Here is a 288358-nt window from a genome sequence, read left to right on the forward strand (position 1 = left end):
CATCTATCCCTTCCTTTCCACCCTATCTTGGATCTCATTCACATTCTTCAGACGTGAGAACATGAGAGAACTACCGCTAGATTAAATTTCCACCTCAAGATGAGCAAAGATTGGCAGGATAGAGGGGCCAGAGGGAAGAGACTCAGGAAAGAAATGCCAACAGCCTACCTGGAAAGATCTAGACCCAGAGAGAATGGAGAGAGGCTACATTCAGGAACAGGAACAGGGGTGGGGGCAGATGGGGGAAGGTGCTTAAAGTTTAAAGAGGAGGAATTTGAGGAGAAAAAAATCAAGGTAGGAGAGAGGTGACTGCGATTATGAATTGGGTCCCTTTAATTTACCTTGGGAAGATAAGCAAAGTTTGGTATTCCCTTTAAGTCCTATTTTGGCTGTTGGCATTGTACATCTTTGACACAGGGGTTGTCTCCGAACCAAGATAGGCCGTCTTTTCTAGCTCTACCTTCTCTACAATTCAGGTCTCAAATGCCCCTTATAACTACTTCCGTGTGGCATTTGAGTCTCTGAACCAATGGCTCCAACCCACCACGGGCCATTCCTCAGCACCACGGGCCCTACCCTGCCGGCCCCATCACTGTACCCCTTTCCCCCCACTGGCCCCATCACTGCGCACCCCCCCTTGCTGGCCCCATCAGTTTTGTCCCCATCTCCATTGACCCCATCACAGTGCCACCATCCTGCCCCACCAGCCCCATCACTGTGCCCTCCACTTGCCGGGCCCACCCCCAGATGGCCCTATCACTGTGCACCATCAAGAGCTTCCTTTTCTACGAGTGTCCTTGCCCATGCTCTTCCCCTCTGAGACTACCTGCCTCAAAAAATCTTCATTTCCTGGAGTCTAAAGAAAATCCCACCTTCCCAGATTCCCTCGTCTGGAAATGCTCTTACTCCCTTCTTTGAACACAAACAATATTTTAGCGTTTAAAAAAATTATTAGTTTTCTTTTCTAGCCCTGCTTGTCTCTAACTGGAATATTCACCTGTCTTAGCTTCCCATTAGTACGTACACAGCCCCAAAGGTAAGGGATATGGTTTGCTTATCTTGTTACATCTAACCAAGTATTGTACACAAAGTAGCTACCCCATACATATTTCCCAAACCCAATGGCATTTAGCCTCACCAGCCCAATTTCTGTGTGCCCCTGGTAGACAATGAGAATGAGGTGAGTTTCCACTAGGTTTCTGCGTGAGAAAACTTCTCATGGAAAATCTTAGCCTCTTTGTTATAGATGAAGCATCAATTAAAAAGCACAAAGTGACACAGTCTGACCCTAGAATATATCCTGGTGCCCAGACCGAAGAAAGAGACAAATTTAAAGTTGTACAAACCAACAGTGGGAGGACTGTCTATACTTAGTGACTAGTCTGTCAGAGTGAAAAACCTCAAGTGGGTTGTAAATATAGGGTTGATTCTTTTGGAGATTTTTCTTCTATTTGCTGATTCAGCTCCTACAATCAAGAGATTTTGTTGTTGTTCAAATTACTTAAGACAGACTAAATCAACTGATTTTATGTTTATTCCTGATTTTTGTTTTTCTTACCTTGGCTAAACTCCGTGTTTCACAAGGCCCTCTCAGTTTCAATGATCAGAAATATGGTTTTATCCTTTAATTTTTTTTTTAAGTCACCTACTTTTCTGCTTGTATCTTCTATGGAAATCCAACTAATATGTTACAAAATATTATGGTTTTTTTTCCTAATTTGCAGGAATCCACAGGACTCTTGCTTTCTAACATTCTGGTTGATGATATTGATGGATTTTCTTCCCAGTGTGAATTCATGTCTGCACAACATTTGGATGGCTCACTGGTTGGTATAAAAGGGTTGTTTAACATTTTGTATTCCCAAATAAACCAGTGTAACTCCTTTCAAGATTCTTATTCTTTAGGAGTAGAAGGTAATATTGAAGGCACATCTTTTGAGGGACTGCTCATTTCAGAAAATCCAATCTAACCAGTGTTTACTTACATATGATGACCTTAAATGGGGAAATTAACAAAACAACAATGATTAAAGTTTCCCAAGCATTGATTGGGCAGAGATTTTAAAAGGCTTTCTCCTAGAGCTACATGATATGGTCATTAGGCTTTTAGGGGAATAACTAGATTAGACAAAACAGACCAGCACTCTCCTCCACCAAGGTTCTAGGCCAGAGAAAGAAAGATAAAAAATAATAATAATAAATGAAGTTTTTTTGGGGTTCACCATGTGTTGATTACCAGAAACCTATATTCTTGTTGAATATTTTGAATATAGTCTTGCTTGGATTTCCTACCCTTCACCCACCTCTCTAACTATAGTCTTCCAAACCTATGGCTTTGGGGTCTTTTTTGACAGTCTAACCCCATTGCAGGCACCCATGTATGCACATGCACACATACGTACACACAACACAGAGTTTTCCTTTCATATTTGGATTTGTAGAGGGGTCAGAGGAAAAGGGGAGGAAAGACTAGGAAAAAAAAAAAAACCTCCAGTAAGTTTGATCTAAACAAAATGGTTATTCAAATGGGTCCCCTACTAATTTCACAAAGATGCGTGATAATATCCAACATATGGCTTTAACTATGTTTTTTAATATTAGAAATTGAATGCACATTTTAAGACACAAGTTTTGCTGATATGCTGTTGATAATATAGGAGAACTATTTTCCATTTGTTTCTAATTATCCTAAAGACAGCCTGGGGATCATTTACCCACGGTTTAAGAGCACTCAGATAAGTCCACAGATGCGACAGGCGGGCATGTGTGTCAGCTACTGCAGTGGGGCTGCGTGAGGGTGGTTTAGCAAAGACTATCCTCTTATGTCTGAAACCACCAGATACGGTTCCTAAGGTCAACCAGTACTGAAAAATAAAATCCTTCCTTTGTCAACATTCTTAGGGTGTGGGCTCTGGAGCCAGACTGCCTGGCTCCGCCATTTAACTGGCTGGGTGAACTTGATCAAGTTAGTTAACCTCTCCTTGCCTCAATTTCTTCATCTGAAAAATGGGGATGTGCCTCCACTGTACAGCCATCATGAAAATTAAATATCCAGAATGGTGCCCAAAACATAGAAAGCACTCGATACTTGATCTGGCCCCAGTTTAACTCTTTGTTTCACCTGTCTCTGCCTCCCCACCCCCAACTCCTTTCCCTGAATCTTGCCAGCAAGACTTCCTCCAGTTCTTCCCCATGCGCTCCCTCACCTCTCCTAGAACGCTTTCTTCTCATCTGGCTAATGGGTGCTCCTCCTCCTGGTCTCAGAGAGGTGGTCCTCATTTACAGGCCCATAGTTCCCGGGGTTTCTGCTATTACGGGGTATAGAACATGCCATTTTCATACTTCTTGGTCCACCCCACCAGCCTGTCAGCTCTGAGGCAGGAATTGAATCTGTTCTGCTCATTGCTGTAATCCCACCTTGTGAAAAAGTACTTTACACTGGACCTAAACAGATTTTTTTCCTTGCAAAGCAGAAAAAAAAGAATCTTCCTCCTTCAGTGTACTCATCTAAAATAGATCATAATGCAGAGGAGGTAGGGGAAAATTATATGCTTACTTGAGAGCATTCTTAATTTTAATTCTTCTTGAGATTTGATGACCCCTTTTGATTTGAAAATTCAAGTGTTTGTTCAGCACAGGGACTTACGCACACACATACACATGGGCACGCACACACGGTGATGTTCATGTGCTCTCTACTGTTATGGCTTCGTTTCCACTCCTTACTTTTTCTCCTTTGGGAATGGTATTTGCTTATTAGAGCTCCTGGACTTGTCTTTCTTATTTCTTATCCCACCTTCTCTTTCATGATTTTTATTTTTTTCACCTCATTTCTTCACTATTTGAAATTGTTCTTCCATTTGATCTTACCGATCACTAACTTTGTTTCAGTGCTATTCTTTGTCCCTTGCTACTGAATTGTCCTCATTGGAAAATTATGGTTTTGCTGTCACATCATTTCCTAAAGCATGACTAGAGCATTCTTCATTCTTTTTTTATTATTATTTCTTTGTTGTTGTCATCATCGTCGTTTTTCCAAGTCTCTTCTTTGTTTAAATCTCCACCCATAGAATATAAGAAATAGTGAAAGGAAATAAAGGGGAAAGGAGAGAAAATGAGTGGGAAATATCAGTGAGGGAGACAGACCATGAGAGACTCCAAACTCTGGGAAATGAACAAGGGGTAGTGGAAAGGGAGATGGGCGGGGGTGGGGGTGACTGAGTGACGGGCACTGAGGGGGGCACTTGATAGGATGAGCACTGGGTGATGTGCTATATGTTGAAAATTGAACTCCAATTAAATAAATAAATAAATAAATAAATAAATAAATAAATAAATAAATCTCCACCCATAAATGGCCACTCAGCACCTCATCTTCAAGTGATTGAGACCCCTTTGCTCGCCCTGTCAGCTCATGTCACAGAGCGGGTCCATTAGTACCACGCAGATCCGGCTTCTGGAATCCAAGGCAGCGCTAGATTGGCCAACTGTGAGAAAGAAGGTTGGAGCTTCCCCTGAAGGAGGCTGGTCCTTGAAGCACCAGCAGCCATCAAGGGCTTCTGTGCCAAGAGCAGGGACCTCGTGCGGCAGCTGCAGGATCTGCTTTCTTCTTCCAGGGCCCCAGGGACCAGCCCCCCTCCCCACCGATGGCACTGGGAACATGGGTGTCCTGTACCTGCAACCCCTCCCCCCAGGTCCTGAGCAGTTGAGTGTCTAACAGCCTGCACGCATCCGGCAGGGATCCCAGAGGTAGATGGGTACATGTGAGGCTGCTATTTCCTATTTTTTAATTTTAAAATTATCTGAGGGGATGAGGGGAGGGGAGGAATATGACAAAGCTTTTAATATTAGAGAAAACTCTTTTCCACTCAAAAAAGTTGACATGCTCAAAGTTAAAACTATCAATTAGGAGCAATTTCCAATTTTTAAGAGAAAACTACAAAATTAAAACTTCTCTGAAGTTTAGTAAGATATCCTGCAAGACACCCAAATTCATATGGGAAAAATTAGCCTCAAAGCTTGATGTACTCTTTGAAATATAGCTTTGCTGCCCCTGCGACGCTGAATACAGAGGCGGCGAAGGGATTAAGTACATAGACTCGGGGTGTGTTGTTTCCTCTCGTTGCCTGAGTTTCACCATCTGTAAGAGGGAGTTAATCATAGTGCTTACCACGTGTAGTTTTGCGAAGGTGAAATGAGTATGGACTCCTTTGGAAACTGCTTAGCATAGTACCTGCTGTACGGTACTGCTGCCAAAGTATTAAATAACATAAAGTAAAATAAAATAAGTCCCAGATCAGCATTTTAAAGCTATGAACACCGTAGGAAATTATGATATCCAGAATGTCATGGGATGTTTTTTTTAATCCTTTAAAATTATCTTTGCCACCAAAACAGGTTCCCCACTGCCTATTTGAAAATAATACTCTGACAGACACGACAAAGACCGTGGCACAGAGAGTTCTGGAATGCCAAGAGTTTCCAGTGAGAGGAAAGATGAAGAAAGAAGTGGAAAATATCACTTTGAAATGTTTACCAGGCAGATGTTTTCATTAGAGCCCACTTTCAACTTTATTGGTAGGATCACACAGTCTACCAATTATCTAATATTAGAAATAGCCTGAAGTCTCGTGTGCTTGAAAGGTTGGTATACTCTCAAGACACAGCAGAGGTATATCTGCCATTTGTTTTTTTGTTTTGTTTTTTAATTTTTATTTATTTATGATAGTCACAGAGAGAGAGAGAGAGGCAGAGGCACAGGCAGAGGGAGAAGCAGGCTCCGTGCACCGGGAGCCCGACGTGGGATTCGATCCCGGGTCTCCAGGATCGCGCCCTGGGCCAAAGGCAGGCGCTAAACCGCTGCGCCACCCAGGGATCCCTATTATCTGCCATTTGTAAGCAAGCCCCACGCATTCACAGTTGCTCAGTTGAGTTTAACAGAAATGTCATACAAAGCAACCAGCTTGCTGCCCCTTCCTACCTCAAAGATGAGCGGAAGAGAAACTAATTAGCAGCATCTGAACAATGACAGAAATGACCCAAATCCTAGTACAATTAAAAAATTTTGTAGGGATCCTTGGGTGAGTCAGTGGTTGAGCATCTCTCTTCGGCCCAAGGCCTGATCCTGCAGACCCAGGATCGAGTCTCCCATCGGGCTCCCTGCATGGAGCCTGCTTCGCCCTCTGCCTGTGTCTCTGCTTCTCTCTCTTTCTGTGTCTCTCATGAATAAATAAATAAAATCTTTTTAAAAATAAATAAACAAATAAAAGTTTTGTAATAAGAAATATTGAAAGCTAACACTCACTGAGGCATCCTGATAAGTGCTTTACGTGCATTATTCCATTTGATTTTCCAATAACTGGGGCGTAATAATTTACTTCTCTGATTAACCACTTAGCTCTTCAAGGTGAGCTGTCTCTTTTCCATTCCTACAAGCTAGGAAACAAAGCATTGAAGCCCCTCTCATTTAGTTTTGATGATTTTGATGAGCCACACGACAACGGAGGTTTGGATAAAAGTGTGGCTTTGATCTGCGCAGAAGAGGGCTATTGGGTGGCGAGGCATGAGTGGTTGCTACGAACCCTGGTCAAGCTTCCATCGGTGTGTAATTCACGCACGACATTCAGCTTCATGCAGACGACGAAGGCCAGTGTGGGATTTTGTCCTCCTTGATCCAGAGTGGAAGCACCGACTCGTCACGTTGTCAGCCTTCTATGTTACTTAATGTCATGGGGAATCCGGTTCTGAAGATAATCTTTTGCTAAGGTTGTTTTTTTTTTTTTTTTTTTTAAACACAGCTGAGGCTCATGCATTCGAGAGAAAACAAATGCATGTGACACGCAGAGCCAGGGAGGAGGTTGAGTCAAGCGCAAACTTGGATTTTCAGAGCTACACCATTGCCCAGGTCCTGACCCTAACCTTCTGTCTCCCACTGGCAAAGAGAAGCAGAGTGTTCTGCTTCACATAGCACGGGAAGCCACTCTTCTGTGTGAGCTCCCCCCATCATTTTGCAGAGGTTTTCTGCCGTTATCACGGGCCAGGTAGGCAGTTGTCACGAGGCATTAGAGCTGAGAGAGGCTGACAGCATAACTGCGGGCGAGCTCAGGGCTCAGCCCGGTCCAGCACCTGCCGCCTGCTCAGGCACGAGTGTCCTCTGTCAAGACGCAGCCTGGCAAGAGGCTGCAGGAATCACTTTGTATCAGTGCCCTTCATTGACAGCATGCTGGAGGGCAGCCTGTCTAGCAAAAGCAGGACAGAAACCTTTGCCAGCCACCTGCCTGCCCCCATATGGTGGCCATTTAAAAACCCGTCACTTTTATAAAGAAGCTCTCGAATTATTCATTCATCAAGTGCAGTTTTGACTGGCCCAAATGCCTCAGGGTACGATCACCTGATTCTGTGATTCCAGGAACTTTGTTTTCACAGCGCTTCGTGTGGGTGTTTCTAAGGAAGAGATTGCTTAAATACACCTGGGTGAGCAAGTCAAGTCCATTCCACATCCTGAGCTCCCACTGCTCCAAGAAGGGCATTCTTGGGGAGCAAGAGCACTTCCACACCCAAGTGGATTACAATCACATGCCCAGAAGCCTCGCCCCCGCCCATGGAGGGATTGTCTCAACAGTCTCATCATGTGATACGTTCGTTCCTTGTTTCTTCATTCCGCCCCCTGAACAGAGGCAGGTAGCTAATGGGGGGAGGAGGGGGGGGAAGGGGAATCTGTTCAGGAACCACACAACAATAAAACCAAAGGCACCTGAGTGTTCACCTGAGAGGTCAGCAGATTCCAAAAAATTTAACAATGAAAATGCACTTTAAGAAGGGCCAGAAATCCATTACTACCTGAACACATCAAAATTCAACCACCGTTTTTTTTTCTTTTAAATTAAATTCATGAGATAATGTAAGTATGGCAATGTTTCAGTGGACGTGCGGAAATGTTCTTCCTTTTTTTTTAATTTTTATTTATTTATGATAGTCACACACAGAGAGAGACAGAGAGGCAGAGACACGGGCAGAGGGAGAAGCAGGCTCCATGCAGGGAGCCCGACGTGGGACTCGATCCCGGGTCTCCAGGATCGCGCCCTGGGCCAAAGGCAGGCGCTAAACCGCTGCACCACCCAGGGATCCCTTTTTCCTTGTTTTACGGGCAATCTATCCCCACCGCCATGTAAACTCCATGAGACTTGGGGCCTAGTCTGCTGTATACTGCTACAACTCCAGGGCCGGAGCAGCGCTTGACGCCCAAGAGGTGCTCGGTAAATGTTTGATAGGAAAACTGGACAAATAAATGCAAAGAAGAAAGACTGACGGGATAACTGAATGACATCTGGAGTAAAGCACCGGGTGTCTAATGACATGGCTTCTTCAACATTTTGTAGGGGTTGTGATAGAAGGGGTTGAGTAGAGTTGAGTGATGAGAGTAATAAGGATTTTTAAAATTTTAAAGTTTTGGTACCTTTTGGTTGAAGACTTAAGATTTTTAAAAACCTGCAATAATGAAGAATGAATGAACCAGGCACCTGAGAGTTGAACATAGTTTTCTGCTGTTTGAACTTAGGGCTCATTGTACATATCCCACCCCCCACCCCACCAAAGTGCCTTTATGAAGGCAAGCAGGTGAGATTTTACATCCTTTCTCCTAAAACCAGCTGCTGGCCACCTGGTTCTTTTTCCTCACTCTTGTCCTGCCAATCTCCTCCTCTTTTTTCAACTGACACCTGAGCTCAGAGGATTTTTGCATGAGATTGAACCCCTTCCATGTAACTGTTTCCTAGGCCCCCAGTTCCACTCGGGTGTCTCACAGACCCTCAAATGTAACAGCCTCAAACTGAGCTCCAGACTGTCTTCCCACACCCACTCCTCCTTCCCAGGACACTACGTCTCTGGGAAGATCAACATCACCCAATCTAGAACTCTGGAGATCCCGCTCATACCATATTCAATCCGTCAGCAAGGCCAGCGGATTCTAAGTCCTTAACATCTCTCACTTCCATCCTCCCCTCCCTTTTACTACAAATACTTAGTTCAGGTTTCATTATCCTCGCTAGGATTATTGCAATAGTCCCTCACTGGTTGTTCTGCTTCCAGTTTTGTTTGAATGACCTTGATAAAATGCACGTTACCTCACCCTTCCACCCAGATGGGCTTAATACCTCTTTGTGGCTCCCCATAGCCCGATGGTGTATGGTGGAGCCTGTGTCATATGGCCTCGCAGAGCTTTTGTGATGTAGGCATTGTCTTACCTCTCACCAGGACTCTTCCTTTGCTTCCTCGGCTCCAGCCACACAAGCTACATAGAGGTTCTCAGTGGGTAGGGTTGCTTCATCCATCCATCCATCCAGAAAGTAAGGCCCTCACTAACGCATCTCCCTATATCCAAGATGCCACTTCTGCCCCCAGCACAAAATGAGTTAGGCCTTGTAAGGCAGCACTCCGAATGGAACCATCCCCTCCCCCAAGGTGCCGGAATGGGAGAGAGAGCAAAAGAGAAAAACCTGGCCGATACTGGGACTGCTAAGAAACCCCACCTGGTATATCAACCACAGAAGGCCTCAGTTGCTTTTTAATGTTGGTGTGAGAACGTATGGTCAGACCCTCATGATCTCTTGCCTGGGCCAGAAGAATCCCCTCTGAAGTGTCTAGTGTCTCGTCATCAGTCCTTCTCCGGATCCATTCTTCATCCTGCTGTCCACCGTCTTCCCAAACCACAGATAGCTCCCAATCACGCTCCAGCTCAAAAGTCTGCACCAGCTCCTCATCTACTCGGTTCCTGAGAATGTCTCCATCTCCCGGATCAGTATGTGGCACGCTCAACAATTTCCTGTTGAATATAACTATATTAGCAACTTGAAAATTGATCCAACTAAATGCTTTTCCCCCTCTTTTGTTCTCAAAGATTTTATTTATTTGAGAAAGAGAGAGAACACGCACACACGAGCAGGGGGAGGGACAGAGGGACAAATTGAGTCCTTGCTGAATGCAGAGCCCGTTGCAGGGTTTGGTCCTAGGACCTCTTGGGGGTCCTGGGATCAAGCCCTGAGCTGAGGTCAGATGCCCAACCGACTGAACCACCAGGCACCCCCAAATACTTAATTTTGAAGTGAGAGTAGACAGATTTTTAACAACAAACATCAGCTGGTCAGAGTCCAGGACTTGTGACATGTATTTAGGGCCCATGGTTGAGTTACAAGGCTTACCTCTTTGCTTCTTCCACATTTAAGCAGCCAGCAGTGGCTGGAAAATTATAGGCTTTGGATGGCATGGATGTGGTTCAAATCCTGGCCCTCCCACCTCTGTGTGATCACATACAAGTGCCTTACTCCCCGTGAACCTTTATTCTTCGTCTGTAGGTGGAGAACATAATTCCTATATCATAGATCAAGTGGTAAATATGCCCTTTTCAAAGGAAACCTAATTCATCTTTTCTGGTAGCATAACACGCCCGCCCATTCTGATTACTTATCTCAAATTTAAAAGGCTCTATGTCCACTTTCTATTTAAATACTAATGTTAAAATGAAATAAGAAAAAATAACAAAAACATGTTTAGCCCACAGCTGGAGGTAAGATTCTGAGGCTTTGAAGGACAGGCTGGTTTTTTTTCATTGTTTGTATTTCCTTCTCTTGCACAGATGTTAGGTTGTGAGTGGCTGGCTAACGTGGGTGCTATAGAGGAGTCATGCGATGGAAGGAGTGGACTCCGAGGGAAGGAAAACCTTGTTTTTAATTCTTTTAAATTCTTAAGGTCAGCTTCAAACAGGGAGTCGGAATAACCTAGCCAAATTGGCAGTGACTAGGAAGTGACCCAAGCCACGTAGCAAATTACCAGCTAATAGAACCAAGTCACCCTTGCTGCAACCTCCCCACCCGTCCCCCAGCTGGGCTGCAGGTTTGTGTGCCTGCCCTGACGGCCCAGTGCAGAGTGTGTCCTCAGAGGGACCACCTCCCACAGAGGCCGCCTCCGGTTTAGGGTTCGGATGGAAGGTATTTAGATAAACTAATAATTGCACAGGGATGTGGTTTGCTCTGGAGAAGTCAAAACTATGTTTAAATGTCTGAAATTCCTGGTGTCGCTAATAATTGTAACCTCCGCTGCAATAAAACACACAAATAATGTTACTGAAACATTTCCAATCACAAGGTATTATTTTTGGTCTAAAACAGATGCAGTCCTCGGTGCTTAAAAGGAGGATGTCTGGATGGATTTACCTCTGCTTGAAGGGAAACAAAACTTCTGGAACTTCAGCCAAGGCCCCAAATGTGAGAAGCATCTATGGGAGCAAAGGTAGCTCTGCAGCGTGATGGCGGTGCCCCTCCTAGCACGACAAGTGAGCACCGTGTGGGGAGACCTACTTAAGGTGTTGGAAGGAATCTCAGCCAGTAGTTTGAAGGAAAATGAGCTGGCATTTTTGAACACTTAGTTGATAGGCTGGGCAGTAATATGGATTAGCTCGTTTAATCCTCCCAGCACCCCCGTTCTATAGATGATGTCACTCAAACCCAGAAAGGCTAAATGATGGATTCAAAGACACCCCCATATTAAGTGCAGAATTGGGATTTGACCCCAGGGCTGTCTACACATAAAGCCCATGTCCTTTCCATTCGATCGTACAGCCTCCCTCAGGAATTTTAAGAGCTAACCCCAAACAAATGGTGCCTGGAGTCAGACTGCCAGGGTTCACATCTCTTCTCCATCATCTGCTATCTCTGTGACCAAGGCATTTAACCCCTTGGCCTTTTGATTTCCTCATAATAAAATGAGAGAGAATATTAGAATCTACCTAATAGTGCCGTTAGGCACCTGAAGAGAGGTAGTACAGATACAAAGCTCAGTGCTATGCTTCTAGCACTCTCATGCCCAATCCAGGCACTTGGGTGTCAAGCCATCAAGCAAGCAGACTTCAGCTTAGCCTGCTAGGGAGGTCTCTTAGCCCAGAGACCAGTCTGCCTAGTCCAACAGAGGACCCAACCTGCCACTTATTACCCTGCAGACAGCCACAGTTCAAAGCCAAATGCTTCATCAGCCACTAGACAGTAGGCATCTCCCAAGGCCCACCGAGGCCTGTCCCGAAGAGCACTCTCCAGACGCCACAGACTCTTAGCCTAGCTGCAGTAACCCTCATTTCTTTAGTATTTCACATCGTGCTGGAGTACACCAACAGAGATCTGCTGGGCACATGTGGAAAACATTAACTGTTATGTGGATTCGGGCAAGAGGTAGTTAGTATCCAAATAAATCAGATTGATGCTTTATCTTACAACCATTAAAGCAAAGCCTGAACTCAACATGTTCTGGCTGTGGACAAGGCTTAATATAAAAAAACAATCACCCCAACTGGAATGAACTAAAGTCTTTAGGTACGGTAGTGCTTTCTCCTTAGCCAAAAATTCATGTACACCAATGTTATACAAGTTAATATCTTGCATGGGATATATTAAACAAAGATAAGGTACACAGCAATTGTACGGAATTATGAAAAATTAGGCGGTGGGTAAAAGAAATTCTTCCTTTTTCAAGTTAATCATTAACATTTCTCCAGGAAACAAACAACTGAGACTATTGTCTTATTTCCAAAGGTTGCCCAGGGGTGAGCAAAAAAGCTAATTTCATTAGATGCAATACATAATCCAAGGGTGGTCATACAATCATTGCATGCATATGTGCCTGACCATAAAAATACCTCAAGGACTAGGAAGTTTCAAAGTAAATGTAAAAATAGGATACACAAGGACATTTTCACACAGTGTTTAAACATGTGTATGCTTCAATAAAATGCACAAATAATGTATTCATTGTTTAAATACAGCCAAATGGCCATTATTCAATCCATGTCAGGTGTTAGGAAGACAGAAACTGACTTCCTCTTCAGTCCTCTTTCTGGACTCTTAGAACAAGAAGCAGAGAAACTGTGAAAACAAGACATTATCCCAAGCAATCAGGTAAAGCAGCAAAGCGGGGGAAAAGTCAGAATGTTAAGTTCTTAAGTAACCAAGAATCTGAAAAGAACAGTCTTTCCATATTTATTCTCTTCATATTTTTCCATATTTATTCTCATATTTATTGTACTCAATAAAGGTACAAGTTACACATATTTCACCACTAAATGTAATTAAATTTAACAACAGTGAGCACGGGATTCCATAATGTAAGGAAAGCACTTAGCAGAGTGCCTGACACATGTAAGAACTTGGGATTCTTCTTAACTATCCTGTATTCCCTGTCCCTGGAATTGATCCTAACAACATTTGTCCCATATGCTTCTGGGTTTGTTTTTTGTTTTGTTTTTTTTTTTAAAAAGATGTTTCTTCATGGGAAGCAAACATTAAAAGAAGGTAGTTGCCTCCTTGGGATAAATCCTTGAAAAGGAGACTCAAATCATGTTAAGTCCTGAGATACACTTGACTCATGCACATAGGTTGTGGCCACTTTTATTTGTTGAGGTTTTCAATGTCATAGACATGCCAGAACAGGATTACAAGATTTTTTTTTTAAGATTTTATTTATTTATTTGAAGCGTGACAGAGAGAGCACAAGCAGGAGGCAGGTCAGAGGGAGACAAAGAAGCAGATTCCCTGCTGAGGTGGGAGCCCGATGCAGTACATGATCCCAAGGCCCTGGGATCATGACATGAGCCGAAGGCAGACACAACTGACTAAGCCACCCAGGTGACCCAGGATTACTAAATTTATAGTGAGTTCTAGATGTTTACGCTTTGCAAGTTTACATTTTTGATATAAAAAATGCAATACACTGTGCTATTCACAATATAATGATAAGGCTTGCTTTTAAGATGTTGAAATGTATGGCCCTGAGGTTGGAGAGACATGAACATTTTTCCGATGCCTGTCATCCTGTCTCGATTGCCAAAACTGTATGTAGAGCCTCAGAGACTCATCCAGTCTAAATATGAGGACTCTCGATGTCTTGAGACGAATCGTGTCACTTCATTAAAAAAACATTAAAAAGAAACACTGAGGAATCCCAGGGTAGCTCAGCAGCTGAGCGTCTGCCTTCAACTCAGGGCATGATCCTGGGGTCTCCGGATCGAGTCCTACATCGGGCTCCCTGCGTGGAGCCTGCTTCTCCCTCTGCCTGTGTGTGTCTCTCTCTGTGTCTCTCATGAAGGAATAAACAAAATCTTAAAAAAAAAAAAAGAAAAGAAAAAAAGAAACACTGAAGCCCTAACTCCTAATCCATCAGAATACAACCTTATTTGGAAATAGAGTCTTTACAGAGTTAATGAGGTTAAAATGAAGTCGGATGGGGGGGGGCCCTAATCCAGTAGGCCCGATGCCCTTATAAAAGGGGGAAGACACTACAAAGAGACGCGAGGAGGATGCCTGGTGAAGACACAGGGTTGGAGTGATGTCTTTAACAAGCCACAGAAGGCCAAAGGTCACTGGCGAACCATCAGAAACCAGGAGGAGGCAAAAGAGGATTCCCCCTATGGGTTTCAGAGGGAGCACGGCTCCTGCTGACACCTTGATTTCAGATTTCCAGCTTCCAGAACCGTAAAACAACCACTCTCTGTGACCTGAAGCCACCGTGCATGTGGCACTTTGTTGGGCAGCCCTCAGGAGCCAGACCCTGGGGATGGGAGGCCTGCCTGGCGGCTCGCACGGCCTCTCGCCCCTGCTTCGCCCCTCACCATGGAATCCTTGCCCTCAGACCCGTGAGGCAGCATGTGAGAGGGTCAGTTCATCACCAACCGGACCTCAGCCACCAGACTGGCATTTGTCCCCAGTGGTATGAGATGCAGCGTGAGGAGAAATCACAGCTCATGGGCATATTTTTGTACATTACAAAATAAAATTCCAAAAGGAAAGCAAGGAAAGGAGGGACCAACCCTCTGTTGTAGGTTCATTTGAGTTTCAAGGTTATAAATTGTCATTAGGTGGGTCTTTGATCTTCCTACGATGATCAAACGGAACACAGTTTTCTAAGGTTAAAAAATTTTCGCCTAGAGAATGTGGTTATGACTCGTCCCCCATATTGTTGTTTATTTCTTATTACTCATTTCTAATATTCAGAGACTGTGACCTTTAGTATTTCTGCTTTGAGGAACTTCCTTTTATTTGTAACCTAATCATTAATATTTGTAAATGTTCTCTGAACCCTGAAAAATGAAAACAAAATTCATTCTCTATAATTTGGATATTATGCAATGCTGCATAATAGTCAATCTTTATTATAATATATAATTCCTGTATTATATTTTAAAAAAAAAGAACACAGAAGGATACACGGCCACCTCACAACCTGTGTCAAATTAGCATGTTAAGCTCATCAGTTAGAGTATATTCAAGGATACATTCAGTTCTCCAGTTTTTTCTTTTCGACTAATTTTTACATTTCCTTTTCCCTTGAACCTCCTCGGCCCTGGAATGAGTCCCCAGATCCGATATAATAATGACTATAATGACAGTGATAAGAGTCACCGTGTATCATATGCCACCCACCCTGCCAAATCTTCTATGTGCTTTACTCCTTTTAAGCCTCATGTGGTCTTTTGACGTATGTACTCCTATTTCTGCAGATGAAGAAACAAAATCAGAAGATAGAAGTCATTTGCTCAAGATAAGAAGGTGAACGAAGAGCAGGGGCAGAGATAAGCTTTGGTTAGTTGACCTAAAAGCCCCGTACTCTTATGCAGTGCACAACCCCTCCTCTGCTAGACATTTCCACCTCTGATGTCATTTAGATAAGGCTAAATGCTTCTTGTTTAGATTGACAGCTCTCATTCTCAATGGTCAACCGAGGTGTGAGCTCCACATAAAGCGCCAACAAAAGTTCCAATTGTCATTTGTGGTATTCATCCCCTCTCCAGTGATTTGAAGTACGTCATTTTTAAACTCTTAGTGAGCCAGTCGAGGTTATTTACAAGATCATTTGATAATTTATATATACTTAAAAGCACCCAGAGAGTTGGTTTTGACTTCAGGCCAGCTATAGCTATTAATTAATAAAGCTGCCATTCTCCTGTATGAGAAAGGGCTCAAAAGAAAATTTACAACAAATGCACAGTTGCCCAACAAATATCTTACATTTCCAGGTCTGTTGATTCATGACATCAGGCCAAACCTGGGCCTATTTAGCTCTGTCGTACAGAAATATTACATATTTTGGCAGGATAACCTGGTGGGAGATTCTTTACATGGGAACAAACAATCCAACAGAACAACAGGAACACCTGCCATTGGTTGAGTGCCTACTGAACCAATGTGCCAGACCCAAGCCTGGGCATTCTGTATACAAAACTGATCCTGAGACTCTCACTTTATACGGATGGAGAACCTGATGCCCAGAGCATGTCAGAACTCGCTGGTGGCCTCACAGCCAGCAAAAATCAGCACTAGAATTTCAGCAGAGGATCTTCTGACCCTTAACCACCTACGTTCTCTAGCCACATTAGCAGGTGTTGACCTGGGGGACAGATTAAAGAGGGGTCTAGTCACTTAGGCAGAGTCTGGACTCCTGCCTCAAACTCCATTTGAATCACTTTTTCTACCTGGAGACATTTCTGTCTAGAGACAAAATGAAGAGAAGAGTAACCAACAACCATGCCTGTAATTCTCATTAAATAATCCTGTGGCTGGAGAATCTGTGAGTTTTAAATGGTGATTACCCAAAAAAGACCAGAAGACTCACTCAGTTCTCCTCATTCATTGTCTTCTCCAAGCACAAAACAGGAATATCACTTTGAGGGCATCGACAGTAAACACTTGTAAGATGAGGATGTCAAAAAAAAAAAAAAAAAAAAGATGAGGATGTCATGAGTAATACATTTATTCGTCAAAGATGCATCTACTCCGAAGTGATCCTTGGGCCTATCACCAGGTAAGTGCTCACCAGGGGTGAGTTTGCGGATGCCACTGAACTGAGAGGCAGATTCGGTCACCTACTACTGGACCTGACACCCCGGAGAAGGACCTAATTGTCTCTGTGCCCAGTTGACCAACTGGTGATATAGTAGGAACACCACCACCTGTTAGGATATCAAGTGTGACAGACATAAGGGCTTTCAAGGGCTAATATCAAATTTACAAATTTGAGGGACTAATATGACCACCCCTTCCTTTTCCTTTTGTAATCATTAATAACAATATACCCCCTGCAGGCCACTGCTAAATACTACGAAAGTACTATTTATTCCGATTTATGTATTTTTTTTACTCCCATTTACTTTGAGTCACACCTCAATTAGAAAAGCTCAGCAATTGTTTTCCCTGAGACCTTCACCCTGACCTTGGTAGCAGCCAGCACAGAGCCCTCCATCCGCCAGGTACCTTCCCTACTCCCCACTCGGCTCCGTCATACCTGCAGTGGATGCACTGATGTATTCAAAGCCCGTCCTTCTTGGCTTCTGAAATACTATTAGAGGGAGGGTTACATTTTAATTCCTCACCTCCATTACCTGTTAATTTCTTTCATTTAGTATGACTGACATCCATTCCTACGGAGAAGAGAAACCAATTAGCTCACTTTCTGCTTAACATTTATTAAGTATATTAGAGTTTCTTTTTTTTTTAAGATTTATTTTTTTTATTTATGATAGACACACACAGAGAGAGAGAGAGAGAGAGAGAGAAAGGCAGAGACACTGGAGAAGAGAGAAGCAGGCCCCACGCCAGGAGCCCAATGCGGGACTCGATCCCAGGACTCCAGGATCATGCCCTGGGCCAAAGGCAGGTGTTAAACTGCTGAGCCACCCAGGGATCCCCTAGAGTTTGTTTTTTATTGATAGTGCCAAAACTCTCCAGAACCTTCTTTCACTTTTCTTTTCCTCCTTTCTGTGGAAAGGTAAGTAAACTCAATCAATACACCCATTCATTCATCTTTTTCCAACAAAGAACAATTATTTTAGCATTAGCACATCGCCGCCAGGTATGAGACTTAATAGCCAGAGCGCTGGTTCTCAAACTTGGCTGCCCACTGGCATCACTTGGGGAGCTTTAAAAATGCTGATGTCCAGATCCCATCCTCAGAAATTCTGAAATAATTGTTTTGGTGTGTGGCCTGGGCATTGGGATTTTTCTAAAAGTTCCCCATGGGATTCTAAAGGCAGTCAAGTTTGAAAGCTACTGATTTAGAGCTTTGGAAAAGCATAGTTTGAGTAGATTTAGCAAGTCAGGGGAGAAAATTATAATAATAGGGATGAAGATATCTTGATTTCTCTCTGGTAGAGCACAGACTTGCAACTGGCAATTCCTGGTATGTTCCAGCACACAGCAGGGCAAAGTCAGAGGTTTATACTTCCTCTACAATTTCCCTAATAGCCTCCTTTCTTTGGGAGTTTACTCCTTGGCTCTCTTTGATTTTTATTTAGAGTGCAGATATATTTTAAACATTATTGAAATCAATTCTGATCTTTCTTTTGCAATGCCACAACTTTTAATAAAGAAGATCAACTTTCAAACAAAGTTGAAACAAACAAACCCTCCTGTTTGAAGTTGCTTAATAAAAATTCCTCTAAATACCAATCCCAGCAAAGAAAACAGAGAGGACAACCTGAGGGAATGGGGATCATTTCTCCCTGAGCAGTGACTAAGTTGCTGAGTGTCAAAATGAGAAGCCAAGAAAACACCAGGTGAAGAAAGAATCCTGGTTGGTAACGCTCACATCGATGTGGCTAAAAAGGCAGTGTGGTCCTGAATATTTGGCCTTCATTTGGAATTTCCTTGTTTTGGTGAATTTAAGTCCTTAGCATTAATGTCATGCAGTTATTTTTGTATGGTTTATTTTCTTTTTCTTTTGGTCATTCAATATTCAAAACAACATAAAACGTACATTCTTCTTCACACGGAGAGTGAATTCAGCACCAACTCAAGCACATAATTCTTCCCGGCATGGAAGGAGATGCTGGACATCTGCTCACCCCAGATCTACAAAACGATGTGGTACACTAGGTAACTCAGGGAGGAAGTCTCCTATGAGGCTCCTCACATCACACATCTGAGCAGAGAGGCAAAAATACAAGTCACATTAGAGGTAAAGGACCTAGAATTAGCTTAGTTGTTGTTGTTTTTTAATCTGTTTGTTATTTGTCTGTCCCCTTGAGATTGAAGGCTGCAAGAGACCAACCAGTATGGCCTGTTCAAGCTGTCTCCCTGAGCTCAGATAAGCCTGGCATATAGTGGACACTCAATAGATATGTGTTATTTGAATCAAGTATTTTATCTACTTTGAATCATGAAAACCATGAAAATGAAGAAAGTAAACGTTTCCTTCTTACTCTCACTACAAAGAAATGGGATTACAAGGAGTGTTTTTCTCCTAAATTCCATGGACAAGTTCTTGCACACGGAAGGGCACGTAGTCTATTTTCTGCGTACATTCTGCAGTCTTCCTCCCCAGCCTGGGCCCTTTCAACATCTCTCCCATCACATTCGGGAGTGATCTCTCGGAGCAGACAGGCTTCCACACAGACCTCCCACCTGGCTTCCCCATGCTGTCAAACTGGTGTGGCCCCAGCTCTATTCCAGATTCCCAAGGACAGTGGTTCTCAAGCACTAGTACACATCAGAATACCACCTGCAGGGGTTCTTAAAATACGGTTTCCGGTAACCCACATTCACACCACCACAGAATACACCTGTTTAACTGAGTCCAGATTAGGAAACTGGCTCCTATTCTGTGTCTCGGCTTTTAGGAGTTCCTGCCCGAATAATCTACTTTCATGCAATTACTCCCAGAGTGGCTTTCATTAAGCTCCCTAACTTCTCTGGGCCCTGAGCCTCAGATTTCTCATCTATGAAATGGATACATTTCTTTAAACAACAACCAAAATTTAACAGACTGCTTTTTTAGGGCAGTTTTAGACTTACAGAAAAACTGAGCACATAGTACGGAGTGTTGCTATATAGCCCGTCCCCCATACACACAGTCCCTTCGTATTAACATCTTGCTTTAGTGTGGTACATTTGTTACAATTAAGCAATTGTTTCCATGTTCATAAGAGATGCTGGCCTATGGTTTTCTTTTCTTGTGGTTTCCTTGTCTGGTTCTGTTATCAGCGATGCTGGCCTTGTAAAATGAGTTGGAAAGTGTTCCCTCCTCTTCTATTTTTTGGAAGAGTTTAAGGGGGAAAATATGGTTATTAACTCTTTTTAAATGTTTGGTAGAATTCACCAGTGAAGTCATCTGGTTCTGAACTTTCGGTTGTTGATAGTTTTTGATTACCAATTCCAATCCTTACTAGTAACTGGTCTGTTCAGATTTTATAGTTCTTCATAATTCACTCTTGGTAAATAGTATGTTTCTATGAATTTGTCCATTTCTAACCTGTCCAATTTGCTGTCATTTAATTGTTCGTACTCTCCTATGATCCTTTGGAATTCCATGGTATTGGTTACAAGGTCTCCTCTTTCATTTCTGATTTTTTTTTTTTTTTGAGTCCTCTCTCCTTTTACTTGGTGAGTCTAGCTAAAGGTTTGTCAACCTGGTTTACTTGTTTCAAAAAAACAGCTCTTAGTTTCATTGATCTATTCTATGACCTGTCTTTTAATTCCTATATTTAGGCCATTCACATTTAAGGGATTACTGATATACTTGGACTAATACCTACTATATTTCTCACTGTTTTATATTTGTTGCTTTTGTTTCTTTTTTATTTTTCCCTCTGTCTACTTGGTTTTTATTTGAACATTGTATGATTCCCTTTCTTTCCTCTCTTAGCATGTCAATTATATTTCTTTAAAAAATGTTAGTGGCCACCCCAAAATTTGCTGTATACATTTATAACTAATCTAAATTCACATTGAAGTAACACTTGGCTTACCAGTTAGTGTAAGCACCTTATATTGTACTGTCCCCAACTCCCCTTCCATCCCTTGTCATTGCTGCCATTCATTGCCTTTCTCTATTAGCTATAATTACCCAAACCATTGCTGCTGCTTTTATTTTGAACAATCATCTGCTCAAGTAATTTAGAATAATAATGGATTTTATTTTACCTTCATTTATTCTTTCTTTCTTTTTGTAGGTCTGAGTTTCTGATCTATACCATTTCTCTTCTCCCCGAAGAGCTTCTTCTAGCATTTCTTATAGGGTCGCCATACTAGTGAGAAAATTTCTTCAGTTTTTCCTCAGAAAATCTCTATTTCTTCCTTCTTTTACTGAAGTATAACTGACATGCACTCTTATGTTTGTTTCATGTGTATCTCTTTTACTTTTGAAGGATAATTCCATTAAACACAGAATTTTTATTTGATTTTTTTTCTTTGAACACTTTAAATATTTCTCGTCATCTCTTTCTGCTCGCATAGCAAGTCTGATATAATTCTTACTCCTAATCCTCTATAGATAAGGGTGGTTTCAATTGTCTCCCTTCTTTCAAGATTTTATCTTTATTGTTTTGCAATTTGAATATGATAGAAATTTTGGTATTTATCTTGCTTGGTATTCTCTGATTCCCTGGATCTGTGGTTTCACGTTTCTCAATAATTTTTGAAAATTTTCAGCCTTCAGATATTTCTTTTCTGCCTTTCTCTCTTTCTTCTCTTTATGGTATTCCCATTCTAAGTATATTAAACCTCTTGTGATTGTCTCATAGTTCTTGATATTCTCTTCTATTCTTTCCCTTCTTTTGGCTCTTTGTATTTTACTTTGCAAAGTTGCTGTTGGCCTACCTTCAAGCTCATTGATCTTTTTTCCCCATAGGGCCCATATTGTCTACTGAAGGACTCATCACAGGCATTCTTCATTTCTGACAGTTCTTCAATTTCTGGCATTTCTTTTGGTTCTCTCTTAGTAGCGTTACCATGTCTTGGTTTACATTACCTATATGCTTGTGTATGTTGTCTACTTTTTCCATTAGAACACTAACATACTAATCATAGGTGTTTTAAATTGCCTGATAATTCCAAAACCAATGTTATATCTGAGTCTGGTTTTGATGGATGTTCTCATTTTTCAGACTGTTTTTTCTTTTCCTTTCCTTTGATGTACTTTGTCATTTTTTTGTTGAAAGCAAGACATAATGTATCTGGTAATAAGAACTGAGGTAATCAGGCTTTTAGTGTAGGGTTTTATGTTAATCTGGCTAGTGGCTGGCTGCTAATGTTTGCCACAGTGGTAGGTGCCAGCGGCTTCAGTTTCCTTTGACTTCTTTGTTGTCTCCCTCTCCTCTGTTGTCTCTCATGTTTCCCTAAAAAACTCTTTCTTAGAGTCTGTGTCTTGTAGCTCAGTTAGAATCATTGTTATCATACCACAGCCCTCTTGATTAGGTGATAAGGTGTCAAAGAGGAGAAGCGTCCTATTATTCTATGATTAAATCTCAAGTTTTAGTGGGCCTGAGTCCCGTAGCTGAGACATTCAGAAGAATTTCTTAGTCTTATTTTTCTCTTCCATGATGTAAAATAGGAAAGTTATTGGAGGCTGGAGTTGTCTAACTGTCCTTCTCCCATCAGATAAGGTCAAATCAGGCTCTAGTAAAGTAGTTTCCCTTGAGTGGCAGGCCTTTGTCATGGAGAATGTTCTGGGGATATTTCAAAAGGTTTATTTCCCCCTCCCTCTGCTGGAAACTAGGGGATATTTTTCTACGGGCTCCAGCAATTCATCAATTGCCATTAACATGTTCCTGTCAGTTACTGGCTCTGATTGCTTCTGTTCCCAGTAAGGTCAGCTGAGCAGGAATTTTCCACGTTCTCTCTTTCTAGTGTTTTGGGGTGGCAGTTTGCCCTGTGACCTCAGTTCTCCGAGGAATCTAAAAAAGTCATTGGTTTTTAGTTTGTTCAGCATTTTTTCTTATTGTGATGACTCCAAGTTCTTTACATATTGGAGTTAAATACATTTCTTAATTCATAAGACTGTTGAGGAAACTGAGGGGCCCCTGATGGATTCAGTCAGCAAAGCATCTGCCTTCAGCTCAATCATGATCTCTGTCCTGGGATGGAGTCCAACATAGGGCTCCCTGCTGAGTATGAGTCTGCTCCTCCCTCTCCCTCCTCCTCTCCCTGCTGCTCACATGCACTCTCTCAAATAAATAAATAAAATATAAAAAAAAAAGACTTGAGAAAACTGATGTCATCCTGTATATGAAAGGCCTAACATGACGCCCATTAAGTAGCAAATAATAATAATTACAATAGCCACCAATTACTTTCAAAAGTACATGTATTAAGTCAATTAATTCTCACAACCCCCCCACCCCCCCACACCCCCCACCCCCCTGCACAGTTCCTCAGTGGATGGTTCTGGAGCCTTTTGATCATCTTAAGTCACCAGCCTTTCTAGATCCATCCACCAGGCACATCTGTCCCCTGATCTGTCTCACACCCCAGATTAATGTTTCAGGATTCTCACCCTGACCTCACTCAAGTTACAGACAGAAAATTTGACAAAAGACATTTGAAAGATGAGTTGTCGATCAACAAAAAATATACATTAACAGAAGCATACATACTCACGTAACATACCCACGTAACAAAGTCTGTGGATGGTGTTCAGAGATCCTGTCCTACCAAGGATGATGACCAGAAGTTTGAAGAGGCTGTTCAGTCACAGCTTTCCTGGGACCAGAAATAACAGAATGTGAATAAAGACAAACAAGGTAATTAATTTGACATAGCATTGAATTAAGGGTCTCAATGTTCCTAGTTAATTAAGCCTGATCTCCTCTCCGTGGTGAAAGGGAAGACACTCTTCTTCAGGAAGAGGCCCCTGGTGAGGATGAGAAACTATAGACCCAGGGGCTTCAGCAAAAATGGGGTTTCCTAGCTTCTCTCCTTGTGGATGGCCTATGCTTTCTGTGAATTGTTCTCCATGGGAACTAGAGTGGAGTGAATGGTGTTGAGGAACTCCACTGTGGTCACTCTGAACCATCCTCGTCACCTGTCCCTGGTACAGGCTCCTGTCAGGGAGAGCTCTGGCAAAAACCACTTGATTTCTCATCAGTACCTCACTCATTGATCTAAACAGACCTTTATGAGGGATCAATTTACATCAGAAGATCAGTATTCCAGCATTGCTGTTCATTAGAATTCATTAACAGCTAAAATCAATTTCCCATTCTGTGCCCTTTACTGCCCTGAAATCATCTGTACAGTATAGCTTTCTAATAAGTTTGGTTCAATGTGATACCTACTATCCCACTTTTGCACTAATAAAAAGCAGCAATGTCTAGCCCATGATGTAGTGGTAAATGTTTAAAAACCAATTCTAAAAAAAAAAGGGGGGGGGTGCTGATTTGTAGCATTTGCAAGTTTGTATGGTATAAATACTGCCACCATCCCAGGCCAATTTCAAATTAGCAACATGACATCACCAAATGCAGAGTTGGGGAGGGATGCAAGCAGCACAGCATCATGTAGTATTTCCACCATACACGGATGGAAATGACTCAAGCCTAAGTAATGCTGGAAAATAATTACATAGTGATAAGTTTTGAGTATATAACCTTTATTTTAATAAAATTCTTTTAATTTTAAGTTTATATAATTTAATTTTTAATAATGGCTATGTTTAGCCATTAGCTCACAATATTCCAAAAAATATCATAGCCCCTAAGTTGGCTTGAGTAGGCTCCATCAAGCACGCTTTTGAAAGGCAGCATGCGGGAGGACTGGAACAAGCATTGCAGTAAGTGGGGCCCTAGATTTTAAGTAAGAGACAGTAGGTGAACTGCTGAACTTCTTTGCCTTTAGTGGCCAGAGTAGGTAATCTCTTAAAATATATCCACTCAAGTGTGGAACTCAAGAGTTTGCCATTACCATCTCATTCTGTTGCCCTTTGTACTTCATACCTGTAAGCTCCTTTCTACCCAAACACAAATGAAATAAATGAATAATGATATTCAATAATAATAGCTAACATTTATTGAGCATATACTATGTGCCAGGAATATATTAACTTGCTAAATCCTTAGAACTCAATGAGATTGATACTATGACTAGACCATTTCAAAGATGAGTAAATGAGTGCACTGGGAGGTAGAATAAATTGCTGAAGGTCCCACACCCTGGCCTCTTTGCATTTAACGATTGCCCGCTGAATAAATAAACATAACATTTCCATTTCGGAAGAGTCTTTTTAGTACTATTTGGACTATGATTTCTAAAGGAAAATGTGATAAAACAAAAAGTGTGTCTCTGGGAGCAGATACATGAAAGAAATGTCCTATTCTTTTCAAGGTAAATTTTTTTAGTGGCTCGAATTTTGAAAAGCATGGTGCATGGCCCCTTTCTTTTTTAATCTACTATCTATAGTGGTTCCTCACAAAGGGAAGAATTGTTTGTTAATTTTTTAGAATACCCCCTTACCATACATGAGAAAGATGGCAGCATGGAGTAATATAAACTTCCATAAACAAATTAGATATTCCTTTACCCCCCCCCCAATAAAATCTTAGAAGAAACCACCAATTACTGTGAGAATTATCTTCATTTTAACCATGTGGTTCTTCTGAATAGAGGGTGTATGCATGTGAGCCTGAGAACAAGCCAGAGTACTGTTGTTATCTTGATACATCGTAACATGTGAAAATAATTGCTTTTAGTGTGGTTGATACTCATATCACACACAACACAACTTTAGGGCAAAATTCTTGTCTGTGTTCCATATAAATAATTTGACTCCAACATTCAACTCTCCTGATATGTACCCAACTGACTAGACATCCTAAGACTGACTTAATTTTGCATAAAATTTTCCGAACTAACTCAGTGATAAACACTCGTCCTCAAGAAGAACAGGGACTTAGTTTGTCTATTTCTGTAATATTCACGCACATGTGATCTGAGTCTCAAAACAAAAAGATAAAGTATGTGTTCTATCCACCCGAGTGATTCTCTCTCTTCCCCTCAGATCCCTCCCTCACCCTCTGTTGCCCTGCTCTGTGCCGGGAGCATGACCTCTATTGTTTCCATCATGCAGGACCCTTTGGCCACTGGCTTCCAGTTGGTTTGGGTCAATGGGAAGAAACAAACCACAGAAGAGGAACAAGGATTTTATGTCCCCTGTCCCCTCCCCGCCCCCGTGTCAGTGTCTGAGGCCAGAGATCCAGCCACACAGCCCCTCTTAACCTTCCACCTCCCAGCCTCTTAATACCTACAGGTGGTAACAGCTTCCCCGTTGCTCAGCCCTCGGGTGCCCAGCATCCCTTCCTGGTTCCTTGAACACTAACCACACCTCTATAAACAGGCCCTTCATTACCCTCATTTTAGTTAAACACTTTGCATGTGCCATCTGTTCCCTGCCCAGATATTCATGGAAACACCATACTTCAAAGAAATTAGATATGCATATCAAAAATGTTTTAAATGATGGGGCTGATGATTTGTTATATATGATAACTTGTCATTTATGTGCGTGTGTGTGTGTGCGTGTGTGTGTATACACATAGATATACATATTTTCCCGTCTCAGTATTCCTTTAAACAGAGCGCAAATCCTGAGTTACTTGATTCAAGTAAAACTGAAAAGTTAAGGCAACTTTTCAGGAGACACACTTGTTGCATAAATTGAGGCTACCTGGAAATTTAGATTGTAGCTCAATGCTAAAGAAAAGAGTGTTTAAAGATGCATCTTGGTCTCCACCCATAGTTTTTGGCTACTACATGGTGAAGGCCTAGAGAGTCCAGAAGAAATCAGGATCCATTGTATTCCACATTATAGGACTTTGATTTCATGGTTTTCCATTATTACCTCAAAGAAATTTCTTTTGCTGCCTTTTGTATTTTATATCTATGGACTCCTTTCTAGCCAGACACAAATAAAATGAATTGGTAATAATTTTCAATAATAATAATAATAATAGCTAACATTTATTGATCCAAATATTTTATGGTAGGCAAATATTGCATATATATATTAAGAACTGTTTGCCTGAAATTAAGATTTAACTATGTATCCTGTTCTTTAAAATTTTTCTTTTGTTTTTGCTAAATCTGGCACCTCTATATGCGTGTGAGGGGCCACATATTAGACAACACAGATGTAGAACATTTCTATCACTGGGGACTTTTGTTCTAGATTATTATGAGCTCAGTTTACATTATGCGCCTATTCATAAAAATCAACAATAATGCTACGCATCATCCTCTTGACATCCGAAGAGCAACACACTTTGATAAAAGCAGACATTCATGTAGTTAAAATCTTGAATAATCACATTTATTTTATTTGTTTTGGAGTAAAATAGAGACTGAGCCTGTTGACCACTAGCTTCAAGTGAATATTTTAGGGAGCAGGATAGTCATTTTCCCCCCAATTAACCCTTTGAGATTGTCTTCCTTTGAATATCACACAAGATGTTCTTTTAAAAAATTTTCATTGCAGAATGCTATATCTCCATACAGAAATGTATAGAGATTATTTGTGTAGTTATTTGTATAATTTGAAAATTTGAATAGTTACAAATGTAGAACTATATTTGTATAGTTCAAATAGTAACATTATTTGTATAGTTTCCAAAATAATCATAAATCTTGACATTCCCTTGTGGAGTGTTAGAGGCTGGTTGCTTCTGTGGGATCATCCCAATCTCTTCCCTTATAATTTTCTAAATCTGGATAGAAATATTTTTTCTTATGTTTTAAATTCCCCTACAATCAGCACCTGGTAAATATGTTGTTTGAATCCTCGATAAATTATTTAGAAACTAAAGAAATAGGTTGTATTAAAGGAAGGTATTAAGAAAATTGACCTCTGTTTCTCTAATAAAAGTAGGAGAGACGGGATCTTTCTCACCCAATCAATGCCATTAATTGGTTATTGGAGCAAATGAATGATTCTCTTTACCTGTTCTCCCCCAAGTTTCAGAGGAACTAATCTGCTCAATTAACCTTTGCCACCATGGATTTGAAGCAATTTGGAAGAAGGCTATTTTTCACTCGCCTGGGCTATTCTTGTGTCCCATGCACTTTAAGAGAAAACTCTATCCGAGACACTCCAACAAATCCAGAAGGAAAAATTCTGATTCCCCTGATGCTTGAGAAGTGAGAATCACAAGCAGGCCTTGGGCCTTTATTTCTGGAGGGAGACAGCTGGAGCAATCTCTCTCTGAGGGGCTAAGAGCATCTTGCTCTTTATTCGGCTTCTCTGATCAGGCCTTCAGTTGGGCATCAGTTTACCCATTGGTAAATGGAGTTGAATAATATATACTTACCACTCCATAGTAAATGAATATTGAAGATCTTTGGCTAAAGAGGGCTATGAATATGTAAAAGCACTGTGAATACAAATCAAGAATTCATGACTTAGTAAAAGCTCAATATGTTGATAAATCTTGAATTTTTGCAAATGCTGAGATGTTTCACTTTTATTCAGAATATATAATAGTTAGGGATTGAGGTTTAGCCAGAGAGGCTTTATGCAAAGGACACATATGTAACTACATACAGTAAAAAGCTGTACATCTGGCATGTTGGGGCAAATTGGAGGCACCAATCAGTCAAAAGTTCTGACTAACAATTTTTTGTTGCTTTCGGTAGCTCTCTTGTTTCTTGTCTTGGCCTCCCTACGAAAGCTTAGAGGCAGAAAAAACGATGGAGATTCTACCGAGGCAAAGCTCTGTTGTTGCCCAAAGTCCACGGAAGCGGAGACGCAGCTTGGCCTCACACCCTGGCGAAGCCCAGGACAGACTGGGAGAGCTCCCCGCGTACACAGATCATAAGATCTTTAGGTGTCAGGAGCAAATGCTGACATAGGATACGCACAAATGAATGGATCTGTGCGGGAGTGTGGGCAGAGGCACATTCCGCACCGTGGGGCTAATTAGGAAAAAGGGCTTCTTTCTCTGAACAGAAGCAGACCCCACACCGAAGCACACGATTTGCTGAGCTTCCACTGCCTCTTCACCTGGGCACCGCACACCTGTGCTGTGAACCACCCACACAATCACAAGGTGGTCCTGAATAGGAACTTGGGGCGTTCTTCGGCCTCTTCAGACGGATAGATTTATTGGGTTTAATTTGTTAAGTACTTGCTACTAAAAGCTCTGTACTAAGCTCGGTTTTCCGGGTAATTTCAGGTGTCACCTGTTTCCTAGTTCAAAGTACAGGGTTAATTCAGTCGCTTTGAGTAACACTAGAGTTGACTCTGAGCTTCCTAGTAGCTAGGGCAAAAAAGGCAACTCGAAAAGTTCAACTGTTCTCCTTATCAGCAAAATAAAAGAAAAAAAAAAAGAAAAAAGAAAATAGCACACCTGTTCCATTGGAGAGACAATAATCTTTTTTTACTTCCAACTCTAAAAGAAATTGCTCAGGTGGAATTTCACTTGGGAGCCAGGGACAGACATTATAGGCAACAGCTGCATCATCAGTTTAACAGCAAAAGCAATGGTAAGGTCCCCAGAGCAGTGGCTTCTTATAACAAACCTTGATACCAGCAAAGCACTTGAGTCCACTCTCATAGGCTGAGCTCATTTTGGTTTCAGCGTGGATGTTCCAGTGTCCGACTTACTCAGGATCTGGGGAGGTAAACACCCAGGACATTCCTCAGACCAGCAGCTCTCAACTGCCGTCTGCAGTCAACTTCCGGGGCTGTGACAGAGTTTTCACTGCTCCCCAGACAAAGCAGGAAAAGAAGACCAGGACACATACATTTCATTGCAAATTGGTTAACTTTCCTCAAGCTTTATTCTAAGATTACACCCTCCCAACTTTGGCAGGGATTAAAAGTCCTTTCTCTGATGTAATGGTGACGGAGCAGGTGCCATTTTATACTTATGTTTGTTGGATGTTCTATTTGCCAATGTAGAATTTGACAACTCTCTATTGGCCCCCAAGTCTTGCACAGTTGGATATTACTGGTCCAAGAAGTCCTAATGTCTGGCAATGACACCATGGACCATCTTCCCCAAACAGCATTTTCCAAAATAGCAGATAGTTGAGAGACATACTTGATAATGAAGGTTTGGCAAAAGTGCTCCAGTTCTACGCTGGTACTGCGACTGCAGAGTTGTTCCCGCTGCAACAGGGCTCCTCACGGCCACTAGAACTGGGCCTCAAGACTACCTACAGGAAGCGACTTTGATTACATGTGAGTATTTTGACCCATAATTGGTTGAAACTCCTTTGTTGTCCAGTTTGAGTCTGGAGGCTTTCATCTTTCTTTCTTTCTTTCTTTCTTTCTTTCTTTCTTTCTTTCTTTCTTTCTTTCTTTCTTTTTTTTTGAGTCTGGAGGCTTTCAAAGTAGTGTTATGCGTGAGCTGTCTTCGACGTAGAGAAAGTTCTCTTGTGTTTTGATGATCCTTCTGATGTTCCAGCACCCAAACTTGATGCTTGCCCACTCTGGAATTAGTCGTCAAATGTGTTCCCAGATAATCTAATGAGTTGGCCTGCAACTGGGAAATTGTAATATCCAATTGAATACAGAAAAATGAAGAAGAGTGATTGATGGATATGATTTTACCAACTCAGCCACATGGAGTAAAATATCAGGACTGAGTGTAACTTGAGGCCGCTCCTAGTTTCTACTAATAAAAACAAGCATCAGCACCTGGGAGGACACTGACTTTCCCACCCACAGGGGAGCTAGGTTGTTCCACGTTGGGTTTTGGTATTTCGAGGTTTACACATTACCCAGGCACTGACATCTTTCTTGAAGCAAACACCATGACTTCCATAAACATTCCCACATTTAAAAAAAATTGAACACTATACCAGCACCGACCTCGGTCATAGGGCTAGAACGGGGCTGAGAGAAACCCATCATTTACAGGCGGGCTCTGTGCGTTAGATGCTTTAGCCATGATTCTCCTACACAAAAATACTGCGTGGTGGGTATTATTTCATCTTTTTATTGATGTGAAAACTGAGATCCAGGTTAAATAATAGCCCAAAGTCATAGAAAGCTAAGAAGTGGAGTAGTCAGGATTCATATCAGATCTTTCTGATTTCAAACCAAACGCCACGTTGTTTGAATAAGACACAGTATCCTCCTTCCTCAAGGAGCGCACAGCCTAGTGATCCCATTCGGCGTGCTTTTCAGCCCTGAGTACCTCCGACTACGGCTCCTGTGTTTGGCGAATTTCCCACCTATGAATCCATGCTTCCCCAGGCAGAAGACAGCAATTCACGTGCCCAGCCTTCCCTGCACATGACTTAGACCTCAATCAGTCACACTTGCTTGACACTTTGATTTGGGAGGAAGTGGAGCAACAAAAAGCCTGCCATGTGGATTCCATCCTGGTAAGGGCAGTAGTAGAGCCCCCCGGACTTCAGAGGCACGAGAAGTGGAGCTTCCGCAGGTGGCATCCATGCTCAAGATCAGGGACCAAGTTACGACATCTGTGCCCCATGGAGATGCGATGTGGTGTCCACCAGAGTAGTCGGAGACACGGACTCTAACCTCTAACTCTGATTTTTCCTGACTTGCCCTGGAATTCTCTGAGCACTCTGATGTCTTCTAGCAAATTCCTTCTCCTGCTTATGTGGCTCAAGTTAGTTCTGTTGTTGTCAACTAAAGATCCTGACTTTGTTTCCCTCGCAGTGACTTCCGTATGATAGTCCATAAATTTGGTCTGTTTGTTGATGAGTAAGGAAATCTCAGAATAGAATAAACTAATAGAAAATAAGCCTTCGAGGTCCTTCGCCACCCCGGTTACTTTCTGCGTTCTGAACACGCATCAGTTTACCAAAAGCTTTTCCAAAACACATCGCCCAGAGCTGGGAGTAACATAGGGCGGCCTGATTGGTGTCAGGAGGCTGGGATGACCGCTTCCCTCCACCCCAGCGCCCCGCGGTGTACAGGTGTAAGCTTCCCGTCTACCTGCAGCACATGCTAATACGAGGAACCAGAGAGCCCAGGGGCTTTCACTCCGGGGGGGGGGGGCTCCGGTCGTGAGGGGGTCACTAGAAGGGCAGCTGCGAGCAAGGGTGCAACGGGCCTCCAGCCAGGAGCACCCCCCGCCCCCCAGAAGGGGTTTCCGTGTGAGTAGAGGGTGTGCCCGCAGCACAGGCTGAGGCTCAGCAGGTGCAGAATCACTTACCCACGCGTGGGCTGTGGCCGGTGGCCTCCCCGGTCCCGAGGCGCAGGTGTCGTGGGGCTGCGTTAAGGAGCTCCTCGGGGTGCACGTCCCCGAAGCCGCTCGAGCCCCACCCCCACCCCCGCCCTGAGCGCCCTGAGCGCCCCGGGAGGTGCCGGGCCTGCTCGGTCCTTGGGCGGGGACGCGGCTACGGAGACCGAGAAAGGTGCCGCGGTCCCAGCAGTTCCTAGCACAGCGGCTTTGTGCATCCCGGCGTTTTCGCGGGACCCGCGGAGAACTGACGTCAGAAACAGGAAAGAGAAGTGAATTCAGATTATGCTAAAAGCTCCGAAAAATATTAAAGTAGCATAAGATAAAAGGGATCCAAGGGCAGGGGTGTGGGGTTGGTGTGGAATTTTCTTTTCTTTTCTTTTTTAAGATTTTTTAAAAAAATTTTATCTACACTTCACCTTTTTTTTTTTTTTTAATGTTATTTATTTATTCATGAGAGACACAGAGACGCAGGTAGAGGGAGAAGCAGGCTCCGTGCAGGGAGCCCGACGCGGGACTCGATCCCGGGTCTCCAGGATCAGGCCTCCGGCCGAAGGCAGGGGCCAAACCACTGAACCACCCAGGGATCCCCTCTTTTTTTTTTTTTTTTTTGAGATTTTATTTATCCATTCATGAGACAGAGGGGGGCGGAGGGGGGCAGAGACACGGGCAGGGAGAGGCAGGCTCCTCGCGGGGAGCCCGGGTCATGCCCTGGGCCGAAGCAGGCGCCCCAGCAACTGTCGGGAAGCTGGGGTCCCTGGGGGGTGACCTGGGGGGGGCCCCGCGGCCGCGCGGGGGAAGGAGCCCTGCGCGCCGGGGAGGCGGGGGGCGAGCGAGGGCAGGGTGGACCTGGCCGCGAGGGGGGGGGGGACCCCGCAGGAGGGGAGTCCAGAGCCGCAGGGCCGAGCTATGCCGGGAAGGGGCCCAAGGGGACCCAAGGGGACGCTGCTGACCTGAAGGCCGTGCATCAGGGGAACGCAGCAGAGAGTGCGCCCAGGCTTGCGCCCAGCAAGGGGGGCGGGGGGCCGCCAGCTGGGGGGAGGCGGAGTGGACGGGAGCCAGGGAGGCGGCGGGCCCAGGTATCCCCACCCCGCCCCCCAGGCCTGGAGGCTCTGCAGGCGAAGAGGCTCAGCGGAGGGCGCACCTGGGCGCGGGGCAGGACCCTCCTCTGCGGCCCCAGGGCGGAGCCCCGCGGCCCGGCTCCTGAGCGACGGTGGGGGGCTGCACCCCAACTCCTGAGCCCCCCAGGCCCCGGAGGCACGGAAGCAGGTGGCGGCTCCAAAACATCAGGGGCGGAGGAGATGGGGCGTGGGGCTGGGGGGGGGGTGCTTAGCGCCGCCTTGGGCCCAGGGCATGACCTGGGGTCCTGGGGTCGAGTCCCAGGTCAGGCTCCCCGCTTGGGGCCTGCTCCTCCCTCCGCCTGTGGCTCTGCCTGTCTCTCCCTCTGTGTCTCTCATGAATAAATAAAATCTAAAAAAAAAAAACCAACAACATCAGACCTGATCCTACTTTAAAACTCCTCTGAATTATTTGAAGTCATTTACAACATTATATCATCTCCCACTGCTCTTTCTCTCTTAGATGGAGAGAAGCGAGGAAGAAGCTGTTCTAGATGCTTCTTCCCATTTAACAAGAACAATTTCGAGATCTGTGAATCATGAGCTTCATTCTCCACAGAGGGAACGGGGCCTCTGAAGAATGACTTTAGCCTCAAAATCGCGGAGAAGAAAGCCTCAAAATCGCCTGGGCCGGTCCCCTGACACCCCCCCCCCCATCAGACTAAAATCATAAAGAATTTTCCCCTTCCCTCTTCCTTAAGCGGAGTGAGGGTGCCTGGGAATGCTCAGCCCAAGGCTGCCACTGAGCCTCCCAGAATTCCTTTGCTCTCTGCTGTTTTATGTTAAAATGGGATTATGCCCGTTAAGGGATAGTGAATAAATTATAGTTCTCTTTAATTAATCATTGCTCTGCACTATTTATTACAGTGTTAATGGAATATTTTTGTAATTATTTCTCCATATGTGAAGGTAACACTTTAAACCTTTTAAAATGTCACTGAAGGAGCTACTTCTAGATTCTTCTGGGACAGTTTTACTAGCAGAGCACAGTGTTTTTAAGAAATATGCCTTTCTTTCAGAATAAAATTCCATCAGAGATGTCATACTCAGACAAGTGTGTTAAGAGAAGTCACCAGATCATCTCATATAAAGTGTGCTGGCCAATAAATTGATGTTTAGTTCACACAGCCTTTCTGGGACATTCTAGGACATTTAAAAAAGAGGTGGTTTGATACCAGGGTGAAAATGTGAGTCACGGAGGCACACAAGACCTGGCTTTCCACACCGGCTCCGCTGCGTCCTAACAACCCTGGATCAGCAGCGTCTGAAATCACCTGTCCCTCATTGCACGTGTCATTCCTCACTTCTATCTCTGACTCAACACGCCAGTCCTGGGGACCATCCAGAGAAAACACTGTCACACCTCTCTCCAGAAGGCCTGTGTCGCCTCCCCCTGCCCACCCCTGTCCTCTGCGTGGACAAATGCAAAGAAAGACTCCACACCTTCCCGCTGAGCCACTACAGCAGCCACAATGAGGCACAAGTCCTGTGACAGTCCTGTGATGTGGGAGCTATGTGAGCCTGGGAGGATAAGCACACTGGCACAGATCAAGAAGGGCTTCCTGGAGGAAGTGATGCTTGGGGTGATCCTTAAATCTGGCCAGGGAAAGAACTCTGTGGGGTGAGGAGGAGGAGGAGGTGCAAGGTATGGGGAGAAACAGCAGAGCAAGTGGGCCTTTCACTTATCTTCTTATCAATCATGTTCAACATCTACCCCGATACCCTCTGTGGCAGATAGCCAGTAGCCACATCCCTCCTTATCTCTAGAATTAATAGAACAGCTAGAAACACAAGTCTCCCTTGCATTCAGGGGCAGGGCAGGGCTTAAAGAAGTCTCCACGAAAGAAAGGGAGTATGCGGTTCTTTACTCCTCCCTCCATCTCTGATGTCTGAAAGGTGGGTGTGATGGTGAGAGCTCTAGCAATCTTTTTGGACCATGAGGAAATGAGGAACATGGGAACACCAATAAAAATAAGGCCGGGCTTACCTCAGCAATTTCTTTCTTGTAAGAAACAGGTAAAAACAGGTAATCATAATTACTTTTTCCATTATATGCAGCCAATATTAAGAGATCCACCTCTCGAGACCATTCCAGCTCACAGATAATCATCATTTCCTTCTCCAAACTCATAGCACTTGTTTGTACCACTCACTAAACACCCAAATCTCTGGAGACAACCATTGTATGACTATTACACTTTCCCTGGACTTACATTAAACCTCTCCAGCAAGGTACAAGCTCCTTGAGGGGAGAGCACCAAGTCATATAGTTTCCCTTCTCACCTCAGTTCCTAGCAAATTATCTGACATAGAGTGTGTGTTTAATAAATGTTTACGGTCTCATTGTGCCATGATGAACCTTTAGAAAAAACATAGGGACTTCTAAATCTTTGCTTAAACCTTTACAGAAAAGGAATTAACAATGTACAGGAAAAAAATCTCCTCTAAGAAAAATTTTTATTAAAAAAACAAACTCAACCCAAGAAGCAATGACTTAACATATTTTGTCAAGAAACCTCTTACTCTTTCTTGGAAACAGAGACCGCCTTCTGGCAGGAGCCAATCCATCAGTGGGCAGAGCGTCTCACTCTTGAGTTTGTCACCTATTATGAAGTTTAACCCCTAAAACACAACCTCATGCACGTAGAAGTTACTTGTGCTAAAAATCAGATTATCTCACACATGCTTTCCTTCCAAGTCTTTAGCACAAGCACAGAATTCATTTACATTTGCATAAATAACGTGCTTTGCTTTGTATTAAACCTCTTCTATTTCTTTAAAAACCTTTAGAGTTCTGTGCTTTGGGCCTGTCTGCTTTTCTGCAAATATCCAGTATCCACACACTGTCCGTAAAACCTATCTACATGGTCTGTGAGCTGTTAACTATCACGGAGAAAAAAAAAGGCAAGTGAAACTAAGGAAGGAAAAAAACTCACATCTGTGTGTCAACCAAATGTAACACACACACACACACACACACACACACACACACACGACAATTTACAATATCAAAAGAAAATAGAATCACTTTTTAATTGACTTTCTCTTTGCCAGTTCTGAAGCTAAGCACTTGCTCCTTCCTTATTAACTTTAGTCTTTTGAGCAATTTTTTCCATTGTAAGCACTTTCTAAAAAGTCATTTTCACACATTTCTCAGATACATCAATCCTTCCGGCATTCCTCTATGCACACATTATGGTACCCCAGCTCTAAATATAAAAGACTTTTATTATGTCCATTAACCATGGACATATGTGCTCCAAAAGTTTCCTGACACGCAGTCATTTGTGGGTTTTTAATTATAAACAGAAAATATTCACTAGAAAAATAAAGAAGCAAGCCCATAAATATATCTTTATACATTTGAGTTTTGTTTGTATACGACAAAACGTTTGGCTCAATGGCTCTCCCCGCTGCCAGCTCCAGAATGTGAGCATGCATGCGTTTATAAACACACAGAGATGTACATACATTCACATGTACCATTAACTCCATGCATCGTGCAGGATTCAAACATCTGTAATTGCGGGTGCCGCCGCCTAATTTCTCAAAGAAGGGAGCAGATTTTTCTGACACCAGGTCTCACTCCACATGAAAAATTGAAACGGAAAGAAGGCAATGCCCAGTAAAATACTTGACAAACGAAGTCATATTTATTGAATGCGTTTTATTTTAACAACCAAAAAATTCTAACAGCCTAACAATGCACATAAGTTAAAAATTAATTATCACTTAGTGATAACAAAGATAGTTGATTTACATGGAAAAAAGAACATTTACAATATGTTAATCCTTATTCACATTGTTGATACCGCAATAAAACACAATTTGTTTTTTCATTTCACAAAAAAAAAAAAGGCGGGAAATTGTGCTTTGTCAAGAGGCACTACAAGAGAAAGTTTCTTCTTCCAAATAGATATTATATGACAGATATTGAATAAATAGACATATATGCATTGTAATTCGCAAAGATCTGGCAAGACCACAGGCTAAAATGCCCACAGATTCACTTAGAATCACTGCAAACTTGGCAGTGAAATTAAAAAATAAAAGGCAAGACTTAGCATTGAAAAATACCTAATAAATTTTTGGTTGAAGTGTAAAAGATACCAAATGCGGATGCCATCGATAGATGAACCACCTTGTAAGAGCTTGGCAAAATCAGTTTCCATTACATGTACAGAGTGACCTTCAGCAACAGTGTAAGAAGACAATTTGGAAAGAGTAACTCGGAGATCAGGAAGCAGCAAGCGTGGACTTTCGGATTAAAGCTGCAGCATACTACAGAAGCAGAAGGACGGGCTCAGGGCCTAACTGCAAACCACCATCCTTTTGCAAAGGTATGTGACGCTCGTGTCAGAGAATTTTTTCAACATCGTTATTTGAAAAAGTACAGGAAAATGTCCCTTTAAAAACTCCAGAGGTTACTGAGCAGCTAGATTAGCTTGTATTGCAACATGTCTTCTCCCTGTATATTGTAAGTTCTGAGTTAATATCTACACATAGAGGTTTTTTTTAACTCCTACCTTTTATACCTTTCAAATATATAAATAGTATTAACAGTTATATTACAATGTTTGTGTAGTAAACAGAAAATAACTTTCAAAGTGATATTGCATGAGGTCTTTGACAAGGTTGCATGAGAGCACAACTCCAAAAAAAATCCAACCGTGTGGGACTGTTTGATGGCCACGCCGAGGCATGGATTAGGTCCTGAAGGTGAGGTCACCTCTTGCAATTACTGTAAGTAAGAAGTGGGAAGTAATGCTACTGGTGCTTCTGATAGGAAGCTACAGGAGGTTTGGAGAGCTATAGTAGATTGCAGCTTTAATGCTCACTCCACTAAACAGCCAGTCGGCATTAGTTCTGCTTTACGTAAGGTAATTGCTCTGTAGGTAACTGAGAAGATGTTTCCATTTATGACGAGTAGGTGATTCCACTGAAATCGCTTCGCTTACTCTATTGCCTGGAGCTGCGCAATGATTCAAAATCAGGTTCTTGTTCAGGCTGCCATACCAGGGAAGGGATGAGGCATGGGAGGGCAGGGACCACAGACATTTGGTTAGGTGGATGGAATGTGTACGAAGAAGAGGAAGCCCCAAGTGAAACAGAAATAAGAAACATCTTTTGGGAGACGGAAGGATGGAGATTTATTTGACAGGGAACCCCTTTAACTGGGCAGCAACTTCTTTTCTAAACTTAACATTACATTGAACTATTTTCTATTAAAAAAAAAAGAAAAGAAAGAAAGAAAAAAGAGAAAACAGCAACAACAAACAACTTTTAAATGAGCAGGCTTATTAATTGTAAGGTTTGAAGCCACGAACAGTAAGTTTCACAATAAAATGTGGCTCATACTATGAATTCCGTACGTCCAACGTCAAAATGTCATTTTATCAAGACTGCACTTAAAGGACAAGTTTTCTCTGTACTGAATTACAGTTTTATTCATTTGGAATTCCACGGAAATGCATCTGTTCACTACAGGAATGACAAGTTGAATAACGGAACATATCGAGTCATTTTTAAGTGTGCATTGTGTCTTAAGAGCAATTTGACTTGTATCATTTTAAGGTGCCCTGATTTTTTTTTCCACTTTACTTTCTTCTTTCTTTTTGGCAGTGTTGATTTATTTTGTTAAATACATACCTCAAAAATTACCCATCAAGCTGCCAGATAGGAAGCCATAGAATTAAAAAAAAAAAAATCAGGGACAAACACAGAAAATAAATAGGAATTCAAAAATAGTCACCCCACCCTGAGAGCAGGCCGCAGTTTATCAAAAAGCCAAAGCGACTCACTGTGAAGTGGTTTTTTTTTTTTTTTTTAATACATAAACAAGTCTCTTCTTTAAGAACTCATTTCACAGTCTATTCTTTCGGATTGTAAAGTTCTCTGTCCCATGCAATTTAATATATATATGTAAATATATAGATATATACATATACATATACACACACACTTGTAGCTTCCTTCATTTATTTCGTAGATCTTTTCATCCTGGAACTTGCCTGATGTCTCTTCCGTAAGTGCAAGGATAATGAAGGCAGAGTCTCCTGTGATTATAATTACTATGATCCAGTCAATTGTAAAAGTGTAACACTTTTAGTGTCTTTGCCAAGGCGATGTCTGATTCGGAAATACTGAACTTATTCAGTCTATAGGTGTATCCTGTGCAACAAAGAAATGTCAAAAAAGGTAAGAAAAACAAAACAGACCAAAAAAAAAAAAAAAAAGACCAAAATAAAATAAAATAAAGTAAAAAAAAAAAGTTTTTAAAGAAATTAAAACAGAAAATCCTTGGACCGATGTATTGCTTTGCCTGGTAGGAGTTCACATTATCTCTGGTCAATCTCAGCAGGCGCGGCCTTGCTTTTTTCCGCATTTTCCTCCTCGGCCTCCACTTTGTACATCTCCTCAGAGCCTTCCTCGCTGTCGTTCTCCTCGGACTCCGTCAGCAGCTCCTCGTCCTTATACTCAGCCACGTCCACCGCGGAGCCCAGGTGTTCCTTGAGCTTCCCATGATGCTTCACATGATACCGCTGGTTCTGGAAGAACTTGATGATGGTGTGTTTGGGGAGATCCAGCTGAGCAGAAAGCGTGTGGATAGCTTCCTGATCGGGATACAGGCCCACATCATGAATAAAGCTTTGGAGGATCCCCAGGGCTTCCAGGGAGATCTTTGTGCGAGACCGGGGCTTTTTGGCACAACTGTCTTCAGTTGGAGGAGGTGGGGGAGGAGCTTCTTCTCTGGGAGGGGAACTCTCCTTGGCTGGCTGAGACTGCTGTCTATGAAGGACCTGATAATTAAAATAAAGAAAAAAAATTTAACACTTGACTCAGGATTTCACCTTTCAAAAGCCATCATTCCTCCTAAGTGTTGTTGTCTATCTATCTACCTTTGGAGTACTGCTGCAGCCATTTGTAAATCTGGGTCTTTCTGCAAACTGAAAAGAATTTCTGGAGATTTAGAATCTCATATAGAACAAGGGGGTGATAATAGTAAAGTCTGCTAACATTTATATTCCGAGGCACAAAGAAGTAAAGTCCTTTGTTGCCCAAGGTCATTTGCAGTCAAACAATCTGGCTCCAGAGCCTTTCCTGCTGTCAACCAGCATGAGATGCCACCTCTCTAAAGCCAAATGGCAAAGAAATTGGACTCAGTGAGAAGAAACCGCAGGTTCTACAGTCAGACCTCATGGGTTCAAGTTCAGACTCTTCTACTTAGTTGGGTGACCCTGTACAAGTCAGTAACAGCTTTTAGCCTCCACTTCGTTATCTATAAAAGAAGGATCAGACACTGACTTCCTACAGATGTTGTAAGAATTAAGCAACATAATGTATGTAAAGAATCGTGCTTACCTTACATCAGAGGTCGACAAACTTTTTCAGTAAAGAGCCAGATAGTAAATATTGTAGGCTCTGCAGGGCCACACAGTCTCTGTCGCAATGACTCAACTCTACCTTTGTAGAGTGAAAGCAGCCTTAAGTACTACGTAAGCAAACGAGTGTGGCTGTGTACTAAGAACTCTTTATTTACAAAAACAGGTGGCAGATCGGATTTGGTCATGGGCCATAGTCTGTCCCTCTCAAGCTACGGGCAAACATTTGATACATGATAGTAATTATTATCATCAGCCTCATAATTACCCTTAAGAGTGTAATAGAGTTAGTATTTCAGCCAGAAATAGTTGGTATTTCGGCCAGAAAAATCAATACTTCATAGAATTAGGAAGAACTTTTATTTTCTTTCAGCCCTGATAATGATCCTTAAGTAATGGTTTTAAAAAATACAAAAACTTCCAAACTAATTGAAAGATATAACATCCTTCTTAAATGAGGAATTTTAAATGACTAATCTACAGTCACATAAATGGACCTCAATATCACTATAAACTATTAATACTCTGTTTTGCACATACTCCCTAATTTGTTTTTTAATCCTTAAGATTTTCTAGTTGTTGTAATTAATTTACAATTTCTCCTTTATCTCTACATATTCCCCACTCGTTAAAAATTGAAAACAAAACAAAATAAACGTCTAGTGTTTAAATTTCTAGACCCAAGATGGAGCTGCCCTTAGCTGTGGTGCTACATCAGCAGACTGAACTTCCACAGTGCATCCAGTCTGCCAATCCCCAAATGCCAAGCCAACTCTGGGCTCTACACTTATTTTCTGGTTCTTTGATCTTTCTAAATACAGTCAGATCTGCAACCCCAGACAATCATGCCCTGTTTGTGTTGCCATGTCTTACGATGTATAAAATTTGATCTTGCCCAAAATCCCACAGAGAGGGTGCACCCTGTTTGTGAGGTACCATAGTACCCCAACTCCTGGATTGTTTTCCCTGAATAAAGGAAAACTATATTGTTTTGGTTGTGTCATTCGACACTAGTTAGGCAAGCTTATTCTTGATCTTCATAACTGCTTCTTCAATATCATCTCTCTGCATGAATAATTTCCCATTTTAACATTTATTTATGAACCTCTTCAATGTGACCCAAAAAAGCAAGCTATACAGAGGAGACTGCCATAGAAACTTGCTCCTCCCTCCCTGCTCCCATCATAGGCCTGTGTGACATGGACTTCATGGCAAGGGGGGAGGATCGCTGGATCCTGCAGAGGAGCCTCTGCCACTACTCACACCTTACAAAAAACCAGCAGCAATATTACGACAATTAAAAGGCTGCTGTGATGGTCCACAGTAAGAAGCGTTATGTCAGCTCCAAAGACAAAGACCACATTTCCTATACTCAGATCAATGCCTGACTTTCTGGATCCTCCCAAAGCTTTTAAGAATAGTGAGTTCACATATTAAAAAACATACATTTCTCTTTTACCATTCCCTCTTATTTCATGCAGTCTCTTTCATGTTAGAGCAACAAATTAAACATTTTCCAGAGTCCAGGGGGAAATCAATGCAATCAGTGCAGAAGAAAATAGGTCTAGTTACCTTAAAGAATCCATGGTACCACCATCCTCACTACCATTACCACACACTACCCATATGACCCATTTTCTTTTCTTGGCTATGAAATATCAACATCAAAGCAAGCATTAAGAAAAAAAAAAATCCACCATCTAGAGTCCACTCCCAGGGACCATCTGATGAAAAAACAATTTCTTACCAATGTGAAAATGTCAGTCTTTTAGATGGAATTTACTAAATATTAGCGCACATGCAATTGTTACCTGAGCAAGGTAACAAGCTGAAGAGGATGAAACTTTTCAAAACAATAATTGGCAATCACATCACAATCAAAATAATAATCAAAAGATAATCAAATGCAAATAAGAATATCCATCATAATAAGCTGACGGCTGGTGGCAGAAAGAAATCTAAAATGCAGGACCATAAAACGGTGGCACTAAAGGTCCATATAATGTTGACCAATTAAAATGAATGTTCTTGGCATTTTCTTTACTACTTTCAACTACGAGTAAATTCATGTGGTCTGCTGTGGTAAGCTGGCATCAGCAAAAAATTGAGAGCTCTGTTACTTCAACATCCTAATTATAGCCGGAAGGGAACGTAGATCTGCGCTGCGGGCCCGTTCAGGGCGCTTTGACGGCAGAAGAGATTTGCTCTGAGGTCGTCGTCTGGGCAACCTGACCATTGTAATAAATGAGCCACTGTGGCAACAGGTGAGAATTTTGCTTTTTGGTGAGAAAGAGAGGGACAGAGCGAGACACTGACATTATATATGAAATATGTACGCAAAGAATACACACTCAAGCTCGAGTACCTCCTATTAGAGCAATTGCGTTAATTGGAAAACAAAAGAGAATTAAAGTGCCCCATTTTCTAAATTATGCTTGCCTTCTGTAGTAAAAGTCAGCATAATGGTTCCATTTAGTTAAATAATTAGATTGGTTCTTTAGGGGTTTTCCATTTTGCACTGGTTAGATTTAAAGAGATTTTCCAAAACTATACTTTGAAGTTACTATAATCTTTCTGCATGATAGGGTTTGTTCTTCTCCTAGGTCCAACCAGATGGCTGACTTGGCCCCTCTTGCACAGACTCTGGCGGTGCTGACACATGCCAACAGGGAAGCCCCCCGTCACCCGGCAGGGGCAGGGCGAGGACAGGAAGAGCTGCCGCTTGCCGGACGCTGGGCCAGGCAGCGCTTACAGCTCCACACAGATGAGCCTACTTAGTCCTCATGGTTGCTCAGGAAGGTACTATTTGGATCAAGAATAGCCTGGAAATAGGCACTGCCTCGGGAAAGCCCTTTACATTGGAGATTATTAAACAGGGAGCAGGGGCAGCCCCGGCGGCTCAGTGGTTTAGCGCCGCCTTCAGCCCAGGCCTGATCCTGGAGACCTGAGATCGAGTCCCACGTCGGGCTCCCTGCATGGGGCCTGCTTCTCCCTCTGCCTGTGTCTCTGCTTCTCTGTCTCTAATAAATCAATAAAAATCTTTAAAAAAATAAATAAATAAACAAATAGGGAGCTGTTTCGGTGGGAGAAAGTAGGTTTTCCAAGGGACAACGGTAATGTTACTGCCCGTCACTGGAGAAGAGATGTTTCTCAGAGAAGTAACAGCAAATGAAATATCCTACAAAGAGAAATGTTTATTTCTGGTCAGACAGTGCTCTATATGGTGAGTTGGGTGGCGTGACAATATCTCCAGGAAGAAGGTTAGGCAACATTTTGAGCATCTCAGAGCAGGTAAGGAGAGCGCAGTCAAAATAGAGAATGACCAAATGAGCAGCTCTAAAGTGCAACGGCCTTCCAAGGTACCAAAGGGCCTGCCTCAGGTTTCTCAGCCACACGGCCACATTGGCTGCGATTCCCTTTCAACCACAATATGCAAAAGACCTGAGACAAAAAGACTCCCCAAGTTCTGTCCAAGGATCTGCGTTCTCCCCCAAATGTTCTAATTACTCCAGGCAGAAAGTTGTTTATTGTCTCTAGACAATTTTTAGAAAGAACAAACAACGAAACCACTACATAGATTTCCTCACAACCAATTGTGCATTGGCTTAGTATCATGGTAATTAAGGAATTCTTAATGTCTCGCAGTGCTCCCTTCCAGCTGAACAAAAGTAGAGCCTAAGATGCTTATGGGTGGTCTTTTGGAGACAGGGCAGGGCGATCAATACAACCTGGTCTTAAGATCTTCCCATCTAGATGGCAGGAACTTTTCTTCATTTTCTTACATCTTAAGTAAATAATGTCAATTCTTCTAGCCTCGTCTTCATAGGATAGGGTTCTGAATTCCCATTTAACTGAACTTTAGTTTTCCTGTTTGAATTTCTCAGAGATGCTCAAAATTCCTTGTTGGTTAAGTAGATGAATCAAGTCTGGCTCCTGTTCCAACCAAGTACCCTTAGTAACTTAAGTGTGAGGCTAGGCCATTGATTCCTGTTGGACGGACCTTTAAGTCATTCCTGTTCCTCCGCTTATTTGACAATTCAGGCATCTATTTTCTGGCTAATGTTTTTTGTTTGTTTTTTTCTTTAACTACAAAATTTACAATTACTTCAACCAAGACAGAGAATGTCCTGCCAACTGAATCAAGATATATGTTCTTTTCTAACGAGTTCTTCACACAACCAGATTATCGTTTTCTGGGGTTTTTCTTTAAGTTAAGGTGAATGGAGCACTTTCCTAGATAATTACATTACATAAAAAAAAAACCCCTGCCCAAGTCCAAACTTTCCAGCCTCAACCTTTTTTCTTTTTAAAAATAGGCCCAAGTTGACCTTTTCTATTCATAATGCCCACCATCTCTCTTCACGTGATTTTCCCAAATAACAGGATATATTGTTCTGTAAAGATCACCATCCGTCCCTTTACTTCTGACCCTTGCAAACTGAAGCCTGATCATTCATCCTACTAGCTCTAGATTTAGATTTTTTCTTCCATCACAACTAAACTTAGTCAACAATTCATCTCTAATAATTTCTACAAAGAGTTTTATAGCTTCTCTTGTCAATTTTTCACTATGACAACTCGTGTTCATAGCACTGAAATGTCTCAGTAGCTTCAATGATAATAGTGGTGGTGGTACTAGTAGTAGTAGAAGTAGTAACAGATGGTAGCATTCATGTAAAGTTTATGCGCTAAACACTGGTTTAAATGCTAAAAAATATGTTAATTTTACTTAATTTTATTTATTTTCACAGTAATCCTGCAGGTAGATATTTTTGCCCCCATTTTAGGACGAGAAAACTGGAGTTCAAAGAGAGTAGAGGTAATTTAGAACTGGTATTCTAAACACATATCTGCCTAATTTTAAATCCCATGCCCTTAAACATTATGTTCTCCTGCTTTCTATGAGCAAGATTACATAAGGAGAATGAACCAGGTCTCTAGACTTTGAGATGACAGACCATAAATAAAATATCAGGTAGTAACAAATATTATAAGCAAAAAAAAATTGAGAAATGCAAAAGAAGAACTGGGGTTTAGATGCAGTCACTCAAGGAAGGCTCCTGAAGGAGGCAGCACTTGAGGAGAGGTCTGAAGGAAGTGAGGAACAAGCCATGAAGAAGAGCATTCCAGGCAAAGGAAACAGCAAGCAAAAACACAGTAGGGAGGAATATATTTGGTATATTTCAAGAACATCAAGGAAGGCAGCATGTTAGAGCTGCACCACCCAGGACAGCAGCCACTAGCTACATGTGGCTATTTAAAGGGGTTTTTCTAATCTTTTTTTTTTTAAGATTTTATCTATTTATTTATCTATTTATTATCTATTTATTTATCTATTTATTTATCTATTTATTTATTTATTATTTATTTATTTATTTATTTATTTATGAGAGAGAGAGAGAGAGATAGGGAGAGAGGGAGCATGAGCTGGGGGAAAGGCAGATAGAGAGGGAGAAGCAGACTCCCACTAAGCAGGGAGTCTGATGAGAGGCTCAATCCCAAGACCCTGGGATCATCACTTGAGGCAAATGCAGACGCTTAGCTGGCTGAGCCACCCAGGTGCTCCTATTTACATTTTGTTAGATTAATTAAAACTAGAAACAAAACTTAGTTCCTCAGTTATATTAGCCACATTTCACATGCTTGATTATCACATTGTGCAGTACCATACGGGGCAGCGCACTTCCACCATCACAGAAAGTAGTGTTGAACAGCTCTATGCTCAAGAGAAATGACAACTGTGAGGTCGCCAAAGCCAGAGTATGTTGGGCCCTGGCATTCGAGTATCAATGTGATGAAAAGCCCTCACAGTGGGACTGCACTCATAATCTGATTTAGGCAGAAATATAGGAGGGCTTGAAACTGCCACTATTAGTAGAGAAAAGAGAGATGTTCATATAGTCACATACTCAATAAGAAAAACTCAGTTCCTAGTACATCACTGGACTTTAAACAGAGTATCCCAAATGGCAACACTATCATAATAACAACCAGAAGAATGCACTGGTATTTCTATCCTCAAGAGAACAGTTAATTTACATTTAACTGATGGCTGCCTTCTTTATCAGAGGTACTTTTATCAGGTCTGGAAGGAATATGTTGAAGACAACCACAGCTTAAGAGAGCAAATAAATAAATAAATAAATAATAAATAAATAAAGTGTTGGTTTATCAAATACTTATGGGGTGTCTATCATAATTGAACCTATTAATTTACAAAACGTTCTAATATGTAGTCCTATCTCTAACAATTAAATGTTGATGAATACGTTACGGATAGGATATAAACAAATAGAAAGTTAAGTCTAATAATAAATTCCTTATTGCTGAAATCTCTTTGGGCTGAAATACGATATACACGTATGTAAATGGACATAAAGATAGTGATGAAGAAATAGAAGTTGTAAATATATTCAAAAGAGACATCAACTTCAAAATAAAACCCCAAACTTCCTTGCCCAGTGACAAAGCACAACCATGATACCGGCACATGTTGTTTCTCTGCCTTCAAAACTGAAAATTTTGAAAACACAAGGACAAAATGGTACCATGACAAAAGTCGACTAAGAGAGATAAAGCAGCTCTTCTTAAACCTCTCAGTGTTCAAATAGATTTTGAAGGCCTCAATGAAAACCAGCTGGGAGCCATGTGTAAAATATAATGGTTTTTGCCTGCAGGGAAGGAAGTGAGATCTTGAATGATTAAGTTCAGGAAAGTATATAATTCACTGTATCATTATGGGGTGAACTGGATTACTTATAATAAGCCAAGACTTTGTGGTCTTTCTTACATAGACAAAATGAGAAATTATTAGAAAGGTGACTGTAGAGGGTGGCTGATTCAGTGTGGGAATAGGTTAAAACAAAAGTTTCCCAGGTGGATGCATGCGCATCTCTGTGACAAGCCTTACCCTGAGGGCTGAGCTTCATCCAGAACTTCAGGTCCTAAATGGTAATGCTCATCAGTAGGAGATGAGAACATGGACAAGATGACTTTTGTCTATATTTATTTTGTGTTAATACCAGAATTATTTTTATTTGTTTAATTTACCTCACCTATAACAACAGAATGTAAAATAGTTGATCCCCAAAAGGAAAGCATTCTTCCACTAAAAGTCCTGAGAAAATATATTTAACAGGCAATAAGAACAATTGTTTCGAACAGTTGGAAAGCCCCTGTGCATAACTTGATTAGAATTTGTTAAATAAATAAATGAGTGAATGGTGCTGTTTTAAAATCTACGTAAAGTATCATGTAACTGAGATATCTGTCTTAAGTTTCAACAATCTAGCTCTACCCCCCTAATATTCCCTTTTCCCCAAAATCAGCACTTAAGACAATTAATTTTGGCTCAAAATTCACTGGGAAGAACTTAGTATTAATGATTGCTAACTAATATAAATATTAATGTAATCATTATATATCTATCTCACTTATTGGACTGTGAGCTACATGTTGGCACACCATATGTCTGGTGCACAGTAAGTGGTCAGTATGTCTTTGTTCTCCTGTACTGGATTAATTCCATATTCTTTATTTTCAGAACAGTTATTATTCTTGTTTTGCATAACTTATTTTTTCTTATTATTATTCCATTTTGGCAAAACTATGTTTAAGAAGTAAATAAACTGCCACTCATTATAAGAATTCCTGTCTAGTGGGTATCTGAAAGCAAGTATGACACATATTTTAATTATTTCTTATTTAAAAAAAAAAACTGCAGGGCATTGTATGACCTGTATACTGGCATGGTATATAAACTGTGAAGAGGAGTTTTGGGGTCACAGAGTTTTGGCTTTGAATCCAGTCCTTACCCTGAAAAGCACATGGGCTTGCTAGCCTCGCAATTCTGAGCAAGTCACTTTCTCTGAGCCACGGTGCTTGTTAATCTATAAAATCTTCCTTCTAGTGTTAGGGGGATTCATTGAGATAATGCAAGCTAAGTACTTAGAGTTCTTGGCATAAGCAAGACTTCCGTAAGTACTAACTACTATGAAAAAATGAGAGGAGGACTTAAACAGTAGTATAATGCCTCGTGTATTTTTCTATCGATTATGCTTATTACAAAAATTAGCAACAAATTCAGAGATCTGTTTGTCCTTTTCACTCCAAAGATCTACAGATCTACAAATGGGCATGTCCACCAGGAGTTTCCCTATCTCTTTCACTCATATACTACACACATCTTTGTTTTTTAACATGGCACCTCACGCATGGAAGTTGCCTTTTAAAGCATCTGTCACATGGAATTATATCTCATAGCCATAGACCCGTTCAAGGTGACACCTTCTATTTGCACAGCCTGGGGATTCTTTTGGGAACACATACTTCATCAGTTCTCAAAATGTGGTCCAGGGACCCCTGGGGAAATCCTGATTCCCTGTCAAGAAGCCTAGAATATCAAAACTATCTCTGTGGCAAAACTAAGACATTATTTGCCTTTTTGGCCATGCTGAAATTTATACCAGTGGTACAAAAGCAATGGTGGAAAAACTGCTAGCCTGTGAAAATAAATTAAGTCAATGGCATCAAACTGCGCTGGTAAATGTATTCTTCACTACCACGTGCACACCATAAAAATTCCATTTTCATTTAAGAATGTCCTTGATGATGCAGTAATATATTGTTAATTATAATAAACTCAACCCTTGAGTATACCCTCTTTTTAAAAGTCTGTGAGGAAATGGGAAGTACACAGAAAGGACTTGTATAGAATACTGTAGGAGGATGGCTGTCATGAGAAAGACTGCTTGTGTGAGATTTGTGAGCTGATGTAGCTGCCTTCGTCATGGAATAGCATTTTTACTTGAAAGAACAACTAAGAGACAAAATACAGTTACTCAGACTTGGGTATCTGACAGACATTTTCTTAAAAATGAAGTGAGCCTACCACTTCAAAGAAAATAATCTGACAGTATTTCTGCCAATGATAAAATTTGACCTTTCAAGCGAAAATTAAAATTTTGGAAAACATGTAATTAGTTCCCTAGTAGGCCCTCCTGATGATATTGGTGGTAATTTAACCAAAAATTTTAAATATGTTATACAATGGGGGGGGGGGGGGTGCCTGCGTGACTTAGTGGGTTGAATGTCCAACTCTTGATTTCAGCTCAGGTCATGATCTCAGGGTCCTGGGATCAAGCTCCATGTCAGGCTCTGTGCTCAGCACAGAGTTTGCTCGAGATTCTCTCTCTTCCTCTCCCTGTGCCCCTCCCTCCACTCATACTCTCTCTTTTTCAAATAAATAAATCTTTTAAATCAATCAGTCAGTCATACAATGAAATGTGTTAGCATTTGGAAGATCTGCATCACTCAGTTAATTGATATTTTCCAAATGATATTTGCATATTACAAAATTATGTATAGGTAAAAGATCCATTCAAAGTACAAGGCCGAGCAATGAATTATAAAATATGTAAGTATGAAAGTTTATCAATGTCTTTAGATCCCACTTTGCAACTTTTACAAAACTACCATTTGCAAGGTTTTCCTGTAGTAACAAAGAAAAATATCACAATGACCTGGAAAGGCTATTAAATTACTCCTCCCTTTTCCAATCCCTTGTCTGTGTGAGGCTTGATTTTCTTTTACTGCAACCAAAGCCACATATTGTATTAGATTAAATGCAGAAGCGATTATGAGAATCCAGTTGTCTTCCATTAAGCCAGACATTTAAAATATTTGCTATATATATATTATATATGTATATATTATATATAAACAATGGTAGTCTTCTCATTTTTTTGTTTTGGAAATAGTTATTTTTCATAAAAATGTACCATTTACATATATGCACATATATTATTTACAATTATTTTTTAAATTAATAAACATTTAAAACTATCTCAGAATTAATTTCTAATGTGTCAAATATTGATAGATATATTATTACTGGAGTCCTCAATAGTAAAGAGAGAAAGAGGACCGTGAGACTAAAAAGTCTGAAAATTCTACTACATGAATCACACTCAACATATAGCCCTTTCTCCTAATGAAAACAAGACATTTAATATAAAATGCAGAATGTCCCCTTCAGTCAAAAAAATCCTTACTTGTACCAAGTCACCAAGGAAGGTCTTGGAGAATAAATAAGTGTAAGAGAAATTACACATGCATTATGATCTATCTCTTGACCTTATCGCTCCAAGACATTTTGGAAGGCAAAACATTCTCCTAGATATACAACTCCGCACTATTTCTAACTTTGAACGATGTTACTTGAGTTGACTCTTATGGTTGTAATTTCACATCCTAACACTATTATAAGACTTATTAAAAACCATGGTTTAGTTTTGTTGCTTTTTTGGATTATACAGTATCCTAAGGTCAAAACTCAGGAAATCTGTTATTAAACACACACACACACACACACACACACACACACACACACACACACACAAAACACAAGTATCCATGAAGTGATGACAAATTACAGACTACAGGTGTTAGATTACATTTTGACTCCAGGCAGGTTTAATATAAGTTGGTCTCCTTTTACAATTGCTTTTAGCACATACAGCTCTAGGAAAGGGATTTAAAAAAAAAAAAAAAGAGAGAGAGAGAGAGAGAAAATAAGAAAAAAAAAGAGTGGTGCTCAATAAAAGAAGAGCATGTCAGGAGAAATCAATACAAACAAGCAAAATGGTAGGAAGTCTGACATGGAAATATGTGTTCAATTTCATCCAGCCTTAGTCTGAGTTTCCTTTAATATTGTAACCAAGATGGTATTGGAACATCGTGTATGTTTTTAATGCAGTTTAATAATTGTTTCTCAAAATAAACACTTTGGTCAAAGATAAAAGCATAAAAACACTGTGACACAATAATCTGTTAAAATAAACTTAGGGGATGGAGGAAGTATAGTTCTTAAAACAGCCTTTGGCTTATATCATTTCCTTTTTGGTAACAAATTGAGAACAACTATACCAACAACTTTGGTATAGTTCGGAGGAGAAAAAAAGAGGAATGTTGCAGTCATTAATCTGACTATTGGGAGTGGCCAGATCTGCAAACACTAAAGAGGTGGGTGGGTGAGCCACTTTTTCAATATAAGGAGATGAGTGGACAGACAGTAAATTAAGCAGGCTCGAGATGACCATATGTCATTCAAATGGATACCACACCACATAAAAAACAATCATCTCTCCTGTCAGAATCTAAGAAAGGTAAAACACGGACATATATTGAACCTAATGACAATTACACCTTTCCCTCCAACAGCATCATCCATTAAATTAATTTATATGACCATCTAGGGCCTAACATGACCAAAACCATTCCACAAATGTGACAGACATAAACCATGAGAGATTCGGGGAAGAAGAAACTCTTCAGGATGGTCCAGGCCACGACCATGTGCCCTTCTACCTGGGAGAAACCATCTCCCAGCCCGCCCACCCCAATCTCATTTGCTTGACACCCATAGCATTAATTTTCTCCCTGTTTCCCACACACCTCCACTACCTTTTACAAGGTCTTCTCAAATCACAAAACTCAGCCTAAAAATTTACAGAGAAGACCCATCATTTGAAGACCAGATTCAAGATACAGGTATTATTAAAACGTCTTTAGAGACTTTATATTTGAGTTAAAATGAGATAAGAGTAACATGGACATGATCAGATATGGCAGTTACCTCTGGGATTGTGACTTTTAAATGAATGCCATGATTTGTCTCATTGGTATAATCAAGAAAAGAGTGGCTTTTGCATCAGCATGAATGAAAGAAAAGCTCTTAATTCAACTTAGAGACACCACTGTAACGAAGTGAAAGAGTAAGGTTAGGATGACTTTAGTACCGGAATTAATAATAGTATTAAAAGAACCAACCTGGAAATTCATAATATCAATGGCAAAAGGCCAAGATAAAAAGATATGTAAAGGGTTCAAAATAAAAACCACCATTAGAATTATTAAACAGTTAACCTAGTTAACTAAATAAGTCTCAGGTGAAGTAAAATGTGGCCCAGTAGAATGTGTGTGAAAATAACTTCAATAAATGCCAGTAATACAGTTAAGTATCCAGGGAGATCTGAAATTTGATTTTTTTTTAAAGAAATTCAAGGTAAGCTTAAAAGAACACAGCAACTATTTCTGATAAATAAATATCATCCAATAATTTAACCAAAGCAGAACTTTGATTCCTTTTAAGTGAAAACACATTATGTTAAATGGAGGTAGAGAACAGATACATTTTGTGGACATCATGTAGCCAGCCAAGGACTATATAATGATTCCTACAGTAAAGCAGGAGAGTGAATTCAAGCTACTTCCAAAGCACTGGAATAAACCCTTACTCGCCCCGATTTACACAAGATTATATAATGTGACTTGGTAGTCCTATGTCAAATTCCTCTAATTATTTAAATCCTATAATTAGGATATCGTTAAAGTGCTTCCTATCTTTTGGACTTTGCTTCTTAAAAACAACAAAAAACTAATCTCACAACACCAAGGGCTGCCATTGCATTTGTGATTCAGAGAGGGAAATGGACATACGAAATTGAGCTCTGACCCCAAATCCCACACCCCTGAGACTAACATGGAACAAACATGCTCACTGCTGTCTGGCTGATAAATGGAGAAAAATACAAAAATATGGTCTGTTTAAATGTAAGTTTTAACACAAATTCGTGTCAGTGTGAATAAACATCTAATTAAAATATAAAAATGACACTCTGAATGGCAAAGGATACTAATTCAATGTTTCAAGTGTAGAGTTTAAAGTGAAGACAAAGAAGTTAGGAAAAATTAGGATACATTATGGAGAAGTTCCTCTCCTAAATGTTAATTTTAAGTGGGTTATAAAGGGATTTTTCCGTTTTCTATCTTTGTGTACCATTTTTAAAAAGCATATACCCAATCCTGTCAAAATTTGCTGGTATAAAAAAGAGATCCTCTTCCTGATAAAGTTCAGCCAAGACTCAGTTTAAGATAAAAAAAAATCCCCATCATTGTGATGGCATTTATGTGTTAACACAACTAGTGACACTGCAGTTATATACTGTTTTCCAGTTCCCTGAAGAAGAGCGTTTAAGGGTGTGTGGATTCCATCCTTTACTTGGGGGAAAAGAAGACAGAAGGTAATCCATGTGCTTGAGGCCTCACATGGGCTACTCAGAATCCCATGATAGGCCACATTTTCTGTATAATTTTTACAGTTGGGGCACTTAGAAGTCAGAACAATCTGACAGTTATGGTTAGTGAAAATATTAGATGTTCGCCAATAAAATAACTACCTCAGCATATTTTTCGCTTTCTGGATGTAACCACTTAATAACAGGACTTGAGAAAAACTGTACTGTGTGAATCAAACACATAAAAGTACAAATATTCCTTTTATAGAAAGCAAATCTTAAGCAGTGCATTATAATCAACCATTCTGGTAAAAGACAAAATATCTAGCATTACCACACCACTGACATATTATGGTTTATTCTACCCTGAAGTCCAAACTGGGTAAACAAAGTCAAATGATCAAAGAGGGGTTTTCTCCTCAGAGGATGAAGTTGAGACCATTGATCTCTAGGTAAGATTCCTTGGGGTTTACCAATGAAAAGGTGTCAAGTGAGAGCTTATCAAACACAATCATTTAATTTCATCAGAGACTGGTTTTTCTTAGTACTATTTTCTTTCAAGAGAAAAAGAATATGGAAAAATTAAATGATGTGAAGTAAGATTTCCTGAAGGTTGATTCTAGAGTATCCTTTTAAATTCTAAACCACTTATAATTCATTACTCGGACCCCAGTTTTACAACCTCCACATTAATGATCTAACTGAAACCAGGTATGGGGAAACCTTTGCTTCTAAACTTTGTGGTAAGTGCATGGGGTGAAAGGTAGAAAGCAGATGGGACCAGGCACTCTTGTTTAGACAGTGGTTTCCTCAAGAAAATAAATCTGCTCCCACAGTACCAAAGATGGTCACTGGAAAGATAAATCTCAGTTCCTAACGCCCAGGGGAGGAGTAACTAGATTGGCCATTCCTTTTCGCACAAGGAAGATTCCAGTCTCTAAGCTGTGGATGAACCATTCTATATCCCGGAGGCCAGTCACGTGACATTCTCATCTATCCAGATTCACGAAGCAAGCCCAGTCTTGTTCTCTGTGCCTCATCGCCTCGGCTTTTCTAAGTGGATTTGCTTACCATGTGCAAGTCCTCAGATACTAGAACTGTCCCATCATTATACTTTCAAATGTGAATTTGCTTGGCGGTTGGGCGGGGGGGCTTACTTAATAGCTGAAAACCTAGTACAAAGCATACTTACAAATGACAGTAACAGGGAATTAATCATTTAATCATTAACATTCTCAGCTGGTGCCCTAACACCTCTTCAACCCAACTTACCCCACCATCTGAGAGTTCTTGCTGTCTCTTCCCCGTCATCTGAAACTCCACATCTAGTCAATCCCATGTGCTCCTGATAATTGCTTTGAAACAGTTCTTGGACCAGTTTTCCCTTGTCCCATGTCCCCCATGACTGTTATTCTGTCCTTTATGATCCCTTGTCTGAATTACTGTAACTTCCTCCCAACAGGCCTCCTGCCATGGCCAACAGAGCATCTTGCCAAAGGCCTTCAGTGGCCTTAAGATGGCTCAAGGCCTCCTGCATATCCAACGGAGTTCTGAGACCCCACTGTAGCTTTTGTCTGTTTCTGTCCATGATCTTCAACCCCTGCCTTTTGGGCAGTGCTCTAAAGCTCTAGCTCCACCCTCATGCTCTTTTGTTCCCCTGACCTCTGGCGCCTCCACTTCTGCTGTCTCCTTTACCCAGAAAGCTCCTCTAAGCAGGAGCTCTATAAGAGATACTGAGCAGCACTACTTTCTGAGTCCCCTGGTTCACCTGGTTCACCAGGTTATGGGCAAACGCGTCACTCTTTTGTGCTTTCCTTTCTCTGTACTTACAGAGTACTGTATTACGTCATCTGTCCTTGGACCTGTTTCTCCACAAACCTGTGTGCTCCTTAGGGGTAGATTCTGTGTTATATTCATCTCCACACAGCACAGGGTCAGGCACTATGTTTTGAGAGAGCAGCTGAAACCTAAAATGGATCCTAACATTTCCAGAATTCTTCTGTAGTGGTAGTAGCCACATTACACAAGCCAAAAGTCTTAGAACACGTCTAATACTTCTAAGGGGAGGAAAAGCAAGCAAAGGGGAAAAACACAGCAAGTTCATATAGGCACTCATTTAAAAATACACTTATTACTGACAAGAGTTGAATTATACGTTTGCAGTAATGTGTTAAATTCATACAGTGGTTCATGCAGTTCTTTAATTTCCCCCAAATCATCTAATTGAAACCTCTCCAAACTGTAAAAATACTTCTACTCTCAACAGAGCTCAAAAGGCCTACAGCAGTTTCTATGACAAAAAAAGTTGCTAGAGACAAAATAGCAAAACAGCAAATAACAATGACAAAATCCATATTAAGACAAAAAAAGGGAACCTTCAAAAAAGAATATACAAAAACTAGATACATTTGCTTTAAAATGGATCATCTGTATCACAAGAAAAGCCTGAGACAAAATGGCTCCCAAAGGAGTGACATGTGAAAGAATGTTGCCCATCTACCAAAAGCCATGGAAAGCACTCTAGGTCTTTTCTAAAAACAAATAATAAACATCAAGAATGATTATCTTTGGCGTATAATGAATGACATTAACCCATGTGTGAAGAACCAACAACAACAACAACAACAACAAAAGTAACACAAGTAATTCAAAGTCTATATTTTTCTCCCCACTTTGATTCAATCTCTATAGTTCCAACACCACACAACCAAAATGAGGCAAAATGGTTTAAAGTTGGGGCCAGAAACTGCCTTTGCTGTTTCCTGCCTGCCTTGGTAGCTTATTTAGATTTTATTATATAATTTGTTTTTAAAAATATTCAACTAAAACTAAATAAATCATAGAAGTACAGAAAATCTAGAAACTAAATATAAGCCATCACACTGACACTCATGGAGACCAACAAGCATGTGGCATCAGAGAATGCTTTTGTTTCCAGGTGTATTGTGTGTGGATAAGGTATTACATGACCACTCTTACTAAAAGTATCGTTAGCTTTGTCAGGCTCTGTTGGAACTGTAATGCCAGACTGAACAAAAAATTGTATGAAAATTCTATTATCATATTAAAACACTTGATCACGTGTACTCTCAAGATTCCCAACTTTCTATTTCTGAGAAGAGAACAGATTTAATGAGGTATTTTCAAAGTAGAGCTGGTAAAGGGAATATTTGTGAAAAGCACTGCCAAAAAGACAATTCATTTGGTAGACACAGAAAAGGCAAAATTTACCACATATACTGGAGCAATGGGTATTAAATAGTCATCTCTGAATAAACTCTACAAATCAATATGTTCCTTTTGGTCCAAACTGCAGACGGCATTGCCTAAAGGAAATCTCTAAGGTCAACCAGCAATTAACTGAAAGGTTTTGATTGAAAATGCTATTGACTGCTTTCATATCAGATAGCTTCCTGGTTATTATACCGCATGGGCTAAGTAGGTGCCAAGACATTAAACTGTCAATAATCTATTAATACTGGAGTGCTACGCTCACTCCCCCCGAATCTGCAGGCAGAGATTTTCAAGCCAAGTACCTGCTTAGAACTAATGCAAATTCCCCAACCCTGATAGGAAAATCATATCTTTATTACCTCCCAGCTTAAATGCCTGGGAGTGTTGACAGATTATAAGAAAAATATTCAGATAATAAATGCTCATTCAGATGAGTTAAACTAACATTTATTTTTCAAAGAATTGCTAAAGGGATGGTGAACATGTCCTGGAATCTGACTTTCTTTCTAAGCCATATTTAACAGTTTCTAAATTGAATGTAATAAACACTTTACAAAGAGAAATGAGAAGTTATTTAAAGTGAGGCTCATAGGTCCCTGCCACTCAGCATCTGGAAAGCAGTTATACACAGGGACGGGGGAGGGGGGCTTTTAATGAATTTAATAGAGAAAAGCACTTTAATTAAATGCTGTCAAAGTGGATTGTATTAATGACTGCACACAGAGGAATTTAAAGCAAGCCAAGTTTATTTAGCAAATAGAAGCTGGGCGCTCGAGGCCTGCAAGTATTTATGTTTCCACAGTTGCAGTACATCTAGAAGATGATGATGGTGCCAAATGAAACCATTGAGTTATTAGATATGATTTTATTTATTGTGTATTATTAAAGTTTCAAATGCCTCAGGGGAATTAATTTCATTTTCAAAATGAAATACCACATTTGATCCGAAAGGGTTAAGAAAAGAAAATACGTCCCCAATTTTTTCTGTGCTCTGGAATTGTGATGCAGCACAGTGGCTCATGGGGATGACCTTTTCCAGGTTTATCCAGTCAGAATTCACTCCACTGCATAGCAGTGGCAAAGAAATCGATGACGGTATTTCTTCTATGACTGTTTTCTGTTTTTTTTTTTTCCTTTTCAGTGATTCGCCACTAAATACAATTCATTCTATTACACATAGCAATAAGCTGAAAAATGACCAAAGCTCCTAAAAATCTCCATGAAAATTTGGTTGCCATAACTTTCTTAATGAAAAACATGAGTAGCACAAACTTCTACAAAGGAAAAGGTATCAAATGTTTGACTTGGGGCAAGAGGGAAAAAGGGGTCTTCCTCAGTGTCTTCTATTCAGAGGCTGACCACAGAACAAACCTATTATTAATGATAATATTTTAAAAATAAACAAAGAAAATATGAGCCTTAATGCATGAAAGCTGTAAAAGATTGAAAAGCTGGTCTGGCTGGAAAATACTATGTGTGTGTCAAAATGATTTTCTCTACCGTTTGTAAAAATGTAATTATCCATGATATGCTATTATCCATGATATGCTACAAGGGTGAGGGATTCCAAGTAAATCCATTGGAAGCTGAGGATTCGCCTTTGGTCTTTAGTTCCTGACACCACCGTGTCTGTGAGATCACAAACCACTGCCATGATTTACCACATCCTTCTTGCAGTTATATATACACTCTTTCGGTACGTCTTTAGATTTTAATTCAAAACATGAGGAAGGGGGAGAAGGGAAATGTGAAGATGGGAGAAAAAAACAAAACACAAAACCCAGCACCTATTTCCTTTCAAGAACAGAGTAATGATCACAAATGAAGACTTTCAACTTTCTAAATAAATAATCTAATTTTTAATCCCCCCCCCAATCCAAGCTATTTATTAATATCATATGTTAGATCCGTGTCTTTGTAGTTCTGGAACTTATAAAGCAACTCTGCTTTTCCCATCTGTGCCAAGATGTTTCAGACTAGTCTTTGAAATGCTGCAAATGCAGATGAATATGACATAAAATAGGAACTGATTACATACACATTCTATATGTGAGTAATGGCAGCCCAGAACACAGATGACAGTACATGTTCACATAGTGTACTGTACAACTCTGCTTCATATACACAAGTGTGTAGAGATCATCGACGAACAGCATGCCCTCTCTAATATGTCTGTTCTAGGAGCTCAAAATAAATCGGTTGATTTCTTGCAAATAAAATGACAAGAAAGCTTCTTCTCCCCGGTACATCAGTAGTTCTCATTTGAAAATACATCAGAGAGTCATCAACTGATAGAATGTACCGATGCATTTGATCCAGATTATGTTTTACAAGCCAAAGAATTAGTCAATTTGCTTCTCTTCTCTCATTACTAAGTGACTGTATTAACTTCCAGCACACCTGTTTAACTATTTTAGCTCTATCTCTTTGGAAGGTTTTCGTTTCACATGATGAACAAGCTCAAATAAGGATTTCTCTCAAAAATATATCCCTAAATTATGTCTTCCAAGGAAATATTTGACATTTGTCCACCATAATTCCTTTCTACTATTCTATTACCACGCTTTTGAGTATACCGTCGACATGAACTGTCCAAAAACTGAAATGAGGGAAACTATATTTAAAAAACTATCTGCATTTAGATATTGCACTTGTATAGGATATGCTTACTTTAGCATATTCTGTTCATATAGATCACAACAGAAATGAGATCTTTCCATATCCACCTATATTTCTTTATGAATTCACATCATAGATTTCATACCTTTTAGAAGATTAGCATACCTTTTAAAAAATAAGTGACTTCTCATTGTGCAATAAAGGGTTCAGTTTATCATATCTGAGAAAGTAACTGTATTAAAGTAACTTGTCCTTTTTTCTACCTCAAATGTGTTGGGTGTTCAGCACTAGGAAATCAGACTAGGGACACATCATGCTATAGGGTTCTGATTTTGCAAAATAACTCTAACCAGATACTCAAGTTAGCCTTGCATATTATAAATACAAAGAAATACAAACTTCCTTGAATACAAAAAAAAAATAGATTTAAACTAAAGGAGAGTATGGAGAGGAAAGTAGAAACAATGACTGTTTAAATAAACTATTTTTTATATCTGGGTATCGAGTGAACTGTATACTACCAATCAGCCATTCAGTTCTGGAAACACCTTTCTTTCACACAATGGTTTTTGGCATGTCTTTATGAAAAATAAATACATGGATATCCACAGGGCTTTTTAAAAAAGAAGTTAATTGGAGTCTATTCAGTGTTGTGCTGGTAAATGTGTAGCAACTGGCTCTCTAGAGAAAAAAAAGCCCCAATTGGATCATTTGCCAATTTCCATAGTGTGAATAATCCCACCATGGCCATTTCCATTCTACTAAGGGTGTAACGGCTGCCTTTCAAAATTCCTGAAAATTTAACAATCAGTGCCTGCTAGACAGCTTACGCTTACTTCAGCATACCCTGAGTCTGCTACAGAAAGTGATACCCATCCCTCTTCTGCCTCTCAGACTTGCTTGCTGGAATTCCTTTGCCCGGCCTGACTTACCTGTCATTTTCTTAGCCCCCAAGTGATTAGGATGACCCTGGTATAATACACAATTCGATAAAAGACTCCATACAAAAGGTGAAGGGTTATATGACTTGCAGTGAATTAGATCTAGAAACAACTTGTGAGGAAATTGAACTTATGACCTTAGAACTGTCAAATCTATCCAGTTTGCTTGATCTCCCATTTCTAGGGTTAAACTGAGTAATAATAAAATAAATGAATTTCAGAACTTTGGCAGTTTTCCTTTAATTGAAAGTGTGCTTTTCTATCATTACAAGGGGAAGTTCCAGACTTCAACTTAATAAAAATCAGCGGTAGTTTTCAGCCACATTAGATTTCCACACTAAACAGAAACAGCTGAGAAGCCGCAGTAGGTAGGTTTGGTTACAATAGTTTAACTCAGTGGCTGGATTTCTCTTGCAATTGTCATAACTATGAATCATAAGAAAATCAACTGGATCTTTCTGAGCTGATATAAGGTGTTCATCATCTGTTATTTTGTCGCTAATTTGTTTTTCCAAAATCCATTTGAACCTCCCGGAAGCAATGTGGTTTTGCTTTTGTTTGTTTTTTACATTTTCATTAAAATTCTCAAATGGAAATCAGAAATAAACCAACTCACAGAATGAATGTTTCAGATAGAAAGGGTCTTTGGGATCATCTAACCCATGTTGTAACAGTTTACAAAACTGTAGAAGGAAACTAAGGGATCACACCCATCATCCAAAGTCACAAACTCAGTCCTAGTGACTAGAGGCTATGTCACTTTCAGGACCCTTTTCTTTACGATATAATCTTTTTTCTCACTTTATCAAAATGGTTATTTGAAAATAGAGATAGAAAGTAGTCATTTATTCTTTACAAGATGTTCTAGCTCCTGAAACAGTGAAGAGAGTCTCAGGGAGGAGGGTAACAAACACAGAGTAAAATTGTTAAGTATTTGAGAACTTTCTATGTTAATGTCATACTACACTTGGATGTAAGCAAGTCCCAGTCATCTATTTTTAAATGTGTTTTAAAAAATTATACCCAGAAGGCCCTACTTTCAAAAAAAGCATTTATGTTTGTTTCTACCATTATATAAGCAAGACACCACAATCTTCCAAAATTAAAATCAACTGGTTGTACTTATTATCAAGTTCTTAACCCTGTGGCTTTCAATCACAGAGCCATCACTTATGCATTTGTCGTGTGACCTGCACTTCAAATAATCTGTTGCCATCAACAGCAAATATTTGCAAGTGCTTTCCTTTTTGTCTTTTGTTTTTGGTAAATTAGAGCTGATTCTGCATTCCTTCTACAATGATGCTATTCATACATATTTGCACTCTTGTTTGCTTGCATATGAGGGAAAGAGGTCGAAGTCCAGATAGTGATGCCAGAAACTGAGTCACTTACATGAAAATCACCCGTTATCACTATCACTATGAAGGACCCATTGAAGAGTGTGCTAAGATCTTAGCGAATTTTGTGACTTTGCTCAACATATTGCTACAAAGTCAATATCCATTTCCCTGCAGGCCTGCAAGCAATTCAAGACCAGAAGACATTTATTTCCCCCTGTGTGAGTCCATTGGAGACCAGTACAGAGCTGCTGGTGTGGCAGATGCCTACTTAATACTACACCAAAGAAATTCCAACATCGTCACTGCACGGTATCTTCACAACTTTGTGGATTCTGATGTGTTGCAAGGAGAGGACTCGCAGAGATCATGCAGAAGGTATAAGTGATCTTTTTGCTTTTTGAAGCTTTAAAAAAAAGTACCAATCTACTTTTGTAATATCCAATGGCATATTTTTATGCCCTAAAGGGATTTTATTCGGAGCTAAGAAGAAAAGGTCTCACTTACTGTCAAGTAACTTATAATGAATGACGTTTTGTTGTTGTTATATTGTTGTTTTTGTTACTGCTGTTTTAATAATCTTTGATGCATAGCAAGCATGAGATGCTTCAGCCTCTGCCCTTCCAAGGTGGCATCCCTCATGGCACCTCGGGCCATCCTCCCACCCCGGTTCCAGTGGGTAGAGGCCGACACAGCCACTCCTCTAATAATAACTTTTAGAAGAGCTTGGAAATTTATAACGATCAGATAAAACTACACAGCTCGGAGCTTCTCAATCTGTCTCAGAACAATTGGACAACATGCACGCAATAGAGGCAAGGCACACACTCGTGTCCTCCTGTAGAATTATGTGCTGACGCCATCCTGGTTCAACTCTGAACACTTCGGAATAGAATTATTCCCTTATTCACTACTCTTCTGAGTAGAATTATTTCACTGAGTAGTAGTATTCATACTAATAAAGCTCAGGTACCATTATTATTTCTCGGGTGCCTTCCACGCAATCACTTTCTCATGTAAACCTCAAATTATCCTAAAGATTTGGGATTATCACTGTTTACAGAAAACTTAAGTGGCCTCTGCAAGACCAGGGAGCTCCAATTCCAGTGGTGGCCCTGGAATTCACACCCAGATCTTCTGAAGATCCAATGCCCCTCCTCTTTGTCTACGCTCTTGAAGCTACTGGCACAGCTATCATTTCGAAGGACTTGAATAAGCAACATGACAATTTGTATCACTTATGCTTAAAAAAAGGAAGAAAAAGAAGCTAAAATAAATCTTTCATTTGGATATTTTACTTTCTATTGAAATATTCTTTAAGCAGGAAGTTATAAAAATGGCTACATTAGTGTGTATCTGTGGGTCGAGTGTGTCAGTTCCACCCACTTCCCAGCATGCAGCCTCTTACCTCTTAAAAAGGCAACTGGTAGTGGTGGGGGGCTCGCCTGGGTTGCTCAGTGGCTGAGTGTCTGCCTTTGGCTCAGGTCGTGATCCTGGAGTCCAGGAATCAAGTCTTAAATCAGGTTCCCCACAGGGCGCCTGCCTCCCCCCAGCCTATGTCTCTGCCTCTCTGTCTCTCATGAATAAATAAATAAAATCTTAAAAAGAAAAAAAAAGGCAACTGCAACTGGGCTTTCCAAGCCACCCTCATACCCTGTTTCAGCTGCAACCATCTCCCAGATTTATAAACTGTTTAAGTGATTAGGCCCAAATCCAAGTATGTGAAATTAACACCCCTGCTTCAACTAGTCAAATGATAAAAAATGAGAATTTCATCCACAGGGGAGGTCCCTCTCTGTAGATGTGCATACCTGTTTCTTCTGAAAAGATGATGAATACCTTTCAAACCAACAATTACCTATGAATGAGAAATAATCTGGTAAAAAATTTAAGGAGAAAATGAGAAGCAGGCTTTCATGGTCCTAGAACAGCATGTGTTTTTCTGTACCAATAGCTCACTGTTAAGAAACACCTGACCCTCCAAGGACCACAGCTTTATCAACACATGCCCAGTGAGCCAGGTGGTTTACTCAAGGGCTTGGTTCAAGTACTAACAATGAAGTAGCCCATACCCCTCTACCAAGTAATAGGGTTGCTACTTGGAGAAGTTACCCTCGGTAGAGAGAATGAACATGACCAGGGCAAAAAAAACAGGTGTCTGTGTGTGGTCGGGGAGAAATTAAGGTGGAGTGGACACACTTATTATCCATTTGTTTTCCACCAAAACCACATTTTAAAATGGCACTCAATCAGTAATCTGCATATGTAATTCTTTCTAGAACTATGTAGATCACTTCAGACTCTAGAGAATAATTTCAGGAAAGTCTGTTTTGATACTTTCAAAAAACCATTTTAAAGTAGTATCATCTTTGAGAAGCTCAACATGTTTTAAAGATATTATCCAGTACATCTGGGAAACAGCTAGAAAAATCAAAGAGATGGCACCCAAAGTCAGTATCAGAGAAAGAAATAGAACCTATGGATTCCACTAAAACATAGTCTGAATTCTAGATTAAAGTAGATAGCCAAAGGCAAAATGAAATCTGTTTAAAAAAATACAACTCTGAGTGAAGGACAAAACTGTTCAATATATGCATCAATCTTTTTATGTTTTATTCACTGTTGCACATGTGGTACCTAGAATTAATACCTGGCATGCTGAAGGAGCTAAACAAATATTTGTTAAATAAGTAAGTAAAAAGATGAGAATAAAAATAGCCTTCTCAATCATGTCTATAACTTGAGGCCTGAAAACCGTTTTATTAATCAATTTTAATCATCTTCACCAAAAGCCAGACTTGACTAGGTATCTATACAAATATAAAGAAATGTATTTTCCTTCTCACAGAGGAAGTGCAATGAGGCCCTTGATTACAATAATCACACATCAATATCCACAAATGCCTTAATTTCAGCTTAAGTTTGTTGTTGTTTTTTGTGGGTGGGGGGAAGGGAAGATGCATTCTAATGCACTATCTTCGTCTATTTATTTTGTCTCCTTCTTTCTCAATTTGCTCCACATTGGTCATATTTAACCAGTTTGCCCCTTCACAAAGTTAGCCATTGCCCCCTGTTCTTTCAGATTTAAAAAAAAAAAAAAAGTGTTTCAGATTACTGAAAAGAAAAAAAGGAGGGTAGGAGGAAAGAGAGAAGAAAAAAAACAGCCACATTGAGTTGGCTAGTAGATGAATAGCAAGAACATCCCCTAACAGATCCCATAGCAATATTTTAAAAAAAAGACAACTAAGCTTTATGTTCAAAAGTATTATATTTTAGTCTTATTTTCCTATCAGAACATCAACAAAAGGCCAAGGTGCTAAAGGTTTTGTCTTACATCTGGTTTCATTTTTATCAGTAGAAGAAAAAGACTATGACAATGAGTACAAGGAGAATCCTTCTATCCCAAAACTTTAAAAAACAGACACAAAAGAAGATAATTTATAGTAGTGCTTTTAGCGATTTGGGAGTCCTGGGCTCTGCAGACACTTGTATCAATGAGGAACATTTGTACCAATGGCAACGACACAGCTTATCCCTTTTCTTCCTTCTACCTATTGAGTAAGGCTAGGCAAAGTGCCTTCTATTCAGTTTTAGGATCTTAGAAAATGAGGAGTGTATCAGTAACCAACAGCATGGGCTGAAGGGACTGTGCTGCCTCTCAAAAATACAAAATATCAAAATTAGGCTATTATTTAAAGAAACGTTGCAATTACAGAAGAGCAAGCTACTAAAGAAACCAAGGTTCTCTATGTTCCCACAGGGCAGGAAAAGACTGGAAGAAGTGGAACCCAGCTGTTTGAAAGTTCACTTCCAACCAATAGCTAACCTTGGATGTTTAATTTGGAAGGTGGTGTGTTATTAAAGTTCAGCCACTCATAGGGAGAGCTCTGCTTGGCAAAAACACTAGAAACAACCCAATGAAGAATGAGAAGCAGTAGGCTAACTCCAATTATTAAAATCATAAGCCTGGTAAATTGTTGAAGCCACTTTAAAGAAAGAAGTAGGCAGACCCAGATTACTATAAAATTCTAAGTTTAATTTCTATCCGTATCTATAGCACAGTGCCTGAACACACACGGAAGAAATACATGATAAATGTAAGAAAAACTGCAACAAAAAGGCATAATACTTTGGATATATATAGAACTTAAAATCAATCTTGGGCATTTGTTTCCTACTCCTTACATGTTTATAGCATTTCACATTTAAAAAGTCATATAAATCTCCCTTGATAAGAGAATTTTATATGAGACTTATTAATCATTCTTGATAAATGCAGGGTCATAGAAGCCATGATCTACTAAAAGGCTCTAACTTCCTGGCCCAAGGGCAGCCCACTCACAAGTTACCTGCAGATGGTCTATTCCCAGTTACCTTTCTACTTTCCATTCTTCTTGAGTTCATTCTAACATTTTCCCCCAACAGATCTCTTCCTTTAAAAGGCAGTGCCTTCTAAATTAAGCATTCACAGTACTGTTTGGAAATTAAATGTCAAGACAATCTGCCTTCATGAGAATAAGGTGAACCAGTCAATTTCCCTGTTACGAAAATTTAAAGTAGTAGTAAATATAGAGTGGGCAAAGAAGCTGGATTTCGTAAAGGCATAGAAAAAAGTCGTGAAGTAGAATAGAAGTCATGAGCACGCCAAGGTTTTAAGAGGAAGAATTATAATTCAGAGAAACTATGAGTAGTAAACAGAAGTTATACGATTGACAAAGATAAACATGATAAATCAGATGATGATGGGAAGAAAAGCTTGCTAACAGAAGGAATCAGATGGAAGAGGTATCTTACAATGAGGTTAGCAAAGGAGAGGATGAACCCATGAATTTCTATGAATGCTGAATTCCCAGGTTTAGAGAAACCTAACCATATTCATAGTCCTACATTTGAATTTTTTAGGAAGTTCTATCACTCTCAATTTCCCTTAATATATCTCTGATTATTAAGCTGGAATTCCTGTCTTGCAATATCAAAACAAAACAACAAAAAAACCAAAACCCCAAAACTTTAAGAACTTTAAAAAAGCAGGCAAGCAACTTGTCTAAATCTCTAGAAAAGAACAAAGCCACAGCTAACATCTAATCTACTAGTTTAGCTACCAGCTCTAAGGAGCTCCTTCAACTTTCTGACATCATCACTGAAAAAAAACCCTGTTCATTATATTTTGTAGAAAATGGTCCCAAAATGGAAATACCCCTTTGTCTACAATTTAAAAAAGAGATGGTTGCAAATGACCTCCAAATCTCTTTATATTCCTGAATAACAAATTGAAAACTTTGAACATGGTGAAAAGCTAACTGATAACATTGGAAATGAATATTCTTCAAGTTGAATAAATACATGCAGGATCCCATAATGTTAATAAAAAAAAAAGCTAGTGTGGCTCCTCGTGGATGGTCAGGGACTCAGGGTTTTCCCACGTGAGGACCTGCTTATTAACTAACTGCCATGATATATTATTAAAAATGGTGAAGTGTTCATTTGCAGCTCTCATCGGGACTGGAAAAGGGTTTCAACACTCTGGAGCGACCTTAGCACACTTTGAATAAGAGCTTGTAACGAACCCAAGCCAAGAGGGGAGAAATTCTAGTAACCTGGTTAGAGATTTGCAAACATCCTTAACTGATGAATTAATTAGCCTATTTCTTTTTTTTCTTACAAGTTGTTCTTTTGGAAACAAATTCAGAAAGCAAGTTACAGCCCATATAGACAGAGTAGAAAGGCAGGACTGAAACAGCAACAGCTTAAAGAGAGATCTCAAGTACACTTAGACATTAGCAGTCAGAATCCCATCCTACAGTGTCTCAAAAAAGCTGGACGAGGGCAGCCCGGGTGGCTCAGCGGTTTAGCGTCGCCTTCAGCCCAGGGTGTGATCCCGGAGACCCGGGATCGAGTCCCACATTGGGCTCCTTGCATGGGGCCTGCTTCTCCCTCTGCCTGTGTCTCTGCCTCTCTCTGTGTCTCTCATGAATAAATAAATAAAATCTTAAAAAAAAAAAAAAAGCTGGACGAAAAGTGGCAAGTTCAGTCACCTCTGTTCTTTGATATCAAACCCCGAGTGATATTTCACTGTGTTTAAGTTTCCAGTAAAGAAGAAAGCTCACAAAACTAAATCTGACAGAATGACTAAAAATTAAATGATGTATGTAAACCTCTTCGCATAGCATCGGACAGCCACTAGTAAGCGTTCGGGGAACGCCGGCTTCTGCACGTTGGTTGGCAGTTCTGTCCAGCACACAGAGAAAAGTCAGACTCTAAAGGTAGACAAGTGTGGATTTAAGGTATCACTTTGAGCAGGTTACGTCTCTGGCTTCAGTTTTTCACATGGTGAGAGTAGATAAAAACCACCCTCCCATTTGGTTTTTCATAAGGTTTAAAGAAGGCAAGACACATTAAAAAAAAAAAATCTCACATTTTGAGAACCTCACACCCCAAAAGGCTAACTGCTGCCAAGGAAGAAGAATCATCACCAACACCATCATTGTCCTCGTTGTTATTATTATTCCCAAATTTTATATAGGAAAAACAGAATCAGCCTCACATGTGCTTTTATTTTTTTTTAGTCTTATGCCGTTAGACAGTTAATGGCATATGTATTCCAGAGTGTCTCCGCTTCAGTTCTTCTGACAGTTTTGACAGACAGGTCTTTCTTTCTTTTTTTTCTTTTTTTTTCTTTTTTTTTTTTTAGGGGGCTGTCCTGTGCATTGCAGGGTATATGGCAGGATTCTGGCCCCACCCAGTAGATACGAGTAGCATCTCCGAGCTATAGTAATTGAAAATGTCTCCAGACGCTGCCATGAAGGGCAAAGTCACCCCTGGTTGAGAACTACTGTTTGATACCAGTGACAAGGAACCGCTGGCTTCGAAAATGCTGAGAATTCCCTTGGGTGGGCAGCAATCCAGATGAGCAGAGGTACAATGCTGGTGTCAGCTGTCACCCACCAGGTCTCACATTCTTACTCAGTGTACAGCATGGAATTTTAAAACAAGTACTTGTCAGGAAACCACACAGCAGCAAGCTCAGAATTCCTGAACTTACAAAATAAGCCATGGAAACGCTGTGGTGGAAATATAATAAAGCAATAAAGCGCAAACGACACAGACATGAACAATTTGGCAAATGCTCCCCAATCAACCCCACTCAGTGACCTAGTCATAGCATGAGCAATGTCCTTTTTCCTCTCTGCATTAAAAGGGGAGTGCGGTCAGAGGAAAGACTGGACGCCAAACATGCCTGTGTTTTCATTCAGCTGGCGATTCTGGCTTCAAGCAAGGCTCAATGTCTCTGCTCCAGTCTTTCCAACTGTAAAATGGAGTTGGTAATAATGAATACCCTGACCTAACTAGTTTTTGATTCTAAGTTGAGGATATCCATTCACCATTGGGCCTCAGGTCATAATAACCACTAGCGGGAAAATCATTATAACCATGAGAAATAATTTGGTCTCTGACCTTCTGGCACAAACAAGTAGAATTTATATCATCCGTTTCACGGAATGTTTTAGTTTTCCATGTCATCTCACCTATATTGGTCTTCTTTGTGCTATCTATACAAGGACTAAAAACATTATGTTTATCAGTGGGTTTTTTTTTTCATTCTTAACCTCTGAAGGAAATTTTTTAGGCATTTTCCCCCTAATTATCTCCCCTGCTTCATGAAATTTTAATTCCAGAAATACTGAATATCTCTTCACGTACTGTGTCCCTTTGGAAGGCCACAAACCATTGTAAAGCAATCTATGCTCCTCAAGAATCCATTTTCACTCCCTAAAGGCAATATTACCCCCACTGAGGGTCATGGTAAAGATGCATCTCATTTTAACGTGTGTTCAGAGCCTTGAAAGTCACTTTCTACACAGCAGGGATTTTTGTTTGTTTGGAGTAATCTCTACACCAACTGTGGGGCTTGAACTCATGATCCTGAGATCAGGAGTCACATGCTCCAGACTGAGCCCACCAGGCGTCCTGACACAGCAGAGATTTAAATGAGAGTTTCTAAAGAGATTTAGAATACCGGAAAGAAAACTGGAGAAAGCAGGTACCTCGATATGACATCAAAGCTGGACCTCACCTGGAGAGGTCTGGATCCCTAAGGAGGAAACACTCCATTCTTCCAGGACCACAGTGTCTTGGGGCTACCAGCGCCTCTCAGTGGCCCAAAACCCAACTTGGTCTCAACCATAACCTAGCTTCATCTCTGAAGGGAAATTCCATCAAACGTGCATTTCTTGGTAAGCATGCAAAGCATTCTGTTCGGTGTCAGAATTATCAAAATAAATGGCATATATGACTACCATGGAGGAAATCAGAACCACAGGAGGCAAAGGCACCTGCAGCTCTGGTTTGGCACCTTTGGGTGTAGAGCTGGAGTCACATGTGCAAGACAGCCTTACAGGGGCAGAGTGACATGACAAGGTCTGAACGAATGAAGTGGACTGGATGTGTGTACACAAAAACAGGCTGGGCAACGGGCGTCTTGCAGCAGGATGGGAGTACAGCGTATCAGCTCTGGCCATGGGGGTGGGTCAGATCTGATTTTCTGCATTGTTACACAAAATTGGGGTTTCATGTCAAATTTTCTGATTATGAAGGGTGGGCTTCATTCTTTTAAGTTTAAGGGCTTAAATTTTTAAAACGCTTTGCAGCTTTAAAAATATGCAGGCAATGTAACAATATATAAACTATTTGCAAACAGAAGGCAAGAAAACTTTCCTCTCTTCCTTAAGGAAAGAGGTACAGATTCTAAGGGACTTCTCAGATCACAGAAAACACTGAATGGGGCCGGGGTGATTATGAAGCTCCTTCCTCTATGTAGTACATTGATGCAGACTTTGAATTCAACAGACTAATCTGCTGCATAGTTATGCACAATGGTTCATATCTTTAACATTTCAGAAAAACTGAGGAATAGTATACCCTAACTACTTAAAGAAATTTAAATAGGACCCTCCATTAACCACTTCTGCATGCTTTTCAACATGCTGCATACATCAGCAGCTCTTCATAATCACTGATTTCACCTATATTTAGCAACTTTATAAAAATGGTGCATTTTCTGCCTAACTAGGCAAAACGTCACAATATCAAACTAGTATTACCCTACGTAAAATTTCTACAACATGTAAATAATTGTATCTCCCTAAAATTTTAGTTGATATAAGGGCACAAACGAATCTTAACCCTGAGTTCAGTGGCTTAACTTTCGCACAATTACAGACACTTCTTAGTAGTTTGGGATCTTTTATTAAAATACAGTCGTTCCTAAGTGGCAGAGGCTGTGCCAACTGTATTCTCCAATCTCAAGAGTTCTGACAACAATCCATTTATTTTTCTTCATTTCTCATATCATGACTGTAATATAAAATTAATTCAAAGCTTTTTGCTGACAAATGCAGCATTTCAAAGCAGTGTCACTGAGACAGGCACGATGTAAAAAAAAAGGAAAGAAAAAGAAAGAAAGAAAGAAAGAAAGAAAGAAAGAAAGAAAGAAAGAAAGAAAGAAAGAAAGAAAGAAAGAAAAGTAGGTAGGTAACAGATTGAAGAATTTCACAGTAGTTATAGGATCAAGGTCAATGGCCAAGGCAAAGCCAATGTAGAGAAAATCACCTTATTTGTAAACTCTTTGGCTAAGATCTGAGTGATAGGGATAACCTTTTATAAAATAAGTGAATTCTCTCAGTGATATCAGAAGTGAATGTTAAAAGCCAAGAAGTACTTAAAACTGAAAAGGAAAATTATAGGCAGACTCTTTCTTAGCCATTAAATATTGTTAGCACATACTCCTGTTTTGACATACTAACATAAAAGATAATAAAACTCATAAATCAATTGGCAGTCTGCCTCTAAGATTTACTTTACTCAAACTGGTCAGTTAGAATATTATATATTAAAAATCTTCTTAGCTTCCTACATATAGGGACCTCATAGAGATGAGAAGTTCTAAACAAAGAATGGAGAAAGAAATGTATAGGGACCATCATCCAAATGAAGGATGGTCCTCAGTTATAATGGTTTTAGTATTTTTATCTCAAACTTCTCTAAATTTCCAACTTTGTCACCATCTTATGATAAAATCTGGATGCTCTAAATGTCTACAATAAATCAGTTTTTCATTCCTGTTCTATTTCCACTTCACCTAGGTGAATTAAAATGGACCATGAATGCAAGGTCCACACAAAGTTGGTGGTTCGCTGAAGGTAGTCGTTGGCCTGTACTGGTTCAACACAGAGGTTTTGACTATTCACATCAAAACAAGAAAAACAAGGGTGACAGTGAGTTTTTCTTCTGAGTGAGTTTATATAGTTTATAAGATCTTTTGTCTAAGCCTATCCTTTAATTTGTTGATATTAAAAAGTATTTTATTTTAGGAAATGATATGGATAGTAACTTGGAGCTCCCTTAAAATTTTCAAATCAATGTCTTCTCCAAAGAAAAGCTTGATGTGGGACGCCTGGGTGGCTCAGCGATTGAGCATCTGCCTTCAGCTCAGGGAGTGATCCTGCAGTCCAGGGACTGAGTCCCACATCGGGTTCCCTGCATGGAGCCTGTTTCTCCCTCTGCCTCTGCCTGTCTCTGCCTCTCTCTGTCTCTCTCTCTCTCTGTGTGTGTGTGTGTGTGTGTCTCTCATAAATAAATAAATAAATAAATAAATAAATAAATAAATAAATAAATAATCTTTAAAATAAACAACAAAAAAAACAGAACATAAGGAGAGGAAGGTTTTGTCTTATAAAAAAAAGAAAGGGAAACTTGACAAATCTGTACTAGCTCCCTCTTTAAATTCTACTAATTCTACTAATTTCTACTAAATTTCAAAATCTAAAAACACTGCTCTTTGTGACTTAGCATGTTTGGTCTAATTATTTGTAGGAAGGTGCCCTCATGTTTGGATGAGGCCCCAGCCAGGAAAGGACAGGAGAGGGAAGCAGGAAGGTGGGCTATGAAGGGTAAGTCCTGGGGCTCACCTCTGGGAAAGGAGTTGCCCTTACCACAAGTCCAGGACCAGGACAGTGGGCTCCACCGCTTAGCTGTGTACTCTTATCACCCACCCACTCTGAGTTCACTGTGACCATGTTAAAAGATTGCTTCTAGCTGTATGATTTCATGAGTCTAATCATTTGGGCAATTCACTCTGTGACTTTGGAAACTGACCAATGACAGCATGAAAGCACTGACTGAGATGTCAGTATTTGGATGATAAGTGATATAATGGACCCGTTGACTTCTGGCTTCTCCCCCAGGCATGTGGGATGAGATGGAAGTGAAAGGAGACAAGGAAACCTCAGGGAAGAACATTTTGCCAAGTCCTTCACTACCTCTCCTTTGATATCTTGATCAAGAAATGCACCCAACCCTTCCTTCATTCTCCTCATCTTCTCTTCTATTCTTCACACACATGCACACATGCATGCATTCCTGCTTCCTTCTTGCTACACAAAAGGAGGTTCAGACAGAAGCCCTGCAGGGTCCTCTTTGGTGGTAGCTGGGACTGCTGGTATTGGACAGTGTGACAAATCTCAAAACCTATCAAAAAATTTGAGGGCAAACTCTCAGAGGTCAAAATTTGGGATATTAACCTAGTTAATATTTCTTCCTGCAAGTCACTGATTTTAGACTAATACAAGACCCAGAAGCTAAACTCAATTGCTTTCAGAAAAATACTACTTCTCTCAATGAGAGCAAACACTAACCAAACAAAACATGCAACCCAAATGAACACAGATTTCTAAAAGACAGGAAACCAAAAGCAGCAAGCACTCATCTTAAAATTCTAAGAACCTATCGTAATGTATCTCAAAGATTCAGTTTAGTTCAACGGTATTCTCTAGCTCCTGTGGATATTTCTTTTCCTCAGCCAAATCAAACATTCCTTCAGGGATTTTAGATTAATTTATTAGCGACTTCAGAGTTTTTTCTGTAGAAAATGATGGAAACTATGAACTATGTTTTCTGATTGGGAGATTTAATCCTCCACAAGTGCTCTGGTTTCACAATCCCACAAGTAAGACACTCATGAAAGTGGCTGCCTTTGGATTTGACTCTCACTCATTTTTCTCCAAGTGAACAGGTGCACGTGTGTGCAAATACACACACACACACACACACTCATGCACACACATGATGTGCCCACAGTGAGAACAGGGTCCGCTGTCGTTGAAGACATGGCATGAAACACCTTTCAATGGGAGGTGGTGTGGTGTGCCCCTCTGACCCTTGACAGTTGCTGGCATCAAAAGCTATGCTCAGGTTAGGGGAGGAAGGGGACGCTGACCTGCACTGGCTCAGGGGGAAGCTGGACCACATGTTGCATGCGCTCGCTATGGTGATGTCTTGACTCTTCCTCATAGATCACATCCCTCTCATGCTGGGGAAGGTTTAGGAAGCGACGGATGGTACAGAGGTTCTCCCAGAGGGTGCGATTCTCTGGGCTGGGGTTCTCCTTCCAGCGGAGCAGTTCGCACAACCAGCCCTAGAGAGAGAGAGAGAGAGACAAGGTCACCTGGGTTAATCTGTAGGATTCAGGGCAGCAGAGCATGGCTGGGCTGAAGTCCATTGTCATCCCAGGGTTGCCTATTTTTCTGTCAGAATTATTCCTACCAACCCAAGAAGATACTGCAATAGCCTGGCAACTCTGAAAACCAACCAGTGACCACAGAAGTGGTTACACCAATGCCCAAGAGTTTTCACGCTTGTTAATGACCTTATCATCCTCCCTACTGAACACATTCTCAATGAATTTACAGGTCCTTTTGTAAAAGATACTCAAGCAAGATGACAGTTATCCAATTCTCTGAAAAAAAAAAAAGTAAACTATGTTGCTCAGCTACAATTTTTTAAAATTACCCAGTTGGATAGTTTCCACCCAAAGAGAAGACTGAAAATGAACAAATATGTATTACAACATAGTGAATTCTAAAGGAGGAAAATGTCTGAGTGTAAACAACATTGAACTCTCTAGAAAGGAGATAGTCTTAGAATTATTAGTAACTTCACAAAATAAAAACCACCACCTTAGCTATCATGAAAATATTGTATATTTGCTCCATCTCTTTATGCCTTGGGCTTTAGGCCCTGTTAACCATCCCTTTCCCACCACGGCCACACCTGCAGGAAGGTAGGCAGTTGGCCGGGTCACACCTGCAAATGTGCCTCCCAACTCTGGCATCCGGATGTTCTCTTGCTTGAAACTGCACGAGAAAGAAAATGTAATGCAAATAATGATGGATTATATGAAAATAATACAGAGGATGCTGTCAACATCGCTCACTGACTCATGTCAAAATATTTTACCCAGTAGCTTTCTAACCCATCACTTCCAAGCTACATCGCTAATTTTAAAAACAAGAACTGTCCCACATCACGCGTCTTGCAAAGGAGTAAGAATTTTTCTAAAAAGGTGCATAAATAAATACAAATAACTTTGTAAAAATTAAATCCCCAACTCTCAACGAATTTTATATCCTAACTTGTAAGCCAATGAAAGTTCCTGACATGCATTATAAAAACCCCATATAATATCATAAGCTGTTGTTTGTCTAACTCTCCACTGTGTCTTCTGCCTTTACCCAAAAAAAGGCAAGATTTGATTATCTCCGCTGCATCAGCCAAGACAGCAACACCAGCTGTTCTCATTGTGCAGCCTCTTCCTCACGGCCTCCATGTTAATAACCTGATCATTCCATTTTCTCCTTCAACTGCCGGCTGCAGCACCGCGAAGAGACAAAAACCCAGGCCCATCTGCAGCAGCTGTAGGCACTGAACTGTGAAGCCACTGGGGATTTATAAACTAATCTGTAACACAACACTGCCTTGTTTTTACAAGTGAGAGGCCACATTTGCGCAGACCTGATCTTTTCTTGCAATAAACTGGGAGCTGGGGAGAGTTAGAGGGTTAGGAAGAATGAAAACAAGATATCGAATCATTTGCTTGGAAATGTTTTTTCCAAGCATTTTCATAGACTTTTTTTCAAGTCAACTGAGAGATAGGTAAATGCTGCTTTTCAAGGTGCAACCTATATGAAAACTGAAGACAATCACATTTTTTAGCCTCATCACAAAATAAATGATATTAAAAAAAAAAATCTCCCCGTCCCAAAGTGTTTCCTCAAGGGTTTCTTTGTACAAAGGAAAAGACTTCTTGAGATGGAAAATAAACCAGCTGTGGAAAAATAAGCTCCTCTTTCTCTGTCTTTTCACAGATCTGAATAAGTCTCCAACTGAACTCTTTCAAATGTTTCAAACAGGTATGTTTAACATCTCCTGGGGGAAGCTAGAGCAGAGAGACCAATCACTTAACAGAAAATAAAAACAAAAACCTACGTCTGTTAAAAGATGAAGTTCTGAGATGCCCAGACCTTCAGGAGGACAGCACCTGCTGTTCTGCTCGAGGAGTGAACTGCATTGTGGGAAGCTGCAGCTTGAAAGGAGGCAGGTGACAGCTGAGTGGTATCTCCACTTATGATACCCGGAATGTCTCGCACAACATCCATTGCCGCGTTTGATTTATATGCGCTGTTATAATCTGCACTCATTACAATCACTTAGAACAAACTACAGGCCTCGTTATGGACTGGGTGCTGTCTGCCATTCAGTCTTTAAGAAGTGTGGTGCTCAATTTGCCCACTGACATGCAAGGTCCTGACCTTGAAGCTATTAGGGAGCAGATTAGACACAAGTGTGATCATGTGTGCAGACATAAGCAAACCAAATTAATTTCTGGCACAGGGAGGTAGCCAACAAGACCCTGTTCTTAGGGCACCAGAGAACTTCCTCAAATCCCTGATGGAGCTGAGCTAATAGCATGTTTAAGGGAACCCGGTTTTGAAGATGAAGCACATTCATGGTATTTAGAGGGTTATTAATCTAGTTTCCCCACAAAGTGTTTGCTTGGCTGATCAGATTAAGGGATGGAGCCTTCAACAGTGCACCCCCACCACAGCAGGCCCCAAGAAATCTGTGATACTTCACAGCCTTGGACATATTGCACCATGTGTACCCAGCTGCTTCAATAATTAGCTTATGAATGTATCAGCTGGTTCTGTGATTTTTATAAATAATAACTAACCTACAGAGCAGAAAGATTGTCAAGAGCCTTACAGTAGCACAAAATTGCAAGGTGCTCCGAACTCTAACTTGCTCTTCCACCAAATGTCGATATTCCCTACCAGCGGCGCTCCCGCGATGCCATTTATAAATATTTATTTTGCATTTCACATGGCAATGTATGTTTGTTGGTTTTCTTCATGACAGCCATAATTTACTTTCCTTTTGCTCTCACTGCTCATTCCACGTATTTGTATGCTTACCTTCCAGAAATCTATTCTTCTACCCCACTTCCCCTCTCACCCTCCATCTTTTTATTCACAGGGTCCTTCCACCAGCCCATTTGGGATGCTTATCTGTTTTCTCAATGGGATCTCTTATTAGCTTGTTTGGGGGCTAATGAACGTGTGAGAAAGTGCCATGTTACTGCATGAACACACATGTATGTCAGTGAACCCACCACAGAAGAGATAGAGAGTCCCCACATTGGGATTTTTTTCATTTATATAATTTTTGCATGCCGTCCAAGAAAGTTTTGCAGTATCAGGAAAAAAAAAGTGTAAATGTCAAATAAAACAGTGACAGATGACAGTATTCTCTATTGAATAGCACTGTTTCTGTCGTGCATGTTCAATGGGAACTCATGAATTATTAATAAACAAATCTCCTTTTTCTGTTAAAAATCTCAAGTAGGTTTTTTGTTGTTGTTCCCTGCGTGTTATGTGGAGAATTCCAGGAGAATTATTTTCATTTCAGAAATGCTGATACAGAAGTTTATCTGATTTCCAGCCTTGGTCAGCTCTGTGAGCAGGCGCCATGAACCATGGGGTATATATATACCTCTCTGCGACTGCTCTTTTAGTCTGGCTGTAAGTTTCGATCAAAGGTTAGCTGAATCTTCATATAGTCAGTTTAGCCTTTCCAGTATGGTAAAACTGAGGCTAAGTGAGTTACAGCCAGGAAGCTCAGAGGGTATTCAGCACGGAGCCTTGAAACCTAACTGCTAAGTTCCTGCTCTGACATTAAGTGACTGGGTTACCTTTGGGCAAGTGGTTCCCTTCTTACAGCTTCTGGAATATAACCGTTAAAGGAAGGGTTCACAAAAGATGGTTTCCAAGTTCTCTTTCCAGATCCACATTCCACAGTCTGTTTACCTTGTTATTTGTCAGAAATAGCAGATGATAATTACCCATCAGGGTTAAAGTACAAAGAAGCCACCTTGACCAAGGGATTGAGGGCAACATCACCAGTGATAACATATGCACATCATGAACCCTGTGGTTTCAGGCACTGCAAAGAATGAACACAGCCCAGTCTCTGTGGCAGTCTTGCCAAAAATGCATAACCTCAGTTGAATCACGACAAACCCAAATTGAGAGATGTTCAACAAAATAGCATATCGGTATTCTTTTTTTCTTAAGATTTTATTTATTTATTCATGAGAGACACAGAGAGAGGCAGAGATGCAGACAGAGGGAGAAGCAGGCTCCATGCGGGGAGCTCCATGTGGGACTCAATTCCGGGACTCCAGGATCATGGCCTGGGCCGAAGGCAAGCACCCAACCTCTAAGCCACCCAGGGATCCCTGCATAACAGTATTCTTCAAAAGTGGCATTGTCATTTAAAAAAAGGAGGAGACGTGACTGGGTGGCGGGCACTGAGGTGGGCACTTGACAGGATGAGCACTGGGTGTTATTCTGTATGTTGACAAATTGAACACCAATAAAAAATAAATTTATGATACCAGCAAAAAAAAAAAAAAAGGGGGAGGAGACAGAGGAGGAGAAGGAAAAAAGACCCAGTCACAGACTGCAGAAAAGTAAAGAGAAATAATCACTAACTGCAGTGTGGTCTCTGGATGGGACCTTGGCACAGAAAATGGTCAATAGTGGAAAGACTACTGAGATTAGAAGAAACTTTTTAGTTTAGTTAGTGTATTAAAACAATGTTAATTTGCTGGTCTTGATAACCGCACTGTGGTGATATAAGGTGAGAGAAAGTGAAGTGAGGAATATACAGACACTGTACTATTTTGCAACATTTCTGGGAGTCTGAAATTTGTTAAAAATAAAAAATGTTAAAAAAAATACAAAGAACACCTAAACTTACATCGAAGAAAATCTACACGGAGTCTAAGTGTAATGATGTCAGGGAATTAATGATTGAAATTCTTTTGCCTTCAACCTCTGAACCTAGAGAGGGAATATAAGTTTAAAGGCTGCATTCTTGCAATCAATGGTTAAAGTGTTCCCAAGCATTCAGTGTGTAAGTAAATAATATCTAAAAATATCTCATTTTAATCATCTAATCAGCCCCTTAAACAAATATGTTTCCTTCAGATGAAAAAAGAATTCTTACCACACTTTCCAACTATGCAGGTGAGGCAACACTCACACAATCCATGTGTTCCTGAAAAGTTGCATGTCAATCTAAATTTACAAAGCAAATCATGTTGCAAATGTATTAGGACTCTTTATGACTTGAAGAAATGTGCCATTATTTCTTTTCAAAAGATGAATGATAACCTTGATCTTCTAGTAAGTTGACAGTTTTATTAAAGATTTACCTAAATAAGATACCCCTCATTCCCAATTCAAAAACATTAAAAAGGCATAATAAGAACCACAATTTGCTCCTGTTTTTCTTTCTTGGTTTTGTCTCTCATCAATTCCTCTACTGACTTTGTGCTCCAGCCATTGTGAGTTACAGACCCTGAATTTGGTTGGTATTCCCATTTCCATGCATGAACTGTGCGGTATGTACCTACCCATCTGTGATTTCTCTTTAGTTTTAACCAAAGGTTGGTTGAATATTCATATAGTCAGTTTAACTATTTTAGTACGGGTGAACTGAAGCTAAGTGAGTAACAAGTGTTTGACCACAACTAATATTGCTCATGTTACTTACTCCCTTGGCTGAAATGTCTCATACACAACCTTCTGTCCCCCCTGAGAAGCTATATTCCAAAGCTCAGCTGACATGGTCTCACCTGATCTGAAAGAACTGTTTGCTCACTCCTGCATGACTCCAAAGCATTTTGCTTATGCTCTTCTGTGATTTGATGATGATTATTATTACACGGGGGCATGTATGCATCCCCATTGGAATGGTCGGTTCTTGATGAGGGTGGAAGGAAAGGGTTGGTTTCTTACTCGTTTCAACATTCTCACAGCGCTGCAGTTCCTTACACACAAAAGATCCTAAATAAATGTTCATTAGATTTAACTGAAATTATCTGAGTACATAAAAATGAGCCTACTGGAATGTTTTGCAGCCTCAAATTCAGAGTTATAGTTGGAGAGGGGAACTGTTTCTCAGAAGGAACCCTGTCAATGTTCTGAGGCTTGTTTTCCCATCTCTAATGCCCAAATATGATTTTTTTTAAATGGAGTGATCTAATTTACATTATATATTCATGCATTATATATACTATATAAAAAATAGTGATAAGTCTGTCAGAACATTAATTCAGTTTGTAATCTTGTATTCAGCACCCATATATTATGTGCCATGCAATGTGCTGGTATGTTACATATATCATTTGTCTTGATTATTTTTACTAACCAGGTTAATTGAGATCACCAGCATGGAAGTGAGTATTCTGACAATGAAGCTCAGGAAAAATATCACAATAGAGAATGACATATATGGTGGATCTTGAAACATAAAGATGGATTTCACCACGTAGGGAAGGGATGTGATCAGAAGCATGTTCCAAGCAGAGATAATATTATCAGCAAATGCAGAGATTTAGAAAATTATCATAAATAATTGGAATTATTTAGGAATGAGAAACAACTTTGTTAGCTAATGCAGTCTAGAAAGAGGTGGGCTCAGGTTAGAAAGAATAATATGCAAAGAAATTTCATCTTAATCCTATGGGCCTTGGGAGCTACAGAAGACTTTTAAGTGATATAACAAAGAATTAACTTTTCCTTCTTTTTTCTTTGCTTTGCTTTCTTTCTTCTTCCCTCATTCCTTCCTAACAAGAAGTCCTTAGGGAAAAGACTATGATAAAGTCAAGAATACCACTTATCCTAGCCTATACACAAACACACACATACACGTGTGTGTGTGTGTGTGTGTGTGTGTGTGTGTGTTTGTATATTTTTTTTCTTTCACTGCATATCAGGACCCACAATGGCCTGGTAATGGTAACGTACATACCTCATATGGTTCACCCAATAGGAGTTTTCACTCTAACAAAAAAAAATGACATGTATTGTAAACCCCAATCTCTTTTTTTAAAAATCTGTTCTCACCATTTTAACCATTTTCTTTTCTCTCTGTGTGTGTTGTTGTTATTCATATGAGATTTTTTTAAAGCTTTCCTGGATTAAAAATGATTCAGAAAGGGCAGTATTATTATTTCAGTTATAGAAATTTTAAAGGTCTAAAATTTTCAAGTAGACAATACCTGAGCGATATTCTCCAAACTACATACCAAAGGCTGAGCATTCTCAGCCTCCAAATAACTTCCCAAATAACCAGGGAGGTCTTTCACAAAATGATAATATGACCAGAGTTTGAGTTTGAACCCCAGTAGAGATGACTTTGAATCCCAGAAGCTCCAAACCTTACCCTTAAGTGATGGGGGAGGGGAAGCAAATGGGAAGGCAAGAGTTCCTGTCCGTGGTACTGAAATGTCACTGCGTACTAAGTTACTTGTTTTCCTACCCAGGACACTGGTAATGACGCCAACTTCTCCCAGGCCCCATGTTTTTCTCCTTAAAAAATAAATAAATAAATAAATAAATAAATAAATAAATAAATAAATAAATAAATAAATTAGAATTAAGTTTTATGTCAGTCACAAATTTCCTAGTTTCTATAATATTTCAGAATAAATAAAAACTTAAGATTTGCTTAGCAATAAACACGTTTGTAGCCTAGTCTGAGCTACAAAGAGAGAGACAGAATAAATAACCGTTCCTGTTAGGTAAGGTTTACTTGCCTTGAAGGCGGGGCCTTCTCAGTCGTTATGTTGTAATGTGCTTCCCAATGTGCCTAACACGGAGCTGATAAGTGAATTCAATCTACAAATAGTAAGTAACCTCCACCCCCTTTGCCCCTCTAGGAACTCCAATGAATGAATCAGTCAGCAAATGAACAGTTCTTCAGGAGAATGACTCAAAGCTTCTTGCACAGAAATGTAAAAGGCCATTTACTCACCCACATCCTCAATACAGAAAATGTCAGCATATGTAACCAAAAGGAAATGTTTTCTGAGTGTCTCAAAAGAAAATTCATATTATTAACCACAGACAGTCGCTTTCTAAATGGAAGCACATAAAGTCCCCAAACAAACTTTTGTAACTGTGAAAGGATTTCTCTTCAGCTGGTTGAGACTCTTCTGAAGTGTGAAATGAGCCAGATAATATTCAGCTCTTGTTTCTTAGTCACCAAATTCTCTTTTCATGAATCCAATAAGTGTCTATTAAAATAAATAAACCCCCTAATGATTCAAGATAACCTAATCAGAAAACTGAAATGGATAAAACGCTAACTGCAAGGGAGACTTGTCAAGGGCTTCAGTGACTCTGACGAGGAGGTCATCTAAACCTGAAAAGGGTCTGTGCTAAGCATTTGGTTACAGTTCAAGGTTAATTACTTTATACCTTGAACGTGTTAAGTAAAAATGATCTGCTTCTTCTTGTATTTTTTCAAGACTATACACCAAGTTCTAAACTATTTTCACGGGGACCAATTTTCAGCTGTCTCTGGGCATGTCTCTCACATTTCTATGGATGTGTTTGTAAAGATTGAATCTGTAATTGAGTGTAATGAAAATTTTATTTCAGAACAACTTCTTAACTTCTGTTATGGATGGCTCAAGACAAGAGGGGATTTCATAAAATCTTGTTGCCCTTCTTTCCAAAGATATATGGGATAAACATAGCTACATAATAATGTGGAGATCTGGTATGATTTTATACAAATATATACACAGATACATACATGCATAAGTGGGAACATGCAGCTGAAAATGAAAAAGCCATCCATGTTTATCAAAAAGATGAATGAATCTCAAATCCTATACTTCTCCACTTAAATACTAGAAAGGTATTCACAGCAAAATGTGCTAGGCTGAAACATCAAGCAGAGAACAACCAAATATTTCCAGTTCCTGACTTCAGGTCCAAATTCCACATACCTGTGACATAATGCTATATATTTCACAAACTGCCTCAAGAACTTAGAAGTGTAGGGGGTAAAAAAACCCAGACACAGCAGGAAACTATGAATGAGACTTTTTTTTTTTTTTTTTTTTTTTTAAAGATCAGAGCTGGGACCCAAGTGAGACAAGCAACCAACTAATGTGCAAAATTTAAGGATTGTGGCTCTGAAAGCTTCTGCCTTCTTAAAATTTGCACCAGCTTCCCTCACCCTGGTCTCTGCTCTGTGAAAGGAAGAAAATCCAACAGTTTCCACAGCAAAGTGATAGGAACTCTTCATAGGTACCAACATTCTCCACCTATAAGAACCCTGTTTAACCCAGTGTGCTCTTTGTAAGAGGGCTGGGAGGGCTTGGAGAAATAGTTTTACTATGTCAAATCATTTGCTTCACATGTAAGTTTCCAAAGGTGCCATGTCACCAATTGGTAAATAATGTAACTCGAGGATCTCTGTGGTGGATATAAAAATGTGCTTAAAGCCAATACAAAAACTTGAGGTATAGGTAAAGGTATTCGATATTTTAAAAACTGCATAGAACTCTGTGATTAATCTTCATCCATATCTAATTAAGGGCTCTCTTAAAAGCTAGTTTTAGGGCATGAAACATTAACATAATTAATTGTAGGGACAGTAAAAAGAACCCAATTTCTCACTATAAGGTTGATATAAAAACTGAGATCTTGAGGGAATTTCTGCTGATAATCTCTCAACAAAATGTAATCTTTTGAGATGATGCTGAGAAAAAAAAAGGCAGAGAATGAAGGGCTCAATTTGATGCTTAAACATCGTGTTGACTGCCTACTTTAGTCTGGCATTTGGGGATGTTGAGAAATCTAATTTCCTCACTACATGGCATGATAACTTTTTTCAAAGGGTAATTGTAGTGTACATATATTAATTTTTTTCACTTGAATTTAGTGGCTAGCCCTGAACTTGTAGTAAACATGTCCCAATTGACAAAAGTAGAAACTGCTCCTTGATAGGCTGTCAGTATGATGCCATTATAAAGAAACCTGCCCAGCAGGAAGAGGCAGCTACTCAGGCAAGGCTGCATGCCTCATTAGCTGGCCTTACCTGCTGAACATGAGAGCAAATGCAAAATCATCTCAGTTGGGACTGAGACCACCCGACTCATCTTACACACAGTATCACATAGCTACTGCTGCCTGTCACTTCTTATACCAGGAGATGGGGCAGCCAAATATCGACTTCCAATAGCCTGAGCTATCCCAGTTCTAATAGAGCCATTTCCATAAAGGGAACATAATAATATAAGATAAATGTCAGACATCTTTTTGAGCAAAGTGGCAAAACCTTGATCTTTGTGTGATATTTTCCAAAGGCTAAGAAACTAATAATGAGATAAAAGGCAATATTTTATACTTTGTAAATTTACTTTCCTATATGAAAAGTTGGCCATAAAAAAATAATTTTAGCTTGTCTTATAATTATGTGTTGTGCACTATGATTTCAATTAGGATATAAACACACGTGCACATCCATACACACACACTACGTGTTAGAAGGACTCTAAAATATGAACAGTAACTATCTCTGCACTGTAGACTTACAGGTGATTAATGTTTTTACCTTTAAACTTTTCTTCATTTCCTAAATTTTCAAAAATGAAAATTACTTGGTTATTTAAGTAATAACCATAAAATACAGGTTACTTCTTTAAAAAAAGAAATATGTACAACTAAATTCTGCCTGGGGCATTTTTGAGAGACACAAAAGTAAAGATTAAATGTGGTAACCCATGACCAAATGAAGTAAACTTGTTAGCACATATACTGAATGTGATTAAAAACTCCAGGGCAGCCTGGGTGGCTCAGTGGTTTAGCGCTGCCTTCAGTCCAGGGCCTGATCCTGGAGACCGGGATCGAGTCCCATGTTGGGCTCCCTGCATGGAGCCTGCTTCTCCCTCTGCCTGTGTCTTTGCCTCTCTCTCTCTCTCTGTGTGTGTGTCTCTCATGACTAAATAAATAAAATCTTAAAAAAAAAAAACTCCAAAAGCAAAGAGCAATAAAAGAAACAAACCAAATAATATATCCATTATTTTTCTTTATATAAAGTTGTCTGTCTTTCCTTTGTTTCCACTTTATTTTAAAAGGACCTGCCATGAAGAGCTGCATATTTTAAATCATTCAGCCTGTTAAACAAATCAGAGCATCTATAAGAAAAGATTTTATGATAGGGAAGGAAATTCATAAAATCTGAGTTTGCAATCTACATCTAAAGCATAGGTAGCCTTCTACTTAGGAATACAATTTATTAAGTCAGTAGGAACATGGAATACATTTTTTTTGATGTAAACATAAGTGATAAGGAAGGAATAAAGGTCAGAACACAAAATCTACTTAATCCTAATGTACATGAAGCGTAGAACACACTGAAACCCAATCACCATGGAGAACACAGCTTTGATGGGGAAAAGGATTTCAGAATTGTGTACTGGAGCCCAGAAACTCATCTTCCCCAGCTGCAGTGGGATCATAATTATGGCTCCCTCTCAAATTTCTTTGTGCAGGAGGAATAAGGACTCTCTTACCCCTGATTCTAGTGCTAGCTCCTGCAGCTTGTAGCATTGGGAAAGTGTGTGGCAAGGAGGGGAACTCCAGAGTCTTTAAATCTTGGTGGAGATAAGGACATGCTATGTCATCTCACCAAAGAGCCCCCGGGTCCCTATCTATTCCCAGATGACTTCCTCTGGGGTTGGCCCTGTCATCACCAGCATCTGAGATTTTAAAACCAGGTTACAGATCTCTCCTTTTTGCAATGTGTCAGCCTTCCTCTACTTTTCTAAATACAGTAAGCACTCCCCCCATCACCACCACCATAAAAAGGGGAAACAAACCCAGTGCCCTTTTAGAGTTTTTATTCGTTTGTCGGCTTTTGTTTTATTTTTTTTTAAATGGGGAAAGGGAGAACAGAAATTGAAATAAGTCCCTTCCTGTTTACCTACTCTATTCTCACCCAAACAGAGTAAGAGAAGGTAGTCACCTATTTAGGGCTGGGGCTTTGGGTACATAAATAATAAGGAAAGATGTACTCTCCTTGCAAAAAAAGCCCACCAACTTTATTAGATCATCATCAGCATTCTATGATGCTGTAAAAACAAGAAGAGGTCAGCATACGAGAGAAACAATGAATTCGTTTCTGGGGAAAGGAAAAGGGTGTCAAGAGGAAGAAATGTGGCTGAAGATGCTTCACAAAGCACATGGCCAGTCCTGGAGGAGTGCAGCAGGCCACTGTGCTTCCTCTCTCTGGATTTCCATCTCCCAGATTCTGTGTGTGATAAGCCACAGTAGGGGAGGAAGGGGGAAAGCAACCCCATAGAGGCTAAGGGGAACAGAGATGATGAGAAGCTGCGGAGGAACAAGGAGTCCCTAAGCCTCTCAGTCTGCACTCTGGGGCGTCCATTCCCTGGTGGCCCTTTGTAGGTAAGGGTCATACTGAAGTGATGTAGAAAATGTCCTGTATGGGGGATCCCTGGGTGGCTCAGCGGTTTGGCGCCTGCCTTTGGCCCAGGGCGCGATCCTGGAGTCCCGGGATCGAGTCCCACGTTGGGCTCCCTGCATGGAGCCTGCTTCTCCCTCCTCCCGTGTCTCTGCCTCTCTCTCTCTCTCTCTATGTCTATCACAAATAAATAAATAAAATCTTTAAAAAAAAAAAAAAAGAAAGAAAATGTCCTGTATGACTTTAAATTATGGCTCCTACTAAGGACCCGCCAACTAAAGACTTCTAGTTCACATAACAATCACCAACTATGGTGTATTCTCTCCTATGAAGACCATCAACAATCTGAATATTCTGAAGAGAGAGAAAAAAAAAAAAAGATTATCCTCAGAATTCACACGCATATACAACACACACACATACACACTGATCCTAAACTGAAATGAAGGGAATGTGAAAGGTGAAACAAACAGATATGCATAAGCATACCTTTTCCTCTTATTCTTGCCTTCTGCTTTTGCTTCTTTGGCTCCTTCTCTTCATGGGAGAAAAAGGCAAGGGCAGATAGGAGACGTGCAGTGCACCGGGATGAGAGACTGGCCATGCATAAGGAAGGAGCTAGAGCTGCACTGGACAGAGGGCTATAAATGCATCCTGATGTAACTGACTTACACACTATGGAAACACACACACACACACACACACACACACACACACACACACACTCCAGCAATATACCGTCACCAATGGGACCAGAGACGAAACTGCACAAAGTCGTCATCCTCTCGACTCCTTGTCTGAAGCTCTCCTCCCACCGTGTCCCTAAACACTTACAGGTCACAAGGACCATCCTGACCCACCACCCTAATCTCTCTAAAATTTTCCTTTCTTTTTTCCTTCTAACTCCCATTCGAAGCTTGCCTAACACAAAGTTTTAGGTATTATTCTTAATAGCTGATGGCAATGATTCACACCAAAGAGTGGATGAGTTTAATGGAAGGCTTGTTTCTATTTTAAAAGAAATTTAAAATGGAAGCACAGGGGCTGCTATGCATATCTGAACTGGGTCTTCAAGATGCCCAACCTACCCCAGGTCACAACAGTTCCTAATTAAATGTTCTTCTGATTTCACATCCAAGAGAACAGAGAGCCCTTGCTATTCTTCTGCCTCACTCACAAGAACTTCTGCTTCCTCCAAAAAACACACAGAGAGAGGGAAGAAAGGGAATGCAGGAAAGGAGAGAAAATCTTCATATTCTCTGTCTTCATAATCCAATAAAGAGGATGCAGACACTTCCCACTGCAGCTTGGAGAGGCTAAGTATTTCGGCCAAAGTTCCATGACTAGTCACACTCACACACACACCTTATAGATACATGCCAAACTACATATGCAAGGTACCAAATCATGCAACTAATTTCACAAAATATGCTCTTTATGAGGTAAATGCTGGTACATTCACGAGGGAGTGAATATCTTATGTTAAATTGCCTTTGAAACTATCAGGTAGGTTCACTTTGTTTGGGGGTACCATTTCTTAAAATCTCCCCACTTAAAAAAAAATCTCCCCACTTGATTTGCCAGTCCAGTCAGCTATCTACCTACAAGAAGGCCCCCCACTCATAAATGAGAATGAGATCACTGTCCCAATGAAAAAAGGTAAAACCTCAAAGCACCTTACCCCAACTAAGGCTCAATCTTACCCTTCAACTTATTAATTCTCAGAACTACATTTTCCTCCAGATTCCATGAAATCGAGGCTACTTCTTCAGGAGGCATCAAAAATTTGGCAAGCCAAGCTTATGCCAACTGGCAGATACAGCTTTCAATCAGTCACCTGAATTATTTTGGGAGGCTGGAGGCATCACCATTTCCAAAAGCCATAGTGCCAAGTCAACAGAAAGATTACAGGCAGTCTGAATCAAGCTCTTAGACTATGGGCTTCAGGTTTTCTTTAAAGCTGCTTATGAAAGAAGTGAGTGAAACTTTGATATTTACGTCAAGTCACAACCAAGGGGTAGGTTTGCAAAATCAATTGTGTAGCTTTATACTCACTGCACATTTACCACATATGTCCTTTATTACACAGTGGAAAACCATTAAATGCACAGTAGTTTTGCCAAGTGGCATTATGCATTTAACAGCTTTATTCGTTTAACAGCTCCAACTCTCATTATATTTTGCCATGTGGTACATGGGATTTTATGCATTTAACAGTTTAAGAAGGCTCTATGGTGTTTTCTTTTCATGTATTTCATACGATGGTTGGACATCGTATCTTAGCAAAACTGTATTTCAATGATTTCATTGATGAGCGAAGAGTAAGAATAACCAGGAAAAATTACTACACTGAAAGGGAGACGAATATTCCAATTTTCTTCAAAATTCCTTGATATTCTACTCCTTTCTGTTTATCAACATCTGAAAAATAAGTAAGGTTCCTGCAAAACTATAGGTAAAAAAGGCTATTCCCAAAACAATGTAATTAGTCTAAAAACAATATTTAGCTATCTACCATTTTTAAAATGATAATTTAATTTTCATTGAAAACCCTTCCTGCTTAATAGAAATACAATATTCAGTAACTCCCTTTCTTTTCAGCACACAACAGGAGATCTGTTAAGGAGATGCTGGACCATTTTACCATTTACATATGTGGGATGGAAACATTTGTCATGCAAGGCCACAGAGGAAATCAAGCTCCGAATCAAAGGACTCTCAAAATTATGCTTCAGCTAACTTTTGTTTCCTCCACCCTGCACTGGATAATTATTCATCCTAGGGATAAATAAGTCAGCACCTCAACCTAACGCATTCTAGGATAGGGTAGTAGTTATCCCTTTAAACGAATTGAGACAGATAGTGGCTCCCATCAACTGTTGCTGCTTTCAGAAATAAAAAACCGAAGCATCTGCTTACCCTTTTCCCTGGAGCATTCCATTCCCCACAATCCCGGCACTGAGAAACTGTACTGGATAAGCTTCTATGTTTTTCTGTTATCAATTTTAGCACTCATTCTGGGACCCCCTCCCCCACATGTATTTTCTCCTGGAAAAAACAACTGTATTTTACACATAAAAGAAACACCTGACATGGCAAGGTGTCTCTGGGGCTGGTGAAAAGAGGTTATTATAACAAAGTCAGCAGTTCCCCTGGTGGGAATATGAGAGGGGATAAGACAAGATTCCAACTGGGTCTCAGGAAGATGCTATTTTGTACATGCTAAGTTTTACTCAAATATGAAAAAGAGAGAGGGGGAAAGAAAGAAAGGGGATATACATAGCAGTGCTTAGAATTATGAGAGAAACCATTCAAGGCTGATTCCTTCTAGAAAAAAAAAATCCCTAAAAGAAAAAAAATCTGGGTTTCAACTTAGTCTGTATTTTGAACTCCAATGGGAATAAAAGCAAACCGTAGAGCAAAAGGCAGAACACGACAGGTTCCCTAGGGATTATTATTGTTATTATTATTATAGGAACAGATGTATTTTTATTGGTGGGAGGAGGAGAATGGTCTAATTCCAGCCCTCGCTTTCGCTCTTTTAAAAAACCACTCACCTGACTTTTATTTGCAGCCACTTTGGCAAACAGGGCTTGAGACACCTTGGCCCTTTTCATCTCCTGTTGGATCTCATCATAAATGGCAGCTGTGATGTTGACGTTGGCGCCGTCCACCTTAATGGGGAGGTCTGTTGTCGGTGTCGAGGTTTTGGCCTACCAAGAGACCATGAAAATAATAATTTAAAAAGTGCTGCATTCAGCCCAGCCATCTGTGCAGAAATTATCAAAGGATTTCAGTCAGCTGATGCCAAACTGCATTAGCTACAAAGGGACACTTCCTGTCCATTATTCTAATCGGGTTAATTGTGATTGGAAATAATTGCAGTGCATTCCTATAGGACATGCAGAGTCCTGTCAACCCTGTGTGCTTTTCTTCACAGTATCCTAGACAGTTCACAGGTAGGATGGCAACTCTAGGCACCAAACTGTAAGAGATCACCTAACTGTAAAACAAGCATGCAGAACACACAGTTACCTTTTTCTTTCTAAAAATGGCACACCTTGGAGGAAGAGCCAATTCTTCCAGAAAAAATGAGTAAATGGGTAGAGGTCTCTAAATAATAAATTATTACTCAATTTAATGCACTCCCCTGAGTCTCTCTCATTCTTTATTAAAGCTTTACATATGTCATTTGAGTATGTATGGTTTCCCATCATTATCATCATTATGCTACCCAGACAGTCACCTAATTTCACCTAGGAAATCAGTGGAAATGAAACAAAATTTCATTTCATAAAACTAGGCTTCAGAATGCCTTTGATGTGCCATTTTCATTTCCTTAAACTCATATTGTGGTTTTATGTATTCTGCTGTGCTCGTTTTAATTGAATGATTTCCCATCAGCTTCAGAGACAAATGAAGGACAATATAGAAGGTGTCTGTACTTCTTGGGTTAAGATAAACCCAAAAACACTTGCGTCTCCAGGATCCAAAAGACTCTCAGCAGCATTTACTCTGGTGGGAAGTCTTCTCAGAGCGCCTGGCAGCAGGACTCCAGGAGAAGACACCAATTTTTGGTTCCTGAGCACCTGGCTGATTTGAACTAAACTGGGTATTTTCTGGTCTCCACTTACCCTAGAATCCCAAACCAAGGCAGTGGTCACCAAATCATTACTTTCCTTCTACGGATGCCCTGAATCAAGCAGCATTAAGACTTGGAGAAAGACAGCATGTAGTCTGGACACTGGGATCATGCTCAGTAGCATCCTGAAGCTGGCATTAACATCATAAGTTTCTATGAAGGCTTTAATTCCTAAGAGTGCTCACTGACTTTTGCATTCTCCTCTCTCCATGTCTCCCACTATTTTCTAATTACTAAAAAATAATAATAACTACAATGTATGCAGTATACTTTTTTTATTTGCCAGGCACTCCAGTAAGTGTTTTACTTTTGTTATTTAATTCTTTGAGGAACCCAATAAATCAGACTTTATTATTTTCATTTTACTGAAGAAGACAACTGAAAAGAGTATACTTAACTTGCTGGAAGAACATGCAGCAGCAGGTGAAGGAACCATGATCTGAACTCAAGTGTTTCCAGCCCCAGAGCATTGGGTTTGGGGCACTGTGCTATCCTACCTCCAAAATCTCTACTTTTGTCTGGGTGCTGTTTTACAAGTACCTTCTTGCCTTCTAGTTTGGGGTCTTCCCATAATAATTCAATTTTCTTTCTTTTTTCTTTCTTCTTTCTTTCTTTCTTTCTTTCTTTCTTTCTTTCTTTCTTTCTTTCTTTTTTTCAAGAAACTTTTTCTTCTCAAAATTTCTAGTTAATCCACAGTGCTTTTTCTGGTAAGTGCATATTTTAGCATATCACTTCTGCCTTTCTCAATTAAAATTTTTTCATTAGCCTCATTGACTGTCTCATCTTATTTGACTAGCCAAATCTTCTCTAGAACCCCCAGGGCTAAAACAAAACCCCTCAGGGCACCATTATATATGGTCAGGAGCCCACACCTTGTGACTGAAACAACCAGAGTTCAAATCCTAGCTTTATCACTCAGTTGTGCGAACCCACACAAATTATTTAACTCACTAAAAACCCGTTTTCTTATCTATAAAATGGGAATAACAACACAAAATGGTCATGATTGAATTCATGCAAAATGCTTACAATACCTGATACATAATAAGTGCTCAATAAATTATCATTCTTATCTTTATACTGTTGTTTTATTGTTATTAAGTACATCAAGAAATGCCATCCAACTCAAAGAATATGAGAAGGGACTCTGAAGGTTTAATTTAACATTTTAAATTTCTTCATTTGTTTTGAACCAATAATAAATTGTTGATGGGGTCTGGGAAATATTCTCTAACCAACAGGAGGCTGCCTGGGTGTTCTAGAATGCTGACTCCAACTAAAAGCCTTATCAGTGGGTACTCCTCTAACATTTGTTCTCACAGTGAAAGCTTTACTAAAGATCTTTACTACTAAGATACGTATGTAAAGAAGTTTGAGTCATAGATAATCCGTAAATGCTTTTAAAAACTTTAATAGCTTCCTTTTCTCAATGTTTAACTAAGAGAAAAAGAAAGTTCCAGACGATGTACACATGCCACTTCCATGACTGTATTCTCAAATATATTTTGAGAAAAGGATTTTTTATTTATTTTCAGAAACCTCAAAATTGTGAAATTAAATGATCAATTTCCCTGTTATTCTTGTCCATAAAGGGCACTTCTCCCTAGGAATTTTCTAGATGAGATTTTTTTTTGCTATTCCATAAAGCAAAATACTGACTCTGATTGTTTTGCCTGGTAAATTAGTCTGGCTCTGAAAGCTATCATGTCTTGAAAAAAGGTGTCTAAGAAATAATCACACTAGAAAAATATTACAAAGAAGCAGAAAATTCACCACCCAGACTTGAGTTATTTTCTAACAAGCAAAAGTGACTTTCTGAGAAGAGTTGGTTAAACAGCCATGAAGCATGGCTGGACTCTGTAATGATTTAATGGGCTTCAAAAGTGGCAAAAATATTGGTGAATTTAATAGAAGTAAATATTAGTGCAAATTAACAACTTGTCCAGTTCAATAGCTCAATATGTATGCCTCAAGATTTTTAAAAATAAATAAAATGAAAAAAGCTTGGTCACACTCATCCAAAGTAAGCAGTCAAGAGACTTATTTTTGGTTTAACAGTAACTAAAACCCATAATTCACCAAAGACTAGAGTGTAAGTATCACAATTTGGCACTGCATGACAGAAAATGATCTTCAATTAAAAATCTACTGCAGAGCAAAAAAAAGAAAAAGAAAAAAAAGAAAGAAAGAAAAAAAAGTTATGGTGTGTGAAAAAAATGGATATACTTGAAAAAGCTCAAATATTTCTACTAGAATAAAATTCTGCTTCTATGTTTAATCAGTTCCTTGGAAGTTACCAGAAAACACTCATAATACCAAAATCATATCTATGCAAAAAAAAAACAAAAACAAAAACAAAAAACAACAAAAAAATTCAACAGAACCCTTTGATTTCAAAGTACCTATTTTTTGAGATTGTACAAATGTGTACCTTATTAAATATGTTTTGAGACCTAACTTGCAGCCATCCTAGCAAAAGTAAATGAGATGGCTTTATCATAAATCTACTGACTAGTAAAAGTCTGGGGGAAATAGAAGTGCTACAATGATGGCTCAGATGTGAACTAGAATAGTCGCTTAGCTGACTCGAGACCTTGACCCTTTAGTTAGGACCTCTGAAGCACATGGCATCACTAGATGTATGCATTGCAGGAAGACCAGATCCGAATGCTTTTAAAGAGTGGAAAAAGGAGGGAAGGAAAGCTGAGTCATCATGTTCTGCAGGAAGGATCACCCTAGGAAGGAAAATCATTAAGGCCTACTTTCCACGTCTGTGTTCTGAAGGATCACTGAATGATCTCCTGAACAAATCTCATCCAGACACTGCACGTGAATGCTTCTACCACGCACAGATTTCTTCCCCATTTTGTCTTTTTCAGATTGCATAAAGAAGAGCTTGGATTACTCTATGTGTCCCCTGCCCCCAACCCTCACCCAGTATCCAAATAAATATACAGTTTAAGGAAAAGCAGTGTTCTTGCTATGCAAACTCAGTTTCAACTCAAATCCCCTGACCCTGTCTTAGATAACTAAGCAGATGTGTGTAAACATTCTAAGGCCTATCCATCCACCCACTCCTGCCCTTTCTATGAGAAAGAATGGTATTTTTCTAAAGGGACAGAAATACCGTATGACACAGTAAAGGATAACCACTATTACACGGTCAGAGCTTTACATTCTCTGACCAATATGATCAGTGAATAAAGGAATCCTTGAGTTACATCTCTTAGTTTTTGAGAGAAATACAGTATCAATAAAGGCAAGAGGTTTCCAAGGCCAAGAGTGAAAAGTCAGTGGAGCAAATATCTCACCTGAGGGGTTCGGGAGGAGCTGGGACTGCTAGAGGCTGACGAGACCATGCTCACATTGGGGTTCATGCTCCGCTCTCTCTCGTCCTGGTATATGCGATCCCGCTCCACTTCTGGCAGATTGAGGAAATTCTGCATTGCCCTCAGGTTTACTAAAAGAGACTGAGAGGCTGTCCGAGGGTCTTCTTCCTTACGCAAAATCTCAGACAACAATCCCTGATTAAATGGAAAAGAAAAAACAAGAAAAAAACAATAACAGGCCAAGTCATATCTGCAGGTATGTGTATGGTTTCCATCATCTCTCCCCCTCCCCCTTTGTTTAGTGTACCAGCTGGCTGTGATGTCAAGAACCTCAGTCTAATTGCTGAGGGTTCTCCAGCAGGAAGATTTTGTGGGAATGTGCTTGCCTTCCAGGGCTGTGCCTTATTCTGGACTGTTCTATTCTGACACTTTATCATCACTGTAATAATCGTCAGCATACAGAGATGCCAGCTAGCAAGGTAGGCGCTCGGAAGGCTTGTGAAACTGCAGTTACCACCAGGTGCCTCCTACAAGTATTTCAGGAACTGTTAGAACTCTCTCTGCTTGAAACTGGGAACACTTGGCAGTCCTGCTCAGCTTTACAAATCTGCCAAGTTTGGTAAATTTAGTTCCGACATTTAAACAGCATGGGAGATTTACATCGACTTAAAAAAAAAAAAAAGTTTGGCTGAATTTCTGTGTGACCGGCCACTGTTTTCAATATAGATGTTTCTCATGGTAAAAAAAAAAAAAAAAAAAGGAAAAGAAAAAAAGGGGGGGGGGGAGAAAGACACAAAGCAAATGGCTGTAACTTGTGTTAACTCTCTGATGGCTTCTCAATCCACATACATAATTGGTATCCTTGTATATGGTCCTGAGGGCACCCAAACCTTTTTTCTGAGATGCCCTTCTGGTGGAAGCTCTAATCCTACCATTAAAAGCAATGGAAATAGAGTCACATCTGGTGAGTGATCAGAGCACACATCAGAGAATGCCATGTATAGGCTCAGATAATTTTTGAATATGTGACTCATCCATATAGAAAGCTTTAAATAGGAAGTTAGTGTTTTCATGTGCTCTGATGGTAGAGAACTCACAAGGAAAAGGAAAATGTTGACAAGTCTAGAGAAAAGTAGTATCTACTCAAGAAAAGGGCTGGAACACGTAAGTACTTTGGGTAAAAGCTAAACCATTTCAATTCTGCACTCTTGTTAGATTATCACACAGAGACATCACTTTACACTTCTGACTCAGGGCATCTCTTCTCAGGGTACTATGAAACCAGAGTCTGGGATTATCATCCAGGAAGAGCTAATTCTAGCTCTGTTAACCTCTGTGTCTTAGAATACCTAGGGCAACCCAAAATGGTAAAAAGTAGATGCCAAAGACATTTCCACTGAGGGGAATATTAATGCAAAGAACACATTCAGATTTGTTAAATATAACTTAAATATAAAGAGGTATTGTATGGAAGAAGCATATACAGTCTCTGGTTGGCCAGAAATCTTCAGGGTAAGGTAGGCAATTTAAAAAAATAAGTAATTACATTATAATGTAGTAAAGCAAATGTCACAAGAATGTGCATCACAAAACTATCAGCACTCCAAGGAGGTAATTACCACTTAAAATATCACATAAGGGGATCCCTAGGTGGTTCAGTGGTTTAGCGCCTGCCTTTGGCCCAGCGCATGATCCTGGAGTCCCGGGATCGAGTCCCACATCGGGCTCCCTGCATGGAGCCTGCTTCTCCCTCTTCCTGTGTCTCTGCCTCTCTCTGTGTGTCTTTCATGAATAAATAAATAAAATCTTAAAATAAAATAAAATATCACGTAAGACAATTTATAAGAAATCTATGAGTAGTATGCCACATGATACTTCTGCAACATGGGTGTCATGCTGCTTGGATTAGAGAAGTCTTTGCAAATAAGAATACAACATGCCATACAATGAAGCTAAAAGAAATGCTAGTAAGTGTCTGTGTGCACGCATGCCCAAAGAAAGAAAATGATAGAACATGTATGTGAAAATACTATATTGGTAAAATGAATGTAAGAAAATCCAGATTTCTTATCAGGCTTTTAGAAGCAAGAGACATTTGTCTCCCAGAAAATGTTATACAATCTAGGTACAGATTCTCTTTTTGAAATTAAAAGTCAGTTCTGCCTTAAGTTATCCTACTTTCCACTTGCATTAAGCAACTTGAAATGTTAATAATGAATTTGTCCTAAAATCTCCAAATTAACATGTATAAAAAGCAAGATGGAAGTGGATTTAAAATCAATACCAATAAGACACTAAGAGTGATGTTTCCTGAGCTTTCAATAACAAACTCTGCACATACGGGATAAGGTGGTTCCCCCCAGCCCCACCCCTTCTCTCCTTTCTTCTCTCTAGCATAAGCAACTTTAGCATTTTAATAACTCTTAGACTACCAAATTTGGAGGGATTTTAGGGTCTGCATGGATATATTCTTTATGCTGGCTACTATAATTATACTTACGGTATCTCAAAGGCAAAATTACTAAAAGTATTCTGTGAAATTATTTTTCCAAGTGAAGTACATTATAGTAAGGATCTTACATGCAAAAATAGTGTAAGGATCTTACATAACGAAAACTATTGTTCTAATGGACCAGGTTCAAAATAGTAAGTTGTTCATTCCTAATCAATAAAAAAAAAAATTCTTCCAAAGCATAGAGGTCTTTTACTTATCTCTTGTTTGGCTTGGTTGACTTTATTTTTTCCCCACACAGAAATTGTGGAGTTCCTTCCCCTACTTTTTTTACATGTTGGACAAACTTATAGGGAAATGAATCCACCTCTAAGAAAAATCAAGACAAAGCATCTTTGTAAATGACTGCTCATCAGCATCATTTCTGAAGTGAATGAGACACAATGTTTGTATTTTAAGGGGCTGGTGAAATATACTATTGCCTCTGTTTCATTTGCCTAAGTGAAGATAAAGTCTCAAACCAGCAAGGTGGCCAGTGCTGCCTCCACGTATTGCCCCAGAGAATGAGAACACTGTTCTCAATTATTTACTTAAAGTCTCATCTGTGTAGCCATAGTCCCAAAGCAGATTCTTTTTACCTCAGACATTTTCAATAACAAGTGGCTAACTGGTGAGCACAAAAAGAGTTTTAGCTGTTTTGTTGAGTCTTTTTCATTTTGGTTATTTATGTGCTCTTCACTATTTAAACTGGAATTTTTAAAAATATGGTCCAAATTCCGCAGGCTCTTAAATGTAGAGTGAATTTATTCAGTTAGCTGAAAATCTCATGGGGGAAAAAAAAATCAGAAGAAAACCTATGGCATAATTTACACGACAGACCACCTTATCTAATTATCAAGATAAGTAAATGTTTATCATATGGAAACTGTCTTGAATAGAATATAAATTAATAATTTATCTCACATAAATATTTCTAAAGCCCTTGCCACTATGTTGTCTGGCATTTTAATTATCAGCCAGCCAGGCAGGAGGTGTCACTTGAACATTCCCATTATGCAGCCCGAGATACAGAGAATTTGCCATGGCACCTGGGCACTGAAAAAAAGAAAAGTACTTTTATGAATAGAAAGGTCATGAATATTGAGAACGTGAAAATTGAGGGAAATTAATAAATTAACCAGGATATTGCTTATTAAACTTTCATATCAGTAATCATATTAAAACATATTGCAAGTATTGAGTAAAGTGGTCATTAAGAATTTTCCTCATTGTAGGCAACAGAGCCTTCTCAAGGGAAGGATTATAACTATTCCCAGCACGGTGTTAGCTGAGGTTATGTAAGACCAGGAAACATGTTGACTGAAAAGGAATAGAGGGAACATCTGCACAGGGAAGAAAGACACCTTGCACAATAGCTCTTGGGTTATAAGCCACTGAAAAAAGAACAGAGTCAGGCAAAAAGAACCTCAAATTGGCCTTCTCCTTAGCCTTTTAATGGGGGATTTTGCAAGCTTTATATTATTTCCAGTACCCACAGAGAATATATAACATTGGCAGAAAATTCAATAAAAACAAAATAATTAAAAGCACAAGAGATAATATAATGCCATCTAGCTCGGTTGCTAATATAGGCTCTCTCCACAAACAAAACAAAGAATTTAGGCTAATTTTTAAAATGAAAAATTAATGTACTTATTCTATCTAATATTTTAAATATTTCTTTGGGACAAACGAGATGACTATAGTTTCTGAATCTGCCATTTCTGATGAGCTTTCTTGTTTACATTATTACAACTTCCATATTTCTTCAACAATTTATATAGTTTGCCCCAAATTCTTAGTGTGTAAAATACATGTTGATACTCAAGAAATGCTTTGGGAAACATTACCATGACTGGCTCTATAAAATTTAGTTCTAACTTTCTGCACTAGCCTTTGAGGGCTTGTCTGAGACGGATGAGAAATTGTTTATGATGGGCCCCTTAATTCCTTAATAGAGCAAGAAGAGAAATAGAACCTGGACTAGGTTCTAGGAACACTGAGCCCGAGCCCCTCAGACCTTCTCAAGGCTTGACAGCAACAGTGGAGGTCACTACTGTCTAGATTTTAACAGACATTCATTCTTCACATCTCCCAGACTTTTAGTAATTCTGTAGGCAATATCTCCCACCGATTACCTAGGGAACCCCCCAAACTCAATGCACCTATTACCAAAAAATGAAAGAAAAGCCTATTAATTCATTTCTTAGTTATGAGGTGGTATGAAGTTCAGAAAGGGATGAAAATATTAAGACGACACAGATTCTGCTGCCAAGGAGTTCACTATATGATGGTTTATAGAAACACAATGTAAAAGATGACAAGTATCACAAATTCCAGATAGAATGAATTGCAAGCTGCAGGACTCAGGGAAAACATTTTGGAAAAAGTAGGACTTGACTTGGCTGAGATCTGAAATACACATAGTACATGGACATAGAGATAATGATGAGACTGGCCAAGGGGGGATAGGCAAGTGAGGGATTGGCCAGCATTAAAACATTGTTAGAAAAAGAAAGAGCATGATTTATCCAGGATGCCAAGAGACGTTTCTGTTTCTTTAAAAGCTTAAAAAAAAGGTGCAAAAACTGATAAAGCAGAAGACATTTTGAAGTGAAAAATACTACAGGCCACATTAATATAATTCTGAACTACTGGAGTATATACAAAATAACCAGCAAACATTACCCCCCAAAATGAAGTGATATTAGATAATCTGTTCAGCCTTTTTGTCACCTGCAACAAATTAGGCTTTCAATATGCAAAACATCTTCCTTCCAGAAAAACAAATGATCATGATTCCATTTAATTGTAATTTAATGAGGCATAATTTATTTTTTAAAGTGATATACACCAGGTGTGTACTGAGGAAACTGGCCCAGCAAACCCCAGTGCTCCCTCTTGGAAAAAGCCTCAAGCTAGCTGGAGACTGTTTTCATTTCTGTAAATTACATTTCTGTTTGTGGCAGTTGGAAGTGGGAGGTATAAAGGGTAACCTGCAATATTCATATTATTTATTGTAACATATACCTTTGAAGTAACCCAACCAAAAAATACTCATTTATCATACAAGCAAATAGTTTGAAAGTGTTGAGTTCCAGTCTGAGCAAAGATAGATTTTTGAGAACATAAACCCTGTCCCCTAATAATGTATTTTACTTATTGTTGGATATATTAACAAAGCATGTAAGCTATTTAATGATGATCTTCAGAAATCAATTTACAACTCTTAAAGGATGTATGAGTTGAAACATGTATTACGTGGTAATGAGTCTGAAAGTATAATTAGTTCATATTTATATATTGCTTTAAACAAATGATGTCATAACCAATCAGCAAGGTTCAAAGACACATATATGTCCCCCATTTTACAGATTAAAATTATAGAGGATGGAAGGTAGAAGGGGCCTTATCACGTATCAGCCAACACCTCATCCTGCTCTGAGCATGATCTATCACATTCTTTCCTTGAAATACAAACAAACAAAAAACAAAAAAACTCTAGTACCCTCCAAATATACTCTTCACATCTTACTCGTGTCTTCACTCTTCACATTTGCGTGCTTATTTTGTTAGCCTTACTTTTCACACAATTCTGAAATGTCTGGTTTCAGCTGATGTGAGAGCCAAAAATTGGTATTCTTTTGTGAAAACCAGGTAGTACCAAATTCCTAGCCTAATCATACAAAGTGAGCTCTTATATCTCAGTGGTTAATGCAGTTATCGAAGCTGTGAAATCAACTGTGTGGCTGTAGAAAGTACTGACATCCCAGCATCTGAAAGCTGACCTAATAGAACTGGCTCTTTCCTAATCTCCAATCTCATTTCCTTTTAGGTGCTCCTGAGAGGCATTTTCCCCTCTGCTCACGAATATAAACAGGTTTCCCTGGGTTCCATATTCATAATCTACACCCCCACTATGAACCTGAATGCTGAAATTCATTTGTGTAATGCTAAAAATACTCACCCCCCTCTTCACCCCCCAGAGTACTGCTTAGCCATGAAGCCAGAGTACTTAGGCTGATTTAAATAAAAGGTATACAGGGCACAACAATGACAATTTGATTTTTATTATTAAAAATGATGTGTTAAATCCTCAAAGAAAATGTCGTTATTGCATTAGTTTAATAAAATCTCTCTTTATTACAATATTTCTTCATTAGGAAAGACAGCCTATGCATGTAGCATTTTTGTAGGATGGGGGTGGATAGAATTGAGCATCTACAGGGAATTAATGTACTCTGCAAATATAAGTGCATATACAAAAGTAACATTTGCAGACAAATGTTGTTTCTGTAGAAATGTATTCTGTAATGCACTAAAACGTGTGTGTGTGTATGTGTATATATATATATATATACATTATATATATGTATGTATATATACTGCAGTTGGCAATAGTTTCTCCCTCCTCTGAACTGATATGGCACTAGTTCTATCTCCCATTTATGACACTTAACCATCTTTTACATTGTGCTACTATAAAACCTCTTCTTCCTATCATTTCCTAAAGTAAATTCCTTGGGAGCAGAATCTGTATACTTTGTGCTTAGTGGTTAGTTGCGAATATACAGGCTCTTAGAATGTATCAAATGCATTTTTTTTCATTTTTCTGAACACCCAGCAACAGGCCCTGATGCACCACATATGACACTCAAGATCTTTTCATTCAAACTATTATAAACACAAAGATAATGGAAATCAAAATGGTGGGCCATGCAGACTCTAGAACAGATATTTCATGTACCCCAAATCTGCAATTTATTAATTGAAATACTTCCCTCAAAGACAGCCTTCTTTCAAATGTACATAATAAAACTTCACTTGAGCCATCTGACATATCAGAATACAGTAAGCATGCAATACAAAGTGAAGGGGTCCAACAAAAACATTCTTGACACCAAAACCATCCCTCTTAACTGCTTTCCCCTTGTCCAAGCCACTCTTGAGCACATACAATGGGGAACTTAGCAACTTTATTATTTTTATCTACCTACTTAATGCAAAGATAGATGCAATTAGATATGCAGTTTTTCTCCTCTTTATCCCTTCCCTTTATGTCTTTAGAAAGTCTTAGGTACTGGAATGGGGAGCTATGCACAATCTAAGTCAAAAGTTTTAAACATATTAGTACCCAAAGCAAAAGCAAATAGAGAATTGAACAGGTTCCCTTTGGAAACATTTGCCAATGGTGTTCTCAGCTCTGGGCACATAAGTGGTTTCTACTAACACCTCAAGTACCTGGCACATGACTGCTGCATTCACAAAGTTCTGGGCCCCTGGTTATTTCTAGTTTCTATGTGTATTGTGTGAAACAACTGTTGGCAAACTGCCCCCAAAATTTACTAGCTTTGGCTACTTTGTCAAAACATTGGCAAAAATAGCACTTTCCAAAAACAAAACAAAACAAACCAAAAACATACATTTAGTGAATATTTATATCTCAAATGTATCAAATGCATTTAGATATAAAAAGTAAAGCAGTCTGGTAACATATGAGTTGACTTTGTCCTAAAACAGTTAAAAAAAACATTATTTTTTTCCTACTGAAATATTTCTACATTAACTTCAATCACCTCTAAGGTCAAGAACATCTTTTCTCATACGGTACATGCAACACATCATAGTACTTATTATACCACAATGGGATTACTGGTTTGAAAGCCTGTTTACCCCTTGTACCTACTTGAAGAAGGGATTGTGTCTTCCATCGTCTGCTCTATGATAACAAAAGTAATTGAGACTAAAGTGGTTGTGAATGTGAGTTCTGAAGTCAAAATTGCTGGGTTCCAAATTGGGCTTCAATTGGATAAAGATTAATTAATCTCCCTATGGCACAGTTTTCTCACCTGTAAAACTGACTTTTAATAAGTATATACTTCCCACACAGGATTCCCCAGAGCTCGTAACTGTACCTAATACATGTGTTCAATAAATGTTGTTAGCTTTCATTATAATGCCTACCATAGTCTCTGAATGCTTAAAAAATATTAGTTAAGTGAATGAATTAATAAATACAGAACTAATACCAAAGTACAATTCTTATTTTAAATTTGTAGTTTCAAAATTTCAAGGCCCTCCACTTATAATTTGCTAAACATCTTCCCATACAGAAGGCAGAAAATGCAAAGAATACATTTTAGGAAGCGGAGTAACTAAAATTATTTGGGATAGAGGATAATGTAGAGAAAAATTTAATTAATTATGTTAAGTGGAATGACCATATGGATATCCAGCATGTCACTAAACCAAGATATTCAAAAGTAAACTTTTCTTCCCTAAGTAACTCTGTAGTCATTTTAAAAAAAAAAAAAGCCTTAATTTGCATTCTTATTTAAATATGGGTCAGAATTCTTAGCACATGGTAGAAGTATTTCAGTACATTGTAACAATTTTTTTAATAATGAAATGCAATTAAATAGATTGGAAATTACCAGAGTACTTCATACATGGTATAAGTATTATTTGATGAAGACTTTTTTTTTCTGCCTTTCATGAAGGACCATAGAAATATATGGATAGATAAAATTACGATGGAAATGAGATGGAGGGTAGCCCAGGTGGCTCAGCGGTTTAGCGTTGCCTTCAGCCCAGGGCCTGATCCTGGAGACCCGGGATCGAGTCCCATGTAGGCTCCCTGCATGGAGCCTGCTTCTCCCTCTGCCTGTGTCTCCGCTTCCCTCTCTCTCTCTCTTTCTCTCTCTCTCATGAATAAATAAATAAAAATCTTAAAAAAAAAAGGAAATGAGATGGAGCTCCAGATAGACACACATACATATGTCCACATGTGCGAGTATGTAAAAAGTTTTTCTCCCTGGGCTTTACAGTAAGAGAAGTTGAAAGTAAATGCTGTCATCTACAATGATAATTTTAGGTACAAAACTTGTAGACAGAATGTAAACAACCTTGTAATCTCCAACTGACTTCAAATTGATTCGGTTATATTTTTCTCACCACATTTCTGGCTTTTACACTTAATTCACTTTATTTGAACAAACATGCACTTAACCCCAGGCCAAATGGTCATCATCTCAATCAATGGCCATGAAAGGAACACCCCTTGTGTATTTTTTTTTATTACTTTAAATAAGCAGTGGTGAAAAAGTATATAAATAATGGGATCTAAAGCTAGTGTTCCTTGTATTCCTTCTATAAAAATTCTACTTTAATTGTAAACATCAGCCAGAATCAGAGGAGACTACTTAAATATTAAAACAGGCCTTCATACAAAATATAGATCTATACTGAGCCACACTCACTGAAGGTAAAGGAATGTCCTTATTGAAGAGAGAGATACCTTATCTGTGTGAAATGAGTTGATCACTCCTTGTCAGAAAATAGTGACAGAAACTTAGAAAACCATCCCCAGAAGCAGCCTTTTTAAGCTGAAATGGAGAAACTGGAATTTTCTATAATTAATCCATTCTAATGTTTAAGAACTTTGCACACTGGTAAGGGATAGGAACAAGCAGAATGGTGTACTATCATCTTTGTTTTCCTCTGATTCTTTGGTGCCAGTTTTGTGAAGGGGGGGGATGTCTTTATATATTCTCCTTCACAAAACTTTCTATTCCAAGTAGATTTGGGAATGAGGAGAGGGTTATATATGTTTGACAGCTACTGAGTCAACCATCTGTCTACCCAGAGCACAAAGCCAGTATCTCCTCCATCCTTTTTGGCTGGAATTGCCCAAAAGGTGCTAATTAATGATAGTTTTTATATGTACAAGAGAAACTGAAGTGAGACCACTAGCTAGAGGCCATCCTTAAGCCATCTAATAACTCTGAGACACTGCTATCCTGATAGATATTAATATTATTATAATCTTCAAATCTATGAATTCAAGCCAGTGGTTCTGAAATGAAAGATTGCCTATTTTATGAAGCAAGCAGGGCCATCTTTTCCTACTTTATTAATTTAATGTTGAAATCAAAAGAGGGTGTATTATTTGCTTCAAAACCCAATAACATGTTCATGGCTGATCTGCAGCATTTCATATTTACAGGCCATCTTTCAGTGGATGGACTTCCTTTTTCTCACAGGTTTCCTTGTCATTTTATAACCAGCTCACTGGACCATGGAGTCAAGACCCTGGGTTTACATTGTGTTCTATTCCTGTATGACTTGCTGAGCGCCCATATCTCCATCGCATAGTAAGAAATAATGATGGCTGGGACCAAAGGCTGGCCGAGAAATAATTCTGAATACCTTGGGGGTCAAGTTTTCTAAAACGTAAACTGTATGTGTAATTAAATCAAGCCCATCTTTGCTAACAATATGTATAAATCAAACACAAGACTTTCTTCTCCCCCAAATTGACTGGTAACGCATGTAAGTTCAGATTTCCAAATATTTTGGTTGCTAAAATGTTCACGCTGTTGCTACATTATCTCTTCCTAACCCTGCCACTTCACCATATGATGTTTAGCAAGTCCTTAGACATTTTTAGCCTTAATAACATAGGTGTAAATACTAGATACATGGTGCCAATAAAGCATAAAAGTAAAATCCATGTCATTTCATACAGACATGTACATTTCTAGCCCTTGACCTTACTGCCAACTCTCCTGATACATCATTCAATCTAATTTTCCAATCTGTTGAAAACATTCTCCGGTTGCTGAGTCACTTCATAAAACTGCATTTATGACCCTGGCTTTAAGTTTCTTAAAATGATGTGGCTTTGATGAGTAAACAGCAGATTCTTTGCAAAGTCTCATAAAAAATAAAAAGTAGTCAAATAAGGACAGGTCAAACAAATGATTTCCCAAAGGAATTGGGAAATTTCTAAAATCCTTTTCTCTGTCAGATAAGACGATGACGAACAACTTTCTCAAGTAAGGTGTCTGACGAAAAGGTTGCAAATTGTGTAAGTTGGTGACTTTTGCATCAAACTGAAGAAGGAGCAAGATACCAAATTAGAGGCCCACTGTTACAGAATAGCACATTTTGTGAAGCACATTTGTGCTTCACTGAAAACATGTTTCCAAGAATTGGCTCAGGAGAACTACCTGAAACAGAAAATGGACCTGAACTTTCTGAGTTATGATGTAATCCGCTAGAGGAAAAAGAAAAATAATTCTTTTATATAATTAATCAATGTGGCAAAAGTTCATTTTCAAACTGTAGAAACTTCTTATTGCTGATTCCTTGTGTAAGAGTGTTTCCTGAACCCTATCATCAAGGTAAGGGGATGGTGGTGCAGAGAGCGGACGTGGATCACACCTAATTTCCCTTTTCTGGCATTCCAATGCTCCCACTCACACGTGGCAGGGCATCCGTTCCAATGGATTTAGCCTATTTTGGATCAAAGCTTCCTCTACTTCATTTAACAGATTTGCTCAGATGGAAGGTCTCAGAGGAGAAACAATGTTAGTAAATGGGGGATTTCTGAACATATGAATATGTAGGTCGTTGGATTTTTAAATAAATTAGAGAATAGTTTATCTATTAAGGAAGATTCACTGTACATATTTTATGAAACCATCCTTATTATAGGTCAGTGGGCATCCCACAACCATTCCTTGCTAATATTAAGACTTTTAAGATACTGTCATAAACCTTTTCAGTGTCACAAGCCTCTGATTAATTTTTTTAAGTCCATCAAGTGACATGGGACAAAAGAATACTAGTGGTTAGAATTCATAATCAAACTGTCAAAGAGCATAGATGTAAACACTGTAAATAGGCAAGCAACTTATTTAATGTCCACAGGCCTAGTAAGTGAAAGTATGTCAACACTAAATAAATTCAGGATATAAGCAAGAGAAAATAAATTGCAAAAGAAATGAAGGTAAAATCTTAAAAAAAAAAAAAAAAGGAAAGAAGAAAGGAGGGAGAGAAGGAGGGAAGGGGGAAGAAAGAAAAGAAAAAAGAAACTAGACAGGGCACTGGTCCTGTTATTTCTTGAAATTATTAGTCCTACAAACACCCTGACAGAGCCCTGGAGGCAGCGCAGGGCAAAGGAGCAAAGCGACTCTGAAACTCACATGAATTACATAATTCACTTTTCAGACTCAGGGAGGATGGTTTTCATTTAAGTCAGGTTTGGAAGATCTCACAGAGCTTCAAATTCATTGTCCGCTTCTGTCTCATTCCCTTTTTCTTTCATTTTCTCTCCCTTACATTCGCTATCCATAAGTAAATCCAGACAATGTCACTATCAGTCCATTGAATTCAAACTGGATAACATTTTCAAGAGAAAGTAGTACAGTAAAAAAAATATCTAGACTATTCCCATAGTGACATCTTACTTTAGATTTGGAAGGTAGTAGGCATAAAATTGAAGGTAAGTTTTACTCCCCCTACTATCCCATGATATAACCAAGAGCCACTTTAGACCAGCAGTGGCACTGATCTATCATTTGAGACGAAAAGCACATCCTGAGATAAAAGATTCCTGTGTAAGTGATTTATTAAGGAGGTGCTTTTGAGGGAAACTGGTGAGGAAGTGGGGGAGGCAGGGCAGGGAAGGGAAGAAGCCCAAGCAGTCCCTGCCTTAGCCTCATCTGCAGAGAGCTTTGGAGTAGGAGTCACACTTCAGAGCTGTCCCTACTACTGAAGGCAGGGGAGCTGGGCTTTCAGCCTCCTGTCCCTATCAGACATTGGTTAAGTATTTCCAGCTCTCTGCCAGTGTGAATAAAGCAAAACCCACTAGCCTGAGGAAAGTCCTTTGAATGAAAAGCTGACTAGCAGTTGCTAGCTTCTAGAAGTAAAAGTAGGGGGAGGAAGGGGTGAGAGAGAATTAGAACACCAAAAACAGACCAGGCATGTTATCTCCTTCAGAATATATTGTGTGTAAGGTCATAATGACAAAAACAGGCTCCTATCATCCTGATGGCACAGATGGGATAGGACATTCCACTATGCCCTGTACCTAGAACATTATTCTCGTGCCCATGCTAAAGATTTGATATTCTAGCATTGCATGATCTCAAGACACACTGATTAACATAAAAGTGTATTAAAAGTAAGCTCCTGGAAATATGGCTCTATTCCCTCAATTGTGTTATTTTGTGTCACCAAATGATATGCTTACAGTGGCAAAGGATCAGAAATACAAAGTAATTAATAGTTTCTCTTTGAAGAAGTGGCATTTTCAAATGCTGCTTATTATGAATTTGTGTTGTTCATCTGGAAGTTTTAAACACCACAAACTAGGCTGATGCCCTTTTTTTATTTTCAGTTTTAGCTTCATTTATGAATATTATACACGTGATTTTGTCCTATACACACACCCTCCCTCCCTAATTACTAGTTGTTACTGGTCCAATCATCAAGCACAAATCCAGGAACACAAACTTTAGGGTGACAAATCAAGTTGCTTTTTATTGAATTTGATAATAAATGAATAATAGAGATCATAAAGAGACTCAATCAGTTACATATCTGCCTTCAGCTCAGGTCATGATCTCGGGGTCCTGGAATCAAGCCGCCTCAGCCAGGCTCCCTTGCTCAGCAGCGAGTCTGCTTCTCCTTCTGCCTCTGCCCCCCCCCCCCACCGTGTGTGGGTGCGTGCACACACTGTCTCTCTCTCAGTCTCAAATAAATAAACAAAATCTTTAAAAAAAATTCAGTGGACTGAAGTATGTTACATATCAATAAAGCAACTAAGTACAAGATTGATACTGGCTTTAGGTACCCATCAAAAATAAGTAGTCCTAATCCTGCTTGCTTTGAGGGAAAAAAAATGTTGATTCTTTTCTATCCAAAGATTAACAATTCATTTATGTTATTATCTATAAAGTTAATTTTTGTTTATTATAGCTGGCAAATCACTATATCACCCATAAATGTCTGATTCCACTCAAAAAAGCCTAACATTTGGAAAATCCATGGTTGGTTTCATGGGGCATAGTACACCATATTTTCCATTTAATGATTCCGTTGGTGAAACCCAGCTGTCCAACCCTGCTGTTAGTGACTACAGTATATACAGCAAAAACAATCTGCCTGCTGACCTCCGGCTTAAGTTCAAACTATGTCATTCTGTCAATACCATCTACCTTGATTAGGTTGGGCTTTATACACAACAGGTTATGATCCCAGAGGGATGAAAAGCTTTCCCAAATTAAAAGCAGAATTTTAAAAGGAAATACTCATACATTCCTATGCAGTTTCCATTTGATATCCTCAAGGCTGGCCCATGAACTCAAACTCATGTTGATTGAAAGTGAATGTTCCTTTCTGGGTGTAGCCATCTTACAAATTTAATGGCAGGAGGAAAATAATAAAATGTGTTCCATGCTTCAATTAGACCTTTTATAACTTGGCACTTGAACGATGGCAATGCCAAAGAAAAATCATTAATCCATAAAAATAGACAAAAAGGATTGTGCAGGAGAAGACAGACCTCCAGGATCCTAGGGCCATGGCCCAGCATTCCCTCACACTAACATGGTCTGTCTTTTGTCTGGCCTCTCTGTGAGTCCTCTCTAAGGCTTCATGCTATTTGGATAAAATGTATATTGTATTTGATTCAAAAATCCAACCATGCTTTCAATTTTATCCTTAGCCAAAGGAACTATATATATATAACCAGGCAATAAAATGTTGGCTAGCTGTGAAGTGCCTATTCATGTACATGGATGATAGATGAAAGAAAACACACACATACAACTGCAAAATAAAGGCTAAAAGATGCATCCTTCCACTTTGCATGTAGCGGGAACATGCAGTAGACTTGCTCCAAAGGACCAGAGTTTTTCATAACCCTAGTTCATATATCTGTGGGCACACAAATGCTGCTTGAGTGCCCTGAGTCCAAAAAGAAGTCACAGAGTGATATCCGGAATGTGTGCAGACCTCTGTGAATCTCCAAACTCACTTTTAAATGATGTAAACTGAGTCTGTCAATAATAGAATGAGTCAAAGGAGCAAGAGATTTCACCCTGTTGGTCTCCTGCCATACCTAATCTGTCAGCACTAAACCTCAAACAATCCCACCACATTTCTTCCCTGCTCCCACACCCCTGGTTCCGGCATTCCTGAAGACTGTTACCAAACCACAGTGCTTGGTTCCATCCCTAGTTCACGCCTGTTAACTTCAGCTGAGATCCCAAACTACTTCACAATTCCTTCTATCTCAGATTGACTTCCTACCCCATTCAAACTGTCAACACATTTCTGGCCTCCTTTTCAACACCAAATTCTGGAAAGAGGAATTTGCAGCTCCTGCTTCTATATTCTCAATAGTTTGTCACTCCTTAATTCCTAAATTCTGGCTCCTGCCTTCTCCAGTCTAATGAAATTATACTCTTAGTTTGCCAAAAGTCTCTCCCAACCAATCACCAAATTTCATGGCGTAGTTTCAAGCTTCTTGCTCCCAGGCATCTTAGTTTTGCACACATGGACACATCTCCTGGAAACTCTCTACACGTGTTCTCTGTACTCTCACTACTGCCTCCCTTTTCTTCCATCTCCACCTGCTCCCATCTCTACTGGCATTTCTTCTGTCTCTTCTCCTGCTGAGAGCAGTGGTAATGGTTTTTCCCTCTCCTTCCCCCAACTCTTTAGATCCTTTCTTTAACTATTTTCTAACACTGAAAACTTTTTTTAGCACCAGACTTGTATTTTCAATGGCTCTACATACCTTCACTTAAGAAATCTCCCAGCACTGCAGAGTCACAACAGCCTAATCCAAAATAATCACTTTAACCTTACTCCAACCAGTCAGTTCTCCTTGATACTCTAAATAACTACAGATGTACTCTTACCCACAAGGCTCAAATCTCGGCATTATATTTACTCCCATCCATTCAGGTGGTTACACTTTCCATCAACTTTACCTCCATGGTGCTTCTCTACTCTGTGCCCTCTACTCCACCACCACCACAGCCTAGTTCAAAACTTCTACACATTCTAGCTGGACACCAATGGCTGCTCTCTAAATGACATTCCTACCCTCTTGCTAACATGAAGTGGTGGGGAGATTTTCCTAAGAACCAATTCTGACTATTGGATCATAGCATATTCCTACATAAGACCCTCAAAGTGGCTTCCAGGGCCTATTAAAGTTCAAAGGTCCTAGCAGGGCCCTAAGACCTTTTTTGGACTATTTCCTCCCTTTCAAGTTTTATTATCTAGCTTTGCTATCAACTACCAACTATTCCCACACTTGCCTAACTCAGCACTTTTCTCATTAATTCCTTTGGCGAAAAATACCTTTCTTCTCCATCTTTGCCTGTTCAATTCTACTTATCTTTCAAGGCCTAACTCCGCAGCAACTTAATATTCAAGTCAAGTGTTTACATATGTGCTGGCCCATGATCTTGTTCATCATTGCATCTGCAGAGAGCTTAGCTTCCTGCCTTGCATTTAGTAATGTGGCCAAACTTAAACCTACTGTCCTCTTAAAGACACTATATTCATCCTACTGTAAGTATTTCTTATCCCCAGCTCCTCATGGAGCTCCAATCCACTAAAACCATGGTTATTCTCTCACACTATCCACCTTACTTCTCATTTTACTTTCATTATATGAATACATTTTTTTTAACTACCATATCATTAGCTCGAGATTAGCACTTTTATCTTTTTGTTACTCCTATAAGCACTAGATTAGCTGTTATGAAAGTATGGTTCCCAGACTAGAAGCATCAGAATCACCTGGAACCTTGTTACAAATGCACATTTCTAGGTCACAACCCAGACTATGGAATGAGGGCCTCAATAAGACAAGATCTACATCAATAAATTGTTTATCTTCTTATCATTTAGTATTATATTGGCATGCAATTACCCCAAAACATTAAAAAATGAGTAAGCTAACTACTACCAATTTATCCATAACTTAAATCTAACTTTTATATATTGAAAGGTTTCTTAAAAAAAATCATAGAAATTATGACATACAATGAAACTCTTCATAAAGTTCAAAAACAAGATAAATAATAGATTATATGTGGATAAATAGTTTTAGAACTATTTTTTTAAAAACAAGTGAATGATAACCACAAAATTCAAGATTAGGGTTATACTTGGGGAAAAGCAGATAGAGAAGATGGGAGAAGAGAAGAACACACAGGCTCAAGTCATTGGTAACATTTGGGGTCCTGAGCTGGGTGGTAGGTTCACAGATGTTCATTACCTTACTGAAATTAATTAATTACGGCTATATATGGATCAATGATGACAGTATTTCCAGAAATAAGGATTAGTTAATTCTGTATGCTCTGAGAGTCATAAAAATTCTTTAAAGGAATAAAAAAGATGTCACAATTCTGTCCTTAATATTATTCTAAACCACTAATTATCATGTTCAATGCTAATCATACCTGTGTGCGGTTGAATGCCACTCTTGCAAAGACAGCTTGGGACACACTGGCCCTCTTCAGCTCATCTCTGACTTGCTGGTAGATATCTGGAGAGACTTCTACAGAAGAGTTGGTTGGCTCTGGCTTGACTGCTCTGGGAATGGGCGGATGGTTCAGGAACTGCTGGTTGATGGCTTGAGGGTGCTGGTGAGCCAGGAGGCGGCTAACAGCAATCTGTTGGTTTATCAGATGGGCCATGGCAATTTGTTGCCTAACAAGTTGTGGACTGAGCTGGGGAGAAAGAAGACCAGGGCTCATGATGGGCTGTAATGCGGGCACTTGGTTTCGGATTGGAGTACTGTGGTGGATTTGGCTATGAGGAGACTGTTCGTTGGTTTTCCCCAAGGATGCCAGCTGGTTCATATTTGGTAAATGCATTGGACGCTGGCCCAGAACACAATAGTCTGAAAGGTTTTCTCGTTCCACTCTTTCCACTGTTAAGAGATAAAAATGATAATTCATCATTAGTTTCATTGGCATAATTTGTTGCTAATATATGTAATACTGAATTATGATATTTTTGGTATATTAATGACATAAGGTTTTTTCCTACAAAGTTGGAAGCCCCAGAGTAAAAGTAAAACTGCAAAATGTTACAAGACTCAATTTTTTATAGGTAATATGAAAGTAATAATATTTACTACTTCATTTTTCTTAAATTCTTAAAGGTTGGCATTTTATTGAATAACCAAGACAGAAACCACTAAGCATGATAAATTCTAAATCCTCTCATATTCCCAAGCTCTCTCATCTCCCTCATCACCCTCTGTTATAAAAACACCAGCTGTTCTCATCTTCTGTAGTCTGTGGTTAATGGTGTAGTTCATGGTTATCAGGAAATGACAAGGACAACATCTCCTGCCAAATTAACTGCTACCTCCTAACAAAAATCTCACACAGTATTATACAACTATGGGAACAATCATAGAAAATGTGTACCATGTAGCATATCTTTTATCTACTCACCTGTTATCTTTGTTATCAGACTATTTCTTTAAGAAATGGAAAAGTTAATAATTGCGATGTGCACTAGGACAAGAAAAAAAATCTCACAATACGAATAACATTGCCTTGACTTACCATTAAATAAGATGCCTCTCCCCTAGATATCTACCTTATTACATTTTACTGAACTTTACTAGTAAAGATTTAAGGACTAGCCTTGGCAGAGGAAAAAGAAAGTATCATATACGTTCAAACATAAGGCGAAATTTTTTCCTCCTCCAAGAATATTTCCCAGAAAAGAGTAAATCACCTCAGAGTCAAATCCTTATCTAAATCTCTGTATCATGTTATGATGTAAAACAATGGTTGCTTTGGAGAAAACATGTTAGGCTGAAACAACCACCATTATTCCTAGTTTTAAGCCCTTACAGATGTAATTTAACAAAATCTGGGCTTTTAAAAAAGATTTATTTACTTATCTGTGGGGGCAGGGGGAGTAGCAGAGAGAGAGAGAGAGAAAGAGAATCTTAAGCAAACTCTGAGTGAGTGCAGAGTCCGATGCTGGATGCTGGGCTTGATCTCATGACCCTGAGATCGTGACCTGAGCTGAAATCAAAAGTAGGACACTTAACCAACAGAGCCACCCAGGTGCTCCAACAAAATCTGTTCTTTAAAGCAAAAATTCCAAACAGACTTAGTAATTATTTCTTAAAATTGCAAATGTTGGATATGTTCATGCAAAAGCCTATTAAAATAACTTTAAAGATCAAGAGATCAAAAGTAGTCACCCATATGACAAATTTTAAAAATAACTGTCCCACTATTATGCAAATGATGCTGTAGTTTGGCACAAGGTTTACAATGGCAGGATCATATTTGTAACAGAAAAGTTTGAAGTCTCAAAAAAAAAACTTAAGCAGAAACAGTGTGTCCTAGAAAACTGGGTTAAGTGACTCCAAATACAGGGTTTTATAATGCAAAGACACAAGTGCCAAATCACACGTGAGGAATTTTGATAAAATCAATCAATGAACTTTAAAAGTGGAGAAAAATAGCATTTCTAATTAACATTTTTATGTAATATGTGATATTAAAATATATACATGGAAGTTAATTCATTGTTAATTAAAATGTAAGTAAGTATTTGACCATTTTATCCATGTCTTATAGTTTTATATATTTCTCACTGGGAAAATAGATAAACATTAGTGTCCTGGGATCACTTTATATTCAGACATATCTAGTATTTCTGCTTTGCTTAGAAAACAAAATGAATGCTTAACTTTCCCATGAACCCCCAAATAAGTTTACCTCAGATTTCTTGAAAGGCTCAATTTCTAACTTAATCCTTTCAATGTAATTCATTTAGTTGTATTTACCTTTCTTTCACAAGGTTCAAGGAAAGCAAATTATTTTAATCTTATCCTCTCAATGCAAACATTTTTCAGTCATTGTATTAATCAAATTTAAGGTATACAATCTTACAATCACACCAAGCAAATGGAGAGCCTTCAAAAGGCTACATAACACAGTTTCAATACATCAGGAATGACTATTATGATTCCCCGACTGAGAGAAGTAGAGGAGCTGCATGCTGCATGTGGAGTAAAGTTGTACTTTATAGACAGGAATACTTGGCACTTACTAGACACTTGGTCCACTTTTATTTGTTTAATTCCTTTTTAATTCAGCCAAAATAAAAGCATATTCAAACACTTAAGACATAAAAGTTTTATTCATTTCTTTTTCTACTTAAAAAAATATAGAACCATCTTTTTATAGCATGCATCCTTTGATTGAAAGCTAATTTTCCAAAATGTTGGTATTTTCATTTTTCAGTGGTTTTATTATACTTTGAGTCATTTCCTTGAAATACTTCCTTGAAATAGGGCACCTGGGTGGCTCAATCGGTTAAGTATCTGCCTTCAGCTCAGGTCATGATCTCAGGGTCCTGGGATCGAGCCCTGCATCGGGGTCCCTGCTCACTGGGGAGTCTGTTTCTCCCCCTGCCCCCCAAATAAATCTTTAAAAAAAGAAATGTATCTAAATCACATCATTAATAAAGATTTCTATTCATAGATCTAGTCATAATTTTGCACACAATTAAGCATTAACGTCAGAGCTCCAAGAAACCTATATGAATTGGTGCAATAAGAATCAGAATAAGATCACTCCATATTCCTTTAAGATTTATACATCGTATGTTCTTAGTTCTCAGACCCTTATAAATTCATATACTTAAAAATAGGGGCCGTGGAAGTATCCTTAAGAACATATAGTAACACCAAGAAGTACTAACTACTTAGAAAGCCATAATGAAGGAATTGCAAAGGCAAATGCCACACCTCTAGGAAGAGAGCAAAAGCCAGCAAAACCAGCTGAAGAGATAGGAGAGTAAGAGAAAGCCTGCCAGCCCAAAAGAAGCAGCCACTACCTTGCCTCGGCCAGGCTGTTTCTTTCTCATATTGTCATTTCTTCAGATGTTTTTTCAAGAAAATGGAAAATCTGGATTATTATATGATAGTACCAGTTTTTCAAGTATTGGCAACTAATTCCATTTGCAAAACACAACAAACACCACAAACAAAACATATCTGAAAACCAGATACTGTGTATAGGCTATCTATAGAACTAAACATACCCCTTAAGTTGTTAAAGAAGAAAATATTCAACAATATTCTTTAAAGATGGTTAAGGCAGACCTTATCCGGGACCATTGCAATAGGTATAGAGACCCCTGTAATAGGATTTTATGGTTGGGGGAGAGATTGTACTCAACTCCAGATACAGCATGAATTCATGGGAATTTACAGCCAAAGAGCAAGGTAGGGGTCGGTATGATTTTCCACTAATCACTAAGAGGAAACATCGGGGCCCGGGGTGGGGGGGCGGGGGTGTCTGACTACCTGACCTAACAGGACTCTTTGCTGAAGACAGGACAGAGTGATCAAACATCACCTGGGGGGATGGTGGAAGATGAAGAACCTGATCGGATAATCGAGGGGTGATCAGATATGGTGGCAGCGGGGTGGGGGGGGGTGTTCAGGTTAAATTGACTTAGCAGGGGTCTTGCTGAAACTGAGTTTTACAAGGAAGTGCAGAGATGAACCATGGAGAAAATTTAGAAGCCTGACTAAAGTTTGGTCAAATGAAGATTCTTTGTCACTGTTTTTCAGTGCCTGACAGCTCTACCAATAAAAGCCAAATTCTTGACTTCCTAAAAATGAAGAAAGAAGAAAGAAAGAAAGAAAAAGAAAGAAAGAAAGAAAGAAAAAAGAAAGAAAGAAAGAAAGAAAGAAGAAAGAAAGAAAGAAAGAAAGAAAGAAATCATCATCCTGACTTTTAAAAATGCCTAAAAATCAAATGCTCATCAATAGGCTGCATTTCCACCAACCAAAGCAGTACATGGTTTCAGTAACAATTTGAACAGATTTTGCCAAACTTGAAAATCCTTTTTAATTTTTTTTCTGCTACCACTCTCATAAAGATATCAGAATAATAGTTTAGACTCTAAAGTCACAGCAGGTAAAAGACAAATGCTTTAAAAAAAAGAGAGAGAAGCATCACAGTGTACTAGACTCCGTCTAAAAATTGAGCTTGTATGTTCATTATTTCTTTTTTTTCTTTCTTTCCTTCTTTCTCCCCTTCCTACTTCTCTTTCTTTCTTTGTAAATTCATTTGAAAGTGATCAAAATGGCTGAAATGTAGACCTAACAGTAGTGCCTGATATTGTGTTTTGCTTTTTCACTCTAACAGAAAACGTAAGTCTGTCTTAAACTAAATCAAATCCAAAGACCACACCTTGACTCTGAGAATCCAGCAATATTCAGCCATGAAAAAGAAATCCTGAAAAAAGTGAAGTATATATGGTAGCCCTACCTCTAATGATGAAAGCAATGGTCATATTCACAACCAAAAAAATCTTAATAAAGCCAAAATGCTTACTTACCAAAGAGACATAAAAAACACAATTTCCAGGGCTTTGAATCAGAGCTACAATTTAATTCACAATGAATTTGATTCTACTGTTGATAAAGTCCTGAAGGCGACTTGTGGGGCTGGGAAGGAATGATGTCTCCAGCTTCAAGTTCAAGTTTCCAAATGGGATGTGGTTTGAGGAACCATCAGGACAAGTGGGGCTGAAATATTTTTATGCCTAGAAGCTGAGGCTTTCTGTAGCTTTTCTAACGTCTGGGAAAGGGTCTTAGTCCAGGGGACTTGCAGGTGAGTTCAGATCTGGAGTCTACTCATGTTTCTGAGAAACTCAAGAGGTCCAGGCTATCTTACAGATTCCTCTGAACCTTCTGGGAATGAGTGAAAAGTTCAGGAAATGGGAAACTATTATTTAACCACTCTCTGAGCTTCTGAGATTGTATTTAACTCTAAAGTAAGAGAGGCCTTTGTACCCCTGCTTTAGAATTGCAGGGGGCTCCTAAAGCCCTCGTGAGTTCACAGAGCACCCTATGACCATTAGCTATTTAGTGGCCATGATTGCTGGTTACGGTTGGTTGTTCATAGACCAGAAAGTCACACTCCTCCCCAGGGAATGCTCTGCATATAATTAAAATATATTTGGTGCAAAAATCTCATTTTATTTCAGGCAATTTTACAGTACATCCAGGAAGTCAAGTATTTATCTTAATTATCACAAATTCCTGCTATATACTTATATGCATATTGTACATTTCAGGTCTGTGCTATGTCAGATAGAGTACAGTCCTTGAACCATCAAAATTCCTATCACCTGGAAGACTATTAGAAACATAAGTTCATTAGCTCCAAATCAGAATCTCTTAGAGTTCTTTCTTTCTTATTTTTGTTAAAGATTTTATTTCTTTATTTGACAGAGAAAAAGAACACAAGCAGGAGCAGCAGGCAGCAGGAGAAGCAGACTCCCCACGGAGCAGGGAGCCCTATGCGGGGCTGGATCCCAGGGCCCTGGGATCATGACCTGAGCTGAAAGCATACACTTAACCGACTGAGCCACACAGGTGCCCCCCCCTTAGAGTTCTTATGTACACTAAGATTCCAATGATTCTGATGTACACTAAAGTTTGAGCATAATCTTTGTTTTTGTTGATTGTCTTTTGAAATTCTACAGATAGCTATCAGGTAATTTTTATGTACACTAAAGTTTGAGAATCACTGTTCTATATTTTCTTTGCTTTTATGTTGTTGTTTTTAATATTTATTTATGTAATAGAGAGAGAGAGAGCGCACGTGCAAACACTTGCTCACATACAAGTACACAAGCAGAAAGAGGAGCTGAGGGGGACCATCAAGCAGACTTCCTGCTGAGTGAGCATGAACCCAATGTGGGGCTGGATTTCACAAACCTGAGATCAGGCCCCTGAGCCGAAATCCAGAGTCAGGCACTCAATCAACTGAACCACCCAGACCCTCTTACATTGTTGTCTTTTGAGACTATTATCAGACACATTAACTGTCAAAGCCAGTTGTCTGCTGTTTTTCTCTAATCTTAACATTCACTATGTTATACATGTAAAAGCATTTAAAAATGTATGAGATAAATTTTTAGTTCTTGTTGATGATCACATTATAGTGAAGGAGCATTGATTGGATCTGATACTAGAAAACAGTACTCGAATCTGCATTGTACCTCTTATCTCTTATTAGTCGTGAGGCCTCCTTGGGCAAGTTGGAGATCCTCTAGCCCTCAGTCTTACCCTAGGGAAAATATTATTATCTCAGAATTGTATGAGTAAAGGTTAGATGATTAGTATCTATGTGAAAGATCTTTGTCAAAGCGCTATTATAAATTTCAGAAAATATCTGTATAATTATGATTAACAGAATAGGCTTCCCCGTTTCAAAACTTCCTGAGTAAGACACTCTGACAAGTGTCTGCTATTTCTCTCAAAGGTCACCTAAAGAACTGCAATCTTTTTCTTTTTTCAAGTAACTATACCATGTTACATCATATCACTTTTAAAAATAAATCCTATACTTTCAAAGAACTCATTATCAATATAGAATCACATGCCTCATGGTATATACAGGGATATGTTGTTATTCAGTTTCTCCAAATGAGACTTAGTTGTTCACATTCCGACCTTCAAATTAAGACACAGAATAGATGTGAAATAAAATGATATAATCTCACAACTCTTGAAATTAAATTTATAAAAATGTCACACAAATCCAGCTTTAAGTTTCAAAAGTTATTATGAATAAAAATAGAAACAAAAATCCCTTAAGGAATAATATAAGCTTTAAGTGTATACATTTATATCAGCCAAAAAAACCAAGGGAGATATCCTACATTTTTTTAAAAAAAGCAAATGTTTAATGTCTTATTTTTATTTCCCAGGGAAAGGAGTAGGCATCAAAATGTCCACACTTAAAAAAAAAAAAACCAACATAATTTTTCCTCTTTAATGCTTTTCTCAATTGGATTTCATTGTTTTTATTATGTGTATTTGCTGTAGTTGCTATGTAAAATAAACCTACTAAAATTTCAATACTCAAAATATACTCCAATGCCCCAAAATATACTTTCTGAGGAGAATTTAAGTGCAAAAGAAGAAATGTCTAATTGGCACACATCAGATGCCCGCCAATCGCAGTAAGATGGTATAGGGTAGGTAGAAAGAGCCAACTAGGACTTTTAAGGGCTGGGGTCCTAACCTCCTGGGCGATTTTGGAATTACCTGTAAAACAGGGAAGATTGTAAATTGGTTTTAAAGCAACCTTCCAAGATACTTTTAATAGTATCTTTATTAAAGAGTATTGCTGCTTGGATTTTCAAAAACAATTTCCTTTCTCAAAATATCTACTTCTGCTTCTTGATTCTTTGTCAAGAATTTAAGACTTTCCTAAGACATCTCTTTGCAAAACTCCCCACTGCAACAAAAATAATAGTTTATGTAGGGACACTCACAGTAGATGTAATATTGTTCTTGCAGGTTTATCTAGCAATACGCTTAAAAGACTGACAAATTTTCCAAGACTATAAACCTAGTGTTTTAATGCAAACCTTAACACAGTTGCTTTTGTGAAATAACCCCTAGGGTCTGTCCATACTTAGAAAGCTGTGGAAAGCAATGAATTGGGTAAAAGGCTTTGCAATAAGAAATTTCTGGAATTTCTGGCCTGGATTTTTCCTTAAACCATTAAGATGCTTATGCAAATGTAAATGGATTAGCATGAATGAGTGCTAATGGATTCCTTAATAAGATAACACTCTAGTATTCCCTAGAACCTCTCTTGGAAACCCTGGATAAGAGAATATAAGCCAAAGCTGGGGAGGAGAAGATAGCAGAGTTTCTCTGTGTGACTCCTTCAACTCAAAAAATACTCTGGAAGTGATTCTACAAAGGTATGATACAGGTTTGCCTCTGGCACTCTTAGGAAAGTTGCCAATCAAACTGGTAATTTCGAATGGGTACCCAAACCTTCGAGGATAGACAAAAAGATATTCGTGATATCATTGCCTTGGATTTTCAGATCTTCACCTGAATTCCTTGCTCCCCAACCCTTAGCCCCAAAAACTTGGGAGCCCAATGTTAAAGACAATGATCCCATCTGCTACCAGAGAAATCAGATAATTTGTTCAAGGTCAAATAGTTGTCCAAATGTAGATAAATATTTAGGAATATTCGAATTGATTAGAGCTGCTGGCACTAAGCATCATAAGCATAATAAATAAACCGCATGACCAGTAAAAACTAGTTTTTTTCTCTTTCTCTCCATTTCCCAAAGTTAACTTTTCAGGGCCTACACATATGTCACAAATACTTAATGGATCTTCTTTAGAGAAAAATGCTTTTTGTAAGTGCAGAAATTCTCATAACTGTCTTGCTCATATACCTCTTTTAAAACATATTGGCGTTTCTGGTTAACATGAAGCCCTGTCATTTATATGTAGTTGAGACATGGAGCTAAACCCTGCCCGTATCATTGTCATTGAACTCTCAAAATAGTAAGACATAGATTTTATTATGGCCACTTTATTGAAGAAGCAGAAGCTCAGAAAAAAATAATGTCACATACCTATTAAAGGAAAAATCACATTTAAACCTACATTTTTAGGACCTTATAGCCTTTATTCCAAAAAGGCTAAAATGCTCAATTTAGGGAATGTGGTTATTATTAATTTTAGTATTTGAGTCAGGACTAATCTACTCCCCTACAGAAAAGTCCTGCCTTCTATTTTATGTGCATGCATGCATGCATGACAAATATGCACCCCTCGGTGACATGAAGACAGATGGGTTATCTGAACGGGGAGGGTGCAACCTGATGCCTCCACCATATGCCTTGTAAACTTTTCTGATATGATAGATTGAAAAAGCTGGTCAGTTCTAAAAAGTGATGAAATCAATGATTCCTCAACAATGGAAGTGGCTAATCACTAAAGCAGGATTCTTCACATTTGTTTATTTTGTTTTAATTCCTATGGCAACTATTTATTAATCAACTATTATGTGCCAGAAATGATGCCAACCCCTAGAGATACGGTACTGAAGAGTATTAGTTTAAAATACTCCACTCGGGGATCCCTGGGTGGCTCAGTGGTTTAGCGCCTGCCTTTGGCCCAGGGCGCGATCCTGGAGTCCCGGGATCGAGTCCTGCATCGGGCTCCCGCCATGGAGCCTGCTTCTCACTTTGCCTGTGTCTCTGCTTCTCTCTCTCTCTATCTATCATGAATAAATAAATAAAATATTAAAAAAAATAAAATACTCCACTCTGGGCAGTCTGCCGCCTTCAGCCCAGGGCGTGATCCTGGAGACCCGGGATTGAGTCCCATGTCGGGCTCCCTGCATGGAGCCTGCTTCTCCCTCTGCTTGTGTCTCTGCTTCTCTCTGTGTCTCTCATAAACAAATAAATAAAATCTTTAAAAAAAAAAATACTCCACTCCGATTTGCTTCAGACAGTTTAACTCTTTGTTACACATAGATGGGCCTGTAATATCAGCCTATAATTTAAAATGCATTTTGAGGGCAACCTGGGTTGCTCAGCAGTTGAGCATCTGCCTTTGGCTTAAGTTATTATCTCAAGGTCCTGGAATCAAGTTCTGCATCACACTTCCCATGGGGATCCTGCTTCTCCCTTCTCCATTTTTGTCTCTGCCTCTCTCTATGTCTCTCATGAATAAATAAATAAATCTTAAAATAAAACAAAATAAAATGCATTTCTATTTGATGATAAAATATAGTTCCTTTCATCTCAATTCTGTTGATTATTAGCAATTTATTCTAGTCATGTATAATATAAATTCACACTCATTACGTTTATTTTCATGAATCGGCCCCATTCTTCTACTTTTCTTGCACCCAAAAAGCGATGTCCCAAAATGAGTGTCATCAGCATAGACTCCCACCTGACTGATTAAAAACATGAATCACACAATGGAGAACTTTGGCAGGTACTCTACAAATTCTATAAATATGAAGTGTTTCTTTGAAACATGTAAACAATAGGAAACAAAAAGGGGTATGTACAGTCACATCATAAGGTAATAAGCATAAATTCCTATATGATTAAACTATATGAAATTAGGGTTACATAATTTTAATCTGCAAAAATGACAATTTCATATGGTTCAACCTGATATTTACTTTAATTAACTCTTCTCTCTGAACTAGGTTACATATTATTACTAAACAACATACTGTCCACCCAAAGCATTTCCCTGAGTTAAATTCTTTTAAAAAGGTACCATAACACTAACCTCACTGACAAATCATAACAGTACTGCATATGCTAACACTTAATATGCCCAATCACTGAAAATATTTCTGATTTATTCTGTCCTAGTCAATAATTGAGGTACAAAGTCAATTTGTTATATAAAATCCATTTTCTGTTAACACAGACAGACATGATTTAAGAGCTAAAGCTAATATTACATATATATCAAATATAAATCCCACACCATTAAAAAAAAAAACTCTTACCAGAAGAGCTCACTAAATATAATTAAAGAAAAATATTAGGAGTCTGAAAGGGCTGAAGGGCAAAAGGAAAAAAAAACAAAAAAACAAAAAGCTAAGTCTTTTAGGACTACGAAAGTTAAAGATTTGTTTTTCTCTAAATTTGTTAAAGAGAATCTGTCTCTGGGTTGAGAACTTGCTTGCAAAGTCTCTGCCTAGAGCAAGATATTCAGAGCCAACTTGTTAACTCCTAATAAAACAAGGCTTGGAAGGAAAATGCTTCCAGCCCCATAAGCGAAGTGTACCAGCCGGCACTGTGATAATACCATATGACTGGTTTTCTTAGGTGTATTTTCCCCTTATTATCAACTTCCTTTTTCCATCATATAAGATCCACAAAAACATATATATCTACCATATAGCACTTGAAGCTGGATACCTCTGTGCTTTCACAAAAAAAGCTCATAGGACCTATTATGTTCCATGGAAAAAGTGAGTGTTATCCACCTCTACCCTTAATATAATCTCAACTCTCCCCATCTGAACACTACTGTCCCTTTTGGTTTCAAACAACACTTTATCGTAGTTTGATAACATTGACCATTTCAAGTATTTCTGTAACTTTAGGTACAGGCTAAAGCAAATTATATCTAATAATATCTTTATTTGTATTCCTCTATCTTTTATTTTTCATGCTTTATTTTAATCTGAAACTATAATTTCAGAGGTGAGTTCAGCAAAATAGAAAAAAAAATAGCATTTCAGAAACTTAACATTATTATTTAGGAGCATTCTAACTTCTCCAGGTAGGATTCTATGTGTATTAATTCTTTAATTCAACCTATTAAAGAAAAGTTAATCAAAGAAACAATAAACCCACAATTCTTTCTTTTCCATTGTTCATTCTCTCTGGTTTTATAGGACTTCAATGTTTCAGGCCATTATTTTAAGGAAAATATTCAATAAACTAGCTGGAAAAACCTCAAAGGGATGCTTTTTGTAGGCTACATATATGTTGCCTAATTTTTACTTAACAAAGGTGTTACTGTCTCTTTCAGTGGAATTGACTATTGCTAAATCTTTAGCTCAATAACTAATTAGTAGAAAAAAAGAATGATTATAACCCTTACTAATTTGCTAAGGACATTTGTAATATTAATTAAACAGACAAAGATTGTCTTTTTTCTCTCAATTGAGACATGATAGCAAATAAGATTAGTCACAATATCACATATGCAAAAATAAAAGTGCTTAAAATGTGTATGTTCAAATGAGTTCATCAACTCAATTCAGTTCTATTACTATTTATTAAAATAACTACCTGCAATGTTCCAAATTCACAGAGGTCTGAAGAGGGGACAAAATGGATGTGCCCCTGAGATGTTCTTTTAAAAAACTTTCAGTCTAGTAGGGGGATTATTCAAAAGTAAGTAAGGGGTGCCAAGGTGGCTCAGTTGGTGAAATGTCCAGCTGTTGGTTCCAGCTCAGGTTGTGATCTCAGGGTCGTGGAATGGAGCCCCATGTGGGCCCTACACTCAGTGGGCAGTCTGCTTGAGATTGTCCATGTCCCTCTGCACCCCCTCCCCATGCTCTCTCACTCTCAAATAAATAAATAAATCTTAAAAAAAAAAAAAAAGTTGGGACGCCTGGGTATCTCAGTGGTTGAGTGTCTGCTTTCAGCTCAGGGTGTGATCCCAGGGTCCTGGGATCAAGTTCCACATTGGGCTCCCCACAGGGAGCCTGCTTCTCCTGCAGCCTGTCTCTGCCTCTCTCTGTCTCTCATGAAAAAATAAAAATAAATAAATTAAGTCGAAATTACTACAGAACATGGAACTTATAGGTGACAGCTTAAAAGGCCCAATGTTAGAACTCATCGCCTGACTTACATTCTATATGGGTCTAGATTCATCTCTTGGGAGTTCAGGATTCCTAAATCAGATAATCTCAAATTCAGCAAAAGGTGAAATGAATGAAGTCCTATCATCAGTCAGGTGAATGGCTAGTTAAACAACGTCTAGCAAGGCAATTATCATGTTAATCCTAGCATGGCACTTGTACTTAGCTTTGATCAGCTTGTGAATTTAACTGCTTTTCAGCTTTTAACTGTGTAATCATCAAAAACAAACAAAAAACCCAACAGCCAAATAAATTTTTATTTAATTGATCAAGAAAGCAAGAGAATTCTCTGATTCTAATCCATCGATTTTTCAAAAAATAAGGTGTCACCATAATCATATCAGATTTTTAATAAGCTGCACAATTCCTGATCTACATACAAAAAAAATCATTTTATAGCTCTGTAGATTCTTCATCAGGCACCACCAGATCTCTTTGTTTTTGAGTTTCTAATTTTGTTTCTGGGCAGGACAAATGGAAATCTGAAACTCTGAGAACTCTAACGCACATCATAAGAAAATGGTAAGAATTAAAGAGACCTGAACCACTGGAAACCCCGTCACATCCTTCCGCTCCCTATGCTCCCACTGTTGCCCAAATACAGTCAGTCCATAACCTATTTCAGGCATTCTCCTCACCAATCCCCATTCCCCATCCCAGCCATTCTTTTACTGCTAGATAATCACAATAGTCCCCTCTGGTATAAGATACTTCAATTGTTTACCCCTTCCGCCATCTCCAAAACCCATCTCCTTTCCTTTCCTCCAGGTTCTTTTTTTTTTTTTTTTCCTCCAGGTTCTAAAGAAGACATGCCTATTTCTTTTTCCTTCAAAGGCAAAGCATCATCTGTGCCTTGGACCCCATCCTTTCCTAATTTGTGAACTCTTGCTCATCACCCTTCTTCCTCTCCAGAACCCTTGCCTCCACTGGCTCCATTCTCTTTCTCCTGAGTACGGGAGATGGCGTGGGGAGTGGTGTTAAACTCATTCCTAATAAAAAAAATAAATAAAATAAAATAAACTCATTCCTAATGCTGCAGTTAACTGCGTTGATATTCTCTCCTTACTAAGCCAGTACCTGGTAGCCTCAGTTCCATGCCCCCTTCCCCTCCTTAGATGCACATACGCTCCCTCTGTTGTCACACTACAAAGAAATAGCTCCCTCCACTGTCATGGTCCCCTTTTGGCAAAGCTAAGAACCTCCAAATACCTCTTCTCCTTCTCCCCTCCCTGGCACCCTTGATAATATTTCTCTGCTAGTAACCTACCTTGCCTTGGCTTCCATGAAATTTCACTTTCTCCCTCATCACATTCTTAACTCGTGGCCCTTTTTCTCTCAAAGCTTTCAATCCCACCCTGTTCTTATCCTCTTTTATAGAGAATGCTCTTTTGGTGGTATTTTGAACTATCATGCCAAAAACAGTGGCTCCCAAATGTATCCTCTAGTCCTGTCCATAGGTCAGCTGGTTCTCTATCTCAAATGGCCCAATGGGTATCTCTACCTAGGTCACCAACTCCCAATGAAGTGTAAGCAATAGATCAATTTATATTGTCCCACTTCTGTCAAAACCATAAAGAGCCATGTAAGCTCAAATCCTTGGATTCTACTTTGATTTCTTTTTCTCTTTCCCACACACATACTGCGTTGGTCACTTCTCTCTTTTTCCCTGCTGCCACCAAAAGCCAAGGCCTCACTTCCCTATCTTTACTTGCATAGATGACTGCAATACATTCCATTTTGTCTATTTCCTCCCAAGTGCACATCCCTTATCGCTGCCACCTGCCTCTTGTCCTGCCATACACACTCTCTCCCACATGTAGTTTTAGAGGACTTCTAGAGAAATTTCTTTTTTAAACCACCATTTTCATCATATCACTCCCTACTGAAAAACTTTCACCGATTCTCAATACATCTCAACTGAACTTTCGGAGTTCCCCAAGGTAACCTTATTGTTCATTATTATAATACAAACATTACCCACAGCCAGATCCCCCCAAAAATCTCTGCTCGTTTGCCAATGTTTGATGCTATCATCAACCCTGCACCTATCCATGCTCTATCTTTTCCTTTTCACCAGTCAAAACGTTAGCCATTCTGTGCATCTCTTACATGATAGTGTCGTGATAAATGTCCAGTCATTCTAGACTTTCCAGACAACCACCCATGATTTTCTAAATATTGTTGCTCTTTTGCACCTCTGCATCTATACCTATGTTCATATACCTATGAACTTGCAGTTGCCTGAAGTGCTCTTCCTTCTTTTTCTCTCCTTGCAAAACTCTACTGTCCTTCAGGTATAACTAAAAGGGCTATTTTTTAAATTACCTTCCTCTCCAACCTAAGACTTATCAGGTAAAACTTATGGCCCATTCTCTGTGCTACCATGGCATAAGTTTATACCACTGCCATATATTTGCCAGATAGAGGGCTGCCTCCCCTGCTAGGTTGACAGCAACCCAACAAGAAGTAGGAATCACATCTTATGTGTTTCTGGTTATTTCTCACTGCTTTTAGCACTAAAAATGGCCTGTAGTAGAAGCACTCACTAAGCATTTACTTAACTAAAATTAGTTCTGTAACTGCGTGTCTTGCAAGGAGGGACTATGTAATGTTCCCCACTTAGAATCCTGACAGGTATATAAAGTTGATGCTCAAACTTTATAGATGCTGGCTTTTTGAAACCAAGAACTGTGTCTTAAACTTCTTTCAAATAGTAATTATATATGATAGATGAATGGATGGATAGATGAGTAAGAGAAAAACATCATTTTTCCCTTTGCATCCTTTTTAAACATGTTTAAAATGGCATTATAAAAAGTATAAATATAAGCAGATAGCAAGTTTTTTTCTTTTAATCTACAAACCATATTGTTGACAAATGATTGTCTTATGTTTTAACATTTATTCACATTTATGAACAAACAAAGTTCAGGCCAAAGAAGCAGCTATTGTTATAGCCAGAATAAGCTTCTTAAGATCCAAGTAAGGAACTGGCCCACCCCTGAGTTTAGGGTCCGTGAAATTTTCCGCACACCATTCTTCCACTTGCTGACACTTTCAACAAGCTTCTAATCAGAGGGCCAAACAGGCTAAAGTGATTGATGAATGCACATCAGTGACTGTCACAGTAAAAAAGCACAAGGCTGTTCATCCAGTAAGATGGAAAGTGCTTGGTTATGGAAGCGCTGTTTTGATTTCCATGAATATTTATAGAAAATTCATATAAGTTCAAGGACTTACATAAAAGCCAAGGAGTTGATGTTGGTACAGTACAGGCAGAGGGACAAATTTCCTTGCCGAACACCTTCATTTAGATCCCAAGCTGAAAGCAAATTTCTTTCATGACCCAGAAAAATTAGGTAGACAAAAGTTGCTTTTACCTCATCAGAGCTAAACAACAGCAGAAGGAGAAGTACCGGCAGTTGATTAAAGGCATTGTCCTGACCACCGATACCACCATGGCTAAGCAGGGGCTGCCTTATGGAACCAGGTCAGGGGACACTGATTTCTCTATTCAACTCTGAGGCACCACTTTGTAAATGACACAATCATTTTTGGGTACAAGAGGTGCTTTAAATGTGGTAACATTATATCATTTCAGCTATAATGATCATAATTACTTATTTCTTTTAATCACAACCCACTTAACCACTTTAGTACAGACGACTAGTTCAAGGAGTTTAATTTTCATTCAACATCTAATCTTTGTGTTTACTGAAACCCTTCACGGGCTTTGTTTACTGTCTGCTTGCTGGCCTGGACGTTTGATCTTGCAAGACTAGATCAGACAGGGTCAGATAAAATACTGATTACTAGAATAAACCAGGCTTGGAAAAGTAACACTGGTTTTTAAAATCCTCATTTCTCCCAGCCTTTTAATATTTTGCAAAATAAGTTCAAATAAATAAAATTAAGACAACTAACAATCAGGGGGTTCTTGAGCAATGATTGAGAAAAGAAAAGTGATGAGGATAATTTTGCTTTCTGGCCAAAATATGGGGTTTGGTTAGGTCCATTCATTCTACTGGTATTATTTTATGACACAAATAATTTTACAATATCCACTATATTTGTGTGAACTTGCAATGACCCCTTCATCCTTGTGACATATTAAATAGTTGAGATTGGCCTGACCAAAGATGACACTTCATTTTGCTTTGGTATCAGATGAAAAACACATTAGATATAATATTATTTTAACTTTATTAATTTTTAATTAGGAAGCATTTAAAATATATGAGTCCTTCATTGTGAAGGTACTTTTTAATTCCTATAAGATCCCCTGCAAAAGTAGATTGCCACAGAGTATAATTTCTGATGGTACTGCATATATAATTGCCACTTAGTTTCATAAAAATGATGAGGCAAGTTTTCATCTAGACAGTTAATAGAAAAGGGTTAGGCTTAAAAAAATAAGTGTTTCATTAAAATGTGTAGAACTTATGAAAGAAAAATTGATGGGGTAAATTTCACATAATCCTAAGAATTCTTGAAAATAATTTTGTAACACTTCCAGGTCCCTGTGGATTATTCTTGTGTCCAACATTAAAACTCCTACACATTAAACAACTGTTAATATTGATCTTTTTTTTTCCTGCTTTTATACAGTATGTACATTTTTTTTTCTTATACTTGGGAGCTTACAAGCTCTATACTGCAAAGTCTAGGCCAGAAGCAATTATAGTACAAGATGCACAGCAATAAAAAATGCTGTCTAAACCAACCTACTACCCTACCCAGTCCATTTTACTCAATATCAAAAATTCCTGGGAAGCAGGTTCATAGTTCTGGACCCTAAAACCAGAGTATGCAAAGTCTCTCCCCATTCATCCTAAATTAACACTAATGTTAACTCAAATATGTCTATGTCAACCATGATTGTCTTTGAAATTAAAGAAAGAAGGTAAACAGAATGTACTTTGCTGTGATCACTGGGGGAAAAAAAGTTAACATGCTAAGCCAAACTAACTTAGGACATTTTATAGAATAAGTGTAAATAGTTTAGCTATAATAACAACAAATTCAAAAAATGCACATTAAAATGTTTACTTCAAAATTTAGACAATTCCATTTGTATATAGTTTTTACATATGTTTTTAATGATATCAAATTATTGATTGTTCATTTTTCTCATATTTATTTAAGCATTAACTATAGAATTTGCAATCTGACCCTTTTTTTTAATCCTCTCAGTAGACTTTTATTTTTGCCAGGTTTTAGCCATATTTACTTTGATCTTTCAGAGTATATAATTATTTTACTGTTTATTTATTTCTATGAGAAGAGAAAAAAATTTTGACCTAGGAGATCTATATGTGGCAATTTGTAACAGAATCACATAGCTTATGTTAGGAAATCATGGTTTTGATTAAGAAGCAACCATTTAGTTCCCACTGTTTTATTAAAACAGACATTAGCAGATAATAGGAAACATATTTAACAATGTAGCTGCATTTAGTTTGGGACATTAGTAAGTTAGCATGAGATTTTCTTTTATACATTATATCAGCCAGGATACATGTAAATTGGTAATTTGGGGGTGGAAAGGAGTGGGTAGGGGGGCAAGGAAGGACACAGAACTCTGACTTCCAGGTTCTCAGGAAGAGCCCTAAGGTAGAATTCTGATTTTGCTATCTACTAATTTCCAGATTTCAGACTCATTACTTCATTTTTCTCATTTTGAAAATGGATGGACACAAAGAGAAATTTTACAAACCCAATCATTCCTTTCCCGTGAGAAGTGGATTCTACTAGATAGGAACTCCCACAGTGACATCTATTCATAGCACAAAGCTTCTATCAGATGAAATGTGCCTGTATATCAGGTCCGACACTTCCTTTTCTCTGAGGGTCGAAAGTTAATAAAATATACTTCTCTGAGTGTTTATTTTCTGTACACCATTATACCTGCCACGAATTCTTTGTTTTTCCTCCCACTCCCTTGGTTGATGAATCAACACCACTTGAACTGTTTTACGGCAGCTTGTGTTTACTTCACACATACCTTAACCTTCCCTTTTCTCCTCCTACTGACACACACACATGCACACACACACTGTTCAACAGCAATGACTTAGCTCCATCTCTTTGAATAGCATGTGTACACAGTGTCTGGCAGCCTCTTCAGGTGTGGATCCTTGACCCTCCTGATTGAAATCAAGGTCTCAGTCTGCTTTTATGACACTTAAGATTTAACTGTGCATTTACTATCTTGAAAAAAAAATAGAGCTTAAAGAATTGAATCTAAGAAAAAAAGGAGGAGATATAAGTGTGTGTGTGCGCATGTGTGTGAGCAGACACACGCACTCACACACACACACACACACACACACAGTCTGTAGTGGCAATTCTGAAAACACTACAGTAGAGAGTTTCTGAATCTGGAATTATACTCTAGCCTATTAAAAGAGGACTCTTTCTTCCTTTTCTCTTCTAACAGCAAGTAAATGGGATCTAACAAATGACCTTGAAGCTGCATGATTCTTTTGATTTTTAGCCAAAGAGGATATGTTCAAACACTTCAACAATTTTATTTTAAAAGAAAAACTTAGTGACAACACTTAGAGAAAAGAAACCCTTCTGAACTACACAATCATGTCTTAGAATGAGAAGGAGTTATTCATCTTATCCTGTATAAGAGTTAATATTAATAATATTATAAAGCAAGTGCCCAAACTGGAATTTAAATGCTTCTGAGAATTTTAGAATATGCTGAAGAGAAATGGATCTTAATTCAATGTGCAGTGCACTTTAATTTCTCCTGGGTAGTTCAACATCTTGACTTTCCTTACAACTTGGATATTTAGCATAAAATGCTCTCTGTCTTTTGTAATCAGAGATGTGCTGCCAATGCCTGTAAAGTTCATTTCCTCAAAAGGTAACTGTAAACGAGCTCCCAAATATTAAACAACCAACATGTATTATTTCAATATCCTTTCCCTGGAGGAAACCAGCAGGTAGTAAAACAAATAAATTCATCTTTTACTTTTGCCTACCCACCAGAAATTGTCATTTGAACCTCAGATCGGGGTAGTTAACTGTCAGCAAGGCTATGAATACCTATAATAAAGCATGATGGATGATGTCATGATCATGCAAAAATATAGACTGGAAGGGACCCTCCAACATCAAACTATTATGTTACCAAAAACTCCCCCAAATCCCTTCAGGGGCTGGTATCATTTGAATTTGAAAAGCATGTAAATTGGGTAAGAACACTATAGTGTTTCCAACCCTGACATATTTGTAAAGGAAAAATATTTAAAGGGCTGGATGGTCTAAATAAGCATGGCATTTATTATACAAGAGACTGCATTTTCAGATACAATTCTACATTTCTTATATTACTGCTAGTACTACCGTTACTACTAATTATTATTGTAGCATTATAGCTCTTATTTATTAAGAGGTTTCTTCATGTCAGCATTAATTTATTTAGTCCTCACAGTTAGTGAGTGATTTAGGTAGTTTTATTGTTTATTATTATTATTTTTTTATTGTTTCAATTTTCAGATGAAGAGACTGAATCTTGGTGAAGTTAAATTTGTTCAAACACACACTAGCAAATGGAGGACAGAGATTTGAACACAAGTCTGCTTTTTACTGCAGGGTCCCTTTAATTTATATACTGGTCTGGAACTGTCACCAAATAAACACATCAAAACTCCACTTCTAACCGAAGGTTTCCTGATACCACAACAAGCAGTCATTCCAATTTGTTAATTGGTACTTAAATTATAAGTGCTGATTTAACCTACAATGACTGCTTTTAATTTTCCATTAATATGTTAATGGAAATGATTTATTGATTGAGCCTTTCAAATAGACAGGCCTATCTGAAATAAACCATTTCAAAGTTTTCTAAAAGTCTTGGCCTTCACATGCATCTCTTGCGAAAATGACAAACTTCATCCATTAGGCTATGAATTTTACTTTAGTTCTAACACCATCTTAGTTTTTAAGTGAGCTAATTAGGATATCCTGATGGAAATATTAAGAATCTTACCTTTGCAAAAATTACACATAATTAAATAAAAATTTATAGCTAAAATTAGCATAAACTCCAAATAACCCAACAATTCATTGACCTAAGAAACTAAAAATAGGCTTTAAAAACAAAAAATTCAGTTTACCTTTAATCTTCTTGTACTTCTTATACCATCTCCCAAACTCCTGGCACTTGGTTGCTGACACGTTGGCATAATATGTGCTATTTACAATGGATGAAATCATACTCTGAAAAGAAAAAAAAAACATAATAGCTATATTTTTCATAAACTAGTACTCCTTTTTAGGGATAAGAATTACAGACCATACCGATCTTCATTGTCTTTTAAATCTGAAGTAGTCACCCTCCTGCAAACTAAACTATTAAATGTCAAATATGACTAGCTAAATTTACTCTTTTTTTTAACTTCTACTGTATAATGACAACGCTTTTTCCAAAAAACCAACCTTGGGGCAATGTCAAAGATGGAGGAGGCAGGACATACAGATTAAATACAAAGGGAAAGAACAGTTGTGATTTAGGAACCAGAGTAAAAGGTGAGATCAGATGCTCCAGCATCGGTAATTCAAATAATGCCTTTCAGATGTTTCTGTTCTGCTTCCAACTGCAACAAGCTTACACAGCCAAGAATCTGAGAACATCCGTGCTACACACTGCAGAACAACATTTAGGGAAATAAGTTAAATTAATATAATTTATAGAAACGTGTGATTAGCACTTGTGTGAAAATTCATCAAATGAAAAAATTAACAGTGCTATTTTAGAGCAGGGGAAACTAAACATAACACTTGTACTGTGTTTCAACCAAAAATGAATCAAAGCTAAAACTTTCTGGGTGCTTAAGTACATGATTCTTTCTTCCTCTTTACCCCTTCTCCTTCCTCAGCTCTACCCTTTAGCCAATTTGTTTATAATTAGGATGAAAAGGAAAGAGAAGAGCATAGCTGACTTACCACTAAAAAACTAAATTATAATTGCATACCTTGAATGAAATTTCCTACAGGTATGTTTTCAGTCAATATGGCATGTTTGGACCAACATTTGTAACAGATATTAACTTATATACCTGAATTGACTGTGATAATACAGCCACAGATTTACAGAGACTTTTACTTCAGCAAATTCCGTCTAAAAACAAATGGACGTAAACTCGAGAGATTCCAAATGACTATGGTAAGGTTTTATATCTTGCCTTGAAACTTCATTTTTCTTCAAAAAGGTATCTCCACATATGGATGGAGCAGCTATGCAAAATCTCAAAACTTAGAACTAATGGTATTTCTCCAAAGCAGTCAAGATAAAAAGGATAACAGTAAATCAAGGCAACGGCAAGTTATTTACCAGGGGGTTCAAACAGCAAACAGTACTACACAGACTCCTATTTAAAACAGTTCCCTCACTGAGCCCACAGAGTTCCTCTTTTTCAAAAATCACTATGTGGGCATCTGGTTTGGCTCAGGTCGCAATCCCAGGGTCCCAGATTCGAGTCCCACATCAGGCTCCTGGTGGGGAGCCTGCTTCTCCCTCTGCCTGTGTCTATCTCATGAATAAATAAACAAAATCTTTAAAAAACAACAACAACAACACTATGCAGTGCCAGTGGGGGAGGGGAATCCTAATTCAATTCAAAGAAACCTCTTTGGCCCTTCCTATATAGTAGATGGCTAACCTCCCCCAGTTGCTGATCTCTAAATGATAATTCTGTTCTCTAAGGAGAGATAGTGAGAAGAACCTTTTTAATCTGAGGATCTGAACACAGCCCCGGGAACACAAAGAGCCAGTATCACCTGAGTGTATCACAGAACTTCTAGAGCCTTACCTCCTGCCTTAGAAGAACAGTGGAATCCTAATCTTCCTGAGGCAGGGTTCTGCTTTGTGTGTTACTAACAAAAGAGTAAAGAAGTCTTTTGGCTAGCTGGGCTAGTTCCCTTTCCAAGGGAGGGACAGTGACTGTGTCTGTTGCATTTTTCCCCCCTCATGTCTAACACACTTCTGATGTGGGACATCTGAGTCACTGAAATGTAACAGATGAAAAGGGACAGAGATGAAATTTTAAAATGCCAAACTGAAATGTCATAATAATGAAAATTTTAACATGAAAGCGGCCTAATAATAGATGCTCCAGCCATACTGGTGTATACGAATAATTGCAAATGTACTTGTCCTCTCTATATGTTGTTTGTATGAATGTTATCCTCTAAAGAGGCACAGGATACATAGCCATGACAGGAAACTGAAATTAAACTCCTATTGCAAGGATGGTCTGGGAGATGAACTAAAATGCTAAGTGTCTCAATTACTACTGGGAGCTGTCCATCAATTCTTCCTAGACCATAAGACCAGGCCACCAATCCGCATCACTGTGGCCCCAAATAATACACATTTCCGTCACTCTCTAGCATCTCTATTTTGTCCTTGCTCTGGATGTGTCTTCACTGACACTGCATAGGGCCAGTGTCAATCTATGTGGCAAGGAAGTTAATACCTGGGCTTCCATGGTCTCCATCACCAAATCCTGTACTAGAGTCAGGTTCACACAACTCATTTAAAAAAAAGTTGGCTACCCAGAGACTCAATCAGATTTGTTCTCTTCCCTAATTATGAATGAGTTTCTATCTCTACTGACCACAAAGAGGGTGGAGTGAGGTGGGAAAAAATTTAAACTATGAGCTGAGCAAAGGAAGTAGGTAGCAAATAAAGTTTCCTAGATGATGAGAATCTTTAGTCACTCAAAAGTCTTTTGAATTTGTGGCACATTTTATTCATATTAATTCCCTGCAGGTCTTTACATCTAGTTGACACTCAAACTAGTTCTACTGATAAGAATTTTCATAATTCATCTTCAGAGAGTTTTAAAAACAGAAGAGGTACATCTGGGGCATACTTTGGATGAAAGGTCATGTTATGTCTTATTATTCTAGTTTCAAACATGAATATTCTCTAACCCTAAATTAGATGGTTACATTCTCATAGCCTGAGTTTGAACCACTAGGCCTCACTAGAATACTCTGGACACATACATGAAGTCATCTAAATGTTAGTGTCAGTTTGTTTTTAAAAAATCAAAACCTACTTCACTATAAACAAAATTGAAAAGAGCTAACACAGACTCAGCACATAATGACTCTACATGGAATAAAGTTTTCCAGAGGTCCTGGGGCACAAGAATCTGCATTTACCACATTTCATCCATTCTACAGTCACATTTTTTTAATATACTTTAATGTCATTGAAATTGGAATGCATCTTACAATCAACAGCATCTTAGACCTGATGAGATATAGCTGCTGCAAAAATAGGATGAGTAATGATTAAAATCTCTCCCACCAGTCACTCTACCAAAAAAGAAAAGAAAAAGAAAAAAAAAAACCCTAGTTTCCAGTTACTGCTTTTTTTAAAGTATCTATATAGTTTTGTACTTTGTATTGCTCTTTTATGTTTTCCAGTAATTCTAGAGCAACCACACAATTGGGCTTTGAGGATCTCCACATCTTTTTGAAAATGAACAAAGATTTGAGTAAACGTTTTCAAGCCAGAATGCAACCAACTCCTGAGCATCCTTGTTGTATAATGCAGTGCTGATACAAATGACCCAAAAGAGATGCCTGTTGTTATTTATAACACTTAAAGGAATTATATTTTACTGAGGGTCATATTAAAATGACTTTGCACTTACTAAGCAAGCTTACTGGCATGGTAGTGGCTGTGACAAGGAAAGGGGAGGGCCACACATGCACTGGGCCAATCAGGGAGCTCCCAGAGGTACTCAGTCACAGCCACAAACACGACATGATTAGTAATCATAGACAAAGCTATGCTATGAAAAATATTATGTGTTAAAATCAATAGGAAGGTTTAAAATGTCTTCCCAATTACAGAAGCTTTTGGAAAAGTTTTACACTTCTTTGTAACTAACCATGAAATCTTAAATATGAAGATATTAAATGAGGAATAAAATCCAGGTTTGTCATTTGCAGTCACTCTGACACACAGTTTATGCCAGTTTTCTTTGAAAGTTATTTAAAATAGTGATAAAAATAGTAGTAATAAGATATTTGAGGATTTAAAATACAGCAGCATCAGTTATTTCAAAGTTTACTAGCTGACTTGAACTTGCACCAAGACAAATTGCAAGAGAATATCATACTGTTTTAAATATACATTGTTTAAACACTAAAATATATTGTTTTGATACTTACTATACTTAAGTGGATTGCCTTATCTAAAAATAAATTTTCTTTTAGGCTCCTGAGATAAATTTTAAACTTGTTTGTTTTTGACTAGCTCAGATTATAGATGTCACCTGTTACATGGCTCCATTTTCCAAAATGAGGGCCAAGAAGCTCAAAATGAAGAAGCATCTTGTCCAAAGTCAAATAGCAGTGGAAAGCACCATAAAAAGACACTACTACCAGGCCACATTATTTCATGAGTCTCTTAAGAAGGGAACCTAGTTAATGAAAGAAAGGAAATATTCACCACCACCTCCATCAGCTGGTACTCAACAGCAGATAATGCAACCAATTCTTCAGACAAAGAAGACACGAAGTGTGACAAAAGCAAAACATCAAGTTGTGACCTTGGGCCCCTTATAGGAATTAAAGAGCTTAGAATCAGAGAAAACTAAGGAACCCAATGACAATTTAAAACTTAACAGTTTGAAAAGCAAAACAATATACACCGGTTAAAATGATTTGTCTTAAAAAGACAGAGATCTGAGCACCCGCTTTCCCTCCCTAAGAAAAGAAAGATAAAATAATTAGATATCCTTTACCATAGTCTCCTTGGCTTAGTGAGACTTATTTGTTTGAATAGCAGTATTATACTAAGAGTAGCTAAGCTGCAGACGGATAATACACTTGCTTTAAAAAAGAACATTTTAAAACCAAGTGAATGGTTACATGTTCTGTCAGTAGGAATGCCCTGTCTCAGCAAGAAGAGTGTCAGAGTAGGGAGAGAAGCTGGCATCTTGTAGCCTCCTTTCCCACGTCTACGTGCGGGAGAGAGTATGATGCAGGCAATGAATAATATATGCAATTTTTGCTCATTTTCAGCCTTTTTTATTCTGCTTTGCGGTATGCTAAATTACATATTAAACATGAGATTATAATGATATGTCCATCAACTATAGTAAAGGGAAAAAACTGATCTGGAGAAATTACTTTGTCATGAAAAATTCAGTTAATGTTATTTGGCAGCCTTCTGCTCTCCCTTACTATCCCCATTTCTGAGCTATACTATCAGAATTGAAAACTTTGCCATTCTAATTGAAGGAAACACTTCCTCTGGGCTTTGCAGTACGGCAGTAGTCCATCTGAGAGCTCCTCCGCTAAGGTGCTGCTGGTGGCACCTTCATCTGTGAAAGTGGGATGTTGGTACCTGCCTAAGAAAGCTGTAAAGATTCAGAGAGATGATCTGTGTAAAAGGCCTGGCACAAGACGCAGAGTCAATGAGTTCAGCTCTCTCCCCTCCACGCAATCATTTCATATGTTCATGGCAATTACCCAGTTAGGGATTCTTTCCAAGCTGTCATTTGTAAGCCTCCTTCAACAAGAGTCATGAGGTTGGGCCTCGAACTAAAACAAACTCACATGAAAATAACTGAAAGGGACAGCTGGCAACTGGTTAACACAAGACATGATACATCCCCACTACATACATGAATTTAAGACTAAATGAAACAGACAGTTGGCAACTAGTTAAGACAATACTGGTCCACACAATTGATCAGCCTCTTGTCTACAGATAAACACATGGTCAATTTGTTTTTTTCCTCCCAACCCAACTGGCTGCTTGAGTTCACTGTCCGATTATTTTAGCATATTGTACATTTAAGTTGGTCCTTTAATGATCCCCAAATGAGCAAGGCTTGCTCAGGATGACAGGAATAATTATCCTACAGTCTATGTCTTAAAAAGACTATATAAACACCGTATCACCATCATACTGGAAATCCAGTAACATTTCATGGTTCAGTAATTTCTGCCAGACCTTTTGTTCCTCAAACATTTGGCAAGAAAACCTCAGCTACGGGCATGGGACAGAGCTGCTTTAAAAACATACCTATATGCTAAATGAAATAAGCCAGATAAAAAGACAAATATTCTGTGATTCTACTTTTGAGGTATCTAGAACAAGTAAACTCAGTCAGAAAACAGAAAGGAAGTCACCTAGAGTTAGGGATGCGGGGAAGGGAATGGAGAGTTATTATGTAATGGCTATCGACTTTCTGTTTGGGGTGATAAAGAATTTTGAAAACGGGGTGATGGTTGCACAACATCGTGAATGTGATTAATGCCACCGAATTATAAACTTAAACATGATGAAAATGATAAACTTCATGTTATGTATTTTTACCCCAAAAAACAAATTTAAGAAAACATATCTAGAGTCACAGAAAACATGGTCTCTTGGTCCTTCCATTTGATCATCATAACAACCTATGAGGTGGACAAGGAATGTACTATTAGCTTTACTTATTTTAATGGATCAAAACCCAGAGGACCTGGGATTTCATCTTTTAATTCTTCCTTGAGTAAAGAGAAGTAGGCCACAGAAAGAGGTGGTCATAATGTTTCCAAATTGGAACAGTTAGTTAGAGAAGACTATTTAATAAGAGACCTATGCATAAGGTATGGTAAGTTAGGATGCTCAGCGCAGATTGTATGACTGAAGGGAGAGGCTGGAAGTGGTGACTCAGGGCGACTTCGGAGGAAAAGGAAGAGGCTGTCAGCACTGAAACACATTTGGAAAGGTGAAATCAAAAATAAATACATGGACACACAAATACAACCTATACTTTCCAAGCACCTGGCCAGACAGAGAATAGCAAAATCATGACCTCTCTCCCTTTAAATAAATATATATGCCTCAGCCTGCAATTGTTGCCCTTTTATGGACTTTCCAACTTTTATTCTGCCTTCAAAAACTGCTCTTTTGACCTGTCGAACACTGGGATGTTGGAAGAAAATACATACTGGCCACTGAAACGTCATTCCTTTATGCAATCACCACACTTGAGTGAAGAAATACCTAAGATGATTTGGTTTAGGGGTAATAAAGAAGAATTAGTTCAAAAAAGGTCTTTTAAAAAACAAAAACCAAAACAAAACAAAAAACCCTAGTCATTTTTTTTTTTACTCATGAACTGAGTCTATCTTACATAGCCCAGTAAGCTACTTTCCCCCCTGAAGTAAGTAGTACTCTTCTTCCTAGGTTGAAAGCTATATTCCTCTCTCACCTTCACCACTGCATCCCCAGCCCACGGCAAAGTGCCTGACTCCTAATTGGGACTCCAGTAATGTTGCTGGAATACACTGTTGAATTAACGTGAACAAAAATGCACATTACATAGGTTGAACCTTAAAAAAATGCATGCACCTGTTCTATGACAACCACAAACAAAATAAGTGAGCTTATCCCCACACTGAAACGCAATCCAGTTACACAAGTGAGGCGAATAATCTGGAATGTGTTAAGGGTAATAGCGGTAGGGATTAATGCTGGGGCCCATATCACATGTCCATGCTTACTGAGGACGACCCCGGTAAGATTTTCCATAATCACACAGCACACAGAAGCCTAAATCAAATCTCCCCAAATTGAATAGAACTGAGCCCTGTTTGATTGAAAATGTACTGGGCATGGACCACCAAATTACTGTATTCACTGTTTCTAGTTCAAAACATTTTAGAGCTGCCAAGAACACCATAAAAATAATAAAACTTTACAGTTTATAGCACTTTCTAAAACATTTTTATACTTAATTCATTAAACACATCATAGCAGTGGTTCGCAACCAAGAGTGATTTACTCCCCTCATAGGATATTTGGCAATGTCTGGAGACATTAGGGTTGTCACAACTGGGGGAGGGGGATGGTGGCATGCTACTGGCATCTAGTGGGTAGAGGCCGGGGATGCTGCTACACACCCTACAATACACAGGACAGCCCCCACCACAAAGAGTTATTCACCCAAAAGATAAACAGGGCCAAGCTGAGAATGCATCAGAATAACGACTACCTGCAAGACATGTTATCGTGCTGAATGCTGAGGAAGTGAAGATGAATAAGAGATGGGCAGTCCATCAAGTGACAAGAACTGGGACACGGCACCAATAACAGGCTGTGATAAGCCCTGCGACAAGGGTGTGTGCAAGAGGCTACCAAGAGCAAAAGAAGCGACTGCTTCAACCCAGAGGCCAGGGTACTTCGCCAGCAGTGACTTTCCAGGTGGAATCTGAAAGATGACTTCATCAAGCAGAGGACAGCACCACATGTTAACCAGGAGAAATCACATATGCAAAAGCAAGTGTCAAACTGAAGGACTCTGGAACTACTAAAGCCTGAGATTAACATGGTGCATCTCCCCAGAAGGCCAATCTCACGTGGACAGAAGGAGAATTTAACAGAGAAAATGATTTTTAGGACATTTTTTAAAATATCAAAGACACAGGTACATGGAGTAGAATATAAATTTTGCATCATTTTTAAAAATAGCACAAAAAGTTGCTGCTAGACTTGTAATGCTAAGGGTACTAGTTAGGTTGCTCCAGCCCTCAGGAATATTTTGTTGACATTTGAGCAATGGCAAATGTTCCAAAATAATTAATTCCATGTGTTTGGAGCACAAAGAGGATGCAGGTAAAAGGAGGAAGGTGGTGAGAAAATCAGCTGGACAGGGCCACTGTAACAATTCTTATAGGCTATGTCACACAGTCTGCACTTCCTTCAGGCTGGGCACAAGCAGTCACTGGAGGCTCAGAGACAAGGAAATGGCAAGATCTCAGTGTTGGAAAAGCAGGAGACAGGAGAAAGGTTACAAGGCAGTTAAGTCTAAACAGGGCAATGGCACGAAGGAGGAAGATTTCAGATATGAAGGCTCTCGGCTCCTGATCTGGGTTCTTTCCTCTCATGTCATCTCTCTAGTAACATTTTACAGTTACAACTAAACCTGATAATCACTCTGGATCAGTTGTGACCAAATTTCCATTGGCTGTAAGAGCCCTGCATAAAATTCTGAATTGTTGATATTAAGTTAGGTGCTTGTCCACTTCCAAGCAAAGCCCATTTTGACTTCCACGTAAATCCAAGAGACAAAGAATTGTGACTAACTGTGAAATTCAGGACAAATGACTGAATTTTTTTCCATAAACTGTTCCTTATCAATCCTTGTATATGATTGGAATAACTTAAAATTCTTATTTCTATAACTTCATAAGCAATCACACTGAAATAAATAAATAAATCAAAGTCCTAGCAACAAGTGTTAGCACCTACATACCTACACATACGTACTGAAATGGCCAAGAGCAGGAACATAACTGGTGGTCAAGAAATACGAATGTTCCTTTCTATACAGCTACTACTACTCAGGTGCATGCCTTCTTGAGTATTTGGAAGCAAAAATATTTGCAGCATGCTTTATCTCAGAGGATTTAAAGTCCAAAACATGCTCCACGACACACACAAAAAATACTCAGTTCACACCAACAACATTGTATCTCGATAATAATAGCTGATAACTATTAATGGAGCACCATTGTATGCCAGGCACCAGGCCAAGAATTTATATGATTTATCGCATTTACTCCTCATTATAGGACTTACAACTATTAGTCTCCTGGTTTTACTTACAAAGAAAGGCCTATAAACCAGGACACGAATCCAGATCTAACTGATTTCAGAATGCATGCTCTTAACCACCAGGCTTCCTGCTTCCCCCAAAGACTCTATTATCCGAGAATGCTGCTCAGGGCACATCAAGTTTCTATGGTTCTTGTCACCTTCCCTTGAACTTGACAGACATGTAATTAGTCCATTGTCTTAAATCAAGTGTAGTAACTCACACAGGAAATGGATTTCCATTCATAGCTTTAAACAATGTCAACCTGAGTTCATGTCATAGCAGTCCTAAGCCACTAACCCTAGCCACCAAAATATTACCTCATCATTAGAGAAAGATCCATCATATGGAAAAGGCAGCCCTTTCCTACTCTGTTCCTTCCTTTATTCTATCTCTTATTTTTGCGGCTTAGTTTCTCATCAGTTCACTAAAAATGGAGTATCACTTCTCATGATGCATTTTCACATGGCAAATCCACTGCAAAATTTATACAAATGTATATGATATAAAGATCATCGCTCTTTGCTAGTCAGGGAAAACAGTCAAATAAGTAAAAATTAGTTAAGATGGGTCTGACATGGTTGATTCATTCTATTAACTAAATAAAGGAAGATTCCAGAGCCCGAGGCTTTGTAGGGGTGATATGGATTAGGATGGCAACTTCCCACTTAGCCCACTGAGTATGCTTAGGAAGGTAAAGCACTTCTCTGAGTCTTGATTTCTTGATCTATAAAATGGGAGACACTGCTACCCACCTCCTAGGATACACATGAGAAGTTAAAGACTGTGAGAGTGAAATGTTCTAATACACACCCATCACATCAAAGTTCTCAAAAAGTGGTAACTTCTACTTGAGGACAAGAAGTGCCACAACCTCTGCGTATCTTCCACCTGCAGTGTAGAGTAACTATGCTAATAGAAGACAGCTGTCTGAGCAGGAGTGCCCCCTCCCACCACATAGTCCACTGGCGGCCCTCTAGGTTTCCCAGAACCCCACCTGGATATACTGACCTGGGAGAGAGGGCATTCTTTGGCTAATGTGCTCTGGTTCATCTCTTTGAGCAGTTCCTTTAAGGCATTGCGGACTGTGGCGTGGTTCCACTGCTCCGCAGGCAAGTCTTCCAACTTCGAACAACTGGGAAACAGAGCAAGAATGAATGGCAACCTCAACAAAGGACCCTGGCTGCAGAGGGTCCTTGACAGATTGTGACAGTCACTCCCGGATCCTCTACCAGTGGGGGAAAACTGCTCAAGATCAGCATCCAGCATGGGCCCTGAAAGAGGGAAGAGGAGCAAGACTGCTTCTCTAGGACTTGGACAGAGCCGTATGCGGTGTCTTTGTTTTCATACTGGCCTGAGAAAAATAGTCACTTTAGATATGAGGAATTATTAATATTTTAAAGTATGTTTTTTCCAGTTTGTTGGTGAAAACAGCATGGCAATGTGATTATAAACTTCCACAATACAAGTTTAATTATTGGACACCCCTAAGGTTAAATGCAGACAAATGTTCCATCGAATTCGAGGCTGTGAAGAAGGTCCACTCTTCACTCTCCTGGAACAATTCAGAGATGTTGTTTCCCTGACCAAAAATAACTTTTAAGAGAGGACATTAAAGCATTCCTAGACAAGGATGGGAATGTTTGGTCTCTATTAACATACAAATTCTCCAAAATGAGCAAATTCACTAAAGGACATTTCTTAAATCATTATTTACAGGCACTTTACAAGACTCTGCAGAGAACTGATGCTTTAGAGGAAAAAAAAAATAAAATAATTTCCAGAACCTCTGCAGGCCACAGAGTATGCTTCTCTTAAGGCAGTCACCACAAAGGGAAGAAAAAGATGCCCAGTGCCAGCACCTTCCTGGTAAGCCTGCTACACAGGAACAGAACTCAGCCTTCAAAACACAAACCTGAAAACAGTAGAAGTGTTTATTCTTCAAATAGTATGTGCTAAGCATTTAAACAGAGAACCCATTAAATTAGGGGCTGTGGAAAGTTCCCCTCTAAGGGCCACAGATTTTTAATGATTTATCAAGCTTCCCTTAGGTTACCACTTCACTGCTTCTGAAAACAAAACATAAAACAGTTGGAATGTGGACTATAAAGATGCCTGGTGAAGTGTCCCTCCTTCCCTCCTCTCTCTCCCTTTTTTGTTTTGCATTTCATCCAGTGTGTAGAAATTAACAAAGACAGGACATGCTAGTCTCAGCAGCGACTCTCTGACCCACGAGCAGCTCCATGAGTAAGGAAGGGCAGATGTTCAGAGACACGCACCTTTGTAATTGGATTTTCAACGTCACAACATGATAGACATCCTGCAGCATGTCGGCCACTGTTGCGTCGGGTGCATCTGTCACATAGCTGAGGGGGAGAGGGTTCCACCTCCCCAGCTTGATTATTCCTGCAAAGAGAAGAAAAACACAGTAAACACATTTCTGCTATTTATTAAACCTTCTCATTGTTTGCTCAGTGTTAAGAAGGTCATTCAATAGTCAACATTCAAGGCCCACTCAGAGATATTTTACAACCCAGTGCAATAACCTATTTCTTTCTGGCTGACAGCTGAGTTAACTATACAGGAAGATGGGAATGAAAGGATGAGGTTTAATCACGGACAATCAGTTCTTTTATGTTTTCCTGTTTCTTAAATTACTTAGAAAACCATACGGATACTTCCTTCCCCCAAAGTCTTGTTTCACATTCTAACTTAAGACTGATGCTAAATATACCGGACTGCTGATTTCACAGACAAAAAAAAAAAAAAAAAGCAAGCCTAAGTAAATAGAAGATTTGGTTTTGAATTGTACAAGAAAATTCCTGTGTGTGGGCTCAGCACACACACAGTCACATCCTGATGTGGTGTGATCCCCAGTGCAAACAGCATTTGGAGCTGATGAAGCAGTTCGAGTTCACTTCCAGATTAGTGTTTCACCAGGCAAAGGGGTTATTTCCAACAGCACAATGATTGACCACAGGTCAGAAATAGCAGAGATGCCTTCAATTTCCCTTTTTTTTAAAAAAAATTTATTCCTCTGCTCTTTTTAGAATGACAATGGTACCATTTCCCTGTGGGTTTCCTGCTGCATATGGTAAAAATGCATGACAATGGAGAGACAATAAAGATCCTGGTCAGACTTAAGCTATATAAAGCAGTGATTTTAGGAGTACCCTTGTGACAAGAAGATTCATGGGACAGTTTCAGCAACACGTGATAATGCTAACCTATTCATAAATGGACCCATCTTATCTGGTGCAGAGGACACATATAATGTTGATGAAGAAAATTCCATTTGAAAACACAGTGTAACAAAAATTTTATTTGTATGCTATGAAAAATCCAATGGTCCCCCAAGATGTCAAAAATTATCGCAGATCAGAAACAGCTGTTTTAGTGAAAGAAAAAGAACAGATTTTTTTTTTTTTGGCAATACAGGTGAGTCCAACTACACTGTTCTTTCAAAATATTTTTTATCATCAAAGAGAGAGAACACCTGTATACCCAAGTGAACTTTTAAAAGCTTCACAAGACAATGCTTTATAGCTATGGAGTAAAATTCCAATAATAGGAAGTGAACTTTCTGGTCAGGGCACGTCCTGTCCAAGATGAAATAAATGAATGCGCAATGCTTGACATAATGCTTGAAAACAGGGAATAAACAGAACAAAAATATTAAAATGATGCACTGTTTCAGTATTAAGATTTAACAATCTGGTGCTGAATATGCTGCAGTATAAATAGTGCCTGGACTCAGATCCAATAAAGTAACACAGCTCTCATTCATAGTACCGTATGTCTCCAGTTCTGGCTCCTTAAGTCACATTTCACTTGCCAAGAAAAGCTGTTTTCTTGTGGGGATAGTTTTCCTAACATTCTCTCTCATGACAATGAAAAGTGCACAGCAACGCAACATAAAGTAGTCGTGAAATGAACATCCAGGGCCCACTGGACAGCCGCTCATGAGAGGCTGGGTCTGCTTCCTTGCTCCTTTTACTCCTCCTGACATTTGAAGATACTAAAAAAGATAACATATAACATGTCTAACATATTTCCTTTTTTAAAAAAGCACTATATAATTTTAAATTCCTTAAAAAAAATCATTATCATGATAGTCCATAAGTGGAGGCTAAACTGACCATATTCTAAAGACATGGTATTTCATTTTAAGAAATTGAAAGAAGGAAGAGATGAAGTCAGCAACTGTACCCTATGCTAGATGAGTAGAAGCAGCCGATTTTGTGGGTCATTTTGGTGACTAAGAATACAAAGGTAATACGAAGCACAGGACGCCTCCCGCAAACTGCCACGCACAACTCTAGCGAGGGTACTTGCATGCTGCTCTATGTCACTGCTTCTTCCTCTTTACTGCTGAATAGTGTTCCACAGGACGGATATACCACAATGCAATCAGGCACAATGGAATACCTCTGTATGATTTCATGTATATAAAATGCAAAAACAAGCAAGACTACAGGACCAATCTGTGAGGACTGAAGTCAGAAAGAGGTCACCTCTGGACAGCAGGGGCAACTGGCTGGAAAGAAACATAAAGGGATTTTCTTGGTTTGGCTGGTGATTGCATGGGTATAAAAACTGTCAAGTTCATCAGCTGCAACACATACTCTGCATACATCGTACCGTATGTATACTGTAGCTCAGTACAAGAGGATTGGGGGAGGGATCTCTGCAGGAAATGATAGACAAATCACTCTAACTGGAAATAGTAATACTCCATTTAGGTAAATTCTCCACCTTGATGAGCTGGAAGGGGACTTGTCTGGGCTGGAATGAGACACACACAGGTGTCTTCACAACACTTAATACCTCCACAGAGAGCAGCTGCTACAGGTTGGTTTCTACATCTTGGAAAGGAGCTATTGACACATGCTATTTTCAGGCGATGGGAAGTGGCATGTGCTTTTTCTTTTTCACACCATATTGTATAACCTGGTCCTAGAAGTCACTTTCTTTGCTCTACCATCTACCAGGGTTTGCAGGTGCAAGATCTGCTAAGATAGCTATGTCTAGAAGCTGCTCCTCTAACCAGGAAGCAGGGACTTGGAGTAACTCTTTTTAATAATAAGCCCTTCCTTGAAACAAAGTCTTTGTCTGATGTATGAACCATCTTTTGAAATACATCCCTTGAGGACGCTTGGGTACCTTAGCAGTTGAGCGTCTGCCTCGGGCGCAGGGCATGATCCCAGGATCTGAAATGGAGTCCCACATCGGGCCTCCTGCATGGAGCCTGCTTCTCCTTCTGCCTTGTCTCTGCCTCTCTCTCTGTCTCTCATGAATAAATAAATAAAATATTTTTAAAAAATTAAATACATCCCTTAGATACAGTCTTCCTTCCCTAGTATAAAATAGACAAAGATATTACTTGGGTTAGAAGTCAAATGTTAATTGAGGAAATCAAACTGGGAAGCAGTATAACACAGTGACTAAGAACGCAGGCTTCCAAGTGAAATGGCCTCTGTTCACACCCTGGCCCCTCCCCATACTATGTAATCCCAGAAAGTTATTTAATTTCTCCATACTTCAATCCTCTCTCTATAAAATGGAATAAAAGTACTGACCTCATTGGAATATTGTGCAGATTAAATGTAAAGCCCTTAGTACAGAGCCTGAATATAATTAATCTCAACAATTAGCTGTTTACAGCAATTATTTAGACATTTTTAATGCTTCTTAAAAAAAAGATAGTCAACTTATGACTCAAGGTTGTTTTTTATGACTTCATTATCTTTCCATCTTTAATTGGGTCATGTGCCTGTTAAAGGTCCTCATTATTTTAAATCAAAAAAGAGGACTGCACATCAGTGATGCCCCTCCCTCTTCTCCCACTGCCCCACTGCCTCTTTCCCATTCATCTCTTCCATCCTTGCCCCTCCGTGCCTTCTTTCCCTTCACCTAGAAATAGGTTCAGAGTTTCCTTACTTTAAAAGTAACAAAAACATGACAACAGTCTCCTTCTCTTCAGTCTCTCATTTTTTTGCACCACCAGATGTCCCAGAAGTGCATGTCCAACTCTTCATGATACCTTCACTGCCTAGCTATTTTCAACGCTTTCCAAGAGGAAATGGAGGCTCAGAAGGGTTGCCTTGAGAGGTATGACCAAGGCAATAACTAAACCCAGATTTGATCTAAATACCACACCGTCACTCTTCTTAGCATTCTGTAAGTCACAGTGGTTCGAGTGCGAAACACAGAAGAATAGAAACAAGTTTGGTTCCAACTTTGGAACGCCCTAAAATGCCCAACTCAGAAGCACACCCTGTGGGTCAGAGGTCAGGGGCGAGGCCTGGAGTCAGAGTGCAGCCTTCTCTGCTTGTCAACTGTGAGACTTTGGGAGAGAAGGCTAGTGTTGTCTCTCCAAGTCTTTGTTTCTGTTATCAGTAAAATGGGGATAAAAACAATGCCTACTCTTGAGAGGTGTCACAAGGCTTTAAATGAGAATGAGATATCAGCACTGGGACTGACCTACAATGAATGCTTGGTAAACATCAGGGGAGAAGTAGATCCCTGGGAGTTTTTTAGTGTAGATGTAACACCACCAAAGCCAAGTGATAGGAAGATTAATCTATAGTGAATGCAGGTGGATTAAAAGAAGGCGATATTCTAAGGAGGTGGGGGGAGCAGGGTAAAGAGCTGAAAAATTCACACAGGTGTGTCTAAATATAACCATGAACAGCCTCTTCCTCGCTCCCTCCACTTAGGGATACAGACTCTACCAAATGTTACAGAAGAGGCTATGGGCCTGCTGGGGATATCTGGCTTGCACTGCTAGAGAAGCCTCAATAAAAACAGCTGGTATACGAATAGAATTTTCAACCCTCACACTGTATGAGTAGGCTTTACAAATCTGAAAAGTGAAAAATCAATGATTACATTAAATGGGACTATATGCATGCACATACCCACACCTCAGGCCCAGCCAGACACACAAAAAATGCCCAATAAATGACAATTCCCATTTCTTCCCTGAATACACTTCACACTCTCACTGTGAAGTACTGATTTGTATCATTCACTTCTAGAAACAGTATACATTCTTCAAATTCTCCCTGAAAATAATTCTAACCCTGATCATCCCAGCCTTTTGTCTAAGTAGCCATGTAGTAAATAAAATATTCCTGGTCAGTCTGTGTATCTCATCAAGAACTTACTTTATCACAACACCTTTTATACTACTTTACAGTTTGTGAAGTGTTTTGTGTTTTTTGTTTTTTTGTTTTTTCTTTTTCCAAAGCATTAGTTCATCCTCATGAGGACAGCAAGGGGTCAGTATTATACCTGGAAGTGAGCTGAAGAGCGACTTTTCAAACACATCAGTTGATGACAGCCAGGTCTAGGTCTGGGCTTCATCTGACAAGTTTTGCAGCTACTGGACCAAAAACCTTTCTTCTCAGCTCTGCTCATGTGCCAATGCTCAACCACACGATGGGCCTCCGGAGAGCCTGGTCACAGCTTGTCTACAGTCACACGTCAGATAGGGTCTTGATATTTAATGTTAAACAACAGAATATATGAGACCAATGAGCAAACGGATGACAAGCCCAAAAGACTGAGACTTCTCTAGAAAAAACAATCTCCCACAACAGTGCCATTTCGGACATCAACATTTCCTAAACTGTTTTTCTTATTCCCAAGGAATTTATCATCTTGCAAACATTTACAAAATACCTGCTGCTGAGGACTGCAACAGATGCAGTGTCGAGCTCTTTGAGTCACAAATTATGGGACTTTATTTGGGGCTTTAAATTCATAAAAATGTTAATGTGACTGAATCAAGCACAATATAAATACTGTTCATAATATCCAGACAAATCTGTTCGCTAAAATACAAAGGACATATATGCACTCTTTGTATAATGCCTTCAGACCAAATAACAAAATGCAATTGTAGGTAAATCTCTCATTACTGACATAAAATTAGGTTGGGAATGGAGGCAATTTTTGTCTAAAATTAAAAAGTTGCAGTAATGGAAACCATTTCTCACTCTCTCAAAGCAGTGCTCTATCAGAGTCAGAGTTGACACATCACAAAAAGAAATTTCAAAAAAGTGATCTTTGTTCATGTTTGTTATCAGTATGTAACCTATCTCAAAGAAATAAAATATTCTTCTCGGTAGATACATCATCATTCATATCATTAGTATTATTTACCTCTAACTATATGAAAAGAAGAGAGGTGATAATACACAGTAGAACATATCAATATTTGAAGTTCTTAGAAAGTCAGTCACTTCTGGGGATAAAATAAAATGTGCTGATAATACAATATAATCTATACAATAGAAAGGTTGTATTTAGCACTAATCATCCATCCATTCAACAAATTTTTCTTCTGTTTCTCTAGCACAATGCACTAAGATGCAAAGATAACCCTTATACACACTATCCCTAGAATTATGGAGCACACAAATGAGTAGAGAAGCTTATTACTACTATATAATAGCTAAGTGAAACCACTCTTTTTTTTTTAATTTTTATTTATTTATGATAGTCACACACAGAGAGAGAGAGAGAGAGGCAGAGACACAGGCAGAGGGAGAAGCAGGCTCCATGCACCGGGAGCCCGATGTGGGATTCGATCCCGGGTCTCCAGGATCACGCCCTGGGCCAAAGGCAGGCGTCAAACCCCTGCGCCACCCAGGGATCCCGAAACCACTCTTAAAAGAAACCAAAGTGACAGCATTTACCCCCTGTGCCTCAAAAATGAGAAACATTTACTTCGTAAAGGCCTGCAACAGATTGCCTGGAAGTACATGAGAATAATTCTCACGGTTTGCTGTGGCATATACATATATGCTGATAAAATCAGTACATATTGGGTGTATTGCAGAATAAAGCCCACAAATCAATCTGAGAGACAGATAAAGGAAGCTAGCAAGATATCAGCAGTACTCTTATAATACAGCTCAATAAATAATTTTTTTTTATTCCAGGTGCATCTTAACATTAATTTTCAAAGCAAAGTGAAAACTAAGCCGGGGGAAAAAACACAAACAAAAGAGACAAAGGCTGGGGTCTATATACCTCATAACTCCCTGCAAAAGATCGGAGCAAAGGAGTATCAATAAAAAAAAAAACTCCAACCTCAGAACTAAGCCTTGGGGCTTCTGGTTCACGGTATTATTTCCGCAATACAGCAACTGCTGATGGAGCCCCTTGTAAAAACGAGAGAACTCATGACGCTGATTGCATCAGTTTATCCTCCTCAGTGGCCGTGTCCCTATGGTATAGCATATAATTTTCTGTTGTTCAGCTATGCTTTGTTAAAGAAATTAAAAACTGTCTGTCCCATATAATAAGAACACAGAATTATTTATCCATAAATCAGTTCACATGAAACCACTACCCAGCAGTACATAATAACTCAGCCTGGGTTTCTAACCTGGGCATGACTGTGGTATATCATCAAATTGTAGCAGCATAAATGCATAAATTACAGTTATTATTGTTAAACCTGTGGTGGGAATGACTTCTCGATGAGGAAAGAGAAAAGAGGCAAAACAAACATGATTTCTTAAGTATACACATCGTCCTTAATGCATAGCTTACCCATACCCCAATAAAACTTAGCGGGACTCTTCTACGCCTTCTGCATTGATTTTTAAAGACTAGCTCTATTTCAAAAGTTTTGCATTGGGGCAAAAGTAAATGAAAAGTGAAATAGCATTCTAGCATTTTACATTATTCAGGTGCCATTATAACTTCCTCGAATTATCGAAACCTCAAAATGCACTTGTCTAGGAACCTACAATACGCTTAATACTGTGTAACAATACAAAAGAAATCAACAGACAAAAATAAATAATTCAATGATTCAGAATAAATGTTGAAGCCATACTGTTATATAAATTTATCTAAAATCAATAGATACATGACACACACACCAAATGCTCTGCCTGCAACAATTCAGGTATTTATGACACATAATTTTTTTTGTTCTTTAAGAACATTAACTTTTATTCTTAAATAATATCTGTATCAGGAACATTATGAGCATTAAAATAATAAAACATGGGGCACCTGGCTGGCTCAGTCGATAAAGCATGTGACTCTTGATCTCAGAGCTGTGTGTTTGAGCCTCATGTTGGGAGTAAAGTTTACTTTTAAGAAAACCTGAAATATGAATTTCAGAGCACTTTCTGAATAAACTATGATGAGATACTGCTGTCTACTAATCTTTTCTGGAGCTGATCACCTCCTTGTGCTACAGAAACATTCTACTAAAAAACTATATGCAGTACCATTTCGTGCCTTGTAATTCTATACATGGTTTTTACATTTTGCAGCATAAAGATTTTGTCTCATGTAATAGACGCTGCTTCACATTTGGGAAACGTTATGTTATAACCCTGACTTTTATTAGATTATTTAATATAAGCACTAAGTAACTAGACTAAATTAATAAAGACTCTATTAAAAAAAAAAGCAGAAAGAGAGAGAGAACAAAATTATTCCACAAATTAAATAAAACTTTCTGAAGTTGGTATTTTAAAAACCTTTATTTAATTTTCAAAATTCCAATTCTTCTGAAAAACAGCCAAAATATTGGTCAGGATATGAAAAAAATATGGTTGGCATTTAGTTATTTGTTTCATAAGAGTGCCATTCAAAACTATTACATGGGGAAAGAGGACAAATGAGAAAGAAAACTGTTATGAGAAATTATTTGGGATCAGTTCTAAGCTTCTGACACTGGTTAAAAATTATTTCATCTGGTATATATTTTCTTATTATTGTTCTCAGTTTAATCACTATCTAAGAGTTTCAAATTAAAGGATTAATTTTGGCAGGTAACACATACTTCTCTTTTTTGCCTCCTTTCTAGTCACAAATATATTTGCATAAAGAGATTTCCCTCTAGCATTTGTCCCCTTAAAATATCTTCAATAATCAAAGACACAAGGGAAAAAGTATACTTTTTTAAACACACTTTGCTACATTCTAGCAGATGCTATTCATAACTTATGTTTAGCCAGTGTTTCTGCATCCTCTGGGGTAAGAAGTATCCACTGAAGATCTAAAAATACAGTTGCTGCACATATTTCCCATCCTAATTAATTACATGTATTCTTTTAGTCTGGAGCTCCAATGTTGCAGTGTTTTCCTGATGACCTAGCTTTCCAGGTACCTACTCCATCACTGGGCTCAAGACCCTCGGAAACCCTATCAACTGCATGCTCCCAATTATATATTCCAGAATTGTCCCTCAGGCATATTCTGTTTCCTATAATTTAAGGTTACATAATATCTGATCCTAAGGGCAATATTATGATGGCATGTTGATTATCAAAGAAAATGTTGCCATATAATATGCAGACAAAAAGTATAGTCATTTATGTTGTACATTTTTATTCATGTGCCAACTAATCTGATTTCATAGTAATTTGTTAAGAAACTGCAAGACATGGAAGCAAATATGGCTGTAACTATTACAAAATGGCAACTGCTTTTGGTTTGGAGGCATTTTGTTTTGTTTCGGTTTCTTTTGTTTTGTTTGGGGTTCCTTTAAGAACATTTTAATAATTTTTGCTTTCAATAGATCTTTATACAGACTTTACCATTATATCTAATAATGTACATGGTTAACAGGTTTCAGAGAGCTCCCATTCAAAGGAGTTCTGAAAATTCCTTATTTCCTTTTTTTTTGGGGGGGGGGGAATGTACTATCTCAAAACAGCAAACCACATTTTAAATATGGCACTATCATTTTAATGGCTCTGCTACAGAAGTCAAGTATCTAACACATAGGGGCTTGCTCATTAGGCAAATGTTGTTTGAAGTGAAACAATGGTAGATCTGTAGCCACAATATGCATGGTGATGAATAATGACAACAGTCTCTCTGGGCCCCTAAAATACTCAGCCATGTTAGAAAAATGCCATAAGAATCATTGGGTAACTGAATGTGATAGACACCTATCAATCATTCCTGATGAGATGTATAGTTATCCCATGGTAGCTGGGCCAAACACCTGGAGATGATCTGGTAGATAGATGAAGGTCAGGAATGGGTTATTCCCTCCTCCCCCGCCCCATTTCCAGGGCTTTGCAGTTTAGTGACAACTGTGCTGTTGAGAGTGGTCAGATGAAGTGAATGGGTTCCAAGTTCAGCCCTAGAGGAGTCATGGGCCCCACCCTGACTTCTGGAACATAAAGCTCCAGGGACAGATTCCAGGAGATGCTGAGGATGAACCAAATTTGAGAAGCACTGCCCAGGATGTCCAGTAAAAAAATGACATCTACCTGAAATAGGGATAAAATCAATTTTCTGACTTTTAAGAAAAGCGCAAAGACACCACAATATTCCCAGATTTATTTTTTCTAATTCACTAGCAAATGTTTTCATATTTTTCGAGTAAAGTTAAGAAAAATGAGAAAGTAATGGCATGTGAGAAGAAAAATGGGGATAGGAGTGCATTGAAACTATTCCTTTTTAATTTTGCAGGATTTGGCATAGACTGAATAGGTAAAAGCAGAAAAAACTGGTTCCCCATATATGAATGAAATCCAAATCTCTTTACTTTACTTAGACTATATGCTACCAGAAAGCAAGGGCCATGTCATTAACTTTTCTACAACTCTAGCTACAGCCCCATATGCATAAGAAGAACTAAACTACAGTGTGTATATGACAGTCATGTAACAAGAAAACCACACTGTCTGGAAGACCAGTAGACTGAGAATCAGGATATCCAGGGTTGGTCTTAGATCCACCCCCTGTCAGCTGTAGCTCTGCACCTATGGGCAACCCATTTAACTTCTCTGGGCCCTTTTATTCTCTTCCATAAAATGGGGATTTAAAGCAAAAACGGAATTAAAACACCACCACAAATAACAAAAAATTCCCCTGCCTGACTCACAAAATGATAACTATAATAAAACATGAGCTAAACACTGAGAATTATAAAGCACTGTATGAACACATGCTGGTATTCATGAATTGTTAGTTAACATAAAAGAGGTAAGCTTTGCATTTTTTTAGAATGCTTTTAAGGGAAAGTTTCCTTTATTTAAACAAAAACATGAATCTTCTAAAATGTCACTGGCTAACATGGCAAGTCATCTGACGTAATCAAAAGAATCTGGGGCAAGTCACTTAATCTCTCTGATCCTCCATTTTAGCATCTTTAGGAAAGACTGCAATCTGGGAGGTGTTTAGGAACTGCATCTTACCACCTGCCTACTACTGCAAAGCATACCAGAGATGGATGAACGTACAGATGAAACAGATGTAAGGTAGTTGGGTAGGTAGGTAGGTAGGAAGCAAGGAAGCCAGGAAGGAGACAGATGGAGGAGGGAAGGAAGAAGGGAAGGAGAATGACCCACTCTCCCATAACCCACGGACAGCACTATCTTACTTTGCAGACTCACTCGATGTTCCCTACCAATACCGTCCCCAGCATCCTGCTAACCCCCAACAAGCAGACAATGGAGCTCCTCCACTCTTAGCACCTTGGATGTCCAGGAAGACCAGCACAAAAGATATTCTAGACAGCTGCTGAAGGTACAAAGAGCGGCCTGAGGGGCTAAAATCCTCAAATCAAACTTTCTCATGGAATTCAAGCCACCCCAGAGACTTATTGACGATATTCCCCCTTATAGCTCTGACGTTCTAAATCAAAGCACTACTCAAATACTTTGGGGCCCAGTAATGGTGACTTCGATAACTGTCATTTTAACCACACAATAAGCCTTCAAAACTGTGAAAATGAACTCAACATTGAATTGGTGGGTTGATTTTTCTTTCATTAAAATTCTACTTTTCTATTAAAAAAATGGCAAGCACCCAGCTTTTTGTGTCTCAGGGAGGGCTCATTTTTAAACTTGCAAAGTATAGTAAACAAATTCTAAACTCAGGATAACTGAAGGTCTGCCAGTTGGTGAACAAAACAACAATGGCTTTCATATCAACCAAAAAAGGGAACGTGGCTCAATCAGGATTTTTTCAAACTGAATATCATTTTGCCAAATGTACTTCTTACTAAAATAACAAAGCTACTGCCTAAAGACTATTAATGAACTACTACTTGAATAAATATAATTATGTTCATTACTTCTTTACGTTAAAACTATTAAGAGTAACCTCCCCAGGGATTCTTTTATGTTAATGAAAAACAATAACACAATTGTTAGCACAAGATACTCTCAGATGAATGTTACACTTTCATAGCACCAAAGAGAAGAAATAAATTGTTTTTTTTGTCTAGGTATGTCTAGGCATACCTAGACAAATAAGTAATTTTCTCTCCTTAAATATACATTTGTACTGATCTCCCTCAATTTACAGTGCGATGATGTCTTGATGAATGAATGTATCCTAAGTTGAAAATACCTTAAGTTGAAAACGCATCTAAACATACCCTACACTACCAAACATCATAGCTTAACCCAGCCTACCAGAAATACACTCAGAATGCTTAGTTAGCCTGCAGTTGGGCAAAATTACCTAACGCAAAACCTATTTTATAATAATATTGAATGTCCATGTAATTTATTGAACACTGTACTGAAAGTGAAATACAGACTGGCTATCTGGGTAAGGAACAATTGTAAATGCGATGGTTGCTGACCCTGGTGATCGTGGGGCAGCTTGCAGTTCGATAGGGTGTTATTATATTCACTTTATAACTAGCCATCAAAAAATTGGATGTTTCTTTTATGCTTATCATGGGATTGCTACGTCACTACACTAGAAGAAAGTAACTAACCCAAGTTATCCAATTAAATGATGAACCAAGTTATCACATTAAATTTAATTCATGGGATCCCTGGGTGGCTCAGTAGTTGAGCGTCTGGCCTTTGGCTCAGGACGTGATCCTGGGGTCCTGGGATCGAGTCCCACATCGGGCTCCCTGCATGGAGCCTGCTTCTTCCTCTGCCTGTGTCTCTCATGAATAAATAAATAAAATCTTTAAAAATAAATAAATAAATAAAATAAACTTAATTCACACCGAAACAAATAATTTATCAGTTTTTAAGTTCTGACATAACACTTCTCAGTATGATTCATAGTAAGTTAAACTTACTTAAGTTAAATGGTCACAGACATTTATTTATCAGTTTGTGGTTTTTATACATTTGGAAACATCTCCAAACCAGTCAGTCATAATCAATCAGGGACTATCTCATTCATCTGAATGCCCTAGTCTGATGACTGATACTTAGTAGAGGCTAAAAGAAAAATGCTTGCCTAATATTATCGAAACATGATTATGTTCTAAGAACTATGAATCCAATAATGATTGCAAATTTTCTCCCCAACCACATCTATATGACATATAGCTTTAGCATTTAATTTGTATTTTGTCGGGCAGCCCCGGTGGCGCAGCGGTTTGGCGTCGCCTGCAGCCTGGGGTGTGATCCTGGAGACCTGGGATTGAGTCCCAACATCGGGCTCCCTGCATGGAGCCTGCTTCTCCCTCTCCCTCTGCCTGTGTCTCTGCCTCTCTCTGTGCGTCTATGAATAAATGAATAAAATCTTTTAAAAAAATGTATTTTGTCAAGTAAAATAAAGAAATTAGAAGCAACAGCTTTGCTTCTTGCTACAGAATTACTTGATGACACAAAATATTGGATTGGGGTGGTACATGTAATAATGCTTATAATAAACCAGAATAAGACTCCTAAAAAGAAATCTTTTATTCGTCCGTAAAGCAAGCCATGTCAAGCAAACCCACATAAACAAGTTGTTATGGTACTTTATTTGGGGCACAACGATTTCTTTCTCTGGCCTAGTCACAATGATGTAGACTATCTCAAACTGTTTAATGTTTCTTGCCCCTCTACTGGCAAGAAATAATTTGGGTTACAAAATGACTTCATATAAGTTATTAGCTATGTTAAATATCCAGCAATTTTCAGTATGAGCTTGATTTAGACAGCTGACAAACAGAACTGTGTTTTCTCTAACTCTTTATGCACCCAAACCTGGAGATAAAGCCCCAATTTTTGTCTTCTTGAATTTCCAGCTCCTGCTTGGTTCATAGAACCTTTTATTCTTTTCTCACAAAATGCCGCTTTAGTATCAAAATATTTTCTCAAGATCTGCTCTAATAGAGTCATAAGACATGCTTGAGATTTCCATATTTGCTGTCTCTATTATCTTTTTGGAAGACAATTACTGTTTCACCCCAGGGCATTCAAAGTAACTGTTGCAATAATCCAAAAATTCAATTGCCCAGAGTGGGTATCCTTATATAAACATTCATTCTGGACAATTTAAGGTATTTGCTTTTGCAAATATAAGTCCTACAGATTCGTTTTACCAAAAAAAGACAATAACATTTTGCATCTGGAATGCTGAGAAAAATGACCTTTCAAAGTCACCACAGCACAAAGGGAAGACATAGTCTCGCCAGTCTCAGGAAAGCCCAAGGTCCTCGGGGAGAAGAAGCCAAGTGAGAGTGGAGAAAATCATAAATGCCAGGCTAGTTTGCTTCATCTACCCTGAGACACTGCCCAAGTGTAACCTGACCCATGGCTGTTAGTGAAAATATCACCTCTATTGTTAACTTACTCCCAGCAAATACATTTCTGTTTTAATGGAAAAGAAGATCTGGGTTCACACTCATCAGACCCAACGGAAGGCCATATTAGCAATTTGGCAGGTGCCTGAGGGCCATACCTAATCTGCATAAAATGAAGCAGATTGCAACCGCCCTCATCTTTTTTATTTTTAAACTGGTTTTTGAAGCCGAGCATACATAAAATCTCAGAGGGAGAGACAAGAAGATGGTAGTGCATACATTTTCCTTCATGCCTTGATTTTCATTCTTTTTGTACAAACCATGTTCCTGAATGGCTATTTACTGAAACCAAGATAACAAAATAAAAGGTGCTAGGAAAAGGAGTAGGCAGGGATCACAAATGCTGCAAAAAAAAGAAAAAAAAAAAAAGAAAAAGAAAAGAAAAAAAAGAGTCTTCTATCTTGTAATAGATCTTCACAATCCTCCATAGTATAATTTTAAATCAGTTTGAATTTGAATTCAGTGTTCTTTTATTTTGTAAAGACATGCTAAATGGAAATGTGCTCTGAATTTGGGAAACAAGCTAACAGAAATTCCAAGACTAATAATTATTTGTAAACCTATGATCTGTCTAATAGAGAAAAATGTTATATTAAGTATCACCATTATCATCTCAACACTGGTTTCTGCTGCTCATAGGATAATTTAAAGTGACAGTGTTCTTTATATCCTAGGAATTTATAATCAAAGTCATTCCCGTTCAAGACTGGGTGAATCTGAGAAATAACTTTCAGCAATAATGAATGGTGGATAATGCAAGCCACACAAAATCTGGAGAAGAAGAATACACGCACAAAGGTAAATGTAACAATTTTTTTAAAATGGGGTTAATGTGGACATTGAAGTCTCAAAAGAGAGCCATATAGAATTTGGTCTCTGTTGCTTTACAAAGACTTATAGAAAGTGTTTATTAGCAGGATGCTAGGGAGCACAAGGATGTTACAAGAAAAAGGTTCCACCTCACTGAAGCCGAATCTTTATCTTAAGTATTAAGGTCATTAAAGTCAAAAAAAGGGAATGCCAGGTGGTTTTACGGGAGAAAGATAAGGGGATCTTGAAGTTGCTTCACAGGGAAATAAGAAGCCATTGTAGAACATTAAGAAATGATTGAGAGATATCAGTCTACCAGTATCAACAAAAAGCAGGTACTAGCTTTTCTTGAGCTACAGAATCTAGGTCATAGGAGAGACTACTGCATAACCTGGACCATAAAGGAACTGAACTACTGTGGCACTGGATTGAAGAGAGGGTGTTTGCTGGCCACCGCGGAAGGAACCACACAATGTGAAGACAGGCGAGACAGACAGGCAGGCATGCTATCAAGTGAAAAATACTAGATTAGAATCAGAAGACCAAGTCACCTACCTCTCAGTTTCCTCCCTGGAAAATCAGCTCACAATGGTCTCCATCTTAAGGACTGTTAAAGGCATGAAATGAGGTAACAGGAATTCAGGTTCTCTGTAAATTCTAAACTGCTGGCCAAAAGTAAGCTGTCAGTGTTGTTGACATTTTATATAAAGAGTCAACAGAATGACCGAGTTTCAAATGACTGATTTTGGGTTTAGAATCTTAAGAGTCAGGAGGACTTTATTTTCTGACAGTAAGAGTAAAATTCCTCAAGAGCTAAGTAAATGTTCTACAGCTTGAGTGGTGATGATCGGCCAATCTTTGAACTTTTAAAGACAAGGATCTATATCCTTAGACTTAAGTTAACCAAGTTAAAAAAAAAATCATATTTGACCAGGAAAGGACATATAATTATGGACTCTTAAGAATGGAGGTTATTTTGTCACTCCCTATATAGAAACAAAGGACAAAATTCCAGTGACTGCAAAGAATCCATAGTTTTAAGTTCTTACTATAAGCTGGACACTTTCTCCTTATGTTAATTTTCACAAAAATCCTAAGATATAAATATGAGTGTTTCTGCTTTAGATTAGGCTAGATAACTTGCTTAAGGTCACAAAAATGTTATATGGCAGATACTAGAAGCCAGGTTCACTTGACTCCAAAGACTATATTCCCACCTTCCCACCCCCACATCACGGCACCTCTTATTTTTTGGAGAACTCCAATTAACCTCTGAGATCCAACTCGCACAATACCTCCAATAGGAATAGCACTCTATCCTATCCATACCCCCCACCCAACTACTACCAAGAATTAATCTCACCGCAAATGTATTTATTCACGAAGCAAATAATGACAGTTCATGTGAAATCTCCTTTCCCCATTAAACTGCAGGCTACTCAATGTAGCTTCCTTTTAGTCATCCTTATAGCTCTAGCACTAACCTGAGCACCTGGCATAAAATAGGCATCCAATAAATATGTAATGAATGAGTCAACAGAATTTAAAGACTCCAAATTGCCATTAAGTAACTTGATACCAACTCTTTCATGCTATTACTTTTATTAATTGCCCTTATTCATTTATTGAGGGTAAACTAGGAGTCATAATAGAGTTGCTCTAAGTGTCTTAGACAAACACACTTATTTAATCCTCAAATTATTTCTATAAAGTAAGAATTATCTCTATTTTAAAGATTAAGAAGTAGTAGCAGAAAAAAGATTAAGCAACTTACTATATAGATGCATAGCTTATAATAATGATAATAATTCCAGAAATTAAGCGTTTACTTTGTGTCAAGCACAACACCAGGATTTAACCTATAGTATCTCCTTTGATCTTCACAACAAACTAACGAGGTAGATGTTATCATCACATTTTGCAGATGATAATACCAGAGGACAAAAAGGTTAAGTAGTTTCTCAAGTTACACAGCTAACAAACAGTGCAACTACTATTTATATTCAAGTTTTTATGACTCCAAAGCCCACATTCTTTCTACTATATCAAGATCCTTTCTACTATGTTGCATAAATCTTTCTATTTTAAATACCTGAGATAAGCCCTTGAGATAAAATAAATCTCTAATAGATTATTTAAATCTAAATTGGTCACATTTAATAAATGGGTCCGTCAGAATTTAAAATAGCATATGTGCAGGCAAAAGGAGGCCTAGGAGTGTAGGCTGATTTAATGAACTGAATCAGTTGTATTTTGTCAGACCCAAAACACCATATATCACTTTTGAACACAAAGAGCTGTGTAATACTGTCTTTCAAATGTATCATTAAATTTTTTCACCCATTCGTTTTTAACATTTATGGAGTGTTTACCCTGATACTACAAGTACACGGTGGTGAACAAGATCTGCCTGGTGCCTACACTCATGAGACTTAGAGTCTACTAGGTTTAACCAACAAGCAAAGACATAATTAAAAATTTAACAAGTGCTAGGCATGAAAATAATAGGATGCTATGAGAAAGAATAATCAAGTAGTCAGGGAAAATGGCCCAGGGATGAAAAGGAACCTGCCTTGCAATGAGAGTAGTGAAAAGGGGCTGCCACGCCAAAGTGGGGGAAAGAATGGAGGATGGTCATGAAGAAGGGAAGCTTGCCTAGGCTGAGTTAATGAAGGACAGTGAGACTGGAAGCAGGAATGGGGGGAGGAAGTGGCAAAGGATAAGGACAGATTAGAAAGGTCTTTGCAGGTCACGGCAAGTATTTGGATTTTACTCTGAATTACACAGAAAATCAGAGAAGGGTTTTAGGAAGGTAACCAGCATTGTTCCATTGTATTTAAGCCAACCACCACTCAGGCTACAGAGGATGGGTGGGTGAATTTGAGCAGGCATGGAGCCAGGTCAGACGCTGTTGTGGTGGGTTAGGTGAGAAGGGATGCCAAACTGGACTAGGGGAAGCAGTGGAAATGGAACAAGTTAGACATTTCCAAATCTTCCCAATCCAAAATCATTGAGCTCTGTGCCATTAAAACATACACACACACACACACACACACACACACACACACACACACACACACAGATTGAGGGAGGAGACCATGAAGGAGTTTCAAAGGTCCTGGAGATGTTCCTTCTATTTCCTAAGCAGGGTAGTGAGTACAAGGGTTTATTCTTATGTTTTATTCCTCAACATTAAACATGTATGTTACTCATGTAAACATGGCATATTTAATAATGAAATATTTAGATTACTAGTGCTATGAGTTTTATATCATTGCTATATCCTAAAATACTCAGATATAGATAGTACTCTAGTAATTTTAGGCATTATCTATGAATTCTTTGGTCTGACCTTTAAATCAGGACAATAAAGCTCTGCATCAGCCCAGATTCTAATGAAACAGATATTTTATAATCCCAGGTTAACTGTAATAACAAGAGCCGTATGTTAAATTTCATGCCTAAAGTTTTAACCACTTAAATATTGGTGAAAATTGTTAATTTCTCAATTGGGAATATAATCTAGAATTCTTAAAAATATACTGTCTGTTACCAATTAGTCATAAACAAAGAATGACATCCAAATGCAAAGATATTTATTAAAGAATTAGTGGGGCACCTGGCTGGTGCAGTCTGTGGAGCATGTGACTTGATCTCAGGGTTCAAGCCCCATATTAGGTGTAGAGATTACCTAAAAGTAAAAATCTTTTTAAAAATTTGATATTGTCAATTAATAAAACTTTTAATAAAAAAGAAAAAAAACTTAAATCTAAATGCCTAAAACAAATGGATGGTTAAGGAAATTACGGTATACCCATACCATTTACCATGAGGAAGTCATTAAAAATCATGCCATGGGAAATGTTTGCTATATTAAGTTAAAAAATGTTATATATAGTTCTGTGCCTATGAGAGATAAGAAAAAAGAGATTATGAGGGATCTGGGAAAGACTATTAGTTAAGATAAATATCTTGGACCATATATGACATCAAATGGGAATCTTACTTTATCCTTCATACTGTTTTGTATTTTTTCAAATTTTCTACGACGAGTACATTTATTACTCTTAGATCACTGTGCTTTCCTTGCAAATTATTAAGCAAAGCAACCTACACACCAAAAAGAAGAAATCTGTGTTCTTTCATAAATTCTTGGGTGTTTTCAGATAAGAAACCCTCCAACTTAGAAACCCTTAGATAGAAATATGAACAGTTCTGATGTTGTCGAAAAGGATATTAAGCAAGAAAGCCCTGATTTTCAAAGTGGCTGGATAGGAACATCACTAAATAAAATCAATCTGGTCAGTTAGCAGAAATTAAGTCCTCTCCTACTCTTTATCACCTATTTGGCTAACTTCTACACAGTGCCTTCTGAGAAGGCAGGGTACCACACCACAGGCAGATACAGGAAAACAGAAGGCAATCTCTGTCAACAGGGGTTTCCTATCACCTGGCTGGAGAAAGAGCAGGTAATAGAAGACACCAGGGACAAACCAGCAAGTAAATGATCCCCATGCAAGTGCCCAGGGAAGGCAGAGCAAGGGGAAGAACTGCCTCTGAGTGGTGCAGAGAAGTTGTGCTGGATGAATAACACATCCCCTTCCAAAAAAATAAAGAGGACTGCCAAAAGGGCCAAGTAGCCAATGCCTACTCAGTGTAAGCAATGTTAATACCAAGACAAGGAGGGAGATAAGAACTTTCATCCAAAAACAACCATCTCAGAGTCTAGCACTCCTGACTCCTGATAGGGACGTGCTCGCTCTGATTGAGCTCACGTCCCCCTTTATGGGCTAAGGAATAATTATTATGTTAACAGATAGAAGACAAAATATAAGTGGCAGTTGTAATTGACATAACCAATAACTCTCAGTTAATGGTTACTTACCTTAACTAAAATAGTGCACATTATTTAGAAGAAAGTTTTAAAATAGCATGATAAAGAGCAAGACAGGATATAAAATAGCTTAGTTGGGGTACAACCCCAAAAGAAAGACATATGTCATTTAGGCTGGAGATTATTAATTTACCATGTATATTTATCATAAAGAAAGTATATTCATTTAAAAAGTAAGAATACTGTATTGTTTTAACACTATGTGTCTTTTCAGGTCCCTCAAATAAGTAACATTTATAAAAACACGGCTTTAAATTAAATGACATTTTAAATAAAATCACACAAATCTCAAACAAGTAATTTTTTTTAAAGAAGTACTTTGGCATTCTTTTTTTTTTTTTTTTTTTTTTTTTTTTTGCTTCCAGTGTATTATATTTCATCAATTAGAATACCGGACCACCCATTCTTTTCCCCTTTTGGTTATGCCCTTAAAATAACTGTGATGCTCCCACAGCTAAGAGCTTTACACTTGTAAATAGCCCCTCCCAGAAACCCAAATCTCCATATCTTAATATCATGAAAGCTGGAACTGTAAAATAAAATCTGTTAGCAGCTGAAATCTTAATGAGGTTCTACAAAGAAGCGGCTTTTCTGCAATGACTCAATGCATGGAAACAGTTGAGTAATTATAAATGCATGGGCTGAATGTGAGTTGGCAAATATAATACCACAGAATGTACCCAGAACTAGGGTTGTCCCAGTTCAAATGAGACTATATTCCTTTACCAGTGCAAGCACACAACTAACCTGAAATGTCTTTGGCTGAGAGATAGGTGTGAGCCTATAAAATTATGTCCCTTGACTCCCCATTTACATGGTGACAATCTGTTCTGGCCCACCAGCAGCCTGTTCTTAAACAACAAAGCACTTCAGAAGGAACACTGCATAACACTGGTTTCATCTGACATAATAGAAACCAGTGACAATTGGACTAGAGAGGTGGTTCTCAAAATTTGGGGACACGAGACCCTCCCCTCAAAAAGAACTTATGAAAATGAAGTTCCTGGGATCTGCCACCAGGGACCAGATGCATGAGGCTAGAATGAGCCCAGGAAACCTGCACTTACATTAAGCAACCCAAAGCAAGCAGGCCTCTCAGGGAAATACTAGAATAGGGTATGTCCCCCTAAGAAGGCGAGGGGGGAAATGCAAATGAAGGGTGCAGAAAGGGGAGCTAGTTTTGTTTGGTTGGTTGGTTTTTTTTTTTTTTTTGGTATTCCATCACTGTCAATTTTTCAGGAAAAAGGAAAGAAGTTTCCTCAAAAATATTCCCTGAACCTTCAGACATATAACTGTAAACTTAGAACATGTCCTTGGAATATTTTAGTACACTCTTTCATGGTAAAGAAATCGAACTCCCCACTAACTGAACTTACTTCTAGTTTTACATACATATATAGGTGTATACATATATATACACACACACACATATGCAGACATAAATACACACACTTATATAAATATTCTTAGAAAGGGAAACAAAAAAAGAAAGAAAGAAAGCTCTGAGGGCCAAACACTGTCAAATCCATTCTCACTTAGGAATTCAAAAAATTTAGGAATGTTTATGTGAATATTGTGTAGTCCACAGTAACTACTATTAGTTATTCTCTGCATACTGCATGTAAACACACACACACATACACACACACACACAGACTCTTTACACACCTAACAAGATAGGAAGTTAAAATGTAAACACAGTGAAACCCTATATTTTCATGATTATGACTCCACAATTCTCACTTACTTTTTCCCTAAGCCCATTAAATTCCAAGCCCTATATGCTAATAATATGTTTGGTTATCACAACATGCAGTCCTTGTGAAAAAGCCTCAGGAAATACAAAAATCTTCAGCCGACAATCTACCCCTTCCCCACCCCCATCCCAAGAAGATTGCTTCTCACAGAACCTTCTGAGAGCTTTTAGTATCTTGAGAGCTGTAGGATGCTTGCCCAAGTCATCTGGCTTATGGGACCTGCCATATAAAACCCAATGAACACCTCTATGAAAGTAAACTATGCCGGGCTTAAATCGGAGTAGACTTGAGAGATATGAAGACATAGCATCTCAGAGGTACAAAAACTAGGGATCCCTGGGTGGCGCAGCGGTTTAGCGCCTGCCTTTGGCCCAGGGCGCGATCCTGGAGACCCGGGATCGAGTCCCATATCGGGCTCCTGGTGCATGGAGCCTGCTTCTCCCTCTGCCTGTGTCTCTGCCTCTCTCTCTCTCACTGTGTGCCTATCATAAATAAATTAAAAAAAAAAAAAAAAGAGGTACAAAAACTGGCTTCTCTTGATGCTGACAATATAGTTTAAGCAATGGTGTTCTTAAAAGAGATAGGTATTCTATAGTCTAGAAAAGCAGACACCAAAAAGATGAAAGTGAATAATGGGTATGTTTCTATGACTAGAGTTAAGAGATGGCTCAAAAGAGTCATGAGATTGGGGTGCTTGGCTCACTCAGTTGGTAGAGCATGTGATAACTTGATCTTGGGGTCATGAGTTTGAGCCCTATGTTGGGTGTAGAGATTACTTAATATAAAATTTAAAAACAAGAGTTGTGAGGCTGCAAAAACACTTGTATAATCATAAAAATGTGAAAGAATATGAGTAGGCATCATCATGAGAAATAACAGTAATAATGGTAAAATTCACTGAATACACAATATCGTTTTTTGGTCATTAAAATAGTATCTCACTTAATCCTTAAAACAATACTAAAGTAAGGAGGGCTCTTAACCCATTTTACAGATGAAACATAGAAAAACTAAGTAACTCTCCCAAGGTCAGATGCCCTGGTGAGGAATGAGCCCAGGCTGTTAACACTATCCTAAAAAATCCTTCTGTGTGACTGCTTAGGAAATTTTCCCATGAGCTTAAAGTTTTAAGCTCCATAAAAATTGTGGGAAGTGGAGCAGAGAAATAAGCAGGATCTTTAAGGATTTTATTGAAGAGGTCACAGCTCAGAAAGACCTAGGAAGAGACAGAAACTTGCTAACTTTAACAAAGTTTTTAAATGAATTCAGGGACCAAATGATGATTTCAGAAAAGACACAGAGATGACCGCATGTTAAAAAGATGAAGACTGGAGGTAGAACTACCCAATCACTGCCCTATCTCCATTTATATGCTAAAGCAAAGAAGCTTCGTACTAGAAATGCTAGAATAATGGCTAGGAAAGCCCTGAAAGCTAATATAGGAAATAAAGCCATAAAAGAACATCAGACTGTTGTAAATAAGTGTAAGTCTTCTAGACCAAAGAATTCATATCCCAGGGCATTTAGAATTTGTAGAAGTGGTACCTGATGGTAAAAATAAATAATTAAATAAGTAAAGTCATAAAGAAACAGAAGAATTCCAAAACAAGTCAAATTTTAACTCACAGTTCAAAATTTAAAACATAAAAAAGTTCAGTCCACAAAGAAAGTGTAATGTCAAACTGAAATTGTGTCTTAAATAAGCAAACAAATTTTTAAAATCATGTCTTTTGGCCAAGGGTAGAGGAATGGCAGAAATATTTGAGAAAGCCTTTCATCACACCTTATAAACATGATAGACAGTGCCTTCCTGAAATAACTAGTCTCAGAATAAACAGCCTTATCAGTGCTTCTCAGAATTATGACCCAGTCAGTGTTCTGCCTTTGGCCCTGCAGATCCAACACTGTGCCAATGATTTGGATGAAGATGCTTCTAAAATATGTGGAATTCATGAAGCCAATATAGTTAATTCAATGGGCTACTAACACTTGACTAGATAAAACAAAATGAAATTTACACAAGAATGAATATGCTAATATAGTATATATATTTAAATATGTAATTTTTATTGTACCTAAATTCATGTGAAAAACAAAAACCAAACTTGATTACATTAAGCTGACTCATATGAGCCACTGTTGTGAATATCTGCTGTACATAATTAATGTGCTGAGAGAATCAAGATCTCATGTGAGGTGATGAGATGAGTTAGCTTCAGAGGGCCAGATACAAGGGCGATACAGAAGAGTAGAAGGGCAGACACTGGACCAAATGTACATGTAGATGTCTGTAGTTGTACAGCCTACAAAAAAGGAAGTCTTGGAGAGGGCATTTTTATTGTCCAAATGTCCGAGTTGCCCTACAAGCAAAGGAAGGAGAATTAGTACACTTCATCTGGACACTATTTCTTTTACAATGTTCTGGAATGATAGAACTAGAGCACCTGGTAGTGGACATCTACAGCCCACAAAGAAGTGATCTCTCTGTCCCAAGAGCAAGCTAGGTAATATTCTGCTGGAGAAGTTGTAGAGGAGATAGATCCTTGACCGTGGTGGGGGACAGGAAGAGATGACATCGTTTGACTCAACTATAATCCCAATAGTCCATTCCAGTTTTTCCCTTTCCATGGTCAGTCCTATACCTTACTCAGCTATGTTATTTTAATGGTGATCAAAACTGCACCGAAGGGGAGGGAATTTACAGTAGATTTATTATTGTACAAAAGGCACTGAATAATAGAAAGTTAAATTTATTTTTTTTGAAAGCTGAATTTAGATCTTATGTAAACTTCCAACACTTTACAGAGAGATATAGACATTGCATAGTTAAAACTATTTCCCAGAAGAAAAGCTTTTTGCACCGACAAGATGGTGAATTAACATATTTATCATGGCTAAATTAATCTGTGCCCTACAACTGTGCCTACTTTATATTTTCAGTACCTTACTCTAAAAATCAAGACTAGAGTTTTCGATGCCATCGTGTCATAACACCACTTGCAACGAATGTCAACTTTTCATGCAGGAGGAACCTTTGCTGGAAACAAGCATGCTGTTTACCATTGTTTTGTTTTTAAAGATGGGTCACAGTGCAGATGCCCTTTCTACTGCAGGGGGCAATGTCAAGAAATCCAACTTCAAAAGAGTCCCTAGCTCATCTTTACAATATAATGATACCGCTGCTCAGTCTGGATTTAATTACAAGTGTGCAAAGGATGAAGGAGGGAGGAAGTCTGTCAGCATGGCTCCCTCTCCCTCCATCACCACCACCCTTCTTCCTTTACTGACTTTTTTTTTTTTGGTTTGTACACACTCTATAGCCCAGAGTCATTCGTAAGACTATTACAGAGATTATGAACTGCCCTTTCTTTGTGTGTGTTAGTGTAGCAATTAAGGCTATTTGAGGGTTTTAAAAGTACTTTAAGAACAAAAACCTTTGTTTTAAAAAAAAAAAGTCAAGAGCAGGTTGTTTTACTTGCTCCCTGAAACTTAACTAGGATGCCTTGAACTCTGCCCTGAGAGGACACTTGGTCAGCCAAACCTAATCATAGGATCTGAGATTAGTTTAATGATATTTGAGGCAGCTGGGGTAGACTGCTGCATTTCATGGTCCTGTTGCAAACTGAGTCATTGTTCCAAGGGTGGAGTATCCTCATATCAATCAGTATTTGAGTTAAACTGCTATTATCAATCACTCATTCCTCAATGCAGATAACTCAACAATCAGAATAAGACCGTATTAATGCCTCACTGTTTCAGAACTCAGCATTTTCCAGTATCATCTGTAAACTCTGCTTCTTCCCGAAGAATTGGACAAAGAATGTTGGGAATTACCATCTTTACCAATCTCCAATCTTGAAGCGAGATTACAACTGAGAAATTGACCTCCCAGCGCATGTTGCTGTAACTTTAACTGTGGAATATTTTAGGCCGCAGTTCAAGAAAAATGAATGCTCCATTATTTTAACCAACTGCTCAGGGTGGTCACTCTACTTTTTAATGCAATGTGCTACACAGGAATGACATCATAAGGCTATCATAAAAGCAAGTGTTAAAACCTATGATGAATTTTCCTACTATAACTAAGCAGTTAATTAGTGTAAAAGTAGATCAAAACATACACTATGGTCTGGTAAAACATTTACATTCACCTTTGTAAATACAAAAATAAAAAGTTTTTTAAAAAGCCATACAAGCCCTTTTTGCCTCTTACTTCTAAAGCTCCATTAGTGATCTTAGATGCCTGGAGACTGTTGTTCTAATTAAAGAAGCCCAAATAGTAATTGCTAATAAATAGCATTTCTTAATCTTGGGTAGTTTCTTTCTTCTCATGATAGAGATCTCATTTGGGCCACTTTACTACGTATCAAATTCAAATCACACTGAATTACCTACTCTACCACATACATTCCCTTTTCATTCTCTAACAAAGCTTCCTTTGCCATGTCTGACAAGGCTTCCTTCCAAGTAACTCTTTATGTCTAGAAAACAATTTTTTTCCTTCTCATCTATGTCATTCCACCCTCACTTAAAACTTGACTGTATCCTTACTGAGTGGAGTTTATCGTCCTGCAGCTCACCAAGTATATAATTGCATGAGGACTCCCTTTATTTTTCCTTGCTTATATTTACATCAAACAAGATGTGAAAGAAGGGGGAGATGGTATTACCACCAAATGAATATTGCTCCATTTATTAATATATTTTTAAATAATCTTTTAGCACGAATACTACCCTGTTTTAGGCAATTTTATCTTCACAACATTATGAGGGTAGGTACTATTTTTATCTACAAATAAGCTAAAGTTCATGGAGGTACACACTTATCCAATGTCACAAAGCAAACAAGTGGTACAGTCAATATACGAACTCCTGTGGCGCGACTCCAAAACCAGCACTTTAGCCTCTAGAGGGGCTATCCTGTAGAATGAATAACATGGCATGTCCATATCCAGTAGGTATGGAAAGGACATGGTCCCTAGAGTAACTCACAGATGAGAGAATAGATAAGTAAACAGATAAACTATAATCAATCACAGATGAGAGGAGAATAGATAAGTAAACAGATAAACTATAATCAATTGTGCTAACTGATGTTGCCAAGATAAGTGCTATAGGAGCATAGAGAAGGAAGCAACTAATGTTATTCCACTGACAGGCATGGGACGATGGGAGGATGCTCCTCCTAGGATAATTATAACGGGTCTTATGTGCTCCAGGTAAACTGCAGAAGGAGCAAGCATTTCAGAAAGTGCATAAGGACAGAGATTCATGAAAGAATATGGTGCATCTTAAGAACAATGAGCAACTCAGCTCTGAATGAGGAGGGCGACACAAACAGCAACATGGTTGGAAGCAGATTACAAAGAAGACAAGACAGACTGTGCGGCCCCTAAATGTGGTGAACAAGAAAGCATTGCCGATCTGAGAGTGAGACGGATGAGTGCTTTGTAAGGATGGAGTATGGTGCAAGCTCTGACAAATTTAACAGGAATGAATAAAATATGTGGTGGCCTGAGTCAGGGAATAAATATGGAGAATTTCTCTTTCCGTTTGGACAGTCTTGATCGAGCATTTTTGTAGACCAGACACAAGGAGCCAAAGAAAAGGGAGAAGTCAAAGACACAGGAACTCCAGAAACAAATGATGAAGAAAGGTCCTGAAAAGGTGACGGTCCATGGTTGAGTGAGCTGGGAGGGAACAAGAACAGCACGAGGCAGGGAGGGGACCCCTCATAGAGCTGCACCCCCTCACTAACCTGGGCAACAGATGAAGACAGTGCCTGCTTCAGACGTCATTATTTCAGCTTTGTGCTGTTCCCTAAATAGCTCTATGGGTCTATGTATTCTCTTCCCAGAGCTGGAATAAGTCCCCTGATACTAAGTGTCAAATTTTATATTGTTTTATATCTCCCTCCATACCTGACACAATGTGGACACATCTGAGCTGGTCCTATATGCCTCATCACGGTGGGTTGAGGAAGAAATCAGGGACAGAGCACGACACAATACCTCTCCTAACGGGGACAAGTCACAGATGAAAAATAGAAACTGTATCTTCGCTTTAAATGGCAAGAGCTGCCCCAGATGGAACTGTAAAATACATGGAGAATGTAATTGAGCTATTTATCAGGAAAAGACCGTGTAATAAATTGTCACATTATAAATAATCCTGTTAGAGCAGGGGCTCAGAAGTGAGTGAATCTATTATCTCATACTTCTCCTACAGTAACTAAATACAAGTATAGCTGATAGCAGAAAATGCCAGTACCATGGAATATTACGGAGTATGGTTGCAAAAAGATATTTTAAAAATTAATACATGGAACACTTTGCTAGTTCTTTGGTTCCTCAAATTAGGAGAAAAAAAATTTTTTAATCTGTGTCTTTTCATAATCTGTATGTTTATCTTTATAACTCACCCAGTGTTTAATCTGAAAACAGTATTCAAAAGCACATATGCAATCATTTCTTAGCTTCATAGATCTGGCCTCAGTCAATTTCACAGATAAGAAAACTCAGGTTCAGAGAAATGACTTCTTCAAACACATGCATGCTGAACAGTGATACCAGACTGAAGGCCTAGTTTCCCTAACTTGTCCCATAGTCTTTCACTAAACAAACCTAACATTGAAACCAACTCTGAAGTTATTTTCTGAATCTAATCAAAAGTCCTCGCCGGCATGGTCAGCTTTCTGCCCCTCTGCTCTCCATCTTCCTGATTTCCCATGGTAGATTCCCAAATAAGCTGCGGCCAACACCGCTGCTTATCTACACAATATCCACTCTCCCCTTCTTTCTTCCTAAAGAATCCCAATGTTTCTTTCTTTTCTTTTTTTTTCTGAGCAGCATTGTGTCAAATAAAAAGCATGATTTCCCAAGCTCTCTAGACCCAAAACTGAGATAAATGACAAACTCCTAGGGGAAGATGTTCCTTCTGTTATAATAAAGACAGAGCTTCATGAGAAGAAACATGTCATCTTTTTCCCCCTTTTCCCCACCCTCTTCCTGCCTGGACTCTCAAGTGCATGTCTGGAAGGACAACAACCATTTGACAACTATAGGAAAAGAGGCAGAGTCCAAGGCCCTGGCAGCACTGGGAAACGTTGTATTAGCCTAGATTTGTCACCTGTGTGAGGAAATAAAACCCCTATTTAGTTAAGCTATGTTGTAGGGTTTCTGCTACATGGAGTCACTTGCAACATTAACTGACTAGTACCTAAATAAACATCTTAGCTGTGCACGGACACATTCCTAACCTGACATGAGGGGCAGTCTCCAGCAGGAAGACCACTAACTAACACAAACTCCTTAGCCCGGCATCCAAAGCTCTTTACAATAGATTCTTGAGTCCTGATACCTCCCAAACATATCCTGCACACCAGCCAAACAGAACTCCCTGCCAACTGTCTCTCTCACCTCATCTCTGCCCATCAAAATCCTACAGCTTTGTCAAGGCCCCTCTCACACATCATCTTCCTCATAAGTCTCAATGGATCCCTCCAACCTGGGGAGATTTCTCCCACTTTTGAACTCTCAAAGCAATCTGTTTGCCCCTCTCCTACATTACTCTTCATGACAGCAATTGAACTTGTGTTCTCTCCCAGGCAAGAGGTACCTTGAGGGCAAGGACCTTGTCATTCTAGTATGGAAACCTTATCCCCCCAGCCCCGGCACAGTGCCTGACACATAGCAGATGATTAATAATCACTTCTGAAATGGAATTAATAAACACCTCCCCCTCTTCTAATGCATCTCTGACTGATCCCGGAAAGAGTCCACGCCAACACTCTAATGACTTATGAGGGAGCATTTGTGACAGCAGGAGTAAGCTGAGCTGCAGTTCAAACTGCTGTATTGTTTTGACACCAGAGCAAGTGATAATGGGCTGTTACTCGGTGTGTCAAAGCGCTCACTCAAGACTCCTGCGCCAGTTTCTCCTGCCTGTCACAAGCCCCTACCCACCCCCCCCTCCTCCTCAAAAAGCCTTTCCATGTGAAACACCATGTGGCTTCTGCTTAAGAAAAGCCTCTAGCCGGTCACTCCTCTCCCCGTGGATCACAAATAAAACAGAGTAATTCCAGCAGGTGCAGGGCCTCAATGGCATCCGTCAACACACACCTGTCCTTCCAGAAATGATCACTGGCATGTGTGCAAGAAAGGGGTAAAGGAGCAGGACACTGTGGCAAGGCAACCAGTCCCAAGGACAGAGCAGCGGTCTTCCTGTTAAGTAAAGGCTACCCCAGAGCAACACCGAGGAGGCATTCAGTTCAGACTGCAAAAAGTTGGGAATAATAAAAGAAGGAAAAATCTACAGGATGAGAGACTGTGCAATTTGAATACAATCTAAAAAACAAAATAACTCAAATAAGAATGAGAGGCATAAAATTTACATATTCAAATACAGGGCCTGAAGTGAGAAACATGCTGTCCTTCACAGGAGAGTTAAACTGAACTAGTTCTGTACCTGAAAGTCCCAAAAGAAAATGTTATCCTCAATGACACAATAGTTCTAAGTTTGTCATCTGCCCACGAGCCAAGGTCTCAAATAAATAGTCGTTCAAAATAAGCTAAAGCCAAGTAACTGCTATATACACAATTACTTGAAATGGAGACTCAGTCATTAATGTTATAAATCTCCAAGAAAAGTTGTTAATAATTGCCCACATGAATCACTGCAAGTGCTCTAACTTATTAGCTACTATGTACACTATAATTAAAAATGATACTGCTTTAACAAGCATTTAATACTAATGATACACTCTGATTCAAAAGTAACTGAGTAAGCAATAGTAAGATAATGTATATGGATGCTGAAGTTGCATTACAATGCTATAAATGAGTTATTTAATTTGATGTGAAGGTGAATACTTCATTTATGAGAAATTAGATCAAATGAATTAATCCCTCACTCCCCCGAGGAGATTGTGCTTGCTGGGTGCTCAGTGGCCCATTGCCTCTCTGATGCCTCCCCACGAGGGTTGGCTGTGGTCACATAACCTTTATAATTAGAAATCAACCTGTGGTGCCTGCGCTGTGCCCTTCTCGGGACAGCCCTTCTCCTTCCTGACATGATCCTCCACCCTACTCTCCAAGGCCTCTGAGGGCAGCCTCCTGGCCCAGCACCCCTCCCTGGGAGCTGACCTTCTCTGTGGGGCTGCACCAGCCCCCACCAAGCCCCTCTGCCAAACTGTAGCACAACCACTGCCCTCACCGCCACTGCAGATGCCACGGGGTAAGGGGGAGTGGCCATGTGCACAGGCTGGGGCAGGAGTGAGTACTGGGGAAAATTAAAAATAGAAACAAACTGGATCCAGAAGGAGTGGGCACCAGGACTTGGCAACACTTACATTATAATATTTGGCAAAAGGAATGTTATATTTCTATTTTAGTGTGTTTCAGTTATTTCCATATAGGTGTGGTTCTATTATACCAAAGTGGGTTATTTTGCCTAAGATCTAGTAGATTATACTTTGTGGGAAATAGAATGAATTTTTAAAATGCACCATTTTCAAAACGCTACTTTATTTTTTTTTCAAAACACTACTTTATATACAAATCTATGAATGGATAATTATCAAATACGAGACTATCCACTAATAATTATATTTGACTATGAGGTACACCATGCAATTTTTGATACAGATTTACCTTCGTAATTATACTTTTCTTAGAGTATTATTAGCTTTCAGTTGGTAATTCTAATATTAAAATAAATACACACCAAAACACAGTGGGACCACACATCTACTAGCTGGCAGGACAGAGGTCTTTAAATGCTGTTTTCCCACAGGTAATTCATACCACTTTTTTTTCTTTTTAAGAACAGAATTGCTCAAAACAGGGCAGGGCAGTGGCGGGGGGGGGGGGCAGACAGGAATATGTTAAATACTAAGAAAAGGGAGAGAAACAGTGCAAATGGAAGAAGACTGCAGAGGTGAGGTGAAGGAAGCCAATACATCAGAATAAATGAAAACTGCTGCTTTGGAGTTCACCGTCCTTTTAGGTCTCGTTGCTCTGTTTACTAGCTAATTGCATTATGCTAGAACATAACTGAATATAACACAACCTATCTTTATCTGGTTAGGCTTTTCAGTCACACAAATATGACTATTTAGTTTTTTGGGTTTTTTGTTTGTTTGTTTGTTTGTTTGTTTGTTTGTTTTTTAAGCCGCAGTCATTCGGCCCAGGTGAAAGAGCACCAAAGTAACGGGATTCGCCAAGAAGCTGTCTCCAGTGAGAGGCTGGAGAAGGGGGATGAAAAGGAGGAGGCCTGATGGAAGGTGACATTGCATTCAAATTTCCCAGGACACAAATACCTACTGACAAAAGGTCCCCAGGGGAAAACATTTACATTCCTTCCGCTCCACACAGTCCCAGATTTGCTTTGAGGCAGCTCCACAAGTGGGGCCGCATCAGAAAAGATAAGAGCTACTGTTTGGGAGGAGGAAGAGAAGGGAAAATAGTCAGGTTTTCAACACAACTGCGGAAAAAGTTGGGCTAAATAAAATGGCCTCACTGTTAGTTAAGATGCATTTGTACTCAGGTAATGCAATAATGCAATATTGGGGACTCCATAGAAGGAGGAGAAATTGAACAGATGCAAAATTATTTGTCACCTAACTAAAAGCCTGACTCATTTGATTACAAAGCCATCAGTGACCATTTAAATTCCATTTGTCATCAATAAAAGCTATTTCATTTTTAAAAATACACAATTTTAACCAAATGATAAGTTTTGTTATATTACCAGCATCTGTAAAATATATATTAAATGTTTTGAAAAAATATACAGGGGAGCCCGGGTGGCTCAGGGGTTTAGTGCCGCTTTGAGCCCAGGGCGTGACCCTGGAGACCCGGGATCCAGTCCCCATCGGGCTCCCTGCATGGAGCCTGCTTCTCCCTCTGCCTGTGTCTCTGCCCCTCTCTCTCTCTCTCATGAATATATAAAATCTTTAAAAAAAAGAAAAAAGAAAAATATACAAGAAAAAAAATATATAAAATGCTTTGGGGAAAAAAAAAAACTGGAAAGAAGCAATGTAGTGCAGAATGCTTTATCCACAAAAAAGAAATCAACTCTTTTCCCAAGTTAGTGAAAAGCCATGGAATAGTGTTCTGCTGATCCAAACACATGACTAGACGAGGACCTATTCTTCCTATACTCTATGAAAATCAAAAGGATAAAGGAAGTATCAGTAATCCACATCCAATATCTCTGAATGATAGGCTTTATAAATGGAAGGGACAGAAAAACAAAAGAAATTAACATATCGTATCTCACTTTGCATTGTCAAACAGCAACAATAGTAATTGTAATAGCAACTAACATGTACCCAGCCCTCACCCTGTCTAAAGCACTTTAGAAAATAAATAAATAAATAAATAAATAAATAAATAAATAAATAAATAAATAAATAAAAATAAAGCACTTTAGTTTTTCATTTAATCTTCCTAGGAGCCTACAAGGGAAGTATTGTTATTACACCTCATCTTAGATTACAGATGAGGGGATGAGAACTGGGAAGCAGTAGCACCGAGTCTAAAAGCCCAGCAGTCCGACCCCGTGACACCCAGGCGCCACACTCTACTATCCTGTCCTCAATGAGAGTAAGATTGTAGAAGACAGAGAATCCCAGGCCCAAGCCTCTGTGATCACCGTGTCAGACAGCTCTCAGCTGATCTCACAGTTAGATGAGCTGAGCCCACAGGATCAACTCTCCACCGTGACCAATCCCTAACTGCATGGAGAAAAGAAACTAGCAAGTCAATATGCTTTTAACCATTTATGCTCATTAGGCTGGAAATTAAATTAAAAAAAAAAACCCCAAATGTACAATTGTGAAATTTTATTGGTGACTTTTACTTTCAAATCTTGACCTGATTTACTTCTTCATTCTCACAATGTTATACAGTACTTACTATTGGTCATTTTATTTGGTTTGTTTAATAAAGTTTAATAGACATTTAATTTGAATAACCATTTTCAACCACCTTTTTGTTACACATAATGGAAAATATACCTAGAAAAAAATTACATAAAGATTCTAATACAAGTCCCACTTACACAGAATAGTATCTCCTATGGTCTGAATTCATTTGGCTAAAATCTGATAAAAAATTTGACCATGTTTGGCCTTAAACAGGATTGTTTTTATCTTTGGCCCAAAAAACAGGATTGTTTTTATCTTTGGCCCAAAGATCTGGTCTCCACCCTAATTCCTGCCCACCCATCATAACAGATCAGCTCTCACCGATCACAAAGGAGACCAGGTGAGTTATTCCAGCAGACTTAGTGAAAAATCCATCTCTGTCCAACAAAATCCAGTACCACCAGCAATCAGCTTGTATCCATCTCTCCCACACAGAAGATGACACTCTTATTTCCCCCAGAATCCCTAGTACTACAAACAGAACTATTTTGGTTCCACATATTTCAAAGCCTTTTTTTAAATTCAGGACAAACAAATGACTGTGGTAGCTTGGGGACACAGGTTCTTTGAGAAGTGCTTAAACTTACAACATCCAAATGTTGAGTTTTAGCCTTCCACCACCACAGGGACCTACAACAACACACTCTGTTTTTAGTCCCATGGAAAAAAAAATTCCTACTCAATCTTACTATGAATAAATTACCCTCCTGAAGAAGTCAACACATACCTTCCAGGAAACTATTAAATGCACTTAAGAAAGAATTTTCTAAATGCCACCCCTAATGCCCTGAAAATGGTCCATTCTCTCCATAGGATTAAAAAAAAAAAAAAAAAAAAAACCCTATTTCTGAAGAGTAAGTTAATGCTAAAGAAGGTCAATTAAAAAGATAGATCTGCATTCCATGACTTTAGAAGTTCATCCTGGGCTGTGCTTGACATCATGTTTTAAAAAACATATTTTAGTGTGTGTTGTAAATCAGCTCTGGATGCCCACGTGAAGGCAGTGCAGCCTGGGAACGATTTGTGTCATATTGTGGCATACTCAGCTGCTCCATCCCCACAAACGGCACTTGTAATGAAAACACTGCCATATATCTTGATTTGTCAGAGAACAAATCAGTTTTATCTGTTCATTTTGTGGTTTAGTGTCGTAGGTATTTTAGAAAACATAATTTATAATTCCTCATGCAATTATATATGAAATTAAATCATCTCACTTTTCCAGAAGCATTAAAATATTTCAGATTAAGTAGAATGCACTTGTAATGTCTTTAAAGTTCTCAACTCCCAATCTACTACAAGAAGAAAAAAAAAAACAAACATATAAAGGAAAAACGGGGGAAAATATGTAGCATTTTAATGAGTCTAGTCATATCAGGTCAGGCCTGTAGAAGCTTTTACTTATGCTCACTATTGTAACAATACCTAATCGTGCCATAGAGAGGAAGTGTGTGGTGGCTAAGCCAATCCCTCAAGAAGCAGAATGCCTGGATTTGAACATTTGAATGTTGGCTCCGTCACTTAACTTGCTGTGTACCCTGGGGTAATTCAGCTAACCTCTCTGTGCATCAATCTCCTCAGCTGTGAGATGTAGCTAACTGTACCTATGTCACACATCATTTGTGAGCATTAAATAAATTTACATATGTAACATACTTAGAATAACGCCTGGCACATAGTAAGCTCTGCATTTGCTAGCATTATAATTAGCAACAATATGCGTCTCACTCTATTTTTAAAGGACTAAACACCCATAAAAACATAACAAGAGTATGTCCTACTGACCAATACTCGGCCATTCCAATGAGAGACCAGAAAAACGTGTCCTACTGGTGGGCCCTTGTTTCGGTGATAAATTAGTTATTTTAGTAAACCTCCGAGACAATGTAGCCGAGATCCCTTGTTAAGGATTAAGGGGCACCTCAGTTTCCTGGAAGAACTCACCATCCCCACAAGTGTTTTAATCCCCCTGATTTACAGCAGAATTGGATGTATTCTTTCTTAAGTAATCTCTACACCCAACATGGGGCTCAAACTCATGACCCCAAGATCAAGAGTGGCATGCTCTACTGACTAGGCCAGTCAGGTGACCCCTGTTCTTTTTAATTTACCTGGGTAAATTTAATATCTGCTGAGAGACTTCAGACAAATTCATAATCTTATCATTACTCACAACAGGAAATTTCCCCTTAATAGTAAGAGTTGTTGATGCTAACTGCATTAATTTCAACTACAAATGGGTGCATTTTAATATCCATTAGGGGTCACAAGTGAAAAAGAAATATAGCAGCAAATTATAACCTAATGTGCTACATAAAGTATCTTTGACTTATACACTTTTATCATAATGAGACACTGGCTTCATAATTAAAACTCTTTCATGGAACGTGGTATTTTGGCCACGAGTACATTTCAATTGATAATCTGAGTTACATCAATCCTTGCTATGTCTATTATAATACGCACCTAAATATTTATTGAAAGCAAATAACATCTCTCTATCCAAGGGCCACCACTGTAAACCACATAGGAAGAGAAAGACCCCTGTCTCTGAGGACAGAACTCAGTGTGGGCTGAAAGACAACAGAAAAGCACATAGAAAGAAGCCGATAAGAATGGTGCCAGTGATATATTGGGAAGGGGTGCAGGGTGGGTGCCCAAACACATCTGAATTCTAACTAGACTATTTCACACCTGCTAAACTATAAGGAAGACTATGAAAAGAAATTGGGTCAATCTTAGAACTATAAAATATAGAAGGGAGCCAGAAGCTGCTCATCTTTTTTCCATGCTCAGCAGGATCCAAGGTCCTCTAGAAACAAATCACCATGAGGGATCACAACCCACTGCTCCTGCAAGTATGAGAGCTTTCATGATTTGTTTGACAAATTCCCTACCTCCAAGAGTGGGTTGTGCTCAATCAATTCAAGTACAGGAAAAATCTTCCCTAAGAGTTTCCCACAATGACTCTTAAATAAAATCTCCATCCTACTGTACATGGCAAAATACAGAGGCCAAAAAATAGACAAACTGTCATCAGTTATTAATTCCTGGGCCAGGGACACCTGGGTGGCTCAGCGGCTGAGCCTTCAGCTCAAGTCATGATCCTGGGGTCTAGGATCAAGTCACCCGTCGGGCTCCCTGCATGGAGCCTGCTTCTCCCTCTGCCCCTGTCTCTGCCTCTCTGTCTCTCATGAATAAATAAATAAATTGTAAAAAAAAATTCCTGGGCCAAGGGACATCTTTAACACAGGACTGTCACTGTAAAAGTAGTAAGCACTCAGTAACTAACCCACACAATTCTGTGTATGTGTTTTTTCAAAGAGGAGAAAGATCAAAATGTGAGTAAGAACAAGACTATTATAAGAACAAAACATGAAATCAATTAACTAAAGTTTTCTGAATGACATAATGTTGTACTTTTTTAATCTTCCACCATATTAAAAAACTCAACTCTTTACCATAAGGCAAAGGTAGAAAGAAAGCAGGTCAATGCCAATTTCTTCTTAAATAACTGGCCTTTCACCTGTGATGAGCCAAATAAGGAAATACTCATTTTCAAAGGATAATTCTATTCTCATCTAAATGTTGGAATAAGTCACTCTGATCGTCTAGCATGAACTAGGGACACTGTCTATACTTAACAACTCTTAATTTACTGACTACTCCTAAATCCTTCTAGATAATCAAAAAAAAAAGCTAATGTTTCACATTTGATTTGAAAACCAAAAGCTTCACTATTTTGTAGTATTAAAAATAAAAAGAAATATGTAAATTATACAGGATAATAGTGAGTAAAAAACCACAGGTGAAAATATTGCACATATCCAACCTCAATTCTGTAAAAGAATGCCTTGAACCAAAACTAAACAGGAATTTCTGAAAGTGTAATCTACATTTATCTCTAGGAGGTCGATCCCTCGGGTGATTTTGTCTTCTTTCTACTTTTTCTGTATTTTTTAGGTTTTTTTATAACTAACAAGCATTAGTTTACTATTAGAAAAAGATTTTTTTTAATTTGTAAGTTTATAAAGAGCTTTAGATATACAAAAATGGGGTCTCATAAAGTAAGTTCTCATAAAATGCCATCCCAAGACAGCAAGTTCAATTTTGTTATTTAGACTCAAAATAAGCTCCCCAACTCAATATAAAAATAGATATGTTCAGTTACCAATTCCAAAATGTCAATCTTTGGTTCATGCCTGTAAAATATAGTTACTATCAGTTTGAATTATAGACTAAATTCACAGACTGGAAATATAATGCCACTGAATGGGATATTGGTTAAGTACACATTCTCTGGAGCCAGTTTTTGGTGTCAGCCAAGCTTCTTCCCACTCTGAGGTAAATTTACCTCAGTGTGCAGTTTCCTTATTGGCAAAATGTGGACAATAATATTATGTACTTTGTGGAATTATAAGGATTGAATGAGTAAATATATGTAAAGCACCTAGAACAGTGTTGGTACATAAAAATTACTAAATACTGGTGTACAATATTAAATAATACCGATTTTATTAAATATATACATAACATGTCTATCTTGTAAAAATTTCAGTTTCCCTTAAAAAAATTTAAACCATGGCTTAATATAAGCTAATTCTGACAATATTGCATTTATCCTATTCTAAAAATGAAAGGGTCCACACAAGAATAGTTTTCAGAAAACTGAGACTTAACCTTTTAAGTGCCTACCATCATTTTATTTTTAATCCTCAAATCCTATTCAAGCTCTTCAATTTAGTTCTGGCTAAGGAGAAGCCTAAATTTGCCAAACTCCCTTATGGACAAGATGGGAAGAATAAGGTTAACATAGCATAATATAATGCCAGGTCCTACCTAACATTATATGTATTTCTGGTTTATTTCTTATGTCTCCTACTGGAATGTACCTTGAGGACCAGGGCATTATGTTTGGCTCTTTGCTGTGTCCCCAACACTTAGAACAATGCACAAAATATTTGTTCAATGAATGAATAGCATGATACTGTGCAAGTGAATTAAGATGTGTCTCTGGTGCCCACGAGACTACAGATCTTAATAAAGAGCTTTTTTTTTTCTTTTCCAAATAATTCTGATATATTTTCCATTGCAGAGTGTCTAAAGCAGGCCCTCTTTCAAATAAGTTTCTTCTCCACCTCACAAGGAATCCAATGTATTCATAATAAAACAAGACATTTAAAATTGTTATTTATTGCTGTGGCTCTGCAGTATATATCCTCAAGAAGAAGCACCATCTGAAGTTGGTAAAACTGCTCAGAGCTTTTGATCAAGAACAGACTGCCTTCTTAATCTGCACGCAGGATGGTAGGCCCAATTTTTATCAGGGAGATTATTAGACTTTGTAGGGCCAAATCATTGAGGGCAGAGGTGTGCCTGTGCTCTGGGTTTTCCAGCATCTCATTCTCTGATTTACAAAACGGACAGAAAGAATATGTGGGCTGTATTTCTCTGCTGAATGCGCCCCCCAGAAGCTGAAAGGAACCTCGGGCACTGTCTATTTGCATATAGCCTGCAGCGATCTTTTCAAACCCAAGTAAGGAGCTTGTAAAACAGGAGCGCAGATTTGCTGTTCTGTCCTGGGTGATATTTCCTCAAACCAGAAAGGGAGAGGAAAAAAACCTTTTTGTTTCTTTTCATTGACACACAAATAATTTTGCCAATTACGGTTTTTGAGTGAGCAAATGGCACTCACTCTAGAGCTCTCGAAGCTACCATAAAAAAAAAAATCCATTGAGTTTCAAAGCAATGGGTTTTAAAAGCTCATCACAATCAAGTGAAATCTATCTAGCATCTTGGAAACAAAACCAAGTTGCCCATGAGTGACCAAAATGACCAGCAGGATGTATTTCATCCCTGCCTCCCATGACCACCACTGAGCTTGTTCTCTGGTCACGCTGCAGATAAAAGATGCCCCTAACATTTCAGGATACCAGTCTGTGTGCCAAACTACCTAAATAAATGATAAATAAACTGCCCACTAACTGATACTATGCAGATGAATGAATTATGAATTGAAATGCCATAATAATTTAAGAGTACATTAATATTGTATCTGAGGAAATTTGGCCATCCTAAGTACAAATGTAAAATGTATACTAATGTAAGAAGTGAAAGACCTATAGTTCTGGTATTTCATAATTTTGCAAAGAATTAAGTGAAATTATAAGATTTTGATGACAGAGTTCATATCCACTTAAAAAAAGAAAAAAGGCAGCAGGGAATTTTTAAAAAGCATTTTAATACCACAAAATGCTCTATGGCCAAGAATTTTTTTGTTGTCTATCATGAATATCAAAACAGACTCTAAGATTCCTAGAGTTGAAATATGATGATGTAGCACCAAGACTGAGAGTTGTATCTTTGGAGAACTTTAAACATAAAAAATCTACCCAAAAGGTAATAGCATAGCACTATCTATTGTAGCACTTATAAATGTTTCAATAAATACGCTTTTTATTAAATGAATTATTTCTTGAATGGAATTTCTTCTTCTTAAAGCACAGAGAGACCTGAGATTTCAGTAAATGACTACCTTACATTTAAAATCTATATTTAGTAAAAGTCAGTTATACTTTAGAAGGATAAAATAAAAAATTAATCACAATATAAATTGTACCACAGTATCACCAATTTTAGGTTGTTGGTTTCCTACTCATAACTCCTCAAAGCTATATATCTTTAATGAGATATCCTTTAATTATTAAATAAAAGCTGTATATCACTGTGGATCAAGCTATTTAACCTAGATCATTTTACATGAATACCAGAACATAGAACCCGGATGATCAGTCCCTCTAGCTCATGGACATTCACACCTAAATTTCAAAAAGAGGGATTTTAAGCAATTTTTAAAATTCACCAAAGCCACCATGGGCAATTGCCCCAAACAATACTGCTAAGCACACTTCCCTCATCATAGAATAAATAAATGAGCTAGTTTTTTTTAATGAATTATCTTCACTGATATTTTTTTAAATGAGCATTCAAGTAGAAATTGCAAGGTCAGAGGTAAAGTGAGATCAGACTAATTTTTTGTTTTAATTCACTGTCCTTAACAGTTTTTATCAAGTATTTCCTACGCAACTGCTAGGCCACCTGCATATCAAATTGGATAGGGTCTTGATCCTCTACAAATTTGCAGACAATAATTCAATCAACTGACCTTCATGTGAACCATATTTATATATTTTAAATAACATGTGTCAGTATAAACAAATATAAAGAATACAGAACTATAAACATTCACATTAGATATTCATTTTTTTTTAAGATTTTTTTAAGAGCATGCCCACGAGTTGGGGGAGAGGCAGAGGAGAGAGTGAGTGTCAAGCAGACTCTGCTTAGCAAGGAGCCCCATAGGGGGCTTGTTTCACAACCCCAAGATCACGACCTGTGCCAAAAACAAGAATCAAACACTTAACCAACTGCGCCTACGAAGTGCTCCTCATTCCTAAATATATATTGGACAAGGAAATAAAATATCATTATTCTTCCTTTGGCATTTAGAAGTAATATTTCAGGCTTTGCTCTGTGCAGGTGAATAAGCATATGTACACATGCATATATGAATATTTAATTTTATGTAGTAGAGGAGGGAAGAGTATAGCAGGGTTGTTAGAGATTTGTATCAGCACAGCCAGTGTTTTTTATTTTGGCCCATCCAGCTCTAATGAGGGTTGAGACATGGTTAACAGCAATTTTGGACAGCTTTTTTAGCTCTCTTTTGAGAGCCACAGAATTTTTTAAAAAGCAGTTTGTTTGTTAAAAGATTGCTCCAAGGCCTAAAATTTCTAAATATGCACCTTTTTTCAACATTGCCCTTATAAAGAAAAAACTGCTGAGAGAGTCTCCCAAACATGAGAGTTTAATTAAAGAAGGAAAAGTGGGGAGTGGGGGGGAGAAGAGAGAAAGAGCCAAAGAAAGAAACCAAGAAAGCAATACAAGGCAAGAGATCATTTTAAACATTTTTCAATAGGGAAAATATTATATTTTCAGAGCATAAAAACCTTTCAGCTCCAGACAACATATGTCTTTTAAGCATCCTCCCCCAAAAACAAAAAAATAAGTGTGATTTTTCTGAATTCCATTACAAGGTTATGACTGGGCTTACTAATTATTTATTTAAAATCATCATATTTGCAGCCATTTATAGGGTTAAGATTTTCATTAAGTTGAGCAAAATTTATCAACAAAAATAATTCTGAATTTAAATGGCAAACATTAGTTTTAGAAAATAATTTTTTTTAAGCAGGCTCCGTGCCCAGCATTGAGGCATCCAGATGCCCCTAGAAAAGAATTTTTAGGGAACCCTGGGTGGCGCAGCGGTTTAGCGCCTGCCTTTGGCCCAGGGCGCGATCCTGGAGACCCGGGATCGAGTCCCACATCTGGCTCCCGGTGCATGGAGCCTGCTTCTCCCTCTGCCTATGTCTCTGCCTCTCTCTCTCTGTGTGTGACTATCATAAATAAATAAAAATTTAATTAAAAAAAAGAATTTTTAAAAATGTAAGAGGATGAGAGACACATCAACCAAGTACAATATATAGGTCTGTATGGCTCCTGATTTGTTTTTTGGGGATTTTTTTTGTTTGTTTGTTTGTTTTTGTTTTTGTTTTTTTGTATGGCTCCTGATTTGAACAACAAAATATGAGTGTATATATACACACACACACACACACACACACACACACACACACACACTAAAAAGAAAATTACAAAATGGGAAATTTTTTAACATTGACTGGATATTCCATGACATTCAGGAATTAACTGTTTTTTAAGAATCATGCTGGTATTGTGGTTATGTTTTTAAGGCAGTCTTTAAGAGATACTTAGTAAATATTTATGGACAAAATATGAGGCTTAAGATATGCTTTAAAATAATCCAGTAGGAGAGAAATAAGATGTGGGAAGGGCAGAGATGAAGCAAGACTGACCATGAATTGCTAATTGTTGATGCTACATGATAAATTCATGAGTATTTAGCACACTAATCTATTTTGTATATGTTGCATGTTCCCAGAATAAACACTTTAGAGAATTAAAGAACAGAGCATTTCAGGCACTGAACAATCTAAAAGGGAGTATATTCATTTCTAATGATAAAATTTACTCTCAAAATAGCTTCTTCGTAAAGTTCTTCCCAATAGTATGTTGTAAAAAGCTAGTTCCCTGAAAAGTATACAATAAATGAATAATATATAAAATAATCAATAAATAATAAAAAGCCATTCCTTTAAAAAATATCTTCATTATTTTGTTTTTAAGTCCTATTCTATTTATCCTTACCGCTGTTTCTAGTTCACAGACTGAAATTATTTTCCTATATAAACAGCATAAAAGCATATCTTCAAAAAGATAAGGTCTACATAGACACTGACCTCTAAGTTTTCATCAGAAGAATTTGGATCCCAGCAATCGCGTAAGTATCTTTCTAATTAAGAAGCTCTTTGAGTCTAAAAGTTATTATTGGGAGTGTTTTGCCATCATGAATGTAGGCAAAACATCACTGCCCAAGCGATGATTACATGGAATAATTCACCATGGAAATGGTGAAGCTGATCACTAAAGAGTCAAATTGTATTTTATTTCTGATAAAAATAGCTAATTCATGAATGGGAGCCAACTTCACAGTGATACACAAGGAAAAAAAGTTTTCATGGATAAAGTCTATTAGAAATGAACCTTAAAAATACCCGATTTTGTTGTCAACAAATATTTATTATACACTTCACACTGTGCTTTGTATCCCTCTGTTTTAAGGGAACCAGTTTCTAGCTCATGAGTCCAAATATAATAATCATTGAAGACAACAAACTGGCACTTTTTAGAACTGCATATATTTCTCCAGGTTAATAAATAATACTTTCAACCCATTTGTTCAATCTTCCAACACTGACTAAATGCCTACCACAAGTGCTACCCTTGTGTTCTAAAAACATGGGCCTCTGAGAACCCCAGAGTTGCACCAATAAGAAAAGTGAACAAGCCTTTCTAAAAAATGAGAAAACTGTAGATAAAAGTGGCAAATAAATAGCTTTCCTTTAATGAGGCAAAGCAAGGATTTCCTGAAAATGTTAACCCATATTTTCCATCTGGTCACCTACTTCTAAAAACTAAGAGTAATTCTTGAGTATTTTTCAAGATAAAATGAACATTTATTTATAAGTTAGCACTAAACTTGTAAACAGATTTTATTTTATTTATTTTTTTTGCAAACAGATTTTATACGTATTTCTATTCTCTGAACCTCAGTAGTCAATATTTCTGAGCTCAGAGGATGAAAAATCAACTAATAATCTACATACTAAACTTTACTTGTATTACTAAACTAGCAAAAAAAAAAACCTCCGTGAAAGCAAGATTTTTTTCTCAGTTCTTTATTCCTAGAGCCTAGAATAATGACAGGAACACGGTAGGCATTTAATACTGCTTAATTAATTAATTTAAAAATCAGAATTGCTGAGGAATATGCTTTATTTTCATATCAAGAATCATTTAGGCTTCATAAGTAGGTACAGTATATTTGAATTACTCAACCTACTACAGGCCTTCTATTTAGTCTTAGGAACTGGCTTCAGTAGATACCATCTCTGTGAGATTTGTTTTGTTTTTTTTTTAATGAAGGCTGTCTCAGCTGCCTTGAAAAAGTATCTCTACGTATAATCTATCATTATTGAATATATATATATATAATCATTATCAAATAAATGTAATCTTGGGGCGACTAGGTGGCTCAGTCAGTTGAGCCTCTGATTGATTTCAGCTCAGGTCATGATCTCAGGTGCTGAGATAGGGCCCCTGAGTAGACTGGGATTGGAATTCTTTCTCCCTCTCCTTCTGCAACCCCCACCACCACCTGCCATCCCCCCCCCACCCCTCCACCCCCACCCCACCGGCTCACAGGGCTCACAGGATGGATGGAAGGATGGATGGATGGAAGGAAGGAAGGAAGGAAGGAAGGAAGGAAGGAAGGGAGGGAGGGAGGGAAGGAGGGGAGGGGAGGGGAGGGGAGGGGAGGGGAGGGGAGGGGAGGGGAGGGGAGGGGAGGGGAGGGGAGGGGAGGGAGGAAGGAAGGAGCCTTATGGATTCAGTAAGCACCCAATCTAAAAGTCCCACCTTTGAGGACTTATGTCAAAGACTAAGGAGCAAGCATTAAATAAGAATGGACTCCTATCCCAGCTCAATACTCTCACTGACGAGGTCTAACACAGAACAGCCCTGTGGTTAAGAACTCTGACTCTGGAGTTAGATCCTTGGGCTTCAGATCTCAGCTTTCCAGCCATAGCCCTGTGTGTCCAGGAAAGTTACTTCCCTTGTTTGTCTCAGTTTTCTCATCTGTGAAATGGGGGAACATATAGCTTACTTCAAAAAGCTGTTGTGATATTTAAATGAGTCAGTACATGTAAATCTCTTAGAATAGTGTCTGGCACCCTGTAGCAGCTCAATTAACTTTACCTAGCACTTTTGAAACTCTAAGAAATCCCTTGGTTTATTTGTACATCACAGGACTCATCACTGTCTTACTCTATTTTTCATCTTAAACTGAAAAAAACAACAACACAGAAATACATCTATATCATGGACAAGTTTTCACACTTATGGATTCATAAAGTGAACTGCTTATCAAAATTGGGTAATAAGGTAGAAATAACAAACTCCCACTTATTAAGAGAACTCATGGAGAAAGTAGAATTTCATACTTATATATTCTTTCTGATTAAAAAAAGAAGACAATCCATTACCATATAATCCCACTGCCCCCACTGACAACATTAATAGATTTCCTTTGTCTTAAAAAAAAAAAAAAGATTTCCTTTGTCTTTTTTCTATGCATATATGCATAATTTTATATGATTGAGACTGAATTCGGCACTCTGCTTGATTTACATAACATGGTATTAAATGCATTTTTGTGTCACTTTTTTAAAATATCATTTTAAATAACTGTATAAATGTAATTATTCCAACTTAAACAAGAAAAAAATGGTAACTAATACACCTTCTCTTGAACCTATAATTTTTATATACTCATAAACCCAAAAATAGCCAGCCAGAAAGAATTTTTGCTTATTTATTGCTCAGTATGTTTATTTTTAAATAAAATTTTCTGGTCAAGAACAAATTTTACAATCTTAAGAAACAAGAACAAAACTGGAGACATCATGGTCCTAATCTCAAATTATAGTACAAAGCTATAGTAAACAGAATGGTATTGGCATAGAAAACAGACACATTTCAAAGTAAAAAAAAAAAAAAAAGAAAAGAAAACAGACACACAGATCAATAGAACAGAATAGAAACACCAAAAATAAACCCATGTGTAAATGGTTAATTTACAAAAGAGAAGCTAAGAATATACATGGAAAAAGCACAGTCTCTTTAATAAATGGTACTGGGAAAACTGGACAGCTACATGCAAAAGAATGAAACTGGACCACTAACTTAAACCACACACAAAAATGAACTCAAAATGGATTAAATACTTGAGTATAAAACTTGAAACCATAAAACTCCTCGAAGAAAACACATGTAGTAAGCTCCCGACATAGGTTTTGGAGATGATTTTTTTGGAACTGACACCAAAAGCAAAGGCAATAAAAGCAAAAATAAATGAGTGGGGTTACATCAAACTAACAAGCTTCTGCACAGCAAAGGAAACCACTAACAAAATGAAAAGGCAACCTACTAAATGAGGGAAAAAAAATTTACAAATCATATATCTGATAAGGGGATAATATCCAAAATACATAAAGAACTCATACTACTTAATAGCAAAAAAAAAAACTAATTAAAAAATGAACAGAGAATCTAAACATGCATTTTTCCAAAGACATACAGATGGGCAACAGGTACATAAAAAAAATGCTCAATACCACTACTTATCAGAGAAACGTAAATCAAAACCACAGTAAGATACCACCTGACACCTGTTAGAATCGATGTTATCAAAAAGACAAGAAATAACAAGTATTGGCCAGGATGTGGAGAAAAGGGAACACTTGTGCACTGTTCGTGGGAATGTATATTGGTGCAGCCACTATGGAAAACAGTATGGAGGCTCCTCAACAAATTAAAAATAGAATTAACATATGACCCAGAAATTCCACTCCTGGGTAGTTATCCAAATAAAGAAAACAGTAATGAGAAAAGAGAAGAGAAGAGAAGAGAAGAGAAGAGAAGAGAAGAGAAGAGAAGAGAAGAGAAGGGAAGGGAGAAGGGAAGGGAGAAGGGAAGGGAGAAGGGAAGGGAGAAGGGAAGGGAGAAGGGAAGGGAGAAGGGAAGGGAGAAGGGAAGGGAGAAGGGAAGGGAGAAGGGAAGGGAGAAGGGAAGGGAGAAGGGAAGGGAGAAGGGAAGGGAGAAGGGAAGGGAGAAGGGAAGGGAGAAGGGAAGGGAGAAGGGAAGGAGAAGGGAAGGGAAGGGAAGGGAAGGGAAGGGAAGGGAAGGGAAGGGAAGGGAAGGGAAGGGAAGGGAAGGGAAGGGAAGGGAAGGGAAGGGAAGGAAGGAAGAGAAGAGAAGAGAAGAGAAGAGAAGAGAAGAGAAGAGAAGAGAAGAGAAGAGAAAGAAAGAAAGAAAGAAAGAAAGAAAGAAAGAAAGAAAGAAAGAAAGAAGGAAAGAAGGAAAGAAGGAAAGGAAAGGAAAGGAAAGGAAAGGAAAGGAAAGGAAAGGAAAGGAAAGGAAAGGAAAGGAAAGGAAAGGAAAGGAAAGGAAAGGAAAGGAAAGGAAAGGAAAAGAAAACTAACTTGAAAAGATATACGGACAGCCATGTTCACTGCAGCATTATTCATAAAGCCAAGAGAGGGAAACTATGTATGTGTCTATCAGTGAATAAATGGATAAAGAAAATGTGGTGTACACACATACAAATATTAATGAGCCATAAAGAAGAAAGAAATGTTGTCATTTGTGACAGCATGGATGGAACTTGAGGGCATTATGCTAAGTGAAATAACTCAGAGAAAGACAAATACCATATGATCTCACTTCTAAGTGGATCCTAAAAAATTTTTTTAATTCAAAAAAACAAGCTTTATAGATACAGAGAACAGATTGGTGGTTGCCAGAGGTGTGGGTAAGGTGGGCAAAAGGGGTGAGGGAGTCAAAAGGTACAAGCTTCCATTTATAAAATAAATAAGTCCTGGGGATATAATGTACACTATGGTGATTACAGTTAATAATACTGTATTATATATCTGAAAGTTAAGAGAGTAAATCTTAAAAGTTCTCATGATAAGGAAAAAAAATTCTGTGACTATATGTTGGTGATGGATGTTAACCAGACTCATTGGGGTGATTATTTCACAATATACACAAATATCAAATCATTATGTTATATACCTAAAACTAGTATGTTTATGTCAATTATACCTCAATAAAAAATATATAAATAAAATTCTAAAAGTTATTTTAAAATTTACAGGAAGCAGAAGGGAGGTAAGATAACCTTGTAACCTTGTCCAGTTACAAATTCAATCAAATGTGCACAGTGAGGAATCATGTTGCTGCCACCGCCATCTCCCCAAATCCACCACCCACGTTAGCAATTACGAACACTTGGTAGGATAAAGAATTCTCTCCATGATGTGGAGTGATACCTAGCTATTACCAAAAGCTTTATGGGGCAGAACTGAAAGGATGAAAAGGAAAGAAGAAAGGGAATGACCAAGTTTAATTTGAGGGAGTGAGGAGGGTTACTACAAAGCAGTTCCCTAGGTTAACACTTTTCCAAAACTAGAACACTTGATTCAGGGATACAGACTCAAGGTCCACCATAAAATGTGCTTGCTATTCATTAGCTTTTAGGCTACCTACTCCAGGAAAAGCAAAAAGCCTGCCATCTTTTGACTTTAATGCATATGCAAAACAGCAGGTCAAATGTATCCTGGATCTCATCCTTGAGAATCAGAGAGTTAATGGTATATATCCTGGGAAATGGAGGGTTTGGGTCAGTTAGAAGCACTGTGCCTATCAATTTATCTTTTGCCCTTATCTTCTTTTGAGTCCCAGTATGTGGCTTCAAATACAGGTTATTGTATAGTGGTGGTGGGGGGGTGCTGTTGGAAATCACTGAACTCCATTTTAGTGGAATTTCTAACATCCTTTAGAAACAAATATTCTCTTACTGAAGTCTCTTAAGCTCACTGGAAGGGAACGCCCTCTCAAAAAAGGAATGGACTACTCCACACTCAGAAAAGCACGAGGGCCCTACCTTGTCATCAGGACCTGAGTATCACTTCAAAATAATGACATTGCTGATATATTTTCTCTTTCTGGGGCAATCTGAGTACCATCCAATTCAATTATTGAAACTTTTTATGTCACATCAAGATAAAAAATCATGTTTCAAGAGCCTCAATTTTTAAAATAGGCTAAGTTGCCGTGGTGGCTCGGTCAGTTAAACGCCCCACTCCTGATTTCAGCTCAGGTCATGATCTCAGGGTTGAGAGATGGAGCCCCACATGGGGCTCCACACTAAGCACGGAGCCTGCTTAGGATTCTCTCCTTCCCTCTTCCTCTGCCCCTCCCCGCCACCCCACTCTCGCATGCTTGCTCTCTCTCTCTCTCTCTCTCTCTCTCTCTCTAAAATAATAAATAAATGTTTTTAAAAAAATAAATAAAATAGGCTCAAGCAACCCACTCTCCTTGCAGTTTAGTTCTGCCCAACTTTTCCAACACAGGAAGAAGAGGGTTCAGAAATGTTGTTTCTCTGCTGCAAATAGATTTGCTTGGTCACCCAAAGACATTCTCATCTTGGGAGAATTACCTAAACAATGAACAAACAAAATCAAAACAAAACGAAACAAAACAAAACTAGACCCATACAAACTCCGGACTTTGAATGTGCAGTCATATTTTGTTCTACCTCCTTTTCTAGCTTTCTCGCACTCTGATGCTTGCCCAGCACACAAATGACCAGTCTTATCATGCATTGTTTGGTCTGTAATAAACACACAGCGAATTGCCTATATTTGATGATCCAAATGACAACAAAGATCTAACACGTTCATTTCAATACAAACAATTCCAAGTTTTTCCATTTACCCAAAACAGAGATCAGCCTAATTTAAAACTAAACAAACTGCAATTTTTCCCCCTCTGAAATTATAGTACAGGACCTAGTGCTAAAACCTTTGTTTACCTACAAAATAAAGTATTAACTGTGAGCTAGAGTACCTTCAGAATGTCAATTCAACTTTTTCAAGTGTAACATTCAGTATTTTTCTAACCACGGTTTTCAAAAACTTTGGGGAAGCAAATATTTGCTTGTGACTTTTCTCCTGTCTAATCCTCCACTGTAGACCATATCCCTTGCTAGTGTATCTATCTCACTTTGGTGGGTAGAACTCTCAGTCCACACCACTGAATGGAACAGTGTGGCTCCCTAGTGCAAATTTCCTGAGAGCCCCTTCCCTGAGCATGTGCCAAGAATCAAATCTTGGCCACTTAGTGCTCTGTGCTCCACATGTGAGCTCACGGCGCGTTGAGCAGCCGTGCTAACTGAGATGGATAGCCCTGTCAAACAGGAAGCTGGCACACCAGGATGCAAGCAGTGGGATACAATGACCTTTACATTCAGGAAAAAATATACCTAAAATGGCATGAAAAGTTTATAGGGGGAAGAGGGGGGGTTTCTTTTATTTCATTTAGGCACATAGCATAAAATAAAAGCAATGGTGCCCAGTATGCAATTTGCTCGGGATCAAATCTTGAATCCCTTACACAAGAAAGTCATCAGAGAAAGGAAATGAATCATCCTTTATCACACTACTTTGAAAGCAGTGGACTTAACACTTCAGCTGTTATTACTGCACCCGACAGGCCAAGCACTCGGATTCAGACCCCACTTGGACTCATAATGATCCATGGTGTACTACCTGCCCTGGGAAAACATTCCCAACCCCGGTTTCAGGTGGGTTGCTCTCTCGGTGGAATTAAAATCTGATTAAAAAACTTAAAACCTTTTTAAGATGGTGATGAACTGCTTACAGAATCAGAGTCAAGGGCTTGGATATTGAATTCCATGTCTTTGGTTGCCATATTTGTAACTTTGTATTTATTGCTTAATCTCTCACAGTTTTCTTATCTGAATAAATGGAGGCTCTGACTGACAGGATTTATATAATGAGGGACTTATAAAAAACATTGCAAAAATCTGTGGTACATATACAAATGTTAAATAAGAAGAGTAATATAGAAAATTAATAGATAAAACAAGACCAGGAAGTCACATACTTCCCTCCCTTGGTTATACTCATTATCATAAACTATACAATTCAATCACTTCAGCTAAAATGCGATAATAATCATTCCACTGAGTCAAAAATTTTTTTTTCATTTTTCAAGGTTTGGGGGATATTTGTTTTGTCAACTCCTTGCCATGAAAGAACAATGGCTAATGCTTCAGAGTGAAATAACAATGGGCTCCCCAGTACTGTACAATTCACACAAAATAATGACACAATATTTAATTAAATAGATAAAATGAATTGATCACAAAGACACTGAGATTTTTGTTGTTGTTGTTGTTTTGTTTTGCTTTTTATTTTTTTTTTCTTAATTTTACTGACTGGACTACCCTGAAATTAGAGCAATTATCAAAGATAGAAAAGTTGGGTAAAATACATCCATTTTCTTCTGCTTAATTAAAAGCTGAGTGTAAAGTGCAGAAGCTGCGGGCCCAAAGCAATAAATAAAAGTAGAAAAATGAAAGCTTATAAATCACGTATTAAAGTTTGGATAGTTAGGATCAAATATCTCCATACTTGAGAACACTACTTCAACTACTTAGAGAAAATAACAGAACCATCAACACCAAGGAACCTATGATGATTACGGCATTTTAAAATGCATATTTCTTTTGGTGGGCCTAGAGGTGCTGGTCAAATGCTTGCCAAAGCAACCAGAAAACAAGATGCTGCAAGAAACATTCTGCTATTCATTGTCTGGAAAAGATGTTGAGCGTGATCATTCTCCTCCAACCCTTGTTTGGAGAATTATTTCAGGAAACATATTCTTCCTCAAATCAGGACACACAGAGGCGAGGGGAGGAGAGGGGACACACATTAATACCTTGTGCCTGAGCTGCGGAGCTGTGGGAGTACCCCAGGGCCAGGAGCGCCGTCTCCACCAGCTGGCTGAAAAGCACATCTTTTCGAACCAGGACGAACTCTGCGTGTTCTTCTCTGTTGTCATATTCAAGAGAGCCATCCAACTGCTCCACCACACAAAAGACAGGAATCATCAAACCTGCAGAAACAAAATTCAAGAGCAAAACACAAACATTACAAAGCGAATCTCAGTCACCGTGATGAGAAGGGAAGAGGCAGTTATAAAAGTTACTCATCTGTGATGGACAATGCTTTAGATCAAGTAAGCCTCTTAGGTGGATGCCCCCCCACCTTCCTTATTACTACCAGAACTGCAGCAGAATTGCCCTGCACAAGGGCAGAAGCCCTCGGATTCCAGCCACTAAAGTGTGGAGTTTGCCAATCAGAGGTGTCCTGGCTGAGACCCTCACTCCACAGCTGGCACACAGCTGAGGTCGAGGTGACCTTCTAGACCTGTACATCCTTCACGTCTACGGTTTTAGCACTAACTGTTAATTAAGACTAGTATTTCCAGATCAGATCTGCTTTTGTCTGGAAATGTAAGATACCTAGTAGAGAGGCATATTTGATTTCAGGGCCTAAGCTATCATGTGAATATGTCTAAGAAAGTCAATAGGAATTTTTAAAAAGTCACTCTTACATCTTTTAATCTTTCTAAATCCTGGTAAATAAGTCATCAATTAGCCTGGAAATACCGTGCTCACAAAAATCTTAACTGACATTTAACTTCTGTCAAAATATACACCCAAATGTAAAACTTTGTCCTTTTTTTAAATTATTATTTTACATATCAACACCAGTTACCACTATCAAGGGAATTGTCTCCTCTTGTGTTTTCAGAGAAAAGAAGTAAACTACCCTAAAGAATAAAGCAAATTAGTCTAGTTGAAAATCTGTTGAAATCTGTTGTCACTGAAATATTTCTCTGCTTTGTATCAAAGTGTGAAAAGCTAAAAAATGTTTAATTCGCCGAAGATTTTTTTATAAACTGTTTTTTATTTTTAAAAAAGTCATACAGGCATTTAAATCTAAACATAGCCAAGGCATAAGAAGATCAAAGTTTTACCAACATACGAGTAATAAACATGGACTCTGCCCCATGTAATTCACACAAATTAGTATGTTATGGAATAAGATCTGTTCTGGGTCTTCTCTCTTCGTGCAAGAAAACCAGAAGTTAAAAAGGACAGGTGGGCCGGGCCAGCGGAGAGATGAGGGGGAGGTGGACAATTAGTTGGTCACTGCTGAAGGCACTTTACAATAAAAATAAGAGCGCTGTGAAAATGGCACATGGGCCTCTGCCTGTGACACACAGGCTGCACGGGAGTTCTTCTAAAAGCCCCTCCCCTCTGCCTAGACCCTAGAAGCCTCCTGAGTCACTCTGATCTGGAAAGCTGACGGTGGGAGCAGACACTCTGCAAACTACCAGGTCACAGATGTAGGTTTTTGTTCTAAAGATAATACAATGGTGCAACTGGTTCCCATGTGCTAATTATTATTATTAAAGATAATAAGTATAGGGTGTAATTATTAAATATAATCATTATTAACAATAATAATACTTATTAAGAATTGTTATCATTAAGGATCATGGTAATTATTATTAAGCCAGCACAACAGTCTAACAAGTCACACCATACCATTCCCTGGGACAACTACTGACTCTGTACTCACTCTTAAGAACAATACGGCAGCATCATGGTTGGCAGCCAAATATACTATCTGTGGTATGGATTTATGGAAAATAAGAAATAAGGGTGGAGGCAGACTGATTGTTTTAGACAAACGAGGTAATTTAGCCTGCCTGGCCACATGATGCCTTATAAAATATTTTTTTAAAATGTGACCAGTACCGGCATGCTTGCTTATTTATGCCAAATTTATTCCCAAATGTATGTAAGACGGGAAATGAATAACATAAATTAGATTGCCTCCAAATTATCTTTGTGCTCATTCATTTATCCATTTTTTATTTCCCAAACACCTACTGTGTGCCAGGTATCCCCTGTAGCTTCAGAGATACAGGTAAGAGCAAGTATGATGTGGGTCCTGCCCTCAATGCTGTTGAAGGTGTTGTAAAAATCTTCCCAAGCAAGCATAATGGCATTTTATAGGACCTATCCATCAGTCCTTACCAGCAGAGAATAACCCCTAATTAGACCTTTTAACTCTTACATACTGGTATATGATCTTTGTCCAAGGAAGCAGGTTGATTTCTACTTTTAATGATTTCAGTGTATGCACACATAGTGCCACGTAGTCAGTGGAGCCATAAGCTACCTCACCACTAATACCTATGTGTACATAAGTTTCAATGCTGAAAATCCATGTGCAGTTCCTAATGTCAACATCTGAGTGTCACACATCTGGGAATCACAGATAAGGCCTTTCAATGAATCTAGTTGCCTCCATAAGTGATCATGTATCCATTACTTAGGAACCATAAATCTTTCTCAAGTCTGTGGTCAACTGAAAAAAAAAAACCTAAGACCCTATTAATTTTTAAAATTAAAATGTTCAAGGATTGAGATACGAAATACGGCATTAAAGGGGTCTATACTATTCAAGAACTTATGTTTTGAAAGAGTCAGTTACCAAAATATTTCCTAAACATTTTAGTACAGTAATTAAAGAAAGCAGTTGTTATCCAACATGAGAGCAGTAACTCCTTCCAGTCAAAAAGCAAACACCCATCCTTCACAGGCATCACCTATTTTTAAAGAAAGAAAGAAGAAGAAGAAAAAAAAAAAAGACTTTGAGGTCATTTATAAAATAAAACAATACTAACCACAAGCGTATGATGACAGAATTTAAAGTTAGTCTGAAAGTACATAAATGAGCTACTAAAAAATAAAGACGTTATATAAAGAAAAATGTACCTTTTTACTAGAATTTCATAGATCTAAGCAATCATGACATTTTTTTCAATGAAACACACTTTTTACAAAGGAAGAGGAAAAATAAGTGTGATTACTAGTAATAATAGCAAGAGAAATGAAAAATGGAAAAACAGTACAGTTGGGGTCAAGCGTGAGGAAGAAAATTAAGGCATAGGTTTTAAAAACTTGAAATCAGCAAATCCCTGGAAAAAAAAAAAACTATAAAAGGATGAGTAGAAATATATGTGAAAAAAAAAAAAGACATTCCATTTAGTCCCAGCTGCTCCCCCTCACTCTCTCCAGACCAAAGAGAGAAAAAAGAAAAAAAAGTGACAGTGAATGAAAAGATAGGGAGAGTATTTGAAAAGCAATTCAAAAAATCAATTAAGAATGGGAAGAATTAAAAAGTTCCAATAAAAGAATAACAATATAAAACTAAAATGTATTTAAACAAAATTTAGAAATGATCAAGAAGAAAAAAGAAACTCTTTTTTCTAGCCCTGATTCTGGAACTTATGGCATTATTTTTCTTTTATTGTAGCACAGACCCATTTCCAGATGATCAAGTAGGGAACTTTGAACCTTTGATTATAAACCTCGCTAAGCCTTTTACAATTGTGGCAGGTTAAGCAGGTAGTTTCGTCTAAAGGACAGGCACACAGTCCCAGCCATTTGCTAAAGATGAATTGTTCTGACAATTGAGATGAGTGGTAAATTCTGTTGTCACAGAGGCAAAATAAGCAGGATATTCTTTCCACTAGAAAAATGCATTTTCCCAACTGTCATTAGTTCCAATGCTCAAATTGTCATTCTCATTGTGACATTATTTCTGAAGTGCATATGATTATAAAGGAACCTAATCTTCACCACAGTAGCCAGGGGAACAGAGACAAATGCGAGATGGTCAAATGTGGTGGTGACTAGCTCTGTGTTAGGAAGCAGGCAACTCCTGGATCAAATCCTGGCGCTGTCATCCTTTACCTATTATAGGACCTTGATAATTTGTTTGACCTCTCTGGGGCTCAAATTCCTCCCAGCTAAGACACAAATAATAGTATCTACATCACAGAGTTGTTGTGAGGATTAAGCACTGTGAAATAGTTACGCTGTCTGGCAGCTGTCAAACAGTACAATCTATTTGTTTTTCTTTTTTCAAAATCAGTATTGATACCATCAATTAATACCATTATTACCATTAATTAATACCATTAATACAGAGGAAAATAAGAAACTAGTAACTTTTTTCAGGGTCCATAATCAGTGCTCATGAAATTTACTAAAAAGCTGTTCTTCAGAATAAAAATGATACTCCTAATCATTGAATTACTTAAGGTGTTCCATGTGCCCCAAGCAAAGGGGTGAAACTTTTAAAAACACATATTTTATACCCTAAAACTGCTTGCCCAATACGGTAGTAACCAGCCACATGTGGCAACTAAATGCGTGAAATGTGACTAGTCCTCAACTGAGATGTGCTATAAATGTAAAATACACACTCAATTTCAATTATGTAATACCAAAATATAAATAAAGTAAATATATCATGAATAATTTTTAAAAATCACCTGCAAGTAAAAATATTTTGGATGCACTATGTAAAATATAATATCAAAATTAATTTCATGTTTCTTTAACTTCTTTTAAATGAAGCTACTAGAAAATTTTAAATCATACATGTGGCTCATTATATTTCTATGAGAGCTGCTCCAAGCAATCTGCCAACACCAACATATACAATGGTTTTTCTGACACAGGATAAAGTCATCACAAACTGATAACTAAGACAATTGTGCAATTGTCTTGAGCATTTCTTGGATGCCCCTCAGTTATCTTTCTTCTGTGTTCCAGATCTTAGGAGACTTGAGGACAGATGTACTGTTGGTTAAACTCCAAAATCTAACATGACATCTTCTCTGCATCATCAGGCAAAGTGCAGGCCATTGTTTTATTTCTAACTATATTAATCCAACTTCTTTAATAAGGCAAAGGTTTTTGATTTTTTTTTTTCCCTTCCCTTCATTTTAAAGAACAATTTCAGCTTTCAGGAAATGCCACAACACCAACATGAAAGTGACCTAAGTGACCTGTAAAGCTCTGGATACCTCACCTCAACAACTGAAAGATGAAAGAAAGTCCAGCAGCGAGGGTCTAGAAGATAGGATTATACTGCTTTCCACAAGTCACACAAAACAACCTGGCACTCGCGTAACACCTGCTAACTCACTGCGTACTCTAACATACACCCATACCTTTATCTTTCTCCCCACCTCTACCCTATGAGAGGGTATTATTCTTCTCACCCAGTAAATGAGGAAACAAACATGCTCAAAGAAACCGAGCGAGGCACAAGTAGAACTGTTGAGGTTAGCCAATCTAAACCCCAAGCACGCTGCTTTCTTGGGGATGAATAACTACACTTGGAATCCCACACCCATAAAAATCGAAGGGCTTGGCCTTTTAGTAAAGGCCCCTTCACTGCTTGCAAAGTCCAAAAAGTGACATGCATTGCTTAGAAGTAAATTCACCTTTTGACATGTAAGGCACTGAGCTAGGCACACAGGAGTCCCTGCCCTTTAGTCACTCTGAAAAGGCTCAAATAATGAGTCACGCTCTAGTGTAGGTGAGAGTGGGCTCCAGCCTCCAGCCCAACCCCTTTGTCTCCTGGTTCCACCCTCATTCTTAGACCTGCCCCCTGAAGGACAGTAGCCAGTGTGAGATGATAGGAGGCCAACCTTTATCCTCCTCTCTTCCCAAGGGCTCCTGAAACAGTCTATTTTCAGAAGGAAGGCAGCCACAGGGCCCACTCCCTTCCCTGAAGCTGGCAGTATATCTGGTTCTATCACCTGAGAAGGTCCCAGGGCTAATTGAAGATTACAAAGGCTTTAGGGCAGAGCCTCTCATATCTGCTCTCCGTATAAAACTCAGCGTGGAGTAAAGCACCACACTTAGCAACCACCACAATCAATAAATCACAGAACCCTAAAACACTGAAACAAATTCTACCGTGTAAACCGAGTGAGCATGGGGTCTACCAGAGGGCTGGGAGAGGAAGGAGCGAGGGGTGGCAACTATCTTTTCTAATTGCAAATTTATTAGAAAAACAAAACAATTTACCTGTTCTAAAACCTCATTCTCCCTCCCCTCCCCCATCTCTCTCCATCTCTTCACACACACCCCTCCCCCCCCATTCAGACAAGAAGTAACTTCAGTATTAACCCTTAGTATTAGCCTCTACACGCTTCCTCCCACCCTAAAACAACAAAGGCAAGTCTGAGCACCAAAACTGCAGCAAGTAACAGAAAGGAAGGACACGGTGCCCCTTACCTCCTTCTTCGGGTCCCAAGCAAAATTTCAAGATGGATCAAGTATGTCTTTCTTACTCTCTTTTCTACCCCTGCTGTCCTCTCCCAGGCACCCAGCCTCTTGAGCTATAGTAACCAGAGGCTCCACATTCCACCATTCCACTCCAGCCTCCCATTCCCCCAGGGTCTGAGCTCAAAAATTCCAAAGAGATTAATAGATAAAAAGATGCTACACTTTGCTGTTTGAATGGTTTAGCAGTCCTTTAATCTCCTTAGATAGATATTTTTAAGTTTTATTTTTTATTTATTCATGAGAGACAGAGAGAGAGAGAGAGAGAGAGAGAGAGAGAGAGAGGCAAACATAGGCAGAAGGAGAAGCAGGCTCCTCCCAGGGAGCCCAACGCAGGACTCGATCCCCAGACCTGGGATCAGGACCTGAGCTGAAGGCAGACACTCAATTGCTGAGCCACCCAGGCATCCCAGATAGATATATTTTCATTGTAAAAGAAACTCATTGTACCCCACATTAACTTCTAATGGAATTTCAGGTAATGCAATAAAAAAAAAATGTTTTCACCAGTCTTGGCGTGGTGGGGGAGCAAAAATATCTGGGAGCCAGGGAGCTATCCACAGGTAGACTAGAGGTCCTCTAGGCTCCTCTAAGCTGCCCCACTTTCCAAAATTTCTCTCTGACCCTTGCTTGTGAACAAAGATTCTCTAAAGGATTAATTCATTTGTCTTTGTTGTTGGCTTTCTTTTTAAGTCTCACTGAAGAGGAAGCAAGAGCTGGCAAGAGGTGGGGCAAGCTGTGTTGTTCAAAGGTGGAGGAACACAGTTAATCCTCCAATGATGGAGAAGGTAAAATTTGCTTAATAATTACTCTAAGGGCATATTAAGTCATATATGCAGAAATTTTATTTCACGTTCATCCATGACCCAGTTATTTGTAACTCAAGGTTAAATCTCCAAATAAAGTTTCAACAATAAAGCTCCTTGATGCCTCTCTCCCTTTAGGAAGTGGGGTGGGGAGGTAAGATTATCAAGAAATACTTTATTCTCAGAATCCTGTCTAGTAAAACCAGACACTACCAAGCAGCCCCTGAGGCAGATCTTAACTTTGGAAGATAAGAACAAAAATAGGCCAGGGGTGGGGCAGCCTCGTGAACTCTAGTCCTCTCTTATTATCACCCTAAAGGCTCAAACTGAGCTTAAAGTGGTAGGGGAAGGAGATGGGTTCTGGTCTTCCAAGCCTGTCCCCAGACTGAGAGATCACAATTCAACCTGAAGTCAGATCTGAAGGCTGCAGGATAAACTCCGCGCCTCTCAATACTCCTCATTTACAGAAGTGTGGTAGCAGGATCAAGTTGGCTGGGCAGTTTGCAAAACAGGATTTCACAGGCACACAGGAGGCACAGTGTGGCTACTTATCTAAACAAAAAAGCCTGAGCTACACCTGGGAACTGGGCCATAGCAAGCCTGATCCCACGGAACTCAATTCCCTGATGTCAGGAACGTCCAGTTAGAGTGAATGAGAAGCCTGCCTTTTCCTTCTCCAACATGGGCTGGACTTAGATAAGTCTTCTTCACTCTCTCACTCCCTTGCTCCATCCCTGAGCCTAACTGATAGCAAGTCCAAAACAAATCTTGGTTCAGTTTAACAAAATGCTATTCTAGCTAGACATTAATAATAACCACCATTAGTAGGCAATGTCAGTTCTGCTTTTTTTCCCTGTTACTTCCCAGGTGAACCCATCACATCAGCATATAAGAAAAGATTTGCACTGCATTGCATTCAGCATCTGCACACAAGAAAGGCTTTCTAAGAAACAATCCACACAAGTGGACTTAGGACGTCACTCCATGTTCTCCAGGGCTGTGTGACCACTATTGACAGAAATTGTTGGCTTATCAGTCTGTTGGTGTAAGACTCAAGGAAGGCATCACAGTCTATTGGGTGTAAGACTCAAGTGGCTAGCAGCACTGTGCTCTGTGACTGTACACATCCTGAAACCCTGGAGATAGGATCTGCAGTCCTATACATCCTACACTGAAGGACTGCAACATCTTTTCTAAATCAGAGCGACAAAATGTTTACTGACCCCGAAATTAAAAAAAAAAAAAATTAAGAAAAAAGTAGAATATGTAAGTTTGATTATCTCAGAGGAGTTCAAACAGTAAGTATCCCTTAGTTCAAAACTAAATTTTTGAGGTTCTTTTCATACTGGGTTATAAATGCATATATTAATATAGTCTTGAGACTCAATGGTATGTTAAAATAAGTACACCATAATTTACTAATACTCAGATTTCCGTCCCTCGTAATATAAAATTTTATTCTAGAGGTGTCTGAGAAGATAATTTTTCAGATAGCATTGAGGTGGAGATGTATATGCTGCTCCCCTCATTCTCATTATCCTCCCTGGAAAAGCTATTTGGAACGTAGAGTCCCAAAAGTCAGGAAAAGAGTCAATAAAAATTGTCTTTATACTAACATTTGCTTTATCACCTCAGGTTTTGAGCTTTGCCTAAATGTTATTCTACCTAATTTAACAATTAAAATAAAAAAAATCTTTGATTTCTCCAGTGTAGTGTTAAGGAAAGGTTAACTGTATTGAGGTTCACTAGCAAGAAATTAATAAAGGAATCAAGCACTCGGCTCTCAATAAGACAAGACTACCCAGATTTCTAGAGGGAATATTTCATAGCACAAGCATGTTTTCTTTGGGGAGTTTAACTCACCAAAATTATTAAAAATTGAGATCAAACACTGGTGCAAAGCCCCAAAGGAAATCATACTAGAGTGGAGAGATTTTTATCAAATAAAAACCTGAAAAGGTGAAGTTTTTATAGTAAAAAATAAAAAAGGCTTTCTCCTTACAAAAGGAAATCTTACTCCTCTATGTTTAGGGATAAAACAGCAAAACATGTAGTGGTGTCTAATAGATGGGTAAAAATCATCACGGTGAAGTGAATGCAGATTGCACAAAGCCAAGCTTAGCCGGGCAGCCAGCACCACTAAAAGCCACCCTCATTCTCGTACCCAACAAATGCCTTCACAGATAGGTGATAGCAAGCAAGCCCTTGAAAGGGCTGACACAAGAAGAAGAAAAAGAACAAGAAGGGAGCAAGAAAGTCAAAATCATAGTGTGCATTCTGCAGTTCCCTAAGGGTACACCGAGATCTCTGGATCGCAATACATAGGATATTATTATTGTGACTGAGATGAAGTTAATAAAACCCAGCATACGGACTGGGGAAGCTCAGGTCCCCACTGATGGAATACTTCCCAGACAAGACATTTTAAGTATATAGGTACCTGTGCAATTTACACCAATTACTTAAATAAGAAAAAGAGAACAGAGAAAACTCATATATTTTTTCGCTCTATGATTCTAAGACATCCCCTTTGTGATGCACATAATTTCCAAGAGAGAATATTAAATTTAATATTTAAAAACAACTAAAGATATCCCTTCAGCTACAACATACAAATTCACTGAAAATGTTATTTTCATCTTTAATGTTATCCAAAGGGTATCATCCAGCCACAGGAAGAATGTTATTCCGCTTTTAACTGTCTTTGAAAAGTGTCACCAAAGCCTAAAGTGATTTATTTGGGCCCCCACCCCTGGTGTAGGGTGGGGGAAGAAGGATGATAAATCTCCATTGAATAGATAATACAAGTTTCTACCTTCATTAAACCAAAAGACCCTGAAAGAATCCCGCACCTTTTTAAATCTGGGGTAATCCCAGATACGTAACATCTCAATCTCCAAGATTCCACTTCTGGATTCCCTGGATTCCTAATTTCTTGACCTCTCGAATAACTCCTGAGCCATAAAATCAAGCATATTTATGTAGTTTCACCCCCAAAGGGCCAGTTCCAAAAGATATAATCTCATAAATCCACCACAAAAACAGAAAAGACAAGTCTAGGACTCTTTTTCAAACTCTGCGTTAAAGGAGAAAGGGGTTCCTTCTGGGGTGAGCCGAGGCGAGCGCCAGGGTGCCCAGGGTGCCCTGCCCCTCGTGGGGAGAGGAGCCACTTCCTCTTCGCACCATCGCTACCCGCAGCGACATGAAGACGATGAAAGAAACGATACCTAACAGCTTCCGTGGACAGAAACGCATCTCTTTATTCCGTTAACAGAAGCAGGATCGACAAAGTGATCTGTTTTCCAAGAGCGAGCCTGTGTTTATTACATGCCCGAGAGGCTGGCAGCCAGGAGGAGGACTCCGAGAGTTCTAGCAAAGGGAGAAGACACTTGCACCTCAGAGGCTCTCCCTGGGTAGAGAACTGTCTCCCTTGAACTCGCTTTCAAGCTATACATCAACCTTCAATATAATTATGTTTGACAGACTATAAGCTCTTGGCAGTTAACTTGTTTACAATAAATGTTTAGTTTGGGTACACGGACTGTATTTCAGTTTTATAAATATCAAACACAAACCTACAACAGTCCCATTATGGGGCTGGGAATTATTTTGCTATAAATCTTTTTATTGGGGGGCCAAGGGAATTACTTTGCAGCTTGTTTTCCACTAACCACTTGGAACAGTGTGAAAAGAGGTACATTTATACTCTGACCCTGTGCTAATTGGAATTCTATACATTTCCATGGGAGAGCGTGCGTATCAATCCTGAACGTGCAGGTCGCCTCCCGCCGCTGACAGTTTTGCCATGGTGGCAAAAAAATACACATGCAACAGAACGGTTCTCGCCCAAGTCACGGCTCTTTGTGTGGCTTTTATTCTCCTCAAAGTCTCTTGGTAACTAATGGCCATTTGTGACAGCATTGGCAGGCCTTCAGTGGTAAGCTCTAGTTTTGGGGGGGTTTATAAGTCAGCTATAAAAATGTGCTTAAGGCTCAAACTTACTACAGGAACAGGACTGTAAATAGAGTGAGTTTTGCTGAATGTTACTTGGAGATTCATTTGAGAAGGGAAAAAAAAATCAGGATTAGCTTAGTTACTCTTGTAAAGAGTCTTTATTTACTTGGGTCTTAAATATGTAAAACTTACTTTCAGAGAATAATTTGCTCCTCTTATCCCCCCTCAATAATAAAGGGAGTTTAGTCCTCTGATACCACACTTGTCACACCTATAGCACAACATCTTGTCTGAATGGAGCCTTGGAAGCTGGACTCTGCCCAAGCGTCAGGAGGACCCTGGCTTTGCCCCACTCTGCTCCAGGAGCACTCTTCTCGCAGCATACACCTTCATCAGCGTTCGGATGCTATCCAAGGGTTATCACCCAGCCACAGACGGAATGTTATTCCCCTTTTAACGGTCTTTGAAAAGTGTCACCAAAGCCTACAGTGATTTATTTGGTTTTCAGAGGGTGACAAGTCGTCATTCGCTGACGACGGGTGGGCAAGGGTTGGTGTCCTCACTTGTTTTTAATTTCACAATTACCTTGTAATCGGATCCCTGTATTATTTCAACTTCAACGTAGTATTAACATACAGAAAAGATCTTTTTTTAAATTTTCCAAAATACTTAACTGCTGGGATGTGTCTGTCACTTTATTATCTAATAGCGAGATTCCAACCGCTTCCCTTTTAGTCAATGTTATAATTCCAGCTGACATAAAGAATTTTTTGTCTCTCACCTCCTAATAAAGAAGATAAGGAACTGATTTATAAGTCTCAAGGGTCATCACATTTGATTTCATTTAAAATTTTACCACATGAGTTTCATACATGAGAGAGAGATTGGAAAAGTATTTTCATCGCATTATCGGCCTCACAGTTTTCGTCAATAACAAAAGCACTAGTTTACAATGTGAACTAATGGAAAATGGTTAAATTCACCTAAAATAATCAATCTCTTTCCCCCCTGCCCAATTTAAATAAGCCCTTTTAAGACCTTGACTATTTAACTGTTATTTACTTGGGGAAGGGGAGACATGGAGAAGGTGACTGTACAAAAAAGGGAAAAAAAAAGCAAACTTTTTTTAATTGTACAACAAAAATTCCCTCCAAGGCAAAAATACATTATGCCAAGTTCCACCCAGAATTAATGTTTAGGTTTAAATTATAAAGTCCAGAAAAAACGGAACCACTAATAGACCCTTAAAGCTCGTGGCATTCGTCACCGCTGTTAGGTTATGTAAATGTTAAAACTGAAAAACCCTTTGCTGACAAAAGTATTTTAATGAAGGTGCTATTAAGTAGACTCTCTGAACTGATTAAAAAAAAAAGCCTTTTGAGCTGTTTGATATGAATTCTACTCTAAAGGGTATTATGCTTGGGACAGTTCTGGGATTATGAGACCAACCCTATCTTATTCCTTTCGCTTTACCACCCTCAGAAAGGTTTTTAAATATTGAACCCAAGCAAATTCTTAGCTACAGATCAAAGAAATATTCTCCCCTAACTGTGTTAACAGAGTCCAACCGTGGGTTCCAGACGCTCTGAGGGCCAACATTGTAGCTTTAGGGCCCCCACGACGAGCAGGGGTTAACTCCACTGTCTGGCTACCTCCACTGTCATCATCAAAGCTGCCAGGAGTTCACAGTTTTTAGGAACAGAGTAAGAAATATAGCCCGGGCTCAAACGAGCCACTGATTTTGGCTGCTGCCGGCCAGCTCACTCCAAGTTGCTGAAAGCTCCACTCTGGGGAATGAGGCCTGGAGGCTCAGCAACGTGAAGGATTATGGATTTAATAATGGCTCCGGTGGTTGCCAGCGGAGGCCAGAGCCCAGGCATCTCAAGTGACGGTCTCTGTGGCTGGAGTGGATGTCAGTGATGCGCATACGTGGAAACTCAGGGTCCCCGACCACCCCCACGTGGGCTGCGAAGAAATAAGGGCGCTCAGGGTTCACCCTCAAGTCTCTCTCCCCACTTCAGCCTGGTTCTGACCAGAGGAAGGAGAACCGCAGGCCCAGGGATCACACCCAACCTCTCCTAGGAGGACAGCTTCGGAGTAGGGGAAGTACTCACTACTTTCGTCCTCCATTTACACAGGCTCAAAAACAAAAATAAAAACAAGAACAAAAAGAGGAGGTAGTTATACCTCAGGTAGACTTTAAGAAAATGTGATTTCCTTTCTCAAACTTACGAAGACAAAATCAGTGACCACCTTCAATGGTCTCCTGAGCAACCACCTCCCAGGGGCTCCTTTCTGAACTTTCTAGGGGGGCTCAAACACCAAAGGGTCTCTCCCCAAGACAGATTTTAGCTAATAAACACAACAAAGTAAGTGAAAAGCATTTCAGTAATTCTGCATCCTCTTCAAGACTAAAAATGTGTACACTGTGTGACAGGTCCACCTCATTTTTCTTAATGATGTTTTTATTATTCTTTCACTCAATTAAAACAGAAATGGATATTGCATCTTCTGACTGTATAATTGTTATTGTAATCTGTTTTCGATCACTGCTTGGGAAATAGGTCCAAAACAACATAAACTCTCCACTGCCTCAGAAGGCAAGTCATTTTCTTTTACTACGACACTTAAAGAGACATTTATCATGCTGCTCTGTTAGCATCTTTGGATTATGATAAAAGAAAGTTCTTGTTCTGTTAACCAAAAAAATAGAATGTTTTGAAAACACTGCCATTTAAAGAGTTTTGATATGAATGCTTTTTCCTAATAAGCGATCAATTTTGCCTTTCCTTATGCATATAAAGAATTGGAACAAATGCAATAAAAAAATATGCAATCTTAATATAGGGAATAATCAGGAAATTGGAAAATCAATCATATTCAGTCATAAAAGAACTGATACACTTGCCTTCCAGCCAAATACAAAAGCAAGTAAAAAAAATTGTTTTAAAGAAAGAAAAAGATATCTCTGCTTAACATGATGAAATTAAAATTGTTTCTACAAAAAATGCAAATCATCTCTGTCAGATCTTAGTGGTTTGGAAAACATTTGCTCTCACTGGAGTCTCTATTAATTTTTTTTTTTTTTTCCGTATCGGTCCAACACTTCAACAAATAAAGTCACTGAGCAGCATGCCGGGCACATTTCAGTAACTGTGCAACCATCAGTGGGCACCAAATAGTCACTGTTTATAAGTAGTAGCTTGCATTATTTCCTCTGAACTTTTTAATCTCTGTTGTCATGTTAAATGCTATCATTTCATGACCCACTGTGCTAAGACAGAACTCCATTCCAATGATAAGACAACTAGTTAAGAGAAGATCCAAATTTGCCTTAGATTGTGAGCAACTAAAAGGGAAATCTACTTCTTCCCAGAGTTTTACTGTCCTCATGTGTCATAACCACAAATCTACATTACGGCTGCCATAATTGGCTGATAACTTTAGTGCAAGGTTCAGATTCCTGAAATTTCTATTAATGCTCTTTTCTTCATTTTAAGCATTTGCCAAACTAATAACTATAATATTCACTAAGTTTATTTTTAAGTTTTAAAGATACACACACATCAGTGAAAAATGGAGAAAATACATCCCATAAACCCTACTGCCATAATTACATACTTAAGGCACATTTACTCCATTTCAGGTCATTTTTACCTAGTTTTTAAAAAATCTGTAATAAGTAAAACTTTTCAAATGAGAGGAAAAAGACACAAGTTGTAGAAGACCATTTCTGGTGTAGTCTTTTCACTTCATTATACTGATTTTGCCATAATTTTTAAATCACTTGCTATTAAACACGAAAACAATTCTGCTAATTGAAACCAAAAAAATTATATAGAAAGAGTTCTGTGCTTTTGGAGACTCCAGCATGGAACATTTTTACATAAACACTGTGTAGCATGAGGTGCTTGCAGAGCTCGTTTCATGTAAAAGAAGAAAATAAATGTTTGGCTGATCACTGACAATAAGGGAACCGATGTGACTTCAGAAAATGGAAAAGAAGACACTATAGAAGCTACATTTGTGCTTTTTTTGGAAATCTGTAAGTACTCAACTGGCTTTTGTTTTAACTCATACCTCAATTCCACTCAGGGCCGTCTACTTGGACTTTGAAATATCTATCACATTACCCGTAAGTAGTAGGATGATGAATCCTTTGTATATAAAAATCCATTTTTAACACATAGACATTTTCAAACCTCTATTGCACTTTAAAATAAAAGGAATTCACAACTCTCTTTACTGGCACCCTAAATTAATGCTAGAGAGCAGTGGTGATTGGAAGTGAGAAAGGCCCCATATAATCAAAGTCAGCAGAGGGAAATCACTCATTTTAAAATCACTATAAAGAAAAGAATGGAAACTAAAAGGCAAACTCTTCATTTTTCGAGCTAAGCATAAAGGTCTTCTACTTGAAACCCTTTCTTCCTTTCTTATTTTTCTTTCTTTCTTTCTTTCTTTCTTTCTTTCTTTCTTTCTTTCTTTTCTTCTTTCTTTCTAAATAATGAGTTAAAATGTATGGGTTAGATCCAATATTTCACTGCTGTTCTTATTCTTGGGGAGTTGGGGGGGGGGACGTGCTGCCAAAGCTTCTGAAAAGAGAGTTTGGGCTGCTAATTTTCCGTTCACAAAATCTAAATTCCCCTTATGCATCTCACACAACTCATGAAATAATATGAAACAGTATTATATCACTGCAAATTGAGACATTTTTATCAAAATAAAGAGTGATGATGCCAACATTTCATTTGTCATTTCCCACTTGTCACTTTTCACTGACAAACTGTTACACATACAACTTTTGTCAAATGCTCCATCTTTAAATATGTTCCAAAATGCCATTGTACCTCAGCATTCATATAAGGAAGATAGCAGAAAGTACTGTTACTACACATTAGTTACATAAGTTTTTTTTTAAAGCCTATTTATTAGATAAAAGAATATAAAGAATTTTTTGTTAATTCACATGCTATGTAGGATAAAGTTTGGCTTCCTGAAATAAGACAAATATGAACATATTTTACACACCTAATGTGAGATTATTAGTTACAAGAAACTTTTTTAATGGTGAAAAATTGGGTCACTTTATCTCAACAGAAACCTAAACACTCTAAAAAGACCTAAAAAATAATACAATTTGGAATTTATCTAGCCCTGTTAATGCCTTTTTAATGTTGCATATAAAGTCCCTACACTGAATTCTCTTTTTAAAAAAGGAAAAATAAAGAAGAACCACCAAAACTGACTGCCTACCAAATATACCTTGCCAGATATACTAAACAATTACCCTGTCTTGCCTGGAATAAAGCTGATTTCCATATTTTTAAAATAATTCAGATTAAAATAATTCAAATTCGTATTCCTAAATCTCTAATAAATGACGGTAAGTCTGTTTACATATACATAAATATAATAATATATATACAAGATATCTAAGATGTACAGACTGATTCTACTGTCACAACCCCCTGGGAATGGATTATATTGCTTATTTTCTACAGGGGTTAAAAAACAGATGCCTTAGGGGACATCTATGTAGTTCCAACACACATACACACACATTTCATTGCAGATGATCTTGAATATATAATGGTCAGTGGGTTTCTGTTGATGGAACACAAGGCTTCCAAAATTACTTGAAACATCAAATTATGCTCAGGACTTTGAGGGGCGGATACCCTATGTTCTGTTTAATGTGTATGTTCCATTGCATATATTTTTTTAACCAAGTATGTCTTTATTTTAATAACAGGCCAAGGACTAAAAACACTTTAGAGAAGGGCTATTTTTCTACCTCAGCAAAACTACAGAGGACATGCTAGATTGTTGGATGACCCCAAAGCCTAAGTTCATTCTATTTAAAAAGATCTTAGACCCTTAAAAAAAAAAAAAAAAAAAAGTAGATGTAAGAGGGAAATACGATCTTTTGTCTTTTGAAATAATAACATGGGGCCTCCCTACAAGCATAATGGTGCTCATCCTTAGCTAAAATGAATATAATGAGTTTGTCATTTTACCCAGGTTGACAACATGTTTCTAAATTTCCAAGTATTTTATACATTTTTAATGTGTCAATATCTATACTCTTTCATATCCGCACTCCTTTCAAAAAGTAAAATGTCTCCCTACAACTGCTAATATGGTGACTGCACCTGACCTGAACTGCATTTCTTTTCATCTAAAGGGAAATGTTCCACATGTAGACAATTAAACTAACTGTTGTTGTAGACAATGTTCAGCACTAAATGAGGCCCTGCCCAACAATCGTGATCACATTTGCTTCCCTATTTGAATACATCAGTGTGTATTGCATAATGATTTTTTTCCCCTTGTAACAAGACAGTTATGTTCTTTAAAGGGCTGACTATTAGCAAGAATAATAGGCCTACTTTGGGTCAACTAGTTTATAAGATAACAGGCATTTCCTCAACAAAATTAAACCATTATTTTAAAAACAAATTCTTTTCAAAGAAAAAAAAGCAAATTTCTTTCAAAAACAGCAAATATCCCTGAAAGATACTCCCAGTGTTCAAACATTTTACCCTAAAATCTAGAACATTTAACAAAAAAAAAAAAAAATTATCAAAATTCATAGGAAAATGAAAAAATATCAAAAAGATTTCTGATGTTTAATGCCTCCTATCAGCAAATACACCATCTGGTATACTCAAGCGCTGTTCATTCAGTTTAAATAAAGCTGTCTGAAAGTTCTTCTTTAAGCCAAACATTTAAAAATGAAAATGCCTGTGTTAACAATGAATGAAGCACAATAATTTATTGCTATTAAAGCACAACTGGCCAGCGCCTTTCAGCAGTCCAGGAGGAAAAGAACGCCTTGCTTCCTCTGGAAACTTGATTGGCATCACTTTCATTTTATGCTGTACGTTTCGTGGCTGAAGCATTACACACAGCAGAGCATTTTAGGTACTTATGTTAATGGTGGTAAAAAGGATCATCTGATTCTTATTTTCGTCATCCCTAATAATCTTTTCTTTGTCGAAATCTTCAAATAGATCTGTAAGTTTTAATCAACAATTTCACAAATATAAATTTCCCCACCATTAATCATCCTTTTTCAAAATCCTTATGGAGTGAATTACTAGCTGAGAGGGGACGCCAATTCTAGTAAGTGAATGTTACCCAGCAGGGATATAAAGCTGTCAACACCACGGTGCTCTTGCTTGCTCTAAACTCTCTCCCAGCCTTCATATGTTTTTTAAAGAGATATTAGCCTTTTTTTTTTTTCCTGGGGACCTTCTATAAAAGCTGACTGTCATACACATCGGAGCACTTATTTTAATATATACATGCTTTAAAACACAGTGCTTAAATAAGAACAAAAACATCCTAGAAAGTGTTGGAAAGACAAAGCAAAACTGATCTACTTTCTAATAGTCTTCTAAAGCTAACCACATTGTAAACAACACACTAACTTTTAAGTCCCCTATTAAAACACAACCTTGAAGACTGTGATAGTGTATCTACCCCCTCAACTAGTTAAATCTAGACACTAATATAATTTCTTTTTTTAAACAAACACGTTCTCATCAAAAAAACATACCAAACTCTGTCTCTCTCTGAAAATGTGGAATCATGGCAACAGAATTTACTATTGCAACCAATGCATTCAGAAACATTTATTCACCTCACTGTTTATCAAAAGTAGTCAGATAACTGCCATGTTATTGGGCAACCAATTAACTTAATGATCTCCCCTATTTTTAGGGGGAAAGCTTTTAAGAAAGATCACTAAAGATTAGTGAACACTAAAGATTAACAAACACATCCTCCCAAATTTTGAGCTCTATTTTTAAAACATAAATTATTATAACCATCTTTACAACACTGACAAGACTGTAATATACCTGAAAATGGCAATAAATGATAGAGCTATAAATATTTTGTAGTTGTCTGTACTTATTATATTACTTCATAAAGGAAATTTAAACAAAGGAAGGCAGGGTGATAGAAATATAATCTAATTTATATTTACTCTATGTTCCAAAATGAGTATTTCAATTACGAAGAACTACTAACTAGAAATGTATTTTAAGCATTTTTTAAAATTTAAAAAGTGTATTTTTTTAAAAGGCTTTGCTTTTCTCCAATCTATGCACATGATTAAGTCACAAAGAAATGAAATTATTATCATCTCAATGTACATTAGGAAAGTATATAAACTTACACCCCAAAACCAATATTAACATTCAATGAGAAACTTCACACTGTCAAAATTTTATGTTCTAAGTTGTTGTATTTTAAAGCTTTCTAAATTAAAATCTTTCCAAATAATCTGTTATGCTGTATAGAACAAAATCTTTCTATAAAAAAATTTTTTAAACCCACCATATGCGGGTTTAAAACTCTTCTTTATCACTTTACTGTTAAGTATTATATGTAGTAATTAAGACAAACTAAAGCCATCTATTTTCAGTTTGAAAAACAACTAGTAAGACCTGTGATATTACTAAATTAAAGCTCAGGGAAAAAATGACTAAAGCAGCTCATTGAAACAAATCTATTACTCCTCCTGAAGACTTAATTTTTTCCTTATATCAAATTTATAATAACTGGTCAAATCTAAATTATAGTCTCAGAAAATAAGAAATGCAACCACCGTTTTACACTAAAGGTATCCCCGGTCAACGAAATTAATATGCTGTAGAAATAAAAACCACACTTGTTTTAAGGAATCACAACTGTTAACAATTACGTTCTAAAATGTTTAGGGACTTCTTTCAATTTAGTGAATTTTAGTAGGTCTTCAGAAAGAAACCAGAATTTCAAGTCCAAGTTTTTTCTATGTGCATAAGGCCACTTTGAGAACACATCTTCTCTAAGGATTTCCCAGTTTTTCAATCAAATAGCATCAGCACTTATATCATCTTACACTTGGTTTTGTCGTATTTGCTATATTTCCCTTTCTTATTTGCATACACTAAAAGATGTTATAAGAAGTCTGAAGTTATTGTTCTGGTCTAAGTTAACATATAAATAAATGCCACTTTTAAAAAGTGGCTTGCAGAGCTATCAAGTTTTCTTTTGCCTCATTAAAGTATATCTTTAAGTCCCTACAATAAAAGATATGTAAGCTGCAATGTATAGCCAAATAATTTTTTAAACCTTTAAACACTGTGAGAATGAGTGCTTCCCAGGGGAGATGATTAATATAAGGAACTAAGGCAAACCATCCTGAATGTCTACCATGAAGAAATAATAATAGCAAACCAAGTAAAAATAGAAACGTGTTATTTTATAAAATGTCTGTTTTAACTCTTTAAAAGGGCACAGACATTTAGACTTGAGTCTTTCCTTTGAAATACATACTATGGCTATTTGAGAACATGGGGTTGGAGCTTATCATTAAGTTTTGCCACGGTTTTGCACCATTTCAGGCAGGCTAATATAAAGAATTATGTCAAATAAGCTACTGCTGAAAATATGGAGAGGTGGGGGGAGGAGAAAAACCTCTGGAAGCAAAAAAGATTTAAACTAATGAATGATGGATCCCAAAGACACAAAAAAAGCTGCATGCCATGTTGAGTTGTGTTATTTTACATGTAGAAAACGACTAAGCCAGTGGCATAAGCCTCAAAACCTTTTAATAATGTTTTAACTTCTTATGTATCTTTACTTTGTAAAAACTCTCCCCCTAACCACTTTAAAAGAAAGTGGTTAAGTGATAAAAATCTACCAAAGCTTTTCTTTAAATAACATCAGCATCCTGGAAGAGGTAAACAGCATGCAGCCCTTAAGACCACTCTGCTGTTTTTACCTGTCGTGCCCCATCACCCACCGCCAAGTCACAAATGCACAGGATCTTAAACTTTACAGAAAACGGTGACCTTCAAGCCTCTGCGGGCCTGACACATTCGGCTCATGATTCTTTATCTCCCACTTGAAATGTGGCAGGATATTCCCGGTTTGTTACTAAATTCTCTCGAAGCACTGTCCTAACTACAAAGTAACACCAACACTCTTTGCTCCTGAGCATTAAAAAAAAAGAAAAAGAAAAAGAAAGAAAGAAAGAAAGAAACTAGTCCACCAAAGCGATCGCACCTTACAACTTCATCATCTCTGCAAAACTGATAACTCCGAGGCAAGGCAAAAAGAGTTAAATCGCTAAAAAGCTCTCTAGGAAAATCTAGAAACAGTTAGCTGGCTGTGACATAAACCTGCCAACACCTCAGCACACAGTGGCAAGGTGCCCAAAAAATGCCACCCTCTGGGTAAACCGCTTTCTTGTTTGCAACTCTGGAGGAGGCTCCCAGTTGCAGAGGCGAGGCGGCGGGGGCCTTATCTGGCCACCCGGAGGGGACTTCCTGTAACCCTACACCGCGGCGGCGCCCGGGCCACCTGGACCCCGCCACCCGGGCCCTTCCCGCCGGGCCGGGCCGGGCCGGGCCGGGCCGGGCCGCGCGCCTCCCCGCTGCGGGCTGTTACCTCCCACGGCCTTGGCCACGGCGCCGTTGGGCCTCCCGCGGGCTCCCATGGGGCTGCCGTTCTGCTCCAGCCGGGCCACCTTCACCGGGGGAGGCCCCTTGACGTCGGGGCTGCCGCTCCGCCGGTCGGGGCTGTCCCGCAGACACGGGCTCTCGCTCCGCCGCTCCATGCTGCTCCGACTCGGAGACAAAGTTCCCACCGGCAGGTCGCAATAAAACGCGCAGGGACCTAGGGAGGGGGCGGGGGGAGGGAGGGGGAGGGAGGGGGGAGGGAGGGAGGGAGGGAGGGAAGGGGGAGGGAGAAAAAAAGAGGGAAAACCGCTCACACACGTGATAGACGTTCAGGCCAGTGGCGGAGCGCGGCACCGCGCAGCCCCCCGGGCGTCCTCCCGCCGCCCGAGGCCCCGAGCCCCGCGGCCCGGCCGCTCTGCCGGAGGGAGCTCCGGGCGAGGCGCCCCGCTCCCGGGGGCGCGGCTGGCAGCGGCGGTCCTCGGGGGACACGGCCTCCCCGCACGCGAAGCAGTGAACTTCATCCAAAGGCCGCGTCCCCCGCCCGAGCAGGGGCTGGGGGATGGATGCACGCGGGTCCGCGAGAACCCCGATTAGCCACAGGATGCACGTGCGCTGAGTGGCGGGGCCGGCGCCAAAGGCCCGGCGCGGGGACCCCCTGAGCCCCCCGCTCTCCCCTCCCGCCCCCCTCCAGGGCCGGTCTGCGGACACAGACACGCATCGCACAACCGCAACCCCAGGTCCACATCGATGGGCACCCGGAGGTCCTCCTCCTCCTCACAGCCGCTCCAGGATAACCTGCATCCCCAGGGCGGGCGCGGGGGGGGGGGGGGAAGCTACCGTCGTTATTATTTTGGAACGTTCTTCTGTTCCTCCCATCCTTATTTGTAAAAGCTCTTCAGTGCAACACACAAAAGCAAAAAAAAAAAAAAAAAAAAAAAGCATTTAAATGGTTAGGTGAAGGAGCAGCCTTCATCAAGCCCAATTTAAAAATTCCTCCAAAAAGTTTTCCTCTGGGTGTCCTAAGGCTGACAAGCGCGCTCCAGGAACCCGCAGGGGGTCCTCGGCAAACCGCCCCCCCCCGGGGGTTTGGGGGGCGGCGGCGGCGGCGGAGGAGGAAACACCTGATGACACGGCGCTCACATTGTCACTGACATCCCCGAGAAGCAGGAACCGGCGCAGCCAAGTGCGCTGGGAACCCCGGCGGGCGCGCTCGCCCCGGAGAAGCCGCGCGTCCCGGAGGCAAGGTGGGGGTTGGCCGAGGGGCCGCGCGCGCCCACGGGAGGGCGGCGGGCGGAGGCTCCCCGCACCGCCCGGGCCGCGGGAGGGGCCTCGGCCGGCCGCGGGCTTCCCCGGCCCCCCGAGCCTGCGGTGGGAGTCCTCGCCCCGCGTACTTACTGCTCACGGTCTGTCTGTAACTTGGCTGGCTGAGGCTCTGTCCATGGAGCAAAAGTAGAGAATCCAGGGTGGAAAGTTTCTGGTGCTTTGCCTTGCAGCGCTCTCCTAGTCTTCTCTCCTCCTTCCCCTTGTCCTCTTTCCCAGGTCCTAACGTTTAAGGTCCTGGGTCAGGGTGTCTTCTAGTGCAGAGATGGTTGTTATGATGGTGATGATGATGATGATGATGATGATGATGGGAGGGGGGCAGGGGGAGGAGGAGGAGGAGAGGGAAAGGAGGATTCCTCCAAAGGGGCACCCGAGCGAGCGGGGGAGGAGACGGCGGAGGAGGGGAAAAGAGAAAAGGAGGCTGAAAAAGCCTTTTCACACCTTCGGGAAGGAGACCCGTTCTGGAGAGAAAGGGCTGAGGACGGGGAGGCGGCGGAGGCGGGCCGGGGCTGCCGCTCCGCAGGTCTGCTAGTGGGCAGGCAGGCGCGGCCGGAGCCTCCCCCTGGGCCGGTGTCACCGAGAGCCGAGGCGGCACGGGGACCCGGGACCGCGCGCGGGAGCAGGCGCGGCGGCCGCCCAAGCCGTCACCTCCAGCCTCTCCCCTCTCGGCCGCCGCCGCCAGCAGCCGGAGCCGGACTCCCCGACCAGCCGCGGAGAGAGATACACTGAGAGGGAGATGATTATTAGTTGCGTTGAGTCATCAGGCAAAGTGAGTCCTTTTGGGTTGTCCTCGGTTTCCGATTTCTCCCCCTCCCCCTTTCCGTCCCCAGATCTAGCGCCTTCAAAATAATAATTTGGGGTGGGGGTAGGGGAAGTCTCTGGGTTATTTCGGGATGGGGGTTGGGGGGGGAAGCTCTAAACCCGAGCCAGACTGGTCCACCGCAGTGGAGGAGGAGGGTGGGGGGCGGGGAGGAGGGCTGGGGAGGTTGCGGGGGGAGGGGGGCCCCGCCTGGCAGGAAATTAAACATCAATCAATCAATCGCTGTGAGCCCGGCGACCCAAACAGCGGCGGGGCTGCGGAGGAGGCAGAGGGGCTGGCGAGGGGCGGGTGGGAAGCAGGGAGGAGGGCGGAGGAGGAAGCGGGGAGTCGGCGGCAGCGCAGCCGCGGGGCGAGGACCGCGCGCGTGGGGCGGCGGAGGAGCGATGGCAGAGGAGCGAGTGCCGCGCGGGGCGGCGGCCGGGCCGGCGGGTGGGTGCGGGTGCGCCCGGGCGCCGCCGGGGCTCGGGTCCGCTCCTCCTCCTCGCGGCGGGTCCCGGGCGCGGCCGCCTCGCCCGGCCCGGAGGCGCACTGGTCCCGGCGCGGGGGCGGCGGCGGCGGCGGCGGCGGCGGCTGCACGGCGGGCGCGGCTGCCTGGTCTCCCCGGTCTCCCCGCGGAGGCGCAGCCCGACGCGCAGCAGGCGAGCGCGGCTGCCTCGGCTCCGGGTTCTGCTAACTGCGCCGAGTACTTTCGACTTTGGAGATAGGAGGGCTATCGCCTCCCCCACCCACCGCCTCCGCCCACCACCCACCGCCTCCGCCCCTCCGAGCAACTTTTCCCGGTGCCGGGAGCTCCCCCTCCGCGCGGAGCCGGCCGTCCGGGGCCCGCCGCGCCGCAGCCCGCGCAGGGAAGGCCGCCGCCCGCGGGTCCGGAACAATGGCCCGCGCGCCCCGGGGGGCAGGGGTGCCGCGGCGCGGACGGGCGAGCGGGCCGCGTGGGGGGCGGGGGCCTCCCCGGGCGGCGGCCCCGGAGCGCTCGCTGCGCCGCGGGCATCCCGAGCGGCTCCGCCCGGAGGCCGTGGCGCGGAGGCGGGGAGGGCGGCGGGGCTCGCCCGTCCTGCAGCTGCGGGTCTGGGACTCCCGGGACACCCCCCCCCCCGCCCCGCCCCGGCGGCTCAGGCGCTGGGCTCCGAGGACGCGCGGCGTGCGCGGGGACGGCCTGGTGCCCCCGTCCCGGGGGAGGCCGCGCGGGGGCGTCCACAGCAGGTCCCGCGAAGGTGCGACTGAGCCACAAACTTTTGCCGACTCCCGCGGCCGCCGCCGCCCGCAGCCCGACTCCAGCCGCGGTGCTCATTTAAGGTGGCGCGGGCACCAGCCGAGCAGGCCGAGCTGCGGCCGCGCTTTTGTCCCTGAGGTCCCCGCTAGGGCGCCGGACCTCCTTAAAGAAAAGCACGTGGGCAGGGGCCGCGGCCCCCACGAGGCGCCCGGGGCGCCGGCTCACACTCGCGGTCCTGACCTGTGGCGGGAAAATGAGGCCGCGTCCCCGCGCGCCTGGAGGCCGGCGAAGCCCCTCTGCTGGCGGCACCTCCAGTCCCCACCGCGCACCGGGTGTCTCTCCCCTAAACCCCCGCACCCGGAGGACTCCCCACCATCGCGCCGCCTGCGCCGCCGGTCCCCCTTAAGAAGTATTGGCTGTACGGCGGCGCCAGAGGGCCAAACTCCATTCGGTTTGGGGAAACGCGCTCCTAGGGTAATTCTGGAAAGCTTGGGCCGGTGTACCGACAGCGGGGAGCCGCGGCCGCCGAGGGCGCCCGGAGGTAGGCCGCCGGCCCCCTCGCCGCACCTACCCGGTGGCCGGCGTGCGCGCAGCCGTCCCCTCCAGAGCCCAGGCCTGGGAGGCGGAGGAGCCTCTGGAAGAGAAAGGGTCCCAGAAACTAAACCTGCCCCGGCCTAAGGCTCAGCGCCCCGCTCGCGGAGCAGCCCGCACCCAGGCGCCGCCCACCAAGGTCCTAGGGAGCCCCAGGCGCCCCGGGAGGCGGTCGGAGCCCAGCCGGGAAAGGAAGCCAGCTCGATAGAGAACCTTCGGGGAGCCACCCTGCGAGCTCTGGGCTGCACGTTCTCTTCCCTGTGCTTTTATCCCCCAAACCCCATCTCTCCCTCCAACCTGAACGGACGGGTTAGAGAAAATGCACAATTCGAAGGCGGTGAGAACAAAGTGGCTCGAGTAAACCAACTCGTGGGGGTAGCTAAAAGGTTTTTGGCTGCAAAGAACCAAACTGTAAGTTTGATCAACAAACTTTTTTTTTTAATCTGTACTTTCACGTCGGAATGGGAAGGGGGTTTTGCAAAAAAAGCAACTACCACTGTCAAAGTTTGAGCCCGTTTCCAAGATGGGGAGAGCCGCAATTCTTAACAAATATCTTAATCTTAAAAAAAAAAAAAAAGATAATAATGCTGTTTCTTTCCTTACCTTGGTGTTGAACTGCAGAATCCTCCTCCGGATCAGTGTCCAGGAACTTAGAAGAAATGGTGCTATTAGGACTTCAGTACTTCTGGAAAAAAAAAAAAATGCAAATGGTTTAGCCAGGATCTTTCCTGTCTGATTCGTCACTATTATTATATCTGATGATGCGAATGGTTGGAGCGATTCAATCTTAAGTCATTAATGAGCTATTTTATAAACACCACTGTCTGAAGATCTTCATTTACATTTTGCGAAGGATCACTTCGCTAACCTCACATGCTTGTGTCAACAGCATGATTATGGGACTGCAGTCACACTCTCATAAACAACACAGCGGTATTGTTAATGGGTTAATATTTTATAAAGTGTAAATATTTTATTATGTTTTGAAGGGAGCTATTGATTCTAAATTATTAAACCCCTGCGATGGGTGATTTAAATAAAGTATACAATTTAAGTACAATTAAATGTACTTTGTGGCCAGTTTGTGTTCAGATTCTGCACCCTTTTGAAAATTAATGGGTTTTCTCATTATTAGAGTTTCTTCTTTTCCGTTTTTGACAGTGAACAAAACTATCATTTGGGGCAAAAGAACTCAAAATAGGTAAAGGTGAACTGGGCATAAAGGAAAACATCGAAAGCTCTGAGTTATTACCAGAAATGTGTTTTGAATATTTGCAGATTTATGTTTACTTACACATTTTACAAATTTCTTTCGATTTTAAAAAGGGAGAATTCTAGGAAGTTTTGTGATACGTGCCCGGTGTGGGCTTTCTTTCTTTCTTTTTTTTTTTTTTTTAACCCCCCTTGAGTTTTGTCCCTAATAAAGGCCTTTTCTGTTTCAAATTACATAAGCTTTTTACTGCATGATTTTTGTATTGACCTTATTTCAACTGAAGTAAGCAATTATTTTCGGCATGCTTAATTTTGACAATAAGAAATTTCAAATAGCATTTTTATCTTTTGCTGAGATTTTCTACTTTTTAAAACCGTAAATAAATTCTGATTCAAAAGTTCTGTTTGGTTTCGTTTTATATTCCTCAAGTGGTTCATTTCCAAACATTTTTAAAACAAAATCACACTCAAGAAAAGAATTGGTTTTAATTACGTTTGTTGTTGTTGGGTTTTTTTCTTCTTTAAAAATAATTTGATCCCAAACGCATTTTTTTTATACAGACAGTTTGCTCCAGTGCTCAAAGCATAAAGTTCACACTGGGGGACATTTTAATCCTTCACCTTGCTTCTCACTGACGTTTCAGTCGGGAATCTACTAAGACTTTTTCCTCCCTCTCCTCCCCCACCCTCAATTTTTTTTTTCATATGTCATTTAGTCAAAGGTCGCCTGTCTTTCATAATCACACTGAGATTTGTTATTTTAAAAATCAACGGATCTTTACGCGCTGGGCTTAAATATGCATGTTTTTTCTTATTTTCATGTTCTCCCCTTTTCTCTCCATCTCTCGTCAGGCCTTTCTTCTCCTTTTATGGCCTGCACTTTTAATGGCAACATTTCTTGATTTCTCGCCCTGGACACCGAGGTCTCTGCTGTGCTGGCTCTTAACGCGTGGCCAACCTTCCTTCCGCGATGAGCGCGCAGGGCGGCCTAGGCCCGACCGCCCCGGGCGGAGGGGGCTGGGTGCCCGGGCCGGGCCGCCCCGCCCCGACCCCTAAGGCTCCAGCATCCATCACCGGGCTCCCTGGATCCCAGGTCCGGCCGCCCGGGCGGAGAGGCCCTCCCGGAGGTGCGCTGCCTCTTAGGGAGCACGGGGAAGCCGTGCGGCCTTTCCCCTGCGCTCTCGCACACGCCAGAAGCCCTCTGCGGGCACCGCCGGCGTCGGAAGCCTTCTGCGGCTCCTAGGAACCCACGCAGGCCTGCCTCTCCCCCTCTCCGCGCCCCCCCGCCCCCCCGCCAGCACCCGGGGCTCGCTCTGCTGGGGGCGAGGGGAGGGCGGGAGGGAATCCTTTCCCTCCAATGAAGCCCACACCACTTCTGAGGCCAATTTCCGCCGCGGACTGTCCGGGGAGAGTCAGGCGACCAACGTGTCCACGGACCGCAGAACTTGCCCCAGGCTCGGGGGTGGAAGTTGCACGTGCCAAGGGCCCCGAGGGGCGCGCGCCCGCCTCGCCGGCCCGCGGGGTGGGCTCCAGCCCTTTGGCGGCTGCTCCGGGGCGTCCGGGGACACTTACTCCGCTGTCCGCACGCCTTCCTCGTTGGCATCAGAGCCCGTCAAATCCCAACCCGCGCCCGGCAAAGCCCTCGCGCGGCGGGCTCGCGCGGCAGCCCCGGGGGGCCTGGCGGGGGCGGAGCGGCGGGGAAGCCGTCGGGCCCCTAGGGCAGGGCGGCCGGAGGTCCCGCTCCCCTCCTGCAGCGGCCCCGACGGAGAGAGGCGTCCCGGGGAGGCGGTGGCCCGGCCGGAGCGAGCTGCGCGCCCCGGAGGTCGCGGGGTCGGGGGTCCGACGCCCCGAGGGCGGGAGGGGGCCCGCGGAGGTCGGCCCAGGAGCTGCCTCCGGCGACGGCGCGGAGCTCTGCGCCCCGGGGTCCCAGGTGCAGGGGCTGGGAGAGGGCGCCTGCCCCGGGTGCAGAAAGCCAAGGGACACGACCCGAAGGTGAGGGCGTCCCGGGTGGACGGGGTGGAGGTGCTGTCCCCGCGCGCGGCCCCGGGCTGGGAAGCCAGGAAGGCGGAGGGCCTGCGGGCTCCGAGCAGCACTCGCGACGACGCATGACAACGCCCCCAGGCTCCTGGATCCTTCCACTCTTTTCCAGAGTCTAGAGCTAATAGAGCTGGATCTCCTGCAGCATCGCAGGGAGAGGAGGACTGCCCTGCTAAACTAGTGTGTTTGCTTTTTGTTGCTTTTCTGTTTTTGTTTTGTTTTGTTTTTTTGGAATAGAAATCGACTTTAAACGACCGGTGACCGGGCCGTGGGGGACAGAAAACGAAACGCCCAAGGAGCTGCCGCCGCCGCCTCCCTGCCCCCTCCCCGGGGCCGCGGGGCTCCGAGCGCGGAGTCTCGCTCCCGACCCGCTGCGTCTGCCGTCTTGGAGGCCGCGAGCAAGGAGGACCGGGCCCGCCCCATCGCTCGGCCCGGGGCCCCCCGGAGCGGCGAGGAGCCCCGCGCCCTCGACTCATCCCTACGGCCCCGCCGCCTGGAGCCCGGGTCACTGCCCGGGTCCCCCGACCGGAGACTAGCCGTCCGCTCCCGACAGCGCCACCGCGTGGGCTGCGACCGAACCCCGCGGCGTCCCGGAGCCTGCCCCTCGGCGTCGCCCGGTCGCGGGTGCAGGGAGCGGCGGGGGATGGGCAGGTGCGGGCCCGGCTCACCCCCGGACCACCCTACGCCAAAGCCCGCGGGGCGAGCAGGACCTCGGCGGCGGCCCGACCCCCCGGGAGGGGACCCATACCTGGCAGGTCCAGGCCGAAGCCCACGCGGCGGGCAGGGCCGCCCGCGCCGAAGTCCGCGCACCCGCCGCCGCGCGGAGGCGGCCCAGCTCCCGCCCTCCCGGGGCTCCCGCAGCTCCCGCGGCTCCCGCAGCGGTCGGCGCCCCTGGGCCAAGCGGGCGAGCGGCGGGAAAGCCGGCTGCGCGCCCCGCGGTGCCCCGGCCCGGGCGGCCCAGGCCCCTGTGGAGCGATGGGGAGCCCCGAGGGTGTCCTGGGCCGGCTCACGACCCCCCCGGACACCTTCCCGGCCCGTGACAGCTGGACCCCGGGGAGGGGTCGCTTCTCCCCCGCCCCGCGCGCCTCGGGCGCCCGCCGCCAAGCCCCGCGGAGCCGGGCATCACCTGGAGCTGGCCCGGCGCGACGTCACCCTCGCGAGCCCCCGTGTCGGGCTCAGGGGACCTCCGTGGGCCGGCCGGGGCTTCTCTTTAATAAATGCAACTGTTGACACGCGCACACGCACACACACACACTTGGGGACCATCCGCCGCGGACAGGGACAACGACCCAGAAAGGTGTGGATTCACCTGGTGCCCACCCAACTACAGAACTCCTAGCCCCACGCAGAACCGAGGCTCGGGCCTGAGCGCTCACGCCCGGCGGCCGCCGGTCACACCCCCGCAGGTCGCCGGCCTGGCGGTGGAGCAGGGCGCTCCCGCCGGGGCCCGGGGTGCCCGGCCGTGCCCGCGCGGAGCAGTTCTGGAGCCCATTGTCCGCCCGGCCTGCTCGCCCGCACCCCAGCCTGGGCCCGGACCTGCTGGCTTCTAAATTCTAATGCCCGTAGGCCGCGCGGGGCTGTCCCCAAGCGCGCCAGGCCCGGCACGCGTGCCAAGTGGCTCACCTCGGCTCGCTGCGCCTGCCTTTGCCCCCGGGGCCCGGGGCCTGCGCGCGCGAGGCGGCGGGTCGGGACGCGGACGCCGTCTGCTCACCTCCAGGAGCCGGCAGCGGGTGCCTGCGGCGTCGCTCGTCCAGCCCCGAGGCTGATTTAAATAACTAATAAGCTCAGAGAAATTTTACGAGGGGAACTTTTCCTTTTAGTATCAATAAAGCCTAGTAATTGGGTTCGTTGGTTACCTAAGCTCCAGTTTCCTAGTCTGTCTCTCCTTCTCTCTCTCTCTCTCTCTCTCATTCAGAAGCAACGTTAAAAAAAAAAAAAAAACGGCAACTGTGTGTGCGTTTGTGTGGAGTGTGCAAGTGTGAGTATGTGAAAGAAGTTGTTGGTTTCAAAAGTCCTTCTTAGCTGGAGAACAATGGTCATTGTCGATAGGTGGTGAAGAGTTTTGAAAGGTGAACTGCTGTTATTTCGGAAGAGAAAAATGTGGACAACGATTCAAGTCTCACAACACGAGTATAAAACGAGGGAGGGAGGTTTCTGAAGATTTCTTTCCCCTTTGGATGTGACAAAGACATTTGCAATGCTTCCCTAATAGTTTGCATTTTAATTAACTTTTACTACATTTTGACTTCAACTCCTGGATGGTAGTGTTATCTGTTTTTTTCAGTAAAGACTTCTCTACCATCATGCGCTCTAAATTTTTGCTTGAATGTTCTAATCTTTTTGAAAGCATGTTCTTAGTCATAAAGAATTTTTCCACCTGGGAACCATGCCTCAACTTAAAAATATAAAAGACCTTTCATGAATAATAACGGCAAATAGCCCATTCGTTTGTGTCCACGGAATTGTTGGCGCCTATACAAAATCTCAAAAATCTAAAGGCAATCTAAGCATGTTTCTCTCCAATCACATATATATATATGTATATATACATATATATATATATGTTTTCATTTTCTGTATGGAAGTAAAAAAATCTTTTAAAAGACTTTTTCAAAAAGCATTATGCTAAAATTTAACTGAACTTAAATTCCCCACCAGATACAACATAACTAGTGCCTGCCAACGTCAGCCTAACGAAATGAAGAGTATTTCTGAATCAGATTACTGTTGGGGTCAGAAGCTAGTCAATGAAAAGCAATGAGAATCCAAGTTTGCAAACCATGGAGGGTGGAGGAGGCAGCTCCCCAAGTTCCCAGCAACACACCCAAACCTGTGCTGTGCGCTCAGAGCTTCAGTGTTTACATATTATGGAGAGCTTCTCCTTTTCACTTTTAGTTAGAAAATCCACGAACTCCCCCTTAGTTCGTCGTCTTTTTTTAGGCTGTGAGACCCCGAGTCAGCTTGAGGGTTGCTTTGTGCCGAGTCCAGGAGGCCCAGAGTGACTGGAAGACAGACCCAGCCCTGGGCACGTTCGGGGCCCAGAAGAGCGTCTTGCGGGCCCTGCCCGGTGGCCACTGCCCCCAGCTCTCCCCGCACCCTCAGCCGGTGGCACCAGAGCCCCTGAGCTTCTTCCAGCTTCTGCAGATCGTGCCAGGGTGTCGGCACTTGGCTGAAGAGGGAGTGAACCTTGAGCTACGGTGTATACGCCCCGTTTCCCCGCTTCCCAAGAGGGTGACAGCCAACTTCCCTTCCCATCTGCTCCTGCTCTGGCCCGGGGCCCACCCATGCCCTCCAGTGTCGGCCCCGCCAGGCGCCCAGCGCCCCATGTCCTGGCTGCGCGCTAAGGGCACTCACCACGGCGGCCCTGGTCCCCCTCGCTGCCCAGGTTAAGGGAGGACGTGGCTCTTGGCGCTGTCCTCCGGGTGCCAGAAGTCGAGAAGAGTGGCAGAGAAAGATGGAAGGATTGGGAAGGAAAGGGCAGAGCTGAGCGGGGGTAACTCAGAGCCTCAGCCTCCCCAGACAACCTGGGGGCTCCCCTTCCCTCCCACCCTGGTCTGTGGGTCCCCACGGAGCTGCTCCAACAACCAGGTTCTCCTCTGGCTGTTAGGGTTCTCCCTCCCATCCCATACCTTCTGGTCGTTTAGAGTTTGGGTTTCGGTTAAGCTGTTTTCTACAGTCAGTCGGTCAGTCGTGGAAGCTCCACTTTTTTTCTTTGCCTCATTTACACTCCTTTCTTTATTTTTTTTTACACTCCTTTCTTTAAAGAGCATCCTCAAGCCTAGCTTATGCCAGCCCCTGTGCCATGTCCCAGGGCCCTATGTGCCAGAGGAGAAGTGATTTGTCTGTTTACAGCAGGTTTAATTAAGACGTGAACTCTTTGGGCACCAATCAATGCATTTGATTAGGAAAGTCAAATAGAATCACATCTTACACTTGTGGGGCCCCAGTTGGCCGCTCAGGCTGGAGATAGACACTGCTGTCATCTACTCCCGCCTCACTGGACCTGAATGGGTCTCTTCCACAAAGCCTGTCACCCTGCTTGTCCCCATGATCCCCAGTTGAGTCTTCCGTCCAGACCAAGGCCTTCCTGGTCGGGGCAAGAAAGACTGACTGCCCAGAGCACTCCTGATGCCCTTTAACTGAGGAGCCAGGGTCTGGACTTCTGTGGATCCCACTTCCAGGCTACCAAAGCACTCCCCAGCCCCAGGCCCCAGTCCTCCCCACCCTCTCCCCAAACCCGCAGAGAAAGCCTGGGAGGCAAGACTTTCCTTTACCCTGTCCTCTGTCCAGTATCCTACCCTCCCCCCAGCTCTCTGACCTAGGTGCTGGGCTGCTGCAGAAGCCTTTTCCTAATTTGTCATCATCAGAAACCTCGGACAATTGGAGTGTAAAACTGTAAGGGCTTCCAAAGATATGAGGGCTGCAGGCATTCAATAGAAGGGGTTGGAGGGGGGTGCTGAGAATCGGGGACAGGGACTTGGGACAGACGTCCCAAGTTGCTCTCCTGAGCTTTCCTCCCTCTGCAGCCTGACCGCCCTAACCTGAGCAGTGATTCACCCTTCCCTCCTCTCTCCTTCCTTGTACCCCCACCCGAACACCCCCCTCTCCGGAATATCCCGCCACATCATCAGCCCTCAAAAAGGAAAGGGGGCCAGAGTGTCAAAGGTCGCTCAGCCTCCTCCCCTCCTCTGACGTTGTCCAGCTACCCAGGGCTCAGGGGCCAGAGCCCTGGGTTGCTTGTGGTAGGACTCATGACGCCTGTATGGGGTGTGTGCGCCTCTTCTGCTGCTCTCCAGCGGCTAAGTCCAGCCCCCAGCAATGCTGGACCCCGCGTTCCTGCCACCCCTGCGGTTCTGACCCCCGGAAAGCTGCGGACCTGCCACTAACTTCATCATACCATCTATAATCGATCCCCCGGTTTTCAGTAGATTTGGGATCCTACAAGGGTAACCAGTAGATAGATAGGATTGGGGGGGCTTGAAACACTCTGAGCACGTCTGGGGGGACAGGGGGCGTCTCATAGGGGTTGTCCTGAGAGCTGCTGGGAGCAGTCGCCGAGGGTTCCAGGGTTCCAGGTGTCAACTTTGGCGGGCTGTATGCGCTAGGGCTCCCAGGGAAAACCCCCTCCTTGGCCTCCCGCAAGCCCCGCAGGAGGATTAGGTCCGAGGGTGGCCTTTTAGGGGCCTTTTTTAAAATTCTGCGTTTACTTCTGTAAAGGACTCCTCCCGGTTCTAGATGGGTACAGCAGCTGGCCTCAGAGTAGCCTCTGAGTCGCCCCTCCCCGCCCTGTGTCAGGCAGCCCCGGGTGACAGTCTGGCATCAGCTCTGGTGACGCCTCCTGGCAGGGCTTTGGGCCTCGGCGTCCAACTGAGGCCCAGGAACCCCCATGGTGCGTGCATCCTGCCTGGGGTGTTTGTGCGCGCGTGGGGGTGTTGGGAGAGCCGGGCGGCCGCGCCTTCCCGCTCGGGGCTCAGCGTGCACGCCGCGGATGAATCCTGAACCAGCTGCAGAGCAGAGGGGTCGAAGAAACAGGCATCTCCACCGAAGGGGCTGCAGGCAGCTCGGCTGACTGCCCCCCCCCCACCGCGAGGCGCGAGGTGGCCCGGGAGCCCCGCCAGGAGCCCCCGCCCCTCAGGCGGAGCTCGGGTCCTGGCAATCTCTGCACTTTGTCATCACGCCCCAGTATTTGACATTCGCAATTATCTGCAAATACCCTGATCGGTTTGTATATGAAACACTTTTTTTCCTGCCTTAAGGTTGGAATCTGGTAAGTTTCAGACAAGTGGTTGCGGGGGGGAGGGGACCCGGGGGACCGCGGGGGGGTGGGGGGACCGGCCCGGTGAACCCGGCTCGGCTAGGTGGGCGACGAGGAGGGACGGATCTGCGGGCCGCCCCCTCTTCCCCCGGCCCTAATCAGATGCAAGGCCACACGGAGCTCAGGAAGGGCCAAGGCCGCGCGACCCTCGGGTCCTCTTTGGAAAGGAGAGCCCCCTAATCCCCGTGGGAGAAAAGGTGAGAGGAGAGTGGAGATCCCACCGTGGCCAGGCCCAGGGGTTAATCATCTGGATAATCGGGAAAGGGCGCTGCCCGGCCTGGTCGCTGTCACCGAGAGTGTCAGTCACCAGCTCTCCACCCGCCGCAGAAATTACCTGCTCCAAGAGACATCCCACGGAGCCCTCCGCTCTGAGCTGTCCCCGCCCGCTGTCTGCGGGAAGTAAACCGCGCCCTCGTTCAAAAGAAGCGGATGCCCCTTTGACCCTCCTCCTCCCCCAGACGGTTCCCAAATCCAGAAGGGCAGTGCCAGCTCGGGATCGCTCCCAACTCCTACAGCGCAGCTCCAGCTTCCGGGCTACCTGCCTATTACACAGTCCGTCTACCAAAAGGAAAAAAGAAAAGTGGTGGTGGAGGAGGTAGGATAAAGGAGTGAAATTACGTGTCTGCTTTTTCTGCTGCTTTAGGAGCCTGATCCTGGCCCCTGGATCATCCGAAGGGCCTCGAGCCCACAAACTGGGAGGCCAGCGCTTCCCGGCGGGGGTGCGGTGCACACAGCCTGGGTGCTCCGGGGCTCCCCGTCTTGCTGGCCACCAAGCCCAGCTACTTTTGCTACGGGGACCCCAGTAACTTGAGAAACACCAAAACGTCCAGGGAAGCCTCCTCACCTCTCACTCAAGTTGCGGCTCTGCTGCAGACACTGGGCTAAGCTGCTGCTCACACATGATCACTCACATTTTCGGGGAAAGTGGGAGGAGGAGCAGGTTAGAGAAAGGTGAGTGGGTGGGGGATACTGCAACACCTTTAAGAAAAATCTGGGAGGAGGGGGGACTGGTTATAACTCCACCTTTGTAAGAGCCCAACTGCCAAAGCACTGGTATTTTTGGAATGGAACACAGAAGACAGAAGCAGGTCGGAAACGAATCCCTCCATCCCTCACCTCCCTCCCTCACCCTCCCAGCGCCCCCAGCCCAATTCGCCCCGACTGGGAACCCACGGGGTGCTGAACAGACGTCAGCTCTCTCGGCTCCTGCTCAGTCCCCGCGGGCAAGGAAGCGCCAGCGGCTCGAGAAGGTGGTTTCGGTCTCCCGTGGGTGCCCCTGACCCGCGGGGGCACCACACAGCCGAGGCAGCTGAGGTCGCAGCCGAAGTCACCTTCTCCCCGCACAGGTGGCAACCCCTGCGCCCAAGGCCCAAGGGAAGCAGCCTGCGACGCCCTCCTCTCCCTCCTTTCCCCGGACCCCTTGGGATTCGGTCTGAGATGAGGCCGGCGCAGGACACACACAGGGGCCCCTAGATTAGGCCCGGCTGTGGATGCGAAGACTGGGCCCAGGGGCCTCAGGCTGCACCACGCCTGTGGGTGTCCGCCTGGGTCAGGGGTGGGTCAGGACCTCAGAGGAGCAAGGGTCTGGGGTGACCCCCACTGCACCTCGTGCTACCTCCAGGACGGCCCTTGGCCTGTGGAGAAGGCAAAGCAGGGATGCTCCGAGACCGGTCAAACCTTCACCACTGCATAGTCCTCCCCCCCCCCCCCGTCGTGTCCTTATTATCTTTGTTAGATGGGTGTACGACTGCTCTCTTCCAACAGCTTAGTCTACGTAAAAACGCCCCGAGGGTTGGACGAGACTTTGCAGATTTGGCCTCCTGGGGGACCGCTCTTAGCTCTTGGGTGGTCGGCTCCCAACGCACTCTCCGCCCACAAGCACCGGGGACAGAGCCCACCTGGGCAGGACTGGTGGCTGTTAGGGCCCAGGAGGGTCCCCGTCGCCCCAACCCCGCGCGCTCGAGCTCCGGGCGGCGCGCACCCCGAAACCAGCGGGCGTCCCTGTGCACGTGCAAGCATCCTCCCACTTCGACCCCAATTCGCCCCGCGTCCGTCAGCCCAAACGGCTTTGCCTTCGGGTCTCTCCTGGGACCCAAGGCCCCGGGCCCCAAGTCCCGGAGACGCGGGCCGGAGGCTGGAGCACTCCTCTGCTCACCTTGACTTGAGACACTCGAAGGCCCCAGTTTAACTACCGGTTGTATGGGGGCCGCTGGGGGCACAGTGGCTGCGCCCTGCAGAGGCGCTCGCTCCCGGGGTCCGGGTCTCCAAGGGCATCTGGAGTCGGGCTACACCTACACCGTCCTGACTACCTGCAGCGCGCAGGTCCCAGGCGGGGAAAGGGCGCCGCGTAACCGGACGCCCGGTTACCTCTCCCGGGATCGGCCCTGACTTTGTTGGTAACTTAAGAAGCGCCCCTGAACTCGGGGAACACCTCCCTGCACAGTCCCCCACCCCCTTCCTTCCCGGGCCTCGAATCTCACCATCCTGCCCCCCATCCCCCCCCCCCGCCCCGCCCGTTAGAGACGCGCGGCGGGCGCTCGGTGGCGGAGCCGCCGTTGCAGATGTTTATTCGCAGCTAATTGCTTTTGCAGGAAAATGCTCCTTCCCGGGGCGGAGCGCTTCCGCAGCGCGCTGATCCCACCCGCGAAGCCCGGAAGGAACCGGCGGCGCAGCGGCCCAGGCCCGGCCCCAGCAGTGCTCCGGACTCCCGGTAGGGGGAGCCTCCCCGGGCGCCGGGCCAGCCCGGGTCCCGGCCTCCCGGCTCGGCCTCGCAACCCGCGCGGCCGCCTCTCCACCTGCCGGTGGGGGAGCGCTGCCAGCGGGGAAGGGAGCCCCGCGCCGAGCCTGCCCCCATCCCCGGCTGCTGCACCGCAGAGAAGACAGACACGACCGAAGTGCATCCTTGAGGTCCAAATATAGGTAGGGAAATTTGTAGGTGAGCTCACCTACATAGCCAACGGGACGAAAAAAATAGCACTTTCGGTGGCTAAGAACTGCTCTTGGTTCCACACATTTTGAGCCTCATTTTAAGAATTCTAAGTGATCTAATTAATACCTTCTCATTGCGTCTCCAAGTTGCCCAAGCAGCTGATTTAGCTGGCCCCAGGACCAAGCAGCAGCTCAGAAGAGACCTGCTGGCCCTCCTGCAGTAACCTCATCCACGGATTCTCTCCCTTCTGATTCCTTATGCTTTAGGAACGGTTCAGAAGCTTTCATTTTAGGATATGACCAATGTTCAGAGGACAACCCAAATTCAGGGTGAAGGGGAAAGAAGTCAGCCACACTGTGAACCCACAGATCACTCTACTGTGCCCCGTGTGGCCGAACACCTGAGCTCGAGGGGCCAGAGAATTCCTGGAGGATACCCCGCAGATAAAACCTGCAAGCTCCCCTTCTGCAAAAAGCCATCCTTCCCGCAGGAATCCACAGCGCAGAAGAGCTCTCATAAGGCCAAGTCATCAAGAGCTCTTCAGAGAGAATTGCATAAGCAAAGAATTTCACACTTGGAAGGAAACTTAAAGACCACTTAGTCTAATGGTTGTGGTTTACTGGTGAGGAGCTTGAGCTCAGTAGACGGGAGGCAGATTCACACTCCAGGTGAGAAAATCCCTGAATGCAGAGTTGAGACTCTGACTCTCCTCTTTTGACCCTCAGTCCAGGACTGTTTGGACCGCAGGACACCAGAAATGCATTTTACTGTTGTTGCTATCCCGGTAATTACGAATATATTTCCACATAGTTTAGAGTGCTTAGTAAGACATACTTCTTTCATAATATTGCAACAATAGCAAAATCTGCAAGGTCTGTGTGAAAAGAATATTACAGTTGGTTCAAGGGACGCTGAATTTTGGAAGTGAAATTGCATATAGCATTGAAGCATTTGGGGGAGAGACTAAACAAAAGTGGTTGTATTGTTTTATCCCAATTTAAGAACGTGCAATATATGCAAATATATGAATAAATGAACAAAACAGTACAAAAAACCCAGGATCGTTGGTATTATAAAGCATTCTTTATTTTTTAAAGGCATTCTTCTAAGTTGTGTGGTTTTTCTCCAAAAATCAGAGCTATTTTAGTGCATATAAGCATTTGTTTATAGGGTTTTTTTTTTTGTTTATAGGTTTTTAAAGTATTGAATTCTCATGCCATTTTTAAGGACCAAAGACAAATAATATATACATTTCTAAAATCAGATTAATCTAATTTCTAAATAGTCGAGTTAGCCACAGTGGGGGGAATTTTTTTGAATAAAATATTATAGGACAAACCTATAAGAAAACACTCCACTGTGTGTCTAATAAACCCTGAGGTATAAATGATATTCTATCATTTTCTCCACAACTACTTTATTTTTTGATAAGGTCAACACAAAAATTGTCATTTACAAGGACACTCCATTATTCCTTTTTTGTACCTGGTTCAAAAGGGCAAAGACATACATTATCAAATGGAAATGTCTCAGTCTCTTTCCGTAACTAATGTCTGATCTTTAGCAAATGGCGCTGTGATGTCATTGAAATGGGTATTGGACAAGGTACCAATTGATTTATTGATTTCCCTTCTTCAAAGTCCACTGGGAATTGGGGAGAAGGAAAAACATAGGTTGGCTGAAATGTGCATTACTTATACTATCATACACACACGAAAATTTATTTGGTTGATAAAATTGACAATTGAGAAGCACTGCTTACAGAAATTCATAAAGGAATGACGTGGAGGCCACGCAGTTGATGAACCTGCTTCTCCCCCATCCTGTCACTGTATTTGCCCGTCCGATTTCAACCTTATAGAAGTCAAAAAAGACCAAGTTTTCAGCTAGCCTATACACAACAATGGGAGCAGGAGGAAAAAAAGGAGGCTGGGGCGGGGCAGGAAACAGAATAGGCACATTTGCTTCCAAAGGCAAGCCCATAAATCCTGCTCCAGGGCCCTGACAGCTTGGCAGTGTTCCTGAAGACTGGCACTTGATGCGGATTCTCACCAGGCGTCTCGGTGAGCTGTGGGCTGGAGTGACCTCCCACCCGGGAGCGGCCTTCCTGCGGCCTACACCTGTGACAGAGCCTACAGCCAACCCAGGACGATAAAGAGAATAAGGCTGCTCTGAGTGTCTTTCGTTTCTTAGGAGAGGATTTCAAAGCCAGGCTCCTTTCAGCCTTAATCACTGAATAGATTTTTGAGGAGAAAGACTTTTACTCTGAGTCCTGTTAAAAAAGCCAATGCAATCGCCTGGAGAAACTCTACATTGTAACATCTGCCTAGGAATTACCACACACAACAGTATCTACAGCAAAGCTGAAAATAAATGGATAAAAACAAACCTCAGACTTCCTCTCCCCTGGCATTCCCTATGGGTGAGCTGCATTGAGTAACACCGAAGATTTACAATGCATCCTAAACACGGCTGCATATTAGCTACTTTGTCTTTCCTGTTCCTTCCCCCTGCTTTAAGAAAAATGGAACATCTTTGCCTTCCAGAGCTTTCTCTTCCTTTAGCTCAATCCTATGGGTTTAGCACCACCATCTAGGAAATCCCTGCTGGTTAAGGTGAGTTGACTTTGGTTTGTGCCCATGGGAGTAGGAGGAAGGATAGGGTGGAGCGAGTTTCTCTTGCTCACCACTCCAGAAGAGGGGTGTGCTTCAAGCTCTCTACTCATGCCCCCCCCCCCCCCGCCCAAGCTGGATCCTCGGAGAAGGCTGGTGTCAAGGAGATGTTGGGTGTGGGAGTATGGTGGAGAGAAAAGTAGAACCATGACGACTTTTAAGGAGGTTAAGCCAGTGTGTGCTGGGACCTGGTGCAGAAAATGCTTTTAAAAATAAATACATAAATGTATTTAAACAATAGTATTCATCTTCTTGCAGTCGTAAGTTTAATAACCATAAAAAATTCTTAAAAATCTGTAAATTTGGGGGAAGGGAGGTGAAGTAGTGTGCTTCAGAGCTTTAAGCCTACATGGTAAGTCAATTCTGCCTTTGTCACTTACTAGCAGTGAAACCTGGAGGAGGTTAACTCACCTTTCTGAACTTCATTTTCCCTATCTGTCAAATGGGCATAATAGCAACAGCCATTCCATAAAACTGAGGAGTAAATGAAATACTACATGTAAGTTGCTTAAGACAGTTCCTGCAACAACTGAAAAACTTGAAAAATGTTCACTATATTATGTTAGAATTGCTGATCCAGGGATCCCTGGGTGGCGCAGTGGTTTAGCGCCGGTCTTTGGCCCAGGGCGTGATCCTGGAGACCCGGGATCGAATCCCACGTCGGGCTCCCGGTGCATGGAGCCTGCTTCTCCCTCTGCCTGTGTCTCTGCCTCTCTCTCTCTCTCTCTGTGACTGTCATAAATAAAAAAAAAATTAAAAAAAAAGAATTGCTGATCCAATTGGCTCTCTCAATTCATATTGCAGATCACTGAATGGGAACGAGGAGTTGAAGCTTGGATCACATTATTCTCCTAGATCCATTTCTTAAGACAAAATAACTCAGGGTGGGCACCTGGGTGCTCAGTGGTTGAGCGTCTGCCTTAGGGTCAGGTCATGATCCCGGGGTCCTGGGATCGAGTCCCACATTGGGCTCCTCACAGGGAGCCTGCTTCTCCCTCTGCCGTGTCTCTGCCTCTCTCTGTGTCTCTCATGAGTAAGTAAATAAAATCTTAAAAGAAAAAAAAGATAACACAGGGAACCTTATATTACTTCATAACCAATGAAATTTTTTTTCTGAATTTTAGTAAGCATTTCTCGAGAACATTTTCATCAGCACTCTGTCCATCCCTACAGCAGAGGCTCCTGATCTGGGCAAGGGGGGCAGAGATTATGAAGACTATCTTGCCCAGAGGTCATTCCCAAGTCTTCCATACAGGGCTATGCTCAGGCAGGTGGAACTTTTCATCATACTGTCCCTGAGGTGTGACATTATGTTGGCTCAGGGTACAGGAAAAGAGACTCAGAGACCATGTCCTCTGGTCTTTGTTTGCTGCTGCAGGGACACACGGTGTCCTACCAAATGGAGAGAACCCTTTAGCCTGACTCTGAGAAACATCTCTCTCACCCCTCTGCACTGAATTTGCCCAGGGACCCATATTGTTTTATTTGGTGATGACCAAGGAAATATTGCCATTTCCTTGTTACAATCATTTTATGAAAGACAATGGTTCTACCTTGCTAGGTTGGTCAGTGTTCTCCATCCAGTGTACACGTACCTATGCTGTACTCTTTGCGGTCAGATTTCTATCTGAACTATGTTCTCTTAGCTACAGTGAGAGCATGAGAAGCCCCAGAAGGGGGCAGTGAAAAAGCAGAGCATTCTGGAACAGTAATGCCAACCCATTCTCTTCATTTACCTGCAAGACCAAATGTGAAAACAGGGGAATTACACTTCAAGCCTCAAAGCAACTGCTTCTCCAGCTTTAGCAAAAGCAGAGCAGATGGTACGTGTTACTGTCAAAGACCCACTTTCTCCTTCTTGTGGCTTTGTGTCTCTTTTTTTTTTTTTTGAGGGTTTCTCGAAGTCCACACACTGAGCCAAATTCACTTTATCTAGGCAGGCTCCTTCTACACCTGGCCTACTACTGCCTTTGATTTAAGATGTAGTTATTCAAATGTAGAGTCATGAGGCCCAGGAAGAGAATGTCAGAAGGAAAACCCCCAAGATGCTGTTCTGATTCTCTCTTTTGATCCCGTGTTTTATCCCTTATGAGCTCAGCCTCGTTATTTACATCAGTTTGAAACATTCATACAATAAAATTTCAATGACCTTCCAGACCGTGTTCACTCCCACAAATCAAACATAAACTGACAGCTTTTTACCAATCAGTTCTCTACTGCAGCTTAAGGGAGGATGCCACCAACACTCTGGTAACCCTCCTCCCAAGACAAAAACCCTCAGGCTCTTTGGATTGGGTTGGGTTATTATAAACTATAGCTGACCTATGGAGCCTGAAGTATTAACTTTCTCTTCCCCTCCCCTCTTGCAAACAGCCATTTGTTTTTATGTTTTCTGTACACAGCATCAGCCCTGGGAAAGGGAGAATAGGAAAGAAGGTTGAATATGGCTAATAGCCACCAAACTGGATTGGTTGAAGGGCTCAGGCTTCTGTGCACATCATAAACCCCCAAACACAGATCACTGAACCATTTCAATTCAACAAATACACTGACAAGCTACTAGTTCATACATTCTTTTGCTCAGCTATCTTTCTATTTCAAGGATTAATGAAAACAATTATAATAATAGCCAGAGATGTTACTAGGCACCTTACATGGGCTATCTCATTTAACTCAGAGATATGCACTATTATCATCCACATTTCATTTCCAAAAGTGAGTTCAAAGGTTATTGGCACAAGATCACATTGCTAATTAAGAGTAGGGTTTGACTAGTAGATCTGAGCTACTCAGACTTCTCATCTGGTTCTATCATCTACTTAACATTAAGGGAAGATGCCACCAACACTCCACATAGATGGTGGAGACAAGGGTAAGCAATCAGATTTTATAGCCAAATATACAATGACACAAGTTCATATGTTAGAGTGACAACTACAGAGGCATAGCCTATTTAGATAGCCAGGCTTAGAGAAGAAGTGATGACTACTTCAGACCATATTTATGGCCTGCTTCTTAGAGAAAGGGGTACCTCTGATGCTAAGGAATTAGGGCAAAGCAACAGAGTTGTCCACAGTGGTGGGGGGGAGCAAATTGGTATAGACAATGAGGTACAAAATCTACTAAGGACATAAGATGGTCTCCCCAGGGTAGTAGTCAGAACAGCCAACAAGAGTCCCATGGAAAGTGATTGGCAAATCAGGGCAAAGGTAGTGTTTTCTAAGGTTACACAGTCAGCATGTTACTGATACCCCAGATCCCCTCATTAGATTTCTGTTCCTTTGTATCATGATTACCTTCCCTATGAAATCCTTCTTCAAATATTGTGTAGGAAGGGTAGCACTATGGTCTGACACATGTTAAATCATTCAGCTAAGATATGAATAAAGTTCTCAAAAATATATCAATGGATTATGTATTATATGTTTAGAACTACGCCAGATGGTATGAGGAAAGCAAAGAATTTGTAAGAGTACCCTTGTGCTCCAAGAACTTGGAATTCATTTAAGAGACAAGATTCACTCAGGTAAAAGAGTTGGCAACAACTAAAAGGGAATCATAAGGAGTGAGGTATGGACAAAATAAAATGTCACAGAAATGATAGATAAGTTTAAAAATTAAAGTAGTCCAGTAAGGTGACACGTTAACTAAATCTGGAAAGATCGCTAAGACTTAAGTGGGCTGGGGGCACAGGGTGTGACAGTAGCAGAAGCTGGCTACCATAAGGAAGCTATAACAGCTTCCATAGGAGAATCAAAGGAAATTATGTTTGGTAGCTAAAGTAGGACAATTTTTGGAGGTCTCATACATTACCCCAAAGGAAAGAGACTTGGTGAAGAAGAAATGAGAGCCACAGCACTCCCAATTGCCCCTTCACCTTCTGAGACATTGGAAACTGACTCTATCTTTTCATTATTATAAAAATCATACATATTTATTGTGTACATATTTAAAAGTAAATGTAAAAAACTACAGCTCAACCCAACAACAACAGAAAAGAAAGGGGAAAAAAAAAGAAATATAAAACGATCATCATAATTTCACTTGGTAAATTCTGAGGTAAAAGAAGGCTCACAATGAAGAGGATTTTGGAGAATTATCATGACAACAATATGCAGGATGGCTCTGAGGAACAAAAGATGTATGGCAAGGAGACAAATTAGAAGGGTAGCAGAATAACAAGCCTGTCATAGAATCTTGAGGGCCAAGTCCAGAGCAGTAGTAGTAGGAATGGGGAGAAAAGACTGAATCTGAGAAGCTTTCCAGAGGAGCCCCAGATCCCAGGGCATCATCACTGGAGTCTTTGCCTGGATTTTTCCCATCTCAATCATTTCCTTCCAGAGCCTGTATTACCTAGCATCTCACAAAATGGTCTGATCCTAGTTAGGTGGTCCCAAAGGCCAAGAGAGTGCTAACATTCTAGAAATTAATATCCGCTTGAGAAGACACTGGAAACTATTTCCCAGCTTTTCAGAAATTATTTTATGAATTCAGACTCTTGGACTGACCTCCTGAGGCCTTCTTCAGATTGAGCAGGTGTAGAGGGCTCCAGGTGAGCCATGTGCTAGATGGGCATCTCCTTTGGAGAAGGAAATATAACCTCCAAACAGTCAAAGCAACATCTATATTTCATAATGCAGCACACCACTTCCTTGTTTGTTTTCTCTTTCTCTCCAATAGCAATCACTTTCTCAGTTGCTTCCATGGTTTTCCAGTAATTTTCTGGCTCTGCTTTACATCTGGCATCCTTTATCACTCTTTCTATAACCACCAGCAACTGCCTTACCTCTAAATTACTTTTTAAAAAATATTTTATTTATTTATTTGACGAAGGGCACAAGCAGGGGGAAGGGCAGGCAGCGGGAGAAGGAGAAGCAGCCTCCCCACGGAGCAGAGAGCCCGATGCAGGACTCCATCCCAGGACCTCAGCATCATAACCAGGGCCAAAGGCAGATGCTCAACCGAATGAGCCACCCATGCATCCCTCTAAATGACTTTTGAATCACAAACCAAGAACCAAACTCTTTTGACAGTAGAGACTTTTCTAGGGTCTTCTGTGAAAAGTGAGATGGATAAATTTTCAGAAATATTAGAGCTTATATTAATAACTTCTTTAGATAGTAAAGAGCTTGTGGCAAACCTCAGGTTTTCATCTAATATCATTCAATTTCCTCTGTCACATGCCTGGTCAGCTAAAGCCTACGTTTCCCAGCTCCCCTTGGTGCTAGTGTGACCATGTGACTGACTCTTGACCAGTTAAAGGAAAGATGTGATGGGGGCTACTCTTGGGGTCTTTTTTTTTTTTTAAGATTTTATTTATTCATGAGAGACACAGAGAGAGAGGCAGAGACACAGGTGGAGGGAGAAGCAGGCTCCACGCAGGGAGCCTGATGTGGGCCTCGATCCCAGGACTCCAGAATCACACCCTGGACCGAAGGCAGGTGCTAAACCGCTGAGCCACCCAGGGATCCCTACTCTTGGTCTTAATTTAGAAAGGATCTGGTATGTACCTTCTGGTCCCATTTGTCTGCCTGAGAAAATATAAAAACTGGAGAAGTCACTTGGAAGCCAGATATGAGATCGCACATTGAGGATAGCAGACTGTCCTGCTGGTCCTGCATTGCCTACCTCTGGTCTGTTACATAAAAGAAAAACAAGCTCCTATCTTGCTTAAGCCACTCTACTCAGGAGTCATTCTGTTATATTAGCCAGCCTGGAGCCCAGCTAGAGCTATCCTATCTCATTGGTAAGGAAATTGCAAAGTCAAAACTCCCTTAAGACCATTCATACAATCTTCCATGAGGATATCACAACAGAATGGAAAAATATGGAATGGCACAGGCATGAATGCAAAAAGTCTGAGGAGGATTGGGGGAGGGTTCATAGAATAAAGAATGAATTCTGGCTGGAAGGTCAGAAAAGCTGAATTCTAATAATCACATCAGTTTTCATTTATTGAATGTTCACGGGATGTTTCTAATGAGCAGACACTATGCGAATGCTCACACTTATTATCTGACTTAATACCCTTGAGATAGATACATTTTTATCCAACGAGGAAACTGAGATCAGATAAGTTAAATAACTTGCCTGAAGTCACAGAACAAATCGTTAGAGCCCAGATTTGAAGCCAAACCTCATTCCATTACCTGTATTCCTGACCGTGTCTTTAGCTCTTATATGAGGCCACTACTAGCTATGTGACATTTGACAAAGAATTTTCCATCTCTGGATCTCACTTTCCTTAATTATAAAACAGAGGCATTGACTATCGGTTGAGCCTCCTTGAATTCCATCACTCTGTTAAATGATTATGGCTCGAAGTTTGGCTGTGCAATGATTTGCTGGGATCTAGGTAAGTGACAGAAACTAGGTTTCCAGTATGTACCATGTCCGCGATCATGGCCATCTGTTAATATATCACCAAAGCGTGGTCAAGTCCAACAAAATAAGTTGTGGTACTGACCCCAGAGATCATGGCTACTATTGCCCCCCAGCCCGCTTGTTCCCTCCCTTCTCGGCCTCACATTTGGCTTCCATCTCACAACTAACAGCCTTAACACAGACACATGGTGGAAACTGAGGCCTTGTCCTAGATCTTCTAACATTTTCAAATGACGCCATACCCACCACGTGTATCTTGGCTTTCGTTCACATCATCATGGTCATCACTCTACTGCTAGGAAAGCTCTTGCTTCCTTGGCGTTCCCCCTCTTCCACTGGCCAACCTCTGCAAGGGGGTGTGTTCTGGCCCCAGTGCACCACCCTGAAGCAGTGGGCTCTCAGCGCCCTCCCCTGGGTCTGTCTGCAGCTCGGAAGGTCTCTGCGTGGTGGCTACTGCCATGGAGGTCGCCTGAGTAAATTAAGCTGCGGGACTAACTTCAGATGCATTCCTGCCGAGTGGAAGGCAGCGCTCCAATTTTTCTCCTTCCCTGGATGCCCAAATGGCAGGCTTCCAAATCTTGACATCTGGGCCCATATATTATTTTCCTGATCTTTAAGGGGGCAGAGTTGTTTGGATTCAGGAAGCTGTGAGCCACTCATGCTCTGGCCCACTTGGGTGACCCCTCTGTATACCAGGAGAAGCCACCAAAGACTGGGAGCCATGGTGGCCAATTAGATTGTTCATGATCCATCCCTAATTCTGTCATTTAACAGCTTTCAAATGCTGGTCAAGGCAACTTTTTTTTTTTTTTTGGTTTCTTAGCTGTAACATATGGATGAAAATCTATACATGCTTCGCCTGCCTCACAAGATGTTGTGACAATAAAAAGTGATAATTTGCTGAAAAGGACATTGAAAACTGTAAACTACTATGCAAAATCCAGTTATTCCTGCTTTGAGATCAATGCCTATGCAGTGATCTGCAAAGTCCATTTAGAAAAACAATAAAGCAAATTCCTACAAATAAAATGTATTATCTGAAATTTTAAAATCAACCAGATTGATAGAATTCTTAGACTTCCCAAGCCTGAGAGGGACATCGAGCTTGTCTCAAACATGGTCAGTAACCTAACATGTACATTCTGCGTGTACAGCCTGGTTTTGGAAGATGCAGTTATCACCCCAGAAGCTAACCCCAAGCCAAATCTCATCAGAGCTATAGAGATCTGCACTTGGTCCCTACTCCATTCCTCTACCATGGGAGTCAACAGGAGGGAATTTAATCAACTGACTCAAAGTACCTGGGATGGGAAGAGAGGGTGAGGATTCCTGGGTGCTTAGCCAGGTTGCCACACAGATACACTGTCCTTACTACTCCCCCTGCATTGAGGTTACCCTTTTCTTCTGGTGACATTGCTGCCTTTGTAGTCTCCTTCCTTTGGCCCCTCTGCCCATGTATTGGAATACAGCACCCTGCAGGGTGGGGTCTGTCCTCCTAACCACTAGAGTAGTGCTGTCCAAGATAGCAAGACAGTGCCATCTATGTAATTAAATTTTTTCCAGTAGCCATCTTAAAAAATACAGAGAAATAGGTATAATAATTTTAATAATAGATTTTATTTATCCCAATAGATCCAAAATGTTTTCATTTCCACATGTAATCAATATAAAAATTTCCTAATGACATCTGTCTTATGTATTTTTTTTCATGATAAGTCTTTGAATACCAGGGAGTATTTTATATTTATGGCCCTTCTCAATTTGGACTGGCCAAATTCCAAGGGCTCAAGAGCCACATGTGGCTGGTAGTATCGGATTAGAGAGCGTAGCACTAAAGTGTATCACCCAGTGCCATTTCATTTCCTATATCCTCAAAGCCAAGTTTCTAAGGCTCACAAGTATACCAATAAATAACCTGATGGAAACTATCTGTGGCTCAATGGTAATAAGAGGAAATTAGAAGCGTCCAGCCTCTCTACTCTTCCTTTTCCTTTAATAACCACCACATCTCTCTCTATCTCTCTCTCTCTCACACACACACACATACACACATACACACCCTTATACACACGCTTGAACCAGGAGGTTCCTTCCTCTCTTCCTAGTAACTTAGGCATTTGAATGAGAACAGTGGCTTAACCTAAAAGCATGTTGCTAAGGTGAGAATTTCAGGTCAGTTGTGGAGAGAGAGTAGCAGATGTGCTGGGGTTATGGGGCGTCCTCGCAGGTTACCTCAAAACAAAAGGCGTGGGTGGCTACCTGCCTCATTTTGAGTAGTGCCAGGCCTATCCAGTGCAGCGGCCAAGACAAGGGATAACTGGGGGGTTCTGATGATTTAAGGACAGCAGAGTTCGTGAATGTAATCACCTCCAGTGTTTCTTGGCTCTCAATTTAATTCAACAAGCATGTGTTGAGTACTTACCAAGGATCCTGCTAGACAGCGAAAACTCTGAAAATAGGACCATCTCTTCCTCATCTCCGTATGGCCAATGTCTCAACTGGTGAGTTTATAAAATTTCAGCCAAAAGCAAAAGACATTTGATGTTTTCATTTTCCTGTGCAGCTTTATTTCAGATAAGTAAACATTTGGGAGGCTTTCTTAAACACTCAACTCCACTGGTGGAGCTTCATGCCTACCTAGAGCTTTCTTGAGCGTGTGTGGATAGGAACTCCAGGGTGAAGACCACAATTCAGTCTTTGTTGTCTGACAAAGGAGGGAACTAAGGTCGCCAGGCCTTGAATAATCTATCAAGAAATTTTTATAATCGGGTACTTGTCATGGGGCAGAGGGTGTGGAGTAGTTGGACGATTGCTACAATTTCAACAGAGCTTAGTCCCCTTCATCTTTAAAGAGCCCACACAGAACCCCACACTGGCTGTGGGGAAGAAGGAGTCAGAGGAAAGGAAGATCCAGCAGTCCTTGGGCAGACGAATCTGTGGGGTTTACGACCCAAGTGGCAGGATAAGATGTCTGTGCTCTTAGAAAAGCATCTCAAGCCTTCAGTCCCTGCAAGTTGCCAAACTTTACAGATCATTTTATAAACTACAAAATTACCAGCTTAAAAACAGTATAAAATAGCCAGGCCAATCCATAAAGCATCCCACGCAGTACTTTGTAGCTTGTTACAGAGGAACCTGAACCAAAAAGCTCCTTGGCCTGGGACATCTTCCAGGGAATCACAAAATGGAACTTTTTTGGAAAACAGAAATGTCTTGTCATCTCATCTGTGGTTCATGTGAACAGAGCTCCATCAGGAAAGGATTGTGCACAAAAGTTCATGTGTAAGTCCCCTTTTGGCAACCTGAATACATTTTCCCATGCATCCCATAGAAATGTTGCTGTTGATTAGAGCCTCAGCCTATCCCAAAAGGACTGTTTGACTCACAGTGCTGCTGAAATAAGATACCCTTCCAGGGAAAAATAGTGGGGTGTAATGTCATTGCCACACTAGGAATTAAGCACTGGAGGAAAATAAAGAGATTGAAAAGAACTCGGTTTTCAGACTAAAAAGGTGAGGCAGAGGGAGATCCCATCAATCACCTATGCCTCACCCCCACGACAGACAGCCTGTGACCCAGAGCCCCTGCGCCACTGCCCCACTTCCCTACCGAGGACTTAGGGCTGTTCCTTCCAGGCTCCCACTGCCTTCTCTCTCCTCCAGATGACCAAAGAGAATTTTTCCCCAGCATCTGCCACCTGACTAATGCAGTTTCTTCCCCAATACTGCCCCCTCCTGGAGAAAGGAGCTCTCTCCCCAAAGGCTTTCGGAATTCAACTTGTCCCATTCCTGAATAGGAGCAGTAAGGAATCCATCCCCTTGGAAAGAAACCCACAGGAGGGAAGGGGGAAAGAGAAGACCTGAAATTATTTTCTGAGTGAATCTCTTCCTTGAACGTGAGGAGGACAACCAAGAGGGCTGGTGTTGGTCCATGACCCTAGGAGTTAGAGATTCAGGGATTCAGGAGAATTCTGGGTTGTTCAATAACAGAACATTTATGAGTACTGAATCTAATATCAATGAAGTTGACACATGCCACACTTTATTTAATAAACCTGTGTTAATTTCGATGTTCTAGTTTTCTTTTCATATATGGAAACAAGCATTTTTGTCAGATCTTAAACCTTTCAGTAGGCCCCAAGAAAGCTAGAGAGCCCTCAGAATCATGCCTGTTGGCCAACTGTTCCTAGCCTTCCGGGGCACAACACAATTACCAGCACTGAGTACTGGGCTTGTCCTTGGATTCATGGTAAGGATTGATCCTTAGTAAGGATCTTGTCCAGATTCAACTGACTTTACAATTTCAGGAAAATTTTTTTGTTTCAATACCAACAGCTGGATGCACAGAGTAAGATGGAATAGAAAAGCTGGAAGTCTATAGCAAAAATGGAATACCCTTATGACTGCCCCCCTCCCCCCATTTCTACTTTTAGGGATCTACCCTAGAGAAACATTTGCAAACATATACAGAAAAGAGCGTACAGAGGTATTCACTTTCCATAGTCTTGGGAATTTTGGAAGAGACCCAAGTATCCTTCAGAAGGGGAATGATTAAATGACAAACATACATCTTTGTCGTGGAAGACTATTCAGTAGTTCAAAAAGAAAGAAGTGGATTTATTTTTAATGATGTGAAAACCTTTGAAGACAGATTTTTAAGGGAAAAAAAGATTTCATAATAATCTGAGTCCAAAGACAATGCATAAAACCACAAATTGTTTCTCTGTGTGTGTGCATATGTGCATGTGCACGTGCAAATGCATACACCAAAGGACTTAAAGGAGATACTTCTTATTTGTAGGAGGGGGAGTGGACTTTTTTTACTTTTCAATGAAGGGGTATGAAAAGGAGCCTCTCAAGACTTTGTGTATGTCTGTATTGTTTGCATTTTTTTTATAACAGGAAAGTATTCACATATGAGTTGAATAATTTAAAAATTACAAATAGTAACAAAATCCAATAATACTATACATGGAATTAAGGTAGGTCCAGGGGGGTTTAGCGTCCTGAGGAATCTATTTTCAAGGCAGACAAAGAGCCCCCTGGGAGACATTTCATCCTGGAGGAAGATAGAGACAGGCTCATATGTGTGGCCTAATAGCTGAGACTCAGTGAGGGAAGGGAGGAGCAGTTGTGAGCCCCACTGAGTACTATGTACTGCAGAACATGGACAGGTGGGCTCCCCCATTACCTGATGGCTGGAAAGTAGGAAACAGCCACTCAGGGGCTTGGACGGGGACACCAAACAGAGAGAGGACAGCAATTCCTCTTCCTTCCTCCCTGGACTTGGTTCCTTCTGCACTCCTGACCAGTTAAATGTCATCAGGCCATCCAAGTTTAAAAATATGCTGGCCTGTTCCTCCCATTCCACGGTCCCCCACACCTAGGTCACCAAGCCCTCCCAACCCTCTCTCAAAATGTACCTCCTGTCCCTCACAGTCTCTCCATTCTTTCTGCGATGACCTTCTAGCCAGGAGAACAGTGAAACCTTCTTGCCTCAAACTGTTGACTGAATGTGACCAGTAAAATCTTTTGAAACCCCGATAAGTGGTTCACCTTCTTCAAATTCAATGGTTCTTCCAAGATCCCCAGAAAGTCATTTCAGTCTCTGGGCTGAGCAGCTCATCCTGCCGCCCTTTCCCCTCTGTCTCCCTCTGTGCCGTGGTGTGCCTCCTGCTCTCTGGGCACAGCAGTGACCTGCTTCCCCCGGGCCCTGGGTTTTCACAGCCACACACTATTTCTCTGCTTGAAATGTCCTCTGTGGATTTCTCCATTTGGCAAACTCCTACTCATCCTTCAAGGACCAGCTGCGAAAACTCCTCTCCTCCCTACGCAGAATCAATGACTCCATTGGCTGTGCCTTCTCCACGCCTTGTGTCTCTCATAGCACGACGGCTGTCTCCAGGGTTGCCTTCCAATATAGATCAGAGCTCTTCCAGGACAGGTTTCAGTCCTTCATTCCACAAATATTTATTAAGTATTTACTGTGTGACGGGCACTGTTCTAGGAATGGGATTCTAACAGTTAACAAGACGGACAAAGCTCTCAGAGTTTCATTTTAGTGGGGAAGAAAAACAAAAACAAAGATGAATAGTGAAAAGGGCTATGAAGATTAAAATAAATAATTAGGGTAAGGGCAGAGTGAAGAGTTGGGAGCCTCTGCTACTTTAGCAAGATATTTGAGGCCAAGGAGGGCCACTGTGAGGAAGTGACATTTGAAATTTTTTTTTTTTTATTCATGAGAGACACATAGAGAGAGGCAGAGACACAGGCAGAGGAAGAAGCAGGCTTCCTACGAGGAGTCTGATGAGGGACTCGATCCTGGGACCCTAGGATCACAGCCTGAGCCAAGGGCAGAGGCTCAACCACTGAGCCACCCAGATGCCCCAGGAAGTGACATTTGAACAGAGAACCAAATCAAGTGGCTACCTGGGGTCAGGAGTCAGGGCAAGGGGAGGATGAGAACGAGCACAAGAAATAGCTAGTGCAAAGGCCCTGGCTGGGAATGAACAAGGTGTGTTCAAAATGTAGTGAGCAAGTTGGCATGGCTGGACAGGAGTGAGCAAGAGGGAGAGAGGAGAGCACAGAAGATGAAAGAGGAGTTGGAGCCTTTGTATTTTATTCTGAGTGTTATGGGGAGATTGATCTGATTTAGTTTTTAGAAAAGTCATCCTGGCTTTTGTGTGGAACAGACAGGATGGATTGGGAATGAGTAGAGGAGGGAGGACAATTAGGGGGCTGCTGCTATAGTCCATGGAAGAGAGTGGCCAGGACCAGAGGGGGGCCCCGGAGGTGATGGGGAGGGTCTGGAACAGACATGTTTAGGATAATGGATTCTACAGCAGTTACTGAGGGCTTGGAAAAGGAGAAGCCAAAGTGTTCAGAGTTTAGGTTTTTGGCTCAAGCAACTAAGGGCTAGGAAGTGAATTATCTTAGTTCTTTCATACATCCTCCTCACATGGTGCTGAGTATATAGCAGCTTGTCAAGAAATACTTGCTGAAATATGCTCTGCAACTAGAGGTTGTCATGACTTTCATTTTAACAGTGCTACTATTTTTTTTTTTAAATAAGCTCCATACCCAGTGTGGAACCCAACACAGGGCTTGAACTCATGACCCTGAGATCAAGACCTGAGCCAAGATCAAGAGTTGGAACGTGTAACCGAAGGAGCCACCCAGGCGCCCCACTGGTGCTACTAATTTAGTCAATCTTATGTAGTCTCAGTCTTATATAGTATTTTTATGAATGATCTTATCCTGAGCTGGAATTCTAAGTCTGAAATCTGGTGCTGGGACCCACCCTCCAGTGATGGCACTCAAGTTCCGAGTACTAAACTCTGTGTGTGTGCATGTGGGAGTGTTTATTTTCAGAGAATGCAGCCAGAAGAAAAGTCAATACCTTAGCTTCGGTTGTAAAAGAAAGGTATTTGGTTTCTTTATAGTGCTCTTCTGTTTTGGAAAGTACTTAACAAAGGGATGATGAGGTTACAAAGTAGGCATGGGAAGAATTCAGCAGAGCCTCTGAATGACAGAACAGCCTCTCTCCCCCTACTCCACCTCTCTGTCTCTCACACCCCACTTCCTCTGGGCCTTAGGCCAACTGAGATGCCTTCCATGTCTTCAGCTGACCTTACATGCGGTTCTCTGTCAGGCCACATGTGTAGCAATGTGCTGAATTATTAAAACAGACACAACGATAATCTAAGAAAATCACTTTTCTGATTTCACCTAGAAATCAATCTCCAGGACGCCTGGGTGGCTCAGTCAGTTAAGCGTCTGCCTTTGGCTCAGCTCATGATCCTGGGGTCCTGGGATCGAGCCCCACATGAGGCTTCCTGCTCAGCAGGGCATCTGCTTCTCTCTCTCCCCCCTGCTGGAGCTCTCTCTCCAATCTCAAATAAATAAATAAAATCTTGAAAGAAAAAAAAAAGAGAAATCAATCTCCATCTTCATCACAGAAGATCAATTTTATTACTGCCTCTGTGGTAGCTTCTGCTTGAAGAATGAGCATTGTTTGATATAACAATGTACTTCTGTGTTGGGATCAAGGAGTAAAATAAAAGACTGGGCCTCCTTAAGAAATACTGGGTCTAAACAGAGGCCTGGAACATTCAGTGAAGACCCTAGGACCATAAGCATATGCATTTATAGATATTTCTGCTGTGATGGTATATATGCTATGAAGTCATCCGGAAAATACTGAGTTCTGTGACATCTTCAATTCAAAACAGTAAAGCTTATGGAGAAAATAGCTGGGATGGCCCAAACCATTCAAAATCTATGGAACCTAATAATTAGAGCACCACTTAAATCAACAAGTAGCACGATTTAAGATGAAATACCAGCACAATTTAAAACGATATGACAAATTCCCAATAAAAAGTACTGTACTAAATATGGAATTTAAGCTTAAAAATCAAATTATTTTGTTGAAAGGGGCTTCTGATAGATAAAAGATGGCTACAATTTTTTCCACTATTCCTTCAATTGAGAAGCAGAATGTAGTTCCCTCTTCTTGAATCTGAGCTAGCTCTAGTGACTTGCTTGGCCAACAGAAAGTAGCAAAAGTAACGTGCTAGGAATTCTGAGTCGGATCATAAGAACGTGTGAAGCTTCCACCATAGACTCTGGGAATGCTGGCATTTAGAGAAGTCTGCTGCTGTGTAAGAAGTCCAACCTTTGGGATCAGCATGCTGTGAGAAAGCCTGAGCTATTCACGTGGGAGGGGAGAGATAGAAGCAGGGGCAGAGACACAGAGAGATAGATTGAAAGAGACAGAGAGACAGAGTGACTCAGCCAGCCCCAAGCTACAGGACCCAGTACACTGTGGTTGTCCCACATGAGGCCCCAGGTGCAGGGAAGCAGAGCGATGTCCCTTCCAAGCCTCGCCAAAATTGCCAGCACATGAGCAAATTAAATATTTATGTTGTTTTAAACCACTAAGTTTTGGGGTGGCTTGTTACAGAGCAAGAAATAAATGAACAGAGCTGAAAGGAAGAGTGAAATTGCTGAACTATGGCAAAAAATGCAAAATACACAGTGATGAGCAGAAGCAGCCAATCACACAAATGGACACAAGGGGAGGCTTATTGTGGGAATTGTACTCCCACCTGTGACTTCGTGGTCTCCAGTTGTATGAGGGGCTTTACTTTCTGTTGCTGTTACTCAATGGCACAAAATGTCAAAATGTTTGGAAAGGTCACATTTAAGTGAACACAACTTCTGTGTTATATGCTAATTACTCTAATAGCATATAAGCTAATTCTTACTTTTAAAATATAAGCTGCAGAACAACAGATTGTGCTTGCTTTGGAAGCTCACGTAGTCCACAGTGTAGGGAGTGAAAATGACTTGACTGTTTCTTTGGATTTTGCACTTCAGGCTGAATTCAGGTGAGCCACTGAGGGTAAAGGACGGCAGGCAGGAAAAAGCGGCTGAATACAGGAGAGAGAGGGAGAAGAGTTCTCATACACAGAGCTCTCTTAATTATAAGCAGACAGAGACTAGAAGGAAATGTCCTCAATCAGATAAAAGACATCTATAAAAAACCTACAGTTTTTTTTTAATTTTTTTTAAATTTATTTATGATAGTCACACACACAGAGAGAGAGAGGCAGAGACACAGGCAGAGGGAGAAGCAGGCTCCATGCACCGGGGAGCCCGACGTGGGATTCGATCCCAGGTCTCCAGGATCGCGCCCTGGGCCAAAGGCAGGCGCCAAACAGCTGCGCCACCCAGGGATCCCCAAAAACCTACAGTTAACATTATATTGACTGGTGAAAGACCAAAAGCTTTCTCCTGATGTCAAGAATAAGGCAGGGATTTCCAATCGCACTGCCTCAATTTGATATTCTACTGTAGGTTCTAGCCAATATAGGAAGATAGAAAAAAAGAAATTAAAGGCATGTAGATGAAAGAAGAAAAATCATTCTCACTCACAGACAATATGATCCTTTGTATAGAAAAATTCTGGAGAATCTACAAAAACTATTACAATTAATAAACAAGACCAGCAAGGTCATGACAAGATTAGTATAAATGTTTCTACATGCTATCAACAAACAGTATAAATTGAAAATAAGAAAACCATTTCATTCACAAAGGCATCAAATTTAGGAATAAGTTTAACAAGGTGTAAGATATGTACACTGAAAACTACAAAACTTTGCTGAGTGATGTGAAACAAGGTTTGAATAATTGGCGAGATGTTCCCTGTTAAGATGTCAACATAATCCCTATAAAAATCCCAAGAGGTCTTTTTTTTTCTTCTTTTTTTAGGAATTGACAAGCTGATCCCATAATTTACTTGAAATGCAAAACTTGAAGTAACCAAAACAATTTTGAAAAGGAATGAAGTTGCAGGGTGTACACTACCTAATTTTAAAACTTACTGTAAGGCCATAATATTCAAGATAGTGCATAATGATAAAATTACAGATCAACGGGATGAAATAAAAAGTCTAGAAATAAAAGCTTACATTTATGATCAGTTGATTTTCAACAAAGTTGCTGAAACAGTGGCATGGAGAGGTAAAGTCTTTTGAATACACTGTGCAGAGACAATTGAAGCTCCGCAAGCAAAACAAACACTTGCATCCTTACTTTGTACTATATGCAAAAGAATGAAAAGACAACTCCTTGACTGGAAGGAAATATTTGCAAATCACTTATCTGACAGAGAATTTGTGCCCAGAATGTATAAAGAACTCTTAATGTTCGATCATAAGAAAAAAAAAACAGTAAAAAACTGAGCAGTACTTTCAGAGACATTTCCTCAAGGAAGACATAAAGATGGCAAATAAACATATGAAAGGATGCTCATCATCATTAGTCATTAGGTAATTGCAAAATAAAACCAGAAGAAACCAGTACCTTCTGGAATGATGAAATTAACAAAACAGAGAGAGAACAACACGTGATGGAGTTGTTGCGAAACAACTGGAACTCTCTTACATTACTGGTAGAAATACCACACGATACCACTTTGGAAAACGGTCTGTCAGTCACCCATCACTTACCACAGAACCCAGGAATCCCACTTGTAGGCATTTACTCATTTCAAGAGAAATGAAAACTTATATTCTTGCACGAGCCCACATGTAAATGAGTTGAGCAGGTTTGTTCATACAGAACCCATATGTCCTTCACCTGCTGAATGGATAAGCAAACTGATGTGCCTGTATAACAGAACACTACTCAGTCACCAAAGGAATGGACTTTTGCTACATGCGACAGCCCGGCCGAGAATCAAGAGGCTAAGTCCTGCATTATTTCATCTACTGAACACCCTGGGAGAGGCAAAATCATAGGGAAGCAGGAGCCATCAGCGATTGTGAGAGGATATTGGTGAAGTAGGGTGTGACTACAGTGAGGCGGCACAGGGGATTTGGGAGGGAAAGAACGGGTCTGTATCTCATTTGTGGTGGTGGTTAGATGACTGCATTTGACAACACTCACTGAACTATGTACCCCAACCAGCCAACTATGCTCTGTGTAAATTTAAAAATAAAGTTAAACGAACCTGGTAACATTTTTATTCTCCATCCTTGTACATGAGTTTTTTTTTGTGTGTGGGGGGGCTTATAGAATTTTCTCTTCATCCCAGACATCGTAGAATGTTACATGACTGTGCACTGGTATGTATATTGTCCTTACTGTTCTACGCCATATCTAGGTCTTTTAAATCTATAGGTGCATATCTTTCAATTCTAGGAAATTTTCTTGAAATATTTCTTTGAAAAGATCCTCTCCAGTGTTTTTCATGTTCTTCTTTGTACTTCTATTAGTTAGGTGTTTTTAGCACTCCTGGATTGATTTTTTTTTCTTCCTTCTTGTTTTTCTTAATCACTGTACACCTAAAATTCACCCATTTAAAGTATGCAAATAAAAAAAATAAAGTGTGCAAATGAAATAGTTTTTTTAGCATGTTCGCAGAATTGCACAACCATCACCATAAACTAAGTTTAGAACATTTTCACCACCCCAAAAAGAAACCACATAATGATAGCCACTCCCCACTCCCCACTCATATTGATTATATAGTTCTCTTTTCTCTTATTTTGTATCTCTTTGTGTACTGCTTCTGTAGATTTTTTCAGAATATACTCTATTCCTTCTATCGATTTTTAAAATAAATTTATCTGTTGTATTTTTAATTTAAAGGGCTATACATGCAGTCATGAGAAATCCTATATATCCCTTCACCCAGTTTTCCCCAATGATAACATCTTGCATATCCATAGAATAGCATCACAAACAGGAAACTGACATTGGCATCACCCGTCAGTTAGTATGCAATCATTTTTTAAGACTATTTATTTATTTGAGAGAGAGAAAGAGAGAGCAGAGAGAGAGAGCACTAGCTGGGGTGCGGGGCCGGGAAGGGTAGAGGCAGAGGCAGAAGCAGACTCCCCCACTGAGCAAGGAGCCTGACTTGGGGCTCTATCCCAGGATCCTGAGATCATGACCTGAACTGAAGATGGACACCTAATCCACTGAGTCACCCAGGCGCCCCTGCATGCACTCATTTTTGTGTATATTTAGTCCTGTAAGTTTAATCACATGTGTAGATTCAGGTGATGACATCACATCAAAAACCAGAACAGTTCCATCACACAGATCTCCCAAGCTACCTGTTTATAGGCACAGATACCTTTCTCTGCCACCCCCCTAAATCTTGGCACCCATTTATCTGTTCTATTTCTCTATAATTTTGTCATTTTGAGAATGTTATAGAAATAAAACCAGGGAACTTTTGGGGATAGGATTTTTTCACTAAGTGTAATTCCCTCAAAATCCATCCAAGTTGCTGCATGTGTCAATAGATTGTTCCTTTTACTGTTGAGTAGTATTCCATGGTATATATTTGCCATTATTTGTTGCACCACTCACCTGTTGAAGAACATTTGGATTATCTCCAGTTTTTGGAATATTTGTATGTGGGTTTCTGTGTGAATAGGTTTAATTTTCCTGGAATAAATGCCTAACGGTGCAATTGCTGGCTTGTATGATTGTTACCTCCAAATGGTTACAGTAACTTCCTAAACAACCAAGGACAAATCACCTGGTCTCTCTGTGCCTTAGTTTTCTCATCTGTAACAGGAGATGATAGCCTGACCTACCATCTTCCAGGAGTTGCTAGGACGACAAATGGGTTAATATGTATAAGGCACTGAGAACAGTGTCTAGCACACAGTAAATGTTACTTAAATGTGAGTTATTATTATAAACACATAACTATTAAAATGATAAATGCGTTGACGTGTCATCTAAAATCGTCTTGTGTAATATTAGTGTTGTATATTTTATACTAGCCCAGGTGATCAATTATGCCCTTCTGACTGAGGTTCTTTAATCAGTGCATTAAATTTTTTAAGCTGATAAAATACAATTGAGTAAGAAACTGCTGCCCAGGAAGCCTCAGTCACTGCCCCCCGCCCCCCCTCCCCAGCCTGCAGGGATGAGCAGGAGAATCATGGGGTCTGTAGGGAGGAAGCAGAGATGTAAGATCTAGCACTTAGAATTTCTTATTGACTGACCCCAAATGGGCTCTTGGGCAGAGAAGAAGCATCACATGTCTACCACTTTTGTCTTTGTTTCTCCCTCATAACATTTCCAAACTTTACATTTAATAGAAGTTAAACTCCAAACTGAATTGGCCTTCTAGACTTCAAGTTTTGTAGCATGGGCTCATTATAGGCTTGAAAGAGACACCGGCGCACTGCTGAGAGCCTGACTCCTTCCTGGAGAGCAGTTTTACACACAGGGAGTCTGACCCAGGGTCTTCCTATAATAACTACTATACATGAAATGCACCTAGTTATCTGTAATGTGAGAATAATCCTGTGATTTAGCTGCTGATAATACTTGTTTTGTGGATGAGAGCCACGTTACAACTGTGTTGGAAAAGAATTTTAAGCTAACCCTACTGTGGGCAGGGCCCTTGGTGGGCGCTTGAGTGCTAGTTTGAAGGGAAAAAATGTGTGTAAGAAGCATGTGATGTTTTTGCAGTGGTTTGAGGGCTGGGTTTCGTAATTATACTCTCGAATGCGAAAATCCAATGTGGCATAATGAAAAACACACCTCTGTTCTGCTTCCAAAACTAATTCCAAATACAGGGACGGTCTCTGCCCGGGCTGATTGTGTTCCATAAAGCATGCATTTGCTCCACTTTTGTGTGTGTAAGAGCACCGGGACCCAAATCAGAGACCATAAAAACGTGTGCCACCTCCTTCCTTTTGTTTCTAAGTCTTTTCCTCTAAGCTACCCTCATCATTCTTATTGCTCAACCTACGTATTTGAAAACACATGCAAAACCAGAGAACAGTAGTCATGTGGGTAGTAAATCAATGGTGTAGTTCATATTACTATTACAATAAAATATTGTTCATTAAGTACCCTGCAGAGTTACAAAAAGGCTAGTTTGTATTGGGTAGGAGCAAAAAGCCAGCAAAGAATTTTTTTTTTTACAGAGTTCAACCTGAAAGTCCTTTTCTGCTACAAAATTCTTACCCAAGCCCTCCCAACTACATCAGACATTTCACTACTGGAATTCAAAGGAACTGAAATTTGCCTCATGGATCTTGAACCACATGTTATGGCCATTCATGACATCTGTCTTCTTTATCTAACAGAATTTGCTAATCAAGAAAGAGGAGACATTCTCAGCCCTTTCTACGTGAGAATCAATGGGTATAAAAATATCAAGTACTTCCCTTAGCTGCTGACACAGAGGGCTTGTATGGTTCACTGTTTCCATGTTGCTGAGAGCCCTGTCAGCTAAGTTATGGGGCATTACTGCCTGTAGGGTCACTCGGTGGAGAAACCCCTCTCAGAGCTCAGCATAAGCAGTGACTGTCATTTTCCTGAACAACCTTCATGAAAAAGATTCACTTTTTTTTCTTTTTGCTTTGGATGCTAGGAGGTGGAGTCGAATTCCTGACCTTACACCACGAGTTACACTAAACTTTTAGATAGGTAGTTTGTGTAATAATGTTATCCTCAGTTTTAGCTTATTGTCCTACTCGTATTTTCCCCTTTCCACAACTTCTCCACTTACTTTTTTCATCTCGCACTATGGTTTTGCATGAAAGCAATTTCAAATCCCTTTTTGGAAAAAGGTATGGTTTACATTGCTAAATAAAGTGCCTAGAAGAAGAAGTGACTGTATTTCTTCAGCAGTTAAGAGAATTATTGCTTTCTTCATCGTGTGACACGTTTCAGAAGGTGGCCTGGTGGTCTGAAGCTCTCACCACTGCTAGCTGGTCCACATGGCTGACAGGCTGCCATGTCTGCTTGCTTGACACCGCGTGACAGGCCCCATGGCCTAAGTCACAGTAGTTGAACCCATCCTGACTTCAGTGCCTAACTAAGACTTTATCATGTGGTATATAGGTGAGTGGAGGGTAGACACAGTCAACCCAACATCGTGGATTTATTTTGGTTCATCTTTTTTTTTTAAAGATTTTATTTATTTGAGACAGAGAGAGAAAGAAAGAGAGAAAGCACAAGCAGGGGGAGGGGCAGAGGGAGAAGCAGACTCTCACTGCTGAGCAGAGAGCCCAACACCGAGCTCGATCCCAGAATCCTGGGATTATGACTTGAGCTGAAGGCAGACAGCTAACCGACCGAGCCACGCAGGCACCCCCATTTTGGTTCATCTTAAACCTTTCCAGCAGGTTCAGATAACGATTTAAATTACCTCAATCATACTGAAATGCTGCCTCTTACTCCTACCATTACCAGCTCGGTAATTTATTTGTACCATTATCAGCTGGTAGTTAACCAGCTTGTTAATATTTAGCGCTAGGAGGTGTCAAGTACACTACTAAGAGAACATCACTTCACTTAACTCTCAAACAATCCTATGAAGTAGACACTACTATTTTGCCTTTTTGAGGTGGAGGGAATGTGAGAGAGGAAGAGGTTAAGAACTTTCCCATGATCATATAGTGGATTAATGGACTTGATATCTGAACCTGGCTATGTCTGACTCAATTGTCTATGCTCTTACCCCTATCAGATTAAAATCCACAACTAAGGTAATAAAAGAAAGGGTGCATAGATGTGCAAAGGGTGGTAAAGAATATGAAGTTCATAGGCCTGAATTCCTGGGGAGGCTGCACCATTGAGATAAGAGGTGGGTGGGCTACTTGTTGAAGGAGCCTGCTATCAGTGGGAAGCTTCGTTGGGCATGAGCACCCACTTCTAGAAGAGGACTAGCAAGTAATTGTGCTCTGGTGACTAGGATGAGACAGCATCAAAAATCAACTTATACTTGTAGTCTTGGGGTGGGGAGTTTGAAATTCTTAAGTAAAACTTTGGTAGAGGGCAAAATGGTTAGTTAAAAAGAATTTTCAGCAAGTTTTACTCTATGGAGAGGTGTATAATGCCTTGGTCAGCATCCCCTCAAATCCACCCTGCTCTTCAGTGCTTTTGGAGGAGATTATTTGTTGAGTTTTTGTTTGTTGTTGGTGATAACGTGCTGAAATTAACTGTAAGGTAAAATGGAAGGTCCAGTATTACTTAGGTTACATAAAAAATAAAGCTTTAGTGACCGATAAAATTGGCATTTACTATAAGTGAGGGGGAAGACGGCTTATTTATCAGTGGTGTTGGGACAGCCAGTCCATTCTTATCGATACAAATGTGTGTGCCCTAATAGTTTTTGAACTGTTTACCATTTATTCATAGCCATTTAAAATAAAATGAAGCATCCTCAAACAGTCACAACCAAATGAAGCTTTGACTTCTGTTTGGCATTCTGCTTTCATGCCGTTTCCTCATAGTATATTGTTTATCTTATGATTCTATATTATTTATACAATATTATTTTTAATAGATTTTATTTTTTAGGTTCATAGCAAAACTGAGCAGAAAGGAGAGTTATTTCCTATATACCCTCTACCCTGTCTACCCCCACATTTGCATATTCTACCCCATTATCTTCACCAGGAGGGAAATTTGTCGCAATTGATGAACCTACACTGACACATCATTATCACTCAAAGTCCATAGTTAACATTAGAGTTCACTGTGGTGACATGCTATCTGTTTGGACAAATTTGTAATGACATGCATCAGCCATTGTAGTATATGAAAGAACAGTTTCCTCTGTGCCTCTCTGTGTTCTAATCCATGATAATTTTTGAGATCATAAATTTGTGTTTTTCTCACTGTCCCCATCACAGTACTTTGCCACAAGGAGTATATTAGTTGAGCCTGGATATTTTCATCAATCTGTAGTTTTTTGAGAGCCTTTATTATGAAGAGGCATTGAATTTTGTTTCAGGAGTTTTCTAAATCTATTGAAATCATAATATTTTTTTTCTTTTATTCTGTTAATGTGGTAAAATCTATTGGATGATTTTTTTAAGGTTTTATTTATTTATTTATTCATGAGAGACAGAGAGAGAGAGAGAGAGAGGCAGAGACACGGGCAGAGGGAAAGCAGGCTCCATGCAGGGAGCCCAATGGGGGACTCGATCCCGGGACTCCAGGATCATGCCCTGGGCCGAAGGCAGGCGCTAAACCGCTGAGCCACCCAGGGATCCTCACTGAATGATTTTTTGAATGCTAAGCCAGCCTTGCATTCCTGAGATAAAATCTGGTTGATTATGATACATTATCCTTTTTATATTTTGCTCTGATTCACATTGTTAATATTTTGTTAAGGATGAAGTGGTGAGTTTTTAGTAGTTGTCTGTTTGTTTACTTCTACTATACCAAAGAAAAGCACAAGTGACAGGAGAAGTCTTTTCCCTCAGCTACTGAAATTAACGTTCACAGTCTCTACGAAATAAAATATCACCAAATCAAGCAAAGCAAACAAAGAAACAAGCAAAATCCTAAATATCAAGAGAGCAAATCTAAGATAGAACATCAGCAAAATATATAATAAAAGTATTATGTGTGTTTAAAACAATAGATGGTAAAGCCTTGGGTATTAAAAAATTGACCACATTTCCTGAAATATCAATGATAATTGATATAGGAAGGTTAAAGGCAAAAGGGGGGTTATAGTACATGATGTTTCCAGTGTGAAAACTGTAAATTAGAGATCAATCAGTTAAATAAACGATATGTTTTTAGAGTCTTTCTTGGAAATGCTCTAACATGAAAAATTTGTTTTACAAATACAGTTTCCTTTGGTTTGGTTGGTTACTTTCTTCCCTGGTTGCCTTGATATGATTAACGTTCCTCTTAACCTCACTCTCCCTTTCCCACACTTCCCTACCTCTTAACATATAATTGGATTTTTCTGATTTTTTGTTCTTCTTAAGCATAAAGCCAAACCATAAGAAGATAGCTATAAGGCCAAAAGTAAACCAAACCAAACAGCAAACAAACAAAAGACCAAAACCAACTCCCCTATTGCTACCAGCAGTACCATAATAAACAAAATTAAAGACAAATAATAGAATGAGGGGGAATATCTGCAAAATATGACCACAGGTCAATTTTAATACAGGAATGCTTCTTAAGGATAAAATAATTGGGGTACCTGAGTGGCTCACTCAGTTAAGCACCTGATTCTTGATTTTGGCTCAGGTCATGATCTCAGGGTCATGAGATCAAGCCGTGTTTCCGGCTCCATAGTCAGAGAGGAGTTAGCTTGAGGTTCTCTTTCTCCCTCTCTCCTACCCCACCACTAGAGTGCTCTCTCTCTTTCTCAAATAAATAAATCTTAAAAAAAAAAGAATAAAAAGAAATCCCAGAAGAAAAGTGAATTAAGGGCACAGACAAGCAGTTGACTAAGAAGAAAACAAATGAATAAAAAAAAGTATGAAAAAATTGCTTAATCTTACTAGCTATTTAAAAATGCAAGTGAAATCTGTGCTGAGAATGTTTTACCTATCAGATTGGGAAAAAAATGAAAAAGAGTTATAAAAACTCTTGGGAATGTGGCTGAAACTTCCTGAAAAAAAAAATTGATGATGAAGGTGTAAAGTCTACAAAATGAGTGTAATCAGCTCTTCCACAGATTTGCGAAAAAAACTGTATGGTTTGTGGCAGCAAGGAGTGGGAGGCAACGTAGGTGTCCATTACCTGGGCAGCGTGTCAGTAAACATGTGCATACAGAGGGATGCCCTGCAGCAGTGATAATAAACTAGTTGTATTTTCATAACACATAGATATATCTCAAATCACATTATTTAAGTCTAATATGTAGGGAACAAAATGAGATTTTTAGCACAGTGTCATTTATGCATATTAAAAGCACACAACCACACCACCACCACAAATTTCTCAAGGATACATGTATTTCTACATAGGAAAATGGACACCGAATTGAAAGGACAGATAATAAATACACTAGGATGGGCATGTGGGAGAGAAAAAGAAGAGGAATGAGGAGAATTAAAATAACATGAAACAAAATATGAGAGCAGTCTTGCCTGGACTACTGAGCCATGGACTGAAGTATAGGAGAGACTCAACTTTGGGCAGTTAAGGTGCATCTTCATGGAACCATCAGTTGCACTTCTGCTAGAATTCACTCTAAGAAAATAATTTTATTTTATTTTATTTTTTTTAAATTTTTATTTATTTATGATAGTCACACACACACACACACACACACAGAGAGAGAGAGGGGCAGAGACACAAGCAGGCTCCATGCACCGGGAGCCAGACGTGGGACTCGATCCCGGGTCTCCAGGATCGCGCCCTGGGCCAAAGGCAGGCGCTCAACCGCTGCGCCACCCAGGGATCCCTAAGAAAATAATTTTAAAATCTCTGCTGAATTTCTACTTTTTAGAAAACTGAACTACAAGGGTGCCAGTCAGTTGAGTGAACGACTCTTGGTTTGGGTCAGGTTGTGATCTCAGGGTCATGGGATCCAGCACTGTGTGGGGTTCCATACTCAGGGTGGAGTCGCTGGGGATTCTCTCCCTCTTCCTCTGCCCCCAAATAAATAAATCTTTGCAGAAAAACCCTGAAGCACAACATATTTCACACTAAAAAAAATCATAAATATAAAGCTTAATGATTTTTCACACGGTAAACACATTCATGTTATCACCTCCCAGATGAACAAATTCAGTATTTTCAACTCCCAGGAGTCCTTTGAGCCCTACCAAGCCATTACTGGCCTCATCAAAGGTAACTGACATTCTGATTTCTCACAACATGTATTAGCTTTATCAGTTTTTTACTTTCCTATAAATGGAATCACGCAGTATGTATTCTTTGTGTCTGCTTTCATTCTCTATTACTTTTCTAATATTAGCCAATGTCTTTGCAAAAGATAGTATAATATTTTATGGTATAAATATATCTACAATTGATTTGTTCTACTACTGATAAATGCTTTATTCTGTTTTTGGTTATTAGGGATAATATTGCAATGAACATTCTCACCCATGTCTTTTGGGACACGTGCATGCTTTTCTCTTTGGAGAAGAAGAGTACCTAGAAGAGGAATAGTTGGATCATAACATTTGTATCTGATCAGCTTTTATAGATATTGCCAACTCATTTTCCAAAGTGATTATGCCAATTTTCACTTCCACCAACAGTATATGAGGGTTCAGTCACTCCACATCCTCACCAATGCTTGGGACTTGCCTGTCTTTTTAATTTCAATCATTCTGGTGCAGATATCTTGTTTTCATTAGATTTTTTTTTTTTTACTAAAATCAATTTCTGGATTTCATGTCTTCTAAAATCCAGATTAGATTACACAATCTAACACTTTCATCACTTTCTCAAGAGTCCCCAGCCTCAGTGTCATCCCACTGTACTTATTGGTCAACACCCCAAATGTGAATCAATCATTCTCCCTTCTCTGCCCTACACACCCCCTGCCATACACCACGGGAGAGAACCACGCAGCAGTACAGGTTAGCACCCCTCTATCCGAGGACCTACCTTCAGTGGGCCTTCTCTCCATCCCCATCACTGCTTTCTTAGTCGAGACCATCTTCCTCTCTTACGCAGTACTACAATAGCCACCTGTGCCATATTCTGGCACTTCTTTAATATTTTCTTTAGTGGGATCTTTTCAAAACACAAAGCTGATCACATTATTCCCTAAATTACTCTTCAATGACTCTTATTGTCTTCAGGATATAGTACAAATTCATTTCAGATCTCATCTTTAACACTCCCTAGCCCATCTCCCTCCATACCCTTGGCTCCATACCCTTCCAGCTCCGTGTTTCTCAAATAGTTTTTTACTTGGTTCACAAAATGAAACAAAAGTTTTTGAAACAAGATTTAGCCTCTCTACAGTGGTGCACTCTGGTATTTTCCTTTCTGTTTGCTTGTTTGTTTATTTATTTATTTTTATTTAAGAGAGCGAGAGAGCGCACAAGCAGGGGGAGGGGCAGAGGGACTTGACAGTGGGGCTCGATCCCAGGACCCTGGGATCATGACCTGAGCCAAAGGCAGATGCTTAACCAGCTGAGCCACCCAGGCACTCCTCCCTCTGTTTTAGATGAGATATTGGCTTGACCAGCAAAACTGATTTCATCATTGACTAAATGGGTTGCAACTAGCACTCTGTAAGATGTATTAGTCCTACTGCACATCTTTTGGTTTCTGTAAAACCCTCCATTTCTCCTTTCCAGGAACCCTTGGCCCTATATTTCTTATCTTCAGGACTCCACTCCAGAAAGCTTCTCCTGATCACTTCTCCTCCTTTGTACTCTTTATATACTCACTCTGTATTTTAATTGCCTGTTAACTTACTTACATTTTCCAATGCACTGTGAGCTCCTTGAAGCCAAGGAATAGGATTTCAGTGTTCACCTTCATAGCTCTAATACCTGGCACATAACAGGCACACCACAAATGTTTGTTGAATGAATGAATGAATGATATATATACTGTTTATTATAGCACATAATAAACACAAAAACATGCTATTATTTATCCTAATTCTGTAATACTGAAAAGTTTAATCTGACAACATTAAGACACTTAAGAATATGGAATATTGTGATACAATGTAGGTAATGATTTAGATGAATATTTATTGCTATGAAACAATGTCATTGGTCTATTGGGAAGATTAAATGAAATAGAGCAGATAAAGTGCTCCTTGGCACACTGCAAGTACTCATCCAATATTCAACAGCCACTTTTGTTATGAATTAATGAGATGCATTCATAACAGACAGATAACTAGGATAAAAGAAAAGTTGGCAGTAAAGAAAGGAAGGCAGCTCCAAGAGTCCAAAAAAGAAAAAGGAAGGAGGCAGAGTCAACACCTCTGGAAGTTGTCTTTGTGTTTTTAGCTCCATCAAATAGAGAGATGAAGTTCATCTTCATCAAACAGAGAGATGAAGTCCAGAATGCATAGAGGTTCTGTCCCTGGAGACATGCCTGGAGCCCATGTCCTGATCTCCAGCCTGAATCTCTTTAAAATACCAAATGGAAGTGGTACCTGTGAACATATTCTTCAAATGAAAAATTTTTAAAATGCCTGATGGAGTTTAGAGAAACCTCCCAGGAAAGCTCTGCAGAAACTTCACCTTTATTAGGACACAGACATTTACAGGGTTCAGTGCACTGCCTAATTCAGACTCCCTGAATTTCCTTTAATATGCCACATTAACTTATTCTCAGATGGAATGCAATGCAATTATTTTGATTTAATCTTTCTTAGTTATAATTATACTTTATCTTGCCTTTTTATGGTCACCTTGCTTGTACTTTGCATGCTTTTTAATCAAATATTGACTGATTTGTTTTGGGACTATGTTATCAGTGACTCATCTCATCTTTTACAATTTGATCCTTCCTAATTTCAATCTGAAAGGGCTCATACCCCTTTTTTCTTTTTATTGAAGTATAGTTGACTTACAATGTTAACCAGTTTCAGATGTACAACATAGTGATTAGACAATTCTATGTTACGTATGTTCACCGTGGTAAGTGCAGTTACCATCTTTCACCATACAACATGATTACAGTACTATTCCTTGAATTCCCTATGATGTACTTTTCATCTCCGTGACTTATTTATTTTATAACTGGAAGTTCGTATCTCTACCCCCTTCCCTTAATTTGCCCAACCTTCCAACCCTCTCCTCTCTGGCAACCACCTGTTTGTTCTTTGTATTTATGATTCCGTCTCTGTTTTTGTTTGTTCATTTGTTTTGTTTTTTTTAATATATAAATGAAATAATATTATACTTGTCTTGTTCTGACTTATTTCACATAGTATAATCCCTCTACATTGTCACATTGTCACAAATGGCAAGATATCATTCTTTATTTTATGGTTGAGTAATCTCTCTCTCTCTCCTCTCTCTCTCTCTCTCTCTCTCTCTCTCTCTGTCTGTCTGTCTATACTTCATACCTTTTTTAGCCATTCGTCTATCCATAGGCACTAAGGTTGCTTCCCTATCATGGCTGTTATAAATAATGCTGCAATTCTTTTCGAATTAGTGTTTTTATTTTCTTTGAGTAAATACACAGTAGTGGAATTACTGGATTATATGGTAGTTCTAGGTTTGATTTTTTGAGGAAATTCCATACTATTTTCCACAATGGCTACACCAATTTATATTCCTATCAACAGTGCACAAGGGTTCCCTTTTCTCCACATCCTTGCCAACACTTGCTATTTCTTTTCTTTTTAATTTTAGCCATTCTGACAGGTACAGGGTGATATCTCATTGTGGTTCTGATTTGCATTTCCCTGATGATTACTGATCATGAGCATCATTTGATGTGTCTATTGGCTGTCCATATGACTTATTTGGAAAAATGGCTATTCAGGTCCTCTACCCATTTTTAAATCAGATTATTTTTTTGGTGTTGAGCTATATATGTTCTTTATATGTTTTGCATATTAACTTTTATCAGATATATCATTCACAAATATTTTCTCTCAGTAGGATGCCTTTTCATTCTGTCGATGTTTTCTTTTGCTGTGCAAAATGAAATGTTTCTTATTCTTAAATTCAATTTGGAATCGCTTTGTAATGCCACGTTTATATATAAATACTATAGAATAATATCACCAGTGTTGTTTTTAAGCAAAGCTTGATGAATGGCAAAAAATTACTTCATTATATCAACACATACTTATTAAACATATTTCTGAGAAATGTAATTAGATCTACCAGCATAGGGATGCCTGGGTGGCTCAGCGGTTGGGTGTCTGCCTTCGGCCCAGGGCGTGGTCCTGGAGACCCGGGATCGAGGCCCATGTCGGGCTCCCTGCATGGAGCCTGCTTCTCCCTCTGCCTGTGTCTCTGCCTCTCTCTCTGGGTCTCTTATGAGTAAATAAATAAAATCTTTAAAAAAAAAACTACCAACATAAAGTGTGAAATATTTGGGTTGGGTTTTTAGTTTAGTTTAACTTTGGCAGGACCTAAATGACTAGTTTACATGGCTTTTAAAATCCAATCTGCAGGGCAGCCCAGGTGGCTCAGTGGTTTAGCGCTGCCTTCAGCCTAGGGCCTGGTTCTGGAGACCTGGGATCGAGTCCCACGTCGGGCTCCCTGCATGGAGCCTGCTTCTCTCTGCCTGTGTCTCTGCCTCTCTCTCTGTGTGTGGGTCTCTCATGAATTAAAAAAAAAATTCCAATCTGCAACTGATAGGAAAGAAATAGCCTTCAGAAAACTTTGTAGGGAAGTTAAAGATGAGCTTTAAAAATGTTTTAAGTTTTAATTATTTTATACTATTAAAGTAATATAATGGGAGAAAACAATAGTCATATAAAAGGGATAAAGTCAAATGCAATAATAATTTCATTCAAGCAGATACCTACAGTGTAGATTCTGAGGACACCTCTTGCGACTCTAAGAATCCAAGACTGGGAAAAAAAAAAAAAGAATCCAAGACTGGGATATTTCAGTATCTCTCTGGTTTTCACCCTTACCTTGCTCCCATCTCACTTCCTTTGTCTGAATGCCTCCCCCACATTCATTCTTTCACTCTTTGCTCCATTCCTTTTTGTACTTTGTCTGGCTTCCCTCCTGACTTTCTTACATTTTCTTTCCTCTTCCCTTTGTTCTCCTCTCTCTCTCTCTCTTTTAAAAAGAGAGGGATTTATTCATTCATGAAAGACACAGAGAGAGAAGAAGAGACAGGCAGAGGGAGAAGCAGGCTCCCTGCAGAGAGCCTGACATGGGACTCGATCCCAGGACTCCGGGATCACGACCTGAGCTGACGGCAGATGCTCAACCACTGAGCCACCAGGCACCCCTCCTCTCCCTCTTAACTTGATGGGCTCCTCACCCAACTTTTGTTTTTTTCTCGTAGACAGGGCCTTTGTTCTGATCCCTACTGCAACTCCAGCCTAATTCAGGGCTCTTATTTCAGAGTCCTGAGCCCTACCACCCAGCAATCCACTTCACGTGTTAGGATTTAAAGATAGGTGCTTTGTTCCCTGAGTGAGAGGACTTTTTGACACCATAGGATGAAGCAATTTGGGAGATGACCTTGTTAATCTCCGCATGGGTATTGTGAATGGGAAAGGAGCAACAGAGGTCTCAGTATCAGACCTCTGTCTTGTGGTTGAGGAGGGATGGCTCATTGTTCCACATTTATCTCCTTAGGTTCCTGTCTGGAACATGACACTGGGCTGCCCAGTGTGATCTGCTCCTTTATGAAAAGAGGGCAATTCTGCATTCATCCAAACCTTCAGCAACAATTTACCCACTGTGAACTGAGCAGAGCAGAGCTGCTGGGTGATACAGGATAGCTACATGGTCCTTTGAGTGTTTCTCAGGCTCTCTCTGTTTAATCTGTACAGAGAATGGGATCTCCCCCCACCTTGGGTTCAATATAATTAGCCTGGTGGAGAGAATGGAGTCTTCAGATGAGCAATGGAGGAAACACCATGTCCCTGGATGCTCTCAGTCAAGCGAAGGGAGAACGTGAACTCTATGTGGGGCCTGGCTAGAAGTCTTCAAAGGAACCTCAGGACAGCCTCCAGCACCACTTAGTTCCCTTGCTTCCTCCCTATTCTCAAGGAGGAAGGCTGGGTTTGACTTTATAAAATAATACTAATTACTATCCTTTACATGAACTGCTTATGCATTTAAGTCTAACTAGTATGTCAGTATCTAACAGGATGGTTATGGATACCATCACATATGTGTCAGACTAGCACTGTTTGTAAGTTATATTTGGTTTCATCTCTCCACTATATTTTCCCATGCCCAGTTATTACAGTTTTTGCTTATGTACTGTGTTCGTGTACTCAAGTTTGAACAACTAAAGGGGAGATTGGTCTATAGTGCATTAGTTCAAATAGATGTCAGGAATAGTAAGCATAAAATAATACATTTTATATTCTTGGCTTGATCATCCGAAAATGAACTCTACCAGGATTTATGTCAAAACAATGAATATATAAACCATTCCTTCTAAGTATAATTTACTTGTGTGGGCATTTAATAGAGTGCCTAGTCTCATAGATAAAGAATCACTGTATGATTTGAGCATATGTAATTATACAATATACATATATATATACACACATATATATGTAGAAGAGAGAAAGGAGTGTGGGAGTGTAGAAACTAAAATTCAGTTGCTACCACAACTGTATATGTCCTAAACTTTCTTGCATCTTGGGTATTTTATCCTCAAAACTAGTTTTAAAATTTGAATATGTAATTAGTTCCATTTCTTTATGGGTTGTAGAAGAAGTTAAAAATATATATTTATTCATTGGAATCTATTACACAGAATTTTTAGATATTGTGAAAAAAATCCTATTCCTCCTTCATATAAGTGCATTTTTGTTTGCTTGTCATTTAATAAAATATGGGGAGAGGATGGGTTGAGGATTTAGTCTCTGCTGAAGATCTACTGTGCTTCCTAACATGTGTTAAATGATTGATAAAATGTTTTGCAATCTTTATATAACTGTGGTTATAAAATTCCTGCGGTCAGGGATTCGATCCTCAATGCATTGCCCCTGGACCCAACATTTAAAGTGGTTCAGGAAATATTTCTTGAATGAAAGATTCTATATAATACCTATAGAATTCATTCATTTACATAAGTAGCCAACCACACCCGTTTACTCAATATCATTGATATTGTGGCCTCATTTAGATATAGTCTATAAAGTAGAAAGTCATGTAGAGGGAAAAGATAGAAAGATTCCAATTGTTGTATTGTAGTAGAAAGATAATATGAAATATTTCATTGTATTATGTGGCACATAAAAAGAAGATAAAAACTTTCAGGACTATGAAGAAAGTACTCCCTAAACTTTTGAATCCCTGAATAGCACTGGGGGGGCGGGGGTGGGTGGAAACTCTGAAGACAATAATTTTAAAACAAAAACAAACTAGTCCTTTAATTATAGCATAATTATCCAGATTTCAAACTGTGAATTCACTTTTGCTTTGGTCTTTTAAATAAATTATGCATGTTTTCCATATGGGGCCCCACACCAAAACTCCTTTTTAATCTGGGAAAACATTTCCAAAATCCAAGTTAGTATCCATGCTCTGGCATATTAATTTGACTTTGGATTCTTCCATAAACTTTCCATGTTTAGCAATCTTTTTGAACTGTCCCTTGGGATACACATGTTTGTATTACACATATTCTATGTCTTTTAATAGTAACGTTTAGGAATTCAGTAGGAAAAAAACAATGTCCTTGTAAATTTGATCTCTTTTGCAAACATCAGAACATGAAATGTTCTTTGGCTTACCCCCCACTAGGTTTACATTAATAAACCATCAATTGTGAGCCCAACCACCCAATTCTGTAGAAACTTCCAACTTCAATATTATATGCTGTTTTATTCTTTTGTGCATTTAACAAAGGATTAAGGCATAATGCATTTTTAATTAACTGAAATATTAATGGCAAAAGGTTTTTAAGAGAAAAATTTTTAAAGAATTACTCATCATAAACATGGTTTCAATAGAATTTATTTATAAAGCTGGGTGGAGGACCAGGAATAGATAATTAAAATTTTATTTTATTTTATTATTTTTTAAAAAAGATTTTATTTATTTATTCATGAGAGACACACACAGAGAGAGAGAGAGGCAGAGACACAGGCAGAGGGAGAAGCAGGCTCCATGCAGGGAGCCCAACGCGGGACTCGATTCCGCGTCTCCAGGATCACACCCTGGGCTGCAGGCGGCACTAAACCGCTGTGCCACTGGGGCTGCCCGATAATTAAAATTTTAAAACAATGTTTGCCTTTTATATAAAATGGTTAACTTAAGGAACTTCATAGGTAACAGCAAAAATGTGGGAACACTCTTGGGGGCTATGTACTAGTCACAAACACTTGAGATGTTCTACTTTTTGGCCACATTTTCGTGAAACTGTTTATACTAAACATGTAGAGGCTGGATGGTGTTTAGCCAACCAAATTCCTTCATGGACCCACATCCACCATCATAAATGCCTTTCTCAGTAGCCACTAGGAACCTTGAAAGTGCAGCTCATGAGATGATGTAGAGGAGGAACATGACTTGAACCATAGCATCGATCAATCCAGTACTGTCTTGCCTTTAACTCTAATGTCCATACTATACAAAGTCAAGATTTTACACGTTGTCCTTGATAGTACTTCAATATTGACAATGGACTAATCTTCGTGGCTTTGAAAATTTTGAAGTCAGTTGATCCAATTAGGGTTGTGTTTGGGTACATTTAACAGAAACCCGCCAACAGTGGCTTAAGCAATAAAGTTTTGTCTCAAAAATAAATTAGAAGTCCAGAAGGAAGCTCTATATGCAAGAAAGTCATCGAAGATTAAGGTTCATTTCAATGTTCTATTCCATCTCCCACAGTGTTGGATTCTCATGATTATGAGATAGTCCCTCCATCTCTAGACATCATATGTGTTCTTGGCTGGAAGAGAGGAAATACCTAGCACCAATGTGCATGCCAACTGAGTCTGTCCCTTTTTAACAAGGAAAACGTAGCATGCCTACAATCTCTGCCAGTAGAATCCTGCTTATATATCAATGGCCAGAACTAACTCACATGGGCCCCTCTAGTCGTAAGGGTAGCCTGGGAATTCAAATTATTATTTGTAATGGGTACAAACTTTGCTTCCCCCAATAAAATCAGCTCTCCATCAGTAAGGAAGAAGGGAGGAATAGTTATAATATGTGATGTGGTTCATTATGGTAACCAAACAAATTATCCATTTTCTACCTAACTTCACGTTATATAGATCCAGCTTCAAATATGCTCTCCTATAACCAGAAGACCCAAAAACATTTTATATCACAACAGACATTAGCTGTGAAATACTCCATTCTTTCACGCAGGCCCAGCCAGATCCTCTAGAGCTTCCCAGGTGTCTTCCCATGGAATTTGCATGAGGAGCAGGACACAGGAACAGGGCGACAAAAGAATGATTCTGTCTTAGTCAACAATTGCCTTAGTCCTTCTTTTCACTCACTTTGACCTAGTGAATTAAAGGCCTATGACCACACATTCCTAATTTCTGTCCTACTTACATTTCTACATTAAATTAGGGAACCCCTTTTCTTCTCTCAATATTTCTACATCAGGCAAGTCTACAATACTCATGTGGTAGTGAATGACCTAGATTAGGGACCTGTATACGAGAGCCCACAGTCAAAGCCAGCCAACAGTTTTTTCATAAATAAGGTTTTCTTAGAACATAGCCACACCCATTCCTTTATGTATTACAGATGGCTGCTTTCACACTACCAGGGCAGAGGTGGGAGTTGCAACAGAGACCATCTGGCCTGGAAAGCCTAAACACTTTTGATAAACACTTTCTATATGCAAAGGATGGAAACATGGATTGCTTCATTACTGTCGTAGATTACATCTATGAGTTTGACACTATTTTTATCCCCATTTTATAGATGGGGGAATGGAGGCTTTAAGATCAAGTACTCGGGATGCCTGGGTGGCTTAGTGGTTGAGCATTTGCTTTTGGCTCAGGTCGTGATCCTGGGGTCCTGGGATCGAGTCCCACATTGGGCTCCCCGCAAGGAGCCTGCTTCTCCTCTGCTATGTCTCTGCCTCTCTCTCTGTGTTTCTCATAATAATAAAGTCTTTTTAAAAAAAGATCAAGTACTTAATCTAAAATCCTAGAAGGTGGAGATGGCTCCAAGTTCAAGCTCCCTGACTTGAGGACCTATCCTCATCTACCATGACAAGACTATGCTTCTTCTTTCATGGCACAGAGGAGAACGGCCAAGGTTAACCTCCAAGCGTAGGTCTCCACATGGGACAAGGGCCACAGTGGGGATTACTGTGGGAGCCGCTGGCTTCAGAACAAGATATGCTCTTTGGTTTTTGGCAGTTCCATTTCTCTCTTTTCCCCCCAAGAGCCTCTCTGACAATAGGTTAATAACCTCCTAATCAATTGTTTCTGTTTCCTCCTTTGCAGAAAAATACTAGCCATGTAGGCAGTGGGTCTCATTTTTGCAGGTTAAATATCCCAAGAAGCCAAGTGAAGGATTTGCCTATCTAGGCTGGAAACTGGGAAATCCAGTTATTCGGTGGGGGCTTAATGAGGGCAGATGGTTATTTTCTCTCCCCCTGTTGGTAGCTCCAAGGTCACAGGGAGTAAAGGGGAAATGAGGGAGGACTGGAATCCCTCACACAGCAGTGCAGAGGTGGTGCTGGTTTGAATCTAAAGTTGGCCAAAATGCACCTCAGACTTAAAATATATAAAGGCAGAGGCTGGGGCCGCAGTATATGTGAGGTTAGGAGAGTATTTAAGGGAAACTTCCAGGATGCCTGGGTGGCTCAGTGGTTGAGTGTCTGCTTTTGGCTCAGGTTGTGATCATGGAGTCCTGGGATCGAATCCTGAGTAAGGCTCCCCATGGGGAGCCTGCTTCCTCTGCCTATGTTTCTGCCTTTCTCTCTGTGTCTCTCAGGAACAAATAAATAAAATCTAAAAAAAAAAAAAAAAGATAACCTTCTCATTCCTACCCTGGAAGCTAGTGGTGTCCAGCCCCAGTGTGTGAGTCAGAGAGAGGAAAGCTCATGCAGCCCAGAGTCCAAGTAGATTACACACAAAAACAGTTCTTCCAAGACTAAATTTTTCTTTTTTTAAAACAAGATTTATTTATTTATTTTAGAGAGAGAGAGAGAGAGAGGAAGTATGAGCAGGAGAGACAGAAGAAGTGGGAGAGAATCTCAAGTGGATTCTACGCTGAGCCTGGAGCCCCACATGGGGCTGGATCTCACAACTCTGAGATCATGACTGGAGCCAAAACCAAGAGTTAGGGGATGCTTAACAGACTATGCCACCCAGGCACCCCCCTAAAAGTAAATTTCAATAGCACTCAGATTCTAAAAATAATTATTCCACAAATCTTGAGGTTGAAGTACTAAGATTCACTCCAAGTCTTTTTTTTCCCTTATGTCAAGCACAATGAATCTTACACCACCCAAGACTAAAAGACAAATTCAAAACAAGGAGACACAGTATCTGCTATTCAGGAAGCCCAAAAAGCAAAATGTGGAGGCTTTGATTTTTATATCCATTTTGGATATAATTCACTCTTTGACCAAATAGATTCCTCCCCTGTTGTCACGTTGCAATTCAAATATTGGACATTTAGAGTATTAACCTAGGTGGCAAATCTCCAATGTCAATATTCCTGAGCAGAAATTTGATCTCTGGTCTCTGCTTTTTCCTGAATGGATCTTTTCTAACTATCCAGAAAGAAAGGTCTTTGATTTATTAGGATTGGGCCTAATAAGGCCCAGCACTTAGCACAAACATAGGCCCTGTGGATTCATCTTTGAGATTGTTCCAAAGGCTGAGGAGTTTAGTTCTCATCAGGTTGGTGCCCTTTGAACAAACTTTGCCTGGAGTCATCTTTAAAACCTTATTAAAGTATTTAGTCTTGTCTTTGTGCTCCCTGAGAATTATCTTCTTTATCTGCCCAGAGCTACAGGTTTGTCAGTCCCACATTAGTGATGGTTGGCGTTTTTTCATATTTCAGAAACTTGAGACTGTAGCAACACCACTCTTACTGACTCCTGCAGTGCCCATGGGGTGGTTTTAATCTCAACGTATGGTGTCTCTGGGTCAAACATCTGATTTTTAAAAAATTTTTGAATTATACTTTTAATTCATGTGCAACTTTCAAAATGGCATGATTTAACCAAGGACAATTTGAAATTAACGGTGGCCATTTTGGAGAACTTTGAACATAAATAGAAAAGGAAACAAAATCTTCACTATCCTTTAGTCTTTATGTTTTAATTGACATAGGAAAACTTCCAAATGCAATTTGGATTCTAAAATTGTCTCCCTAAAAGATTTGTCAATAACCAGAATTTTAAAGAAAATGTTTATGTAAAAGTTCAGGCTTATCATGGTCACATTGAACTCTAGACCTTCCTGAACTCTCCTAAAAATAATAATAATAAAAAATAACTAGAAGCCTCTGTGGGACAGTGAAGAGGCTCTAAGCAAGACTTCAGCACCCAATTTCCAAGGAACCCCTTAAACCAATGAGAAGAATTGTCTCTAATGATAAGACAGAAACAAACCTTTTTAAGAGATGCAGGCACTGCACTTTCACTGAGAAGTCCTACCACATTGACTACGCTTGTAGTCTGGAGTTAGGACATTACTTAGGTGATGGGGATTTTTAACACCCCCTCGGACTCTCTCTCACCTAATCTATAATTATAACTTCTATATTTGTCTGTAGCTGGTCTATAGCTAGCTTTTTCTCATTTAATTTCCACCTACCCCATCTCTTTGGAAACCTGAGAAATTAATTAATTGTAAAATGTTGTAATGACACTAGTTCAGAATAGCGAAAATAGGGAATATCTAGTTCAGATAGTGAGATGTAACCACAAGGAAAAGATATCAGAAATTAGGTTTAATGGAACAAGCTCTTGCTTCAACACTGACTTTTAAAAACAACACTGACATAGTTGGCTATTGAAAAAAAAATCCAAGACTGCATGGCCTTAGTTACTGGGTTACAATATAAGAGGGAGAAAAATGCCAAGAGCTTTTAAATATGATTTATAGTGTTTAAAATTTAGGTTTACAAAAACATGCATTTGTAAATTGTATTTGCTAAAATTTCATGTAACATTCCTATTGAAATGATTCCTGGGACAAATGGCTAATTTAACAATTTCAGGCTTAAAACTGCTCTAAGTTCTGCCCCTGATTTTGCCACCATATTAAAAACAGAGTTAGCATAGCATTCTGGTTTATGTTAGTCTTTATTTTTCATACAAAAGACCAATTTGAATTTCCTAATTTCCTTTATTGGATTTGTTAGCCAGTCGTATAAAATTATAAAAATTGAAACTGGAATGTTTGAGTAAATTGTATCAAAATGTCTTTATGAAAAGAGATACATTTATGTAAAGTACAAACGATAAGATTTGTCAGGACTCCCAGTTTAAAATCGTAAATAATATTTTGAGTTAACTGAAAAATAATCTTTGGATACTTGCACACATAATTTGAATATATTTATGATTTTATTTATTTTTTTATTATTTTAAAAAATTCTTTTTTTAGAGAGAGAGAGGGAGGGGCAAAAGGAGGGGAAGAATCACTAGCAGGCTCCATGCCCAGTGCAGAGCCTGATGCAGGGCTCAATCTCATCCTGAAATCATGACCTGAGCCAAAATCAAGTGTCAGATGCTTAACTGACTAAGCCATCCAGGAACCCCATTATGATATTATTTAGTTTAGAGTAGTTCTTTAACACATTAAAAGGATGTAGAAATGCCTTTGGTTTATGTTAATATATGTTAATGTATGTGTTCATTTTTTTAAAAATATTTTAAATATTTAAATATATATATTTTACAAATATGTAGTGTTGGATGATGGTTTTGCGCAGCAATGAATATATTTTGGTTTACCATACAAAAAAAAGATAATTTTATCTTAAAGTAAAAAAAATCTGGTCAAAATAAAAAATATGATAGTAAAAGACAAATTTTGGTATATTTTGTAAGTGTAGAAAATCCCTCCTGAAAAGTAAACCTTATTATCTTGGGATTATAATGTCTACAAATAAGGAGTTAGAAAAAACTGTGTTAAAAATTTTGAACAAGTTGTTTAAACTGAATCTGAACGGTTTATTCAAAAGAGAAAGAGACATAGATATTTATCAGCAAATTGTTCATGGATGACATTTTTTAAAAAAAGATTTTCTCATTTATTTAGAGAGAGAGAGCAGGGGTAGGAGGGGCAGAAGGAGAGGGAGACAAAATCTCAAATAGACTCCATGCTGAGTGCAGAGCCTGACTCGGGGCTAGATCACAACCTGAGCTGAAACCAAGAGTCAGACACTCAACCAACTGTGCCACGCAGGTGCCCCGTGAATGACATTTTAAACAGTGAACTAGAATGGGTTTTCTGTTAAGTTTCTAAATTATTCTGTGCCCAGATAACAAAATTATTTGGTTAACTCTCTTCGGTTTTAACACACTTTTAAATAATTTTAAAAGGTTTTACTTTTGAAAAAGTTAAAGTTCTTAATGATGCCTTCCATTAATTGCTGTTTTAAACCTATTCCTTGTAACTATTTCTTGCCGTAAGCATATCTTGTCTCCTATGACACTTTTCATTGATTTTGTGTCTCGAATTTAGACAATAAATTTAGAATAATAAAAATGTTTTTAATACCTCTTACCTCTGAAATACTGTTAAGTTTTCTAAGTGGATATAGGTAACAGGAAGATTTGCTCTTGTACTCTATGAATGAAAGGGTACTAGGCATAACTCAATTTGTTGGCCATTTTAATTTTAATTAACTAAAAACAGTTGAAACCTTTTCATTATTAGTTAGGATACATTGTTTTTAAGCTGACAAATTCAAAGAGAAGTACAGCATTTCTATGTTAATTATGTATAAATGTGTTATAAATATATATTGATTATTGTATACTCTGTTTATTGTGTTAAGGAAAACATACTCATGTAGATATAGTAACAGTCTACACAAAGATTTTGTAAGATTTGTACATGAAATGCCAATTGGTGACTTTCATAGTACATATTTTTTTGATAAATTAAAATCCTAGATATTTATTGCTGCCCTAACTATTCATAATATGTTCTTTTTCCTGGGACAATCATTGATTCAATCCCTCTAGATCAATTTTGTATGATGCTTCAAAGGAGAATTCTATCTTTCATTTAAATACTGTACCATAATGTAATAAGTTATCATGATATGTTCATTCTTATCACCAAAAGATAAGAACAGCCTTCCTTGCCAATCACCTAATCCACTTCCACATGACAACAGACCCAGTGATTTAACATTTTGGAAACACCATCAGAAAAGACTTCACTTAAACCTCATCAGAAAAGGCCTTTACATGTACTACTAACATCTAACATAGCAGTAAGACTCCAATGATCCATGTCTTCTAGATAATCCATTCTTCAACATTCAAATGTTTGGAAAACTATACTATTCAACCCTTTTAAATAGATTCAAACGCCATATTTTCTTTTTTTAAAACTGAGATATAATTGACAAAGTTGTATATATTTAAAGTGTACAATGTGATGATTTGAAATTGTGAAATGATTACCACAGTCAAGTTAATTAACACATCCATCACTTCACATAATTACCTTTTTTTGGTGAGAATGCTTAAGAGCTACTCTCTTACTCCTAGCAAATTTCAATACAGTATTATTAACTATAGTCAACACACTGTACATTTAAAAACCCTCAGAACTTATTCATCTGGTAACTAAGAATTTGTTAGGTACTATGCTTTCAACAAAGGTACAGAACTAAATTGGTCATATTCCCCAAAGAAAATATTCTATTACCAAGAAAGTAAAAAATGTCCATCCTGGTAATTAGGCTGCAGTGGAGGGAAAGAGCTACTGAGAACTGAAACAGAAGGCATAACTTTCAAAAACACAAAACAGTTAAACTGCATCAAGCCTAACCATCTTGAGCATCATAGAATATCTAGGCTCAAACTTCTGTAACATGAGCTCATTTAGCCCCGTATGTTCTGAGATAAGACCACGGACAGTGATCTAGCACCAACTGCACAAACTCACATTCAAAGACCATGGGTTGTTTGAGCAACTAGCCCCGTCAAAGCCATTGTTTGATTAAGCTAACCACCATCTGATAGAAGTATCCTTTTATTTTTTTAAAGATTTTATTTATTTATATGAGAAAGAGGGAGCAGAGAAAGAGGGCATGCAAGCAGGAGAGAGGGGCAGAGGGAGCAGGAGAAGCAGACTCTGCTGAGCAGGGAGCCCCACTTGGGGCTCGATCCCAGGACCTTGAGATCGTGACTTGAGCCAAAGTCAGATGCTAAACCATCTGAGCCACCCAGGTACCCCGATGAGCATCCTTTTAAACCACTCCCTCTTGAAATATGCCAAGCTTCCTCTGGTGTACCTTCTTCCTTATGCACCAAACTAAACAAACATTGGTTTCAGATATGCTCCTGGTGGTCTTTGCTTGGTAGGCTTTACAAATCTTATGAAATGGGTATTTATTACTATTCCCAGAAATATTTCAGATTTTATTAAAGAAGAATTTTATCTTAGAGCAGCACCGTCCAGTCCAGTAGAACTACCTTTTTTTTTACATATATTTTTTTTAATTGGAGTTCAATTTGCCAACATAAAGCATAACACCAGTGCTCATCCCGTCAAGTGCCCCCTCAGTGCCCGCCACCCAGTCACCTCCACCCCCCGCCCACCTCCCTTTCCACCACCCCTTGTTCGTTTCCCAGAGTTAGGAGTCTCTCATGTTCTGTCTCCCTTTCTGATATTTCCCACTCATTTTTTCTCCTTTCCCCTTTATTCCCTTTCACTATTTTTTATATTCCCCAAATGAATGAGACCATATAATGTTTGTCCTACTCCGATTGACTTATTTCACTCAGCATAATAAGTAGAACTGCCTCTGATGATGGAAATGGTTTATAATCTGCACTGTCGAGCACAGTAGCTACTAGCCACACATTATCATTGGGTATTTGAAATATGGCTAGAATGACTAGGAACTGATGTTTTAATTTTGTCTAATTTTAATTTGAATCTAGTGACTAGAAGTCATCATATTGGACAGTACAGTCTTAGAACATGTGCCATTGCTCACCCTGCTGGATACTTTATCCAAAGGCATTTTCTCAGGGAGTAATGCACTTGATCACTTCCTTTCTCTACAAATCCCTGTAATAGTCTGCATACATGTAGAAGGAGCCTTCCTGATGAGGGAGGGGAAGTAAAACTTAGCTTTGGTCTTTTAAGGGAACGTTTGGTTGTAGGATATAGTTTCTGCCTCATTTTCTGATTGAACTAGCTTCTGCATCACCAAAGAGAGATTAGCAATAGCATTTTCTATCTACTCATCAACCAAAGATGTCACTCTGTCTCAAGTTGTACAGAGTCGGAATACCATCATGCTTATGAATCTTGCTTCACAGCACTCTTATTTGTGGAAATTCTATAAAGATCCCGGCGTGTGACAGACTTTTGTGTTTATTTTCCTTTGTAATTAATGTGAGTTTTCATAATTTTAGGTGTCCTAATAGGTATTTTAAATGGACAGTTGGCAGACCAAGAACCAAAGGCTGCTTAAGTTGATACTATCTTAAACCAGAAGCCCCAATGTCACTAGAATGTTTATGGCAGTATTTGATGTTGTATAAGAATGTCTATCACTCAATTATTTTATTGTATTTTGTTGAGATATAATTGACACACAACATTGTGTAAGTTTAAGGTGCACAGTGTGAAGATCTGATATGTATATATTGCAAAATGATTACCACAAGAGGATTAGTTAACACTTCCGTCATCTCACATAATTATCTTTTTGTGTACAGTGGAAACATTTAAGATTTACTCTCTTAATAAGTTTAAAGTATACAATATTGTATTTTAAACTATACTCATCATGCTATACATCAGATCTCCGGAATTTACTCATAAATGTAAATTTGTATCCTTTGACATCTCTCATTTCCCCCATCCCCTAGTCCCTGGAAATAACCACCATACTACTTTCTGTTACTATGATTTTGGCTTTTTTCAATTCCACATATATGTGAGATCACACAGTATTTATCTTTCTCTGTCTGACTTATTTCACTTAGTCTAATGTCCTTAAGGTGGATTCATGTTGTCACAAAAAGCAGTTTCCTTCTTTCTCATGGCTGAATAATACGCCATTGTGTGTGTGTGTGTGTATGTGTGTGTGTGTATCACATCTTTATCCATTCACCTATAGATGCACATGTAGGTTGGGTTTATCTTGGCTATTGTAAATAACAATGCAATGAATACAGAGGTATATAAATCTCTTCAAGATCTTGATTTCATTTCTTTTGGAATATATACCAAATGTGGGTTTTCTGGATCATGTGATTTTTAATCTATTCAGGAACTTTCATAGTTTTCCATAGTGGCCGCACCAATTTCCATTCCCACCAATGGTGCACAAAGTTGCCCTTTTCTCCACAGCCTTGCCAACACTTGTTACCTCTTGTCTTTTTGATAATAGTCATTCTAACAGGTGTGAGTTGACGACAGCTCATTGTGGTATGGATTTGCATTTCATTCATGATTAGTGATGTTGAGCACTTTTTCATGTTCCTCTTGGCCATTTGCAGATGTTCTTTGGAAAAATGTCTGTTCAGGGCTTCTGCTCATTTTTTAATTGGTTTGTTTGTTTTGTTGCCATTGAGTTGTATATTTTGGATATTAACCACTTACGAGATAGATAGATGGCTTACAAATATATTCTCTCATTCCATAGTTTGCCTTTTCATCTTGTTGGTCATTTCTTTTGCTGTGCACACATTCTTTTAGTTTGACATAGTCCCACTTTTTAAATCCTTGCTTTTGTTGCTTGTGCTTTTGGTGTCTTACGTAGGAAATTGCTTCCAAAACTGATATCATGGAGGTTTTCCCTATGTTTTCTTCTAGGAGTTTTATAGTTTCAGATCTTATGTTTAAGTCTTTAATCTATTTTGAGTCTATTTTTTGTGAGTTGTGTAAGACAACTCAATTCAATTTCATTTTCTTCTTGTGGTTATCCAGTTTTCCCAGCATCATTTATTGAAGAAATTATCCTTTCTCCTATTGAGTATCTTGGCTCCCTTGTCGAATACTAGTTATTGTACATGCAATGGTTATTCCTGGGCTATTAAGTCCGTTCCATTGGTCTATGCTTCTGTTTTTATGCCAATACCATAACATTTTGATTACTGTAGCTTTGCAATACATTTTGAAATCAGCAAGTGTGATGCCTCCAGTTTTGCTCTTATTTCCCAGGATTGCTTTGTCTATTTGGGGTCTTTGACAGTCTCATAGAAATTTTAGGATTATTTTCTCTCTTTCTGTGAAAAATGTCATTGGAATATTGGTGGAGATTACATTGAATCTCTAGATGGCTTTGGTAGTACAAACACTTTAACAATATTAATTCTTTCAATTTATAAACACAGGATATCTTTCCATTTATATGTGTCTTACTCTATTTCTTTCATCAATGTTTTATAGTTTTCAGTGCACAGATCTTGCACCTCAACAGTTAAATTTATTCCTAACTGTTTTATGTTTTTTATCCTATTATTTGTGGCATTGTTTTATTTCTTTTTTCAGATATTTTGTTGTTAGCATGTAGAAATACAAATTATTTCTTTATGTTGATTTTTAATCGAATTATTTTAGAGCATTGATTCTCAATCTTGATTGCACATTAGAATAACTTGAGGAACTTTTAAAAATTTCAAATGCCTGATCAAATAATTCAGAATTTCTAAAGGGTAAGACCATGGTATTAGTGTGTTTTAAAGTTTCCTAGATGATCCCAATAGGCAGCCAAAGACAGAATACTCATTATTAGTGAGTAGTTTAACACAATTAATGATTTCATATTAGAAACAAAGTGAAACACTTCTCAGATAGTTCAAAAGGATAGTCGTCGTCGTCGTCATCATCATCATCATCATCTCATCATCATCTCCTACTCAGTGACTTCTTAGCACACTGTAGTGTCTTCAGTCCCAAAGCATTTCTATGAGGTAGGCATCATTATTCTCATTTGTCATATAAAAAAAAACTGAGTAATTGATTAGGGATCTGAATTTCTAAACCCTTGCCTTTTCTTGTTTTTCCTCTTTTCTTCTCCTTCCTTCTTACTGATGTATAGAACATGGTATGCGGAAAGAGTGTGGAAACTTCATACATCAACTTTCTGTGTGTTCACCAACCTAGCAGCTCTAAACCCTTGCTTTTTAAATATACTTTACTGCTTCCACAAAGTCATTTGAATCACTGATTGTCTCAATGCCACCAAGAATTAATATTCTGTTTCCCGGAGTTAAACAAACTGAGGGCTGCTGAAGGGGAGGTGGGTGGGGGGTGAGATAACCGGGTGATGGGCGCTAAGGAAGGCACGTGATGTGATGAGCACTGGGTGTTATACTATATGTTGACAAGTTGAATTTAAATTAAAAAAAGAATTAATGTTCTGAGCATTTATGGTATCTCATCCAAGATTTCTCTTTTAAAAAAATGTATTTATTTTCGCATATACTAGGCGGCATTATCATTTATCAGAGACAAAAATTAAATATCACGTGCTCTCGTTTTAAGTAGTATTTTTCTTTTTCACTAATGAATATTTATTACTGCAGGTATTCATTGAAAGTCAACTTGTCATTTTTCTTAAATTTTATTTTTAATTGTTTTACCAATCCTGTGTTTTGAGTACCTCAAGTTTTTTAAAAAAAGTATTTTAATTCTCAATAAAACTATAAAGGTACATATGTAAATTTCAAGATACCACATTAAGGATAAGGAAAATAACATGCTGGCTTTAGGGGGGAAAATGAATGAAAACAAATAATTAGGCTGAGAATGCCACTAGGTTTTTCCGCATGATAACAGATCTTTCTGTGAAGCCACAGCTCCACTTTGCTCTAGTTTGAGATAATCTCCTTTATTTCTTGACTATGAATAAAATCCAGCAAATACCTATTGAGCACCAACTTTGACCATGGAATAATCCAGGGGAAGTTAATGATCACAATCTTTTACATTAAGTAAAACTAATTGCAAAGCTATTTCCCATTGTACCAGATGCAGCGATGCCAGATATATTTGACGAACATTTTTTATTTTGTATCTTTGTAAGAAATTTGGCTGTCTTGCATCTTAGCTTTACATGACAGATGTTAGGGGCCTTGAAATTGTCTCTGGATTAAGGAAAATTGTGAGATTTGGGGGCCGGGTGGGGGCTCACATTTGTGTATCATCAATATCCTTGAATGTTTAAGCCAATACACCTACATAGCGTGAAAGTGAAGTATGGTATTTGAGTCTAGACTTAGTAGCAAACTACAAGAATTTAAACCTAAGCTTTCCCATGAGATTTTGGAAAACTAACTTAAAATTCCTTCTCAGTTTTCCCATCTTTTAAATGGGAATAACAAGAGTAACACCCACCTGATAGGGTTGTTGTAAGTTTTAAGTTACTGACACAGGTATATTACTGAGACCAATGTCTGGCACAGAGTAAGCATTTGCTATTATTACATCCTAGGTTTAAACTTTGAAGAATCATATGTAATTGTTTTCACACAAGAGTTTGGAAAAAAAATATGATCATTGGTTGGCCACATATCCTGTTGTTCATGATGTCAGTCGAGGACTTTTGATCTAATACCTATTCAGCAGTAAAAAGCTTTACGTACTTACTATCTTATTAAAAGAACATACAGAGTGTTGACAATGTCAGAAGGCATCTTACTGGACATTTTTCCTCTGCAGCTCAGGGCAGCTGTGCATTCTGAGACTTCATGCATCCAAGGTGGATCCACGCACCTGTGTGGAAGACGTAGAACTTCTCCCTGTGTGTTTCTGAGTATTAGTCCCTGACAGGAAAGACAGAAGCAAGTTGCAGACTGTGAAAAGGACAGAGATGCTTGGCAGTATGGATGGAGGATTTAGGCATTTGTGAGCAGCTTTATTTGACAATGAATCCCTTGGAGTATAAACATTAGGGATTTGAAGAATTTTTAGTTATTATAAGAAGACCTTCAGCAATCTGTTTTTCCTTTTAATTACACAACTGTACATTTGTGTAAAACTTCGCAGATTTCAAAGTAAGAGATCCATTGGCATCATGATATTCCTTGCTCCTTCCTAACTGTTCTCTTCCCCTCCCATGGTCTAGAGAAGTCTGAGAAAAAGGACATAATGAAGAGGATGATAAAACGACACTCCAGGTAGAGGCAAATAGATGGAATCCTAAAAAAGCAAAACCTTGGTCCACAGAATATGACTGAACCTGAGCACGTCTTTCTGGCATTTACATTACATTGCTCATGTTCTAAAGAGTCTCTGAGGTGATCAGAATTCTGGCCTCCTAAAGAAGTAGCTAATTTAAGGAATATATATTCTCTTGTTGAGGAAAACCTGGAACGAAGATAAGAAATACATCTGTTGTTTTTAAATTTTCCTTTGCAATTGGGTCAATTTGGTCTAATGTATAAATTCTTCCATTCAGGACTAGCTCGCGGTATATTGTGAATTATGAATTGATAGGAACAGATGTGTGGGGCTGCCTAGAGACTGTGTCGTCTGGAGGCCCACTGATAAAGTTTCCTTTTTACTGATTTTTTTTTAAATGGATATTTTACTATATTTGAAGTCATATGAGATCTCTCTTTGGAAAAAAAATGCTTTATGGGTTCAAAATTTGATCACGGCTTTTTTTAGGATCATGGCACTAAGTCTATAAAATCATCATGTAGGTTGGGCTTCTCTTGACAGCCATGTGGCCTTTTACTTATTTTCTTGCTCTGGACCCTTTCTATGTCATCTTTCATTCTGTTGTCAGAGTTCTGAAGGACAAATTTAATCACATCTCTGCCTTCAGAATACTTATTGTCTCCTTCTGGGCCCAAGAATGAAACCCTAATTCCTTAGGAAGACATTCGAGGCCCTTCCTCTCACTTTTCTCCAGGAAGTCTTCTGCTGTGTGCTCCATGCCAACAGAATCATGGCTGGTTTTGTTCACCATTTTCCAACAGGTTCAAAGGCGGCCAGCACATGACATGGAGAGAAGACAGCAGGGTGGAGACTGGGGTGAACTGGCAAGTACACGCCTCTCTCAAAGAGGGAGGGGGCACAGGAGCTGCTACCCAGCTCCAGTCGTTTGTTGCCATGTGGGAATGTAGGCCCAGTGTTGCCAGATCTTCTGATTTTTTTTTTTTCAAGAGAAGCCAGAAATCTGGAATTTTATGAGAAATCTTCCAATTTTTAAATCTTGGCAACTAATTCAAAATATTTTTAAAACACTGTATGGGCCAAAAAGAAAAAAAAAAGAGTCTGCCAGCTGAGACTGTGACCTCTTTGGTAGGAGCCAGAAAGTGTTTGCCACTTACCTAGCCTTGTGCTCCACCCACACTACACTTCCTGCCATTCCCCAAATATGCCATGTATTTTGTAATCCTCTCCCACATTGATCTTGCTGCCAGGAACGCCCTCCTCCTACTCCACTCGGAAACTCCTACTCATCCTTCAGGACCCAGCCCAAACGTCACCTTCCCTGGTGAGGTTCACCTTCCCTGAGGAGGTATAGTCTGCTTCTGCCCAGTGGGTCATAGCACGTACCATGTACATGGTGTTCCTTACAGACCAGGAGGGACTCTCTTATGAATCTTCTCTGGCACTGAGAACAGGCTCTGGCACATAGTAGGCTCTCACTAAATGTTTGTTGAAGGATGTGTTCCCATCAGAATGAATATATGAGATTTCCTGAGGAAATAAACACTTTTCAGTTCCTCTCATCTTTGCCATGTTGATTTCAATGTGGTAGGCAAATCCATCTGTGGATGTTGGTGTCCTTTTTCAGTTCTACACTACGTGCAGACTGTACTCTTTTTGGAGCTCTCCACTGTTACCACACTCATTGGCTTAGGGTTAAAGCATATCTAGGCAGATGGCTATATAACTATTTGTCTTAAATGGGCTAAATTATTCAGATTGTTTTTTGGGAACTTAAGGTGTAGTGGAAGAGTTGTTTCTTCAATGACCTGGAAGTTAAGTTTTATAGAAATAAAATGACTGCATGCTGAGTCAGGTAGTTCCAATTTTAAAAATATGCCTACTAATATTGTAGTTTTGTAAGCTTACCTTCTTTGTAAGAATTTCATTTCTTAAAATTGTTTGAATTATGTTTGATGTATATTATGAGAATAATGCCAGCCTAAATGATTTCATATGAAAAATGAAAGCCACTCGAATCCATCCTTACCTCTGTTAAAGTAAAACCATAAGGGCTTCTAATTCCTAATTTCCTGTATACACCCCATACTTCCCAACAAACAAGCCCATCCACATAATGTGACCACATATCCACCCACACAAAAAAACCCACAGATTCCATACACATACATGCATATAAACAGAGAAATATACTAGGCAATTTGCATATAATCATTCTGTCTACACAATAATATTCAAAGTAGACTTTCCTCCTCTGGAATTCAATACACTCAAATCTTAATTAGGAAATTGCATCTCTCCTATTTCCATAAATCCATACACTCCCCTATTTTATTTTTCTGAAATTTTCTATTTATTCTAGGATTAAGACATAACGTGTCTAGAAAATGTGAAAGGGTTTTGAACAAAAGGCAAATTGTTTTCCTGAAGTTATCAACAGAAAGTTACTCTCTTGTTCGGGAGCTGACCAATTAGTTGAATCGAATAAGATTCGAACGAAGATCTCTCCACCCATTACTACTATCATCCCTATAAAATCAGAGAGAGAGCAGAAAATCAGTTAAAAAGAACCCCCCCCCAAAAGACAGTAACTCTAACAATAAAGTTCAAATTTGACATTATCCAAAGGATGACTAAAAGTCATGAACTAGAAAATCCCAAATAGTAAAAAATGAAAAAAATAAGGCTTTCAAATGATTTGTTTTCCAAATCAACATGATACATCATCTTTCCATGATGACTGACAATAGATTACTATAATATGAAGTTTACCATACAAGATTATGAAGAAAGAACAGGATTATGTTCTTTCTTCTACAATATTTTCTCCTAAAATACACCACTAATAGGATTACTCAATTAGGGTCTCAAGAACTCCAGAAAAAGGTCAGGATAACACACAATGCTATGCTTGGCAGTAGAGTCCAACCACAATTCCAATCTCCCTCCTCTGCCCTCGCACACAAGACTCCAGAGGCTAAAATTATGCCAAGTCATAAAGTGTCACCGATTAACTTAAATGGCCTCCACAACAGTAGGAATCCAAATGAACAAGAAACTAAAAGCACTAGACAATGAACTCAAAGGTCAGAATTCTAAACTACAAGTTGGTGGGACCTTGGTCACTGGCTAACCATAGGCATCAATCCCCCTACCCATTTGTTTATGTTCTATCACAGACCCTGTGGATGCAAGCATGAT

At 40.1% G+C, this 288358-nt stretch overlaps 3 protein-coding genes across 4 annotated transcripts; 2 read left to right on the top strand and 1 right to left on the bottom strand.

The window, feature by feature from the left end:
- Positions 1–36742: 36742 nt before the first annotated feature.
- SATB2 (SATB homeobox 2) lies at positions 36743–222579 on the bottom strand. 2 transcript variants are annotated; one of them, XM_055345633.1, is made up of 12 exons: positions 219758–220199; positions 219392–219567; positions 217986–218213; positions 196491–196667; positions 144768–144894; positions 143500–143623; positions 132988–133090; positions 112080–112552; positions 94296–94508; positions 89900–90055; positions 73936–74133; positions 36743–39872 (listed from the first exon to the last, which is right to left on the bottom strand). In XM_055345633.1, exons 3-12 carry the CDS (start codon positions 218152–218154, stop codon positions 39411–39413), a joined length of 2202 nt encoding a protein of 733 aa, XP_055201608.1. In that variant the 5' UTR covers positions 218155–218213; positions 219392–219567; positions 219758–220199; the 3' UTR covers positions 36743–39410. The 2 variants fall into 2 exon arrangements, with proteins under 2 accessions (XP_055201608.1, XP_055201609.1); XM_055345634.1 differs by lacking the exons at positions 219392–219567; positions 219758–220199 and adding an exon at positions 222544–222579.
- LOC129522680 (translation initiation factor IF-2-like) lies at positions 221011–222628 on the top strand. The gene is made up of 2 exons (XM_055344974.1): positions 221011–222351; positions 222562–222628. Exon 1 carries the CDS (start codon positions 221011–221013, stop codon positions 222025–222027), a length of 1017 nt encoding a protein of 338 aa, XP_055200949.1. The 3' UTR covers positions 222028–222351; positions 222562–222628.
- A 1881-nt stretch (positions 222629–224509) lies between these two features.
- On the top strand, positions 224510–233164 carry LOC129522681 (basic proline-rich protein-like). The gene is made up of 10 exons (XM_055344976.1): positions 224510–225144; positions 225469–226377; positions 226520–226682; positions 226756–226950; positions 228130–228574; positions 230946–230956; positions 231048–231403; positions 231463–231599; positions 232142–232263; positions 232769–233164. Exons 1-10 carry the CDS (start codon positions 224510–224512, stop codon positions 233162–233164), a joined length of 3369 nt encoding a protein of 1122 aa, XP_055200951.1.
- The last annotated feature ends 55194 nt before the right edge of the window (positions 233165–288358 follow it).

Source organism: Nyctereutes procyonoides, unplaced genomic scaffold (assembly GCF_905146905.1).
Source record: "Nyctereutes procyonoides isolate TBG_1078 unplaced genomic scaffold, NYPRO_anot_genome, whole genome shotgun sequence".
NCBI lineage: Eukaryota > Metazoa > Chordata > Mammalia > Carnivora > Canidae > Nyctereutes > Nyctereutes procyonoides.

Excerpts from the sequence above, each read along its gene's own strand:
- SATB2 (XM_055345634.1), bottom strand. The coding sequence starts at position 218,154 with ATGGAGCGGCGGAGCGAGAGCCCGTGTCTGCGGGACAGCCCCGACCGG. Across the intron at positions 74,134-89,899 it reads TGGCTGCAAATAAAAGTCAG|GGCTGGTTGTGCGAACTGCT; the intron begins GTGAGTGGTTTT and ends CTCTCTCTCTAG. Across the intron at positions 39,873-73,935 it reads TTCCCCCTGAGCCAGTGCAG|GTCCTTCATAGACAGCAGTC; the intron begins GTCAGCGTCCCC and ends TTTAATTATCAG.
- LOC129522680 (XM_055344974.1), top strand. The coding sequence starts at position 221,011 with ATGGCCCGCGCGCCCCGGGGGGCAGGGGTGCCGCGGCGCGGACGGGCG.
- LOC129522681 (XM_055344976.1), top strand. The coding sequence starts at position 224,510 with ATGAAGCCCACACCACTTCTGAGGCCAATTTCCGCCGCGGACTGTCCG. Across the intron at positions 226,683-226,755 it reads GAGCAGTTCTGGAGCCCATT|GCCGCGCGGGGCTGTCCCCA; the intron begins GTCCGCCCGGCC and ends TAATGCCCGTAG. Across the intron at positions 232,264-232,768 it reads GGCTCGAGAAGGTGGTTTCG|CTTAGTCTACGTAAAAACGC; the intron begins GTCTCCCGTGGG and ends CTCTTCCAACAG.